General features: G+C 39.7%; 6 protein-coding genes and 1 long non-coding RNA gene across 10 annotated transcripts; 5 read left to right on the top strand and 2 right to left on the bottom strand.

The window, feature by feature from the left end:
* The first annotated feature begins 7,943 nt into the window (after positions 1-7,943).
* Positions 7,944-9,442, top strand: LOC124137060. The gene is made up of 2 exons (XR_006861474.2): positions 7,944-8,244; positions 9,229-9,442. It is a non-coding gene; the product is annotated as an uncharacterized LOC124137060 (long non-coding RNA).
* Positions 9,443-12,498: 3,056 nt separating this feature from the next.
* LOC124137057 lies at positions 12,499-13,740 on the bottom strand. Its single transcript, XM_046503182.2, has 2 exons — positions 13,453-13,740; positions 12,499-12,666 (listed from the first exon to the last, which is right to left on the bottom strand). The coding sequence occupies exons 1-2, from the start codon at positions 13,703-13,705 to the stop codon at positions 12,596-12,598; spliced, it is 324 nt and encodes a 107-aa protein (XP_046359138.1). The 5' UTR covers positions 13,706-13,740; the 3' UTR covers positions 12,499-12,595.
* A 3,845-nt stretch (positions 13,741-17,585) lies between these two features.
* Positions 17,586-42,785, top strand: LOC124136747. The gene is made up of 6 exons (XM_048396745.1): positions 17,586-17,753; positions 18,256-18,623; positions 20,214-20,256; positions 26,816-27,139; positions 31,066-31,194; positions 42,169-42,785. Exons 1-6 carry the CDS (start codon positions 17,751-17,753, stop codon positions 42,619-42,621), a joined length of 1,320 nt encoding a protein of 439 aa, XP_048252702.1. The 5' UTR covers positions 17,586-17,750; the 3' UTR covers positions 42,622-42,785.
* Positions 21,383-27,440, top strand: LOC124134936 (ninjurin-2-like). The gene is made up of 2 exons (XM_046500050.2): positions 21,383-21,785; positions 26,816-27,440. Exons 1-2 carry the CDS (start codon positions 21,744-21,746, stop codon positions 27,182-27,184), a joined length of 411 nt encoding a protein of 136 aa, XP_046356006.2. The 5' UTR covers positions 21,383-21,743; the 3' UTR covers positions 27,185-27,440.
* Positions 42,786-44,971: 2,186 nt separating the features above from the next.
* On the bottom strand, positions 44,972-188,006 carry LOC124134910 (synapsin-like). 4 transcript variants are annotated; one of them, XM_048396866.1, is made up of 15 exons: positions 187,894-188,006; positions 145,182-145,340; positions 143,831-144,236; positions 116,621-116,678; positions 107,772-107,863; positions 94,093-94,243; positions 93,044-93,148; positions 67,067-67,129; positions 63,388-63,530; positions 58,589-58,663; positions 57,291-57,393; positions 56,919-57,034; positions 54,637-54,771; positions 54,150-54,307; positions 44,972-53,380 (listed from the first exon to the last, which is right to left on the bottom strand). In XM_048396866.1, the coding sequence occupies exons 3-15, from the start codon at positions 144,064-144,066 to the stop codon at positions 53,361-53,363; spliced, it is 1,455 nt and encodes a 484-aa protein (XP_048252823.1). In that variant the 5' UTR covers positions 144,067-144,236; positions 145,182-145,340; positions 187,894-188,006; the 3' UTR covers positions 44,972-53,360. The 4 variants fall into 4 exon arrangements, with proteins under 4 accessions (XP_048252823.1, XP_048252822.1, XP_048252825.1 ...); XM_048396865.1 differs by lacking the exon at positions 63,388-63,530 and adding an exon at positions 62,711-62,853; XM_048396868.1 differs by having other exon boundaries at positions 93,059-93,148.
* On the top strand, positions 76,094-83,157 carry LOC124134931. Its single transcript, XM_046500035.2, has 5 exons — positions 76,094-76,251; positions 77,321-77,443; positions 78,204-78,295; positions 80,259-80,394; positions 81,364-83,157. Exons 2-5 carry the CDS (start codon positions 77,326-77,328, stop codon positions 81,483-81,485), a joined length of 468 nt encoding a protein of 155 aa, XP_046355991.2. The 5' UTR covers positions 76,094-76,251; positions 77,321-77,325; the 3' UTR covers positions 81,486-83,157.
* Positions 188,007-198,175: 10,169 nt separating the features above from the next.
* On the top strand, positions 198,176-200,074 carry LOC124134900 (ADP-ribosylation factor 1-like). Its single transcript, XM_046499998.2, has one exon. The coding sequence runs from the start codon at positions 198,262-198,264 to the stop codon at positions 198,805-198,807; it is 546 nt and encodes a 181-aa protein (XP_046355954.1). The 5' UTR covers positions 198,176-198,261; the 3' UTR covers positions 198,808-200,074.
* The last annotated feature ends 12,380 nt before the right edge of the window (positions 200,075-212,454 follow it).

The following is a 212,454-nucleotide window of genomic DNA, read 5'->3' as shown; positions in this document are numbered from 1 at the left end:
CAAGCAGATCCCCCTGATGCCAAGTAAACCCCTGATGCCAAGCTGACCCCCCTGGTGTCAAGCAGATCCCCTGATGCCAAGCAGATTTCCCGTTGCCAAGCAGATCCCCCTGGTGCCAAGCAGATCCTCCTGATGCCAAGCAGATCCATCTGTTGCCAAGCTGATCCCCCTGAAACCAAGCAGATCCCCTGATGCCAAGCAGATACCCATGATGCCAAGCAGATCCCTCTGATGCCAAGCAGATCCCCTGATGCCAAGCAGATTCCTCCGATGCCAAGCAGAAACCCCTGATGTTAAGCAGATCCCCCTGATGCCAAGCAGATCCCTCTGATGTCAAGAAGATCCCCTGATGCCAAGCAGATTCCCCGTTGCCAAGCAGATCCCCCTGGTGCCAAGCAGATCCCCCTGATTCCAAGCAGATCCATCTGTTGCCAAGCTGATCCCCCTGAAACCAAGCAGATCCCCTGATGCCAAGCAGATACCCATGATGCCAAGCAGATCCCTCTGATGCCAAGCAGATTCCTCCGATGCCAAGCAGAAACCCCTGATGCCAAGTAAACCCCTGATAACAAGCAGATCCCCCTGGTGCCAAGCAGATCCCCCTGATGCCAAGCAGATCCATCTGTTGCCAAGCTGATCCCCCTGAAACCAAGCAGATCCCCTGATGCCAAGCAGATACCCAAGATGCCAAGCAGATCCCCTGATGCCAAGCAGATCCCCCTGATGCCAAGTAAACCTCTGATGCCAAGCTGACCCCCCTGGTGCCAAGCAGATCCCTCTGATGTCAAGCAGATCCCCTGATGCCAAGCAGATTCCCCGTTGCCAAGCAGATCCCCCTGGTGCCAAGCAGATCCTCCTGATGCCAAGCAGATCCATCTGTTGCCAAGCTGATCCCCCTGAAACCAAGCAGATCCCCTGATGCCAAGCAGATCCCCTGATGCCAAGCAGATTCCTCCGATGCCAAGCAGAAACCCCTGATGTTAAGCAGATCCCCCTGATGCCAAGCAGATCCATCTGATGCCAAGCATATCCCCCTGATGCCAAGCAGATACCCCTGATGCCAAGCAGATCCCCCTGATTCCAAGCAGTTTCCCCTGGTGCCAAGCTGATCCCCCAGATGCCGAGCAGATTTCTCTGATGCCAAGCAGATCACACAGATGCCGAGCAGATCTCTCTGATGCCAATGATATGCGCACAAAGAAATACATAAATAAGTATGAAAATATGTTTTGAAACATTCCTAAATGTAAATTATTACACTCAATATGATTGTATTATTCGGCACAATAACAAGAGGGAGTGCGCTCTGTTCTATCTAAAGTACTGTCGGAAATGCTAAAAAATTGCTTTTTGCAAAAAAAATGTGGATAAAATTGTAGATGTGCATCTTCTAAAATAACAAAATGAGGCTGCATTTGTTTTGTCAACACTGCTCCAATGATGCATGTTACATTACACTTGAAGATCCACAGCCACGGTACACGGCATGGAGTCTGTACAAGGAAATGTATACAAGTTCTTAGAGACAGAGGGAAACCATTTACATGTATAAAGAGGTTATCACGCGAGTGTGTTTGTTTGTTTTCGTAAATATCCTGCATTACGAATAAACATTGTATTTAGCGAGCCTTGGCGAGCTAAATACATAGTGTTTATTCCTAATACAGGATATTTACCATCCCCAAACACACAAGCGTGATAACCTCTTTATCATGTAATGTCATTCTTTAATTCTGTGCTTTAAAATCGCTTTCCCTCTCTCACAAACATTACCGAATCATTGCGAGTTTTCCTGGAATGCGCGCATTAATATTTATTACGTCACAGGGTAAGTGATGTGTCAGTCGGACTGTGACAGTAGCCAATATAGTTCCAACTGAAATCTGTTTCTTATACAGTGGCGAAGCAACTTATACGCAAAACAACAGTTGTTTTTAATTGCCTTTCTCGGCAATCCATCGTTCTGTCCGCTAGAGTAACTGCCCTTTGTCAAAGGTTAGCTACTCTAAACCTAGTCTATGAGACGTCACGGCCACGGTCAGACGTTGTTGACAGTCGGTCTGTCCTTTCATAACGTTAAGAAGTGTAGTCAGATGTACACACAGCGACAAATCGAAACAAGGTAACAGTTCAAACATATTTCGGCCGAATCCGACCATTTTGATTTGTGGAGATGGTTTCAAGCCACAGAGGTCTACAAGCACAGATATGGCTACTGATCCCGCTTGGCTAGGTGAAAGTAGTCCTACTTGACCTTTGATATTTGCATCTCTATCCGCATATGACCCCAACGGATATCGTTTGTATCCGTTGGCTTTATCCTGCCGAGAAACCTACCCATTATATGATAAAAATTTAGATAGGGTGAATTACCGAACTGTTCAAGCTATGGGCTTTTCAGTTCAAACCAACAGGTCTACGGTATGATAAATCAAAAAAAGGTATAGGGGTGGTCTCAAAAACAAAACCGGTACGTGAAATGATATTAGCTTTGATACAGGGTGATAAGGCGTATAGTGTACAAGCTTTATGAGCAGGAAGATACCCTCGACTTGAAGTTGAACTCGGGAGGCAATTAAAGACTCAATTAAAGTTTGCCAGAGTGCATTAAATACTGCCCTCCCCGGGATGGGATTTCCATACACGGCGCGTGGCGTTGACCGAGCAGTTTTCATTGACAAATATTCCATCCTGTATATGAGGTCACATTATCTCCGGACTATTCGTAACTATCGCCGCCAGGGCTTCCAGATCATTTACCTTGATGAAACCTGGGTGAATAAGAATCATTCCACCGACTACATGTGGCTATCGCCAGAAGGACAAGAAGCACCCATGGTACCATCAGGTAAAGGTAATCGTGTCACTGTTTTAAACGCGCAACCCAGGGCTTATTGAAGGATGTGAGCAAGATGTCGAGGCGACAAAGAAAACTGGTGAAGGAAATGATAGGAGGTGACGTGTTCTTGGACTGGTTGGAGCATCAGCTATTGTCCATTTTAAACAACCTCAGTGTCATTGTCATGGATGACGCCAGTCACTATAACGTGGGGAACCGGACACTGCTATGCCGACCATGTTGGTTGGTTGGTTTGTTGTTTAACGCCACACTCAGCAATATTCCAACTATATGACGGCGGTCTGTAAATAATCGAGTCTGGACCAGACAATCCAGTTATTAATATGATGAGCATCGATCCACGCAATTGGGATCGATGACATGCATCAACCAAGTCAGCGAGCCTGACCACCCGATCCCGTTAGTCGCCTCTCACGACAAGCATAGTCACCTTTTACGGCAAGCATGAGTTGCTGACCTTGCAGGAATATATGACGTCTTGCAATGTCGACTTCAAACCATCTGAAACGAAAGTCCAACGCATGGAGAAAATTCGCCTGAATAGGAAACCAGTAAAGTACAAGACATTTGTGGTGACGGCACAACACGGTCACGTTATCTTATGTACGCCAGTCAGACATTGTGAGCTCAACCCCGTTGAGACTATCTTGGCTAACTGTAAAGGGTTCATGGCAAGACATAACACACCATTCACACTCACACATGTGAAAGGGAAGATCAACGCAGTATTTGCTGGATATCAGCTTTGTTGAACCAGTTATCACCTTTCCGTGTAACGAGGTCTGCCTGTCGAGAGGGTCGGGGACAGGCACACATGAAATCGCTATGCAGGAAACGTTGACCCAGTTTCCGTATAGCGAGGTATTAGCACTTTTGGACAGTACGAACGATTGACGTGAAACATGTGTACCACTAGTTTAGTGCCAACGTAATGCCCCTTTATCCTTGAAAAAAAATAACACATGTGTCAGGAAGTCACATTGATATGAACACATATTACTAGTTTTTATTTCATAATATGTTTGCTTTCTACTTTTATATTACGTAAATATTTAAACTGAATGTGCCATAGTCTCATTCCTGATTTTGTAGGTACCACGTGCAAATTACAATTTGTTTTAACTTCTGGGTTACAGTTGTACGCTTTTCGACAGTATACGTACTTGAATCAATGGGTAGGTAGGTAGGTAGAGCAAAATTCGTCATGATTGCACGTTTCCTTATATTGGAAGGCAGTAACGACAGTAGGAAGTACAAATGCAGCTTACGGCCACATATCTTGTGTAGACTTTCATGGTAGACATGGCTTAGTCTCGAGGTCGAATCTCAAATAATGGTGGGTGTGGGTCTAACACTGGATAACACCATCACTGTGTCCGGCTTCTGACCGAATAAATATGTTACCGTTTTCCCTCTATCCCTTAAGGGCATGTCTTAAAAAACAAATTTACTATTTTTGTGTAAACCTGGAATATTGCTGAGTGCGGTGTTAAACAACAAACAAACAAACAAACATTGTGTAAACCTATCCTCGATTGCATGGCGTATTGTTGGTACAATCAGTATCGACAACTGTCTTGAATTACAGAGCGATTGAGTTTGGGTTGATGAACTTTGGCTCGAACGTTGTGCCAGCAGTCACTGTGGCTTTTACGAGTTATCTTCCGTCAATGTCTCCTCCTAATGACCAATCAGATTCTAAACAAAATGAAGACGATCTTATCGATAATAAAGATCCATATTGTAATAAAACGGGTCTTACTTCGCGAGGTGCATCAAATCATGTGGTCACCTGAATTATAAAACATGAAAAGATTTGAAAAAATATCTGTTGACGCAAAGTTGACGGTACACGTGCATTGCAAATCCTGCAATCGACCGGTTTATGAACCGGATGTTGATTTCGTTACGCGATTTTGATTGGACAATGCATAGACTCGTTAGTCCAGTCACAATATACCTCCATAATTCCAGCTTAGTTCGGCAAGGATGGGAACTGGACTTTTCTTCTTAGTTAACTCCCTTGCCACGGGAAGATCAAAGTATGTGAGTATGGTTTTACGCCGCTTTTAGCAATATTCCAGCAATAACACGGCGGGGGACACCAGAAATGGGCTTCACACATTGTACCCATGTCGGGAATCAAACCCGGGTCTTCGGCTAGACGAGCGAATCTAGGTATATCAAGTCGTCTCGACTTAATGTGTGAAGAAAGCCAAGTCGCACCAATTAAAGGTTACCACCAAGGCAGTGATGTTCACAAAACAAAGCTGATGATCGGGACGTATAAACCTGAGACCAGCGGATTTATGCCTTTAAACCATTTGTATCCAACAAGAAGTTGAATAGTTTAGGATATGGAGATGTTGTTTCCCTGCAGAGAACATTTATCACTTCAAATGAGCAAATATGCTTTGAGAGGAACGTTTGTGGTGAGTCACAGCGTTATTATTTCTATCTATATTCGTAAATGTAGCATGACTAGCATGTGCCCTTATCTATGAGCGAAGAACACGAAGATGTGCCAGGTCAAGCGTTAAGGAGTTTGCGACTTAGATACGTGCCTGGCATATATCGTAAATCATCCTCAGGCAGAACAATATCCCGTATCCACCTTGGCATACAAAGGACCAGGTGGCCGCTGCTGGAATTTGGGCCAGACAATCCAGTGATTGGTATCATTTGCCAGGATTTACGGCATCGGTGTACGAGTGAGTGAGTGAGTATGGTTTTACGCCGCTTCTAGCAATAGTCTAGCAATATCACGGTGGGGGACACCAGAAATGGGCTTAACACATTGTACCCATGTGCAGAATCAAACCCGGACTTCGGCGTGACGAGCGAACGCTTTAACCACTAAGCTATCCCACCGCTTCAGGTGTACGATGACACGCGCAACCGGTCCATTAAGTCGCCCCCTTACGACTAGCATAGGTTGCAAGACACATATTCCAACCTGGTTTCCCCTCGTGACTCGAACCAGTCGAAGAAATGTTGGTGTCACCATTTGTGTTTATTTCAACATATTTTATTGCGAATGGATAATAATTCGATAATTGATAAAGCACAAATGTGACACTTTACTCTTAACTATACACTTTTGCGCTTAGAGGGAACCCAGTCGGTCAATGGTAACGAGTCGCTATTCGGCTTATCCCGGAATAACGCGAGGTGGTCTCGAATGTTTCTACATTGGCGTATGAACACGAGAACTGCTTCAAACAAGAACGATAACTCTTATTCTACCCGCGTCGTACAGTAAAATTATTGTATGCGGTACAGCAGCGCTCACATATTCCTGCTGTAATAAGTATTCTTTTCTACAAAAGTATATTTGGCAAGCCATTCAACTCATTCTTTCTCTCATTCATTCTTGGTTGGTTGTTGGTTGGTTTGTTGTTTTACGCCGCACTCAGCAATATTCCAGCTATATGACGGCGGTCTGTAAATAATCGAGTCTAGACCAGACCATCCAGTGATTAACATCATAAGCATCGATCCACGCAATTGTGATCGATGACATGCATCAACCAAGTCAGCGAGCCTGACCACCCGATCCAATTAGTCGCCTTTTTCGACAAGCATAGTCGCCTTTTACGGCAAGCGTGGGTTGCTGAAGACCTATTCTACCCCGGATCTTCACGGGTCCCTCTGAATGCAATGGTATGTTAGGTATACATGGCCAAGAAATATCGAGAGTCTGCACCAGACACTCTGGTAATTAATTTAATGAGAAGCGATCATTCTCGGACGGCAAGCACGTCTTGGTAGGACCAGTGAAGATCCGGGTTAGAATAGGTCTTCAGCAACCCACGCTTGCCGTATAAGGCGACTATGCTTGTCGTAAGAGGCGATTAACGGGATCGGGTGGTAAGGCTTGTTGACTTGGTTGATGCCTGTCATCGAGAAAAATCTCAAAACTGTGTAGTAACGTGATGCTGTTGACGTTATCCGTTGGTCATGACGCCCCGAATCCCCTGTCCATATTCATAAGAAATCTCTGCCAAACACAGACTTACGATTCCGACCATACCATGGGCATGTGTTTATGATACCTGTTCGCGAAAAGGTTAGTATATCCTGCTCAGCCGGTGACACCCGTCGCAATCACATGCAAAGGCAAGTCAATTGTTCACCTGCAAAAACATGAGGACATACAGTACAAGACTAGTCAAACTAGGGATTTGCATCATTTTTGTCACAAATTTGGAAATGTCCCCGCATGTCCACCATAAAACTGTTTGAAAGACTTAATGAGGCCTATTCATTGTGACCTTGATCAAACAACTTCTGAGCAAGAGTAGTATGACACTTTTTGAAATCTTGTGGAAACAGCATGCTCGACTGCACAGCTAACGTTGTGAGTGAGTGAGTATGGTTTTACGCCGCTTTTAGCAATATTCCAGCAATATAACGGCGGGGGACACCAGAAATGGGCTTCACACATTGTACCCATGTCGGGAATCGAACCCGGGTCTTCGGCGCGACGAGCGAACGCTTTAACCACTAGGCTACCCGACCGCCCCGCTAACGTTGTGAAATGTAGACACCAAGGGATGGAGCTACAGGACTAAGGTTTGTTTGGTTTGTTTGCGGTTTAACGCCGCACTCAGCAATATTCCAGTTAAATGACGGCGGTCTGGTCTGTAAATAATCGAGTCTTGACCAGACAATCCAGTGATTGATATCATGAGCATCGATCCACGCAATTGGGATCGATGACATGCATCAACCAAGTCAGCGAGCCTGACCACCCGATCCCACCCGATCCCGTCAGTCGCCTCTTACGACAAGCATGGCCAAGACCCCTTCTATTTCTATTTCTATTTCTACCCCTTCCTAACAAAAGAAGGACTAGTCGGGTTGGGTGGGTTTTTAATGTTAAAATCTAATCGACCTGAAACTATTTTTATTTACAAATTTAGCCACGGGGGTGCCTGAAGGGAGATTTATTCATATCATTTATCGATCTATTAAACATAACATTAAATCGTCACCAGAAATTTCTTATTTCCTTTTGCATAATTCGAACCTAATAATCCATGAGGTGAAAGATAACAAAATGTGGCAAAACGCAATATAAAGCTCAGCTGCTCGAACAAGGATTCACTGCCCTCCTTCAGTCAAGATGAAGTTTCTTTGGGTGGCTGTTGTAGTCTCCGCCATGTCTATGGTCGGGGCCATCTTTAATGAAACAGGTCCACTGGCAAACATCAATTGCACGAAACCGTTTGAAATCATCAGCAGGCAAATGGACAATCTTGCCTCATTCATCCGCTGTCGTTTCTACATTCCTCGTCAAGAGACATGTCCCCGACATCAGATCCTAAGTCTGCGTGCTAAGCGATGCGTGTACCCTTCGAGCCTTGTCAAACGGTGCGATCGTAAGTACCACTGTCGCAGTTTTATTCTTGAATGAGTGAGTGAGTATGGTCTTCTGCCGCTTCCAGATTATTCCAGCAATAGCACAGCAGTGTGACGAGCGTATGATTTAAACATGGCTTTATTCTCCCGCCCCTGTTATATTTTTCGTAAATCGTTTGGTGGGCCTGGTACCATTTTACTACAAACTCTGCAAACGTGAGTAAGGACATCGTTGTTGGTTTAGTAGTCTTGTCAAACTGTGTGGACGTACTTATCGTTGTTGGTGTCGTAGTCTTGTCAAACTGTGTGGACGTACTTATCGTTGTTGGTGTCGTAGTCTTGTCAAACTGTGTGGACGTACTTATCGTTGTTGGTGTCGTAGTCTTGTCAAACTGTGTGATGTTGTTTCAGCCAAGATATTCTTTGGTTAGCGACCCGTGAAGATCCGGGTTAGATTACGTCTTCAGAAACCCGTGCTTGCCCTAAAAGGCGACTATGCTTGTCGTAAGACGCGACTAATAGGATTGGGTTGTCAAGCTCGCTGAAATGGTTGATGCATGTCATCGTATCCCAACTGATCGATGCCCGTTATGTCAATCACTGTATTGTCTGGTCCAGACTCGATTATTTACAGACCGCCGCCTTACAGCTGGAATATTGCTGAGTGCGGCGTTAAAAAACAAACAAACAAACTTTGGGTAGCATGTGGGACACAAAATGCGCATGACAGGTACGAGTGGGAATTACAGACGAGAAAGGTCTGCTTTTGTTTATTCCTTAATGCTGTTCCAGCTATATGACGTCGACTTGTAAATAAGCGACTCTGGACCAGACAACCTCTTGTCATGTTCGCGAGTCCGTAATAGCGAGGAAGTTTATCGGGAATGGTCCTCTCAAGGACGGCAGTTAAAATCCTGAATGTGTGACTGAGCCCTTAGAGTGTTTTGATGCTTAAATACATATGAAAGAACTTATCTGTATTTGCAGTTTTATTTCTTTTACAGCTAATAACAAGTTCAATTCACCAATGCCTCACTCCGCCTTAGGACGTAAGGGCTGGTAAGGGCGGGTAATTTCCAACCTTAACAAGTCCCGTCGAAACAAAAGAAGAACCTTACCCCAATGATGTATCGTATTCACATCAAACCTTTGTGATGTCACAGCTGCTATCTTGTATTTTGTTGTTGTCTTGTGTTGTAATAAAATCATTAACCTGCATGTTACCCTTATAATTTCTTATGGCGAGTAGGAAGATGTATGTTACCAAACATATTTATATGCAACAGGACTCCGATTTGTTTGCTTGTTATTTAACGCCGCACTCAGCAATGTTCCATTGTATTGTCTGATCCACAGCCGATCCTGTAGCTGGAATACTGTGTAGTGGGGCGTTAAGCAACATTCAGTGTAGGAAGACTGCTGTGAAATAATGATACTCTTAAGACCAACATCTGAGGCCTGTTGACCCGTAAAGATCCGGGTTAGGTCTTCAGCAACCCATGCTTACCGTAAAAGGTGACTCTGCTTGTCGTAAAAGGCGACTAACGGGATAGGGTGGTCAGGCTCGCTGACTTGGTTGATGCATGTCATCGATCACAATTGCATGGATCGATGCTCATGATATTAATCACTGGATGGTCTGGTCCAGACTCGATTATTTACAGACAGCCGTCATATAGCTGGAATATTGCTGAGTGCGGCGTTAAAAAACAAACCAACCAACTGTCATGGATCTTTCCGAACGTCTCCTACTGACAGTTTGTACATTGAGGCCGATGAGAAAATATAGATATAAGGGCACACCGTCCATATATGAAATATAGGTTTGAACACAGCAATTATTGGAGACATTCAAACGCTCATGCACGTGCCATGCGATATGACGTAATTGATTGGGGCCTATGGACGTGCAATGTGTTACTGCACGTGCATCCTGTGCAGCTGTGCACAGCATGTGCAACTCAAAATTCGCTGTCACTTTGGAAAGCATGATCTGTGGTCATTCAAAAATTCAAAACTTTCCTGCAACGTCATGGCCCGGGATTGACATTTCAACAGGACAACGCTCGTCCTCACACGGCTAGGGTCGCAATGGATTTTCTTCACCATAACAATGTCATGTTACTGCCATGGCCTGCAATTTCTCCAGATCTCTCCCCAATAGAGCATGTGTGGGATGAAATGGAGCGCCGTCTGCGTCGTCTTCTACATCCTCCAGATAACGTCCGTGACTTGGCACAGGATTTGAGGAGGATATGGCAGGCCATTCCCCAGGCCTTCCATGCCCATTTGGTGGACTCCATGCGTCGCCGATGCACTGCTGTGATTCACGCACAGGGTGGTCATACCCGTTATTGACTATGTGACTTTGTCGTTTGACCCCCTACTCCATTTTGATCTTCTGACGTCATCGTAACAGATGTTGTTCAGGTCCCGTTGACATATTCTTATGGTCCGATCATCTCCGTGCACAGTTCCTTTATGTGGCTAGTATATATGAACTAGATTACCAGATGACTCATCAATTTTTACAGCTGAATCGAAGGCCATTTTAACTGCTCCAGAATATATTAATAAACAACAGAAACATAAGGAATTCATTATTTTTTTCAGACTCGCTATCCTGTCTTCAGGCAATAAAAATATTTCTTGTATACATCCAATGTTACTAAAAATTATTGAATAACATATTAATCTTGCTACTGGCCAATACGACATCGTCTTTCGTTTGTTGAGCCCCCATTACACAGGGCTGCGACCTTTGTGCCACCTTCGAGCTATCAAAAACTGGCCAGGACGCTCAATGGTCGCCTAAACCCAGAATCTCTTGTTTCTATGTAACTGCTCCAGCAGTTGTTCAGCAGTAAATGCTCGAGTTTTTCAGCGTCTGCAACCACAATGAAACACTGCAGGTACAAGCCCTCTATTTATAGGCAGGCTGAGGAGGCACTACAGGTAGCTCAAAGGAGGCAGAAAAGAGGCAGACTTCCTCCCGCTGTGGAGGAGATACCTCTTATTTTAATTTTAAACCGATTGCTTTAGATTGAGGTTTCAAATGTATAAATAAGAAGTATCTTCTCTGCAGTGGGACTACATCAAATTCCAAAGTCCAAAGATGTATATTTTAATTTCATCGCAACCTGTTATGCACTGTTATGACCCACCAAGTCATTTCTTGGAAATCAGCTGGACAGGTAATTTCTTTTAAATCGAATTTGCCAAATCGCATTGCAGGGATAACAGGTTAAAGAAATAGTTTTAAAAAATACTGAACGAATTATTTCCCCAACAAACTTTAGTGATAAACATGCTGCCAGTTATTTTAAATGTGTGATTCTCAGTAGTTAGCAGTAACACCCAGTAAATAATACAAATTCAAAATAAATACCTCTCCGCTTGGAACTGGGATGTGGTAGAACTTGACCTACATCATGCTTACTGACACCTCACAACTGTCAATTGCTGCAAATGTTTTTGTTTACAATATTTATGCCTCTGACAAGTTACACGGAGAAGGATCACAACTCTGATATATGATGTGGTTCAACATTAACGCATGTCATCGATCCCAATTGCGTGGATTGATGCTAATGATGCCAATCACTGGAGTGTCTGGTCCAGACTAGATTATTTACAGACCGCTGTCATATAGCTGGAATATTGCTGAGTGCGGTGTCAAACAACAGACAAACAAACAATGAAAATATTGACTGTTCGCCATCAAACATCTCCCTAACAATTTCATAAACATTAAGGGCCACGGGTGGCCCAGTCGTCTTAGGCGCCGCAGTTCGCTGTGCAGAGTTGCATCCCTTTGGGACGCCAGAAACCTATGAGTGTGGGTTCGAATCCCGGTTCGCCCCAATTATGTTTCTAGGTTTGTCAGCACCATACCCGTGCTCGTGGGTTTCACCAAAGTGGTAAACGTCTGTGATCATGACCTGCATCACTTCAGGATTTCCTCTCACATCAAGATGACATGCCGTGATATAACTTGAACACTATTAAAAGCGGCGTTAAAGCCAACTCACTCACTCATTCATAAACATTATCATTTGTATTGCAAAAGATTTGCCCTCATATAAATTAAGTTCGGTCACAAATATCACAATACCATCAGTGCAAGATGTTTGTCATTGGGAGTTTGCCGAAAGTATCATCGCTACAAATACATTGCGCATGATGCAATGTGCACTCGCCAGTGAAGTAAAAGGGCAACACACAACTCAATTATATTACGACATAACACAACAAACAAAATATTTTGTAGCAGCTGAAGATATCACAATTCTTTAATGAGTACAAAAGAACAACAGTTGGGAGAAGTTCTTCTCTTTAGACGGGCCATGTTAAGGTTGAAAATTACTTTCATTATCCGCCGCTATAACCTTTATTGCGTCCCAGGACCGAGTTAGGCATGGGTGGGTAGAACTTGTATTTGGCTGAAAAGGGAATAGAGCAGGAATATAGTACTACACTTGTAACTTCTTTTATCTTCTTTCATTCAACCAAACTAAGGTTATTCTAAGGGTAACGCTCTTTTTCGGGGCATTAGCATTTGCAGAAGCCTGAGGTCTTCCATTAACTGCCCGACGAATCGAGTCTGGACCAGACAATCCAGTGACTGACATCATGAACATCGATCCACGCAATTGGGATACAATGACATGCATCAAGTCAGCGAGCCTGACCATCCGATCCCGATAGTCGCCTCTTACGACAAGCATAGCTGCCTTTTGCGGCAAGCCTAGGCCTGGGTTGCTGAAGACCTATTCTACCCCGGATCTTTACGTGTCACAGTATGTTGATCAATCCATGTCTAAATCTTCCGGGGGTAATGGCGAGACAAAATACAAACACAACATCAACAACAAGAATCTATGATCGCTCAGTTCATAAAACAATTAAATACATTACAATCTTGAAGTAAGGGGCACCACTTTGTCAGTTTCGTTGATTTTGATGGTATTTTTTAACTTCACCAAACGTCTATCGCGAATAGCAATATTCCAAAATGATTTGACGATTTTATAGTGTGAGGAATTTATAACACTCACAACATCTGCAACAAAATCAGTAATACAAAAATACAACCAAAATAGAACCCATAATGCAGTATTTGTTTGTTTGTTAAATGCCGCACTCAGCAATATTCCAGCTATGTGACGGCGTAATATGTAAATAATCGAGTCTGGACCAGGCAATCCAGTGACTGACGCAGTACTTACGATCGCACAGCTTGACTAGACGTGATGGGTACACACATCGCTTAGCACGAAGACTCAGAATCTGTTCTTTGGGACATGTCTCTCGACGGGGGATGTAGAAGCGGCAGCGGATGTATGAGGCAAGATTGTTCATGTCCCTTGAGATGATCTCGAACGGCTTGGTGCAATTGAATTGTGACATATTACCTTCGTCGAAGATGGCCCCGACCATAAATATGGTGGAGACTAAAACTATCAAACCCAGAACTTTCATGGTGACTGAAGGAGACACTAAAGCTGCATGTAGGTTGCTGACGTATTTATTCTTTTAAGGGTTTTTTTTTCCTTATCTTGAAGGTATGCTTTATTAGCTTTCGTCGATTACGCTCTAAGGTAAAAGACACTTTTTTCATTTTCTCAATTCTCATAAAAATAGTCTTCTAAACGCTGATGTAATAGATGTACCATTGCTAATAATTCCGCGAATCACTGCAAACGTCGTTTTTTTGCCGTATGTGGGCATTGGACGAAAATCGACGTTTTTTTGACGCTTTCTAACCACCGGTTTTCCGTCCAAATAACGTCTTTATTTGACATCGGAATTTATCGTAGGCTGATCGCTTTAGATTGAGGTTTCAAATGTATAAATAAGAAGTATCTACTCTGCAGTGGGACAACTTCAAATGTCAAAACACAGGAGGCTTAATTCCATTCTACCATGACGGCAAGAGCGCTTTGAGAACGGTGCTGTCTTGCAACTATAACAGTGTCAAAATTACTATTATTTTTCTTAAAAAATTTATGATAGTTTTATAACTATCATGGTAGATCATAGGTTATTACGTTAACTGAGATTAAAACCCCTCTTAAGTTGATTTATGCTGTTTTCTTGGAACAGATTTGTGTTATAGACACGATTTAAGATTATATCAGGTTGTAAAGAAATTTTTATTAATCAGAAGCCTACGATTGCATAATTTGTTTCGGGTAAACAGTACATGACTGACATATGGGCTTAACGCATGCGAAGACATTCTGTATTAAATCGTGAACAAGAAAGTATTTGTTCATCTCATCAATTCTATTTCATTGGTTTCAGGTGAGGAATCAGTGCATACACTGTAGTGCGTTTTGCATTGTGAAGTGAATGAGAAAGTTTTCACACGTTTTTACGCAGATGAAAGTATTCATTTGTCCAATGTTGACAGATATGTTTGTGCAGTAGTCTCTTTGTAAATACATGTATAGTATAAGGGTTACAGCATTGTTATAGAATAATTATCTTTGCAAAGGAATAACAGTTGCATTCATATTAAGGGGAGATAATACTGTCCCGTCTCTTAACAATCAGCTGTCAGTTGAAAACGTTTCTTTCAGTTTGTGTTCAAACAAGCACAGGGTTCCGTATCTTGTGTATGATAGTGTTAATAGTATTTCAGAGGTCAAGTTAAATAATTTCAGGTCAAGTTTGATAAATTTGATATCAAGTGTGATCAAACATTTTGAGTATTTGTATGCATTTTATCATGTAAAGGGAGATAACTCATCAGTGATTATTGTTAGTTGTCAGACATGGACTTCAGTCAAGGATAGCCCTTTAATAGTACAGTTTTATGTAAATATAACAACTGTAGTCAATCTATGACTTCAGAGTATTATGTGTCAGAGAAAGTATCATTGATGAGTTTATTCATAATGTTATTAATGTGGACAATAGGTCTGTTAAATCTTACCCATTGTATGTAGGAAATATCTTACACTTAATAATGTTTAAGTCAGCATAGTTTTCAGACAGTTACCTGAAAGTTTATATTGGAAACAGTTAATGTTGTTAACAATTCTCTACAGTATTTCTAAGTTGAAATTGTTCATCTTGGTATATATTTCCAGAAAATTAGTTGTATATTCCAGTTGTGAATTATTATTTAGATGGTATTGCCAGTTCTGATAGGTACTAGTAACAATACTATGACGTATTAAGTACTGTATACACATAAGTTAACACGATTCAAGCATACCAGTAATTGATTCACTGTTTGTAAAAATTGTTGATGTAAGGCGTTTGATTCTGTAAAACATGCGCAGACATTCTGTATCATGAACGAGAAACTATTTGTTCATCTCGTATGTTATATTTCTTTGTTCCGGCTTCAGGGGTGACATCAAACCTGTTACAATAGAGAATAATAGAGAGTCCCAGATAACATATAAGTGTTAGTATTCCAGTCGTTTAAGTATCAATCTAACTTTTTACGCCCTTTTAGTGATGAAAGTCGTGGATGCTTAGTAAACATCATGTCCATCGTGTATAACGCTTACTGTATCAAGTGACTTGGTGGTCAACGTGTTCTATTATCTGCATGTATATTTTTGCCATGTTATCCGTCTCATTGTTTGTATTTTCAATGGAAACATTTTATGTTTCAATATAATGAGTAGCATAGCATCGGCAGCTAAATATATATATTTAAAAATAACCAGTCTGTGACCGTATATGTCTAAAATACAAATACACAAAAAGTAAAACTGTTTCTATAGCTAAATGCGCACCAACTGTGCAATGTCTTTTAAATATTTATCATATAATTGCATCCGCGCCGGTCGATTTTGGAAACTGGAAACTGAATGGAAACCAAAGATGAAAACACTTGGAATCCACTAACAAAAATACAGTAAACCACAGAAGTCCTGGGTTACCATGTTGCTGAGACCAGTGTGTTGAAAGAAGTGTATGGAATAAATAACAATCTGCTCACATAAAGCTTTCTAAACCTCTGGTCATTTAACATAACTTCTATGCGATTTCGGCCCTACAAACGTGTCATGTGATATACATGTTTCATATTGCATCGCAACTGATGCTGTTTTTAGTTGCCTATTCTCTAAGTCGACCCTTGGGTATTATCAGAAATATCACAATAACAACATCAGTGCAAGATGTTTGTCATTGGGAGATTTCAGAAAGTATCATCGTTACCAAAATACAGCGCATGAGGCAATGTGTACTCGCCCGTGAAATGAAAAGGGCAACACACAACTCAATTTTATTACAACATAACACAACAAACAAAATTGTTGCTGAAGATATCACAATTCTTTGATGAGAACAACAGTTGGGAGAAGTTCTTCTCTTTAGACTGGACATGTTACGGTTGTAAATTACTTAGCCCTCACCGCCGCCATAACCTTTATTGCTTCCTAGGACAGAGTTAAGCATGGGTGGGTGGAACTTGTATTTGGCTGAAAAGGGAATAGAGCAGGAGTATAGTACTACACTTGTAACTTCTTTTGTCTTCTCTCATTAAACCAAACTTTGCCCCAAATAGCATTTTTTCCAACATGAAATCTACGGGAGTCTTAGAATTGTTTTCGTATATGAGTGAAAAAGTATACCCGAAACAGATTATCAGACATCCCAGTTAAGTAAAATGCAGGTGTAATGTAAGGATAGGTGTAATAAGCATGAGCTGACTATGGTGACACTAACGAGAAGACAATCAAGATGTCTATTTGTGGTTGATGGTATGATTAAAGCACAGTGGAGTAAGCTGTGTAGGTAGATGCCATGGTCTCTGTTAATGGCTGGCTTCTTTCTTTGGATTTCAGTAGTTCCTTTATGTTTTTCTTTTTCCATTGACTAATGTTGGTATGGAGAATCTTGGTTTGTTGCCAGGGAATATGGTGTTCAGGATGTTTGAGGAGATGTTCCGGAAGGGCAGATTCCATGTCAGATTTTTCAACATATGTCTTGTGTTCTTTTATTCTGGTGGCTATGGAGCATGAAGTCTCTCGTATAAGCGGCCCTGAACCCAACACACTGGGTTTAACTCTCTTCTCACATGAAACTGACACGTGGTAATTAATATTAATTAAAATACTGTTCAAGCGGCTTTAAGCCCAACACACTCACTCAATATACTTTCATGTATGGGCGTTTCACATTTTCAGGTAGGGCGATACACGTTGCTATTCCATGAGAGGGATTTCGAACCCCTATCATCATACATGTAGTTAGTTAAACCGAATGTTTTGACGCGCCTGGGTGTAACTTTCTACATAGATGCTCTTTTTTTGGTTTTATTTGGGTCACAAAGCTTATCAGTCTTCAATGCGTTACACCCGTCAACCTATTTTTATAGCCTCGTAAATATCACTGTAGCTCTTATCGAAAGAAACGTTAGTGACGGATCTCGTTCCCTGCGTTTGGCAATCTAGGTTAACAAAGAGTGACTCCCCACGCCAAGTGAAAAGTCTACTATGTGACTGTCGATCGATATCAAACTACAACAGGACTCGTATAAACTGGACCCGACAGCAGAATGGTAGGTAAAAGTGGCTACGTTAAATTAACCAGTAGACATGTGTTTGTTTCAGTAACCGCTGCAGAGATTTGATTAAGTAGACCCCTAACGCATGAAGGATTAGAATGAGTTGAAACTGAATAAAACCGTCGGTTTAGTTTCGTCATACGCAACGTTTATGACAATAATACTGAAGTGTGTAAGGAGTATAATTTGTTTATCATTATTTGCCTTTTACGCCCATTGGATCTGTTTCGGCGTATAATCGATACTGGTTATTATCAGGCGTTGACGTTTACTATTAATATAACTTGTGCATATATATATGTTGGGACAACTTAAATATACCCCTCGTTTACAGCATTTCAGACAGACCTGGTTGCAAAAAAACAGGTTGTCATATAAATTTACATTTGCTCTTACCTATTTTGTCACTTGGTTTATTGATCACAGTAATAAGATGTTCAGGATTAAGTTAATGTTGAACATCATATTTCACAGCAAGAATGGTCATATATTTCAGACGGACGTTCCGCCAAACCTCGCCTCCAAGTCGTACTCAGCAAAAAAGACTGTGGCACAAGGTTTCCTTGACCTAGCCCTGTTGTTGGCCAACACATCTCAGTTGAGGTCAGTCCTTGAGGTCCCGTTTGAGCTGAGGACGTGGACGTTCTGGCCGCTGGTGGTGATGCTGGGGCTGTCCCTGTTGCTGCAGTTAGTGACGGGGGTCATCATGTTCGTCATGGGAACTATAGTGCCGGATGGTGAGGAGGAAGAGGGGCGGGCTAAAACTCTCAGCAATGTATCAATCGGTCTCATTGCTACCATAGCTTTCATCAATACCTTCATTACAGGGTTCGGGATCAGTTTTACAGAGGATATTTCTGACTAGCACGTCTTCTGTACTAAAGAGGAGGCATCTCATGTCATGACACAGTGCGTGAAGCGTGTTGATCTCTTCGTTCAGTGAAATAACGATTACAAAGTGTATATCAGATCAAATCCAAAAGATACTGATTTCTGAACTCGTCAATATTGTTATCTTTGTAACATGAAATATATTTACCAGCCACTGACACCTTGTCACATATGCATATCAACCATATATGATTATACATCATTTTCCCATGGAATCTGTTTCAGCGGATAATCGAGACTATTTATTGTCTGGCGTTGACGTTAATATTTTCAAACATATAGACATACAACCTTGCAGTCATATATTCGTGGGGGTCCGGGGGGCCAAGTCGTCTAAGGCGCCGCGATTCGCTGAGCAGAGAACATCCCTTGGGCACGCCAGAAACCTATGATTGTGGGTTCGAATCCCGGTTCGCCCCAATTATGTTTCTAGGTTTGTCAGCACCATACCCGTTCTCGTGGGTTTCACCGAAGTGGTAAACGTCTGGAACCTGCATCACTTCGGGCTTTCCTCCCACATTAAGCTGACACGCCGCGATATGACTGGAATAATGTTAAAAGCGGCGTTAAACCCAACTCACTCACTCACTATACATCATTCTCCATAAGTAATATGGTGTATGTGTTAGTATATGTTCGTATATCCATCTCACGATAGTAATTATCCATTGATAAAATCCTATAAATGGCCTTGTCCAATACACTTATGGTATATTTCATATTTTAACATTAATTCAACTTTCAGGCATGTGATGTTTGTCACCAGTCTGTGTGTTAAATCATTGTCATCGTTAAATGTTATGGATGATGAAATATGTACACATAAAAATTGTCTTTCAATTTATATCACAGTATTAAACAATTTATTGCGAACGTGTGTGATTATATCATTTCATAATAACTACATCATTTGTACTTGTTTGAATGTGTATATGTGTATTTAAAAGCGCTTAATAAACTATAAAATGTGAACTGGTGTCCGCTTCCTCGATCACTTCACCATGGAACATATTAGGAACCATGAAGATCCGGGGTAGAAAAGGTCTTCAGCAACCCATGCCTGCTATAAAAGGCGACTATGCTTGTCGTAAGAGGCGACTAACGGGATCGGGTGGTCAAGCTCGCTGACTTGGTTGATGCATGTCATCGATCCCAAATGCGTGGATCGATGCTCATGTCTTGGTTACTTGTGTCTTGTCCAGACTCCATTATATTTTTGCTGAGTGCGGTCTAAAGAAAAATGATACCTGTGTGCACATATTACAATGAATTACCTTCAGTGGTATATTTAATGACGGAAACGAATAAGGGAACAATACAACATATAGGAATATAAGCTCTACTGTCAGTACATTTCAAAAAGCGTGTATACAAATTCAGCACAAGGGAGAAACAAAGGTTGGGATGCTTTTTGTGTGCATTTTTTCTAAGGTGTATTTGGTGGACATGGCTGGGAAGCCATGATAGCATATCATTTTACTCTGTCTAAAACCAAATGTTCCCTTTATTTAATTTCCATCAGTATGTTTAAGATTTATCATTTTCACGAGAGCGTCTTTTCAGCATGGTTGCTCAACCTGCAATAAGGACAAATGAAACCGTACAGGTAAGTAACGTACATTGTCCAGTCGATTGTTGAAAGCGTGACGGCATTAGCCGAGCAGATTCAGATGATAAAGGCACTCAAGACGGGATCGACTGTGTGGAACCATCCACATCCTCTTTTGCCGATGCCAATAAGGCTCTTGAAACACTCAAGATTTTCCTGAACATACAAAAACTAACAGAGATGACTTTATTTGACAGCTGATCTCGACGATGCGGTTTCACGAATGCAGTCATCGAAACGAGGCCAGATCAAAATCAGCGTCTGCACATCTCTCTAAAAATCGTGAAATGCTAAATATGCACATACATTTGATAAACAATGTTCTAAAATGTTATGAAGTTTATGTTATTATATGAATGATTATGTTATGAATGATATCAATTGAATGCTTTGAGGTGATCACTTCTTATACAAGTCAATGCTGCAATGATGTCGAATGTTTTTTGTTTTATCCAAGATGGCGGACGTTTCCGAGCGAAAACGTATATAACGAACAACGTATACAACGAACTGATTTCTCAGGTCCTTGTAGTTCGTTATATCCATGTTCTACTGTACCATCAAAGACTTTCTATTCCATGATATCACGTGCTTGTTTGTCTTCAAGAGAGTGACAGGGGTTTTAGGGCAAATTCACAATCAGTACCAATAGCAATCTAACGTTTTGTAAGCTGAATGCTGTTAGTATGGTTACGGCGATAATGTATGTTACTGGTCGATTGTGAGACTTTAAAGTCCTTTACACGGAACATCCGTTTACCCATCGATCCTGTTACAAAAAACGCTGTCTATTCCATGATGGCTGCACGTTGGATTAACACATGACTGTTTTATGACTTTTTGTTTTGTTGTAACTTCCTTGGGATGACGTTGTAAATTTCACCTTCAGTGACAGCATAGCCTCGGTAGATGACGTGCAACCCCAAATGTCTATCACGTGACGGTCGTGTTTACCTCACCTTCAGTACAAGCATGACACATGACAATGTAAGACACAAAAATACACCACCACGCCGCCCAGATCGATGAAGAAGACAACACTTGGCCTGATAAGGGAGAAATTTATTACCACAATTTGTCCTGCAAGTCTATGGAATGTGTCAGTCCGAGCAGCCTTGTTATCAGTAATGTACTGACGGGTGTACAGTGGTTTCGTCCACCCTAGATTTACAGTTTTATCTCGCCCGCTGTCGACGGGTTCGAGTTGTAGTTTTACATGGCGTGTAATGTGTAAATTTAGCAGGCTTGTATTTAGCGACAGGCGGTAACAATCTGTGATGTCAGCTCGTAGGAACGGGAGTTTATCTGTGAAATGTCTGTCTTATTGATCTGAAATAGGGTTTCTCTCGTGTGATTCTACAACTTGGTTGAATGCCTGAAATATTGCGCCTCTGAGAATAATTCAAAGTCAAGAAGTCAGTTGGAGAGGTTCACTTTGGACGAAAACCTGTCCGGAATTTAGATGATAATCTTATGATTTCATAATGGCGACAGTGGGAACTCAGGACTCGCAGGGCACCCCGAAGGTATGTCAACACTACAGCAGGGAACTCGGGGACTCACACTCTGTAATATCTAAACAGGCTAAAATGGAATTCATTGTCAACATAAAAATTACCTGCAAAATAGGACATGAAATTTTTGTAATATTGATTGTGTGGAGGATGAAGTTCACTTTTTGATCTGTTGTAGTTTTTACTCAGATTTAAGGTACGACTTGTGGCTGGAAATAATTAGATCAGAACCATTGTTTATTACTCTATCTCCTGTTAACCAGGCCGTGTTCCTTTTACAAAGCAAGAAGTTTATTAAACCCTTAGCCGCCCTAGTAAGGCAAATGTACTTGCGCCGTAGGAGTAGCCTTAGCGGGTAATATTTGCCTTATATATCCATAATATTAGTATCATATTACAGATTGTACTGCGATTAGGTCTTTGTATGTATCGTCTTTATTTTTTATTAAAAAAATTCATTTTATTATGTACTGTATTGTGCTGTGTGTCTCATAGGCCTGTTGGCCGGATGTTGTATATTTTATCAAAGTTTTTAATTTTGTCCTATATTGTTGCACATCATTAATATATAATATGTGACACAATGATAAACTATTTTTCTTCTTCTGTAATATCTAAACAGGCTAAAATGGAATTCATTGTCAACATAAAAATTACCCTTGTTTCATTTTACCCAACGACAAAGTGATTTGACACTCCTGACACGAGAAAGAACGTGATTTGTAAAATAGTTCACAAGGTAGCAGTGGGTAATACTGGTATACTAAATCCAATGCAACAATTTCTTTGTTTATAGGTAGCCTTGTTATTTATGTCATTGTTTCCAGAATGTGCAGTGAACCTGACATTAATTTCCTGCTCTTATTAATTTTACGATTTGCATTACAGGGTATGAACCATGAACACACAATGCCATTTAGAAAGTGGTCCAATGTAACAAATGTTATATTTGGGATGACATTTTCTTTGTAAAGTACAGATTCTCGTACTTTTTTTTGATTGAGTCCCGTCCGGGATTCGAACCCACACTACCAGAGTGAGGCACCTAATCGCCAGCACACAAACATGCAGTGTGGGTTCGAATCCCAGACGGGACTCAATCCAAAAAAGTACAAGAATCTGTACTTTACAAAGAAAGTGTTATCCAAAATATAACATTTCTTATGTTAGGGTATGATCGCTGTATACATTCCCGCTTTTTGGGGCGGTCGGGTATCCTAGTGGTTAAAGCGTTCGCTCGTCACGCCGAAGACCCGGGTTCGAATCCCGACATGGGTACAATGTGTGAAGCCCATTTCTGGTGTCCCCCGCCGTGATATTGCTGGAATATTGCTAAAAGCGGCGTAAAACCATACTCACTCACTCACATTCCCGCTTTTAACCCAGACGTTTATAGTGATGTATATTTTAGTAGCGAAGTTAAAAAGTAGAAGTACCTAAAAAATAATATCTGAGATGCTGGACTTCCTGACAGATACCAACTATTTGATTTTTGGGGATAGGACACTTAGGCAAGACCTAGGCATCCTCATGGGCACCAACTGTGCTCCCCTTCCTGCTGATCTGCTTCTTTTGGCAAATGAATAGGAATGTCTTCTCGGGTTGGCAAAATAAAAAAAGGGAAGTTGGACTCAGGATTCAGGTACATCGCAAATCAGATATTGTTCAATGGTGGTCAAAAAGCCAGCCAATCCCCTCTTGCCATACATTTTTGTGGATATATTTTTGTCACTCTGAGCAACCCATGCATGCTGTAAAAGGCGACTAAGCTTGTCGTGAGAGGCGACCAACGGGATCGGGTGGTCAGGCTCACTGACTTGGTTGATGCATGTCATCGCATCCCAATTGCATGGATCGATGCTCATGATATCAGTCGCTGGATTGTCTGCTCCAGACTCGATTATTAGTTACAGACCACCGTCATAAAGGTGAAGTATTGCTGAGTGCGGCGTTAAACAACAAGAAGCAAACAAACACATGTCACCCTGTATCAGTATCCATAGATATAAATATGAAACAGATGTTGCGGTTTCACTGATCAGCTTATTTTTGGCTCAGGTGGTTAAGTCAGTGGAAGAGAATTGGCTATATGACCATTTTTTAATGATATCCGAAGCTTGAGTTAAACTTCTTGGCCAAATTCCCTTGTTTTGTGTGAGAAATTGAAATGGATGTAGTCGTAGCTGCATACCGGCTATAACGAACCCTGTTCCTATCCCTGCGGAGGACCGCCTCCGTGGTCTTGTGGTAGAGCGTCCGCCCGGAGAGCGGAAGGTCCGGGGTTCGATCCCCGGCCGCGTCATACCAAAAGACGTTAAAAGATGGTACTTGTTGTTACCCTGTCTGGCGCTCGGCATTAAGGGGCTAAAACAAGGACTGGTCGGCTCGGAGTCAGTATACTGTGTCTGAGTGGGGTATTCATGTTAAACTGCGGCATGGTATCTCAGTGAGCTAGCACTATAAATCGGCATCAGTCCGGACTAGTACAAGCAGCCACACAAACACACACACGTACATGCACGTCGCTATATAAGTGCAATTATCTTGGACGCGACGTTAAACCCAATTTCACCTCACCTATCCCTGCGCAGCGGTAACAAAGGTCCTTGTCTAAAGACTCCTGTCAGTTCCCCATACACGCAGTTGGCTAAGCCGATAGTCTTTGTCATAAACTGGGGGGCAAAAGAAAGTAAATACCGAGTTTGTTTTTTCTGTAATTGAAAGTTGAAAGGACTGTTGTTTCGTTTGGTTATGTCTATTTAAACATCCCCGCAGCAGTTTGTAAAAAGTAATCTGTGGCTGGGTAATTTTGTGTAAAAATAAATTGTTTCAATGAAGACTGGGACAAGAAATTAATTTGTAACCACATGACCGCTACCATGTAGAACATTTGTGCCGAAAAAAGAACATTTATTGACCTTTCAAGATAAGATGTCTCAGACACCCATCAGCAGTTTTTATTTTAATTTGTTTAGATCAAAATATATTCAATATAATGATACCAGAAACATTCTTTGAGTGCTGACTAAGCGCCAGTACAGTATGTTTTGAGTGGATATGCTATCGCTAACTGACGATATTTCCAATTGAAAATCAAACATATGAAACAATCAACACAGGTATAGTTTCTGTTTATGTTAGTTGTTATGAGTGAGTTTAGTTAAACGCAGGGCGTACACATCTAGCACTTTGTATTTGGTCATGGTGCTGATTGAGGATTGTAAGGAAAACCTAGGATCTGAACCCACGAACAGAGGATCCGGGCATGGCTAAGGGACGCAACTCTCGCACAATGTAATGTAGACCATTGTCCACTTTTTGTAATTGTGTTGTTGAAAGTGAGCGATTTAGTAGCGAACTAATGGTGTCTTACAAGTTGAATTAGATTAGTTCACAATTGACAAACTGTTGTCAGCGGCTTACGTCCATACGGTCGTATGTTCAAAGGACGTCAGGTTTTTAAGGCAGAACGTCATAGATTATATTTCCCCGCATGTGTTAAGCACTCAATAGTACCATACCGTGGTTGTTATGTAACAAAGGTGTACAACGCACATATTGACCCGTCTACAGTGATATATTTCCTGATTGTGTTGGTACATGACGTCATTTGTAGGCTGTAGATCACGATTACAGGCCCCTTCTGATAGATCTGTTGAACTAATAACATACATCTGTTTACTGTGGACTTGAGATGTAAGAATCGATTTTGTACTTATTTAACCTGGTGTTTGATAAAGTGAAACATATTTGAAAGCAAACATACCGAAGAGGCGAGGCTACTCCTATATACCAACCTATACCGTAACAACGTGAGTGTCCCAGTATTATAGGAACCTATGCGTCCCTTAACCCTGCGAAGACTCAACGTGATTTGTGAAGGGGCTCGGATATCAGATTCGCCGTGAATAATTAGTCCCTCGCCGTACTTTCATTAATCATTATTTATAGGTTGTGAACGTCTACTACATAGATCACTTTGGACTTGTCTTTCTCATTAAAGTGAAACGCCGTGAATACTGTTGATAGCAGCGATAAATCAAACTCACTCAAGGAGGTAAAAGTATTTTAGTAATAAACTCAATGAATCAAAACTGAATGATGATGTTAATCGCTTTAAAAAATGAACATTTCTTGAAAAGCCCATTTTGCAATTTTGTACATTTATGTAAGTTATATTCAACGCTATATATAAGTGCAATCATCTTGAACGCGACGTTAAAGCCTATCTCACCTATCCTCACCAGTGAGAAATCTAAACAGACCAAACTCAGGTTTGCTGACGCTGAATTTCTTAGAGATTGCTATTTTAAACACGATCTAATTACCACTTCCCGATACATATTTTCAAATACACTTTAATGTTTAGACAATGCTTAACTTAGACGCCGTTGCCAATTACAGTTTCGATTTTCAGATACATGTACTTGCTTCAATCTTTAGTTTCTGTTATAAAATCCCATTGCCATCGCATTTCAATATTATTCATCTTGATGATGTTACAACTTTCATCAAGTTCTCTTCACTATTTTCAAGTTGCAACCTAAAAGTTTAACCCAGCGTTTCATAGTATATTTTGCATAAACTTTTATATTCTTTTGCTTAATCAAACAGGGCTCGGTTCTTATTTGATTTCGAGTTGGTTTACATTCAAGCGAATGTCGGTCGATGATATATTCCAAATGATGTGCCATTTATTCACGTATGAGAAAATTTGCAAGCTGAACAATTCCAGCGAAAGGATACATAAATTATTAAGTGCAATCACTTCATTTATATTGAAAGAGGCCTCGACTACTTGTTTGCATCAGGAAAATCTAACCAAAACAATCTCAGGGTCTCATGTCGTGTAGATAAATATCCTTAATTTTAAGTAATATTCCTTACCGGCGGAAATACTTGTCTTTACTTTATAAACATTAGCGTACTTACATCTGTCTTCGTTAGTTAGTTCGTGATTCTATTTCAACTGTCGAGGACTATAAGGTTTGATTTTAATGAAATTGAAACTGATGTCTAACACAAACTCAATATGTCTTCAGAGCGGTGATGTCCCGCCCGGCTACACAACGCGAGCCTACGCTACAAGGAAGACGGTAGCAGAAGGGCTCCTTGACTTCGCCCTTCTCATGGCTAACGCAACCCAACTGAAGGCATTGCTGGATCTGCCTGAAGGCGACGCCCGTAACAGCTTCTTCTACACTACCTTGTCGTTGTTGGCGGTGTCCATCGCGCTGCAAATCATCACTGGAATCATCATCTTTGTCCTGGGAACCATGGAGGTAAAGACTGACGAGGAACAGAAGAAGGCCAACTCCTTGAACAATGCCTCGGTGGCTCTCATCATGTTCATAACCGTTGTCAATGTGTTTATTACGGCGTTTGGTATCAAATATACAACGCCAGCTTAAAACACATACACATGTAGCAAAATTGAAACATTCAGGTACAATGATTTTATGTTAATTTAAGTTGATGTGTTTCAGATAATGATCATGACGAATCAGCATATCGATAGTGTACGTATGAATGACACATCGGAAAGGGGGACGGAAAAATCTACGAAGATTGTTGATTTTCTGTTTGATAAGTGAGTGAGTGAGTGAGTGAGTGAGTTGGGTTTTACGCCGCTTTTAACAGTATTCCAGTTATATCACGGCGTGTCAGCTTAATGTGGGAGGAAAGCCCGAAGTGATGCAGGTCTCGGACGTTTACCACTTCGGTGAAACCCACGAGCACGGGTATGGTGCTGACAAACCTAGAAACATAATCGGGGCGAACCGGGATTCGAACCCACAATCATAGGTTTCTGGCGTGCCCAAGGGACGCAAATCTGCACAGCGAATCGCGGCGCCTTAGACGACTGGGCCACCCGTGCCCCCTGTTTGATAAGATTTCATGGAGATAAGTATAAGGACCTCATCATTATAAAATTAAATACAATTAAATCGTTCAGTTCAGTTCACAAAACACGTAGCAGTGTAATTAATCATTTTAAGTATTTGCAATAATTGTTTAATGCGATTATAAGTATATATACTTTGCAAGCCTTTATCTTTAAGTGATTTAAATGGTGTGGTCGTCACTTTGAAAAGCCAAATTTGTTTCGAATATAGGTAAAATGATATTCCCTTACTCCACCATACCCACATTTACTCACTTATCCTTGTGAATAGCATCCCTGGCCGGACATCACTGGGCCTCGTGATATATAGAGGTATGTTTGAGCTTTCTAGAGAAGTACATATCAGGTAATATGCAGTGATTGTTTTGGAAAAGTAGCATATCGTTTTTAGTTTCAACAACATCAGTAAATGCGCTAGTGTGTCAAGTGATTGTCTTGTCAAAGCTTGATCGTTTACAGGCCGCTGTCATATGGAAGACGTACTACTGTGCGGCGTTAGGGAACAAACAAACATTTTTTTGCAAATTGTGTTAGCGGCGGTTGCTACGGGTAGAGCAGGACGTACTTAATATCCTTTTCGGGAAAACTTTGTGTCACCATTTGTTTTCAGTGACCAGTCATCATTTTCACCGCACTTTTGCCTTTTACCTGCCATGGAATCTGTTTCAGCGGATAATCGAGACTATTTATTGTCTGGCGTTGACGTTATATATTTTCAAACATATAGACATACAACCTTGCTGTCGTATATTCGTGGGGGCCCGGGTGGCCAAGTCGTCTAAGGCGCCGCAATTCGCTGTGCAGAGTTGCGTCCCTTGGGCACGCCAGAAACCTATGATTGTGGGTTCGAATCGCGGTTCCCCCGATTATGTTTCTAGGTTTTTCAACACCATACCCGTGCTCGTGGGTTGCACCGAAGTGGTAAACGTCCGAGACCTGCATCACTTCGGGCTTTTCTCCCATATTAAGCTGACACGCCACGATATAACTGTGATACTGTTAAAAGCGGCGTTAAACCCAAATCACTCACATATTCGTTTTCTCTTCACGAGTAATCTGCAACTAAGAACAAAAGTGTACTGTCATTATATTCATACGTAAGTCCTATAGCGATTTAAGAATGTATAACTTTCCTCCCCCCGAGCAAACTGTCATAATCGTTTAGAAGAATAACGCTTCTTTGGACTCTGTGTATGTCCTTATGTCATATAAAAGATAATTATTTTGTAATAATATCTTGATACCTTCGTGAATATTTAGATGTAGATTAAGAGTAAGCCAGATCACGGTTGGCCCAGTCTTCTACGGCGACGCAATTGGCTGAGCTAAGTTGCGTCCTTTGGGCACGCCAGAAACCTATGATTGTGGGTTCGAATCCCGGTTCACCCCGATTATGTTTCTAGGTTTGTCAGCACCATACCCGTGCTCGTGTGTTTCACTAAAGTGGTAAGCGTCTTCGACCTGCATCACGGCGGGCTTTCCCACATTATGCTGATATAACTGGAATAATGTATTGTTATATATAGTGATTTGTTTTTATGGTTACATGCTAGTTTTAGATAATAATATGTGATATTCTAGTTATTTAACTGTCCTTTGTTGATTTTAAAGTTTAAATGTATTTCTTTTGTATAACATTTGATAATCACGATATGGCTGAAATACTGCCGATGTGACTTTAAATTTTAACTCACTCACTCACTATAACTTGAATACTGTTCAATCCCAACTCGCTCAATCATCTTCTCACTTGTGCCCATGCCTCCTTTAACACTTAACGCTGGAAACAGCGAAAAATCAAAATGTAAAATGTCGATTTTTATCTACGTAGTGTTCCGATTTTATAATATTCTTTCATATAACTTAATAAAAAAAATAATATTAATTTTTTTTAGCATTGTATATTCCTTGTGATTCATGCTGTTGACAGCATATGACGGATTTGAAATTGACCCCGTCCTTCCTCAAGTTATTAGTTTGAAATAGATCTTTTTCATACCTCCATGTCAGAAGGATGCGATCTGATTGGTTCACGTGATCGTGACAAAATAATATGTATCCCGCCTGGGTGGGAAACACATTTCTGTGCGGGAGAATAAATCCCGTACACCCCACCACGAAGACGACAGGCTGCACGTGGATTTCAGAGCGGGAGAATAAATTCCTTAAACCCCACTTCGAAGCAAAAACCCTCACGCTTTTTCTAAGTCCATGAGAGTCACGTGACATAGCACAAATTAACCTCATCTCATATAATTTCTATGAATTTTGAATTGATTTTAATTCTTTTACTCTGGGTACATGTGGTTCTACATCCATTATAGCATAGGAGATGAGAGGTTTATATATATAAGTGCAATAATCTTGAACGCATATTTCACCTATCCTCACGCATATTTCACCTATCCTCACCAGTGAGAAATCTAAACAGAACAAACTCAGTTTTGCTGACGCTGAATTTCTTAGAGGTTGTTATTTTAAACACGATCTAATTACCACTTCCCGATACATATTTTCAAATTCACTTTAATGTTTAGACAATGCTTAACTTAGACGCCGTTGCCAATTACAGTTTCGATTTTCAGATACTTGCTTCAATCTTTAGTTTCTGTTAAAAAATCCCATTGCCATCGCATTTCAATATTATTCATCTTGATGATTTTACAACTTTCATCAAGTTCTCTTCACTATCTTCAAGTTGCAACCTAAAAGTTTAACCCAGCGTTTCATAGTATATTTTGCATAAACTTTTATATACTTTTGTTAAATCAAACAGGGCTCGGTTCTTATTTGATTTCGAGTTTGTTTACATTTAAGCGAATGTCGATGATATATTCTCAAATGATGTGCTATTTATTCACATATGAGAAAATTTGCAAGCTGATCAATAATAGCGAAACGATACATAAAGTAATTAGGTGCAATCACACTCATTTATATTGAAAGAGGCCTCGACTACTTGTTTGCATCAGGAAAATCTAACCAAAACAATCTCAGGGTCTCATGTCGTGTAGATAAATATCCTTTATTTTTTTCCTAGATATAATGCAAGGTTGACAATGTACGCCTTAAGCCTTCCAAAGCCATCCTAACGTGTTGCGGTTTTGCCGAGTTTCTGTGTGTTTTGTGATCACATTTTAACATCTTTACATGTCGTCGCGTCGCGTGATACAATATGGTTTTCATGTTGAGTCTCTCTTTACTCATGTGTTTATCGGGATGTCTTCAATAGTCTAAACAAAGCCACTGTGTGCATGCACTTGTTGATTCAGTTTGAAGCGAAAGGTAAATATTTTACCTTCAGCAGTTGTGTCCCTTTGAATGACGAAAACAGCTGAGCTGCCTATTTCATTGATTTGAAGTTGTTTAGGTTGAAGAGGGTGACGTTTAATCACTAAACTATCATGTTTTGGGGGTTTATTCCTCGTGGTCGAGCCACCATTATCACTTAAACTTGCAATGGCTCCAGAGCGAAACGTAGAAATGGGTACCTCCAACAGACGAAAGTCGAATACGGTAAGCAAATTATTCTGTAACTGCTATGAAGACATCTATATTTTAATAACAATATGTATTTGTATACTAGTATATACATGGTATAAATTGTTATATTGTAATATAGTCTATCATCAAATAAAAAAAAAGGTACTAGATATATTTCAACTTTAATCGACATCAAGCTTACTTAATGTAACATACTTTAAGATAAAGGTTTAAGACAAAATCTCATAAACGTCAAAACTATTATTGTCTTGCCCGAGGCGTGTCACCTGTGAACACAGCAGAGGGACTCCCATTCGCTGTCACCACTTGACGTGTGTGTGTTGATGCTGAACGATTATGATATCTCTACTGCGGATTAGCTTTACTTGGTTTCGTACTCCAAGATTTATGCGATATCGATGTTAATTTCACGTCATGAGATATCTACCACATAGATAGGACACTAAATCGTTCGTATAATTTTCACAGCTATTTTGGCATTTACGCCATCGTTTTGTGGATGGTTCTGTACTGGTGGACGGTACAGATATGAGTGTTAACCAAGCGAATTGCCATATCAATTTGGCCCAGAGAGGCTTTCTCAAGGGGAGACTTTCTGAACGACTACTGCATTGAGTTTGTGTGCAGTGTGTTGAGAAGCGGAGAAACTCCACAGAGTCCTTTGCTTGGATGAAGTCGGCTGGCCTGAAAGGGGAAACAGAAAGCTTTCTGTTTGCTGCTCAGGACCAGTCACTTCCCGCTCGAAACCGCCAACGTGTAATTTTGCATCAAACTGTAGATATGAAGTGTAGATTAAGCAATGAATTTAATAAGACCGTCCAACACATTGTCAGTGGATGCCCAGCTTTTGGCACAAACACACTATCTTAAGCGACATGATGGAATGGCTCGATCATTTTATTACCGTCTTCGTAATGCTTGTGGTTTTAACACAGAGATTAATCGATGGTACGGCTCAGAATATGTAAAGGGCGTCATGGAAAACGATAAATACAAAATTCTTTGGAATAGGCCCGTATACAGCCTCAGACCTATCCAGGCCAACAAACCTGATCTTGTCCTTTTTGATAAATCCAATGAAATCATTTATATCATTGAATTTTCTATCCCTTTTTACCATAGATTTTCAGTGTTCCATTCATATAAAGTCCTCCGCTAGTTTGCCTTTTACGACCAATGGAATTTGTTCTGTTGGATAATCGAGACTGGTTATTCTCTGGCGTTGACGACGCCATCAATAATCCAGCTACTAGCTTATCACGGCGACCAGTGATATGTCTGTACCAGGCAAATATATGGATAATAGTATCAGCAAAGATCCACATCGCTGGCTACGGTGGTGCACCGTCTGCCAGGTTTATATTAAACCACCCCATTCGCAAACTAGTCGGTTCTTACCACAAGCATTGAGACTATATGTTGCTCTGAACATAAATGCGACATAACCCTTTCCATATTTATTGGAAAGCTCTGCCAAGCGGAGAATCAATTGTACGATTCAGACTATATCATGAGCATGTTTATGAATCACTGTCACATAGTGATGATACCAGGTGTTCGCGAAAAGGTGAGCATCCGTCACAAACACATGCAAAGGCAAGTCAAATGTTCATCTTAAAAAACACAGGAACATATAAGTCAAAATAGGGAACTGCATCGAACATAATTTTTGCCACTGATGCGTCAAATTTGGATATGTCCTCCACATGTCTACAATAAACTTTTTGAAAGCTTACTGAGGCCTTGAATGTTGTAATCTTGATCTAACAACTTCTCAGCAAGAGTCTTATGACGCTCTTTGACATCTTGATAGAAAGAGTATGCTCGACTGTACCCCAGAAGTTGTGAAATGTAAACACCAAAGGCTGGAGCTGCAGGAATATTGGTCGACATAAATAATGAACAGATGAGGCGGGCTCACTAGCCTTCTTTATTTGTAGTTCATACGGGTAAATCAGTGATAAGAAATCTGTAAATAAGAAATATCTGCCCAAAGCAAACTCCGCTGTACCATTCCGACTATATTCTTTCCCCACCGGTGGCATCCGTCACAAACACATGCAAAGGCAAGTCAAATGTTCATCTGAAAAAACACTGGAACATATAGTACAAGCCAACACAGGGAACTGCATCGGACATAATTCTTGTCAGTGATGCGTCATATCTAGAAATGTCCTCCACATGTCCACCATAAACTTTTTAGGTAAACTTTACTGGGCCTTGAATGTTGTAACCTTGATCAAACAGCTTAAGAGCAAGAGCCGTATGACTTCCTTTGAAATCTTCATAGAAAGAGCATGCTCGATTGTACCTCAAAAGTTGTGAAATGTAGACACAAGGGCTGGAGATGCAGGAATATTGCTCGAGGCAGTCTTGTGGAGAGCGACAAGATGAGGCGGTCTCACTCGTCTCCATCATTTCTAAAAGAGTCAGCTGTGCGACGTGAACCATGAGGGTTGCAGTATTCCAGGGAATTATGAGCATCGTGTATATTCCAGCACGTTCCTTGTGGCTTACTGGTCACAATGTCCTTCGTAACACCAGAGATGGGTTCGATTCCCGCCAGGTAGACCACCAGACTCTTGAACCCAGAGAAATAAAATGACAGTGATGAATATTTGGAAATATCAGTCTGTTAGGGGCCTTATTGTTGAGTACATGTGTGTTCCAACTGTGTATGTATCCTATGATGTAACGGGGTAGCCTTATGATTCGAGCATTAGCTTGTCGCGCCCGGGATTCAATTCCCCTCATGGATTTAATATGTGAAACCCCCATTTTGTCATGATATTTCTGGGATATAGCTCAAGCGACGTTTAACCAACTTCTGTCATCCATATTCCCAATATTTCATGTTTATTAGATAGAAACCCATTTTCAGGTAGTTTTAGGGGCGGTCGGGTAGCCCAGTGGTTAAAGCGTTCGCTCGTCACGCCGAAAACCCGGGTTCGATTCCCGACATGGGTACAATGTGTGAAGCCCATTTCTGGTGTCACCCGCCGTGATATTGCTGGAATATTGCTAAAAGCGGCGTAAAACCATACTCACTCACTCAGGTAGTTTTATGTTTTCAACAGAAATTCGGTTCATTTCCTCTCATGGATACAATATGTGAAACCCCCGCTTTGTGTCACGCGCCATATTTCTGGGATATTACTCAAAACGGCATAACACCAAACTCCCCCTTCTATATGCCCAGCTTTTCTTATGTTTATGAGACAGAAAGCTAATTTAAGGTAGTGTTATTTTCTTCAGCAGAAAGTTGCGGAAAGAGTTATTACGTCCAATCGTTTCGCGTTACAACACAAGTCACGTACCTCATGCTGGTCGTGAGAGCCAATTAAGATGGAGATCAGATGGTTCGGCTCCTCGACTGTTGATTAACAAACGGTACATAGTTATATATTCGGTATATCCTCAGAACTAATTATTTGTGTTTGTGGCGGTTACCACCGGGGGACAGGATACACTTACCATTTCGTGGTGCACCTGGTATCATCGGTATTTTGATAGTGATTCATAAACATAAACTCATTTATGTCGACGATTTAGAATTTTAAATGCCAATTGTAGAAACCATCATTACAACATGCGGCTCACATACATGAGTTGAAACATCAAATATCTCCTTCATCCTATGAACAAATGCCCTTTGCTTGTACTTTGACGAACACCGGGTATCATCTCTATTTGATACTGATTCAAAAACGACCGCCTCTGTGGTCTAGTGGTAGGGCGTGCGCTAGGGGTTCGATCCCCGACCGCGTCATACCAAAATATGTTAAAATATGGTACTTGTTGTTACCCTATCTGGCGCTCGGCATTAAGAGGCTCAAGCAAGGACTGGTCGGCTCGGTGTCAGTATACTGTGTCTGTGTTGGGTATTCATGTTAAACTGGGGCATGGTATCTCAATGAGCTAGCACTATAAATCGACATCAGTCCGGACTAGTACAAGCAGCCACATACACATGCATGCATGTAGCTATATAAGTGCAATAATCTTGGACTCGACGTTAAACCCCATTTCACTTCAGTTCACTGATTCGTAAACACGTGCTCAGAATATAGTCGGAATGGTACGGTGGAGTTTGCTTTTGGCAGATATTTCTTATTTACAGATTTCTTATCACTGATTTACCCGTATGAACTACAAATAAAGAAGGCTAGTGAGCCCGCCTCATCTGTTCATTATTTATGTCGACCAATATTCCTGCAGCTCCAGCCTTTGGTGTTTACATTTCACAACTTCTGGGGTACAGTCGAGCATACTCTTTCTATCAAGATGTCAAAGAGCGTCATAAGACTCTTGCTGAGAAGTTGTTTGATCAAGGTTACAACCTTCAAGGCCTCAGTAAAGCTTTCAAAAAAGTTTATGGTAGACATGTGGAGGACATTTCCAAATTTGACGCATCAGTGACAAAAATTATGTTCGATGCAGTTCCCTATTTTGACTTATATGTCCTGTGTTTTTTAAGATGAACATTTTATTTGCCTTTGCATGTGTTTGTGACGGGTGCCGCCGGTGGGACAGGATACGCTCACCTTTTGGCGAACACCTGGTATCATCACTATTTGATAGTGATTCATAAACGTATGCTCATGATATAGTCAGAATCGTACAATCGACTCTCCTTTTGGCAGAGATTTCTTATGAATATAGTTTTGTACCCTAACTGTCTGCTTTGCATGGCTATCCAACTGACAGATTATAGGAATTATTAACCCTAACATTATTAACATTAACATTATTATTTGAAACAAAATAAAAAACAATGATATGGACCAAAACGTACTACTCTGGTATTCACGAAAATTATATCAACATCGAAATCTTTGTGACTAATCCGCCAATTGCTTTGACATCAAACATTTCTACTTCATGTCCTAGGAGATAAAATAGATGTTTGACCGAGGCGCCAGAAAATCTAGATCGTTGTTTTACACCATCATCAAACGAATGTGTTTGTAAATATGACATCACCAACGGTTTTTTCTCTCTCAGTGTCCCATTGTAAATAAACATGGCCTTCTTTATAGAGAGTAACGTATTGATTCTGTTGATACGTCAGACTCTGCCTTCTTCAGCATGTGTCACTTGCTGCAGAGAATGTTGTTTTATTGGCTAACATCATCCCGGGGATCTTGTTGGAATCGTGAAAATTCAGCCACAAACAGTGTTGACGAAAATCGAAATCACGTCGAGAAAAAACGAAACATTTGTTCCAGCATTCTTGCTATACGGGATGTTGATAAGACTTGTCACATGTTTTGTGAAACTGAGGTAAAACTAAAAAAACAAGAAATGAGGAATTTATAAAAAAAGGAGATGTTGCAGCCTTTAGGATGTTTTCATAGTTCCCAACTCAAAAACAAAACTGGCGCTTTACGAGGACAGTTCATAAAAAAATGCAAAGGATTGCAAAGTAAACTGAGAAGATACTTTTGACGTCAACTCAGAATATATAGATATAAAGTTTGTGCACTCGTTGTTCGTCTAAGACAAGGTAAATCCACATGGACGCACAATCCACTCTCGCTCACTCGCACATGTATACACACATTAATTCACACACACAGAAAATGTACGTGCACATATGAATGTTTCTTCGAATTTCACTATATTGCAACGTGAGTTACCTTTGGGGCTCAAAATGCATTCATTCATCGCGAACACCTGGTATCATCACTATTTCATAGTGATTCATAAACACGTGCTCGTGATACAGTTGGAATCGAACAATGAACTCTGATTTTAGCAAAGATTTCTTATGATTATGGAAAGCGTTTTGTCCCTTTGATTTACCCTTTTGAATAAAAGCGACACAATCTTTAATTCCATAATCATAAGAAATCTCTGTTAAAATCAGTATATTGTACTAGTCCGACAATATCATGAGCATGTGTTAATGAATGGGACCAATTGCTTAAACTACGATAAAAGTACTGCTTGCCTTGAAGAACATTGAGTTCATCGCTGATGAAACTGGATGTACACCTGCACGTGGAGAAGGACGGTTTTATATTTTGGCACGGTGGCGTGTTTGTAACGTGTCCCCTGACTCTGGCCTTAAGGATTTTCAGTCAAGCCCTCTCCTAACGTTTGCACTGTCTAACACCAGGCTATTGTGAAATAGTTAGAGAGACTTTTGGCAGATTGCGAGCAATTCAGGTCTGGTTGTCTTCGTGTCTCCTCTCCACAGCCCGTAAATTACCGATACCTGTACGTGATGTTATAATGGCAACTGTGCAAACTGGCGTATGGGGAGATTGGTTTCAGTTAAAAGTATTAACCACTCCATTTAAACCAATACACTAATTATATACGCCGCTTATTTTATCGGGCCCGTAGGAACGGGGGTGGGGACCCTTCTTGTTAGTATTATTACTATAATCATATTAGCTATTCTTGGAACGATTGCACATGACCGATAGCCAAGGCCCCATTACTCAAAACAACATCAGCTATGGTTAACCTGAAGGATGTTTATAAAATGTACAAGCTATAAAAAATATGTAGCCGTACTTGTCGGACAAGTCCATTTTATGAACAGGGAGGTTAAGTTTTGTATTTCCTGAATATTCTCACAATTCTCCAGGAGATTATCTGTACTTTTTCTTTAAAAACCGATAGCCATACCTCGCCTATTTTTGGATGAGATCATCCGGCCATTGCGTTTATCTGCGTTGCCCAGCTACATCGGTGGAGAACAACTCACTACCCCCTGAAATATAACGTCGTTCAATTTTTGACGTAAACAAGTTGTATGTTCGAATCTCCAGAAGTGACGTCATGATAGAATAATGTTTTATCATGAAATAAACCATGCCTCGTTCTTCATTATTATTTGGGGGCGGTCGGGTAGCCTAGTGGGTTAAAGCGTTCGCTCGTCACGCCGAAGACCCGGGTTCGATTCCCGACATGGGTACAATGTGTGAAGCCCATTTCTGGTGTCCCCCGCCGTGATATTGCCGGAATATTGCTAAAAGCGGCGTAAAACAATACTCACTCACTCACTCACTCATTATTATTTGCGATTTATCGCGTAGTTATTATTGTACAGTAATAATAGGCCGTCTGTAAATCTCATAACTCAATATGCGATGTATGCTCAAATAGTTGCATTATTTTTACCCCGGTCAATGGGTCGGGGTGCACTCGCTTTTTGCATTCTCAGCTTCCTGGGGATCATACAACCTAAGCTCTATGTGAGCCGCTGGAAGGTTAACAGACACATTACCATCTCATCCTACGGGTATGCTACCCGTGAAGATCCGGGTACTTCAGCAACCCATGCTTGTCGTAAAACGCGACTATGCTTGTCGGAAGAGGCGACTAAAGGGTGGTCAAGCTCACTGACTTGGTTAATGCATGCACGCCACCCAATTGCGTGGATCGATGCTTATGATGTCAATCACTTGATTGTCTGGTCCAGACTCGATTATTTACAGACCGCCGTCGTATAGCTGGAATATTGCTGAGTGCGGCGTTAAACAACCAACCACACACAAAACAAACAACCTACAAATAAACAAACAAATACCCTACCGGGTATACATTCACTACTGGGTGAACAGAGGCATCATGCCCAAAGATACACCGCATGTGCTACATGTTCTTCAGTGTGGGGCAGGATTAACATTGATCTTGTGTGAGCGTGACCGATGGTATAAACACTGATCCTATGTGACGGATGTTTTAAGCATTGATCTGATGGTTAGTGACAGATGGTAAGGGCTTAGCACCCGGGGCCCATGGAATAAGCACTGGCTGGTGGCCTAAGCAGTAATCCACAGTGACCAATCGTTCTTAAATGTTTATCCTCCAGTTTTTTTGGACACCCTGAAATCCTTTGTGTCTGTTTACGGAAATTCAAAGATCTTCGAGTGTGCAAGCCTAGAAGCGGAAAGGGGTTTACCTGAGGGTCGACGGTTATGTCAATGGATTGTAATATTACCTAAAAAATAGAGTTGACTGTCGGATGAACCATATCCTCTGCCTTTGATCTTTCGCCAAAGTATTTGAGAACTCTGCCCACCTGTTGTCGACTAATAGACGTTTATGTATAAAAAGTAGTTTCCCGTGGTACCTGTTTTAAAGAAAGTATGGAAAGAAGCTGATTCCCTGTCACATTCTCAAACGATATTAATATTTGGAGTGTCCGGCATCCAGCCATATGATCCACGCTCTGTTTGAATGTTAAATGTTTAGACAGAGAAAAGAAATATTTAGAAAGAACAAACGTAACAAAATATAAATGGTGAGATGACATGAGGACTGTTTGTCCGGCTGTAGATGGTATTAGCATGATTGGGATATGTATGTCCTGTGCGGGATGAGACAAATGTTTAAGCAATATATTGACGTATTAACTAATACTAACACAATCAAGGGGGAAGTGGTGGTAGGTGGTTGTGAATCTTAATTTTAAAATAAAATATATTACAATTAAGATCGGGTTGTCAACTCATCGTTACTGGACTGATCGCGTGGCATAGTGCCCAGATAGCTTGGTTTCTGGACTGAGTTTGTGTCGTAGTGCCCATTGGCTTGGTGATTGGACTGATTGCGTGTCATAGTGCCCAGATAGCTTGGTTACTTGACTGATTGCGTGTCATAGTGCCCAGATAGCTTGGTTTCTGGAGTGATTGTGTGTCATACTTTCAGATAGCTTGGTTACTGGACTGATTACGTGTCATAGTGCCCAGATGGCTTGGTTACTTGACTGATTGCGTGTCATAGTGCCCAGATAGCTTGGTTACTGGACTGATTGCGTTTCATAGTGCCCAGATAGCTTGGTTTACTGGACTGATTGCGTGTCATAGTGCCCAGATAGCTTGGTTACTGGACTGATTGCATGGCATAGTGCCCAGATAGCTTGGTTACTGGACTGATTGCATGGCATAGTGCCCAGATAGCTTGGTTACTTGACTGATTGCGTGTCATAGTGCACATTGACTTGGTTACTTGACTGATTGCGTGTCATAGTGCCCAGATAGCCTGGTTACTTGACTGATTGCGTGTCATAGTGCCCAGATAGCTTGGTTTCTGGACTGATTGCGTGTCATAGTGCCCAGATAGCTTGGTTACTGGACTGATTGCGTGTCATAGTGCCCAGATAGCTTGGTTACTTGACTGATTGTGTGTCATAGTGCCCAGGTAGCTTGGTTACTGGACTGATTGCGTGTCATAGTGCCCAGATAGCTTGGTTACTGGACTGATTGCGTGTCATAGTGCCCAGATAGCTTGGTTACTTGACTGACTGCGTGTCATAGTGCCCAGATAGCCTGGTTACTTGACTGATTGCGTGTCATAGTGCCCAGATAGCTTGGTTTCTGGACTGATTGCGTGTCATAGTGCCCAGATAGCTTGGTTACTTGACTGATTGCGTGTCATAGTGCCCAGATAGCTTGGTTACTTGACTGATTGCGTGTCATAGTGCCCAGATAGCTTGGTTACTGGACTGATTGCGTGTCATAGTGCCCAGATAGCTTGGTTACTTGACTGATTACGTGTAATAGTGCCCAGATAGCTTGGTTACTTGACTGATTGCGTGTCATAGTGCCCAGATAGCTTGGTTATTGGACTGAATGCGTGTCATAGTGCCCAGATAGCTTGGTTACCGGACTGATTACGCGTCATAGTGCCCAGATAGCTTGGTTACTGGACTGATTGCGTGTCATAGTGCCCAGATAGCTTGGTTATTGGACTGAACGCGTGTCATAGTGCCCAGATATCTTGGTTTCTGGACTGATTGCGTGTCATAGTGCCCAGATAGCTTGGTTACCGGACTGATTGCGTGTCATAGTGCCCAGATAGCTTGGTTACTTGACTGATTGCGTGTCATAGTGCCCATTGACTTGGTTACTTGACTGATTGCGTGTCATAGTGCCCAGATAGCCTGGTTACTTGACTGATTGCGTGTCATAGTGCCCAGATAGCTTGGTTTCTGGACTGAGTGCGTGTCATAGTGCCCAGATAGCTTGGTTACTTGACTGACTGCGTGTCATAGTGCCCAGATAGCCTGGTTACTTGACTGATTGCGTGTCATAGTGCCCAGATAGCTTGGTTTCTGGACTGATTGCGTGTCATAGTGCCCAGATAGCTTGGTTACTGGACTGATTGCGTGTCATAGTGCCCAGATAGCTTGGTTACTTGACTGATTGCGTTTCATAGTGCCCAGATAGCTTGGTTACTGGACTGTTTGCGTGTTATAGTGCCCAGATAGCTTGGTTACTTGACTGATTGCGTGTCATAGTGCCCAGATAGCTTGGTTACTTGACTGATTGCGTGTCATAGTGCCCAGATAGCTTGGTTACTTGACTGATTGTGTGTCATACTTTCAGATAGCTTGGTTACTTGACTGATTGCGTGTCATAGTGCCCATTGACTTGGTTACTGGACTGATTGCGTGTCATAGTGCCCAGATAGCTTGGTTACTTGACTGATTACGTGTAATAGTGCCCAGATAGCTTGGTTACTTGACTGATTGCGTGTCATAGTGCCCAGATAGCTTGGTTATTGGACTGAATGCGTGTCATAGTGCCCAGATAGCTTGGTTACCGGACTGATTACGCGTCATAGTGCCCAGATAGCTTGGTTACTGGACTGATTGCGTGTCATAGTGCCCAGATAGCTTGGTTATTGGACTGAACGCGTGTCATAGTGCCCAGATATCTTGGTTGCTGAACTGATTGCGTGTCATAGTGCCCGTTTTGTACATTTATATCGATTCTCTCTCTCTCTCTCTCTCTCTCTTCTCTCTCTCTCTCTCTCTCTCTCTCTCTCTCTCTCTCTCTCTCTCTCTCTCTCTCTCTCTCGCAAATACGATTAATTTTAAACTTTTTCTTATTTCTTTCTTATGTCGGAAGCACATCTGGTGTTCCCCGCCGTGATATTGCTAGACTATTGCTAGACTATTGCTAAGGCGACGTAAGACCATACTTACTATTTCCTTCTAATATGTCTGTTCTTCTCCTCTTCCAGTCCGGGCAGGCTGTGTTCGCCTCCAGGACCTACACAACCCGAAAGACGGTCGCGCAAGGCATGCTGGACATCGCTCTTCTCCTCGCCAACGGTTCCCAGCTGAAGGCGTTGTTACAGACGCCGGATAGTCACCGCGACGTCCTGTACGTACCACAGTTGGTACTCATTGGGTTGTCGGTGACGTTGCAAATATGCGTCGGCGTCATCATCATCATCCTCGGCAATATGGAAGCGCGGACGGGCGAGGCACAGAAACGGGCAATAGTGATGAACAATATCAGCGTGGCAATGATTCTCTTTATCACGGTGATCAACGTCTTCATCTCAGCGTTCGGGATAAAGGTGTCGGGACACGAGTTAGTGTATACGGACGTGCCGTCAGCGACAACTCAAGAAATGGACCTCGAGAGCATCTTTGGACAAGTCACATCCGGGGCACAAATGATGGCCTGACGGACGTCTTGATTCCCAAACCAACATGTATTGACGCAAACGTTATAAGCACCAACAATGTTGCGGGATTGGAGTTTTCAAATGGCCATCTTTATCACATTCTTCAGAAGTCAAGGATCGACCATGTGGTAACCGTGTTAGCGCGTTTCTCGTCGCTGTGTCTATGACACAGCAACATACATGGAACTTTCGGCAACCAACACTTCAGAGCGTTTCGTTTGGACCTGTTTTTGTTGTTGGGCTAGCTCTCTATAGCACAAATATTGTACAGATCTGTGTGAACGCTTGGTTCTATACATTAACTACCTTCATGTCCGTATGTTATATTTGTGGATAGAGCCATGACACTTAGTGGAAAGCAAAAATTCCTACGATACGAGTTTTGTATCGTTAGGCCATGTAGCTATACTAACAACACGTATATATACATATGCTTTGAGCATGCACATGTGTGGCCTTTAGCCTATATAAGAAGCACTATTATTATTATTATGGTGATGATGATGATGTACAGATTAAAATACAAAAATGCAGCAAAGAGGGTTTGGGTGATCCTGGTACTGTCAGGCTGATTAGGCTCATCGTCATCTCAGGGCCCTTGCCCCCTCTACACGCAGCCCAGACAGCGAACGGAAATCCTCCCATGAAGCGCTGCCTAGTCAAATCAAACCCACCCAGATAAGTTTTAAGACAACTTGTTATACCATGTTCATAGGGACAACAGTTTAAACACACTTGGCATACTCGCAAGTACTGCTTGGGTGGGCTTAAGCATGCCACAATGCAAAATGATGGAGCATAACGTCCCTTTACTGATAGATGTAACTGAAACAATTTGAAATTATTTTGAATACATTATGATTGAATATTCATTATATACAGCAAGTCTCAATTGCAGCCTGTGTTTCTTCTTCATAGTATATGCTATCAGTGTTTCTCTTACAATTTTGCAGTTCAAAGCACAAATGAAACTAGTTATTGTTCCAGAATTCAATATTTTACTTAGATATAAGTTGGACGAAAGAATTTTATATTTTAAAAATAGGGATTTGGGATTACAGAGTCCACGGGGCGTATATTTGAATAATGAATCCAAGCGTATAATTCGTCTGAACACAACAGATGAAGTGATTAGCAGTCATCACTTTCTTGATAATCACAAGCGGAAAGACGTTTCCGAACAGATCCAGCGATTATTTCACTACCTGATACTGCCTTGTTTCATTCTCCGGGAATACACTACGTATTAGAACATAGTGTATGCGGATCTTCTATGCATGAGCACACAATGTACTGTATATATCAACCAAAATGGTGGGCGCCTATTTGTGCAATGGTGTTATATTTCAGAAACGTGTGATGGTGTTAATAGCAGCTTCGTTGAAATGCATTTTACGTGTACGCGCTTATGGTCATACAGGTATTGTGGTGAATTTACAATTAACAGATAAAGTTGAATATAACCGAACGCACGTGATGTGGAAGCAGCTGCTTTCCCTGGACAAGTCCTGTTGGGGCGACGTGTGTTAAACACAAATGTTATGTTCGACTCACAATATATTATCCCACCTTTAACCCATGCAGTGCTCCCAGATCAAGACGCAGCATCAGTACCTTTGAGATTCGCGATTGGCGATATACATACTTCCAGAATCTCACAGTTTTCAATCATGATAATTAACTGCCCCCCCCCCCCCCCCCCCCCCCCCCCAAGTAATTTTATGGTTTGTTTTTTAACAATTATGAAACTTCAATGACAATATTTTGGATAACAATCGGAAGTTGTTTCCCGAATTATTTTCTTTCAATTTATTTATTGTAAGTTCACGCTTCTTTTTTACAAACAAAACTGTGCATCTACCCCCACCCCTTCCAAGAAGCTGTTTCTGCGCCTGAATGCTTTAATGGCCATTCTGATAACAACAACAATTATCTTAAAAATCGGTAATTCTTGGTTGACGCGTTGTTAAATTACCAGGAGAGTACAATGAGTGAGGCCAATTGTTGACGTCTCCATCGAGACAAGGCTATACTGTTGCTATATTACAAATGGCGTAGAACCAAACTCACGCACTCCACCCCCTTACTTGTGTACCTTACTCCAGGCAGCAGTGATTGCCATCTGTCAAACAGTGCATGTAAATAAACTGCTTCTCTCTATATGATTACGTTCGTGTGTTCAATTAACAAGTTCATCCACGTGTAGATCAAACATAATATTGTCTTGTTGATGCAGACCGATATTAGGGGGGTGTAAAGTCTGACATTAACACGAGGTAACGGCTACGAAATTGAGATCATCGAAAGAAGACACAATTGACTGACTAATTGAAAACACAAAATGAAAGAATAAGAAGAAATGATTTATTTTCCGTATTCGGTGTCAACGTCTTAACCTCTTTCCATGGCAAATATTTTCAGCGATGGTAGTGAAGATACAGTATATTGGCGAACCTGCTCGCCTTGGAGGGCATGGAGAGAGCCCCAGCAACGTGATTGCCTAACATAGAACAAATATGCTCTCTTGGACACAACATATACAACTCTACTTGATCTCTAGTACCAAGCAAAATATGGAATAATTCCATTCAGAACTAATTAAATGTGTGTATCAAAATTGTAATACTGTCACTATGATTTAAAACTTTTAATCAAAATAAAACACTGATTTTGAAATCGCTAACTAGTTGAAAGTGGAATGTTAAATAAAGTCTTAATACTAATAGGTAGGTACGTACAAATCATAAACAAATACATTTTCAACATAAACAGGCATGGGAGCCCCATGTTAATCTCAGTGTGGTGTTGGTTCACCAATATTATGGCTGTGTTCACATTTGCTATTGATCTCCACGTTGGATCTTTACTGGGTAAATATTTGTCATTTCAAGTTCAACACACTTGGTAACAGAAACGGCTGCTTTGTGTAACAGTCTAGCATAAAACTCAAAAACACAACATCCTTGCGCCAGTGGCACTGTGAGCTCGTCGTAAACCTATTATATACAAATAATGGTGGGGGACTATAAGCCAACATTGATCACATGGAGAACAATAACAGTGATCATACACTGAGAGTGATGTCATGATGTCATGCACTTATGTCATGCCCTCGCACATCTCTCATGACCTTACACTGTAAGCCTTGCCTGTAAGCATTCCCATACTATTGAACACCCGGTGTCATCACCAACCTTCAGTGAGTGAGTGAATGGGGTTTTACGCCGCTTTTAGCAATATTCCAGCAATATTCCAGCAATATCACGGCGGGGGACACCAGAAATGGGCCTTTACACATTGTACTCATGTCGGGAATCGAACCCGGGTCTTTGGCGTGATGAGCAAAGGCTTGAACCACTGGGCTACCTGACCGCCCCTCAAACCTTCAGTGATCCATGCATATACTTTTCATCACTGTTTCAACCCAGCTGTAAAATGTTGCCGTTGGTCAAACTATTTTGTCAAAATATTAGCCCAAGAATGTAAATCTAACCTCTAATTTACTTTGGATACCTTATAATGTTATTGTAAATTCATTTTTGGTTTTGTATTGGGACTCATAATAAACTTTGAAAAACATTAAGATTAATACTATTAAGTAGTTGCAGCATACAAGGTCTCAGTAAAACTTTCAAAATGGTAGACAATTGGGGGACACTACCAAATTTGATGCATTAGTGACCAAAATGATATCCAATGCAATTCCCAATTTTGACTTGTACAAATGTTCTGTGTTTGTACAGGTCAACACTTGACTTGTCTTGCATGTATTTGTGACCAGAGTCACCAGTGAGGCAGGACATGCTTATGATATAGTAGTGTACCACATTGTTATTGAGCAGGGCAGTCCCAGTGTTAAGTAGTCCTCAGGTGTGACCTTCATCAAAGTTTCAAGGGCTAACATTCTCTCAGTAAAAGTATACAATGTTTGATCATAAAGCTGTGTGAGAGTCACTATGTGAACATCACTGAACACCAACATCTTAGGATGTTATCACATAGGAAACACCAAATATACATGGAATAAGTAGTTTGGCCTGGACAATGCCAATGTGATAAAAGGACTAGCTTTAATAAATGATGACAATATTCATCTCTTGTTAATCTGCATCTTCCCTATGTGTGCTTATTGTAATTGATGTAATCAAACTTGAGTTTATTATAACATGTGAATGTGTGTATAGACAGGACAGTTAATAGTGTAATCTCTTGTGGCTGACATGTGTGAATGCTTGTATAGACAGGACAGTTAATGGTGTAATCTCTTGTGGCTGACATGTGTGAATGCTTGTATAGACAGGACAGTTAATAGTGTAATCTCTTGTGGCTGACATGTGTGAATGCTTGTATAGACAGGACAGTTAATAGTGTAATCTCTTGTGGCTGACATGTGTGAATGCTTGTATAGACAGGACAGTTAATAGTGTGATCTCTTGTGGCTGACATGTGTGAATGCTTGTCTAGACAGGACAGTTAGTAGTGTGATCTCTTGTGGCTGACATGTGTGAATGCTTGTATAGACAGGACAGTTAGTAGTGTAATCTCTTGTGGCTGACATGTGTGAATGCTTGTATAGACAGGACAGTTAATAGTGTGATCTCTTGTGGCTGACATGTGTGAATGCTTGTATAGACAGGACAGTTAATAGTGTAATCTCTTGTGGCTGACATGTGTGAATGCTTGTATAGACAGGACAGTTAGTAGTGTGATCTCTTGTGGCTGACATGTGTGAATGCCTGTATAGACAGGACAGTTAGTAGTGTAATCTCTTGTGGCTGACATGTGTGAATGCTTGTATAGACAGGACAGTTAATAGTGTAATCTCTTGTGGCTGACGTGTGTGAATACTTGTATAGACAGGACAGTTAATAGTGTAATCTCTTGTGGCTGACATGTGTGAATGCTTGTATCGACAGGACAGTTAATAGTGTAATCTCTTGTGGCTGACATGTGTGAATGCCTGTATAGACAGGACAGTTAGTAGTGTAATCTCTTGTGGCTGACATGTGTGAATGCTTGTATAGACAGGACAGTTAATAGTGTGATCTCTTGTGGCTGACATGTGTGAATGCTTGTATAGACAGGACAGTTAATAGTGTAATCTCTTGTGGGTGATGTTGAGTTGAGAGGAGGTGATGTGGTTTTGTGTTGTTTGTTTGCTGTATAATGCCACACTCAGCAATATTCCAGCTGTATGACAACAGCCTGTAAATAAGTAACGAAACTTGACACCTTCAAACTCCTTATACCGTATAGCATTGAAACACATGGTAGCACATCACATTTCATCACAGGGAATGTTCTAAACCTACACACAGAATAGTTGTCTGTGTTTACCTGTCAAGTGGATGGAAACTGCATAAATCTAAACAATACTGTCAATATTTAAACAAAAGGAATTACATCTGAGATAAGAAGTTATATGAAACATATTTTATGTAAACAGCATACAAATTAAATAAAACAAGGGCATCATATATTTGATATCAATTACTTGCAGATCTTTTGACCTTTGAAGGGAATGTAAATGCTTTTTCCAGTTTCAGTACCGTGCTTGTACATGTTGTCCCAAGATGGATAAGTATTTGTTTCAGGAATGTCTCATCACAAATATGTATATTATATTCAATCTATTGTGTGACCTTATTTATTCAGATTGTTCTCTGATTGTAAAACAGTAAACATATACATAACAAAAGTATGATAATCCCAAAAAAAAAAATAATTATACAAACTGTAGATATGTATATATTTTACAATAACAAAGCAACAATGATAACAAGTTATGTACAAAAGGTTCACTCTATCAAGCTGTGGAAAACACTAGATACAATCCTCCAAACAACAGAGCATGACACACACATCTCCAATAAAGTTAATTTGAATTGTGATGTGCTGAATCGAACACCATGAATATCCTATTCATTTTTTCTTTCAGTTTGTATATACCGTATTCGACGTAATAAGCGCCTAGCTCTAATAAGCACCCATGGCAATATTTGCTAATATATTGGCTAGTGAACAATCCCAATTAGCACCCCTTCCGATTGATCAATGAACACTTATTTATTCGTGTATAATATGCACTCGTGTGTTATATGCACACTTAATTATGGGCAATTAAATTCTGGAAAATATATCTGTCGTGTATAATACGCATTGACTTTTCTTTTGTTTCTTTTCAGGCTGTCACCATAAATCACGAAATTTACGATCTTTCAACTCTGTATTGTTTTCTCACCAAAATTTTATTCTAATAAGAGCCCCCCATTTCTAATTTTGAGAGCGCCCTGGCCGCTTATTACTTCGAATACGGTATATTCAATGTGATTGTGACTGACCTTCCTCAATACTTCACAGATCTGTAGACACCAGCAACATGGTGAATGCATACCCCTGAAGACCTGAGGATGGATTGTGATGGGAAAAGAATATGTTGAAAGCATATAACTGCAAACACACACTCTGTATCATGTCACGCCTAAATATTATTACAGATAGTCAATCAGCACAGTGCAGTGTCTTTGATGAGACATATACTATATATGTAACAGAGAAGTCATGAGAATCTCTTGATTCCAGAAATAGAATCAACGAGACCCAAGGCTGAGTTGATTCTACTTCCTCATCAAAAGATTCAAGTGATTTTTTCCGAATTACACCATGTCATAGTTGATATATAATCCAAATAATTTGCATAATTAACTATAGTTGTGTCTGTTTTTTCCTCATTAAAATGAGTGTTCAGAATAGCCAGTGAATTCCTGGCTCAGAATCAACTGCAACAAAAAATGGTGTCATTATAGGGCTTAATCTGGATCAAACTTGGGATAATCCTGTCTGATTTAATCTAAAACTACATCTGGAAGCTACAATCGTAACTAATGCTGTGAATATATGGCACTACAGCATTGTAGGAACACCTTGCACTGCAGGAACACCCTGCGTTCCAGGAACACTTCAAGTGGAATGCTTTGCATACTCTAGGAGGAGACTAGGGAACATCGCACAAATGACGCCAAGGAACACTTTTAAAGCAAATTTTTGATGCATTAACACAATAAAAAAGCACTCAATCACTAATAAAGTACTTATGCATACATGGAGCTATAAAAAGCATTATTAACACATTCAGTTATTAAAATTACACCTGACACACAAACAGAACATTTATCATTATCGTCAATCGTTGACACCAACTTTCCTTATTTACACAAAGTTCAAATGAAAATTGGTCCCATGTTTGCATCCCTTGTCAACTGGACAGCTAGAAATCAAATATCTAGAGGCGCAAAAGTCGTAGGGTAATCACCTTATTCAGTTATCTAAACTTTAATAAGACATAAATAGTGATATAACACAACCAAGCCTTCAAATTCAGTTCATAAATAGATTTTCAAGTTATTTGCAAAAAAGTTGTAACTAAATGATACAGAAATATATTGAAGTTATTTCTCCAGGGCTTGTATGTTACTCTATATGTTGGTGTATCTTCATATACACATTTTGTTTGTTTCCAGCAGCAGAAATGTTTGATGCATTATGGATGGGGAAGTGGTACTGGGTATGGAGTTATCTGTGGCTACTGACCTTGAACTTTATGGAGATGTAGGATGAAAATGAAACTTGCAGTTAACACCTGTAACACTGTTTACACATGCTGATTATTATTTGTATTGTAATACATGGCTGTATTTCATTTTTGTTTTATGACCCAAAAAAAATCAGCAAATTTGGCTATAAGGTTTCTAATACTTTGTACATATGGTTCAGTGATGAAAGTCTGCATTAAGGTGTTTAATTTCAGTTTTACACTTAAAAAAAAAAAAAGTTATGAAAAAGGTGAAGAAACATTTTCAAATTTGAAAGCAAAAAGGCAAATTTTCATGCTAATGCTGGAACTAACTTCTTTTAAACCTTAGAATGTTGATTACTGATACGGAGATAAATAAGAAAATTTATTCTCAAGTGAACAATTTCTCTAACAGGACCTACACATGTAGCGAGAGTTTAGAATTTTTTGATTTCACTAAACATTTGGAAAAAAATATTTTATTGCAAAGGTTCCACTAAAAATAGGAAATGAATACAAATTACTGCTAATTTACACATGTATTATTAAAATGACAACACCTATGTAGTGTGTTAATAACACCAATGGTATTTAATCTCACATCAGCTTCTACTGTTACACCCTCTGCTGTCTACAACTACATAAGGAGATAAGAAATCATCATGTTATTTGATTATGAAAAGATGACATATGAAATAAAATGCACATGACCACACAAATATATACAAAATATCTGGAATCATAATATACAACTTTGAATGCAAATAATTGACGTATCTATGTTGCATATATCTATCCCTAGTCAACTTCTACATAAGATCTATGAGCAAAGATTGGCATCTGTTTATATACACTGCTGGGATCAGTACAGTATACTAATGTAAATAAAAAAGAACAATTTTATTTCATAAATGATATTTGTCATTTGGTAGGTTTGAACCCTTCAACACACTGTCCTTTACTAATTATCCTACTACAGCATGGTTGTTCAAGAGTTAGCTCCCCTGATCTACTGTTATCAACATGTTTTATAATATGGGCGATTTCTGATTGGTCAATGCTTAACATAGGATCAAATTTAATCAAATAATGGTATAAGTCTACACCATGCCTATCAGTCAAGAAACTAGAACTGTTAATTAATATGATTTTAGATGCATGATACTCTTAAAACATATTGACATTGTTCAATACGTCACAAAACTGACCAATATAAAAATCATAAATTGAATTTTAATCAGCAGTCAAAATATAAAATAATACCAGTATTAATAATATTTATATTCCTAAAATGATCAATTTTATTAGCTTTCAGCACAGTAACTGTTTCTATCATTTAAGGTTTGGCAGAAGACTCCTAATTGATAGGCATTTCTTAGAAGTTGACGCAATTTATAGATAACAACTTCTTTAATTTACTGCAATAGAGAAGACTCTTCACATTTTTTTGGACATAAAGCTACCTTAGCAATTTCCTTGTTTCAGTGATGTGCCTCATCTACAGAAGGTATTAGATAATTCATTTAGATGTGTTTGAAATCATATTTTCTCAAACCAGTATGTTTATCTCCTGCCACTCGGCGTATTTAATGTTGAAGAAAATCCATAGAACAAGACGTTACATTAATTTGATGAATCTTAAGAATAAATAAGATTTTACAAAGAAGAAATCACAATGACCCAAGAAATATGAACCTCCATTTCCTACTGCAAAACATGAGATATGTCCCAGGTAGGGTGTGGTTTTAGTATTAACTGGTTCTCACCAGCGTCATGTACAACACTGGCAGCATCTACACACATCTGGAGCTAGTGTACGCCTACACAATATGTCGACCTACTTCAGCACATCTTCATCTAAACTCTCACAGTTAAGACATAACAATTCTAGTTCAAATAAACCTCAGTTGAAGCACCTTGATCAAGAATGTATTCCTCTAACGGACACATCCACAAGTATAAATAAGCCATCCATACATGCTGGTGATCTTGGCTGAACTGACGTATTGTAAATATATTTGAGCTAACTTGAGCTTTGAGGAATCAACAAAATCCTATTTATAGGTTGAATGGTATCACATGATCATCTACCACAGTGTCTGATTAGCTACGTGCATACATTTCATAAGTACTTTCCCAACAAATTTCTGCCACAAATGCGGCACTATCTTGTTATTATCGCGGCACTTTCGATGCATTATCGCGATAATATCACGTCACTATCACAATGGAATCACCCCACTATTGCGTGACATTTACAACATTCCCCGATACCGGGAAAGAACATACAAGATGTAGCACAGCAGGAACCGTTGGTTTTATATTTACAGGCAAAAGGATAATTTCCTTCAAAGATGCGATTTAGAATTTGAATTCTGTAACAAATAAGCTGTAACAGGTTACAGTAGAGAAACAGCAAGATTGGGAGAAACCCAGTAAAAGTGGCAGAGTAGATTAATCCATATGGAATGTTGACATATATTGATCAATTCTACAAAGACTGAGACAGTCCCAAAGTAAAGATTACATCTTTCAACAATTTCAAAACAGTAGAGGTCCTACACTACACGATCAGCTCGTGGTTCACGGGTTCCCCAAAGTTCAGTTTTCAAATAAATATTTTCATCCCACGCCTTTGCATTCATCAACATAAGCGGAAACTGACCACAGTTTGTTTGCATCATCATGAAGTGATCACAAGGGTTCTAGATGAAAAAAATATTTGAAAAGATAAAACCTTTGAAGATATCCCTTGACTAAATGACTACATGATATCTGTAATATATGCTAGTCTAACACAACTGTTATACTGAAGACGGGATTCTGCAGGTTGGGATGCAGCGGTATTGCAGGACTGTGACGGTTCTGGAGCAGTGCTATTACAGAGCTGTTCCGGTGTACATCAGCACTTCAGCGCTTATGTTTCAGCACTGCTATAGGGAGGGTTGTTGTACGGCTGCCAGAGCCATTTCACAGCCTCGTTACAACCCTGTTACAGACCTATTTCAGCACTGTTGTAGTCCTGTTGCAGTTTAGGTGTAGCTCTGTTGCAGCACTGTTGCAGAACTGTTGCAGCATAAATGTGACACAGTTGATGTCTAGGGCCTTGCTTCATGTATGCCCGATGGACTTCTGACATACTTCCGTGTAATACTAGGTGTTTTTCTTACATGTCACCGAAGATTCCTGTCAAAATAGAAACACAGACTTATCAGCATATTTTCATCCCATGCCATTTGTTTTAGTCAGAAATTAAAAAACACCGTGAACGATGACTGCCCCTTGTGTTTAGTAGTTGCATATTTTTTGTATTTTTTAGGGTTGGGATAAAGTGTGCATATATGTGTTGGTTTAAGCCACGCTCAGCAATATTCCGGCTATATGATTGAGGCCTGTAAATTAAGTCCAGGCAATCCAGTGATTGATCCTGTGAGCAATGATCCACACCATTGGGGTATGATGACATGCCATCAACCAATTTTTAAGTTACTGAGTCGACCACCCAATTCACTAAGTCACCTCTTATACAGCAATGTTGAGGTGAGGGGTAGGAAGAGAAGAGATGGTTTAGAAAGAAAGCATGGGTGAGTCACCAAAAACTTTTGGGGGGTGATACAGGAAAATGAAATACATCTAAATCTGCATAAACACTTCAATGATAAGTTCCTTTGAGAGTGCTTCCTCTCTTCAGAGAAGGACACGACAGGATCTCATTCGTATTTGTAATGCTTCGACAATCAGACGTCTGTGTTAAACTATGGAGCTCTGATAGTCCCATCACAACACACACTGTTTGGATCAAGGTCCTGATTCTGTGGTCAAACTGCTGAATAAAATTTCTGATTTAAGTTTCCAATAAACAAGGGATAGTATCTGTTTCTTTCCTCAACAACTCATCCAAAGTACTGGAGTTACCTCCCCTTAGGTCATGAAGCTGAACCTGAACGGGGCCCACCTGCAAATGTCTTCCTCAAATTCCTCATAGTGTCCTCTTCATCCATGCTCTGGTTGCGTCCGACCTGGGGCAAGGGCATGGGGGAGGGGCCCGTCTGACCTTGACCTCCGATTGGCATCATTCCTGGTCCTCTAGCATTGGCAGGATTCCCCTGTGGGCTGAATGGACACAGATAACATGTGGGTAGATAGTTGGAGACCAGACCTTATAGTTTGATGCCAGTTTTCAGTGAAGGTCCGATGCTGTAAATAGCTAGGAGCTAGGCATTGTATTTATGTATGTAGGAACAGTGTTCATTGTTGATCTAGATCATAAATAGACAAGAAAATTGTTGTTTGACTAACATGATTCAAACTTACTGAAGCCTCTTTACCAAATGAAATAATTTTTGAAAATGTTCAAAATGTCAACAATATGGAAACTACTTAATTTGCATACACATATTGATGACAAAGATACTGTCAGTTTCCCTATGGTTACCACTCACTTGTTGCCTGGCATCTGGGACATCTGATTCTGTTGCATCTGCTGTTGTTGCTGTGACATCGGTTGGTTGGGACCCATGCGGTCCTGGCTGCCATTCATGGCATAGTGCATTAATCCTCCTGTACTTGACGTCTTGCTGGCAACACAGAATACACAGACATGATCATCCAAATAATATAGAATATGATTCAATGGATAAAGTGAAATTTATCACAACCAATTTTCTACCCTAGCTAAGATAACATTGGACTGTGATGCATGAAAGAACTTTCCAAACGAGATGGCTGAGGAACCCTTTTGGATAAAGCATTTGGTCAATTCCCCTCAGGGCCTTATATAACATGTTAAGCATAGGACTTGTGTCATCGGCCATGATATTGCACGAATATTACTTATAACTAGGGTGCAATTGCTCATTGTTCTCACAGTGCATTGTAACAATGGGAACAGCAAACCTCTTGTAATTCCTCCCTGCCGCCCCCCTGCACTGGCACCTCCCTCCTCCCTCTTCTCTAGCCCTCTCTTCCATCATTCCCTCCCTGCACCCTTGTCCTATATCTCCTCTTTGGCCTTCTTCTCGACTCCCTCCTCCTTGGCACCTCCCTCCCTGGCCCCCTTCTCCAATATCTCCTCCTTGGCCCATTCGTCGCCTCCCTCCTCCCTCCCTGGCCCCCTTGTCCCCTTTCTCCTCCTTGGCCCTCTCGTCGACTCCCTCCTCCCTGCCACCTCCCTCCCTGGCCCCCTTGTCCTCTATCTCCTCCTTGGCCCTCTTATCGCCTCCCTCCACCCTGGCTCCTCCCTCCCTGGGCCTCTTGTCCCCTATCTCCTCCTTGGCCCTCTTGTCGCCTCCCTCCTCCCTGGCACCTCCCTCCCTGGGCCTCTTGTCCTCTATCTCCTCCTTGGCCCTCTTATCGCCTCCCTCCTCCCTGGCTCCTCCCTCCCTGGGCCTCTTGTCCCCTATCTCCTCCTTGGCCCTCTTGTCGCCTCCCTCCTCCCTGGCACCTCCCTCCCTGGGCCTCTTGTCCTCTATCTCCTCCTTGGCCCTCTTGTCGCCTCCCTCCTCCCTGGCACCTCCCTCCCTGGGCCTCTTGTCCTCTATCTCCTCCTTGGCCCTCTTGTCGCCTCCCTCCTCCCTGGCACCTCCCTCCCTGGGCCTCTTGTCCTCTATCTCCTCCTTGGCCCTCTTGTCGCCTCCCTCCTCCCTGGCTCCTCCCTCCCTGGGCCTCTTGTCCGATATCTCCTCCTTGGCCCTCTTGTCGCCTCCCTCCTCCCTGGCACCTCCCTCCCTGGGCCTCTTGTCCCCTATCTCCTCCTTGGCCCTCTTGTCGCCTCCCTCCTCCCTGGCTCCTCCCTCCCTGGGCCTCTTGTCCCCTATCTCCTCCTTGGCCCTTTTGTCGCCTCCCTCCTCCCTGGCTCCTCCCTCCCTGAGCCTCTTGTCCGATATCTCCTCCTTGGCCCTCTTGTCGCCTCCCTCCTCCCTGGCTCCTCCCTCCCTGGGCCTCTTGTCCCCTATCTCTTCCTTGGCCCTCTTGTCGCCTCCCTCCTCCCTGGCACCTCCCTCCCTTGGCCTCTTGTCCGATATCTCCTCTTTGGCCCTCTTGTCGCCTCCCTCCTCTCCCTGGCACCTCCCTCCCTGGGCCTCTTGTCCCCTATCTCCTCCTTGGCCCTCTTGTTGCCTCCCTCCTCTCCCTGGCACCTCCCTCCCTGGTCCTCTTGTCCTCTATCTCCTCCTTGGCCCTCTTGTCGCCTCCCTCCTCCCTGGCTCCTCCCTCCCTGGGCCTCTTGTCCCCTATCTCCTCCTTGGCCCTCTTGTCGCCTCCCTCCTCCCTGGCACCTCCCTCCCTGGGCCTCTTGTCCGATATCTCCTCCTTGGCCCTCTTCTCGCCTCCCTCCTCCCTGGCTCCTCCCTCCCTGGGCCTCTTGTCCCCTATCTCTTCCTTGGCCCTCTTGTCGCCTCCCTCCTCCCTGGCACCTCCCTCCCTGGGCCTCTTGTCCGATATCTCCTCTTTGGCCCTCTTGTTGCCTCTCTCCTCTCCCTGGCACCTCCCTCCCTGGTCCTCTTGTCCGATATCTCCTCTTTGGCCCTCTTGTCGCCTCCCTCCTCTCCCTGGCACCTCCCTCCCTGGCCCCCTTGTCCAATATCTCCTCCTTGGCTCTCTCGTCACCTCCCTCCTCCCTCCTCCCTCCTTGGGCCCCTTGTCCTCTATCTCCTCCTTGGCCCTCTCGTCCCCTCCCTCCACCCTGGCTCTCTGATCCTTCCTCCCCTCCCCTTCAGGGACTTACCTCATTGTTGGAGTGGGTCGACAATAGATCTGCATCTTGCCGAGAACCAGCTCGGCTATGTGTCTGCGGTCCTCCTCCTGCGTCTCTCCCAGCAGCGTCATGGATGATCCATTCACCTGCAGCGGTACATATGATGAACACAATCCACACAGGATATGTAATCCACAAAGTATACCCAATTTAGTCTATCATACAAAGCATAGATTGTTTTGATTATCCTTAAATGCCCAAATGTCAATACTGAATAACGCCCTTTACAATGATGTAAAGGTTTCTTAATGGTATACTGAAGTCTTACCTGTAGAAGCCTAAGTACATTCACTCAACTCACCATGCTAATCTCATCACATTAACCAGACACATTCAACTCACCTCAATGATGTACTCTTTCCCATCCTTGCCTTGTATTGCTCCCACAGCCACCATGTCAAGCCCTCCAAACATTTCTGCACATTCGTCTGCCCATGTCTTGAATCTATGCAGAGAACATATACATTAATGTACTCAAGCCTTGAATCTTTGCACAGAACATATGCAATAGTGCACCCAAGCCTTGAATCTTTGCACAGAACATATACATTAATGCACCTAAGTCTTGAATCTTTGCACAGAACATATACATTAATGTACCCAAACCTTGAATCTATGCAGAGAACATATACATTAATGTACTCAAGCCTTGAATCTATGCAGAGAGCATTTACATTAATGCACCCAAGCCTTGAATATATGCAGAGAACAAAAACATTATTGCACCCAAGCCTTGAATCTTTGCAGAGAACATTTATATTAATGCACCCAAGCCTTGAATCTATGCAGAGAACAAAAACATTAATGTACCCATGCCTTGAATCTATGCAGAGAACTTATACATTAATGCACCCAAGCCTTGAATCTATGCAGAGAACATGATATGCATCAATGTACCCATGCCTTGAATCTATGCAGAGAACAAAAACATTAATGCACCCAAGCCTTGAATCTATGCAGAGAACATATACATTAATTCACCCAAGCCTTGAATCTATGCAGAGAACATATACATTAATGTACCCAAGCCTTGAATCTATGCAGAGAACATATACATTAATGTACCCATATATCCAGCCTTACATACTGCAAGAGTCTGCATCTACTTTGCTATAGACGAATGAAGATAATGGTGGAGGTTGCATAGGTTCTTCTAACTGTATTTGTTAAATGTACAGGTATAGCATCATAGGTGTAGCACTGCTACACATGTTCACATATCAAACAAACCCTTGGGAACGGTGAGGTGAGGTGAAATGGGGTTTAACGTCGCGTCCAAGATTATTGCACTTATATAGTGACGTGCATGTACGTGTGTGTGTTTGTGTGGCTGCTTGTACTAGTCCGAACTGATGCCGATTTATAGTGCTAACTCACTGAGATACCATGCCACAGTTGAACATGAATACCCCACTCAAACACAGTAAACTGACTCCAAGCCGACAAGTCCTTGTTTTAGCCCCTTAATGCGGAGCGCCAGACAGGATAACAACAAGTACCATCTTTTAACGTCTTTTGGTATGACGTGGTCGGGGATCGAACCCTGGACCTTCCGCTCTCCGGGGGGACGCTCTACCACTAGACCACGGAGGCGGCCCCCTTGGGAGCGTGTTTTGCCCTTCACATGACACAACCCTTACCTCTCATTCATGGCGATCTGTTCTAACATGGCTGATCCTGTGTTGGCCTTCCAGTTCCCTGATATTGACTTCCTCCTGCAGTCAGGAACAACTAGGTTAGTGGCAGCAGTGCTTAGCAGAACAAAACTGGGCACAGGGAAACCATCACTCACACTGTAGCTGGGCAACCTGTACTAAACACTGTGGACAGTGAGGCAGTGAGGTGGGCATTTTGCCATGTCAGCACTCTTGCAGCTAGAGGATACAAAATATTGGCTTCACCAGTTTTAATGATGCATTGGCTCAAGCCCATGCCTACTGCCTGACAAGTAGACACACTCTCTATTGTGCTATATCTCCCTCTAATTGTCATTGGAGTTATCTGCAGTGAAGTATACAATGGTTAAACATATGTAACACATACATAACAATGATGCTATATTGTTATGCTATATTGTTTAACTTCTATAGATCATTTCAACTTTAATTGACAGTTCTTGAAATAAGCAAACATGAAGAAATATGGTAGGTAATGAATCAATATTATTCAAAACACTATTGTAAAGGCATCTAACATTAAATGTCACAACAGATGACATTATATTATAAAATGTTAGAACATGTGTTATTACATACATTATTGTATAGGAAATATTGATAATGTCAAATCAATCAGGGTAGAATGAGTGAAGCGATGAACTGAGATTAAAAAAAATCATGCAAATACATTGACGTTTAAATGGATTCAAAGCATGTGCAGTGGTATATTAATACAGAGCAAGACTATATGATGGTGATGATAATGATGATGATGCATAAACATAGCAACTGTGAAACTAAAAGAAGTGACATCACACATAAACAAACAAACAAACAACAGCAGCAATATACTATTGCCTCTGCTCAAGAAAGAGCCCTTACAAACTCTATTCGTACACAGACATCTACCTTACAATTTGATATAGATAATGACCTCTGCCAAAGCCTTGTCATATCATTAATGACATCTGCAATTGTCAATTACCATCCACAGGAGATCTTGCTTGGATGAGATCACTAGGACATATAACAATAATGAAATTGCATCACAATGCTTTGCAGGCCATTGTGACATCATCAGTTTCCATGATGTCACAATCAAATGACATCACTAATCTCTCTGCCACTGAAGCTGGTTAGCTGTACTTTTTACACTCAAGTTGGAACATGGCATGGTAAAAGGGACGGAACACATTACAGTGAACTGTGGCTTAGTCAACTGGGCAAAGTTTAACAACAGCCATCCTGGATTATATCCTGTTTATATTATGTTTTGATTGTATTGTGATGTATACCCTGCACTATTTTCTTCATTTTGAGTCAGATGCAAATGCCACGGAGCAACAAATAGCATGGCCATATGATCTTCAGTAGTCAGCACCAAACATGGGTCGCTGGAGGCCTATTCTGCCTGAGTATCCTACAGAGAGGAAAACATAGGTTGATGGGGACCTATTCTGACCGAGTATCCCACTGAGAGGAAAACATAGGTTGATGGGGACCTATTCTGCCCAGGAATCCCACAGAAAGGCATTGAACATAAGGTGTTGGGGACCTATTGTGACCAAGTATCCAACAGAGAGGCATTGAATATAGGGTGTTGGGGACCTATTCTGACCAAATAGGTCCCACAGAGAGGAAAACATAGGGTGTTGGGGACCTAGCTATTCTGACCAAGAATCCCACAGAGAGGAAACATAGGGTGTTGGGGACCTAGCTATTCTGACCGAGAATCCCACAGAGAAGAAAACATTGGGTGTTGGGGACCTATTCTGCCTGATAATCCCACAGAGAGGAAAACATAGGGTGTTGGGGACCTATTCTGACCGAGAATCCCAGAGAGAGGAAAACATAGGGTGTTGGGGACCTAGCTATTCTGACCGAGAATCCCACAGAGAGGAAAACATAGGGTGTTGGGGACCTATTCTGACCGAGAATCCCACAGAGAGGAAAACATAGGTTGTTGGGGACCTATTCTAACAGAAAATCCCACAGAGAGAAAAAAATAGGGTGTTGGGGACCTATTCTGACAGAGAATCCCACAGAGAGGAAAACATAGGGTGTTGGGGACCTAATCTGACCGAGAATCCCACAGAGAGGAAAACATAGGGTGTTGGGGACCTAGCTATTCTGACCGAGAATCCCACAGAGAGGAAAACATAGGTTGTTGGGGACCTATTCTGCCTGATAATCCAACAGAGAGGAAAACATAGGGTGTTGGGGACCTAATCTGACCGAGATTCCCACAGAGAGGAAAACATAGGGTGTTGGGGACCTAGCTATTCTGACCGAGAATCCCACAGAGAAGAAAACATAGGGTGTTGGGGACCTATTCTGACCGAGAATCCCACAGAGAGGAAAACATAGGGTGTTGGGGACCTATTCTGACCGAGAATCCCACAGAGAGGAAAACATAGGGTGTTGGGGACCTATTCTGACTGAGAATCCCACAGAGAGGAAAACATAGGGTGTTGGGGACCTATTCTGACAGAGAATCCCACAGAGAGGAAAACATAGGGTGTTGGGGACCTAGCTATTCTGACTGAGAATCCCACAGAGAGGAAAACATAGGGTGTTGGGGACCTAATCTGACCGAGAATCCCGCAGAGAGGCATTGAACATTTGGTGTTGGGAACCTACACTGACTGAGAATCCCACATTCATTGAACATAGGGTGTTGGGGACCTATTCTGACCGAGAATCCCACAGAGAGGAAAACATTGGGTGTGGGGGACCTCTTTGGCCACAGGATCCCACACAAATGCAAATAGGATGCTAGGGACCTATTCTAAAGATATTCTGCCCCAAAATTCTTTAACAGGTAGAGTGAATAAAGTAAACAGCTATTACATATTTCAGGATTTCGCATAAAAAGTTCATGCACTTACACATGTGGCATGCATTTGATAAAATTTGAAACATATTTTTATTTAGTAACTTGAACACAGATCCAGGTAACATTAAAACATTACCACACCTATGATAAGAAAACAGAAGTTGTTCAAAGGTCATAAAACAGACACATACCAGAACACTTGTTACATTCCTACCTTAACAATAGCTATTACAAATACAAGCCATCAATCATTCAGATGGATAGTGAATGTTTTCAGTAGTAAATAACATTAGTACAGGAAGCTAAGTGTTTTACTGACAAACATCTTCGTCTAGTCTAGTGGCGCCACAATGACGATAATCTGTCCAACAACGCTACGTGAACTACTGCTACACCGTGCATTCAGGTACGACACCACTAACAGGCAGCTAGAATGGTGACCCGACCTTGACCCTTGTCATAAATATCATGCATCTTTCGCGTTCATACCAGGAAGGAAGGACCAGCAGCTTTTAGTCTGCATATAGTAATACAACCCCCGAAAAGGACACCTCATTACACATATGTAAACAAATAAAAAACTCTTTGTAAATGTAAAGTTCTTGAACTGAAATAACGTAACAATAACATGTTTATTCACACAGCAGTATTACCAGCTTGTTATTAAAGTATCAACGCTTACATGAACCCGATTTGAAAAACCTCGTTAAAATTATTTTTTCAAATACTTTGTGCTGATGAATAAATCATTTAAAGATAAAACTGATAAAATTGTCTATATATTCGAAATATAGACAAACATAAGAGAAATATTAAAAAAAGAAATTTAGTTTGATTACAAATCTCAATGAAATATGACAAAACACATATTTATTTGACATAACAGGGGTTATTCCCCTTTAGAACAGTGTTATTCCCCTTTACTGCATGGGAGATGATTGAGTTCGATTATATATTTTCAAAAAAAGTGACAGATTTACATTGTCATGTATCTCTATGCAACACACTGAAATCTACAAGCACATAGGTTACATTATCTGATTCCAAATTAATAAATGTAATTTTCCCCCTTGATTTTCGCCTTAGTGCTTTGAAATCAAAGAAACCATGCCGTACTTTCATGCAAAAATAACCAATAAACAAAATACACTTTCAGTTAAAGCCCATACATGGTGCATTAATATCAAAACAAGGTCATTTAGGGTCAAGGTTACATAAAGGTCATACCCTTTCACCATGGAACTAGGTCAAACAGTCATGTGACTTACATGAATGCCTTGTACTTATTGCCTATCTTCTGAATGTGAAGGTCGTATTTGCTGTCAATGTAGGGTTCGGTTGTGGAATAACAGGAGGTAACTGCTACCACCCCTGCTATGTCTTGAAAATCATAATGGCTGCCTAGTCTAACCTGAGCAGAGAGAAGGCATATGGTTGTAAAAGGCAAAAAAATGGAACAAAATCCCATGCACCCATGCAAAACTTGGGAAAAGCTCTTGGGATATGTGATGTCATTTTAAAAGTAACAGGCCGTTCTATACAAATGTCATGATATTCAATGCTGGTTTAACCAAAATAATAAATTTAATTAATTTCAGTTTAAAATTATTGACATCCCAAAGGTCCGGGAAGTTAATAAAATATCATGTCATTTTGATGATAAGGTGGAAGTCACATGGCCTTATCAGCCCATCACATATCCCCATTGACTGCACAACTTATGTCACAAAGGTGCACCAATCGGATCAAAAAGACAGATGGAAGTGCCAAGAATCCTATCATGCCTATTCCAAATAGTTTTACAAATTTACAAACCTCAATTGTCCAAATTTTGGAAACATTAATTTTTCATATTAGAGTTCAATGAATGGACACTTGATTCTTCCATCGATTACATCTGGTGGTGATAAAAAACAGCCATGGAAACACACACTTGAGGACTCACAAGTAGGCTTTGTAATTGTTTCCAATTTTCTGAACATGGATATCGTATTTGCCTTCAATAAACTGCTCAGTAGTGGCATATGATCTAGTGACCGCCACCACGCTTGCTATATCTTGAAATGAATGAGGAGAGTCTATCTTCACCTAGGCAATAACAGAGCAGTGATTGGTTAAAAAAAGGCTTGACAACTGTCAATAATGTCATTGATTACTTTCAAGTCTTCTTCATAACAACTTTAACTATACCCCCTTGTGTACCCAATAATGAACATTTATCACATTCATATACCATAAGTAATAGCCTTGATTTCTAAGTTTTTTCATTCTAATATTATTTTTAGTTTTGTGTGTGTTTTTTTGTTGTTGTTAATGTCGCACTCGGCATTATTCCAGATATATGTTGTTATTGCATTTTTCTGATAACTTTCAAAAGAATTTAACCTTAAATTGACCCTGACAATTTTTGTTCTTTTCACATTTTGCCTCCCAACTTTTGGCATATTCAACAACAAATTCTGAAAAATATAAAAAATAGTTTTGGTCCATCTTGAATTCAATTTTCAAGCTTGAAAAACCAAGAGAGTTCAAACTTTGGATCACATAGACAGCTGGCCTTTCATTCTTGTAGTTACTGAACACGAGTGGATACCTTGTGATTTGTGATTACGAAATATATATGAGTGAGTGAGTTGGGTTTAAAGCCGCTTTTAACATTATTCCAGTTATATCACGGCGTGTCAGCTTAATGTGGGAGGACGGCCTGAAGTGATGCAGGTCTCAGACGTTTACCACTTCGGTGAAACCCACGAGCACAGATATGGTGCTGACAAACCTAGAAACATAATCGGGGTGAACCGGGATTCGAACCCACAATCATAGGTTTCTGGCGTGTCCAGGTGACGCAACTCTGCACAGCGATTCGCGGCGCCCTAGACGACTGGGCCACCTGTGCCCCCTCGAAATATATATGATGCAAAGACACTTACAGTGTCACAAAGATGGTTTCAGAGGCATCATGACATGAAAATGTTGAATAAAGTCTGCTTCATTGATGCATTCTATTGTTTCATAGACATTTATTGGGTGACTACTTGATAACAGTGAGTGAGTATTTGGGTGAGTTGGGTTTTAACGCCCCTTTTAACAGTATTCCAGTTATATCGCGGCGTGTCAGCTTAATGTGGGAGGAAAGCCCGAAGCGATGCAGGTCTCAGACGTTTACCGGTTCGGTGAAACCCACGAGCACGGGTCTGGTGCTGACAAACCTAGTAACATAATCGGGGTGAATCGGGATTCGAACCCACAATCATAGGTTTCTGGCGTGCCCAAGGTACGCAACTCTGCACAGCAAATTGCGGCGCCTTAGACGACTGGGCCACCCGTGCCCCCCTTGATAATGGTATTGGGATCTATACAGAAATGTTGCTGTGACAGTATATCAAAGAAGTGGTTATCCATATATTGTGTCTACTTTGTGATACATTGTACACAAGGATGTACCTACCACAGCTCTCGTCTTTAGTCAAAATACCTTGTATACATGGTCAACCACAGAGCATCAGTTTAACTTTGTCACATCTTTATACAAGATAAGCTGAGAAAATTTGACAGCAAAATGACCTCAGAAACTGCTGCAACAGTGATTAACAGAACAGAAAGAAAATATTATTGATAATTGGGTCAGAAAGTATTGTTCCAGCATGCTTTTCATGCATTTCTCATATACATTGTGCACATCATTTTTTGCTGAAAAACATCCACTTGAAATAGAAATGAGAAAATTTGAGTTCAAATACAGGGTTGAATCATTGTGAGTGAGTGAGTGAGTGAGTTGGGTTTTTAAGCCACTTTTAAAAGTATTACAGTTATATCCTGGCATGTCAGCTTAATGTGTAAGGAAAGCTCGAAGTGATGCAGGTCTTAGACATTTACCACTTCAGTGAATTGAATCATTGTAAAAAAAAGTCATTTTTTTATAATTAAAGAGTGATTGATTCAGGTTATGATATAATACACGTTTTTAATAATTCATGACTTTGGCTTTTCAGCTATCATTGGTACAAATTTAAAGCAATTTCTGAAAAGACACCTAATTTATTTGATAGTTATTGATTATTGATATTGGGTTTATTGGATTCTATCACACATTCCTTGTTCAACTGCTCTTCAACTCAATACTAGGCATGTCAAATTTAGTTTTCCTAATCAATCTTCACACTCAATTTTGTTATAGTCTAAAATGTAGGAGGGCAAGACTCTAGCCTTGATTTCTTTATTATATATAAGTCTCAACTTATGATCGAGATACTGTTTATTTGTTTTGTTGGTTTGTTGTTTAACGCCGCACTCAGCAATATTCCAGCTATATGACGGCAGTCTGTAAATAATCGAGTCTGGACCAGACAATCCAGTGATTGATATCATGAGCATTGATCCACTCAATTGGGACACAATGACATGCATCAACCAGTCAGCAGCCTGACCACCCGATCCCGTTAGTCACCTCTTACGACAAGCATCGTTCCTTTTACGACAAGCATTGGTTGCTGAAGACCTATTCTACCCTGGATCTTTACGGGTTGATTGAGATACTGAGACATTCAACTCTCTCTCACTCATGACAATAAACACAAGTACACATTTTTATTTAGTTGTTTGCTAAATCTGTAACAGTTTGAATGATTGAGATACCGAGACATTCAAACTGTTACAGATTTAGTGAACAACTAAATAAAAATGTGTACTTGTGTTTATTGTCATGGGTGAGAGAGAGTTGGATTAATGCTGGTGAGTGAGTGGTGGGAATCGTGACCAGGTCTTTGGCGTGACGAGCGAATGCTTTAACCACTTGGCTACCCGAACGCCCCGGATTAATGCTGAGTTTAACAGTATTTCAGTCATATCACAGCATGTCAGCTTGATCTTGGAAGAAAGCCTGATGAAGGTCGTAAATGTTACAACTTTTGTGAAACCCATGTGTATGGTGCAGACAAACCTAGAAACATGATTGGTCATATGTATCAGGCATTTCTAAAGGGAAGCAACTTTGCACAGAGAATTGTGGCACCTAAAATGACTTGAAATGAAACTGAAAATGTGTCAATCAAATGACAACATTGAAATCTATTCATATGACAACATCTCCAAGCACTCAGAACATCCCTAGCAAAAGTTGAGTACTATAGATTATTGATCATAGATTGATCACATGAAAAAATTGAATATAAAAGGTAAATGAATTTGGTGAGTTACCCTGTTGAAACATTGATATCGCACTATGTACACCAGATAAAATATCTGATATCAAAGTTTACAGCATGCTGTCATATATTTATATTAGTGAGTGAGTGAGTATGCCTTTACGCCGCTTTCAGCAATATTCCAGCAATATTCCAGCAATATCACAGCGGGGGACACCAGAAATGGGCTTTACACATTACCCATGTCGGGAATCAAACCCAGGTCTTCGGCGTGACGAGCGAACGCTTTAACCACTAGGCTACCCGACCTCCCCATGTATTTATATTACTTCAGTGCCTTTATAGAATACCAACTTAACAGTTAACAGACAAAAACTACCAATTTGAATAATCGAACAGTGTTATTTTTCTGTCTTTAAAGTTTTAGAAAACGATTAAAAAATTAAGTTGCAAAGATAAGATCCTTCTGTTTTATCTCACCTTCCCCAGGCCGGAGTGGGCGTGGCCTATTTTCACAACCACCGGGAACTTTGGAGTTATAAGCTGAAACATAAGAAGAGGATAAAAACATCCCCAATAACAGGCTGGTTATCTGGAAGAAAGAAACATGGTTATTGGTGTGCTTAATCCACATACAAAAGTTGAATAACAAAAGGAGCTGACCATTTGATATGGGTGCTTGGAATTTATGGAAAAAAAGAAACTTTCCAAAAATGATTGAAAAAAATAATTAAGGTTAAAAAAAGCGAAATTGTCTGCCACCAAATTTATAGTGGGTTTATTTTTTTATATTTAAGTTCATAGTATAACATAACTAAAATAATATCTGGTTTTGCATCATCAGCTGAAAAGTATTAAGTCTCAATACAAAATCCAAACACTCACCGCCCTCCTGCCCCCCACCCCCACCCCCACCCTCCAACACACAGACACCCAACACACACACAAATATCAATTGGTCAGTCCCTAATGACATTTATTGAAGGTGGAAACAGTGAATATATGTAAATATAAGCATATACTGTAGGTCCCTTTATAGTATCACTGCTCAGTGGTAACTGTGGGGTGTGGTGAAGTGGGGTTCAACACTGCATTCAAGATTATTGCACTTACATTGCAACGAGCATACACTTGTGTGAGTGTAGTCTGGACTTATAGTGCCATTCCACTGAGATACCCTGCCGCAGTTTAACATGAACACCCCACTCAGACACAGTATACCGACTCCGAGCCAACCAATCCTTGTTTTAGCCCCTTAATGCCAAGCATCAGCCTGGGTAGAAACAAGGGAAAGCTCTATCCAGTGATAACTATGAAGATGTCATAATTTCTTAACTGTTATATAAAAAAGATAAAATGTTCAACTTATTCATACTATAGAATGACCATGATTTGGAAATTAATCAAATATATTCAATAGTGTATTCCATAAAACTTATTTGTGCACACTTGATGTGCTTTCTATTTTCTTTTTCGGAATACTGGAATACTTTTTCAAATCATTTTAGTAGACTGTGATTACAATGCACACTGGTGAGATGTTTCCCTCAACAAAACAGGAAAAATCTTAACTAGGACGTATTGAAGCAATCTTAGCAATGGCAACGTCGATGTTTGTTTGTTTGTTTGCTTGTTTTTTTAATTCAGCACATTGCAATACATTGTCAAGTGGACGGATTAAATAGTGATTGCTGCTATGCCTAAAAAGGTACATGTTTATTGTACATAACCTGTCACAATTGTTATTAATCATTGCCGTGAAATACATTTTAATTTGTCATCACAGACATAAGTTCTTAATTTCTTGCGTATGCAATCGCATTGCTTTGATCTGTAATATTGCTACTTATCTGTCTGAATGTTCATGTCTCGTTTACTCAAAGGTCCTGATATCTTGAAGTTACAGCACAGTCCTGCAAGATTCGAGATAAGGGGGATTGACTGTATATGACTGCAGTGGTGTATAGTCTTTCCGCTCTAAGAGCCTGACCGCCCAATCAGTTTAGTCAACTATTAAAACAAGCATGTGTTGCAGGGGACCTTGTTATTCAAGCCAGAATCCCCATGTGACAGTATCTTTGAACAATGATGTACTGATAGTATTGTGTGTGTAAGATCTAACAATGTCTTCATTATCCATACTTTTAAAATAGTTAACAGTGATAGGATGTGGCATTACACATTGTGTCTGTATGACATCAACAATGGCATCTGCATGACATCAGCAATGGTGTCTGCATGACATCAACAATGGTGTCTGCATGAAATCAACAATAGTGTCTGTATGGCATCAACAATTTTGTCTGTGTGACATCAACGATAGTGTGTATGACATCAGCAATGGTATCTGCATGACATCAACAATATTGTCTGTATGACATCAACAATTGTGTCTGTGTGACATCAGCAATAGTGTCTGTAAGACACCAACAATGGCATCTGCATGACATCAACAATAGTGTCTGCATGACATCAACAATGGTGTCTGTATGACATCAACAATGGTGTCTGCATGACATCAACAATGGTGTCTGTATGACATCAACAATGGTGTCTGCATGACATCAACAATGGTGTCTGTATGACATCAACAATGGTGTCTGCATGACATCAACAATAGTGTCTGTATGACATCAACAATGATGTCTGTATATTATCAACAATAATTGCTGTGTATGTCTTATAAATTACTCATTCGCACCAAGAATACTTACTTGGTCAATATTATTTTGAAAAAATATGGCCAATAAAAATCAAGAGTAGAAAGCAAATACAATAATATTCAAATAATATATTGAATCATTCAAGTCATATATATGTGTGGTGTATTACTGCAAGTCACAAAATGACAAGAATCCTGATGCTATTAATTGTATTGTACCTACTATTCTAAGTAATATAATATTACTGCACAGATAATTGATATTCTAAACACTGCGATGTTAAATAAGATATGCTAAGTTGTCGTCATTTCCTGCCACAGCAGTTATATGCGTATATCCTCTATGTATGTCCCTACATCCTACATGCATGTCCCTACATACTACATGTACTACATGTACTACATGTTCCCACACTGTAGTGGAGGAGTGAAGTCCCGTGGAATGCGTGTACGTGCCAGGCCTGGCTCTGGCAGTGGCTGCTGATAACGCTCCTACTAATACTGTCTGAAGATCCTTGCTTCTCGTCTTTGACGGGCATTTAGAACTTGGAAGAACATGAAACATGAAATTTTTATGGATAACATCTCTTTTATTGTTTGTAACGATGTTTCAGGGCTAAGATTTCCTATCTTTGTCTATATTTCTACTTTTATAGTGAACAGTGAGTTGGGTATAATGGTGTGTCAGTGTCATGGTGTCATGAAAAAAAATAACAGTGAAAGAGTGTGAATTATAAGGGTTCCTTGTGTGGGAGTGCAAGAGGATGAAAAATGACACAATTCTTTTTTTTTCAAATAACGTTTTTAGAAACTCGTCATATATTATAGGGTCACGGAAACATGTTACGTGTATTGGCATGAAAGAATGTTACATAGAAAGGGGAGGAGATCGGCAAAGTATGATACAGTCCCATGACCAGTCTCAACCCCCAACCCCCCATAATGAATGACCAGTCCCTTGGTTGGATTTAAAATTATCCACAAATACATATCAGCAAAGTATATATACTTTCAACAGTTTTGATACACATAATTCTCATCTCATCATATGTTTGGTATTCTACAAACTGATTCACACACAGTACAGACTTGAGCCCATTTTACTGCTACACTGATATTTGAGAAGAACACCCAAGACACTCCCTGCTTCCTCTCCCTCCGTCTGTCTCAAGGCTGTGTGTGTGGTAATGCCTTGGGTGGGTCCATCCCCCCACACTCCACTGCTCATATACTGTAAAACGTGAAATTAATGCATCTCCAAAAGAATGCGACCGCTGGCCCCTAGCCAAAAATGTGACTGAATATGAATGCGACACCACCTCCTCTCAAGCATCAGTGGATTTATATCTAAACAAAATGTCCTCTGTCAGGTTTACAGGAGAATCCTCACCTTAATCCAACCTTACATTAATCCAATCACACACCAAATAACAACGCTTATTAGCGCTGAGTAGAGTACTGTCTGTCTGGACTTGCAGGGGTGATCAGTGATGACATGAGTGAGTAGAAGGCTTGTCTTCAACCTAGCAGTGACAATTCACAGGATGTAATTAGTGTTTGAATGACATTGTTAATATAATTGTAACAAGTGCTGCTGAATAAACAGTGATATGGAATAAATAGTTGTTTGTTTTCAGCGTATGTCTAAGTTGGTATTTCTGCTATCCAAAATGTCTTATTGTTGATATAAATGCGATGTTCAATATTGTGGGCAAAAACCACTCACATTTTTCATATTTAATTCACGCTCGCGTTAATTTCAAGATTTACAGTACACAGATGTATGCCCCAACACATTGGTTTCTGTTGATGTGAAACATTTTAAGTAATATTCCTACTAGGTTTCCAGGAGAATTTGTTTTCTGTGAAACATGTTTCTCATTTTTAATCGCTGATGATGTTATTGACAGATTATTATCATTATTTGACAGACATGATAGCCTTCCCCAACTTCCAACAAAAGCATGTGTCTAATGTGTTTCTTTATAATTGTAAGCAGAAGACATAATTCATAATTAACATGTTTTTTTAATATTTATAACTAAATCAGTAAACACGCTATTGTGTCAGTGGTCACCTGGTCCATCTCTATTGTCTGGTCAAAACTTGATAATTTACAGTCCACTGTCGTATTGCAGGAGTTGTGTCAGGCAAGGAACAAACACTAACATTCTTATGCACATTGTGTGAGTGGTGGGTTCTAGTGGTAGAGCAGGACATGCTTACCATTGTACCAAACACCTGTATTTCATCACTGACTTTAAATGACCCTTTCATTTCATTTTCACCACTTTTTTGCCTTTTACGCCCCATGGAATTTTTTTTCTAAAGATTGATGATTAGGTTGACCTTTGACATTATGTTTCAAATAATTAAATGTGTTCTGTCATACAGCTTGCACTAGAATAGGCTATGGTAATTCTTTATCTTTGCATTAGTTGTATCCACTATAATTACATTAGGACAGCTTGCCTAGTCCTAGATCTGGAACCATTTGCCATTTGACACTGAGACACTGAATAAATCATTTAGTCAAATTTTAGAAATCACACAACAAACTGGTGTGTGAATGACTTGAATGATGATATCTCTGCAAACTGACCCCAGTCTAGTGCTTCTTTGAAAGACAAAAATATCTTCAATCGAGTTTTGAGTGCAAAGTTCAGCTATGCTGGAAGCACTCATAAAATATCAAACTCTCTGACTCTGAAAGCAGTATGATCAGAATGAGCATGAGCAGGTATTTGCATGGCTGCTGTATTAGTCTGTCAGATAGTAAACTGGCAACATACATTATCTGGACAAAAAGTTAGTGGTGCTAAAAGCAATGTTAGAAAAAGTGGAGCATTTAATACTTTTACCATCAGAGGGAATTTAGCATAACATGCACTGTCCAGGGTAATGTATCAGTATATAATAATAATGTGATCAAATAGCGGTCATGCAATGGATAGATCTTTAGTTGTGCTTAGATTACAAGTTAATCTGTAATATATATTACATAAACCCTTTTTAACTGTATGCTGAAATATCTATGGTACGAATATTCATAAAGGTTTAGAAATTTTTCTCCCAAGCCTTAGAATGTTTATAACTCCATCTCATCATCACAGACTTACAATGTTAAATACTACAACTCATCATCACAGACTTACAATGTTCATAATGCTATCTCATCATCACAGACTTGCGATGTTCATAACTCCATCTCATCATCACAGACTTACAATGTTAAATACTACAACTCATCATCACAGACTTACAATGTTAATAACTCTATCTCATCATCACAGACTTGCGATGTTTTTAACCCTATCTGATCACAGACTTACAATGTTCATAACTCTATCTCATCATCACAGACTTAAATGTTCATAACTCTATCTCATCATCACAGACTTACAATGTTAAATACTACAACTCATCATCACAGACTTACAATGTTAAATACTACAACTCATCATCACAGACTTACAATGTTCATAACTCCATCTCATCATCACAGACTTACAATGTTCATAACTCCATCTCATCATCACAGACTTGCGATGTTTTTAATCCCATCTGATCACAGACTTACAATGTTCATAACTCCATCTCATCATCACAGACTTGCGATGTTAAATACTACAACTCATCATCACAGACTTACAATGTTAATAACTCTATCTCATCATCACAGACTTGCGATGTTTTTAACCCCATCTGATCACAGACTTACAATGTTCATAACTCTATCTCATCATCACAGACTTAAATGTTCATAACTCTATCTCATCATCACAGACTTACAATGTTAAATACTACAACTCATCATCACAGACTTGCGATGTTAAATACTACAACTCATCATCACAGACTTACAATGTTCATAACTCTATCTCATCATCACAGACTTGCGATGTTTTTAATCCCATCTGATCACAGACTTACAATGTTCATAACTCTATCTCATCATCACAGACTTAAATGTTCATAACTCCATCTCATCATCACAGACTTACAATGTTCATAACTCCATCTCATCATCACAGACTTGCGATGTTCATAACTCCATCTCATCATCTCAGACTTACAATGTTCATAACTCCATCTCATCATCTCAGACTTACAATGTTCATAACTCCATCTCATCATCACAGACTTGCGATGTTAAATACTACAACTCATCATCACAGACTTACAATGTTCATAACTCTATCTCATCATCACAGACTTGCGATGTTTTTAATCCCATCTGATCACAGACTTACAATGTTCATAACTCCATCTCATCATCACAGACTTGCGATGTTAAATACTACAACTCATCATCACAGACTTACAATGTTAATAACTCTATCTCATCATCACAGACTTGCGATGTTTTTAACCCCATCTGATCACAGACTTACAATGTTCATAACTCTATCTCATCATCACAGACTTAAATGTTCATAACTCTATCTCATCATCACAGACTTACAATGTTAAATACTACAACTCATCATCACAGACTTGCGATGTTAAATACTACAACTCATCATCACAGACTTACAATGTTCATAACTCTATCTCATCATCACAGACTTGCGATGTTTTTAATCCCATCTGATCACAGACTTACAATGTTCATAACTCCATCTCATCATCACAGACTTGCGATGTTAAATACTACAACTCATCATCACAGACTTACAATGTTCATAACTCCATCTCATCATCACAGACTTACAATGTTAAATACTACAACTCATCATCACAGACTTACAATGTTCATAACTCTATCTCATCATCACAGACTTGCGATGTTTTTAACCCCATCTGATCACAGACTTACAATGTTCATAACTCTATCTCATCATCACAGACTTGCGATGTTTTTAATCCCATCTGATCACAGACTTACAATGTTCATAACTCCATCTCATCATTACAGACTTACAATGTTTTTAACCCCATCTCATCATCACAGACTTACAATGTTCTTAACCCCATCTCATCGTCACAGACTTATTATGTTTATAACTCTATCTCATCATCACAGACTTACAATGTTTTTAACCCCATCTCAGACTTACAATGTTTTTAACTCCATCTCATCATCACAGACTTACAATGTTTTAACCCCATCTCATCATCACAGACTTACGATGTTTTAACCCCATCTCATCATCACAGACTTACGATGTTTTAACCCCATCTCATCATCACAGACTTACGATGTTTTAACCCCATCTCATCATCACAGACTTACGATGTTTTAACCCCATCTCATCATCACAGACTTACGATGTTGATTACTCCTTCCTATCATCACAGACTTATGATGTTATAACCCCATCCTATCATGACAGACAAAACAGTGGCCAGGAAACTGCTCTTGTCAGTCTTGACGTGAAATACAGCAACACCACCAGGCACATCATGTCACTTGACCTGCTGCCATGTGATGTCCGTCCGCATTCACTCAGTGGCTCTACAATGTGGTACGAGATTTACAACAGATCTCATTCAAATCATATTAGTTGATGATGTAAACATATAAATTACTTAGGAAGTTTGCAAATTAAAAATAATAAAATAATAAAAATATTGTCATAGTTGATCACATGTAAAATTCCTTTTTAAAAAACCTGAAATTATAAACGAAAATATGTCAATAAACACCAAATATCCACCAAAAACTTTTTCTATAACAATTGCTTGCAAATGCAATAAAATAGGTAGGCTCTTTTGAAAACACTTTTTTTTTGTCTGGCCTTAAGGTAAACTGAAATCACACAAATAACAGATGATGCCAGGCGATTTTTTTCTTCTTTTTCTTGACTTTCTGACCCGATATGCCAATTTATATGGAAAAGATAGCCCAACCTAATGGCAAGAAGGAATGTCTGGAACAAACATAACCACTTGTGGGTAGGGAACACCTACAAAAAATTCAAACTCAAAATAATCTGGTAGTTCTAAAGAAGACATGGAAAATGTGTTATGGCTACAGATGACAGATATCTTGCCTTGAAATAAGCTGTGTACCTAGATTAAGCAAGATGAGCTAAAGGTGTGTTTTCACTGCTGATCAGAGTCCATTTTCATTAAAATCAAAATGTTACCTTGAAAATACCTTTTGAATAGAAGCTTACTTTATTTGAGAATTAAAACAGAATTATTGTGAACAGACGTCTGATGAACTGATATATTTTTTTATCACAGTGTATTATCTACTTTATTTATTAAAAGCATCATGTTTATTTGTAATTTCATATAGACTTATCCATAAAACATGAAGTAAAACCTGTCTGAAATCTTTTTTTTTTCAAGAGATGCTTCAGGGGCGGTCGGGTAGCCTAGTGGTTAAAGCGTTCGCTCGTCACGCCGAACACCCGGGTTCGATTCCCGACATGGGTACAATGTGTGAAGCCCATTTCTGGTGTCCCCCGCCGTGATATTGCTGGAATATTGCTAAAAGTGGCGTAAAACCAAAATCACTCACTCACTCACTCAAGAGAGGCTTCAGATCCTGTTGGATATCTCCAAGTGGAAACTGAAAAGAAATTGGCTATGAATCTTTTGAGGTGATGACTGCCCGAAAATTTGAGAATCCATGGAAGACATCAAATCTCTGTCCTGATTTAAATAACAGCTCAAAATAAAAGTTATAGATTCATATTACCTATATACCAAGTGCTATTAAACATATTTGTTTAATCAAAATTTCATCATCATCTTTATTATCATTTTTAGACATTTCATAAATGTAAGAGTTATTGCTAAAGTACATTGCCCCCTTCCTCTGAACCCTCCTTATATGCACTTGGACATTTCCGAGACTTCACAACCAATCACATCCCCCTCTCCCCCACTCAAATACCACATACGCAAATATGTGATGTACACAATGGAAAGGCAGGGAAGGTGGGCGGTGGTGTGACCCAGGAAGTGCTGCCATCTATGCCAGGTTTATAAATACGGAGACATGATTTCATGAGTTAGTAGTGGAACCAGGACACTCACTCAACAGAAGGTATGTAGGATAAGTCTCACCATGTCCATATACTTCCTTGAAATTACCGAGAACTACATGTTGATATAGAATCCTCAAACTACAACAAATATGACTTTTGATTAGTCAAAGTATGGCTTTTATGATATATGTATCCATTCTCTGTCAACTAAAGTTCGTTTCAAGGTGCCAATAGCGGTAATCTGACCATGGTTGCTGTTAATAACGGTGAGTTGTGTGATCTTCCGATCGCTTCACACCCGATTTTTCCGAAATTAATTAAAACAATATTAAAAGGAATTTTGAATTAAATTAATGAAATAAGTTATAAACAAAGTCCAGATGTACAATGAACACGTTTTATAACCAAACAGTGTAATTACAAGATTACATTGCGTACAGATTTTTTGACATGGTATTTCCGTTGTTACATGCTCACGGTAATATCTTTGCATCGGGGAAAAAAACCCATCAAAACTCATTATACTTCTACAGAGCTGTGAATTTTTGGGAAAAAAGTGTGCACTTTACCCAAGAAAATATGGGATAACAATGCCTTTACTGAAAGCAAATGTTGAACATTCAGTCTTGGGTTGTAAACTTTTTTTGTGTGATTTCTTTTTTAGATATCTAGTCTCGGTTAATGTATTTTCTAGCTGTGTGGCTTTTTCTTGCAATAAACATGTTTAGATGGCAATTGTCCCTTCCATACCTCCATACTTGCCTCCCTACAGTAATCATGTTGTTTGTATAGCAGGTTTCAGGTTTTAGTGTATCATGAACCAAGATAACGCTGGATTTTTAACTTTAATATTTCAAAATTGCCATCATATAAGATTCACCTTTGATTAAATTATTTTTTTTTATTAATTGATATTGGGTATCGCGACAGCTTTCAGGCTATCATGTGTACATTGAGGAAGTTATTTACAATGTGAGTGAGTGAGTGAGTGAGTGAGTGAGTGAGTGGGGGATGGGTGAGTGAGTGAGTGAGTGAGTGAGTGAGTGAGTGAGTGTTTTTCTATATTATTCTTAAATGAGTATGGGAATTTTGTGATAAGTTTGTGTATTTTATGTCCTCTATTTTCAGCAAAAATGGAGTTTTCACCAGCTGTATTGTTCGTGATGGCAATGCTGTCAGTTGTCATGGAAACAGAAGGATGCATGTGCGAATTCCTGTCTCTGAGGGAGTACTTCTGTCAAGCCGACTTTGGTAAGGAATAGGAACTATTCTGCATAGTGTGCTGCCCGGCATACCCCTGTATTATAGTATTATAGTATTATAGTATTATAGTATTATACTATACAGTATTATCCTTCTGTTGTCATTACCCACTCATGTATGCTATTGTTGTTACTGTTAATCCTCTACTGTTAATCCTCCACCTACTATACCGGTATATATTCTGAACTGCGTACCTCATTAAGTCATGCTTGACAACGGTATAAGGATCTATTCCAAAACGTCGCCTTTACAGTATGAAAGAAGTATTTTTCCATAAATTGTGTCTACCTTGTCATCCGTCAACTTCTAAGTAATGCCTATCAAACAAGACATTTTGTGTTCTTATTCAATTTGATTTAAAAAATACCATCTTAAACAAATTAAATACTCCATCAAACAGACCATCAAACAACCATTGCAATAATAAGTACCCTAATAATAAGCATTAGACATCAGGGCCAGGTCTTATTCCATATTGACAATGGTATATAGTGGGCAACATAGGTAGATTTACACCTAGTCTCTGAAATAAATATATCTTACAGAAAAAACAGTTGTTAAATTATCTTAATAAAATATTATACAAAAGGAACACAGAGGCTCTTCATTTTCCTGATACTGAGTAATCTAGACTTGCCAAACATTATAGACTTGCATGGGCTGTATTGGATAAATTTGTATCAGGGTCGGTATGGCAGACTACATAGTAGGATATAGTGAGATTTAAAGCCTGGCTATATTGTTTCAGCGGTGAAGGCGATTCCTTCCAACTGGACCACTGACAATGATCTAGAAGCTGCCAAGTCGACCTTCACCCTTAATATCCTTCACTCATACAAGGTGAGAACTCACTGCTTCTGCTTTCAGTAAAGATGATTGAGATTCATGAACAACTTCCTACGGCAATGGCAGCGACGTTATGGAGTAGGTTCTAACACTGTGATCAAGCCAGTGAAATGATACTGGTGTTAGAACCTACACAGGAACATTGCTCCTAATTGTAACGACTGCATGTCGCTGTGTATAAGGCGAGTTTTTCGTACCTAGAATTAGGGGGCTTTCAAGGGGGGCGTCTTATACTAGGGTTGAAGAGTGTTGATGTTTTTGCCCAACACAAATACTTTACTGTGAACATGTAACGCTGGAAATACCACGTCACCAAATCTGTATTGAAATATGCAGATGAATCATGTAATTACACTGTCTGGTTATAAAAAGTGTTCATTGTATAATTGGACTTATGTTTGTAATCTATTCAATTAATGTTATTCAAAATTTTATTCAATATTGTTTACATTCGTTTGAGTCGATTTATATACAGCGGTATACAGTAAGAAGTTGTACATCCATATATCTTATCCTTACTAAGAACTCCAAATGCATCGGGGCGGTCGGGTAGCCTAGTGGTTAAAGCGTTAGCTCATCACACCGAAGACAATGTCAATTCCCCACATGGGTACAATGTGTGAAGCCCATTTCTGGTGTCCCCCGCCATGATATTGCTGGAATATTGCTAAAAGCGGCGTAAAACCATACTCAATCACTCTAAATATCTCTCAAAGAAGTCCTTCTGATTTGGTAGTAACTGAGAAAGTTGTCATTGAAAGTTGTCTCCCTTTAGTTACTGTTTAAACATTTGCCTCAGTGAAGGCTGTGATACCTAGTATAACTGAATTGTCTGTTACCCCCATCACTCCCGATACAGCTGTGACAGCAGTCCAATCAATGACTGGAATGTTGAAAACAATCTGTTTGTCAATATTCTGTCACTGCTTGTTGCTTAGATTATTTTCATTTAAGTTTTAAGTACCCACAGGACTACCCGGACCCGTGGTTAGTCACGTGATATATTGTTTAATGACAAAACTTATCTAAAACTCTATGGTCACACTACAAGTCACTGTTCCCATTTCTTTCTGACCATGCACGCATTCCTTCTGATATGTACTGTATTCGACGTAATAAGCGCCCAGGGCGCTCTCAAAATAAGAAATTGGGTGCTCTTATGAGAATATTATTTTGGTTGGAAAAAAAACAGAGTTGAAAGATAAATTTCGTGGTTTATGCTGACGGTCTGAACTGTTTATATACAACAGATATATTTTTCCAGAATTTAATTGCCCATAATTAAGGGTGCATATAACACACGAGTGCGTATTATACACGAATGAATAAATCTTGTGTACATTGATCAATCGGAAGGGATGCTAATTGGGATTGTTCACTTGCCAATATATTAGCAAATATCGCCGCGGGCGCATATTAGAGTGGGCGCTTATTACGTCGAATATGGTATATGTTTGAAAAACAGATAAAACTTCATGCAGTAAACATCAGGGTATGCATGACCAGATCGTTTTATAAGTGTTTCTAAATACACTTTGCCAGAACTACGGTCAAACATTTCCCAATCTCAGAGTTTTTACCTACCTCTTGACTCAACAGCGATCTACAGCGGGTAGCTGGGTAGGGTCGGGTAATAGGGGGGTGGGTACCGGGGTAGTAAATTGCCCTACCTACCACCCATCTACCCAAACCTAGTCTATCCATCATACAGTACCCCCCATGATCATGAACGATGATCTTGTAATGGTAAAATGGTGGAATTTATTTATTCATTTACTCATTCGTTACTCATTCATTTGTTGAAAGTATTTACATGGCTCAGAACAGTCAAAATTAATTCACCCCAACTGATGATCCATAGTTCCATAAGTCTCTGATGTTATTCTCTTAATAAGGTGTGACTCTCATGTCTCATGTCTTATTTCTTGTATAAAGAACATCAATGTTTATGACATAGATGCCAAGTTTCCTGGGTAATGAGACTGAGATCACAGTGAGCTCCTGGGAGAGTGACGGACTCTGTGGTATAAACCCTGGTAGACAATCATATGGCCAACAACATCAACAGACACACAGGCCAATCTTCATCACAGGTAAAGTCCTCTTATTATTCGATACTAGTTGCCATGACTACAATGTGTTCCAATCTCATCATGCTCATAGCTTAGACCATGTTATGTTACTAGATAACAAAACATATTTTACGAAATAAGAAGTTAATCATCCAATGTTAAATCTTCATTCTGGTATGATAAATACTGTGGTCCTATTCGCTATACTTCTGAGTGAGTGAGTGAGTGAGTTGGGTTTAACGCCGCTTTTAACAGTATTACAGTTATATCGCGGCGTGTCAGCTTAATGTGGGAGGAAAGCCCGAAGTGATGCAGGTCTCAGACGTTTATCACTTCGGTGAAACCCATGAGCACGGGTATGGTGCTGACAAACCTAGAACCGGGATTCGAACCCACAATCATAGGTTACTGGCGTGCCCAAGGGACGCAACTCTGCACAGCGCCTTAGACGACTGGGCCACCCATGCCCCCCTATACTTCTGAAACAAGCTATGGTGATGAATGGGTCCAGGGTATTAATCATTATGAAATGAAGATATAACTCCCTGGATAATAGAGGATGGAGTATACTTCTTTCATTTGATGTAACCCCCCATTTTATGCAACATATTTCATGACCCCAACCCCCTATCCCCATGCCCATATCCCCATAATAGAGACCAGTTCCTAAATCCCTAAAAAAAATAAAATTATTTTTTTATTTGAAAAAAATAGCACTGAGTCATTGATATGTTTTACAAATTTGGGTGACCCCCTCATCAGCTGTTTCATCCTTTTTTCATGCCAGCAATATTTCATCTAATTATGACAGCAGATTGTAAACAACAGTCTGTAACAGTCAATCAAGTTGATATTGCAATCAAGCAATCATTGAGCTTTATCACCTGATATATTATGACCTCTTATGTTCCTTTGGACCAATTCCATCCTGGAATCCATAAGGGTGGCAATGAGTTTCTCTATGTTTATTTGAATATGTTCCTATTACAGGAGAAGTCAGGGAAGATGGTACATTATGGACTCAGCTGTGCAGTCACATCGCCCTGTCATGGAGATGGATACCAAAACCTCAAAGACGCACGATCCGAAAGTTTCCAAACCTGACATGCTGATCAGCCGATCGGAAACAAGAAATGTTTGCATAGCCAATCAAAATCAAGGTCAAGTACCACTGTTTCATCACAAACGATGTGTGTGAATGGCATCATAGCTTTGTAGCCAATGTTAAGACAGAAAAACCTGGACTGGTCAAAATGGTGAATGTGCTACTGACTTGCTCTGCAGTGATGACATGGTGCCAGCAAATCCACACTTGGTGACTTTGTGAAAATGTTGATGTGTTGGCTGTTTGGTTTGATTAGTGTACATATGAAGTGTTTTATATGATTAATGGACTGCTTATCATGTATGATGTGAATGAGTAATACACGAACAAAGGACATACTTGCTTACCATGACTCCTGTCATGTGTCATGTCACAAAAGTATATCATGACCGAGCATGCTGGCTCTGATTGGACAGAGCAACATATCGATGATTAGCCAATCATAAGTCAGAATTTGCCATGGACATGTAAGTGCAAGGTTCTTCAAGATAATAGCTGCTGACTACACACAAAAGGCCATATTTGTTTACATTTCTTGGTTATATGGCTCTATGGAAACAAATATTTGGAACAATGGAGAAAAAAAACTTCTTTTTGATATTTTAATTAAATTAGTTGATCACTTTATTTCTCTAATAAAAAATAGACAAATAAACACATTCTAATGTTATAATGATCAGTTGGTCTGTTACGACTAAAAGGTGGTTTTGTCATGCATGACATTTTAAGCATCATGTTCCCATCCAATGGAATGTTTTGAAAACACATCCAAGCGTCTTTTATAAACAAAACAGATCAAGATCTTCACATCACAAGGTTTGAGAAGGTTTTATCAAAACTAGGGCATTTAGAATTTTAACCTTATCAAAATTATAAAAAGTAGTCTTTAGCATCAATAATTAGACATGTTTATGTGCCCTGGGTGTTTAATATGTTGAATACAATATCATATTTTGTTTTGACACACTATGTTTGATAATAATCTGAAAAAAAAAGAATAAAGTGTGATTTAATGAGGAAACTATAATTAATGTAAATACAGTAAAAATGTGTGCTTGACATATTGTACAATACCGTATATGTCCGCAGATAAGCTGAATTTTGAGGACCAGAAAAAAGATTCTGTAGAATCGGCTTATGCACGGGATACACTTTCATGATAGTATTTTTCAGATCGTGATCTGTCAGAAACATCGCCTGAATGACGGTCCGATATATTACAACTTCCCGAAAATTTGGAAGTTGCCACAACTAGAACCATTATTGTTATAAATTATCAATAAAGTTATTATTATACACCAATGTTGTCATTATTAAAAAAATGTTATGCATGTTACTACTTCCGATAATAAGTTTTAAATTGAATGTTCAAAGTTTATCATTCTTCATAAACTCCACAATCTTTACATGTAACAATACATGTAATCCACAGCTATAATATATAATCCACAGATGAAATCGCCAATAGCTATTACGTACGTTTTGCAAAGTTCATAAATTGATAGTGAACAAGTATCTACCTTTATTGAAAGAGGCAAATAAACAACTGTAACAGCGAGTTATTCCGTTCACCATTTGCAAAAACATGTGATCAGCTGTTTCCTGTGACGTCAACTGTGGTTGCTTCCCGTTGTTTAAATGTGAATGCAATTTATTGCTGAATAAAGTTTAATTTTTTACAAAGGTTGTATTTACTTTCTCTTGATATATGAACTACATGATATAAAATGTATTGCTATACTCTATCCGAGGTACATTTGTATCCCAATACACTATTGTGGAGGTGAGAAAGGGTAAAAAGGGGTTTAAGGTTATTGAATTGTTTGTTTGCATGTCACTGAATCAAAATTATGTGGACCTGTGTGCTTGATGTCAATCTCTGGTGTGTCTAGTCCAGATTCATTTGTATAATGACAATTATATACAGTCAAGTTCCGTTAATCCGACATTGTTGGTTGCATATGATTATGTCGGATTAACGAGTATGAAATTAGGTAGTATAAACGTTCGTGATCGAAAATTGGACAACTACATGATAGATAATAAAACGAACACGTTGGAAAAGGAAAAATGAAATATTCATATTGTTGTGTTACATTGTCAGCGGAATATGTTTTCTAATCATGCAACCACTAAAGTTTAACCACTGCAGCCATTGAAATATGCAGCTACTCACCCACTAGTCTCGCAACAAAACACGGGGCTGTGTACTCGCGGACAGATGACCACGGAGTACGCTGATCACTGTGTCGGATTAACAAGACTGATTAATGAGTGATTTCAGCAAATCGTCGCAAATTAGGTGTGTCGGAGTCGGAGTGTGAGACTGTCGGATTAACGGGTCTAAATAGCACTGATTAAATCGTTTCCCATCATTTGTGTCGGATAAAGCCGATTGTCGGATTAACGAGTGTCAGATTCACGAGATTTGACTGTAGCTGCAATAGTGCTGAGTGCGGCATTAAACAACAAACATCTTTTGATATAATCATAAATTTCCTAACAACATGACATGGACACAACACTCAGATACTGCATCCTGACTCCGAACCAACCAGTCCTTGTTTTATCCCCTTAATGCCAAGCGCCATTCAGAGCAACAAGTACCATCATTTTCTGTTAATCTGTCCATATTTTACCTCTCTTAGAAAAAACATGTTGCCATTCTATTAAACAAAGTGCCCAAGTAACTCTAAATTTAATCAGCAACTAACATGTAACAGTAAGAATACCTTATCTTGGTGTGTTGTTTATTCTAGAAAAGTACAAGCTGAGAAAACAGTTAGTATAAAAGCGGTCAAGTCATTTGCCACTTAAATGTAACTCTAAATGAATATTATGTGTGTGGGACAATGGTCTTATTACTGAAACACACTCCTATCTAGAAATTTGATCTTTCAAGGACATTATTCATTCCATCTTGCGATTTAACAACACTTAGCAGCAATTTGTATTTTTGTCAACATAAAATGACAATGTAAATTAACAAGAGCATTCAGGTGTTTATTTATTTTAGTTCTTGTTAGTTGTTCCTTATTTGGATAAGTTTGCCATATGTAACACTGGAGAAATTATTTTGAAATACAGAAAAGTTTGTAACAAGTTTAATTGTGTATAACATCTTAAATGTTGGCTAATGGAGCTTGTGGTATTTCACCGAGTTGCCAGAGCTAACATTATGAACATAGGAAAAGGTGACAATCACCACATTTCTAAAACTGCTACTGTTATGTGAAAGTATGACCTTTAAATGTACATCATATGTATAATAAATAAGGATTATCATAAAAGTAAATATAAAAGATCATATGAAAACTGGCATAAAAATATCAAACATGTAATAAAAGTGAAAAAGGCAAATATTGCGTAGTTAGAATAGAAAAGCATAAAACGACAAGTGTCGTGACAATAAACAATCAGCCACATCAACATTCTACCATGACATTTTAGAATCCTGCATTCTGAATGTTTTGCCAGAGGTATCACTTTAATCTACATTAGACAATGATCTTGCTGATGAGGGCATTAACTGCGAAAGAAAATATATATTCAGAAGCACTTTTTAAAGTTTAAATAAAGATCTCACTTCTTTGATATTGTTAATTAACGTGTTGTAGATCATACATTATTTACATCACGTGTAACAATATATTTCAGACGGAAAACTTGAAGAACAAATACATAGAGAAAGTATTGTAAAATTCAGTATCATCAACACAGCTTGGCATTTGGTGCTACACTATTACATTGTGTCACAATGCTTCGTCTGCCCTTCTTTAGAACTTTATGACTTTATGATAGTGGTGTCTAGTTTAGAACAAAACATCACAAAGGTCGCTTTCTTTTCTCTTGGGATGTCAGTTTGAATAATGCTTACAAGACATCTGACTATGCGAATTTATTGTGTCTTTTTGAAGTTGTTCAAGTGTTATGGTGAAAGTTATATTTTGGGGATAAAATGCAAAACATGTATGCAGATTAAAACCGTTCTTCGATGATCCCTGAATTTGCCCTTTTATCCTTCTGAAAATAATAGGCTCAACCGATGCCATATCACTAATCATTTTTGCTATAGCTAAAGAGTTCGCATTTGTTTTGTCATTTTGTCATGGTAGAAGGGAGATAAATCTGGTGTGTTTTCAATGTAGAGGTTTCAAACATAGATTTGCTACAAGTAACTATTTCAAATTCAAAACCTCACGCTATTACGTTTGATTTTGAATGAAATTTACAGGTATTGAATCTACGATTGAAACCGCTAAATTGAAAACACACAACAATATTTATCTCCTAATCATAGCATAACGGGTTGTAAACAAGCAAGATAAAAACTATCAAATCACAATATCAACAAATATCTAACATTAAGTAACCATAAAGCTAGTTCACATTCATACCAAGCAACAAAATTGTTCTAATCCAAAGTGAAACTATTCATGACAGAGTTATCTCCCTTTTTCTGATGCTACTTGAAAGTAGGAATGATTGACACTTAAATATTGGATTTCAAATCATAAATACTAAAAATACGGAAAAATATAAACAAACCAATTCTGTTGTCAGTGTGTGTGAAAACATGCTATAAATGGATGATTTCATAACAGACAAATCACCAGGTGTGCCATAGTTTAGACTGTCACAAAACACATCAATTGTGAGGTACGAGTAGGAATGATTTGCCAAAACAATGGTTGTTTCACTGCTTCTCAACTCCAAACAGTTTCCGTAACATTCAAGTTTGTTAAATCTTTAATAACTCCGGTGATGATATATTACAATTAAAACACAATCCCAAGAGAGCTTTTCTGGTAACAATGTTGGACAAAAACATGGTGACTACAAATCATAAGAAATATGAAAACAATATGTCATGTAGTGTCATATCACTTAATAATGAATTCATGGTATCATGCAAGGTTAACATTTTAGAGAAATAATCTTGGTATCATGCAAGGTTATATTTGTCTATAAATCTTGATAGAGAAAAAAATATATGTATTAGGCAAGGATATATTCTGTCCATATTGAATGATAGAGGAATATTCTTAGTATCATGGAAGTATATATCTGTCCATAATGCATGATAGAGGAATCTTCTTATTATCATGCAAGGATATATCTGTCCATATTGCATGATGTAGAGGAATATTCTTATTATCATGCAAGGATATATCTGTCCATAATGCATGATGTAGAGGAATATTCTTAGTATCATGCAAGGATATATCTGTCCATAATGCATGATAGAGAAATATTCTTAGTATCATGCAAGCATATATCTGTCACTAATGTATGATAGAGGAATATTCTTAGTAACATGTAAGGATATATCAGTCCATAATGCATGATAGAGAAATAATCTTGGTGTCATGCAAGGATACATCTGTCCATAATGCATGATAGAGAAATATTCTTAGTATCATGCAAATATATATCTGTTCATAAATCCTGATAGAGAAATAATCTTTGTATCAAGCAAGGATATATTCTGTCCATAATGCATAACAGTGAGATAAGCATAGCATCATGCATGGATATATCGGGTCATAATGCATGATCGTCAAATAATCTTGTTGTCATGCATGGATGTACCAGCTTAAATATTACAGGTTAGAGAGATCATCTTGGCATCATGCTGAGATGTATCAACCAGCAGTGCATGATACAGAAATTATAAGTTTTGGTATCACACAAGCATATATAAGCCTTTATTTCATCATAGGAAAAAACATCTTGATATCATGCAAGGTTATCATAATAGAGTAATAATCTTAATAGACCATTGTATCATGCAAGCCTTATAACATTACATGACCAGGATATATAACCATGGTATTATGGAACCATGAGTGGATCTCAGCATATATTACATGATAGCAAACTATGTTTTGACCTCATGCAAGGTTATATCAACCTATAAAGATAAATAAATAACCTTGCTATCATGATGCCATGCAAGGAGATATCAGCCAATATGGAAATAACCTTGGTATATCACATATCATCATCCTACATGGCATGAAAAGATAAATGGTCTGGGACTCATGTGATATCATGCAAAAATACATTAGCTATTAATTCATTAGTATATCATGATATCATGCAAGGCTATGTCAGTCAACATGACATGATAAGGACATAATTGTGGTATATAATGATATCATGCTAGGATATGTCAGTCAGTATGACATGGCAGGGAAATAATCTTGTTATATCATGGTATCATGCAAGGGTATGACAGTCAATATGACATGGTAGGGAAATAAAATTGATTACATCATGGTATCATGCAAGGATAAGACAGTCAATATGACATCAAAGGGAAATGATATTGATTACATCATGGTATCATGCAAGGATATGACAGTCAATATGACATCAAAGGGAAATGATATTGATTACCGGTACATCATGGTATCATGCAAGGGTATGACAGTCAATATGACATCAAAGGGAAATGATATTGATTACCGGTACATCATGGTATCATGCAAGGGTATGACAGTCAATATGATATGATAGGGAAATAAAATTGATTCCATCATGGTATCATGCAAGGATATGTCAGATACTATGACATGATAGAGAAATACTTTTGTTATATCATGGTATCATGCAAGGATATTTCAGTCAATATAACACAATAGAGAAATAATCTTGATTACATTATGGTATCATGCAAGGATATGTCAGTCAATATGATATGATAGGGAAAAAATATTGATTCCATCATGGTATCATGCAAGGATATGTCAGATACTATGACATGATAGAGAAATACTTTTGTTATATCATGGTATCATGCAAGGATATTTCAGTCAATATAACACAATAGAGAAATAATCTTGATTACATTATGGTATCATGCAAGGATATGTCAGTCAATATGATATGATAGGGAAATAATATTGATTACATCATGGTATCATGCAAGACTATGTCAGTCAATATGACACAATAGGGAATACTATTGATTACATTAAGGTATCATGCAAGGATATGTCAGTCAATATGACACCATAGGGAAATACGTTTGCTATATCATGATATCATGCAAGGATATGTCAGTCAGTATGACATGATAGAGAAAAAATCTTGATTACCATATTTTCTTGAGTATATTGCACACTTTTTAAAAACAACAACACAGCTGTGTAGAAGAGGGTGCGCATTATACAAGCAATTATGAGTTTTGATGTTTTTTTCCCCAACGGAAAGACATTGCCGTGAACAAGTAACACCGGAAATACCATGTCAACAAATCCATACTGAAGTACTCAAATTAATCATGTAATTACACAGTCTGGCTATAAAAAGTGTTCTTTGTATATCTGGACTTATGTTTGTAACTTATTTAATATATTTTATTAAAAATTCTTTTTAATATTGTTATCAATTAATATTGTTATTAATTAATTTTAGCAAAATCATGTGTGAAGCTATCAGAAGATCGCACAACTCACCATTATGAACAGCAACCATGATCAGATTACCGCTATTGACACCTTGAAATGAACTTTAGTTGACAGAGAATGGATACATATATCTTAAATGCCATACTTTGACTCATTAAAAGTCATACTTGTTATAGTTTGATGATTCTATGTCAACAGGCAGTTCTCGCGATCATGTGCGTGGGAGCCTTGACGGTGACTGGTCAAACTGGTTCCATGTGACAAATAATAACAGGCAATAGCGATCAGCTGCTCACTTAGGGTTATAATTATTTTAAATATATTTAGTAAAAGCTGCAAGTAAAATAACAAGATATTGGAATATATCATTCCTGATAAAAAAAATAGTTTCAGATACAATTTTTGCCGATCCTTGCATTAAAATCCTGTAAAGTTATATCATTGGGTGTGTCTTGACCCAATCACCGGTAAATTCCAAGAAAACGTGTGTACAGCTGATTGTTGTTTCTGGCTTAGTTTATGAGAAAATACACAAGGCAATCTTAATTCCTGGATGTAAAACAATGCCTAGCAGAACAAAAAATACAATTTAAATGGTAAGTCAACATGTCTGGTGATTTTTTTATCTCTAATTTAAAATTTGTACTGACCAAGTTTCTCATCACCCGTTCGTTTACCGGAATTCGCTGAAGGGATACGTTGTAATTTTTTTCTGCACATAATATTCAATTATTTTTTTCCAAATACTGAATCTGTTTGAGGGGGTTGTGCATTATACTCGGGTGAGCACCATACTCAAGAAAATATGGTACATCATGGTATCATGCAAGGATATAACAGCCTAAAACAGGGAAACAATATACAATATCATCTTAATATGTAAATAAATAAACTTGGGAAAAAAGGCCATTGGTGCTCTGTAGCTCACCTAGAGTCTAGGACTGTCAATTTTATTAGATATTACCCAGACAGTGATAGCATAGTCCAAATGATTATTAAAGAACAACCACATACTGACAAGTTATTAATGAATACCGTATTCGACGTAATAAGCGCCCCGCTCTAATAAGCGCCCACGGCAACATTTGCGAATATATTGGCTAGTGAACAATCCCAATTAGCACCCCTTCCGATTGATCAATGTACACAAGACTTCATTATTCGCGTATAATACGCACTCGTGTGTTATATGCACCCTTAATTATGGGCAATTAAATTCTGGAAAAATATATCTGTCGTACATAAACACTTCAGGCTGTCAGCATAAACCACGAAATTTATCTTTCAACTCTGTTTTTTTCACCAAAATAATATTCTAATAAGAGCCACCTATTTCTAATTTCGAGAGCGCCCTGGGCGCTTATTACGTCGAATACTGTATATCAAAGTATTGGTACCAACATCAATACCTAGAGACCATCAATTACCCCGGTAAGTGTTGACCTTCACCTTATGTCAATTCATTGGAGTATTATTGAACCTTCACAGAGTGAGGGCCAAACTGTATGAACGATGGAGCTTGCGACAGCAGTGTATACATATTCCAGCTGTGTGACAGCAGAACAAACTAGGGCTGGGATGGGTAACTCGGGTACTCGGGTCGGGTGGGTACTGAGTAGGACCCGGGTACCCACAGGACTACCCGGACCCGTGGTTAGTCACGTGATATATTGTTTAATGACAAAAAGTATCTAAAACTATGTTTAAACTACAAGTCACTAATGTTCGCAGTTCTTCCTGACGACTACGCCCATTCCTTCTGACTTTTATATGTTTGAATAAAAATAAAACTTCAGTCAACTTCAGTGTATACACCAGATCGTTTCATACATGTATCTAAACACATTTTATCACAGCTATGGTCAAACTTTTCCCAATCGGACAGTTTGTACCTACCCCTTGAGACCTACAGCGAGTACCCGGGTAGGGTCGGGTAATAGGGGGGTGGGTACCCGGGTAGTAAATTTGGACTCGTCCCAGCCCTAGAACAAACAATAACTGAGTCTGGACCAGGCAATCCAGTGATTGATATTATGAGCAATGATCCATGTTGCCAGGGTTTGGTGATATTAAATCAACCAAGTCAAAGAGTCTGACCACCTAAAATATAGTACGTGAGAATCTACACAGATGCCCCATCAGACAGGCGGAAACATACAGAAAGAAATATGTCACTGACCTTTTTCCCCACTGCCACTGTACTTTGACAAGAGTTGCCATGATACATAAACTACAAATAATACATTGCCTGACTTTTTAAGCTAGCAAGCCTCTGATGTGCATTTGAATCAATTTAATGGAGATCACAAAGTGTTAAATACTGACATGACTGTCTTAGTTAGCCTCCTGGATATGGCATGGTTCATACAAAACTTGGGCCACCAAATTTAAGGCCTTTTTTAGGCCTTTTCAAGGCAATATGGACCTTTCAAGGTCACTTACCAGTGTTATTGTTTGAGTAGGGGTTAATCTCTTGTTAAACGATGTCATTATACATTATTTAAAGAAAACATAATTCTAACAATAATTAATAATTAACAATTGTTGACCAATCAAGGTCTTTGCAAAACAGTTTACATCATTTTAAGACCTTTTCAAGACAGATTCAAATCAAAGCCCTTATCAAAGTAGGCTGCCAATTCCATGGCCTTCTGAAGTCTGCGCCAACCTTGTATATTTGACTGAGCCACAGCATCAGGCTAGAGGGCATGTAGGCATCGCAAAGTTCACCACGGGCTGACAATGAAGAGACAGGCATTGGACAAGAGACCATGACATTAGCTCACACAAACCATTGGTTCTAGTGAGTAAAAAAGAGGAATCAAATTCAATCTTCTAAATAACATATTTTGTTTTAAACACCATTGAATATACAACAGTATTAATCTGAATGAGGGTCTGTTTGAGACTGCATAGAGTCGTATTTAATGAAACACGAACAGTTACGGAAGTAAGCTCTCTTGGGGTTGAGGATGTAATCTGAGTGAGAGCTGCAGCAGCCATCAGCCTCAGTCCACCACACCACTGCACATACATAGGCTGCAACTACAACACCAGTTTGTGCAGAAACATCAGCTCTGCTCATAGTTCAGCAGTTCAGGATATGCAGAAATAGCACAAACTTGATGATCAACTATCTCATGAAAGTGTGATATACAATGAATTTGATCATCAAAAATTAAATCATCATATATCTGTAGATAATCAGTTGGTACTATTACAGTCTGTAAGGAATACAGTAGTTCCAGTATCCAGTGCAAGAGTTGTTTTTTTAACTTTACAGATTTTTACGGGAAGATACCTTTCAGGAGTTGACAAAGAAAAAGAAGTAATTTTTTTTTTAAGTTTCCAGCACCACTACAGATCGGCAAAAAAAAAATATATATAAAAATAATATGATATAAAAATAATATAATATAATAAAAAAATATAAAACAAGTATAAAAAAAAAAATGGTCAAACGGGGGGGGGGGGGGGGGAGTAGCCTGCAATAAAGCTGTTGCTTTAAGCAATGCAAACCTGATCAATCAAGCCGGAATACTGTTGTGCATCTATGCATCATCCTATCAATTTCAGGGAAAAGAACAATTTTGACTCCCATGTTCAATATATGTTCAGTGGGTACTTCTTTAGAAGATATTTTTTGGTGCAATATGCTATCAGCAGGATAAAAAAAGAGAACAAATTCTGATTTATTTTTTTCCCAATTCAACAACATTTATGGTCAGCGCATCAGTAAAGCAAGTAAAAAAGGTGTGGCCTAATACAAAAAACATTAACACCATAGATTACAATGGGACAGGTTCTGCTGCTCATAAATATAGAAAAAATGTTTCTGTTACATATTTATAAGCCATGAAAAAAACTTCTGAGAAATATGTTCGTTTTGCAACATGGTGACAATATATTTGACAATAAATTGGTGCTTATTTAACTAATCTGTAATAATGCAACATTTCAACCAAGTCACAGCTTAACATTTTCAGGTAAAAACGACCACTGATTGTTACTCTTGCCTTACGAACTGTACCCTCCTGACAAAGTTGGTGTCCTAGCTGCTGTGCAGTATGTGTGGTGGTGGGAGACAGAGGGAGGTGGTTCTGCAGCCCCTGCTGTTTTAGAGAAGAGAAGGAGAAGATGTGAAACTCACCCAGAGGTTACTCACCATTTCCTTGTGGTTAGGGTAGTAAGCTTGCTCAATCAGTGGAAACATCTCCTTTCCCAGCCTTTTCTGTATCATTATCAAATGGGCAAACTGAAATGGAGATGGGGTGAGTTGTTTTACACTGCTCTGAATAGTATTTCCTCTATATCGTGGCATGTCAACTTTGTGAGGGTGGAAGAAAAGAGGCTGGTCATAGACATTTGGTGATTTCCAAGGCTTTACTGATCACTTCTCGTGACTGACATTTTCAGGAAATATCGTGATATACATAGCAATTCATCGGTAAGAACGACTCCTTATAAAACCGAAAGTAATGGTGAGGAATTATTAGTGTCAATAATCTTCATTTACACACATGATCAAACCATACCAACTTCTTTATCTTTTGATACTTAAATAGAAGTGCTTTGAAGAGAGATCATAGTGTCTGTGCTATCTTATTCTCAACTTAATGATGAATAATTTGTTTGAGACATTAAATTGCCACATGAAACACAGCAATCATTTTGATTCTGTTTCAACTCTGAGTCTGAACATTCTAGGAGATCCTGAATATCAGAACGACAGATAGTATTGCTTTTGATTCTCAAGTCGAGTCTGGACATTCAAGGAGATCCTGAATATCATAACGACAGATAGTATTGCTTTTGATTCTCAACTCAAGTCTGGACATTCAAAGGGATCCTGAAGATCATAACGACAGATGGCAATGCTTTGGATTCTGTTTCAACTGAAAAGTCTGGACATTCAAGGAGACCCTAGATGTTTTGTGATAGCACTCATCGAAGCATTTATAATTACTTAAACCAATGCTTTTCATGAAGACTTTTAACTGAGATCCCAGAGTTTGTAAATACTGGAGGACAGAAAGTGACCCTCTCTTCAAATAACCTGTCAAAAACTCAGACAAACTGATGTGGCATGTCCTGACATTCCAACCAAAACTATTACAAAAGATAACACGCCATCAGCAAGTTGACAAAGACAGGTCATCTTTGGAACTTAGAGGGGGCCCTCCCTCCTGCATTACGTACCACCCATGGCTTGTCCAAGAACTGGTACTGAGAGTGGAGGGCATTAACACTAGGCACTCCGCCATATTGGAAGCCTAGCAACAGGTTCCTCCAGTCCTCATGTGCATCTCGGACATGTTGTCTCACTAGCAGGAAGTCAGGTTTGAATGATCTGTAAATATAAAAACAGAACTATTTGACAAGCAGATACGGTAGCTTTTTTTCTCCCAAAGAACACATTGTCTCCGTGAGAGGATTTTTGACGTGTTTGTAACAAGAGTGAGTGAGTTGTGTTCAACCCAGTTTTGAACAGCATGTCAGTTATTTCACAGTGTATCAACTTAAAGTAAGAGGAAAGGCCAATATAACTCTGGACATAGATGCATAGGACTTTGGGGGCACACTGAAGGCCAGACGTTCATTTCTGTGATTTGGTTTCTTAGTATCATGTGATCACAAGGCAAGTCAAGGTGGTGAAATCTGTAGCCTGATCAAGTAAGGTGAGTGCAGCTGTTCATTTGTTTTGCAATGTTGTCTATTTGAGAGTATGACAAACATTCATTTAAGTATCAGCTCATTTGGTCAAGCAATTTCGGAGATGTTAGATATCTCCTTTCTGTAACATCAACAAAGTCATGGACAGGTCTCAATCCAATTACACTGCAGTGCAAAAGAAAGAATACACCTATTTTTTATGGTGGCTATATAAATGACACAAACAAGAAAACAAAATTGTTGGATGGTGATGTGTTTAATACGGGAAGCATAGTTATGTTTTGGACCTTAAAACTGCAGTTTTTCTGCGACTGTTTTCCGCCAAGTAATGTTTTAATAACGTAATTTGTAGTTGTAATTTTAAGTTAAATGAAACTTTCAAATGTATACTTTTTTCTAGGAAGTTTTTGCTGCTATACATCACATCACAGTTTGAGATACATGGACTTTGTGGTGCCTGAGAAGAAGATTCTTAAATATTTCCTAGAATGATTTTTTTTTTCATATAAAAGAATTGCCTATTTTTTATTTCAACACCATGAACAAATATGTACGGAAGCCTTTTAGGGCCATTTGTTATTTTATTTTTTTCTTGAAATTTCAAGATACTAATTTGATATTTCAAGATGTTATGTTGAAATTTAAAGATAATAAGTTGAAATTTCAATATACATACTAAGTTGAAATTTCTAGATGATAACTTGAAATTTCAAGAAGAAAAAAACCAAAACAAATGGCCCTAAAAGGCTTCTGTACAAATTTGAGTCCTGTTATGGTTCCAGAAAACCTCATATCCTTTCAGCCTCATCGGGCAGCTCCATGAGGAAATCAAAAGTTAACAAACAGACATATGGATAAATGATGGTCAGCACACCATTCCACACTTGGACTGTCAGTCCTGGTGAACTTAAAATAGTTACATATATTCAAAATCATTTATTCAATTTGGGATGTGATAAAAAGGCTGTCACCAGTCAAATTTGGAAACACTATGTGAAACCATGTGACAATGAATTGAACCAGTGAGTGGTAGGGAGGGCACTGTTTCCACATCTACAACTTGTACCATAAAATGACTGATAAGCAATGATAATAATGATAGTAGTCCGCTTGTAAAACTCATAACTTCATCTGCAATGTATACCTTAAAAGCTGTATTATTACCCCGTTAAAAATAGATCAGTGAGCACTCAATTTTTCATTTTCAACTCCCTGGGGAGCATACAACCCTAGCTGCCTGTGAGGCTCTAGAAGGTGAACAGTGATATTACCATCTAATCCTACTGGGTATCCATTCACTGCAGCGTGAACAGCAGCATAATTTGAGCAAAGTCACTTGCCCAAGGAGACACCACATTTGTTACATGTGCTTCAATAAGAATAGGTCTTCAGCAACCCATGCTTGCCATAAAAGGCGACTATGCTTGTCGTAAAAGGCGACTAATGGGATCGGGTGGTCAGGCTCGCTGACTTGGTTGATGCATGTCATCGATTCCAATTGCGTGGATCAATGCTCATGATATCAATCACTGGATTGTCTGGTCAAGACTCGATTATTTACAGACCGCCGTCATATAGCTGGAATATTGCTGAGTGCGGCATTAAACAACAAACCAACCAATCAACCAATAAGGGGCAGGACCAAAGCCCTATAAATTCTCAGGAGCAAAGTTGCCAAACAGAGTCACCTATCCAAGGATTCTCCCCAACCACTGTTGCTTAATTTCACCTGGTTTGTGACCTGTGCACTGTACACTGGACCACGTGTCACCACAATGAGGCCCTGTTTCCCCTCTGATCATATGAGTCTTACCGGTATGTGATTAACCAGGAAATTGCATCCCCTGTCCCCTGCAGATGTAGTGCGTACTGGCTCCAAGCTCTCCTAGGTTTTACATTATGAAAACTAGATCATTAGAAACCAGTAAGTGTAATTTTCTGACATTTTCAATACCAGCTTCTATGAAAATAATCATAATTTATCATACCTCCATGTCAGAATGATGAGATCTGATTGGTCTAAGTGATTTTGATAAAATACTGTCTATCCCACCTTGGAGGGGAATAAATTTCTCAAAGGGGAAATAAATCTTTTATACCCCGCCACGAGCAACACAGACTACATGTGGATTTCTGAGAGGCAGAATAAAACCCTTATGCCCCACTTCAAAGCAAAAAGCCGCACACTTTTTCCGAGTCATTGGAAGTCACGTGACATCACAAGCTAACATCAGCTCAATTGAAAAGCTGTTTTCCATCAATGTTGAATTTGTTTGAATTATTTTAGAATGTCATATTTAAACATTCAGTAAGATACATTCATTGTAGCAGGACTACTCAGGGTACATGGTGTTTCATGTATTCCTCATTAGGTTTTATATGCGGGACCCCTCGTGATCCTGCTACAACTTATAATACTTTGATAACATCCAAACTATTCATCAGATATGAAAACTAGATCATTAGAAACCAGTTAGGGTAATTTGCTGACAATTCCATTACCAGCTTCTATGAAAATAATTACATTAAATTTTAATAACATCCAAAATCAGATATCAATCTATGAGGTTGTCCTTTGCGGATGAAAGGGGCGGTCGGGTAGCCAAGTGGTTAAAGCGTTCGCTCATCACGCCGAAGACCCGGGTTCGATTCCCGACATTGGTAAAATGTGTGAAGCCCATTTCTTGTGCCCCCCGTCGTGATATTGCTGGAATATTGCTAAAAGCGGCATAAAAGCAAACTCACTCACTCACTCCTTTGCAGATAAGGACATTTTGAGTGAAGGTATATCTTAATCTTACCAAAGACACTACAACAGTGATCATTCATTTGAATAATTATGCATTGATATTATGGCTACCTTTAGCAATCACCTCATATCCAAGCATATAAGATTTTTATACCATCTTAGTGCATTTGACAGAATAAACATGCTTATTATTCCATCAAATACACTTTGATAATACCTTACCTTGCCTAGTCTAAAGCATGAATATCACTCAAAGTTAAACACTGAAACTCATTAACATTTTAACATCCTTGATTGTAGATTGTAGATGCAACTCACATCACCAAGATAATCACATCAAAGGAAATCTCCCCGACCACCTGGTGTCTTCACTATTGGATACTGATTCATGGACACATGCTTATGATAAAGTCAGAATCATACAATATAGATTTCGCTGGATTATTGAAAGTATTTTGCGGCTTCTATTGTCTAATCGAGTAAAAATACTAATGAAATGGCTCCAAATAGTAATGATTTTATGTCTCCTTCTATTATGAAGATAAGATTAAATCTGACCTATCTTCTAGATGTTACCAAATTATACACTACATTATTGTCCATTAAGCTGACCGAGGACGACATGACGGCCCTAATGGAGGGCGATCAAAGCATGTCAGCGACATCTACTAACTAAGTCAGACACCTGGGGGAGAGTGGGGAGGATGTATGCTGAGTGAGGAGGAGACTCTCGGGAAGCTAATTAATATGATGCGCTGGCTGCTGAATAATAGACAAATCCTCCAATGACCAACTTTGACGAGGGGCTGCAGGGGGTACCAGATTGCGGTAACTGAAAATTTTGTGCTTGAGTTCCATTCCGTTTCTTGGTGCCGTTTTACATTCTGACAAAATACATAATACATGGCACAGATGATCCCGCTGTCTAATGGTTTACCATTTGACATGCAGAGTTGCATCCCTTTGGTGTGCCAGAATCTTATGATATATCTCTGTAAGTGGTATTTTAGAAGATGTAGTATCAATGAAGATACTAGCATCTGTACCAAAACGAAACATCAGATTGAAAGATAAATAATTGTCACATTATTCCTGTGCTCATCAATTTTCCCCAAAGTGGTAAACGTCTTTACCTGTTTCACTTCAGGGCATTTAGCTTTAAGCAGAGTTGTAGTGAATATGGAAAGGGTTTCATCGCTTTTATTTCTTACCATGTTAAGCTGACGTGACATGATATAACCGAAATACTGCTCAACATATCATTATATCTAACTCACACAATTCATAGTGACGTTGATTACAGATTTAGGAGATTGGGGATTATGCACTCCAATACTCCATTCCGTTTAATTCTGGAGTGGTGGGGTAGCCTAGTGGTTAAAGCATCCACTTGTCATGCCGAAGGACAGGGTTCGATTCCCCACATGGGTACAATGTGTGAAGCCCATTTCTGGTGTCCCCCGCCATGATATTGCTGGTATATTGCTAAAAGCAGAGTAAAACCCAACTCATTCACTCGGTTAAGTTCTCGTGTGTCATTTACTTACTTTTGATAAGAACACAATACTTGAACACTTGAATTATCAATTGTGATATTGTTATGTGTTACACTCACAGGGAGATGTGATTGGTTATATAAAGCGGTAACACTGTTAAAGTATAAATGTTTCAAATCACAGGGTAATTACTGGTGAATAGGGCCTAGTTGGGGGGAGGGAACGTACTAAGGACAGTCAAGAAATAAATATGCATGTAACATGGAGACTGATTGTGATAAAACTTTTGATATATTTACAGTTTGATAAAGGTACTATTTTCCTGACAACAAACCACTTTGGCATTTATTATATACTACTCAAAAGAAGTTAAGGATCACCTGATTCTTTCATATTACTATAGTTAATCTCTCATGTCATGACAGATTAACTTTACCATTATGAAAGAATTGGGTGATCCTTAACTTCTTTTGAGTAGTATACATGCTTACCCTTTTTGGAAACATATGTGTCATCACTGATTTTCAGCGATCCTCTCATATAACTTTCACTACCATTTTGCTGTTTACTCCCAATAGAATCTGTTTCATTGGATAATCGAGATTGATTATTCTCTGGCGTTAAAGTTTCTATTGTATACACTGTGATTAATTCATTCTGATGATGCGTCATGCTGACAAAGTCCAGTTGCATAGAGTATTCAGCCAATGAAGACATTACTCATTGTGTGATCCAACAATTAACTATAACATCCCACCCCAGCACAGTGATGGCTTCGCACTACACCACTGCCACAAGCTAATTTGCAGATCACATAAGTAGACTTTTATCTTGTTTGTAAACAAACACGGTTATTCTGACATCAAAGCATATTGGCCTATTGCAAGCCTTTCTGTGAGACTTACAGATTGTTTTAGCATCATTATTTAGGGATGCTACTATAACTGCGACAGTGAGGTGTATGACAATATATCTTTATATATCAAAGTGACCATATCACTAGCTCTCTGTAGAGCTTCGATGACTGCATGTGGAGCCGTACAACCAATGTAAACAAAGGATAAATATGTAAATGAAGGTCTCGGGTCTGAGGGTCCTTGTTTTTGCATATTTACCCCGTCAAGAGTAATCATTCATTTTTTATACCAAAATTCACTTCAAAGTTTATGAAGTCTTTAAACCATCCTCTGTTTTGTTACAGTAACTTAGCTGTTCATACCAGACGCCATCTTGTTTTCTAGCAGACGAGTCAATATTCATCACGTGACAGGTCCATACTGATCATGTGACGTGTCATTATTCGAGGTCAGTGTCAGTCACATGATTTGGGGGTTGACATTGAAATGTATTCTTTCATCGCATGATACGGGTTAACGAATGGAATTGTAAGATTCTTAAACGAGGTATGACAAAATCTGTAAAATGGACTGTGTAGGATGTGACGCATCTTCATATCGTGCTGGCCTGTGGCAGAGGTACCAGTACCACATTGACTGCACAGAACTCTAGGAGGAGAGTTTCAAGACGTGGTCAACGTGGTCCAGATCCACCCCAATTAAGATCCTTGGATCATCAGCACATTACAGTACACGCAAATTTTCATACCACATTCAGCTGACACATTGACACACCATCACCCATGAATTCAGGCAATTAAATGAGGCCATCTAAAACTCATGGAAGCCCTACCCCGAATGAACTTTGGGTGAACCCGACTGTTGCTACGTAGACAAGGTGACTGCAAGACTGTAGCAGATGTTGCACAAGTAATACTTCCGTTCGTGCGATGTAATATGAGCACTCATTGATCAAAGAATTTGTTGGTTTCCCTCTTGTCAATACCAGGCTGTGGCTTGATTCATTGGTAAAAAATAGCGACAACACCACAAGGCAGCCAACTGTACTCATGATGGATGGACGATGAGTCTATACATGTGTAGGAAACCAGGTAATTTGGGGTCATTATATAGGGCAAGGGACATTGGGTGGCTTTTTTTTTAGATCTATAAGAATCATCCTATAAATTTCATATAAGTATGTCTGGAAGTTGTATGTATCTTGTAGTCAGTGGTCTCTCTGAAAACATGTTTCGGACGTATATAGTTCCCGTTGGTTGTTTGGTGGTGGGCGTTTTCCTACTTCAGTGCTTGAGTCACATGTTCATCATGTTTTATGTTCCGCCACGACATGCATCAAGCACCAAATAGTAGGAACATCCTGATTGGTCGCAAACAGTGGTACTGGCCAATGGCTGTATGACAAGACTGGGTCAAGGGTCAGCCTAGTGGTCTATAAGGTCCTAGTACTGCAGTATTCAGTGTCTTCTGAGCGGTTTCCCGATCCTCTAGTACGGGGATAATTTACGCAAACTCTTCATCAACAAGACGCCTCTATATTTAGTTGTAGAATTGGTTGTTATGCAGCTTGGTGGGGGAGTAATTGGCATGTAAGCAGAATAGCAAGTGTGAAGGTTTTTTTCTTTAATATAGTTTGTTCAGAGTTTCCTTGGGGAAGAGTGAGTGAGTTTAACGCCGCTCTTAACAGTATTCCAGTTATATTGCGGCGTGTCAGCTTAATGTGGGAGGAAAGCCCGAAGTGATGCAGGTCATGGATGTTGACCACTTTGGTGAAACCAACGGTCACGGATATGGTGCTGACAAACCTAGAAAAATAATCGGGGCGAACTGGGATTCAAACCCACAATCATAGGTTTCTGGCGTGCCCAAGGGATGCAACTCTGCACAGCGAATCGCGTCACCTTAGACGACTGAGCCACCCGTACCCCCCTTGGGGGAGAGGTAGGTTTAGCACTAAGTGGGCTGAGGGATATATATATATATATTCAGTTAATCATAGACAGTTAACAGGCTCTCTTCTGTGTGATTGTTGAATTTCTTAATTTCTTATTTTGTTATTTATTAAAATTCATTATATTATCCACAAGCCTTTTTGTCTTTATTCTTTCGCCTAATGCATGAGCCATACTACAGAGTCTCACTGGAGTGCCCCAGCATGATGATTAACAGTCAAACCCACACATTTACCATCTCAGTGAACACAATGCAAAGGGCCGTGAGTCAGCATGGGATTCGATCTTGACACATACTCTGCAGAGTGAGCGAGTAAGGTTTTATGCCGCTTTTAGCAATATTCCAGCAATATCATGGCGGGGGACACCAGAAATCGGCTTCACACATTGTACCCATATCGGGAATCAAACCCGGGTCTTCCGCGTGACGAGCCATGCACTCTGCTGTCTCTGGGCCATCTCAGGCTAGCTACCTATAATACAGTATTGACAATGAACTCACTGTATTATATTTCTACTTCTAGCATGTCTATACATGTGTATGTACATAATGTATTTTATCGTCAGTGTCTCATAAGCCTATTAAGGCTAGATGACAGGACACTTTGTATGTAAATGTTTTATTATTTTTGCCTGTCATATCTGTTGAATTAATTCGGTCTGTCTGTGGAGTGTTGTGACATTCCACACCAATGTAAAGATGCGGGGGTGGGTGGCATCCCTCTCCAGCCTCACAGTCACCACCAGACACTGATGGCTGGACACACGTGGGACTCACAACAGAATGCTTTATAAGCTTGTCATGTCTGGTTTGTGCTGATTGCAATAGGAAACCTATCTTCATTATTCTTCCTATCCTTCCTTCCCTAGACTAACATAAAGTCTCTGAAATGAACATATTTTACAGAGAAAACAATTGTTAAATTATAGCTATAAAATACAATAAAAAGGAGCCTAGAGACTTTCTTCATTTTAATCTAGACTTTCCAAACATTATAGACTTGGGCTATCTTGGATATATTTGTTTCAGGGTCAGGGTATTCCTTCCCTAAATTGTAACTTTACATGAAATGAAATAAACATCACATAATACTTGTTACATAAATGCGTTTTTCTTATACAGTTGTTTGTTTGTTGTTTAACGCAGCACCCAGCAATATTTCAGCTATATGATGGCGGTCTGAACATAATCCAGTCTGGACCAGACAATCCAGTGATTGATAACATGAGCATCAATCTACGCAATTGGGATACGATGACATGCATCAACAAAGTCAGCGAGCCTGACCAACTAATCCCAATATATCTCCTATATATTATAATAACAAACTCTCTACAGCGAACTAATGTATATAGCGACCTGATATCCAATCACTGACAAGCCTATCTACCACTAATTAGTGACGTGTATAGCGAACTGAGAAATCTCACTCAGTGTCAAGTGTCACTGACAATTGGCTGTTTGCAATCAGCGGCGAGTCAACACAATGGCGGCGAGTCAACACAATGGCGGCGAATCAACACAATGGCGGCGAGTCAACACAATGGCGGCGAATCAATACAATCACTGGTGACGATTCAACCTTGTTAAACTTGCATTATGTTACTCTTAACTGTCCATGTAAGTGGACTTATCTTGTCTGTAAAACAACTAAATTTCATTTAATAATGTTTACATTATTTTATCATTGAAATCATGTCTGGAAGTGATCGGTAGATCGCACAACTCACCGTTATTTACAGCAGATTACTGTTATTGACGCCTTGAAACAAACTTAAATTGCAAGAGAATGGATACATATGTCATAAATGCCATACTTTGACCAGTTAAAAGTCGCATTTGAGGCAGTTTGACTATTATATGTCAACAAGACATTTTCAAAATTGAAATACATGTAGCGCAGGAAGTCCCTACGGTGACTGGTCAAATTCCATACGTAAAAATATCCTGTGCTAAAGTGGTACGCTAATGGTTCTTATTATTTTAATATATAGTAAAAGCTGTAACTAAAATAACATGATATTGGAATATATTATTCTGAGAAAATATTAATTTCAGAAACAAGTTCTTCCGACCACTGCATCAAAATGTTTTGAAGTTGTATCATTGGGTACTTTTTAACTGAATCACCGGTAGATGCAGGATGTGTATGTATTGAGTTTTGTTTTAGCCAAGATGGCAGACGTTTTTGAGCGAAAAAACGCATATAATGAACAACGTATGTAACAAACTGATTTCTCTGGTCCCTTGTAGTTCCTTATATCCATGTCCTACTGTATACAGATTCATGTGTTTAGTTGTCATGAAAGGGGATTCTCATAACCAGTGGAATAAAGTATCATGTACATATCACTTTTTAGAATATTAATTTTGATTGGTCATCAGAGGTTTCAAATCCCAATAACACATTGTTTCTCATAACCAGTAGAATACAGTATCATGTACATATCACTTTTTAGAATATTAATTTGGATTAGTCATCAGAGGTTTCAAATCCCAATAACACATTGTTTCTCATAACCAGTAGAATACAGTATCATGTACATATTACTTTTTAGTCAGAGGTTTCAAATCCCAATAATACATTGTTTCTCATAACCAGTAGAATACAGTTTCATGTACATATCACTTTTTAGTCAGAGGTTTCAAATCACAATAACACATGGTTTCTCATAACCAGTAGAATACAGTATCATGTACATATCACTTTTTAGAATACCAATTTTGATTGGTCATCAGAGGTTTCAAATCACAATAACACATTGTTTCTCATAACCAGTAGAATACAGTATCATGTACATATCACTTTTTAGAACATCAATTTAGATTGGTCATCAGAGGTTTCAAATCACAATAACACATTGTTTAGTAAACTACAATACCCTTCCACCACTAGCGATGACCCTACCCATTTCCAAGAAACAATCCAAACATAGCTCTCTATCTCCTACACAGTAGGCTTATCTTCTTAAATAGCCTGCAGTACATTTATCTGGATATAAATATTTATATACTTCAGATGATCAAAGAAGGATCAATCATTGAACCGAATCCCTCAGTTGTACCATAAACACTGATACAATCTCTGGCATAACCAATCTATTTTACCGAAAAAGACTCAAGGCATCTTTTGCTTTTGTGAGACGACCAAAATTGCCTTGACCATATTATTCTAATGTCCTGGCTATCAACGCCCATGGTAACCAGCAAGATAGACCGAGACAAAAGTCCACTATTCTAAATGAAATTCAGATTGCTGCTACACCATTGCCCTTGAGAGATATTTCCCTTCCTAGCTTTTCAGGACCTATTTACGAATAATTCAAAGGACTGCCATCAATCTTTCTACCCCTTGAGATCACAGTCTGACACTTCAACTTCTATATGGTGTGTATCCTCTGGCAGTTAAATATCTCCTTTCCTGGTATTCCATACACAGAATATACATACTGAAACACGCTATCTTAAAAGTTCATGTTCTATCCTGTAGTTACACTTTGAAAATACTGAACCAGGTGATGACCTGGCCGTGGCCTTCAATTCATTGAGTGATAATCAACCTTTGAAAATTTAATCTCTTCTTTCATCTTTTATTGATTTTCCAAAGAGCTGGAACAACTAAATGAAACCTTTCTGTTTAAATAGTCTAACTCTTGTACATTAACCCTTGTTGGGGCAGGAACGACCACATGAAACCTTTCTGCTTGAATAGTCTAGCTCCTGTAGATTAACCCTTGTTGGGGCTGGAGTAAACAGATGAAACCTTCCTGCTTGAATAGTCTAGCTCCTGTAGATTAACCCTTGTTGGAGCTGGAGTAAACACATGAAACCATTCTGCTTGAATAGTCTAGCTCCTGTAGATTAACCCTTGTTGGGGCAATATATAAACACATGAAACCTTTCAGCTTGAAAAGCCAAATTCACACTTTAACAATGTTTTTGTGTGTTTATTTCCTTGCTGTTAAACGACGCACTCAGCAATATTCCCGCTATATGACGGCAGTCTGTAAATAATTGAGTCTGGACCAGACAGTCCAGTGATTGACATCATAAGCATAGATCCTCGCAATTGGGATACGATGACATGCATCAACCAAGTCAGCAAGCCTGACCACCCGATCACTTAAGACGCCTCTTACGACAAGCATAGCCGCCTCTCACATCAAGCATGGGTTGCTGAAGATTTATTCTAACCGGATCTTCACGGGTCCAATGATGTATGCCAACCAATATATAATATCACTGTTTTCTGTGGATGCAATGAAATTCTCTCCAAGTTCTGATCAGTGTCAACCATTTCCCAACTGATGTCATGAAAGTGTGTCATGACTGACATGATGCTTTTCTTACACTGACTGTATCCTCTGTGTAGCTGTGCTGCAACAGCTTTTTGATCCAGACAGGAAACAGATTATTTTAGCCAATTATTCTGATCAATCTATTTTTATCTGTTAACCATGGTGGATTGCCCTTTTGCAAAACTATTAATATTTTTCACAATGGACTGTGATAGTTTGGGTAATAAATGTAATATTTTGGTATTTTGTTTTCCAAATAAAGCAGAATTCATATACAAGGTAAGTTTTCATAATAATAGAAATATGTGTTTACAATTAAAAAAATTCCTCCTGTTTAGGAATCATAATATCTTGGTATTCATCCACTAAACGAGAAACACAATTTCTTGAAGACCACATGAGATATGTCTGGATGGATGGGGTTAACACATCTTCAGCCATTATCGATCATCTAAAATTCAATTTTCACATTTAAGAAACCATCACGTCAAAACAGTTCTCGTTAAATAAATAATCTTCATGATGAGGGCAACATGACCAGAAGTTTGCTACAAAATGAGTTCTACTGCCAAACCTAGAAACATAATTAGGACAAACCGGGATTCAAACTCACAGTCTAGATTTCTGGCTTGCCCAAGGATGCAGCTCAGCTAACATATAAAACGTGAAGATGTTTCAAACTATTATTTTGTATAAAAGACATATTACCTGACAATTTGATAAAAAAGTTTATAATCTTTTCAGTTCTCAGATTATTATATGCAACCTTTGTTGAATGACCTCATATTTTATTGTAACAGAATAATGACTACTAAGTCAAATGTCTGAGCCATATTTCTCTGATTTCAGTCAAATTCATGTAAACACAAACTCACAAACTACTTAATTTCTTAATGATAGTGGGGCGATTGGGTAGCCTAGTGGTTAAAGCGTTCACTCGTCACGCCGAAGACCCGGGTTCGATTCCCGACATGGATACAATGCATGAAGCCCATTTCTGGTGTCCCCTGCCGTGATATTGCTGGAATATTGCTCAAAGCGGTGTAAAACCATACTCACTCACTCGCTCTTAATGATGGTGATACTGGACAGTAATAATAATTACACAATCCGGATATAGAGTTGGATATATTTTTCAAAGTGGCTGCCTCATCAACACATATAATCAGATTCTCCTTACTGTAAGGCTACACTCCATGTTGGGAGCATCAAGTTCAACCTGGGTCGGGACGATTTAATACTGAATTAGTGTCCATGTGGAATTTGTGTAATCTTTAATCACACAATATTTCCTTGTCTGACCTTATAAAGTCAGCATGTCTATTATGCCGCTCACAGCAGTGTTCCAGCAATATCAAGACAGGGGATGCCTAAAATGGGCTCCACACATTGTACCCATGTGGAGAAATAATGGTACTCTGAGCTGTGTGTGGCCTTATTCAAATGTAAATGCAATATAATTTTAACATTCTAGCAACACGTCACAAAAAAGCCAAATGAAAAATAGAGAATTTGAAAAATATAAAAAAATAATTGAAGATAATTTAATATAATTTTTATTTTTATTTCAACCACAAAGGTTTGGAGAATAAATATTTGCAAACGATCTCATAAAATACGGTTTAAACAAAGTATTCTTTGTTTTTTTAGAAATCAAACACTGTTCAATAATAAATTTACACGCACCACCTTATCAAATAGAGTACTGAATCATGCAATGACATTTCTTCGACCTCATCTGTGCTTAAAACCAGTGTTCCAGTAAGTCCCTGGCAGACAGGTTAATGTGGCATGAGATCTGCCCATGGTCTTGTTTCACAGATCGGTACCCCCTGGTGCTGGCGTGGCCTACCTGACAACTTTAGTCCCATTTCTGTTCACTTGAATATCAACCATACATCCTGAGTCAGTGTAGGCAGCAAGGTTTATTTCAGCAAATTCAGCCTGCAAATGAAGAAAACATGCTTGAATGCAGCAATAATATTGTCAATGCAGCAAGTTCAGATATGAGAAACTGCACAATATAAATCATTAATGCCACAAACAGACCAATATTTGTGGGTTTTTTTGATGACCTTATCAATATGCAAATAAGTATATTGTCCTCCTTGAAGTTGATTTATTACTAATCACAAATCTTGCATGTCTAAATGAGAGAGCTGGGTCTGAGGCTGCATTTAACAGTATTCAAATTACATCACGGCGTGTCAGCTTAATGTAGGCGAAAAGCCCGAAGTGATGCAGGTCCCAGACATTTACATCTTTGGTAAAACACATGAGCACAGGTATGGTGCTAACAAACCTAGAAACACAAACCGCAAACCGGGATTCACACCAACATTCTTAGGTGCCTGGCATTCCCAAGGGACACAACTCTGCACAGTGAATTGCTGTACCTTAGACGACTAGGCCACCCAAGCCCCAAAAATTCTTGCAATACAATAACAAGTAAACAAACAAAACACAGCATTTATATATAAAAAAGACAACTCCTTTCACTTTTGACACACAAGAAAAGAAATAGCCATAGAAAGGAAGCCATCAAGCAATACCCAAAGGCTGGAAGACTTAGAGTAACATGTGACCTACATATGTCACAACTAAATTTCATTTCTGCACAATGCACAAGCTTGATGGCTGCCATTAACTCAGCTGTGATGTTTACCTTAATTATTCATGCTCAGGCTATCACTATTGGAAACTAAGGTTAAACTGAAAGAGGTTGTCTATTTAAGCAAGGAAAGCCTGTATTATTCATCCATCAGCTTATCATCTTCTCTTTACAAGACACATCATATTAATGATCTGAAAATCATTTTCATTAGAAAGTGATGTATTAATTCAAATACCTTATAACAACTTTAGAGATTATGGAAATTCAGAATTTTCACATGCAGTTTTAATAGGATTGGAGCAAGGATGGTTTCACAATATGATATGGAGCTAGACAGGAACAGTTCAGTGTGGTACACAATAAAATACAATTCATGTCTGTGTAAAAGAATGATGGCTAGATATCATATATTTTTCATCCAAAACTGGCTCCCACATGAGATATGCTTGGGTGAGATCAAGCTTTATCTCCGGGGTAGATATCGCTGCAATGAAACTGCATCACAATGCTTTGCAGACCATTGTGACATCATTGATTACCATGACATCACAATCAAATGATATCACTGATTACCATGACATCAGTAATGGCTCGGCTAGTAATGCTGTTAGCAGTACTCTTTACACTGAAGACACTGCTTATCACTGTTTACAAACTGAAAAAGTTGGAAGAATGATGTTGGATGATAAATAAAATCTAGGCAAGCCTCCAAGTTTTTCCACTTTTATTAACTCGTGTTGATATATTTGATATCAAAAGACACTCAGGTGAGATTCTCTATATATACTACGAGTGTAATGATTGATAAAAATTATTGATGCAACACACCTCTCCATGCTTGATGACAAAACACCAGTCAAGTATGAAACAGCAACAGTTAACACCAATGCTGTCCTTCACTATCGAAGTAAAGTACTCTTCAAACTACTTAGCGACCGCCTCTGTGGTCTAGTGGTAGAGCGTCCGCCCGGAGAGCATAAGGTCCGGGGTTCGATCCCAAAAGATGTTATACCAAAAGACGTTAAAAGATGGTACTTGTTGTTACCCTGTCTGGCACTCAGCATTAAGGGTCTAAAACAAGGACTGGTCGGCTCGGAGTCAGTATACTGTGTCTGAGTGGGGTATTCATGTTAAACTGCGGCATGGTATCTCAGTGGGCTAGCACTACAAATTGGCATCAGTCCAGACTAGTACAAGCAGCCACACACACAAACACACACACACACACATTATGCGCATGCACGTCGCTATATAAGTGCAATAATCTTGGACGTGACATTAAACCCAATTTCACCCCACCTCACCTCTTCAAATTAGCACAATTAGTAACTATTGCAGTGCCTATATGGTTCATGGTATCACAACAGTGTTCTGTTGATAGTAAAGATGTCATTGCTAGTCACCCATAGTTAAATCCATATTCTTAGGCATATATTTATCATTATATGATCTGAGGCTAAATGTGAATATTCAATATTCAGCACCAAGTATAACAATGGATTGAAATTTCCCTCACCATTACAAGTTCAGTCAATAAATAGTTGGGACAAAAACAAATATTGTCATTAACTGATTTGATATAGTTGGAACAGTACAATGGGCTCTGCTTTCAGCAATGATTTATGATTAGGGGTGAGTGTGTGAATTGGGTTTTACACCACTTTTAGCAATATTCCAGCAATGTCACGGCGAGGGACACCAGAAATGGGCTTCACACATTGTACCCATGTCGGGAACTGAACCCGGGTCCTCGCCGTGACGACCGAACGCTTTAACCACTAGGCTACCCGACCTCCCCTGACATGCATCAGTGTCAGTCTAAGTGACATAGTCTGTTCATCAGCTTCCAACTGTCATATTGTTTGTTTTCATGCGATTTAGCTTTGAGTGCCCATATGAATATTTACACAGTTTGCACTTAAGGCTCCGACATTCAGATAAATCCTTGGGAAATGTTTTTTAACGGATGAAGTCTAAGAAGAGAATCTTTCAGTAAGGCCAAAATACATTCATTATTAAATTTTCATAAAATTTTAAAAATAAATAAAAAAATAAAGAACAAAGCGTGGTTTATTTCACGATAACACATTGTTCTATCATGATGTCATTTCTGGCGATTTGAACATGCGTTCGCAACTTGATGACGTCGTCAATTGGACAACATTATTTTTGAGAGGGAAGTGTCTAGAGAGTTGTTTCCCATAGATGTAGCTGGGCAACATAGATAAATGCAATGGCCGAATGATTGCACTCAAAGTTGGAGGGAAATGACAATTGGCATAGGGAGAAAAGGTACAGATAATCGACGTGAAATTTGGATTGTATTCAGGGAGTAATCATTATTTAAATGGGTTAAATATTTTTAAAGCTTGTACGTTATATTTACATCCTTAAAGAGTCTGCACATAATGTTGATATCTCATAGAAGAAATATATGACTCTCTGCATGCCTCATAGTTTATTCTCCCTGCAGTATTTAATTGTACGATAAACAACTCCCATTCATTATTTACTCCTTAAATAAAATATTATATATACCGGTATTGCAATATTCCAGCAATATCACGGCGAGGGACACCAGAAATGGTCTTCACACCATGTAGGGAATTGAACCCGGGTCCTTGGCGTGACAAACGAACTCTTTAACCACTAGGCTACACGACCACCCCTGACACACTGTTACTTACTTCTTAAATAAAATATTTTGTCATAGGCATAGTACTGGGATGTGGCTGGAGTGTCTACCCCGTACTGCCAACACTACCTTGTCATGTAAGTCACTGCACAAGAAACTCCTTCTGCAACGTAGCAAGCATTGATGGCAAAGTCGTTTCATAACTGTATAGCAAGATTCTCGCCATATTTTTATATTTTAAAACACATGTTTTTCAGGGTGGAAGTGATAAAAATGTTTAAAAAAAATTATTATTCTTATATCAAAAATTCTCTTTTGCTCAGCATTTTGTGTTGGAGGATCTGTAAACCAAACAAAATGAAAAAATCTACCAGTGATGACATATATATTATATTACATGCTCTCAGGATTGAGAGAGAAGGTCTAGGTTAACCATGTTTTTCTCATCCTTGATGAGAATACATTGTGGCTGTTTGTACCTGACATTTTCCAGTTTTAGTCCACTGAGATACCATGCCACAGTTTAACAAGAATGACCCACTGAAACACACCATACTGTCTCTGACCTGACTGGTTCTTGAATTATCCCCTAAATGCCAAGCTGTGGGTAACAACAATTTTCAAATGCCATCTTTTAACGTCTCGAATCGAATCCCTGACCTTCCACTCTGAGGCAGAGTCAGACACTCTATCCACTACACAAGTCAGTGACGAGATTTGTTTGTTTGTTTGTTGTATAACGCGGTACTCAGCAATATTTCAGCTATATGAAGGCGGTCTGTAAATAATCGAGTCTGGACCAGACAATCCAGTGATTGACATCATGTGCAGCGATCTACGCAATTGGGATACGATGACATGCATCAAGCAAGTCAGCGAGCCTGACCACCCAATTGGTTAGTCGCCTCTTACGACAATCATAGTCGCCTGTTACGGCAAGCATAGTCGCCTGTTACGGCAAGCATAGTCGCCTCTTACGACAAGCATAGTCGCCTCTTACGACAAGCATAGTCGCCTCTTACGACAAGCATAGTCGCCTCTTACGACAAGCATATTAGCCTGTTACGGCAAGCATAGTCGCCTCTTACGACAAGCATATTAGCCTGTTACGGCAAGCATGGGTTGATGAAGATGTATTCTGGGTCTTAGAGTGATGAAAGATGGAGATGGTGATGTCACATCCTAAAGGAAGCTATGGTGCCTAACGGGTCCAAGGTACTTATCATAACAGAGTTGAGATAAAATATGTTGGCTAATTGAGAGTGTTTTCTTATTGAAAGTTTCATCGTCCATCAAAAGTAGGGCTTCCATGAGTCCAAATTTTTGGACTCGAGTACCCAAGGGGTGAAACTCGACTCGTACTCGAGTACCCGAAAATAGGACGTCCTTTAAGAATATTGGTTCATTAGATCAAAATTGCCATCTAAAAGTTTTAAAACATGGTATAAGAATAATTGAACTGCACTGCAATGTAAATAGAAAGCGTCCACGGAACTTGTTTATCTGTCAAAGTGTATGGACGTGTTAATGTTTGCTTGAAACTGCACTAATCTTAATCACGACCTTCAAAAACATTACGTCATATCTACAAATACTACAATACATATTGAACACAAACCAAGTTTTTTTCTGACGATCAGCGTTTCATTCGACACCTGCCGTATACACAGCTGCTGGGCTGCAAGACTAAGGCCGCTAAATATGGAAATGTAGTACTATAAGTTAATTAATTCATGAGTTGGTCACATTTTCAAACTGTACCAAACTGTCGACCTGTCGCTTGATTTGTAAGCACTGAAATAGCACATATATACCAGCTAATCAGTTGTTAATCTGTGTAAGGGAATACACTTGGCATTTGAGTCGGAGCAAAGAAGCAATAATCGCCTCTGATACATTCAATTTCTTAAAGTCGGGAAGGAAAAACAATAATTACGTCTATTTTATGTGACATTCTCAATTGTTCTAATGTACATTTGGGGCGGTCGGGTAGCCTAGTGGTTAAAGCGTTCGCTCGTCACGCCGAAGACCCGGGTTCGATTCCCGACATGGGTACAATGTGTGAAGCCCATTTCTGGTGTCCCCCGCCGTGATATTGCTGGAATATTGCTAAAATGGCGTAAAACTATACTCACCCACTCACTCACTCACTCACTCACTCTAATGTACATCTACTTCCTACAAAGAAAACATTATTCAAACAATATTTTTTTAAGCTTAATTCAATATATTGATGAACAATTGAACATTGAAACAGAGTGATCTCCCCTTATCGAGTACTCGAGTCCTTGATAACGGACTCGAGTTCCACTACATACAACCTGGCCCCGAGTACTCGAGTACTCGTTGAAGCCCTAATCAAAAGAAATATTTAACTAACACATGAATAACACATCTACTAGTTCAAACTCCTTATGAAATTAATATTAACTTCTTGTCTGTCCTCAGATTATAATCATTATCAAGTCTCATATTCATATTAATATGTCCCTGGTTACAATTATCGTCTTCTGGTAATTTAATCGACATTACGGTTTGTTCTTTTTGTCAGAGTGACCTGCCAGATAATCAATGATAACAGGAGAAAAGAAATTGATACTGACAGCTCATAGAAGCTGTACCATGAAGTGTTGGCAGATCACAACCATTACCGTCCGCACAATATGTCCAGGAAACATAGGTGTAAATAAATGTGACTAAACCCTTTCAAGAATCATAAGAAATCTCTACTAAAAGCAGCATTCATTGTGTGATTCCAATTACCATAATTTCTTGAATATAGTGCGCACTCCCCTTAGCGGATTCAGTATTTTGGAAACAAAAAAATATCGAATATTATGCGCAGAAATAAATAACAACGTACCCCTTCAGCGAATTCCGGTAAACGAACGGGTGATAAGAAACTTGGTCAGTACAAATTTAAATCACCATCAACTAGTGCTGCTATGTGGTGTTTGCAAGAAGTTGAGAGCATCCTACCCCACTTGTGGCACTCATCACAAACACATGCAAAACCATGTCAATTGTTCACAGTGTGAACTTCACACAGGAAAATATGGCTCAAGACAAAATAGGGGATTGCATCAGGCATCATTTTTGTCACTAATGCATCAATTTAGCTTCAAAATTTAAAAACAATAATAGCCATAGATTGTCTAAGGATAGCCATGGACTATATACTACAGGTATCTATGAATCATCCATGATAGCCAGTTACCATAAATAAGGATAGCCATGGACTATATACTACAGGTATCGATGAATCATCCATGACAGCCAGTTACCATAAATAAGGATAGCCATGGACTATATACTACAGGTATCTATGAATCATCCATGACAGCCAGTTACCATAAATAAGGATAGCCATGGACTATATACTACAGGTATCTATGAATCATCCATGATAGCCAGTTACCATAAATAAGGATAGCCATGGACTATATACTACAGGTATCTATGAATCATCCATGACAGCCAGTTACGATAAATAAGGATAGCCATGGACTATATACTACAGGTATCTATGAATCATCCATGACAGCCAGTTACGATAAATAAGGATAGCCATGGACTATATACTACAGGTATCTATGAATCATCCATGACAGCCAGTTACCATAAATAAGGATAGCCATGGACTATATACTACAGGTATTTATGAATCATCCATGACAGCCAGTTACCATAAATAAGGATAGCCATGGACTATATACTACAGGTATCTATGAATCATCCATGACAGCCAGTTACCATAAATAAGGATAGCTATGGACTATATACTACAGGTATCTATGAATCATCCATGACAGCCAGTTACCATAAATAAGGATAGCCATGGACTATATACTACAGGTATCTATGAATCATCCATGATAGCCAGTTACCATAAATAAGGATAGCCATGGACTATATACTACAGGTATCTATGAATCATCCATGACAGCCAGTTACAATAAATAAGGATAGCTATGGACTATATACTACAGGTATCTATGAATCATCCATGACAGCCAGTTATAGCCAGTTACAATAAATAAGGATAGCCATGGACTATATACTACAGGTATCTATGAATCATCCATGACAGCCAGTTACCATAAATAAGGATAGCCATGGACTATATACTACAGGTATCTATGAATCATCCATGACAGCCAGTTACCATAAATAAGGATAGCCATGGACTATATACTACAGGTATCTATGAATCATCCATGATAGCCAGTTACAATAAATAAGGATAGCCATGGACTATATACTACAGGTATCTATGAATCATCCATGATAGCCAGTTACCATAAATAAGGATAGCCATGGACTATATACTAAAGGTATCTATGAATCATCCATGATAGCCAGTGACAATAATAAGGATAGCCATAGACCATATAATACAGGTATCTATGAATCATCCATGATAGCCAGTTACCATAAATAAGGATAGCCATGGACTATATACTACAGGCATCTATGAATCATCCATGACAGCCAGTTACAATAAATAAGGATAGCCATGGACTATAAACTACAGGTATCTATGAATCATCCATGATAGCCAGTTACCATAAATAAGGATAGCCATGGACTATATACTACAGGCATCTATGAATCATCCATGACAGCCAGTTACAATAAATAAGGATAGCCATGGACTATAAACTACAGGTATCTATGAATCATCCATGATAGCCAGTTACCATAAATAAGGATAGCCATGGACTATATACTACAGGCATCTATGAATCATCCATGACAGCCAGTTACAATAAATAAGGATAGCCATGGACTATAAACTACAGGTATCTATGAATCATCCATGATAGCCAGTTACCATAAATAAGGATAGCCATGGACTATATACTACAGGCATCTATGAATCATCCATGACAGCCAGTTACAATAAATAAGGATAGCCATGGACTATAAACTACAGGTATCTATGAATCATCCATGATAGCCAGTTACCATAAATAAGGATAGCCATGGACTATATACTACAGGCATCTATGAATCATCCATGACAGCCAGTTACCATAAATAAGGATAGCCATGGGCTATAAACTACAGGTATCTATGAATCATCCATGATAGCCAGTTACCATAAATAAGGATAGCTATGGGCGAAAATAGTGATAGCCATGAATCAACTGTGATACCCAGTTAGATTAAGTGAGTAGACAACTATGAACATAATGCACAACCAATTTGTTTTCTTGTTTTATGACTTTTTTTTATCAGTTTGTAAAGATGCAGGGGGCAAAGGAAATGCTGTGAGGGTGGATTGGAGAATAGTTTCCAAAACATAACATCTAGAAATGATGCATGTTTTCAATCAAACAGCATTATTATTTATTTTATATTTTTCAAAAGGATAGGCTTAATTGAGGCAAAACAGGAAAATAAACTGGTTTGGTCTAAACTAAAAAAGCCAATAACATAACCCACTCACCTGTTCTACTCGTATATCCCAGTCTCCAAATATCTTTTTGCCTCGAAAGTATTTTGACCTGCAAAACAAAAGTCACTGAATAAAGTATCAGTTATAACGTGAATTCTTTGTAGTGAGATCCGTGAAGATCCGGGGTAGAATAGGTCTTCAGCAACCCATGCTTGCCGTAAAAGGCGACTATGCTTGTCATAAGAGGCGACTAACGGGATCGGGTGGTCAGGCTCGCTGACTTGGTTGATGCATGTCATCGTATCCCATTTGCATGGATTGATGCTCATGATGTCAATCATTGGATTGTCTGGTCCAGTTTCGATTATTTACAGACCACCGTCATATAGCTGAAATATTGCTGAGTGCAGTGTTCATCAACAAACAAACAAACAAACAAAATCTTTTCAGTGATAATGATACAAACACTTTAAAAGAATGTAATACATTAAATTATCATAAATCCAGATATGTCATTCCTTATGTGCAATCATCCAAAATAACAACAATCAGGATTAACCAATCATGGGTAAACAGAGTAATTAATTTCCTTCTGCAGATAAATCGACATTCCCAATATTATCCAGACTGGATTGCCAGACTCATCTTGCTTCACTGTAGACGAGACAAGTTAATGTCAAAAAATTTATTACGCTATTACTTCAAAGAGCTAAAGATTTTAATCACAGCAGACAGAAATATTAAGAATATCTAGTAGGTATCTGTTACAATGAGAAAAAGATTTGCATCACACCACATCAATTCAAGGTAATTATGATTTGAGGGCATATATCTATAAAGCCATATTTACAAAGTTTTACAATAACTGTACATCTTGCAACCTTAATGTTGCAGAAAATGGTGGTGAAGGAGAGTATATCAGGGTTGTATATATAGTGAGTGCGTGAGAGTGAGTTGGGTTTAACGCCGCTTTTAACAGTATTCCAGTTACATCACGGCATGTCACCTTCATGTGGGAGGATAGGCCGAAGTGATGCAGGTCTTAGATGTTTAGGCGTGAAACCCAAGAGCATGGGTATGGTGCTGATAAACCTAGAAACATAATCGGGGCCAACCAGGATTTGAACCCACAATCATAGATTTCTGGCACTCTGCACAGTGAATTGCGGCTCCTTAGATGGCTGGGCCCCCCGTGCCCCCCGAAGACAATATAGAGTGTCCGATGCTCAACACATTTTGAAAGAATGCATATGATAAACTCTTAGATGTACGTAGCAGGGTGAATTTTCACTGATATTTCTATTCTGATAATAAATGCAATCAAAGTTCAGACCATTCATTACTGACTTTCTACACTCAATCACTGTGTCAGTCTTGTTGACTAACTTCTTGTCTCTAATATGAACATATTTTACAGAAAAAAAACAGTTGTTAAATTGTCTTAATAAAACATGCAATTACTAGGTTATAGATTGGTGTCTCCAAAGTGTGCTAAGTACAGACAGGTTTATTTCATACTTGTGGCCATGACACCAATAGTACAATGACATTCTGTAGCAGGAAACTTTGTCATGGAGACCATTTGTATACTGGATCTAAATGGATGCACACTTGTGAGTTTTATAAATATTTAATATAGGTCCGGGGTTCGATCCTGGGGTGTCATACCAAAAGACGTTAAAAGATGGTACTTGTTGTTACGATGTCTAGCTCTCGGCATTAAGGGGCTAAAACAAGGACTGGTCGGCTTCGAGTCTGTATACTATGTCTGAGTGGGATATTCATGTCAAACTGCGGCATGGTACCTCAGTGTGCTATTACTATAAATCGGTATCAGTCCAGACTAGCCACACAACACACACACACGTGCATGCACATCGCTATATAAATGCAATAATCTTGGGCGTGACATTAAACCCCATTTCACCTCACCTCACCTCTTTCAAATATCTAATTGACTAAAACTGAGTCAAGAAGAATGTGGCTATTTCTGCTGTTCATTAACTTTACAAATCTCCATTGTGTTGGATACATATAATAATAGTGAGGTTGGTAATTGATTTTATAATCTTCATATTAATAACCATATAACCCATGGTATTCATCTTCTTGGTAATATTTTCAGTATGAACACATCAATGTTAAAATATTATCTATGGAATGTCTGTAGAACTATATACACTAAGGGTATCTATATCACATCTGAACTTTGTTAAACATCTGTGTAAACTTATCGATTGAATAAAGTCTTTGATAGGCATTTAGAAGTTGGGAGAACATGAATACATGACACTTTTTGATGGATAGCAACTTCGTAGGTAGGTAGGTAGGTAGGTAGGTAGGTAGGTAGGTAGGTAGGTAGGTGTTTATTATCTATTAATTATTATATCCATCTTAAACACGGAATAGGCATGATAGTTTGGAACATCTGAGATCAGCTAATGAGTCTTGGCAACACACATCTTTACATCATTGCTTAAACGTGCGTGTTAAGTACTACATATGTCAACAGTGAAGCAAGAGTGTACTTGTTGAAACTCTATCTTATGAAACATTCATGGCCTTGACAACCACATTGCAAAGCCAGTATTTCCACTTTCCTATTTTAGCTGCATTGCTCAAACCTCCTTTCAGATAAATAAGTAAAACAGGGCATGGTTCTACAAATGTCCAATAATTCTAACTGCTATTGGATTAAATCCACCGGGCTGGTGATGAATCGTCTCGACATGAAATGAAAGAATCAATAACAAACAAAAAACATCCCTTCTTCTTTCCTCAATCTATTTCCATGGAGACTTGACATAAATATGTCTCTCAGTGGAGATCGAGGTAGTTACGGTAACGACTCATTTGCATCTTGAAGATCAATAGGAACGTTTGACTTTAAACAGTCTTCCACACCACCTTCCCATTGACACTTCACACATGTTCCGTGCCAGGAAAGGTGATCAGGTTTGTAAACGTGTACTTTATCTCAGGTCATGGAGTAGTATAAAAAACGATTTTAATGTCAAAGTTGATATATCAGATTTGCATGTTTTTCAATGGCCTAAATGTTATTTGCTCATTCTATTGAAAAATATGCTATAATTAAACTCAATATTTTTACGACATCAAAACTGGTTTAATTTGATGCTTAACTCATCATTGAACAGAGATCTACAGATTGAGCAAACTTCATACAGTGTGGTATTATTCTCTATTCAAGGTAACAAGTGCAGGGATAGCAATGTGTAATGTTCTAAGTGCCACAGGGGACACTGATTTTCTAGTGTGCCACAGGGGACACTAATGTTCCAGTGTGCCACAGGGGACACTAATGTTCCAGTGTGCCACAGGGGACACTAATGTTCCAGTGTGCCACAGGGAACACTAATGTTCCAGTGTGCCACAGGGGACACTAATGTTCCAGTGTGCCACAGGGGACACTAATGTTCTAGTGTGCCACAGGGGACACTAATGTTCCAGTGTGCCACAGGGGACACTAATGTTCTAGTGTGCCACAGGGGACACTAATGTTCCAGTGTGCCACAGGGGACACTAATGTTCCAGTGTGCCACAGGGGACACTAATGTTCCAGTGTGCCACAGGGGACACTAATGTTCTAGTGTGCCACAGGGGACACTAATGTTCTAGTGTGCCACAGGGGACACTAATGTTCCAGTGTGCCACAGGGGACACTAATGTTCCAGTGTGCCACAGGGGACACTAATGTTCTAGTGTGCCACAGGGGACACTAATGTTCCAGTGTGCCACAGGGGACACTAATGTTCCAGTGTGCCACAGGGGACACTAATGTTCTAGTGTGCCACAAGGGACACTAGGAAGTTTAGATGTGCCCTATCACATTTTAGTGTGCCAATGAGAAGAATTCTTTTGATCCATCTTTGAACTCGGTAAATGTCACTCACCAAGGCTAGATATTCAGTAGTTGTAGTTAAAAAAAGTTTGCGACCTTTCTTCACATTGAGATTGATAATTCCCTTTTAAATTCCGGTATCCACAGGTCTTAACCATACTATCCGCACTCACAATTTCTAACCCAGGTATGTTTCATGTGCTGCAGTTACTCCCTTCAGGGAGAACTTTTTATGTATTCGCATTTCATCAACTATATGGTAAGCTGAGATACTTATGTATAATGCTAATAAATTTGTTTGGGGGCAAACTGCCATTTTGTGATGTTTAATGTCCAATATCTAATAACAGGGTAGGGAAATTAATAACATATATTTATTGATGTGTAATTTTATCCTTCATCAACAAGAACTCATATAAAAAGAAATGAAAAAAAGATGAGTCCACTTTGCTTGGTATGTAAGTTGAGGGCACCCCCACATTCAAATGGTTCAACCCGGCGTGATGGAATCACCCCTTAGTGGTGTTTTCCTGCCTTTCTCTTCCAACACTTGAGGGTGTCCGGGTGTCGGCAGAGTTGCATCCCTTGGGCACACCAGAAACCTACGATTGTCAGGGTTTGAATCCCTGTTCATCCTGATTATGATTCTAGGTTTGTCAGCACCATACCTGTGCTCATGGGGTTCACCCAGGTGTTAAACGACTTAGACCTGCATCACTTCAGGCTTTCCTCCCACATCTAGTTCACATGTTGTGATAATACTACCAACATAAAATAAGGGCACTGTATTTGAATGGAGCTATCATTGACTTGGACATTTACAATACCATAGCATTGCATCTGAAAGCAACATCTAATCACAATGAAATTTCACAACATGAGTGAAAAGCATGTGATTCATGTGCACACAGAAGCAAAAAAGTGTGCACCCACAGGGGAATTCACAACCACTAATGCAACTGAGCCGAGTACATGCTTGAAAATGACTCTTAGACAGTATCTCAGTGAACAAGACAGAATGGCAAATTGTGGGTACAATATCCCATGTTGCCTGAATGTACGGCAAATGAAAAGTGAAATTTTTTGACGGTGTGACAAGTACCGTCAAATGGGCGTGGAAGCAATGAGACCTAAAAAAAACAAAAACACCTGGACAACATTGTCTCATTACATTAATTGCATTTTGCAATAGATTCAAATCTGCTCCTGTTATCAATGGATAGTTCCATACAATAACAGGAAGGCAAATTTCAACGATTATAAAACGGCTCAATGCAGCCCGCCTGAAAGCAAGATTCTGTGAAGGGTGTGACCTCAGCTTACCCCAGGCGGCAAAGATTGGGGTGGGTCGGGCAACACCAGGACGGGCTGTGTTACCAATGACATTTCACCATGTTTACAGATGAATAAAGATTTTGCCTCTGATTCACAAAGGGCGAAAATGTTGATGCCGACGTAGAGGTGAGCAGTATGCCAGGACAACAATTCTTGACCATGATCGGGATGGGGGCGGTTGTGTCATGGTATGGTGTGCTATCACACTCACAGGCAAACTGGCCAACAATATGTTGATGAAATTTTGCATCCTGTTATTCCATTTGCTAGAACTATCGGCAGTAATTGTGAACAGCAACATGATAATGCCAGACCACATCGTGCCCAGGTCACCAATTATCTCTGACAAGAAGGCATACGGACAATGGTCTGGCCTGCTTAAAGCCCCCTGACAATACAGCATCTGTGAGATGTTCTCGGGGCAGAACAGCGGGAGAGTCGGTAGATTCTACAGCTTTGGGAAGCTCTTCAGGTGCCAGACCAAGGGCACCCAGACAAAAGTTTTTCAACAGTATGTCATCAAGGTGCATGTATCGCCCAACATGGTGATTTGTTTGTTTGTTGTTTAACTCAGCATTCAACAATATTCCAGCTATATGATGGTAGTCTGTAAATAATCGAGTCTGGACCAGACAATCCAGTGATTGACATCATGAGCATCGATCTACACAATTGGAAATACAATGACATGCATCAACCAAGTCAGCAAGCCTGACCCTCAATCCCGTTAGTCGCCTCTTACAGCATGCATTGGTTGCTGAAGCACCAGATATTGATCTGCACACCCAAAATTAATTTTACAGATGTTTATCAACATTACACCTCCATCAGTTGCCATATTTTTTGTCTGTTGTATATAACCGGAATACTGATGAAAGGGGGAATAAACCACTCACTTCAACATTTTTAACAATGGTCCTCAATGAGGGCCCTTAGTACTTTTGGTTTGGTTTGTTGTTTAACGCCGCACTCAGCAATATTCTAGCTATATGGCAGCGGTCTGTAAATAATCAAGTCTGGACCAGACAATCCAGTGATTATTATCATGAGCATCGATCCACACAATTGGGATCAATGACATGCATCAACCAAGTCAATGAGCCTGACCACCGGATCCTGTTAGTCGCCTCTTTCAACAAGCAAAGTCGCCTTTTACGGCAAGCATGGGTTGCTGAAGATCCATTTTACCCCGGATCTTCACAGGTCGCCCTCAGTACTGCTGTCCTTCTTACTCACATTGGCAATTTACAATGAGATGGATTAAAGTGTACCAACACAAACAAAAACAGGGTGAAGAGCTGTTGCACTTCTCAAGGAATATAGGTAGACTTTTTTAGACTTTTTTAACAGATACATTTAAAAAAATTTCCACCACATAGAAATATAATGAGTAGTCTTTCCAACATTTTTAATAGATAACACTTAAAAAACACATTCCACTACAAAAATCCTCAAACAAATAAGATGAGTCTGGTCTAAGTGCTGACATTTCACAGCACCTCTTGAATACTGCATGTAGCAAAGATTATCAGGGTTGTAAATGAAAAATAGTGATCTTTTTTGCACAGGGGAGGGAGAAAAAGAATTGAAAGTCAAACTAAGCACACTTAATCAATTTGTTTGATTCGTTAGACCTTTTCTGGTCCATGCTTAAAACTGGAACTAGGTTATCTGATGCCCTCGAAGATGACCATGATTAACCACATTCCTGAACTTCATCCCATGTGATCTCTGACCAGGATCTAAATGTCAGCCGGTAATAAACAGCTCTCGGTAGAGCGCCAAGACCAATCAAATGTGCAACTCTGCCATAACAAAATGCATGACCAACATTAACAGAGATGTAGAGATGCCATTCAAAGCGTCTAAAACTGACGATTTCTGAGAATCAATTTGCAAAGCAGCCAACATATTGATTGGTCAAGGTCATTCCTATTTGAACAAAGTCAAATATCTTCAAGTTAACTGAATTGAAATTTAGGAGATAATTTATAAGAAATAGAAATTTTAGTCAGTTTTGAATTTCTCGGCTGAGTCTCTAAGGAGATTTTTAGGCATTAGGCATAATAAGATGATGAAGATGGGGCATCTTCCTAAGCTGCAGCTGAAGGTGCTCCTGGGAGTGAGAAAGGATGTCGTCTTTCGGCTGGTGACTGCTCCTTAGGATAGCTCTTATTAACAGAAAGGTATCTCAGTCCTGTCTTTTCTACATATGATTTGTGAAGCTGAACCTGAGATGATGGTTTCACGTTAATGTCAAATAAGACATCATTATCATATTACAGTTGAAAGATGGATGCGTGAGTTAACACATCTTTGAGGAGCTTAATGTGGGGGGAAAGCCTAAATTGTTGCAGGTCACAGAATTGTTCCACTTTGGTGGATCCAATGAACATGGAGCAGACAGATGAAGGATCATAAACAGGGCAATCTTAGATTCAAAATTGCAAAAAAAGGATCTAATGGGACATAACTCCACAGGAATGTAGGCCACTGGGCCACTCATGACCCAATAATGAAATGAGAAAGGTAAAATTAGGAAACCTAGTACTTCAAGGGTTAGGAGACGATTGCTTAGATTTCCATCTTGGCACCATTGTGATGCTGGAAGAAAGTCCTATTGCTACAATAAATGCTGCAGAAAAGCCCGCTCACTCATTTGCAAGAAAAGTTCAGGCAACCAAAATAAATCACCAAGTCCTGACCTAATTCCTCACACGCCCATGTTCTGAATAAATGAATATTAAATCTTACAGTTGCATCAGAACTTTTTCAGTTATTCAAGGTCCCCATGATCTTCTGCAGAACAACTACAAACATCATGCATTCATGCAAAGAATGAAGAAGGGTGATGCATAATCCCAACATTTTCAGCACATTCCTCTGACTTCAGATCAGCATCCATAGCAACAGTCTTGTGATTACCTCCAAGGGAACAGTAAACAACGAATGAAGGTCACCCCAACGTTATACAACATTATACAACTAATGAAAGTTGTCCCAACATTATACAACTAATGAAGGTCACCCTAACATTACACAACTAATGAAGGTCACCCCAACATTATACAACTAATGAAGGTCACCCTAACATTATACAACAGTATACAACTAATGAAGGTCACCCTAACGTTATACAACAGTATACAACTAATGAAGGTCACCCTAACATTATACAACTAATGAAGGTCACCCTAACATTACACAACTAATGAAGGTCACCCCAACATTATACAACTAATGAAGGTCACCCTAACATTATACAACAGTATACAACTAATGAAGGTCACCCTTACGTTATACAACAGTATACAACTAATGAAGGTCACCCTAACATTACACAACTAATGAAGGTCACCCTAACATTATACAACTAATGAAGGTCACCCTAACATTACACAACTAATGAAGGTCACCCTAACATTATACAACATTATACAACTTATGAAGGTCACCCTAACATTATACAACATTATACAACTTATGAAGGTCATCCAAACATTACACAACTAATGAAGGTCACCCTAACATTATACAACATTATACAACTTATGAAGGTCATCCAAACATTACACAACTAATGAAGGTCACCCTAACATTATACAACATTATACAACTTATGAAGGTCATCCAAACATTACACAACTAATGAAGGTCACCCTAACATTATACAACATTATACAACTTATGAAGGTCACCCTAACATTATACAACATTATACAACTTATGAAGGTCATCCAAACATAACACAACTAATGAAGGTCACCCTAACATTATACAACAGTATACAACTAATGAAGGTCACCCTAACATTATACAACAGTATACAACTAATGAAGGTCACCCTAACATTACACAACTAATGAAGGTCACCCTAACATTATACAACAGTATACAACTAATGAAGGTCACCCTAACCTTATACAACAGTATACAACTAATGAAGGTCACCCTAACATTATACAACAGTATACAACTAATGAAGGTCATCCAAACATTATACAACAGTATACAACTAATGAAGGTCACCCTAACATTACACAACTAATGAAGGTCACCCTAACATTATACAACAGTATACAACTAATGAAGGTCACCCTAACATTACACAACTAATGAAGGTCACCCTAACATTATACAACTAATGAAGGTCACCCTAACATTATACAACAGTATACAACTAATGAAGGTCACCCTAACGTTATACAACAGTATACAACTAATGAAGATCACCCTAACATTATACAACTAATGAAGGTCGTCCCAACATTATACAACAGTATACAACTAATGAAGGTCACCCTAACAATATACAACTAATGAAGGTCGTCCCAACATTATACAACAGTATACAACTAATGAAGGTCATCCCAACATTATGCAACTAATGAAGGTCACCCTAACATTATACAACAGTATCCAACTAATGAAGGTCGTCCCAACATTATACAACAGTATACAACTAATGAAGGTCACCCTAACATTATACAACTAATGAAGGTCGTCCCAACATTATACAACAGTATACAACTAATGAAGGTCATCCCAACATTATGCAACTAATGAAGGTCACCCTAACATTATACAACAGTATCCAACTAATGAAGGTCATCCAAACATGATACAACTAATGAAGGTCGCCCTAACATTATACAACAGTATGCAACTAATGAAGGTCATCCCAACATTATGCAACTAATGAAGGTCACCCCAACATTATACAACATTATCCAACTAATGAAGGTGACATAAAGCCTGACATGTGATCCCTCCGCCCGGCATCCTATGCTGTTATCTACAAACGCATGGAGATGAAGGCGATTCCCCTGTCCCGTCATGCACATTAAGCTGAGACAGGAATATTCCGGTGTGTGTCTGAGAATGGGACTCGTGAAACAGGGCGCCACATTTCTAGTGATGTATGCTTCATTGTCTGGCTTTGTGTCAGCAGCACAGGCAGTAATCGCCCATATATGTTGTCCTTAAGGAAGATATATAGAGCTTTCATTTGTTCTAACTTCTGGCATTTGACCAGAAACGATTCTTTCTTTTTTAGTCATCCTCTGCAAGTCGAGTAGTTAGCTGTGGTACTGCCACTTAAACTACTCACTCTGGTTTACAACACAATGCATGGTTGGGTTCCTGCATACTTGCAGGATCTGATAGTGGTTCCAAAGTCATGTACCAAAACAAATGTTAACAAGAGTCATCAAGAGATGACATATACCCCAGGGCTGGTGCAATTTGGGAATGGAGTTTGGCTACTTATACCCAACTTTTAGTTCACTGCCATTGGATACCTATAGTTCTGTGAAGAAAAAAAATACTGCTGTTCAGCATGTTCAGTATTTTTAAAATCCCAAATCATCAAAAGGCACCAGTTCTCCACTGGACTGATCAGTGTAGCAAGTTTCATCTGGAAATATTCAACGGGTTTTGGTGTTCTGCTCTGGAAATGAGCACTGCCCTCATTTTCAGTAAAGTCCATCTGGTTGTCATCAACACATAAATTAATAAAGAAATAAATATCTCAAATCATCAAAAGGCACCAGTCCACCACTGGACTGATCTATACAGCAAGTTTCAACAACATATATTTTCAGAGTTCTGCTCCGGAAACAGAAAACAATTTGTTGTCATCATGAAATATCATGAAAACAAAACAAAATAAAAGGAATAAATATCCCAAATTATCAAAAGACGTCGATTCCCAACTGGACTAATCTACATAGAAAGTTTCAACAAGAACTATTTAATGGTTTTGGAGCTCTGATACATCAAATTTGGAAACATTCTCCGCATGTCTTTCACATCCTTTCACAATCCTAAGAAATACAACAGAATATCTGACAAAAAACTCCCCACAGTACTAGTGACAGGTGCTTTTTTGTAACATATCTATCAACCCTAGGTAAATAATTCGTTCATTTACTTGCACCAAGTTATTACATGTGTAGATCGATAGTGTCTGAATCTATGGCATGAAGCTCATGCAAGCAAATATGCATTGTTGCCAAGAAATGTGTGATAGCTGAGAAATGTGTGTCAGCCAAGAAATGTGTGTCAGCAAAGAAATGTGTGATAGCTGAGAATTGGGTGACAGCCAAGAAATGTGTGATAGCTGAGAAATGTGTGTCAGCCAAGAAATGTGTGTCAGCCAAGAAATGTGTGTCAGCCAAGAAATGTGTGTCAGCCAAGAAATGTGTGTCAGCCAAGAAATGTGTGTCAGCCAAGAAATGTGTGTGAGCCAAGAAATGTGTGTCAGCCAAGAAATGTGTGTGAGCCAAGAAATGTGTGTGTCAGCCAAGATATGTGTGTCAGCCAAGAAATGTGTGTGAGCCAAGAAATGTGTGTCAGCCAAGAAATGCGTGTCAGCCAAGAAATGTGTGTCAGCCAAGAAATGTGTGTCAGCCAAGAAATGTGTGATAGCTGAGAATTGGGTGACAGCCAAGAAATGTGTGATAGCTGAGAAATGTGTGTCAGCCAAGAAATGTGTGTCAGCCAAGAAATGTGTGATAGCTGAGAATTGGGTGACAGCCAAGAAATGTGTGATAGCTGAGAAATGTGTGTCAGCCAAGAAATGTGTGTCAGCCAAGAAATGTGTGTCAGCCAAGAAATGTGTGTGAGCCAAGAAATGTGTGTCAGCCAAGAAATGTGTGATAGCTGAGAAATGTGTGTCAGCCAAGAAATGTGTGATAGCCAAGAAATGTGTGTCAGCCAAGAAATGTGTGTCAGCCAAGAAATGTGTGATAGCCAAGAAATGTGTGTGAGCCAAGAAATGTGTGTCAGCCAAGAAATGCGTGTCAGCCAAGAAATGTGTGTCAGCCAAGAAATGTGTGTCAGCCAAGAAATGTGTGATAGCTGAGAATTGGGTGACAGCCAAGAAATGTGTGATAGCTGAGAAATGTGTGTCAGCCAAGAAATGTGTGTCAGCCAAGAAATGTGTGTCAGCCAAGAAATGTGTGATAGCTGAGAATTGGGTGACAGCCAAGAAATGTGTGATAGCTGAGAAATGTGTGTCAGCCAAGAAATGTGTGTCAGCCAAGAAATGTGTGTCAGCCAAGAAATGTGTGTGAGCCAAGAAATGTGTGTCAGCCAAGAAATGTGTGATAGCTGAGAAATGTGTGTCAGCCAAGAAATGTGTGATAGCCAAGAAATGTGTGTCAGCCAAGAAATGTGTGTCAGCCAAGAAATGTGTGATAGCCAAGAAATGTGTGTCAGCCAAGAAATGTGTGTCAGCCAAGAAATGTGTGTGAGCCAAGAAATGTGTGTCAGCCAAGAAATGTGTGTCAGCCAAGAAATGCGTGTCAGCCAAGAATGGGTGACCGCCAAGAAATGCGTGTCAGCCAAGAAATGTGTGTCAGCCAAGAATGGGTGACCGCCAAGAAATGTGTGTCAGCCAAGAAATGTGTGTGAGCGAAGAAATGTGTGTCAGCCAAGAAATGTGTGATAGCCAAGAAATGTGTGAGAGCCAAGAAATGTGTGTCAGCCAAGAAATGGGTGACCGCCAAGAAATGTGTGAGAGCCAAGAAATGTGTGTCAGCCAAGAAATGTGTGATAGCCAAGAAATGTGTGTGAGCCAAGAAATGTGTGTGAGCGAAGAAATGTGTGTGAGCCAAGAAATGTGTGTGAGCCAAGAAATGTGTGTGAGCCAAGAAATGGGTGATAGCTGAGAAATGTGTGTCAGCCAAGAAATGTGTGTGTGAGCCAAGAACTGTGGGTGAGCCAAGAAATGTGTAATGAGAAGATATACAATCCTCGTGACACAAAATAGGACCATTGCTAAATTTACTATATTTTCATGAAAAGTGCGTCCTGTTATTGCTGTGCCATGTGCAAATAAAAGTGGGAAAAAACACTTCCATGACCACAAGAACTCTCCACTAAAGCGGAGTCCATTGCACAATTCCGACAATGTCACAAGCATGTGTTTCTGAGTCACTATCGAATCAGGAAGTCGAAGTCATCGTGACATATCCGTGTCTACTTCAGTGCCCACTGTCTGAAGCAGTTGTAGCACATATCTTTATTACCACAGTTCTCATGTTTTCAATTTGGTTGGTTTGTTGTTTAACGCCGCACTCAGCAATATTCTAGCTATATGACGGCGGTCTGTAAATAATCGAGTCTGGACCAGACAATCCAGTGATTGACATCATGAACATCGATCCATGCAAATGGGATAGGATGACCTGCATCAACCAAGTCAACGAGCCTGACCACCCAATCCCGTTAGTCGCCTTTTACGACAAGCATAGTCGCCTTTTACGGCAAGCATTCATGTTTTGAAGTGATTGGACACCGGTACCCTGCGTCACATCCTTTATTACCCATAGGGTTAGAAAATAACAGAGTTCATAAAAATAATAAACAAACCGTCCGTCATCCATATGGCATTGTTGACGTAATTCGAACCTTATTGTGACATAACCCTGAAATGTTGACACTAAAAACAATGTCATAAAGATGTCCTTTCACAATTGTTGTTTTCTATGATTTTTTTAATGAAACAATTCAGAAATAATGGGTAATGAAGAAATGATTACTCGCTCAGGAAATACAAGAATTCTGACACTTGTTCCATAAAATTAGCATGATACATCTGCATCTAAAATCAATCTCGTTCTGATGTGACCCCTAATGGGATGTCCTCAGATCTTTGTTTAGCGGTAGCGAGAACTGAGGTCTGATTTTAATGAGACTGCAACTAAAATAATCTTTATTTATTGTACCCGCTTAGTAACATATGGAGAAAAAAGCTTCGTACAACACCTTCTTTCCTTACTTGATAAAATACGCAACATCATAAACATCCTACCAAACATTCTCACTTCATGTGAGTCACATTCAATGACTGTTACTGTTCACAGATTCCCTGAGCAGTCTGTTTGGAAAATATAAACATTAAAATAAAATGCCTCATGCACAATTGTTTTTTTCAAAATGGATGAAAATCTTAGTATTAATTTACTGTAGCCTAATGAATGAAATCATTTTGAAAAACACCTGTGATATTGTTTTTTCAGATAACACTGATTACCCATGTCTTCAAAATACTGTATTGTTTCCTGACTATAATTGACAAGGAAATTTTTGATATTTCTCATATATTTAAGTAACCATAGCAACAAAAGTATGAAATATAGGTCCAGTTTTTTTCAAAAGAAAAAAAATGTTTTAATACACATGAAACATTGTATTATTTCATAACAATATTTGACAAGGACATTGTTATATTCCTCATATATTTAAGTAACCATAGCAACAGAAATATGAAATAGTTTCAAATTTCCTAAAAAGATAAAATGTTCAAGCATGTACAGAAATGGTCGACCTAGTTTTTCACATATGAATATTTCTTAGCCGTAATTGCACCTTAATTCTACCCTACCCACATCTTGGTACGGCGCTTGTCAAATAACTGGCAGTTCCCAATCTCTCCTGTAGATGCGGACCCATGCAACGTGTCGTTAGTCACACCAGCACATATTTAAGAGCCCCTTTTATTGATCTGTGACTTCAAGTCTGACATTAATAGAAGAAAATGTCAGAATATGCCTTACTTTCATTCATCATACCTCCATAATTTTTCCTTTTTCTTGGCATTGTCTCAAATGATTTTTGTTGTTTTTTATCAAAAAGGCAACATAAAGTTGCAGTGACATTTGGAAAAGCGTGGTCCAGACGAGTAACTTGACTTCTGTCTTCCCTTACATGGAAGGATTGCAAATTACATCAATTACCCGGAAAATTCAGCATTTGGTATATTAGTCTTGGGAATTAGTCAAAAGTGTAAAAGACAATTATTGTTCTGTGATAATTGGCCAATAATTAAAACTAATCATTGACCACAGTGTTGGATATATTGTCTGCCAGTTCCAGACAGGCACAGCTTAATCATATTTTTTTTAATAATACTTTCACCATAATTTGTTTTCTTAATTTTCTTCACTTATAAGCAGAATCTCATAATAATTAGATCAGTTTTTTCCTATACCTGCCTCAGTCAGGTTCTCACAAACCTTCCACAAGAGGTCAAGTTAGGTGAACCCTGACTGAACTTTGACTGTCCAATGATAGTGAAAGATGCATGGGTTCTGGAGCCAATCAGATGACAGGTTTCTAAAACAACTCGGCTTCATTTCTCTACCACTCTAGTTGGAATTTTTTTCATCTAAACAGAAGAAAAGCCACACAGAACCAAATGTCCCCTCCTTAATAAACATTTTTGGTTAGTGTTTCAAACTGCTGAGTCCACTGCATGTGCACATTTTTGCAGTTTTTTTTAATAAAGTGGCATGTGAACAGATGTGCTGAAGATGGACCCCACTTTCTTTCTAAATATTTTAAAATACCTAAAATTAAAATATAAACAAATTCAAAATTTCAAATTTAAATTATTTAAAATTATTCCATTTTTTTTAATTTACACCAGTTGGGCAGGACATGGACACCCTTTCTGTGATCACCTGGTGTCATCACTGATTTTCAGTGATCCATTCATATAATTTAATCACTGATATTTTGCCTTTTACAATCACCAGCTCAGAATTGAGACCAGCAGATATATTAAAGTGCCTAAAGAAGACAGATTGTGTTTAAACTGCAAACGTCAACATATGGAGGATAAATATAATTTTTTTCTAATATGCAATGTATATAATAACCTGAGATATAAGTACATTCCTCAGAAATTCAGTGTAAATCCCTCCTAACATTTGTTAAACATGGTATTGTCTTCCAAAAATGTACCTTTTCTGAAATACTTAGCCACTTATGTCTACAAATCTCTGGGCCTTAGATCTTTGTTTATATGAATACTTGTCTTGTTACATGTATATATCTCTCCATCTTCCCGAGGCAAGAGAGTTAACTGACTTTAAAAGTCCAGTTTCCACCCTTGCCGAACTTGGCTGGAATTCCTGGGCTCGATCGTAGCACCACCAGTGGCTATTACGAGTTATGTCCTTTCTATGCCTCTCCTATTGACCAATCAGATTCAAACTCTCGTATCACTTGCATTTGCTTCAAACAAAACAGTGGCGCTCAGTCAAGACGATCTGATCGATAATCAAGATCTAAATTGTGATAAAACGAGTCTTACATTGCGAAGTGCATCAAATCACGTGAGCACCTTGATTAAAAACATGAAAAGATTTAGAAAATATCTGTTGACAAAGAGTAAGCGATTCACATGCTTTGCAAATCCTCCAATCGACCGAAATCTGCATGACACTTTACGAACCGGATGTCAATTTCGGTGCGCGATTTTGATTGGACTATGCAGGGACCCGTTAGTCCAGCCAAAATGTAACTCTATAATACCAGCCTAGTTCGGCAAGGGTGGAAACTGGACTTTTATAGTCAGTTAACTCACTTGCCTCAGGAAGATGATATCTCTCTCATTGTTGTATACACTTTGATGTAGAACAGGCCAATGGCCTACACTACTTACTGAATAAAGACTTACTTACTTACTAATTTAATACCTGCCATTTTGTCTTTTACAAGTCTGTGTCGGCTGAAAATCAAGATTGGTGTGAGTGAGTTGAGTTTGGTTTTACGCCACTTTTAGCAATATTTCAACAATGGCTGGGGACACCAGAAATGGGCTTCACACATTCAAGACTGGTGATTCACTCTTCTATTAAACCTTATACTATCACACAGCAGTTTAAACTGTAACCATGTCATACCACACGTCTTAACACCACAGACAATAAGATATGAGGTGTATAGGTAATGTTCTACATCTCAAGGATCAAGTTAATGTCAGTGAGGCAGTAAATCCACATTGAGATAACACTGCCAGTCATCTGCCCATGATGAGAGTATATCATACATCCCTACACAATCTTCATCCAGGCCACTTCCTCAATTAGGCTGCTGCACCTGACCTCAAAGGCTCTATGACTCCTCCGGCATGTTCAGGAGAAGGATTCTCTGAGTGAATTACAGATGCATCCCATCTAGGAATCTCATGCATCACTGGCCAAGCTGATGGATCAATATATATGTCCTTCCGGGGGGGCCCCATACACTGGAGGCATATACAGGGGGGCTGACACGCCAGTGAAGTCTCTCTGTGTGGAGATGGGAGTAAGACCATACTCCGACATCAGACATGTAATGTCATGGGCATATGTAGGGCAGATTGCCTTCTCTCAGCATTGGTTGCTTGTTTGTTTCTTGTTTAACGCCGTACTCAGCAATATTCCAGCTATATGACAGCAGTCTGTAAATAATCGAGTCTGGACCAGACAATCCAGTGATTGACATCATGAACATCGATCCACGCAATTGGGATATGATGACATGTATCCACCAAGTCAGTGAGCCTGACCACCCAATCCTGTTAGTCGCCTCTTATGACAAGCATAGTCGCCTTTTACGGCAAGCATGGGTTGCTGAAGACCTATCCTACCCCGGATCTTCACGGGTCTCTCTCAGTATTGAGATATGAAGACTCTTCACACCATTCCCTTGCACAGACTCTGCAGCAACTGGCAGCCTCTGTGAATTTCTTGATGGACGACCATCATTTCATCTTTGGGCAGGGAATGGAGGATCTTTTCTGACTTTTGTCGCTCTACCTGTTTATGTTGCCTGATGCTCAATGTACCGGTACATAATTTCATATATTATTTATTTTTTGCCTGGTCAAATTATCTGAACTACCCTAAAAAAAATTAAAAGTGCTGTGTTTGACTAAAAAGAAGTTTTAACCATCTATTTGTCTGTAATTTGGTGAAACTTTGTTTCAAATGCCTTTGTGGATATTGAATTCACACTGACAAAATGTATATTATAAAGAATAATTTTACAAGTCTAATTTTAATGATATACCTATTTTGATTGGTCATCAACTTGGTTAAAAAGTCTAAAAAGTCAACACTGGCTCAGATTCAAAATATATATCATAAAGAATAAAATTATAAGTCTAATTTTGATGATATATCTATTTTAATTGGTCTACAACTTGGTTAAAAAGTCAAATATTTGATTCACAGTTAACAGGAAATTTGAAGCATCCCAAGTGCTGGCCCTCAAGGAGCAAGTCAAGGAGTGATTATGTGAGATCAGCTAGTCAAAGTGAAGGTGGCTTGTTCCTGCAAGCCCCAGACCATTCCATGCCAAAAATAAACCCAACTTGTCTTTCAAGATCCAATCTGACAAACATCCTTTCAGACATTCTGTAAGATCCCTGTATTCCACTTGGCTCTCCATATTTACAATGAACAAGCACACCGCCATCATATCACCCACTCTCCAACGCCCCTCCAGACATCTTGTTACTACCCGCCATAGACAACTCCTTCACATATTATTTCCATTTACAAAACATCTGTGGCATTGATATTGATCCTTATGGCTTTGACACTAAAAATCTTTTGCTGTTGACCAGGTTCCTCAAGAGATACATGTTCCTTTGACAATAAACCAGGATCTTTGATTGCTAGGAGCTGTGAGTACCGTATCAGGCGATCTAACAATAATGGAGAAATAAAGGATCTGTACATAATTAGTTCATATGTTGAAAGATCACAGAGAGAAATCGCCAATGAAACCAACCACAACCAGACAATGGCATCAAATGGTTTCACTGGTCTGCCTCTATCAGCCAGACAAGAAGGTCGACCTCCTGGGATATGGTCAGGTCACCAATTACATTTGACTGAGCTTTAAGCATATGAGAAACGCTGACTGTCCTTTTCTGCTGATTCTGCACATTTGCAAAATGGTTGTTACCATCAGGAAACAATGTAACAAGACTTACTCCAACTACAAAATATTTCACACTTGATGTCAGGAATTCATTAGTAGGACAAATATCAATCCCACAATGCTAAGCTGATGTGTAAGCTATTTCCTCTCACTACTCAGTAATGGGGAGCGGGAATCCACAACAGGGTCCTAACTCGTACAATCAATACTATCTCCCTGGTGGACAATATAACACAATGCTTGTACCACAAATGCAATCCAAGTCCCTGTCGACCACGCTATCTTACTTAAATCTATCGCAGAAAGCTGCTACGCATCCTGTGGAGAAGGTCGAGGCTGGTCTCTCGACCCACAGTGTCTCGGTGTGTCCTATTCAGTAGGATTATGTCTCCGGTGTTTGATGTGAGTGAGTGAGGGATTTGGTTTTATGCTGTTTTCAGCAAGGGCCAGTGACCAGTGAATGCATCAATATTCACTATGGGTAATTGGTCTGGAGCCATAAATTACCCTGCAAGAGTGAGTGAGTGAGTTAAAATTTAACGTCGCATCGGCATTATTTCAGCCATATAGCAACAATACCAAGTTAATATATTTTCAATTGTGTCATTTATGCAAAGTTATATTTAAAAACAATTTATGAAACATATTTAAGCATAACAATATCATTTTATACAGTTTTAAAACATGGGCTATAGGCCACCAGTAACCAAAGCTAGGCCACCTCGCTGGGGGTTATGGGGACTTATAGTACCTCTGCTTCCTGCATGATAACCCAGCAGGATTTAGTCTTCACTTTAGCTACTGGTGGTTGTGTACAATACTGACCGATATTATAATATACTCAGCAATGAGTTGGCTTAAAAACACTGATTGATGATAGTTACATCGATTATGATGTCACACAGGGGGACAATAATTTACGATACTTTAACCTCCTGGACAGAGCTGTTAATAATGTCAGTTGATAATAGCATCACACCAAATTACCCTCCAAGAACAGAAATACTGTGATATGCTGTGAAAGAGAAAATATGTGGTGAATATAACTCTTGAATATATTCCATCCCTATTGTTACTCAGGAATTACCACCTTGTGAATATGGAAATGTCTGCTTTGAATCTGTATTCAAGTGGAAACAAATAAAACACTATGAGAAAAAAATTTCAACAAAACAATATGTTTATTTCCCTCCTGCATCTCATAAAACAAGAAATAAATCTCCTCCTGTGTGAGCCATAAATTACAGAAATAGAATACAATTTGGCTTAATCAATGTCTACTATACAGTACACGGTACATCAAGGCATGAATCCAAGCAGGGAACAAGGAAGCTTTGCGACAATTAGCGTCTGTGTGAGTCAACAACCACGATGTAACACCATGGCGTGGAGACCCATGTCGCAGCATATACAGATATTGTGGACACTCTGCCCTATTCGGTAACCTCATGCCAGGTATCACATTGATCCAACCACAAATACCCGATGCTATGCATACATGATGAGCCAATCGTCTGAAACCTGCACGACAGTATGAAAGAAAACTCTATTTGACTTGCAGCTGCTGTCAAGACCAGGAATCTTGAGGTGGAGTTCAAAGATGGAGAGTGAGTGAGTGAGTGAGTGAGTGAGTGAGTGAGTGAGTGAGTGAGTGAAACACCGCTTTTAACAGTATTCCAGTTATATCACGGCGTGTCACCTTAAAGGGACACTAAGCTCTGGCTTCTTCTCGGCTGTCTAACACTGCCCGCTAGGGGTCACAAGCTGCCGTGAGTCGATTTGCTCACTAAGGCAACTGAGCGTGACAAGAGACTGGGCTACCGTCCGTAAGGACAGCGTAAATAAACTTCAAGGCAATATCTGTTTTACGCATTTTTGAACACTGATTTGTTACCCATGATGTATGAAGATTTCGAAAAAGGGCGCTTGTTAATTGATTTCTTCAGCCTAAACAAACAGACAAAAAGAATGGTGGAAGCTCATCATATGTTCTTATTTGGAAATACCCCCGATTGTTATAGTTTAATAATAATAAAACGTATCCGTGAAGTGAAAGCATTTGTGAAAGTAACCCCTCAGATTACCAGACAAAGGTTCCCATTTGGCATTTCTTGTGTCGGGGGTAATTATTTAATCTGAATTCCGGTTTGATGTGAGGTGAAATGTATGTTACGTAATATGCACGTGGCAGCCCAGCAAGAGGAGTGATCAGTTGATTTACTTTTTCATAAACTGATCATTCCTTGCCATTAAAGGATAAACAGAAAATACGTTGATTGAATAATCAATGTTATTTTGTCAAAAGTAAGCTTTTACATGTGTATGTTTACTAAAGAGACTTGGCACCAATGTGAAACACCTCAATCAAACTAAGTGATCAGTTGAGAAACGAACACGGGTTATAATATCCGAAAAGCTATATAGATTTTAAAATATTTGATCGTTACAGAGACATGTGACCTCGAATAAGTTTTTTTGTACAGCTGCAGACGTGTGGGATATTGTTCCTTTGTGTGGATATTCACGGATACATTCCTCGAACAAAGTAGCTGCCTAAATTCATACATATAACTTTTGAAGGTTGTAATTATGATATTTTGCATTTTGTTTTTCATTCATTGAATAGATTCATTCTTGTTCCTCTACATTTTCATTGGGAGGTACTTCTATGCGAGTGAGACGTTGTTTTCACAAGCCTTTTCGTTTGTAGGCGTGTATATGTTACAGTCAATGTGAAAATTAATCCTATCATTTTCAGTCACTGGGTGATGAAAGTAAAGCATAACAATGTTTGGAATTTGTTATAATAATAGAAATGAAAGGATTTTTCAGTCAATTTGTAAAATAACTGGATATTTAGGCGTTTAATTGCCTAAGTGAAAATGTGACACATTTTGATTATAAAATATACACACGATAAAATAAGCAATGCTCAGGTGAAATATTTTCTTTGTGTTACAAGTATACGCTCTTACACTATTAATAAAAGCGACAAGGTTGCGAACTAGTCTAGATTTCTGCTGTATCATCTGGGTACTCATGGGGACAAAACAATAACAAAGGCAACAACCAGTCCCGGTGAATTGCTTTAGATCAGTGCCCCTTTAATGTAGGAGGAAAGCCCGAAGTGATGAGGGTCTCAGATGTTCACCACTTTGATGAAGCCCATGAGCGTGGGTATTGTGCTGACAAACCTAGAAACATAATTGGGGTGAACTGAGATTCGAACCCACAATCATAGGTTTCTTGCGTGCCCAAGGGACGCAACTCTGCACAGCGAATCGCAGCGCCTTAGACGACTAGGCCACCATGCCCCCCTGGATAATGAGAGTTGAGTCATTTGATGGCCCTTTGCGTCTTAAGAAGAAGCAGGTATAAAGGTATAAATTCAGAAATGGTTATTCCTGTTCATGATCCAAATTGTATTCCTGTTCATGATTCAAACTGTATTCCTGTTCATGATTCAAATTGTATTTCCTGTTCATGATTCAAATTGTATTCCTGTTCATGATTCAAATTGTATTCCTGTTCATGATTCAAATTGTATTTCCTGTTCTGCTAGGTATTGTTTTATATGTAGAGATTAAGATTACTGTGTGTATTGTCTCGTAATTAAGCAGCCATCAGCTGAACACTCGTTTTTTCAGATTCTACTGATTATTTGGTTAAAAATTACCCAATAGTAATAACTTTAATAAGTTTAATACAATGACCGAAAGAATTGTATTTGAAACTATTATTTCATCAGGAACAATTTATTCCTATATTATGTTATTTAAGTTGCAGCTTTACTATATATATATTTGAAATAAATAAATAACCATAACTGAACACTTTGCTACAGCTGATCACTTTTGACAGATATTATTTCACCGTTGATGCTCCCGGCTCATGATATGTTGAAAAATGATAGTTAGACTACAACACATATGACTTTCAACAAGTCAATTTAATGGCATTTACGATATATTTATCCATTCTCTATCCACTAAAGTTTGTTTCATCAATAGCATCAATAGCGGTAATCTGACTGTGGTTGCTGTAAAAAACAGTAAGCTGTGCGATCTACCGATCACTTCACACACGATTTCGCCAAAATGAATGTATACAATACTGAATGAAATTTTGAATAAAATTACTAAAATAGATTACAAATATGTCCAGATATACAATGAACACTTGAACAGACAGTGTAATTACATGATTAATTTGCATACTTCAGTATGGATTTGTTGAGTGGTATTTCCGGTGTTACGTGCTCACAGTAATGTCTTTGTGGTGGGGGAAAAACATCAAAACTCTCCGACCTTGTGTATAAGACAACCCCCCTTGCAAGCCCCCTAATTCTAGGTATTAAAAACCCGCCTTATCCACAGCGATATACGGTATTGAGTATCGTATTGGACGTAATAAGCGCCCAGGGCGCTCTCAAAATTAGAAATAGGGTGCTCTTATTAGAATATTATTTTGGTGAAAAAAAGAGAGTTGAAAGATAAATTTCGTGGTTTATGCTGACAGCCTGAAATGTTTATATGCAACAGATACATTTTTCCAGAATTTAATTTCTCATAATTAAGGGTGTATATAACACACGAGTGCGTATTATACGTGAATAAATAAGTCTTTTGTACATTGATCAATCGGAAGGGGTGCTAATTGAGATTGTTCACTAGCCAATATATTAGCAAATATCGCCGTGGGCGCTTATTAGAGCGGGGCGCTTATTACGTCGAATACGGTATTGGTAAAGTCGTGCATGTGGGTTGGTAGAACATGATGCCATCACTGAGCTACAGTGTTCTGTTTCCTGTCATCCGTGCATGTTTTGTTTCATGTTCTGGTGGTGAATGTGTTAGACATGTGCCATTAATTGATAATCTTGTTAACCTGAATGAGTAACTGAGAAGGCAGTATTTATATGTGGATCTGGGGTGGAGGTGCATGGGGTTGCACCCTCCTCCATACCAAACATCCATACAGCTGTATCTGTATCTGGAGTTTGTTTGCAATTAACCAAGTCACCGAGTCTAACCACCCAATCCATTTAGTCGCCACTTAAGATCAGCACAGGTTGCTGGGGACCTATTCTTACTCAAAATCACTTAGACCAAGATCGATCTTTTTATCACCCCAGCAACTGGATCAGTGTGCATTCTCAGCTCCCTGGGGAATACACAATCCAAGAAGCCGGTGAGGTGCTCAAAGATTAACACTCACATTACCATCTCATTCTACCAGGTACCTATTCACTGCTGGGTGAGCAGAGGCATACTCTAGTGAGTCAGTCAGTTTGGTTTTACGCCGCTTTTAACAGTAATCCAGTTATATGTGGGAGTAAAGCCCAAAGTGATGCAGGTCTCAGACGTTTACCACTTCGGTGAAACCCACGAGCAGGGGTATGGTGCTGACAAACCTAGAAATATAATCGGGGCCAACCGGCATTCGAACCCACAATAATAGGTTTCTGGTGTGCCAAAGGGACGGAACTCTGAACAGCGAATCGCGGCGCCTAAGACGACTGGACCACGCGAGCCCCCGAGGCATATTCTAATGTGACACACATGTGCTTCAGTGTGGGGCAGGACCGAATACCTAGAAACTCTAAGGAGTCAAGCTGCTGACCTGCACCGGATTTGCCCTCTGTGCGCTGTGCACAAGTGAGTGAGTGAGTATGGTTTTACTCCGCTTTTAGCAATATTCCAGCAATATCACGGCGGGGGACACCAGAAATGGGCTTCACACATTGTACCCATGTCGGGAATCGAACCCGGGTCTTCGGCCTGACGAGCGAACGCTTTAACCACTAGGCTACCCGACCGCCCCACGCTGTGCACAAGACCATGTGCACCAACCCGGCTCCACACTAACCAAGGAGTTTAGTATTTTGACTGTTATTATGTCACATTATTGGAATAAAATGAACAAAAAAATATTTGTAAGTAAAAGGCAATCTACTGTGTTAAAATCAAACGTATAAACCTGAAGCTACTGCCCATGTCAATTGACCAATGGATGGTAAGATGATAAGGAAAGCAGTATCTCTTCTGGCTAGTTGACAACAGGAGAAACGTTGATTAAAATGGCTTACAGGCTCTAGAGATGTGACACCACTTTGAGACCCACCCAGCGGTCTAATTATACGTTTGAGACCCAAATTAATTAGTTTAGGAGCCCACCAATAAACATACAAAAATAAAGAATGGGTAGAATGACGTACAGAATGATGACCGACAATGCATGGCAATTTTACCTCAACCATCAACGACCAGTCGAGCCAATACAAATCCTAATGGTTTAGAGAATATTATGACAAGGATCAAACAGGACGTCTGTCTTGTAACGTTAAAAATACAGCTCTCTTATTGTTTCATCAATATCCAATTAAATAGAGCCAGCCTACAGAGTGTCACTGCATCCTCGGCTAATTGAGTGATGTTGATGAACATTGAGGTTGGTGACTGGACACATTAGAACCGGCAGGGTCTCTCTCCCAGCCAGGGCGCCTCTAAATGCATTAAAGCTCCTTGGGTGTCACTGACGCTAGCATGTCAGAGCTTGATGGGAAGCTGATCTGTATTAAAGACACATGGTCTGTTTAACATGTAGTCCTTAAAGGTCTTAGTTCTTCCTGATAGCAAATCGTGAAACTTTTTGTCAAGTTTTACACAAGCTGTGTTATAACGGTTTACTGATGCTCTTAACCAGGATCTCGGGGATAGGAAGAAGAAACTTTGCATGTTGAATCCACGGAGAAATAAACCTGTGTCTTCACCATGATGAATTCACACCCTGACTACCCATGAAGATCCGGGTTAGAATCGGTCAAATTCTTGTCACAAGAGGCGATGAACAGGATCAGGTGGTCAGGCTCAGTGATTTGGTTGATGCATGTCACTTTTCCTGTTTGCTTGACTCAAAGGGTGTATTTCTTATACAGTAATAGTAAAATTATTATATTTACAGTACAAAAAGAATAAAGTACAAACAAAACTACTTGAATAGTTACATTTTTAGAATATTAATAATGTTTCTTACTACAATGTCTTGGTCAGCATCATGTATACAGAAACAAGATGCCAGAACAAAGATTTGATATCACTAACAGGTTTCACATTTCATCTTACTCCTCCATCAACAGTGCTAATTGAACATCTTGTTGGATGTACCTGTTATATATATTTAAATGATGAAAATAATTATCAAAGTCCTATTGATTCTCTATTTTGACTTGAATGTTTTACTCATTTATGCACAAATATAATATTGACTGCTTGTTAACTTCAAACCAAATTAAACATATTCAAACTTACTACCCTTAGACTAAGATTTCCTGTCATTATCTTGTATAATGTCTCCATCACTGGTCACTTAATCCATTTTCCTCAAAAGAAACTTTTGAATGAATAGGTCTTAAATGAAAATTCTACCAAATAAGTGAAGCATAATTTGTTCTCAGACTCACATGCCAATGTTAAAAGAATATTGGTCTAACCTACAGCCTTTCTTTTAATAAGTTAATTTACAACAAAAATTGGCCTAAAATTCAAATTTGGTGGTAAATTCATAAAAATAATTTTCCAGATTAGTACTGCTGCTAATGAACGAAAAACATGCAAGTTTTAGCATGACAAGATAACGAAAGGTAATTGATTGTTTGTTTTTTTGTTAGAATAATTTTTTTTATACAAACTACATGACCAAGTTTTTTTTCATTTTACCTACCGTATTCAACGTAATAAGCGCCCACGGCGATATTTTCCAATATATTGGCTAGTGAACAATCTCAATTTGCTCCCTTCCGATTGATCAATGTACACAAGACTTATTTATTCGTGTATAATACGCACTCGTGTGTTATATGCACCCTTAATTACGGCAATTAAATTCTGGAAAAATATATCTGTCGTGTATAATACGCACAGACTTTTCTTTTGTATCACTTCAGGCTGTCAGCATAAAACAATAAAATTTACGATCTTTTGACTCTTTCACCAAAATTATATTCTAATAAGAGCCCCCTATCTCTAATTTTGAGAGCACCCTGGGCGCTTATTACGTCGACTACGGTAATTGTAAAAGTCAGTCCACCCACTCCAAAAGTTGTCAAAAGTCTTGTTATTTTGTCACTTTGGTTGGCTGCATAAGGTCTAATGTAAGTACAGGAAAAATACAATAAAGTGTTTTAACACTGTGTTGAACAACTTAACAGTTCTATGACAGCACGTCAGCTTAATGTTGTGGTCAAGTCGATAATGCTGCAGGTCATTACCATCTGCCAATGAACCAATAATAATCAGATCCTAGCACATCTAAGGTACACAACTCTGCCTTCTACTCACCAATCTGTATGACAGTCATCAATGACAAGCAGGGTCTTGCACCTATCACGGTTGTATGTGGGTTTATTTGCCGAGAAAAAACCCCTTCCAATACCAGGCGCTGATGTTGTCTTTGAGGGCGAGCTTGGGGCACTTGGCGAGGGGCCTTTCCGTGGTGCCACGGGAGGGATGAAGTCTTCATCCCGTAGTTCTCCTTGTAGATCTCCCGAGCTGAACCTCCTTTTCAGGAAGTTCATGCCCGTGGAGAAATTATCTTTAAACGTGTTGAACGAAATTTTGGCGGTTGGAGAAAAAACAACACAGAACTGTAATTCTGTCACGAACTTGGTGACAGAAGCGACCTTAGAGTGTAGGTGAGGGTGGTTTCCTCTTGTTAATCCAGCCTCATGTGTTGGAGGGTGTGGTTCTGAAATAAACACGAAGTATATATAAAATGAAGGGTAAATGTTTTGTATCCTGTTCATAAGTTGCGAGCATAAAAGTCTGACTAAAGGTTTCTCTGATCTTCTCATACCAGGTTCAAGTTCTGTGTATAGTATCAAGGGTATGGTAATTCTCAAATTGGTTTGTATGTAAGTTTGAAGGAGGTGGGGAATGGGTATCAAGTGGATTCCAGATTGTGAAAAAAGTGTAAGCGTCTGAACCAAACAAATCACAAATGGTATGTGTTAGTTTGTTTGTTTGTTTGTTTGTTTAACACTGCACTCAGCAATGTGAAGGCGGTCTGTAAATAATGGAGTCTGGATCAGACAATCAAGTGATTGACATCAAGAGAATCGATCTATGCAACTGGGATACAATTACATGAATGAACCAAATCTTTGAGACTGACCACCCGATCCCGTTAATCGCCTCTTAAGACAAGTATGGGTTTTTGAAGACCACTTCTTACAGGGTCAGTGGTAAGAATCAGGGACAGTGCTTGGGCATCCCTGCAGACAGTCACCAAACAAATTGAGCACTATACTTTCTTTGCAAACTCTTAGATTGAAATATTGATCATAAACTGAAAGTACACACTTGAAAACTGCATTTGATAAAAAAAATTACGAACATCATCAAAACATTACTATAAAAAGAATTGTCAAAACACTGCAAGGTCCAAACGCAATTATGATACCTGTATGAAATACATCACGATTGAAAAAACATTTCTTTTTTGTTTCATACTTAGCCACCATCCATCAAACATGGGTGAGTATTTTATTTTGCCTGGCAGGTTAGATTGAATGACGAGACATACCTGAACGAGCAGGTAAGATTGAATGACGAGACATACCTGAACGAGCAGGTAAGATTGAATGATGAGACATACCTGAACGAGCAGGTAAGATTGAATGACGAGACATACCTGAACGAGTGTTACTGAGGTATCTCCCACTCAGGTCTCCTCACGGACAGTCTGACAGTAGTGCTGCCGCTTCACTTGGCTCACGGAATGTTCAGATGATGACTGTCCTATTCCGCATCTAAGGAGGATATGCAGGCTCACTCACACATCTCACTCAATCTGTGAAAGCAAATCATGATAAACGGTCACATATACAAGACAATGCTGAACAGTCTCCATCTCAATCTCGAATTACACCACCTCTTATATAACAGATGTACCTTGTCACATCCACGTACAATTCAATCTCCTCTGTTTCCGGATATCGACACAGACAAAATCTTGTCAATGATACCTCGTTACCTCAAGTCCTGGGGGACCATGACTATATGTCTTGTTATCTATTGTCTGGAAGGTAATTTAAGGTACCGACGTTTACTACAATATCTAAAAACTATTGGACCTACTCCAGTCAAAGTTGGTATGAGATTATTAAACAGTCATACATAACTTGATATTACATTTAAAGACAATCGGTGCATGAATAAAAAATCGGTCTATTTAGCTATCACTATATTTCATCAACAACCAGACCTGTTTGTCACGGGTGGAACGAGCATTTATTAAAACAGCCATCTACATAATGCTACCCCTGCGTCACAGGGGCATATGACACAGTTGAACCAATCAACTCAACTCGAAAGGGTGCACGGGAATCACACGCACGAATACGGTGTTCGGCGTCTCAACGTGCGTGATTCCCGTGCACCCTTTCGAGTTTTTCAGATATTGTATTAAACGTCGGTACGTTAAATTACCTTCCAGACTATATAGTAAGAGGCTGAGCAGACTGCTGATGTGAGGCCGTAGCAATGTTAAGGATTCTGCTGGGGCCATTTAGCACATTGTCTCAAACAATTAATGATATCATAAAGTCAAATGATATATTGTGGAGTCAAACAATGTTTTGATATCGTGGAGTCAAACGAAATATTGATATAGTTTAGTCAAACAATATATTGATATAGTGGAGTCAATCAATATCCATTTTCCCGAGGCAAAGGAGTCAACTGACTATAAAAGTCCAGTTTCCACCCTTGCTGAACTTGGCTTGAATTATGGAGTTAAATGTTGTCTGGACTTATGAGTCTATGCATAGTCCAATCAAAATAGCGTAATGAAATTGACATCTGGTTCATAATCACCATGACAACAGCCATGCAGATTTGGGTTGTTTGCAGGATTTGCAGAGTATGTGTACCATCAACTTGGAATCAACAAATATTTTCCAAATCTTTTCATGCTTTTAATCAAGGTGTTCAAGTGTTTTGACGCCCTTCATGAAGTAAGATCCATTTTATTGCAATCAAGATCTTGATTATCAATCATATCATCTTGACTGGAGTTCCGCCATTTTGTTTGAAGCAAATGCAAGTGATATGAGTGGTGGAATCTGATTGGTCAATAGGAGGGACATGGTGGTGCTACAATCAAGCCATGAAATTCCAGCCTAGTTTTGCAAGGGTGGAAACTGGACTTTTACAATCCGTTAATTGTTTCCTCGGGAAGATGATCAATATCTGGCATGACAATACAGTAGAACACAGATATTACAAATATAGATAGAGTGAATAAACGGATACAACAAGCTGTTACAAGTTCACCGATGTATCTCCTCTATATTATCATATAAAATTTAAGTACATAACAAACTCTCTACAGCGAACAACCATACATAGCCAAGTGATATCTGATCCCCGGCACGCCCAAATACCACTTATTAGTGATGCCTATAGCAAATTGAGAAATCTCACTCAGTGTCAAGTGTCACTGACAATTGGCTACACACAATCAGCGGCGAATAAACACAATCGAGGCGAATCAACACAATCAGCAAGTATTTGATATTTTGTCTGATCTCGACAATGCAGTTTCATGAATGCATTTAGCAAAATCACTGACTAAAGTAGCTGCACATCTCCCTATACCTATATTGTGCTTTTTATTATCCAAGATGGTGAAAACGTATATAACGAACAACGTATATATCAAACTGATTTCTCCAGTCCCTTGTAGTTTGTTATATCCGTGTCCTACTGTATATAGAGATTATTATATAAAGCATCCCACTGATTATATGAAAAGAGTGCCAGAATTCTTGTATTTCCCAAGTGAGAGTGAGGGTAATACATAAATTCTTACACAAGTTTCATAAAATCAGTTTGACTCACATGCAAAAGGAATAATTTCTTTATCATTTCTTAATCCTTTTGAGCTCCCATTTTTAAAAAAAGCACTCTTAGAAAACAATAATTGTCGAATGACATCAACAACCTTCAGATGTGATGTCATTTCTAGTATGACGTCATTCCAACATTACGTCACTATAAGATTAGAATGATGTCAACAATGCCATCCCGGCCATCTGGGTGACGTAAACAATCCACCGGTGCATGTGAATTAATATTTGCACTAGTGCACATACGATTTTCATGAATTTGGTTATAACTAAACCTATGGGTAATAAACTCCAATATGTCAAGACAACAATGCACCACTTTATGAATGTGAACAAGGAACACTCACTATTTTTGCACAAATGTCATGCTCAGAGTAATTACGTGATTTACTAATATTATCCAGAATCTATCCTTCACACTTAATCATGCCCTTATTCTTATACTATGAACAAAGACTCCTCATTGATCAATACCAATCAATTTTTAAGCAAAAGCACCCTGTAAACCTAATTTTCCAGCTAATATCAGGTTTATATTATTGATGAACGATGATGTTACATCTTTCATTAGTTGCCATAATCAGCATAATTACCCTAATTACCTTTTCCGTGAATATGAGCACGTGGCATACATCTCCATCTTATCGCAAGTGTCCTTGAACATCATAAAATTGAAAGCTTAATTAGAGAGTAAATATTGTATTGCAGGATTTGAGTTTGCTGTATAAAACATGCACCAGAGCAACCTATTTTTGCAAAATGCAACCTAATATTTATGTCCTCATACACCAAGTGCATGTCAAACATATTTTAATTTGTGTCCACCCAAAATCGATCTTTGTTCACACTCAATTCCTCTCAAGTTTTTTTGCAGCACTATGTCACTAATCCCTGTCATGTGTAATTTGTCATGCTTTCTTGGGCTTCACGTCATCAAACTGTGGGTACTTCAAGATTATGTGCACATGTTCCTGTTATGTTTCCCAGCAGTAATTTATGTGACTCTGGCAGCAGACCAGCCTATGTTTCAACATTGATAAATTTATGGGACATAAATTTACATGACCTTCACAAGCCAATATTATAATGGGCGTTCCAGACCAACCAACAAACTGAGTCTACACCAACGGTGTCACTGGATCCCCAAGTGTAATGGGTCAATGTCATATTACCGACCTTCACATGACCTTCACATGCCAATGACCATAATGGTCACTCCAGACCAACCAACAGACTAACTATACATCAGTGACTGACTATACGGTATATGTGGATCCCTAGGGGTATTGGAAGAACAAATGATAAAGATTGTCACAAACAGATCCCAGCAGGAGACCAACAGACAATACCCAGCAATACAAACTCAGTATGAATTGCTAGTAGCAATAGATCCCAAGGGAAGGTCATGTCAACGTGTGAAAGTGTGATTCGCATGCATTTGTCATACTGCCAATCAATGTGTATGTCAAGCACACAGTGACAGATCATATGTCACCATTCTTTTCCTCTATGTCCATTCACTAGCACCAGAATGACAATATTCATGTAATTTCCCACTGAATCCTTCTTCGTTGTCGAGAATTATATGACAGCCTCAACACAAGCAGAATGCCAGCATATATATATATATGTACAATGTCACAGATAGGGCTTCATTAATGATTCATGGACACATGCTTCTGATGCAGTCCGACTTATACAATGGACTTGAAGATTTCTTATGATTATTGAACGCGTTTCGTTGCCTTTATTTACAAATATCTCAATGAGCCAATGGTGCGGCCATAATGAGTTGATACGGATGTTCACTCCCAAACCTTTACTATCAATTTAAAACTCATTTTATGCAAGGTGCGTCTCAGGAAACAAATTCCGAACAAGCGTCATCAGGAGATGATATATCCCCCCTGCCTGGTGCAATTCGGAAATGGAGTTTGGCTACTAAAATCCCACTTTTGGTTCATTGCCATTGGATACCCACAGTTCAATGAAGAAAAAAATAATGCTGTTTAGCACTGTTCAATATCCCAAATCATAAAAAGGCATCAGTTCCACTAGACTGATCTGTGTAGCAAGTTACATCAAGAAATATTTAACGGTTTGGGGGTTCTGCTCCAGAAAAGAGCTCTGGTCTCATTTTCAGTAAAGTCCAAATTAACGTCAAGAAAACATTAAAAAAATAAATAATAATAATAACCACAAATCATCAAAAGGCACCAGTTCACTACTAGACTGATCTGTATAGCAAACAGAAACAGAATATAGATGGCGGAAGAACATGCTGATAGCTATATCCCCCCATTTTTCAAACCGGGGAGATAAATAAGACAATTTATACCCTGCTTTGCGTGAAGATTTCTGGCTTTAAACATATGGAAATCCAGCGGATAATGTCCACTAAAACAGGTTCATCAGAATAGAATCATCTCAAGGTGTTAAAGGTGAAATGGATTATAACATTGCATTCTCTCATATAGTGGAATGTATGCACGTGTGTATGTATGGCTGCTTGTACTTGTCCAGACTATTGCCGGTCTCGAAGTGCTAGCGGACCACCTAGCCCCACCTAATTGGAGTGTAAGTGTCACGTGTGTATGAGTGGCTGCTTGTACTTGTCCAGACTATTGCCGGTCTTATAGTGCTAGCGGACCACCTAGCCCCACCTAATTGGAGTGTAAGTGTCACGTGTGTATGTGTGGCTGCTTGTACTTGTCCAGACTATTGCCGGTCTTATAGTGCTAGCGGACCACCTGGCCCCACCCAATTGGAGCTTATTCATTATTCTGTTTAGTTCCGTATCCAAGAATAACATGGTGATGAGAAAGCGATAAACTGTTTTGTCTGTCACTCGGGGGATCATTAAAACTGCACAGGGTATTCTCTTTATTGAAACATAACCATTAATACGAACAGAGTGTTATGCTTTACGATCGTTAGAAGTGTTTGTCAACATTACTTAATTATGGACCACTTACTAGCTGGTTATTGGAGGGTTGCAGACGTAGGCCCACATTCAGAGGAAGTATAGATCTACTAAAACACCGGATATCTCTGAATTGAAAGCTATACAACAGGGAGTTATGTCAGCTGCCCCATACCAAAAGCACATAGAAGTGCTATGGCCAAGTTTAGATGTGGAGTGGCACCCCTACGAATTGAAACGGGACGATGTGAAAACATTCCTTTAGAGAAAATATTGTGTTTTAACTTATAAATACCATTGAAGATGAGAACCACGTTCTCTTAACATGTCCTCTTTAAACAGATCAGCGCAGGGATCTCATCAAGGCTAGCAGGGAAATGTGGCCAGATTGTGATATTTTAACAAACAGTAATATTTAACCGTATTTTAGCCCACCCTGATCTTATCTCTCACACTACTAGAACCTGCCATGACATTTATATCTGTATATATGTACTTTATAGCACATTTTGTATTTTACAATTAATGTCTCATAAATTGCTGAGCGATTGGTTGTTTTATTTGTAACTTAATGAGTATGCATACACTGTGGTATATGTCCATACAAAGCAAGTGAGACAGAAATAAACTTTCTTCTTCAATCTAAAGTAAACAAACATCTGAGAAAGGAAGGTTCATTCATTTCATTGTCCCAGTTATCGAATAGATTGTAAACATACAACAGAACGACAAACAATGTCAACGACAGAAATGTCCTAATGGTGGTCTAGTTTTGTAGTAGTAGGCATGAATAGTTTAACATGAATACCCCACTCAGACACAGTCTACTTCATTCTGTCCAGTCTTTTCATCCTGGTAATGTGAGTGCCAGGCAGGGTAACAACAAGTTTCATTTTTAAGGATGTTTGGTATGAAGTGGCCTGCGTTCTAAACACTGACCTTCAGCTCTCTGGTCAGATGCTCTATCCACTGGGGCGATGAGGCTGTCTAAAGGTAATGAAGCACACAGCCAAGAACCCATCTATATGTAAAATGTTGATTGCATGGATTTGTATTCATTGCACTTTTTGTAGTGAGGGGTGGTGGTAGCCTTGTTGGTAAAGTGGATGCTTGTCATGACAAAACCAGGGTTCAACTCCCAATATAGGTAATATGTGTTATGCCCATATCTTGTGCTAACTGTGATATAGGATGGAGTGAAACCTTGGATAGTGAAAACCCTGGACATCTGACATTTTACTCAGTAACAATCAATGAAATGACAAAATGTTGGTACCGTGGCATGAGAGACGAACTATAGTAATATGAAATAATTGGGTGTTTTTCAAGTTCTTTGGAGTAGTATACATCAAGCAGCATAGCTATCGTCATCAACTAAACTTCATCATCATCATCATCATCATCATCATCATCATCATCATCATCCTAAAACAAGTGAGATTCCTAAACGATATAGCACCCCCCTCCCGAATCCCCTTTCTAAAGCATACTATACCTAAATTAATTCAGAGATTTTACAGATGATCGGGCATACTAATAGTAAATGTAGGACAACACTGTGACTGTGATATTTTGGTGACACGTTTTCAAAATAATTGCACAATTATTGAAAAATGAAATGCAAAATCACAAAGAAGCACCCCTCCTAATAAAAGGCCTGTATCTGTGGATCACACCATGTCCTAAAATTCTCTTTGATTCAGAGTCAGGCGCTGTATAACATAGCTTAACTCGACTCCATAATGCCTTCCACGTTGCAGGGATTCCACTATCCTATCTGCCAGAGGCACGCTCAGAATAGAACGCCACCACTAGAATTTTTGGACTGTTGTATCAATCACTTTCTCCGTCAATTCAATAAAACTTCCCTCTGGCTAAGAATAATACCTTCACTTAATTAATCCCGAAATCCTTCAGTCTTCAACGAAGGCGGACATAAATCCTGAACATTTGAAGTCATGAATAGCTCACGAAGCCATCTGTCTTAGCTTGGAAGCGATTGTCTGGCCATTGGTCAAACGACTCCAACTACTGTCCAATGGCCTTTTGACAAATAGCAACACAGCATACCATTGATAAATGATGCTGTATTAATGATTCAAAGGTTCACAGCATGTTCAGTCTTCATAGTACACATATTCTAGCTCAGGAAGAGTCCAGTCACAGTTGGAGGGGAGAAAAATCAATAAATTCCCCACAAATCACAGGCTGGACTTGACAAGTAGGAACTCAGTGTGCCTTTTCTCCCCTCCAAGGCTGCAAACATGTAAAAAAGAACTTGGAGATCCAATACACCTCTGAACCTCTTTATGCTGAAGTTCTTGTACAGCTAAAAGGTTTTCAACATGATATACTACATTGTTTTGCACTCACAATAAAATGCGCAGTAAGGGATCATTGATTTTACATGGAGTCACTAGGCATAAACCACTAAACCTTATCAGAGAAAGTCTCTTATTATAGGAGTAGTGAGTGAGTGAGTTGGGTTTAACACTGCTCTGAACAGTATTCCAGTTATATCACGGCGTGTCAGCTTAATGTGGGAGGAAAGCCCGAAGTGATGCAGGTCTCAGACGTTTACCACTTCAGTGAAATCCACGAGCATGGTATGGTGCTGACAAAACTAGAAACATAATTGGGGCGAACCGGGATTCGAACTCACAATCATAGGTTTCTGGCATGCCCAAGGGACACAACTCTGCACAGCGAATCACGGCACCTTAGACGAGTGGGCCACCTGTGTCCCCCACAGGGGATAGTACTTGTTGTTACCCAGCTTGATGCATTAAGGAGCCAAATGAGAAAGGTTGGGTCGGAGTCAGTATCTATGTTAAACATGAAAGAGATGAAGTACATGAAAAGCCATGACATTTTGTAAGCTATGGCTTCCAATCCAGTAACCTTCACAAGTGACCAACTCTGTGGTCTAGTGGATACAGTGTCTGCCCGGACAACAGAAGGTTGGTGGTTTAATCCCTTGGCCCATCATACCAAAAGAATGAGTGAGTTGGGTTTTCACGCCAACTTGAACAGTATTCTAGTTACATCATGGCATACCAGCTTGATGTGGAAGGAAAGCCAGAAGTGATGCACGTTTTTGACATTTACCACTTAGGTGAAACTTATGAGTATGGTGCTGATAAACCCTGGAAACAATGATGGATTCAAACACACAGTCATAGGTTCCTGGCATTCCTAAGGGACGCAACTCTGCACAGTGAATTGCGGCACCTTAGACGACTGGGTCACCTGTGTCCCCCACAGGGGATAGTACTTGTTGTTACCCAGCTTGATGCATTAAGGAGCCAAATGAGAAAGGTTGGGTCGGAGTCAGTATCTATGTTAAACATCGGAATGGTATCTCTGTGTGATAGGATCATAATACATGTATCACGATCAAGAGCCAAAACAGTCTACTAGGTGTAAGGCAAAATAGCTGTGAAAGTTATATCAATGGATCAATGTGACACCAGGTGTTAGCAAACTATACATGTTCCTATATGAGCACAATAATCTTGTAGATAAAAGCAACAAAACCCTTTCCCTATTCATAAGAAATCTCTGCTAAAAGCTGAGTTGACCGCTTGTTCCGATTTTATCATGAGCATGTGTTTATGAAACATCCTAAGAAAGTGACTATTGTGCGTTTGCGAAAATATGAGCGTATCCTGCCACACTGATTGCACCCATCACAAACACAGGCAAAGGCAAGGCAATTGTTCTGAAAAAACATGGAAACATATGGTGCAAGTAAAAAACAGATAATTACAATGGACATAACTTTCATCACTGATGTGTCAAATTTGGAAATGTCCTCCACTTGTCTACCATAAAACATTTTGAAAGCTCTGAGGCCTTGAATGTTGTAATTTTCTTTGCCACCGCCTGACTTACACAAGTGCACATATGGGGCAAGTCTCATATCTTTTTTTCAATGTTTGTCAACCATACAGACCCTAGCTATATTTCAAGTCATATCGCAGACACACAAGATCTGTGAGTGAGTGAGTGAGTGAGTGAGTGAGTGAGTGAGTGAGTGAGTGAGTGAGTGAGTGAGTGAGTGAGTGGGTGGGTGGGTGAGTGAGTGAGTGAGTGAGTGAGTGAGTGAGTGAGTGAGTGAGTGAGTGAGTGAGTGGGTGGGTGGGTGGGTGGGTGGGTGGGTGGGTTGATGGGTGGCGTGAGTGAGTGAGCGAGTGAGTATGGTTTGAAGCTCCTTTCAGCAATACACACTGTCATTACTCAAGCGATAACAAGAATAGTTTAACACTATTTTATCCTTTTGTGGAAATAAACCGGAATTGGGTGGTCAGGCTCGCTGACTTGGTTGATGCATGTCATCAATCCGAATGGCGTGGATCGATGCTCATGATGTCAATCACTGGATTGTCTGGTCCAGATTTACAGACCGCCGTGATAAAGCTGGAATATTGCTGAGTGGGGCAAACTCACTCACTCAAAATCCTACAGTATCATCAGCATCACATTAGCATATATGCATCATCACATTTCATTTTCCGATGAACTCTGGTAATGCTAAAAAAGATGAAGAAGTAGGAGCTCTTCATATTCTTCTCTCACTCCTCGTCAACACATAAAAATCAATTAGCAAGCATCTGTTGGATTCCAATCCCAGAGAGAAGATGTAGATAAGCAAGTCCCTTGACATGGTGAGGCTGCTGGTGTACATTAAACATGATCAACTGTGTGAACACTTGCCATGCATTTCATCAACACTGGCATGATGGAGGTGATGTGCCTCAAATAGACTGTGCATTCCCTTTTCACGGATGTATCAATGTCTTGCTGAGATAAATGTGTTGCAAAATGGACCTTACACATGTTCTTGAAACAGTCTTTGAAAGCACTAAGATGATAGTAGAACAGAAGTATATGAATCTCGCTGAAATTTAACATTTTTTATTTGGTATTACACTTTCTTAGTAAAATACAAATTTTAGTACTTTTGTCGTGGAGTCCCATACTGGATTCGAACCCACACTCCCAGAGTGAGGCACCTGACCACCAGCACACAAAGTCAGTGACCTAACCCACTCAGCAACCAAGGCTTTCACAATATGACAACTGGTAGTCTAGATCATGTACTTTGTGTACCCCTCTTACATGTGCGCAGTTCACACAACCAAAGCTATGAACTGACCATGCTTTCTAGAAAGTGGTCGAATGTAACATTTTATGTTTGGGAGTACACTTTCTCAGAAATTATATGAGGATCACTTACTGTATTTTCTTGAGTATAGTGCGCACTTTTTTTCCAAAAAACACAGCTGTGTTGAAGGGGGTGCGCATTATACACGAATTATGAGTTTGGATGTTTTTTCCCCCCATGGAAAGACATTACCGTTTATCACATTATCGGTATATCACATTAATGTAGGACATCCTCAGTAATTTTCTGTGTGGGTGTTTCATGGTTAATTCTTGAAACTTCATCAGATGATTTCTAAGTCATATTTGTCAGTGGTAGAAAGATGGTTGAATTGATGGGTAGACTGTCTGGTTTCTCCTTTGATTAATTTGTCTTTCTCGGTTGACGGTTTATCATCATATGTTTGTCTTTCGATGTGTTGATGGTTGACCATCAAGTTTGTGTCAGGTGATGGTTGATCATTGTGTTTGTCTTTGGACGTGCTGATGGTTGACCATCAAGTTTGTGTCAGGTGATGGTTGATCATTGTGTTTGTCTTTGGATGTGCTGATGGTTGACCATCAAGTTTGTGTCAGGTGATGGTTGATCATTGTGTTTGTCTTTGGATGTGCTGATGGTTGACCATCAAGTTTGTGTCAGGTGATGGTTGATCATTGTGTTTGTCTTTGGATGTGCTGATGGTTGACCATCAAGTTTGTGTCAGGTGATGGTTGATCATTGTGTTTGTCTTTGGATGTGCTGATGGTTGACCATCAAGTTTGTGTCAGGTGATGGTTGATCATTGTGTTTGTCTTTGGATGTGCTGATGGTTGACCATCAAGTTTGTGTCAGGTGATGGTTGATCATTGTGTTTGTCTTTGGATGTGCTGATGGTTGACCATCAAGTTTGTGTCAGATAATGGTTGATCATTGTGTTGTCTTTGGATGTGCTGATGGTTGACCATCAAGTTTGTGTCAGATAATGGTTGATCATTGTGTTTGTCTTTGGATGTGCTGATGGTTGACAATCAAGTTTGTGTCAGATGATGGTTGATGGTTGTGTTGTCTTTGGATGTGTTGATGTTTGATTATCATATTTGTATTGAATCTGCTGATAGTCAAGTGTCATTATTGTCCTGGTATTTTGAGAGAGCACATGTGTCTTTGAACTCTTGACACACCTTTATTTCATTTGTATGTAATTCTATATCACTAATGCAATGCCTAATACTTAGAGATTCCCTAAACTGTAATTTCCTGGCCAACATAGGATCATAAGTCATGTTCTCCCATCTGAGTGCAGTGTAACATCAGGACACAGCTTGGCTTCGACTCAGTTGTTTCAAATGATGGAAAGAATGAAAATATTAACACATTTCCTCCTATGGAAATCTTCCCTAAATCCATGACACTGCACATATGACTATTAATGTTTGGAAAACAGCAGGGAAGGATCTTAACAAAGAACTGTATCAGTTGAAAACGACATGAGTGGTTCAATCTTTTAGTCCCTTTGGTTTCAAATGTTCCAAGAAAATTACTTTTAAAGCCTATGGCTTTCTTGAAATTACAATTGGGAGCAAAAAGCTAATTCCCCCATGTCAAGGGACTTCTGCTACTTGATCAGTGGGTAAAACAATAATTTGAAAAAAGAAAATCTCCTTTGAGTTGACTTTCATTCAGCAAAACTTTTTTGTTATCATGAACTTCAGACGAGCCAGAATTTCTAACTCTACAACCGGTATTTCTGGTAGGGTGTATGCTTCAGATATGTTGTTATTAGCCAACTGTTGCAAAGAATACATTGTTCCCTTAACACAGCCCTGATTGTTATGTCATTAATTATTTTAGCTTAACTTTGGAATATACACAGATTGTTTTGCAAGAATGTACTGTTCCAGCATTTTGTAGCTATTTACTTCAGGAAGATGTCACTCTCCAAATCAAAGCATATTTCACAGCCTTAACAGCTTTTGTGATGTCCTCAATTATCAATATAAATATCAAAAACAAATAGCCAAAGACGTATGGATCTATATTCTCAAAATGCTATATACATATATGTATATGCTTTTCAAATACCACATCTATACCCAAAGATATCTCTTTGACATAAATCTGAAAATGTTCCCAGACTCACTGGCCCAGTTAGATGTAGTTCAGATTGTTTAATGATTGAACAGTCAGATGGATAAATATACCAAGGGAAATACAATGTGTAAACAATGTGACTCAAATGTACTAATGTAAGTCAAGTTTCATTTTTTGTTAGTCTGCAGTAAATATGAATGTCTAACAAGAAAATACTTTAAACACCAATGCTATGAAAGCCCAAATGTGCATAAATGTACTGTACTGCTTTCTTCATACAATATCTGTACTGTCAAAAATATTTCTGTGTACACATATCATTAATTATTATTAGGAAATGTAACCTAAAGCTGTATAATACCACTGTAGCAGGACGTGGAGTCATCCGACAGATGACATCCTTACCTTGTCAGCTTGCTGACAGGGTTAACCTCTTTTGGTAATGTGGACAAGGCATCCGACCTCTGATCAGTGGTTTGAATCCCATCACAGGACTCGGAAGTTTTATGGCCGCTACATTGGCGCCTAACGTGGGGCTGAGCACGTTCATATTAAATTTGAGCAAAATAAGTCTCAGTACCCTACTATGCGGCCCGGGACGTGCCTTCTGTTGACAGGGAAGTATGTAGCAGGACGTAGAGTCGTCCCACAGATGACATCCTTACCTGGTCAGTCTGCTGATGGGGTTAACCTCTTTGGTCATGTGGACAAGGAGTCCGACCTCATATCGGAAGATCGGTGGTACGAATCCCATCACGGGACTCGGAAATATTATGGCCACTACATTACTACTACAAAAACAATGATGTGATGCTAACAGTCACAATTATTAGAATTGGTCAGGGATTTATCTAGGATTCTTCACTAGGGACCGCTGAGCAGTAAAATTGGGAAAAAAATCATTATTTCATTCAAAGTTCAAAGTTTTTATTTTCTTAAATTCAGAGGTAGTTTGAGATTGCATTCAATGCAATAATATAAAAAAAACAATGCTTAACACCCTAAATCAACACATCTTCTTCAGATGCAAAAATTACCACTTCTCAAAATGTATAAGTAAGGGGGTGACAGTTAATGAATCATATAACTACTATTCATAAACAGCTTATGGTGACCTTTACCTCTGACATAATGCAATGTGATTTGATGTCATAGGAGCTGTTACCATGTATACAGAGAATTCCATGCCTCAGAAATAATGATATAAACATATTAAGAAAAACTTTGACCTTTTACTAATCTGTTCCAAAACCGTTTCAAAGCAGGGCCACATTCAAGATAAGGCATTTACTAAGTTGAAAGATAAATGCATCAATAATTTGGGAGAAAGGGTAAAAGTAAGAGAGCTTTTTCTATTTTGTTACCTTAATATTTGAACTCATTGCATGTGCCAAATTGTTCCCATTTGGAAGAGGTCCATGGAAAAAAAGTCTCTGATGTCAATGATTTTGGCATAGAAGACATAAGAAAAATTACTGGCATTATTCAAATTCTGGCAAAAACTCAAAACTGTCACAAGGTTCTAATAAAACCTTGATGAAAGAAAAACATACAGGAATTTGACCTTTCACCTTTAAGAATAATAATAAATTCCACGGATCAGAATCCCCAATGGAGTGAACTATTTGAAGACATGTAATCAGTTTTCTAATTGGTCTAAAATAAGTCAATATTTCCAAACACTCTCATTAAGGGAAGAACTTTATGTACAAGATAGGGCATGAATAAATCAGTTGAATTTTGACATTTCAGACTTGCAAATTTGAAAAACGAGTTGAAAAGGTTATATTCAAGCGAGATTTGAGTATCACCTCCATCTCCGAGGACAATTTAATAGCATAATAGGAGTATGATAGCTTTCATGTGTCTCGGTGGCTTATGATGCTATATGAGATGATCATTGATTAATCTTAAACATGCATCAGGATCTAAGGATTTATTCTCACCTCATCAAGGTTATATTGCCATCAGATTCTCCTGGTTTTAAACAAAAAATGTGATTGTATGACAACTTTAGAAATACAGGAAAAACATACATCCTCAAAAATAATACATTATAGTATATGTTCGGTAACCTTAAAATTACAAATATTGTAACTTATGAAATTGGACAGGATGACCAATAAGACAAAATTTCAGTCTATTATCCTTATTATACATTCTCTTTGAACCAGAATCTGAAGAAACAACATATATTCACTAAACCAAAAATAGATCCTACAGCTGCCTTTATGAAAATCACATTATGTTAGCATCATGAATTCTAGCAAACATCTAGTCTTCAATTAATTAATTACTTTCAAGTACTCTTGAAAATTTAAGGCCGACATTTCAAGGTCATTCGGTAAGGTCATCACGGAACATGCTGCCATTCCTCCACATCTTCACGTGGGTCAGAGATTACTTGGGAAGGATTTGGGTTAGAGATTATTTGGCAGGAAACTGAGCAAAGCGGTATATTGATCTGGAAATGGCCTGAGTAAGACTGTTATCACCCTCTTCCAGTGTTTGTTCACAGATCAATTCAATCAACTTGTTCACTTCTAGACCATACTGGAAATTGTCTCTCCAAGCTCATAAACACCTTGTGGTCTTCCACTGATTGTCATGGTGCTGATGCTTCCTCTTCTTACAGGGCATATATATTATCGTGTAAATACACTTCAACAAATAATACCGATGGCTAAGGGACTGGGCTCACATGGCTAGCGACTGGTCATATATCAGAGGTGGTTTGAGGATAGGGACTTTTGTTGGAGACAATGTGAGGTTATATTATAGTGTAAATATACTTGAACAAATAATACCGATGCCCACATGGGAAAAAATCCCTACTTAAATATTCTTTATTGTTACAGCAAAACAAGGCCATTTTTATCATGTAAAACTTAAGTTCATTAGCACTGATAACTTGCATTGATGTTAACATCTCACAGATAGCAAATATCCTCTTAGAAAAATGAAATTCTCTCTGGGTTGTAGTTTTGTCAAAGATATATCGACAAATATTTGTCAACAACTTATAACTTATAACTTATAACCCAGATAACTTTTTTTGTTTATTATTGATATAAATGCATGTGCAGAAATATCATGCGAGGAGATACCAAAAATGGGCTTCACATTGGACCCATGTGGGGAATCGAACCTCTGCCTAGAGGCCTGACAAATAAACACTACAACCACTAGGCTACCCTACCCCCTGAATGGATGAGTTGAATATCTTATTGTAAAACTACAGTGGGGAATCTCAAAATAGATACTCTTTCCAAAGTTCACCACATTTTTTCATAAAACGGCAGTGTCCATTGTCCCTTGTCTGTTAAAAGGTCAGATATTCTTACATGAATTAATAAGTACTGACCTATTTGGAGACCATTAAAAAGACACAGTATATATTGTCTTTAAAACTTAATGACACATAAAACAGATGCTTCCTGACTAGCACTAATCATGTTAACAGAACACGTATCTTGTAAACCTTTGGTCTATTTTAGCCAGTATAAACACAAATGTATAGCAAAGTGAAATATTAATAGCAAGAGGTGAGGTGAAATGAGGTTTAACGTCGCGTCCAAGATTATTGCACTTATATAGCCACATGCATGTACGTGTGTGTGTTTGTGTGGCTGCTTGTACTAGTCCGGACTGATGTTGATTTATAGTGCTAGCTCACTGAGATACCATGCCACCCTTTAACATGAATACCCCACTCAGACACAGTATACTGAGTCCAAGCCGACCAGTCCTTGTTTTAGCCCCTTAATGCCGAGCGCCAGACAGGATAACAACAAGTACCATCTTTTGGTATGACGCAGCGGGGATCGAACCCCAGACCTTCTGCTCTCCGGGCGGATGCTCTACCACTAGACCACGGAGGCGGTCTAATAGCAAGAGACTGGATTACATAGAAACATGTTGTTGGTACAGAACCTTAGTAAGCTGGTTGTTTGTTGGTATTTTTTATGCTGAAGTCAACAATACTCCAGCTACATCATGGCCTGTAAATATTTGTGGCCAGACAATCCAGTGATTGAAACAGTGAGCCATGTCCACACCAGCATGGTATGATACCATTCAGTGATAACAAGCACAGGTTACATGGAACCAATTGGGGCAAAATGTCACAATGACCGACCTGACACCAGTTCCATTTATTTACAACAAGAATAGGTCACATTAAACCATTTCTAGCCAGAATTCCCATGAGTATTCAAATTAAGAAGCCGAACTACTTTGGCGTAACGCTCTTCTGAAAGGTCATGTCAGAATGATGCAATGATCACTGCATTTGACATAACAAACTGCATAACATATTCATAACAACTGCAATTAACTTGGTCCCATTAGTCTTCAAATTAACTTGCTTGTTCCTACAAATGAAATGGTGTTGAATATATGCAGCAGAAAGTCTCAATAGGAGTTAAATTATCATTCAACCAGCTTCACAGGAGATACCGATACCATGAAAGTGCATCAAATTACTTTGCAGACCGGTTAATCGGTTGCCATGACATCACAATCAAATGACATCACTAATTTGTCTGCCACCCTAATGCTCAGGTTAGCCATACTTTTTACACTCAATGGTTATTTTCTGTTTACAAACAGAAAAAGTTGGAATTATGATTTTGGATAATGATAAATAGAATCTCACCCGCTTATCTTTCGATATCAAATATACATGAGGGGGCACGGGTGGCCCAGTCGTCTAAGGCGCCGCGATTCGCTGTGCAGAGTTGCGTCCCTTGGGCACGCCAGAAACCTATGATTGTGGGTTCGAATCCCGGTTCGCCCCGATTATGTTTCTAGGTTTGTCAGCACCATACCCGTGCTCGTGGGTTTCACCAAAGTGGTAAACGTCTGAGACCTGCATCACTTCGGGCTTTCCTCCCACATTAAGCTGACACGCCGTGATATGACTGGAATACTGTTAAAAGCGGCGTTAAACCCAACTCACTCACTCACTCAAATATACATGAGTCAATATAATTTTAAAACTACCCAAGCCTTGGAGTAATAAAATGTTATTAACATATTTGATATCAAAAGGCACTCAAGGAAGATCCTCTATTTATTATTCCTAAGAATATTCTGTTTGAAACAGTCACTAAAGTTTAATGTTTTATTTCCAGCTATATACAACATATCTTTTATTTATTAGTTTAAGGAGAGACGTAATTCATCACAAATGTTTTCATATCAGAAATATGAATCTCATCCTGTTAACACTACACAGACTAAATAACACATTCCTGTAAACTAAGACTGTAGAATCCTCTGTGTGGGCAGCATTCAAGTCCATAGACCATCCATATTGTTTTTTCACAAATTGTATATTGTTGATGCAGTGCTAAAACGAAAGCCAACTAAGTGTTTTACAATAAGAATATAAATAAATTGGTTTGGGGTAAGCAGCGGTCTACAAAGGCAATGCCATAAACATCACTAACCACAAAGTTCAACTTTCCAAGAACAATCATAGCCTCATCAAAATACACCAGTTTCATTCTGTTTAACCCATGTGTGCTTATCTTTGCAAGAACATCCATAAAGCTCCAATTTCACAACCATATAACCTATGTTTAGCTCAACTTTCCAAGAACATCCATAGCCATAAAGCTACAATTTCATACCATATAACCTATGTTTAGCTCAACTTTCCAAGAACATCCATAGCCATAAAGCTACAATTTCATACCATATAACCTATGTTTAGCTCAACTTTTCAAGAACATCCATAGCCATAAAGTTCCAATTTCACAACCATATAACCTATGTTTAGCTCAACTTTCCAAGAACATCCATAGCCATAAAGCTTCAATCTCATAGCATATAACCTTTGTTTAGCTCAACTTTCCAAGAACATCCATAGCCATAAAGCTTCAATTTCATACCATATAACCTATGTTTAACTCAACTTTCCAAGAACATCCATAGCCATAAAGGTCCAATTTCACAACCATATAACCTATGTTCAGCCCAACTTTCCAAGAACATCCATAGCCATAAAGCTTCAATCTCATACCATATAACCTATGTTTAGCTCAACTTTCCAAGAACATCCATAGCCATAAAGCTTCAATCTCATACCATATAACCTATGTTTAGCTCAACTTTCCAAGAACATCCATAGCCATAAAGCTTCAATTTCATACCATATAACCTATGTTTAGCCCAACTTTCCAAGAACATCCATAGCCATAAAGCTTCAATTTCATACCATATAACCTATGTTTAGCTCAACTTTCCAAGAACATCCATAGCCATAAAGCTTCAATTTCATACCATATAACCTATGTTTAGCTCAACTTCCCTAGAACATCCATAGCCATAAAGATTCAATTTCATACCATATAACCTATATTTAGCTCAACTTTCCAAGAACATCCATAGCCATAAAGCTTCAATTTCATACCATATAACCTATGTTTAGCTCAACTTTCCAAGAACATCCATAGCCATAAAGCTCCAATTTCATACAATATAACCTATGTTTAGCTCAACTTTCCAAGAACATCCATAGCCATAAAGGTCCAATTTCACAACCATATAACCTATGTTTAGCTCAACTTTCCAAGAACATCCATAGCCATAAAGCTTCAATTTCATACCATATAACCTTTGTTTAGCTCAACTTTCCAAGAACATCCATAGCCATAAAGCTTCAATCTCATACCATATAACCTATGTTTAGCTCAACTTTCCAAGAACATCCATAGCCATAAAGCTTCAATTTCATACAATATAACCTATGTTTAGCTCAACTTTCCAAGAACATCCATAGCCATAAAGCTACAATCTCATACCATATAACCTATGTTTAGCTCAACTTTCCAAGAACATCCATAGCCATAAAGGTCCAATTTCATACCATATAACCTATGTTCAGCCCAACTTTCCAAGAACATCCATAGCCATAAAGCTTCAATCTCATACCATATAACCTATGTTTAGCTCAACTTTCCAAGAACATCCATAGCCATAAAGCTTCAATCTCATACCATATAACCTATGTTTAGCTCAACTTTCCAAGAACATCCATAGCCATAAAGCTTCAATTTCATACCATATAACCTATGTTTAGCTCAACTTTCCAAGAACATCCATAGCCATAAAGGTCCAATTTCACAACCATATAACCTATGTTTAGCTCAACTTCCCTAGAACATCCATAGCCATAAAGATTCAATTTCATACCATATAACCTATATTTAGCTCAACTTTCCAAGAACATCCATAGCCATAAAGCTTCAATTTCATACCATATAACCTATGTTTAGCTCAACTTTCCAAGAACATCCATAGCCATAAAGCTCCAATTTCATACAATATAACCTATGTTTAGCTCAACTTTCCAAGAATATCCATAGCAACATCATCAACCTCCAGCATTCTTCCAATTTGTCCTTCTCTTAATGGACATCAATTCATAATTCAATATATTTCAAATTATCATTAAGATGTTGATTCAGAGATGAAAAATGGCATAGGCTTCCAACGCAGCACAGTACATATAATATCTGAAAAAGAAAGCCACCATGACAATGTTCAGGTTTTGGATCTTAGACAAACAACAACGTTGGCAGTTAGCATGTTAACTATCCATAAAACAGAGAAATGAATTAGTATTATCAACAGAGAGTTTGGCTGCTTTATTCAATCGGGGAAAGCGTCGATCAATAGAGTTGTTAGGTAACAATCAATTCTAATTGTATTCCCTTGCTATGGCCAAGTAAACAAACCTGTGGATGAAAAACCCAGGGCAAAATCCATTACCGATAGCCAGTGTTAATAAGATGTTGTTTGACAAGCAGTATGTCTCAGATTGGGAGAGCATGATGGCAATTCATTACAACATTTGGAGTGTGATTTATTTCTGTCAACAAACATTTTCAGAAACGTCAACATTGACTGATACAGCTTTGTTTCTAACGAGCAAATTGATAAAGTGTTGCAAAATACTGTCAGATGACTTAATACTACATTACTTGCTCTCATGCGTGATGTGGCACAGTTTACAGACTGCTAAGGCGGAAAATATTATGGCTGTGCTAAAAGCGTTTATAACGGAGCAAAAATGTATCCTTTATCTCAAGGTCTGTAAACTTGATTCAGTCTCACACAAAAATACTTTTGTATTGCATTAGAAATCTTTTGAATAAAATATGGAATTCAGAAATCCAAATTTGATGCATTGTTGACAAACATGATGCCAGGTGCAATTGCCCAGTTTGACTTGTAGCATATGTTCTCATGTTTTTCAGATGAACAATTGACTTCCCTTTGCATGTGTTTGTGATGGGTGCCACTGGTAGGGCAGGATATGCTCACCTTTTTGTGAACACCTTGTATTATTACTATTTGAAAGTGATTCATAAACACATGCTTATGATTTATTCAGAATCATACAATGGACTCTGCATGATTGAAGAAACAGCTTTGTCACTTTAATGTACAAATGTACAACAACACCTCACAAACAAAGGTCATATCATGATCAATGATAACACTTCAAGATTTGTTTGTTAAGTTCTCTCAACTTCACTTTGATAATACGGCATAGACACAAGAACAACTTAATGGCATCCTAACTCTTCATCTTGGGATCTTGGAAAGTGGATGTCCAATAAACTTCATCATTCTTTCATTGTGCCACACTCCTATGTTCTCCACACAGCTCCACTCCAATCATTCTCCACCCCACCCCACAGACTTCAGCCTTACCCCCTCTGCTCCAACCCCGCCCATACCCCATCACGCCGGACTCCACTCCTACCTGCCCTACTCCACCCCGGCACACCCCGCTCTATTCCTCTCCCCCTAACTCCACCCCAGCCTGCCCCTTTCCACTCTACTCTACCTAACTCCACCCCACCCCATTCCTCCATACTCCACCCTGCCCAACCCAATCCTGTCCAAATCCAATCCTACCCACCCTACCCTACAGCACCCTGCCCCTCCCCACCACAGCCTTACCCTCTCCTCTCACCTAACTCCACTGCACCCCACCCCATCCCTCTCAACTCCTTTCCACCTAACTCCACTGCACCCCACCCCAGCCTACCCCTCTCCTCTCACCTAACTCCACTACACCCCACCCCAGCCTACCCCTCTCCTCTCACCTAACTCCACTGCACCCCACCCCAGCCTACCCCTCTCCTCTCAACTAACTCCACTGCACCCCACCCCAGCCTACCCCTCTCCTCTCAACTAACTCCACTGCACCCCATCCCAACCCTCTCAACTCCTCTCACCTAACTCCACTGCACCCCATCCCAACCCTCTCAACTCTTTTCCACCTAACTCCACTGCACCCCACCCCATCCCTCTCAACTCTTTTCCACCTAACTCCACTGCACCCCACCCCATCCCTCTCAACTCTTTTCCACCTAACTCAACTGCACCCCACCCCATCCCTCTCAACTCTTTTCCACCTAACTCCACTGCACCCCACCCCAACTCTCTCAACTCTTTTCCACCTAACTCCACTGCACCCCACCCCATCCCTCTCAACTCTTTTCCACCTAACTCCACTGCACCCACCACAGCCTACCCCTCTCCTCTCACCTAACTCCACTGCACCCACCCCAGCCTACCCCTCTCCTCTCACCTAACTCCACTGCACCCCACCACAGCCTACCCCTCTCCTCTCAACTAACTCCACTGCACCCCACCCCAACCCTCTCAACTCTTTTCCACCTAACTCCACTGCACCCCACCCCATCCCTCTCAACTCTTTTCCACCTAACTCCACTGCACCCCACCCCATCCCTCTCAACTCTTTTCCACCTAACTCCACTGCACCCCACCCCAGCCTACCCCTCTCCTCTCAACTAACTCCACTGCACCCCACCCCAACCCTCTCAACTCTTTTCCACCTAACTCCACTGCACCCCACCCCATCCCTCTCAACTCTTTTCCACCTAACTCCACTGCACCCCACCCCATCCCTCTCAACTCTTTTCCACCTAACTCCACTGCACCCCACCCCAACTCTCTCAACTCTTTTCCACCTAACTCCACTGCACCCCACCCCATCCCTCTCAACTCTTTTCCACCTAACTCCACTGCACCCCACCCCAACCTTCTCAACTCTTTTCCACCTAACTCCACTGCACCCACCACAGCCTACCCCTCTCCTCTCACCTAACTCCACTACACCCCACCCCAGCCTACCCCTCTCCTCTCACCTAACTCCACTGCACCCACCCCAGCCTACCCCTCTCCTCTCACCTAACTCCACTACACCCCACCCCAGCCTACCCCTCTCCTCTCACCTAACTCCACTACACCCCACCCCAGCCTACCCCTCTCCTCTCACCTAACTCCACTGCACCCACCCCAGCCTACCCCTCTCCTCTCACCTAACTCCACTACACCCCACCCCAGCCTACCCCTCTCCTCTCACCTAACTCCACTACACCCCACCCCAGCCTACCCCTCTCCTCTCAACTAACTCCACTACACCCCACCCCAGCCTACCTCTCTCCTCTCAACTAACTCCACTACACCCCACCCCAGCCTACCCCTCTCCTCTCACCTAACTCCACTGCACCCCACCCCAGCCTACCCCTCTCCTCTCACCTAACTCCACTGCACCCCACCCCAACCCTCTCAACTCCTCTCACCTAACTCCACTGCACCCCACCCCAGCCTACCCCTCTCCTCTCACCTAACTCCACCGCACCCCACCCCAGCCTACCCCTCTCCTCTCACCTAACTCCACTGCACCCCACCCCAGCCTACCCCTCTCCTCTCAACTAACTCCACTCCACCCCATCCCAACCCTCTCAACTCCTTTCCACCTAACTCCACTAGTCCCGCCCCACCCCTCTCCACTCAAATGCACCTCTCTCTACCTGACTCCACCCTAGCCCACTCAAACACCGAGAAGGACCTTCTGTAGGCTATAACTTGGCTGCTTGTGTCAGACAGACTACCAGTCTGTGGATCGATGCTTGCACCATCAAACACCAGGTGCCTCAGCGCTGATTACATTGCATGCCTACATAACATAACTGCAATATTGATGAATGAGGTATAAACCCACATTTATTTCTCATTCAGGTATCTCGCAAATCTAGGTTTAGATTTCAATCACAAGAAATCGGTTTCATGAAACGAACAAAACTGTGTTTGATAAAATTAGAAAGAAAATGTTAAGGTATCTCTTTCCCTAATGGATGTGCAGGACGTGATAATGCAGCCATTCATACAGAGACTGGTTCCTGGTAGTCTTTGCATTGCGTCATGTTCATAATGTATTGAAACAGATGCTTTATGCGATCTCTGCTGACGAATCTATCTTTGCTGACAACCATACTGGCATTTTTCTCTATTTTCACACAGGGAAGGATAATAAATTACATGCAATGGAATTTGTTTTCACACATACAACAGAGGAGAGACACATCTAGAGGAGTCAAACCTTGACATAACACATCTAGAGGAGACACACAATTAGAGGAGACACACTTGGAGGAGACACACCATGAGGAGACCAACAACTAGAGGAGACACACTTGGAGGAGACACACCTAGGGAAAACACACAACTAGAGGAGACACACTTGGAGGAGACACATCTAGGGGAGAGACACAACTAGAGGAGACACACACCTAAAGGAGACACACAACTTGAGGAGGCACATTCAGGGGAGAGACACAACTAGAGGAGACACACAACTAGAGGAGACACATCCAGGGGAGACACATCCAGGGGAGAGACACACAACTAGAGGAGACACACAACTAGAGGAGACACACTTGGAGGAGACACATCTAGGGGAGAGACACAACTAGAGGAGACACACACCTAAAGGAGACACACAACTTGAGGAGGCACATCCAGGAGAGAGACACAACTAGAGGAGACACACATTGCTATGAGCAAACATGTCCAATGCCTTGGGGGATCAAAGCTGTGACTGACATTTCATTAAAAATATAATTAGAAATGCTAGTTTTGAAAACTCAATCTCGCAGTAATTCTGCAATATTTTGATTACGTGCCAATCAAAATGTGAAAAGAAGAAATCTTCTGGACTATGAGAGATGGGCTTTGGAAAATGAGTTTGTGAGCTCTGTATGTATTTAATGGTAAAATGCCCATTGAAAGCTGTGTTCAGTTTCAGCTATTCCTTGTCCAGCAAAGGAGTGACCTGCTTTTCCAATCAAATCAGCAACACCTCACAGATCAGCTATATTTCACAAATCAGCAACACCTCACAAGTCAGCAATATCTCACAGATCAGAATTATCTCACGAATCAGCAATATCTCACAGATGAGCAATATCTCACACATCAGCAATATCTCACAAACCAGCAATATCTCACACATCAGCAATATTTCACAGATAAGCAATATCCCACAGATAAGCAATATCTCACAGATCAGCAATATCTCACACATCAGCAATATCTCACAAACCAGCAATATCTCAAACATCAGCCATATCTCACAGATAAGCAATATCAAAGAGATAAGCAATATCTCACAGATCAGCAACATCTCACACATCAGCAACATCTCACACATCAGCAACAACTCATATCAGCAATATCTCACAAATTTAATCTGCAATATCACAGGTCTTCAACACCTTACAGAGCAGCAATATTTCACAGACATAAGCCTGGAAATGAAGGTGGTGGAATATTGGTGAAAATGAGAGCAATAGTTCTGCTCACCTCACAGCAGATTTTGTTGTTGATACAGAGGGACAAATTCTTGTCATGTGTTAATTTTTTTGCTGACAGCCATATTGGAGTTTCCCTTTTGTCCCCAGACCTAATTTCTTCGTAACCTAGCAGTAAATTAAATTCCATGTTTATATATTTACCAAGATCAAAATTAAATCCAATAAATTGGAAATGTGATCTTGCCTCTTCTAAATGTGTCCCAGAATTGCGGCAGAACCTGGATTCTTCCCACAAACCTTATCAGGATGCTCACAGGGTTACCGCATTTGCCCCAATAAGTGGACCGAACATTTACATGACAGTCCATATTTTCTTGTGTATGTTACATATTCATTTCACACAAAACAGCAGCGCAGAAGAGGTATATAATTGCCATAATTGCCTATTATTGAAAGTGTTAAATTTGCTTAATTTCCAATCAGATTTAACTTATTCTTTGTTTTTAATAAGCACCCCCCTTTGGCAATTTTCTAAGCACACACAGTGGTAGCTTATTGCTCTGGCAACTTATTACAATGAATATGGTAACCTCTTTGGTCATGTGGATAAGGCTTCCGACCTCGAATCTGAAGGTCTGTGGTTCGAATCCCATCGCTGAATTTTATGGCGGCTACAGTATCTTGTGAAAAAAAACAGCAAGAGAGGACCTCAGGTTACTACTGTATGACCTTGTCTATGGGCACTATGTACCGATAGTTTTCACACCTGGCAAATAAAACCATATTTTGCCTTCTTCGTTTATTTTGATTGTCCTAATTTCTTGCATTTTACTCCAATTGCTAGTATCCTCCACAGACGCTTCCAATCTGAGCCAATCCTTCATTATTCAGAGTATACAATCAATGTACAACTGTGTAACTCTCTCCACGTAGAAAATCCTGCCCAAGCAAACGATATTGATCTCGAATACTGTTGGCCTCTAAATTGCAAGACAGACACGTTATTTTGACAAGGTACCGATGGCTGCGAGTAAGCCATGTCACAACTAACTCTGGTCTTCAGTCCTACCTATTTAATCACAATCATGGCATGCATCAGAATATGCTGAGTTGGCACATTTCTGACTATTCAGTGATAAGTTCCTGTTCAAATTGTATATCAACTAATCAATACGGAAGCTTCTTTTAGATGCTTGATTATAGTTCCCTTGAGATGGGGTGACATGTTTGTAATACAGGCAAGAAAAGTCAGGCATGTAAAGCCATGTTATATATTCATGTCTAAACATCCCAGGACAAACTGGCAGACAGAAGATCCTGAATATTGCATTTATGCAAAACAATGAGCTCCAGGATCAAAAGTTGGATGCAGTACAAACTTAAGTTGAAATACAACTTTATACTGCACAGGAAAATAGAAATATTGATTTGTATATAAACGTATTGAGGAATGTTTAGTAGTAAACTGTTTAACACAACAACTAGCAATATTCAACAGAATCTGATGGCAAGGCTCAGAGTAAGGAGGACTTACAGTATCAGCCACAGTTGGGTAAATTGTTCTAACTTACAACATTCAAGGCCTTAGTAAAGCTTTTAACATGTTTTATGGTAGACATGTGGGGAACATTTTTCAAATTTGACACATTAGTGACAAAACTTATGTCTGATTTTATTTCATATTTTGATTTGCACCATATGTTCACTTGAACAATTGACTTGCCTTTGCATGTGTTTGTGATGGTGCCACCAGTGTGGCAAGATAAGTTCACCTTTTTGTGAACACCTGGTATCTCTGCTATTTCATAGTGATTCATAAACTCATTATGACGTAGTCGGAATTGCACAATAGATTTCTTTAAGCTGAGATTCTTATGATCATGAAAAAGATTTGTTCGACTGTTTTTCTTCTTGTTTTTCATCATGAGCTTGGTGTCAAACAAAGATATCAAATCACTGTTCAGACTGTTTCAAATATTACAGCTTCTTTGTAGAATGATGGCACTTTCCTTCCGCTGGTTATCTTGACAGACATGTTGTTTTCCTACTAGAACAGCTATTATGAGCCAGCATCTGCCTCTATTATCTCAGTGTCACAGACAGTATCCTGTAAAACCAGGTGGTCATATTTAGCTAATCACTCTTAATACAGGAAATGACTTTTTAGACCAGTCATTACTGATGAAAAAGTGATAGGATTCTCAACATGTCCGTTTGTAGTTTGATCTGACCTGTCTCCAAATGTGCAAGAGTAACATAAATGATGATCAAGTATTTTGAAGAAGGCAGAACAAGGAAAACAGGAGCTATCAATTTTCTTCTGATACCTTTCTCGTCTTCTTGTCTTGTCATGGACTCTTTAAGTGAATCGGGGCGGTCGGGTAGCCTAGTGGTGTTCTTGCCATCTTCTTAAGGCAAGAGAGTTAACTGACTGAAAAAGTCCAGTTTCCTACCTTGCTGAACTAGACTGGTTTCTGGAGTTACATTTTGTCTAGACTAACGAGTCTATGCATAGTCCAATCAAAATCGTGAAATGAACTAGACATCCGGTTCGGTAACATGGAATTCAACATGCAGATTTCAGTCGACTGCAGGATTTGCAAAGCATGTGTACCATCAACTGGGCATCAACAGATATTTTCCAAATCTATGGCCTGTTTTTTTACAATATAGATCTTGATTATCGCTCAGATCGTCTTGTCTAGATGCCGCCATTTTGTTTGAAGCAAATGCAAGTGATGATAGAGATGGAATCTGATTGGTCAATAGAAGGGACATAGAAGGGATATAGAAAGGATATAACTTGTAATGGTCACTGGTGGCACTACGATCAAGCCTCTAAATTCCAGCGTAGAACGAGAAGGGTGAAAGCTGGACTTTTGTTGTGAGGTAATACCTTGCCTCGGGAAGAAGTGTTCTTGCTAATGTAGGCATTGCATGAAAACTGAGATGTTCTACCATAAGTTCTAATTTCTGAACTAATTCGCTTGTTCAGTGTCGGATTGGTATGTGAAGGATCACATATTACTGAGACATTAGTATGCAAATTAAGATTACTGCACTTATATAGCGATAGCCACATGCACAGGTGTATGTGTGGCTGGTTTTATCGTGTTAACCCACTGATATACCATACCCCAGTTTAACATGGATATTCCACTTAGACACAGTATACTGACTCCAAGCTGACCAGTCCTTGTTTTATCCCCATAACGAAGAGTGCCAGGCAGGGAAACAAGTACCATCCTTTATGGCTTGGCTGGGAATTGAACCACCAACCTTCTGTTCTCTAGGTGGACTCTCTATGCACTAGACTAAAGAGGCAGTCTGTACTCCAAGAAGGTGTTTGAAGGATTTTCCTTCAAATCGAGACAGGTATTCTGGCTCCTCGTGCTGTACAAACACAGACTAGGCACTTAGCCACACCACAGAAGACGGGAACAAGGCTAGAAGATGGCCATCTGCCGATCCACGATGTAGAGTTCATCCTCACCCAACAGATTACATCAAGTGTCCCTCTTTGTGCAAATCAATAATCTGGTTTCAATATCACCAACAATGATTACAATCTGATCAATTTTTCATTTCACATAGACAAATCCTTATCCGTGATGGAATTCTCCATTATCTTCTGGCCACACAGCTGAGCTGCCTGCGATGCCGACATATTACAGTGTGACATCAAAATACAACTGAAATATTGATAAACACAATTACAGCGCCATTCACATGAAGCTCTATAGAAATGTCTCCAGACCATTATTGCATACCAAATATTATTGGTAGTAGTCTGATGGCTGTGCATTGCTAATAATGATGTGCATTCGCAGGTCATCATGTGTAATGTGCATTGTTTATGCATTTGATGCTGTAACACAACACAAATGTGTTCCCTGTAGATTTGTATCCTGTCTTTGATCAAGTGAACAGGGAGACTGTTTGGCACGCACCTTCTACATCACAGTCTCCAGCACATTGCAATCAAAGGGAAAATCCTCAGGAATATCTTACCACAAGCTCCAACCAATCATTGTATTAAATTGTGTTTAGTAGTAGACTAAGGCGCTGCTGTAGTGACTATGTAGACTACGGTACCGCCAGAAGCTGTGCAGACTAAAGCATGCAATTGTGGATTATGGAAGTTTTTTGGACCTGTGTTTTTTCTCAAAACATTCCCGATGATTTTGATAAAAAAAATTCATCTCACAGCCAAAAACAATTCAGGTTTTATTTATTACCCAAAGTTTTGAAAAAATCTGTAAACTAAAAAAAGGGCCTAGCAATGTTTTGAATGAAAGCTGCACTTAAATGAGATTGGTGTGCACTGTTACCTTAATGTCCCTAAAGGCACAATAGTTATGGAGCCCCCAAGGATCAGAATTTGGATTTGAACCCATGAACAGCAGGACCTGGGCCCCATTCCACAAAGCCATCTTAGCGCTAAGGTGATCGTAACTCCCACACTTTAACACAGTCATAGCGCTAATATCTCTTTGTGGAACTGTGGACACAACTCTGATGAGCTAGTTGCAGTGCCTTTAACAACTGAATCAACAAAGCTTGCATTGAAACATATATCTATATTTAACATCTCTATGGGAGCCACGGGTGAGTGAGTGAGTATGGTTTTACGCCGCTTTTAGCAATATTTCAGCAATATCACGGCGGGGGACACCAGAAATGGGCTTCACACATTGTACCCAAGTCGGGAATCGAACCCGGGTCTTCGGAGCCACAGGTGGGGCAGGATACGCTCACTTTTTCATGAACACCTGGTATCATCACTATTATATAGTGATTCATGAACACATGCTCATAATATAATATAGTCGGAATCGCACATTGGACTCTGCTTTTAGTAAAGATTTCTTTTTGGAATGTTTTTTGTGCTTTCATTTATATACCGGTATGTATTCCTGTGTGCTCAGTGTTTTGTCAGGAACAGTGAATGTGGCATTGAGAAAGGGCGAGGGTTATCACCATAAATTCTGGTCAGTCAGTTATAATCAGAGTGAGTAAGTTGGGTTTAACGCTGCTTTTAACAGTATTACAGTTATATCACGGCATGTCAGTTTAATGTGGGAGGAAAGCCCGGAGTGATGCAGGTCTCAGACGTTTACCACTTCGGTGAAACCCACGAGCACAGGTATGGTGATGACAAACCTAGAAACATAATTGGGGCAAACCGGGATTCGAACCCACAATCATAGGTTACTGGCATGCCCAAGGGAGGCAACTCTGCAAAGCGAATTATGGCGCCTCAGACGACTGGGCCACCTGTGCCCCCTCATAATCAGAACCATGTCAATTTCTTTTGGCCTAGATATGAGGCTACCGATACTCAAACTTTTGCAAAGTAAAGAAAAAGACAAATGCCTAGTGAAAAAAGAATTATCTTAGCATCCATATATTCATGGAATTAATGTTTTAACCTTTTTCAAGGACATTAACCTTGTAGAATTTCTTCTGCCTTTTGTCACATTGAAAACCATTTTGATGAAACTGATCAGTTGTGATGGTGAAGCAGTGGACACCATATCTGTTTCAGCATGCAATTAATGATCAGCTGGTATAGTTCTAAATATAACGACACTGCCATAATGACGCTATTGACTGGCCCTTTCAACACAAGTGGATTAAGCATTGCATTATCCGAAATAGATTAGCTCCTTGTTATTGATTGAACCTGGGAGCATTGATGCAGTGAAATATCTCCCACTTGGCAGTGATATTGTCTACTACAAACTGTTAATAGAGGCACGGTCTGTGGATATGCTGAAGTAATGAGCATCTAGAATAGCTGCATGGCAAGTCAGCACACGTTCCACTGTTGGATGACATTTCCAGATTTGTTGGACCAGTGACCAAAATTATGTCTGATGTTCCCATGTTTCTTCAGGTGAACAATTGAGTTGCCTTTGCATGTGTTTGTGATGGGTGCCACTGTACAACAGGATATGCTTACTTTTTTGCAAAGACCTTATGCCATCACTATTTTATAGTTATTCATAAAAGAATGCTCATGACAGTCAGAATCGTACATTGGACTCATGATTTCTTGATTATGGAAATATTTTTGTCACTTTTATTTCAATTTCAAAGGCATGGTTGTTGTTTTATTACTTTCACTTAAAATGAACTCTTTTTCCATAAACCGAACTACTCTCCTAAAGCAAGAACTACGATTTTTCAGTTTTTCAATGGCAATGCTTTTCATTACTTTCCAATAAAATGGACTACATTTGGTACTTGTCTATTCATTTCATTTGTAAATTGAATACCACTATTTCAAATACAGGACATTTCTCCATGGCTGAATAACCATATTTTATGCTCAGTGGGGATATGTATTTGTAGAAAGTCCAGATGAGGAAAGCATATGCATATGGAGATGTGGACTATTGGGCCCGCCAGGCAGCTATCAGATATGGAGATGTGGACAGTTGGGCCTGCCAGGCAGCTATCAGATATGGAGATGTGGACAGTTGGGCCCGCCAGGCAGCTATCAGATATGGAGATGTGGACAGTTGGGCCCGCCAGGCAGCTATCAGATATGGACTATTGGGCCTGCCAGGCAGCTATCAGATATGGAGATGTGGACTATTGGGCCTGCCAGGCAGCTATCAGATATGGAGATGTGGACTATTGGGCCTGCCAGGCAGCTATCAGATATGGACTATTGGGCCTGCCAGGCAGCTATCAGATATGGAGATGTGGACTATTGGGCCTGCCAGGCAGCTATCAGATATTGAGATGTGGACTATTTGGCCCGCCAGGCAGCTATCAGATATGGACTATTGGGCCTGCCAGGCAGCTATCAGATATTGAGATGTGGACTATTTGGCCCGCCAGGCAGCTATCAGATATGGACTATTGGGCCTGCCAGGCAGCTATCAGATATGGAGATGTGGACTATTGGGCCTGCCAGGCAGCTATCAGATATAGAGATGTGGACTATTGGGCCTGCCAGGCAGCTATCAGATATGGAGATGTGGACTATTGGGCCTGCCAGGCAGCTATCAGATATTGAGATGTGGACTATTGGGCCCGCCAGGCAGCTATCAGATATGGAGATGTGGACTATTGGGCCTGCCAGGCAGCTATCAGATATTGAGATGTGGACTATTGGGCCTGCCAGGCAGCTATCAGATATAGAGATGTGGACTATTGGGCCTGCCAGGCAGCTATCAGATATTGAGATGTGGACTATTGGGCCCGCCAGGCAGCTATCAGATATGGAGATGTGGACTATTGGGCCTGCCAGGCAGCTATCAGATATTGAGATGTGGACTATTGGGCCTGCCAGGCAGCTATCAGATATGGAGATGTGGACTATTGGGCCCGCCAGGCAGCTATCAGATATGGAGATGTGGACTATTGGGCCTGCCAGGCAGCTATCAGATATTGAGATGTGGACTATTTGGCCCGCCAGGCAGCTATCAGATATGGACTATTGGGCCTGCCAGGCAGCTATCAGATATGGAGATGTGGACTATTTGGCCTGCCAGGCAGCTATCAGATATGGAGATGTGGACTATTGGGCCTGCCTGGCAGCTATCTAATATGGAGATGTGGACTATTGGGCCTGCCAGGCAGCTATCAGATATGGAGATGTGGACTATTGGGCCTGCCAGGCAGCTATCAGATATGGAGATGTGGACTATTGGGCCTGCCAGGCAGCTATCAGATATGGAGATGTGGACTATTGGGCCTGCCAGGCAGCTATCAGATATGGAGATGTGGACTATTGGGCCTGCCAGGCAGCTATCAGATATGGAGATGTGGACTATTGGGCCTGCCAGGCAGCTATCAGATATGGAGATGTGGACTATTGGGCCTGCCAGGCAGCTATCAGATATGGAGATGTGGACTATTGGGCCCGCCAGGCAGCTATCAGATATGGAGATGTGGACTATTTGGCCTGCCAGGCAGCTATCAGATATAGAGATGTGGACTATTGGGCCCGCCAGGCAGCTATCAGATATGGAGATGTGGACTATTGGGCCTGCCAGGCAGCTATCAGATATAGAGATGTGGACTATTTGGCCTGCCAGGCAGCTATCAGATATGGAGATGTGGACTATTGGGCCCGCCAGGCAGCTATCAGATATGGAGATGTGGACTATTGGGCCTGCCAGGCAGCTATCAGATATGGAGATGTGGACTATTGGGCCCGCCAGGCAGCTATCAGATATGGACTATTGGGCCTGCCAGGCAGCTATCAGATATGGAGATGTGGACTATTGGGCCTGCCAGGCAGCTATCAGATATGGAGATGTGGACTATTGGGCCTGCCAGGCAGCTATCAGATATGGAGATGTGGACTATTGGGCCTGCCAGGCAGCTATCAGATATGGAGATGTGGACTATTGGGCCTGCCAGGCAGCTATCAGATATGGAGATGTGGACTATTGGGCCCGCCAGGCAGCTATCAGATATGGAGATGTGGACTATTGGGCCTGCCAGGCAGCTATCAGATATGGAGATGTGGACTATTGGGCCTGCCAGGCAGCTATCAGATATGGAGATGTGGACTATTGGGCCCGCCAGGCAGCTATCAGATATGGACTATTGGGCCTGCCAGGCAGCTATCAGATATGGAGATGTGGACTATTGGGCCTGCCAGGCAGCTATCAGATATGGAGATGTGGACTATTGGGCCTGCCAGGCAGCTATCAGATATGGAGATGTGGACTATTGGGCCTGCCAGGCAGCTATCAGATGCTTGATTGTTGTGAGATAAGCCCGTGGGACTTTTCAGCACCTGGAAGTACCGGTATATACGGAGTCTCCCTGTGCATTCACTGGAAGGCATTGCATTAATCATTGACAGGAACTTGCATCAACTCTGAGGCTGATGGAGAAAAGTATATTCATTACTCGACCTTGAAGAGATCACCTGTTTAAAAAACATACAGCTGTATTACACATTATGTCATACCAAAGTGCATGCTTATATACTATGGAACAAGTTTTTCTAACTAATATTGAAAACTCCCAACATCCTTGGCTTATTCATCGACATTGCGTGTAGAGATGATAGATCACTGAGAGGAGCTTATGCACACTCGATGACCCCAGTAACCCTGCGGCTAGGAAGACGTCAGATGGCTTTTTTTAGCTGGTGGATCTTGCAAAATATTCCACAAATCACGTCATAGGGTATTGTGACTTTGTGGTGCACATGGCGATAAGTCTATGTTATAGTATGGAATAAGGGTTATGATAGATTTGTGGAACTATCCCAAAATTCTAAAAGTAAGGTATTGTAATATAATGTGTCTCAACTTTTGACATATTTGAAGTATTATTATGTTAAAATTTAATTGGGTTATGCTGTGGATTGCATAGATCTGTCTGCCTATTCACACATGACAGTGAAATTTCTAAAAATGTTATAAACAGTAAGTAATAAATAAAATACTAAACTCGCTACCGTACAATACCAATTTTATAAAATTCATGAACAGTTCTGGTATCTGAATCGTTTTCACTCATCAGATACCAGAACTATCTACTTGTTTTGTAAAATTTGTATTACACAGGCGCTTGTTTAGTATTCTATATACTGTATTTATCATCCTAGGCAATGTCTCTACAATGAAATTGCATCACTTTTCTTTAGAAACCGTTGTGACGTCGTCATCGGTTACCATTACACACTCAAATGACATCACTAACCTCTATGCTAATGATGCTGATGAGCTGTACTTTTGACACTCAAGACACTGGTTATTAAGTTTGTTTGTTTGTTGTTAAACGCCGCAATCAGCAATATACCAGCTACATGATGGCAGTCAGTAAACAATTGAGTCTGGACCAGACAATCCAGTGATTGACTTCACAAGCATCAATCCACACAATTAGGATACGATGACATTCATCAGTGAGCCTGACCATCCGATCCCGTTAATCGCCTTTTACGGCGAGCATGGGTTGTGGTATTAGGTACTGTTTACAAACCGAAAATGTTGGAAGAATGATTTGGGATGAGAAATTGATTATATGTTAACAAACCAGTTGCTGTTGGATCTGGTGAATGTACGAGAGGTACGGAAGTTATACATTATACATAGTGGTATAGGGGAGTGATTTGAGTTCTACGCATCTTTTAAAAATATTCCACGCATATCATGGCAGGGGGCACCATTGTACCCGAGTGAAGAATTGAACCACAAGGCCCTCCTATCTATTTGACTAAAAAGCGTTGAATGAGATTACAATGAAGGCGTATTAATAGCATAGCTTCCGTACTGGAACTGAATGGATTTACTATGTGAACGAAGAGACATACCATCGGATCTGACAGCGGTCAGTGGCGGAATACGTGCACAGCCGCTATGAGAAATTCGGTCAAAGGCAGCAGAATAACTTACTGTTTTCTTTGGCATCCATGATACTTAACTAAAATAATTCAAAAATATTCTGAAAAGATCAAAATAAAAGCATTAAAATAAGCGATTCAAGAAACACAAAACACCAGTTATTCCAGCATTTTTATGAATTATTTAAGGATTGACTGTTTTTGGGGGGGTTCATTGAGGTATGAATCGAAAAACTGATGTGCAAACTGTATGAATCCGCAAAGCGGATTCTTACAAAAGTTTGCACATCTGTTTTTCGATTCATACCTCAATGAACCGAAAAAAATGCGCAGTAAGTGCTTATAATTAAATTTGACAACGAAAATATGTTTTATCTACATTAGTTTAACCCAGAATGCAGGAATTTCAATGAACACAACGAAAATTTAATTATTGTAATTTGAATTCTGTGAATGAAATTTAATACACACATATGAATTTATATTTAACTATAAAAGCATTTCAAACTTTGCTCATTTTCAATGTTTTAGCAAAATACAACTACAGTCCGACCAACCAGGGACCTTGTCTAATGAATCATCATGACATGTATATCTATTTTGCTGACATTCAAATAATATAATCTCAAAATATTTAGGTCAGAAGTTATTTGTAGGCATTTTTCATAAGTAGCTGTGGACAGAACTTTAAAGTTAGCTGTTCATAAGCCAGGAGGATAACCAACATAAACTACTCACAAGAAATTAAAGAACACCCAACTTTTTCATGTGACTATAGTTAAACTGTCATGGCTGTTGGGCGTTGCCACGCACAGCCTTCCAACTGTCATCTTCCCGAGGCAAGAGAGTTAACTGACTTTAAAAGTCCAGTTTCCAACCTTGCCGAACTAGGCTGGTATTATGGAGTTAAATTTTGGCTGGACTAACGAGTCTATGCATAGTCCAATCAAAATTGCGCTCCGAAATCGAAATCCGGTTCGTAAACTGTCATGCAGATTTCGGTCGATTGGAGGATTTGCAAAGCATGTGCACCGCTAACTCGTTGTCATCAGATATTTTCTAAATCTTTTCATGTTTTTAATCAAGGTGCTCACGTGATTTGATGCACTCCGTGATGTAAGACTCGTTTTGTCACAATATAGATCTTGATTATTGATCAGATCGTCTTGACGGGGCGCCACCGTTTTGTTTGAAGAAAATGCAAGTGATACGAGAGGTGGAATCTGATTGGCCCATAGGAGAGGCATAGAACTCGTAATAGCCACTGATGGCACTACGATCGAGCCCAGGAATTCCAGCCTATTTCGGCAAGGATGGAAGCTGGACTTTTAAAGTCAGTTAACTCTCTTGCCTCGGGAAGATGTCCAACTGTGGGTGTTGTTTAACATAAATACACAATGCCATTTAGAAAGTGGGACTTTGTGTGATCGCGATTAGGTACCTCACTCTGGCAGTGTGGTTTCGAATCCTGGATGGAAATCAACCCCAAAACGTACTAGAATCTGTACTTTACTAAGAAAGTGTTATCCCAAATATAACATTTGTTACATTCTTTAACATGTGTTGAGTAGTATAGGGCATATATCAAGAATGAAAACTGCAGTGGTACACAAATCCAGATAATCAATTAGTTACACAAACCCTATTTCACACAGCCCCAGTGGCCAGTTTGATTGTTTCAAAATAAAATTCTTTGTTATGAACATCCTCCAACCATTTGACATAAATATATCAATTTTTGTTGCAAATAATAAGACAAGTGTTCTTTTATCAGCCAGGGACAGGCGAATATAAGCGACACAACTTCATATTCATAAAAAATCTTACGAGCATGTTCTTATAAATCGCTTTCAAATAGTGATGATACCAGTTCTCACATGTTATACAAATATGGAATTGTTCAGTGGTCTGAAAGAAGAGTTTCAAAGTTCAGTGTTGGATGGATGGATGGATGGGTGGATGGATGGATGGATGGATGGATGGATGGGTGGCATGATGGATGGATGGATGGATGGATGGATGGGTGGCATGATGGATGGGTGGCATGATGGATGGATGGATGGATGGATGGGTGGCAATGGATGGGTGGATGGATGGGTGGCATGATGGATGGATGGATGGATGGATGGGTGGCATGATGGATGGGTGGCATGATGGATGGATGGATGGATGGATGGGTGGCAATGGATGGATGGGTGGCAATGGATGGGTGGATGGATGGATGGATGGATGGATGGATGGGTATAGACCCAACCCACACATGTTTATTTGTTTGTTTGTTGGTTCATATCCCTACCATCTCCTTAACCATACCCAGAATGAACACAGTAGGTCAAAGATTAAACACACTAGAGATTTAACCAAAAATAAATGGGAAAGCAAATCCCACAGAAAACATTCATCCTCTTCTTTGAACTTTATTATTTGATAAGAGAATGTATTCCTACAGATCTTAAATGTTAATAGCTTCCCAGGGGCCAGAAAAGCAAAGAAATAAGAGGCTGCAATCTTAAAATTGTTTCATCTGGTAATTTCTGCAAAGTGATATCTGTCTGGCATATAAAAAGCTTAAAAAGCAAAATACATTAACAAATGTCATGAAACTTGGAAACAGAGATCACATACATTCTTTTTTATTTGTGTAGACTTTCAAAACAGAGAAATGAATCCCATTGTGAATAATATGCTTTGGGACATTATTGAATCTTAGACTTGCTATTGATTTACAAAATATGTTGAGGTGAGGTTAAATGGGGTTGAAAATCTCATTCCCGATTACTGCTGATTAATGTCTACAACTGTCTAGATATTTGGCCACACGGAAATACATATGTTCAATAAATAACAGCAACATAACTCTTTACATAAGAGTGAGTGAGTGAGTTAAAGTTTAACGTAACATCGGCAATATTTCAGCCATATCGTGATCTTTACATAAGAAATCTAGAACACAGGAATACAAATATAAATGAAAGTGACAGACAGCATTCCCATAAGAAATCTCTACTAAAAGTCCATTGTACTTTTCCGACAATATAATGACCATGTGTTTATGAATCACTATCAAATACTGATGATACCGGGGGGGGGAGCATATCCTGCCTACCTATGGCAGACATCTTACTCTTATGATCAAAGGGAATTTCACACTTTGATCCTTTGCACCATCACAAAGTTTCAGCTTGATCAATTTGGTACCTCTGATGAGGTTCAAAATGAGCGAGGTTGAGGTGAGGTGTGATTGGGTTTAATGTCATGTCCAAGATTACTGACTTATTTAGCAACGTGCATGCACTTGTCTGTGTGTGGCTGCTTGAACTAGTCCGGAATAATGCCGATTTATAGCCCACTGAGATACCGCAGTTTAACATGAATACCCCACTCAGACACACTATACTGACTCCTAGCCAACCAGTCCTTGTTTTAGCCCCTTAATGCCGAGTACCAGACAGGGTAACAACAAGTACCATCTTTTAACGTCTTTTGGTATGATGCTGACGGACGTTCTCCGGGCAGACGCTCTAACACTAGACCACGGAGGCGGTCCAAAATGAGTGAGTGAGTGAGTGAGTTGGACTTAACGCCGCTTTTAACGGTATTCCAGTTATATTACGGCGTGTCAGCTTAATGTGGGAGGACAGCCCGAAGTGATGCAGGTCTTAGACGTTTACCACTGCAGTGAAACCCACAAGCACGGGTAGGGTGCTGACAAACCTAGAAACATAATCGGGGCGAACCGGGATTTGAACCCACAACAAACTGCGCCTTAAACGCCTACCCGTGGCCCCCAGTCCAAGATGAGCAAGGATGACATCCAACACGTAACTTCTGATAAGTTGAGATTATCATCCATAAGCACATGTGTATAAAAATGGTTCAAGTAGGACTGACCTTTTCTTCTTGTTTGATAAAGATTTGGAAAGACATTTCCAATTTTGGGAATGTTTTGCCATATGCAGTGCTTATGAAGCAGGTCTTCCGGTCCCACACTTTCACTTATGGTATGCCAATGTTTTTCTTGTCGGGATAGCATATAAGTTTGCAGTTGGCAGAAAAAAGAGAAAAGTACTTATCATGTTTTATTTTATGTAAAAAGTATGGCCTGACTATCAAACACAGGACGGCAGGGTTATAACAGGGTCAAAATCAAACAGATACATATTTGATATAGCTGCCATGGTACATTTTTATTTTCACAGACCATTCCATGGTGACAATGTATATGGTGTGACACAACAAAAGCTAATAACAGGGAGTTATTAATTAGAACAACCTAACAATATCACATATTAGAGAAACATTCAAAGTGAGTGAGTTGGGTTTTGCGTCGCTTTTAGCAATATTCCAGCAAGGGACACCAGAAATAGACTTAACACATTGTACCCATTTTGGGAATCGTACCCTTAGCGTGAAGAGTGAACACCTTGACCAAAAGGCTACTCCATCACCCCAAGAAACATTTAGAGAAATCCAAAGGTGACAATTGTGGATATTTATACACCTGCTGTTTCAGAGCATCATGGCATCTGCACCCAAATGGGTTTACAATCCTGAAAAAAATTGTGTTCTGTGTGTCTTTTGTCTTTTGTTAATTTCCAAATCAAGATGGTTACCGTATTCGACGTAATAAGCGCCCAGGGCGCTCTCAAAATTAGAAATAGGGGGCTCTTATTAGAATATTATTTTGGTGAAAAAACAGAGTTTAAAGATAGATTTCATGGTTTATGCTGACAGCCTGAATATTCATGTACGACAGATATATTTTTCAGAATTTAATTGCCCATAATTCAGATTGCATATAACACACGAGTGCGTATCATACACGAATAAATAAGTCTTGTGTACATTGATCAATCGGAAGGGGTGCTAATTGGGATTGTTCACTAGCCAATATATTAGCAAATATCGCCATGGGCGCTTATTAGAGCGGGGCGCTTATTATGTCGAATACGGTAATAGGCCTAAATCAGGGGTTAATAGTTCACTCAGCAATCACCTGGCACAACTACCAAAATAGGGGTTGTCACATCTTCCTGCAGAAAGGTATCCTATTTGAATAAATGGTTTGATGTTAATGAGATTTGTTCTTGAATGGGCCATCAAACCTTCTCACTGAATTAAAGAACAGTTGAATCCCATTGACCCTAGTGACCCCTGATTAGAGAACGGGAGAGCTACAAATTGATTGGACCAATGTGTCAAGTGAAGCATTGCCTGCATCCATAACAGGGCAAGGGCCCCAGGGGCCACAATTGAAGGAGAAAATATCTGAAGGGTCATTGACCCAGTTCTGTTGCATTTTGTCACAGTTCTGATCTCAAGGTGTATATTATTGCAAGATGGTTCCATCTCCTTGAGGCAAGGGAGTTAACTGACTGTAAAAGTCCAGTTTTCACCCTTGCCGAACTAGGCTGGAATTTCTGGGCTCGATTGTAGTGCCACCATTGGCTATAACGAGTTATGTCCCTTCGATATCCCACCTATAGACCAATCAGATTCCACCTCTTATATCACTTGCATTTGTTTCAAACAAAATGGCCGGCGCCCAGTCAAGACGATTTGATCGATAATAACAATCGTTTTTGTAATATAAAGGGTCTTATTTCACGAAGTGCATCCAAGTGATTCAAAATATGAAAAGATTTGGAAAATATCTGTTGACGCCGCGTTGGAGGTACACATGCTTTCCAAATCCTGCAATCGACTGAAATCCGCACTGCACTTTATGAAACCGGGTGTTGATTTCATTAAGCGAAATCTAGCCAAAATGTAACTCCATAATTGCAGCCTAGTTCGTCAAGGGTGAAAACTGGACTTTTACAGTCTGTTAACTCCCTTGAATTGGGAAGATGGATGGTTCTGATGTCAAGGTGTATACCAATATAGGATAGTTCTGACCTCATTATGTATACTATTGAGGGATAGTTCTGACCTCATTGTGTATACTATTGAAGGATAGTTCTGACCTCGTGGCGTATACTATTGAAGGATATCTCTGACCTCATAGCGAATACCACTGAAGGATATCTTTGACCTCATGGCATATACTAGTGTAGGATCGTTCTGATTTCTTATGGTACACATTATTATGGAATGGTTGTTGTCTCATGGTACATAATATTTCAGAATGGTTCTTGTCTCGAGGTACATAATATTGTATAATGTTCTGATCTAATTGTATATAATATTTCAGAATGGTTCTTGTCTCGAGGTACATAATATTGTATAATGTTCTGATCTCATTGTACATAATATTTCAGAATGGTTCTTGTCTCGAGGTAGATAATATTGTATAATGTTCTGATCTCACTGTGCATAATATTGTATAATGTTCGGATCTCATTTTACATAATATTGTATAATGTTCTGATCTTATTGTATATAATATTACAGAATGGTTCTGGTCTCAAGGTACATAATATTGTATAATGTTCTGATCTCATTGTACATAATATTGTATAATGTTCTGATCTCATTGTACATAATATTGTATAATGTTCTGATCTTATTGTACATAATATTGTATAATGTTCTGATCTTATTGTATATAATATTACAGAATGGTTCTGGTCTCAAGGTACATAATATTGTATAATGTTCTGATCTCATTGTACATAATATTTCAGAATGGTTCTGTTCTCATGGCATATATTATTGTATTATGTCCTGATCTGATGACACATATCCTGCACTTTGGCTGATTCCCTCTGGTTTAGTGGTGAGTAACCAAGAGTGAATACACTGTACTGAGATGAGTAACGACACATCCCATGTACTGACAGTCTAGAGTTGACGTGAATAGGCTACAACACATACATCTGATAACTGACAGGCATCCAAATGACCTAACAGGGTATCCTCTGGAATCTCGAGGTTATTGATCTTGGGGGAGCTGAGAGTAAGCAGCATGGTTCAAAACTGAGCGAATGTCGTTGGTGGAGGATACCGGACCATGGCAGGAATTCACTAGTGCAGTCCCCAATCAATAACTTATCTGTTGCTATGGTAACCAGTTCCCCCCACTCGTACTCCTAAAATTCAATACAACCCCATGCCGATTGATGAAAACGGTCTGCAAAGCCTTCCACACATTGCGCCGCAGTGGACGATGGAGGTCTTTCACGGCGCTGATGACACTCCCGTCGGGTGGTTTGCACGAGGGGCATTGCATGGAAGAACGCTGTAGAATGCTAACGGACAATACGGGATATCCCTCCGCTCTGGGGTCATTTTCATAATAATCGAGTTCAACATAAGAACAACAGTTGGAAGGATCTTCCTGTATAGTCACACAACCAAGATAATGCGTAAATTAAAACAAAACTCGACGTTTGACGAGTGGAACGTGAGGAAAATGTGAGCTTACCTCAAATCGGTCCGTTTCCCCGATGTCAGCTGCCTTGGCACAGCTCAAACGATAGAGATTGATTTTTCCTGACGCAAGCTCCTCTCCGATCCAGCCCTGTCTTGGATTGGAGCCTTCTCCCTGCCCATTGCTCATGCAGAACTGTTGCCATCCATGGACAGATCCATTGTCGCCAGAGGGGTGGCAGATCGATTCCGAAACAATTAGACCAAAGCCCTTCATAATTCAAGATCGTTGTTGCATGCAATTGCGTTAGAGATGTAGACTGAAGAATTGCCGTCAGCGGTGTTTTGGAAAGATCCGTCACTTGGGAATATGCAATGTTAAGTGTCTGTTTGAACATTACGGGCTAGTTCGATATTCCATTAGTATCCACCACGATCCAAGACCATGGTTATCACGATTACAGATTCCTGTTCGTGGATGCCTACATTTAAGAAAACATCCCTAAAACGACCAGAAGACGGAGTTCTTTTTGACTGAACACATGGACGCGAGATCAGGTGTTAGAAATCGGCATACCTGAGCATGTATTTTATGTAACCTTTGTAAAAAATAGTTTTTTTATCCCACAAAGCCTTCAGAAAATAAATTGGATGTTAGTGTGAATACGCGCCAGTATGACCTTGAAAGAAATCCAAATTAAAATATTTGTTTCTACAAAATAATATACATTATCTGTTGGGACAAAAATTTAGCTTCCGTTGAAGGTCATGTCAGTGACAGATCTCATGTGAGCAGGCCGATCTCATGTGGACAGTTGTTCCGTAGTCCCGTTAGTCGCCCCTTGGGACAAGCATAATCGCCTTTTAGGGCAAGCATGGATTGCTGAAGGTTCATAAGTCGGATGCAACCGCCAGTTGTCCTCGAGGCAGTATAATTATGGTGTACACATGTTATCTCTATTCTCAAATGACAATGATGTCATTAAATGACATCATTATACGCACCATCGTATGACGTACGCACTACCGCATTATGTAAGCACCGTCTTATAACGCACGCATCATCTTACGACTTACATGTTGTCGTATGACAAACGGACTCTTATGGCGTGCACACTATCTTAGGATAGTATATACTCAACAACAAAAGTTCCTGTGACACCAATATTTTAGTGTATTTTTCAAACAAGTAAAGTTTGGTTTTCAATATTGTAGTACATGTATGGAATAAAGTCACAAAAACGCAACTGCTACAGAAAAGCATGCATTCCATGCAAAGGTTGACTTTTAAGCAAGCCCAATTCATTTCACTACCAATGAATGGGAATAAAAACGTGTGCGTTAACGGGATTCCATATGCATTGTTTAGCATCGTGCTGACAACAACCACTGAGAAAAACAACAAAATTACGCAATTATTCAACATTACGAAATGCCACGCCTGTCCAAAAATGAGCGTCTGCGAGCCATTGGTATGCTTGAAGCAGGATCGAGTCAACGTGATGTTGCAAGACAAATTAACGTACACAGAAACACTATTTGTTGTTAATGACAACGTTGGCAACAGACGAATGCAGTCAGAGACCATCCTCGTAGTGGCAGGCCACGCGTAACCAATATTCGACAAGACAACTGGATTCGAACACCACACCTACGAAATCGATTCCAGCCAGCAACAGTGACTGCAAGAAGCATCCCTGGCCTTCAACGAATATCTTCACAAACCGTACGTCGTCGCCTTAGATGTGCAGGGATTGCCGCCAGAAAACCCGCCAGACGTCCCATTTTGACAGGAAACCACCGTCAAGCACGTTTACAGTGGCGTCTACGCTGGACGGCCATGCAGTGGGGACAAGTTCTATTCACTGACGAGTCTCGTTTTCACCTCAGCCACAGCGATGGACGGATTCGAGTGTACCGACGTCGAGGTGAACGTTACGTCAATCATTGTGTCATGGAAGAAGATCGGTTCGGGGCGGCAGCGTTATGGTATAGGGTGGGATTACAACAAGACAGAGGACCCCTTTGATAGTGGTAGAGGGAAATCTCAATGGACAGCGCTACCGCGACGAGATCATCGGCCCTGTTGTTCTACCGTTTTTGCGTCGTCATGGCCCAGACATTACCTTTCAACATGACAACACCCGGCCTCATATTGCTCGACTTGTTCAGGATTCTCTTCAACAAAACAATGTCATCCCCTGGCCGGCTCGCTCCCCTGATCTCTCACCAATCGAGCACACGTGGGATGAGATGGATCGGCGCCTTCGAAGTCAACCAGGTGTTACACAGACACTCCAGGAACTTCGAAACATGCTCCAGCAGATATGGACAGATATCCCACAGGACGCCTGGTCCATTCCATGTCCAGAGGTGGACACACACGCTATGGATGTGTAAATTGACATTTTGACATGTTCATGTTTTTTATTTAATCACGCATTTTCTGAAGTCAGTATGGCAAATTAAACCATTTGAAAACTTACAGGAGTCTTTTATCTGTTGCGAACCGAAATTGTTTCAGATTTGGTAAAAAACATAACTTTGCATTAAATCTTATTCAGTGTCACAGGAACTTTTGTTGTTCAGTATATATGTCAAGTCTAGATTACTGCAGTTTATGAAAATGAAGAAATTCTCTGGGCCCCTTGTTATTATACTTTATGAAAATAATTTTACAACTGTTGTTTCTGTAAAATATTTTCATTGCAGAGACTATATGTTGGTATAAGCTAAGGTGAAATTATGTTTAAAGTGGCTATGAAGATTATTTCACTCGTATAGCCACGTGTATGCATTTGTGTGTGACTTGTTGTACTAGTCCAGACTTCTGCAGGTTTGAACAAACCCACTGATATACCATGACACATCCTAATATGGGTATCCCCACCCCACCCAGGCAGGGAATCGAACCACAGACCTTCTGATTTCAGGGAAGACGCTCTATCCACTTGACCACGGGGGCAGTTCACAACGGTGTCCAAAGGGATGGTGTTTTTATCGTACACCGACGCTAGACCGTTGTTCGTTCTATCAACCACTGTGTAGTCAGTTCAATAATATACTATTTACAGAAAGTCGTAAAACGGTTGTCATACTGCTGACTGCGGCGTTAAATAACATTCACTCACTGAATATCGAGATATGTTTATGTGCCCAAGACTGTCTATGACTCAATGACTTCAGGAAATAGACTCGCCTGATGTAATACATGTATCCATAAAATAGACTTCACACTGACATGCTGAATATTTGATTATATTAAATTTAACGGCTAAATATTACGGCCAAAATATCCAAAACTAAATAGATTGTTGTTTAAAGTACCACTCATCAATATTCAAGCTGTATATAAGCATGTTTGGACAAAACAAACCAGTGATTGATATCATGAGCAACGATCCACACAACGGGGAATGATGACACGCAATCAACCGAGTCTGACCACCTGGATCCGTTATGTCACCTCTTCCTACAATAAGGGCTTCTGTGGACCAATTCCAACCCGGAATACCCACGAGACCCCCACCCCCCAGCCGTCGTTCACTGTAGATAATATACCCGTGAAGATCCGGGGTAGAATAGGTCTTCAGCAACCCATGCTTGCCGTAAAAGGCGACTATGCTTGTCGTAAGAGGCGACTAACGGGATCGGGTGGTCAGGCTCGCTGACTTGGTTTTTTGCATGTCATCGTATCCTAAAAGCGTGGATCGATGCTTATGATATCAATCAGTGGATTTTCTTGTCCAGACTCGATTATTTCCACAGCTGGGATACTGATGGGTGCAGCATTAAACAACAAACAAACAAACTGTAGATAATATGTTCAGATGTATAAGTACAGTTAGATATGGTATACGGTACGCATCTGCTCGGTAGGCGAAAAATCTCTCTTATGCTATGAACGACCAAAGCCCTCTCTCTCTCTCTCTCTCGCTCTCTCTCTCTTCTCTCTCTCTCTCTCTCTCTCTCTCTCTCTCTCTCTCTCTCTCTCTCTCTCTCGTGCTGTAATCGATCATTGTTCAGTACTAAGCAAAAATTCCAGATAAGTCAACGGCAAACTTTGAAACGAGTTATACCAGTTTCATCCAGAACGAATTCCGACTATTGTTCCGCGTGGGTCGGTGGAATACTGCCTGCTAAGAACGTGGCCAATCAATACGAGATAGGCTCTCTTAAACCGCCGACAATCGATATCGAAATCAGTCTAAAGTTGACTGAACAAGAATCAGCACAAGTCATTTCGCGTATGCGTAGGATTTTATGAACGCATCGTTAACTAATCATTCTCAGTGTGTTTTAAAAGGACGTTTCCATATAAAAATTTTTTTGTTGCTGTTGGTGTTTAACGCCGTTCTCAGTAATAGTCAAGCTATATGACGGCGGTCTGTAAATAATCGAGTCTCGACCAGACAATCCAGCGATTGCCATCATGAGCATCGACCCACACAATTGGGATATGATGACATGCATCAACCAAGTCAGCGAGCACCAAGAAAATCAATGAGTCTGACCAACCGATCCCGATAGTCGCTTCTTGTGACAAGCATTTGTTGCTGAATATCTTCATGGGCCTTCCTAACAAGAGAACGAGATGGGTTTAGGGCCGCTTTGAACAGTATTTCGGTTAAATAACAGCGTGTCAGCTTGATGTGGGAGGCAAGTCCAAAGTGATGTAGGTCTTAGACGTTTGCAGCTTTGGTGACATCCATGAGCACAGGTTGGTGCTGACAAATCTAGAAATACTATCAGGACGATCCGGGATTCGAACCCATGATCATAGTTTTCTGGCAAGCTCGAGGGACCCAACACTGCACAGCCATAGGCGATTAGGCCACCTGTGCTCTCTGCTTCAAAATGACACCGATGAGTTGCTGTCTAATAAAAATAGAAGGTTCTGGTAACGACTGTACCCTCTATGGATCCCAGGACAGGTTATCTTTATACATATTGACCGTTAGTGATTGCACACCGAAGTGGACATCATGATGCGGTGATCTGGCTGGTTGTGTCCCTTTCGACATGTTTTATCTCTTCCAGATCATCAGTTATCCAGGACCGCCTCCGTGGCCTAGTGGCTAGAGGGTCTGCCAGACAGCGACAGGTCGGTGGCTCGATCCCCTTGCCCCGTCAAACCAATAGACGTTAGAAATGGTACTTGTTGTTAACCTGCCTTGTGTTCAGCATTTTTCGGATCAAACAAGGACTTGTCGGTTCGTAGTCAGTATACTTTGTCTGAGTGGGGTATCCATGTTAAAATGCGATATGGCATCTCAGTGGGTTAGCACTATATAAAACCGGCATTAGTCCGGACTAGTACAAACATCCACACACACAAGTACATGCACGTTGCTATAAAAGTGCATTTATCTTGATGCGGCGTTAAACCCTAACCTCTCCAGATTATCCAGGGTACTATATCCATACGGTCGTGATAAATACCCGGAAACTATTCGATGGCGAACAGGATAGGGATAGCATGATGTTAGAAATAGTCGTCCAGTCAAATTGCTAACACGATCCACAGACATGTTGAGCAAAGTTAGAGATTGGAGTGGTTAATGTCGACATCTTCCCGAGGCAAAGGAGTTTATCTGACGGGATCGGGTGGTCAGGCTCGCTGACTTGGTTGATGCAAGGTGTCAATCACTGGATTGTCTGGTACAGACTCGATTATCTACAAACTGTCGTCATATAGCTGTAATATTGCTGAATGCGGCGTTAAGAAACAAACAAGAAAACGTATACACCTGAAGATATATGACGGCGGTCTGGAAATAATCGATTCTGGACCAGACAATCATGAGCATCGATCCACGCAATGAAGTGTTTCCTTTGAATTCCAGCAGTGGCTATACAGCCAACAGATTTATTTGTGTGTTGGTTAAAGACGTAAAATTTCACCATGTGTCGCCAGCCTGTAAATAATCGAGCCTGGACCACACAATCCAGTGAGTGATATTATGAGCAACGATTCACACAGTCGTGGCGCGAGGGCACGCAGTCACCGAGCCAGATCTCCCGATCCATTAGGTCGCGTCTTAAGCCGCTGGGGACCAAATAAACCCTGAATGAAAACAGAAATGCTTGAAAAGTGATTTTTAAATAAAATAAATATAGATACAGTAATGTACGGTTATAACGAACTCAAAGGGACTACTAATTTTAGTTCGTTATAACCGTAGTTCGTTATAAGCATATATACAGCATAATACAGCTAATTATCGGGACCAAAAAAGTAGTTCGTTATATCCGTCAGTTCGTTATAAGCGTGTTCGTTATAACCGTAGTTTACTGTATATATAAATATATATATAAATTGTTTACTGGGCATACTGGGTGTTCTAAAAACATATGAGCCAAAAAAAAAAACTCTATAAAAAAATAGCGTTGATGTATTTAAATATGATGCTTGTAGATATTAAAACTTTTTCTCGTCGATGTATGGCTGAAATAATGCCGATGCGACGTTTTCACTCACTCACTCTAACTCAAAGTGCCGTGGATCCCAAAAAAGTGTTTGCTCCCATTCAGAGAAAAGGGTGAACATTCGGAAACGCTGACTAATTCTGTCTCAAACAGAAATCTCTGTGTAGGATGTCAGTCAAATTATACGTATCAACTGATAGAAAAGTAGACGAAGTGTCGAGCTCATGAATGTGTACATATTCTTCTGTCACCAAGTTAAGCAAATTTACAAGTAATGTGTTTTCTACATAAAATAGCGGTGCCATATGAATTTGATCCCTATGAAAGTATCCCCTGTGCATATCGGTGTCTACTCAGCATAAAGCATCCCTTTATGCTGAGTAGACACCGCGGGATTTTATTTGTCTCCTGGGTCAAAAATATTCCCCTTCAATGCAGTAAAACGTCCCTTCGCCATAATGGTGACGATCTCCAAATTTGTTTTTCATGTCTAATTTTGACTTGGGCATTTAAAACGTTTATGTTTTCATGAACACTGTAATAAAAAATAAAGACACCATGCATGTTATGTATAATCACGAACTCGTCAATATATTTCACAATTCATCATGAAAAACAAAACAAAATATGAGCGTAACACACTGGTTGTGTTCAAAAACGTCCCTGTCACAAGGAAACGATCCTGACATTACCAACTGATAACCGACATTGACAAAATGCTCCTGGTTTAAATTCATAATTGCGATATTCACATTCAATTGGGATAATAATATTTCGCAAATGGTTCATTGTGTTCCCACGAGCATATAAACGTGTTTGGTCCCATTGCAAGTGTTATGTTCCAACTGTATCCGAAACCGTTATGTAGGTGTGGTCCGAATAAGCCGATCAACATGATCACGTTTCACTGTACACGAAACTGAGCAATCGTGATGATCAGCAACAGAAGGCGTGGACAGCGTGTAAGGGTAAGGGAAATAACTCTGTTCAAGCTTGTTGCATTCTGTTTCCCTTACGACTGTTTTCAGAACATAGAAGAACGTTAAATGGCACTTAGTGAGGCGAACTATGTGGCGATAAGGCTGCATAAAATATCGTAACTAACCTAGATGTATTTTGTGTAGCAGTGACCAACCCAGTTTGTGAAAGCAATTATCGGTGAAGACTTAGAAAAGGAACAGATGTGTTACTTTAATTTAACACAAGGCTTTTCACAAAGAAATGTGGCGTCGGTAAAATAGTCCGAAGGGTGATTCTTACATGTACGGGGGAAGCCATCATAGGTATTGTAGAGCTAGTAAACATAGAACAAACTAGATGATATTATGATTCATACTAATTAATACTGATCATAATTACCCGTTCTCCATACACATGCGTAGAGGGCACTACCTGAATATTTCCCAGTGCCACGTGCCTCACTTGAAAGCGACGAACCCGCAAGTACAACAAATGGGAATTCCCAATAGTGTGGAAAAAGTGAATGAGTGTTGTTTTGTGCTTCATTCTGCAATATTCCAACTATATGTACCGTATTCGACGTAAAAAGCGCCCCGCTTTAATAAGCACCCACGGCTATATTTGCTAATATATTGGCTAATGAACAATCCTAATTAGCACCCTTCCGATTGATGTATACAATGTATACACAAGACTTATTTATTCGTGTATAATACGCACTCGTGTGTTATGTGCACCCTTAATTACGGGCAATTAAATTCTGGAAAAAATATATCTGTCGTGTATAATACCCACAAACTTTTCTTTTGTATCATTTCAGGCTGTCAGCATAAACCACGAAATTTACGATCTTCCAACTCTTTCACCAAAATTATTTTCTAATAAGAGCCCCCTATTTCTAATTTTGAGAGAGCCCTGGGCTCTTATTACCTCGAATACGGTATATCATAGCGATATAATCAAGTCTGGCAAAATTATCCCCGCGTACGTTAACATACATTCGACAAGTTTACACACAGAGATCCAGGTTTTATAGTCCCCATTAAGGCACACATTTGGTGGAAGGTACCTTCTCTACCCTGGAATCACCCCGTGTCGATACCAGCAGACAGTACACCGTCATACCCAAGCGCTGATTGAAAAGGACGGGTATTGTTTGTGAACACAAGTTACCATAGTTCTTGATGGAAACAAATAATCAGCAAAACAATTTTGCTCATGGTCTCGTCAAGATATCACTAACTGTTTGTCGTTGAAGGCCGCACGCAGCAATATTCCAGCTGTATGACGGCGGGCTGTATTCAATAGAGTCCAGACCAGACAATCCAGTGATTGACATCATGAGCATTGATCTATGCTGAGTCCAGACCAGACAATCCAGTGATTGACATTATGAGCATTGATCTATGCTTATCTATGACCAGACAATCCAGTGATTGACATCATGAGCATTGATCTATGCTTATCTATGACCAGACAATCCAGTGATTGACATCATGAGCATTCATCTATGCTTATCTATGACATGCATCAACCAAGTCAGCAAGCCTGACCATCCAATCAGTTGAGTCGCATCTAACGACAAGCATGGGTTGCTGAAGACAAATCCTAACCCGGGCACAAATCACCGACTACGTTGTTGCATTGCTATACACGTTTCGTATCGGCTGTCACCAATGCAACCTCCTTGTTGTAATGCTTATTCAGTAGAGTATGTATAAATGTTCATCGTTTAACAAATGTGATTCACGCATGAGAAAGGTGATTTACAATAGACAAGAACTTTCTTGACTATAGTGCTATATATGGTTCTGAGCTCAATCGGGGCGGTCGGGTAGCCTAGTGGTTAAAGCGTTCGCTTGTCACGCCGAAGACCCGGGTTCGAATTTCCCACATTGGTACAAGTGTGAATACCATTTCTGGTGTCCCCAGCCGTGATATTGCTTGAATATTGCTAAAAGCGGCGTAAAACCATACTCACTCACTCGAACCTCAGTGAGTAGTGATATCGCTGCGGGAGCCTGCACGTTGCCCGTTCTCAATAGATATATTCATTGGAAGTTGTGCAAGAGGAATTCTTCCACAAATTTTGAAATTACTCGATTCTGACTGGTCAATCGGAAGTTATGAAATCAGAATAAACGCCCTCTGATTGAACAGACGATTTGACGGGTGCATCACCCCAGAAGTTAATATTTACAGATAAGTACTAATTCTTTTTCAGTCATTGTCGTACCCATTTCGGTTCAGTTCCAAATTCCATCTAGCGCGGTCATATCTACATGTAGTCCAGCTCGACACTGACAACACAGAGTGTGTATCTCCGAATTGTTTTCTGTCGTTCGTTTCACATAACTTTCCATGGACAGCCTAATGTTGTTGATAAGAATTAATATGAAAGGGGGGGATTTCATGAGGTTGAAGAGCAAGGGAAAGGTGCTAATTGTGGATCCGAACCACCGACTATAAGATTCTGGAACGCCTAAGGGACGCAACTCTGCACATTGAACCTCACGTTGCCCTCTTAACTGGTATAACTACGTGCAGTAACCGCCGATAAATAAATAAAGAAAGAAAGATTATTTGGTGCGTGTGTTTCTGTATCATGTATTAAATAAAAATTGGGAACGCTGTCAATAGTTTTTAAGCAAGTAGACATTCGTATCAAGTTTATAAGATTGGTTGATCGCATCGACAACATTGTCCATTAAGTAGTGAACAAATTTAACTGCGTAATCCAATCGCAAAATCCAATAGTTCACGCACTTAAGAATAATATATATGCCTCTTCACTCTAAATTATCTTCTCCTGTTGTTGGTGTTATGAGTATTCGATTTTATATTACTTTGTTGCACCAGAAAAAGTTTATTGACAGACTAGACTCTATTTGTATTTTACTTCATTATATGAAGTAGCGCACGGCATATAACAATAGTTGCATGTTGAATAGTATCAGTGACGTCATTGGATAGCCTTCCCAATTCGCCATTTTGTGCAGATATATTTACATCCAGCATATTCCACGTTTCCAAAATGGGAAATACTTTCCTTAAATTGTTCACTGGCTTGTTTGGAAAGAGAGAGATGCGAATATTGATGGTCGGTCTTGATGCAGCTGGAAAGACAACAATTCTTTATAAACTGAAACTCGGTGAGATCGTCACTACAATTCCAACCATTGGCTTCAACGTGGAAACAGTTGAATACAAGAATATCAGCTTCACAGTGTGGGATGTTGGCGGTCAGGACAAGATCAGACCCCTTTGGAGGCATTATTTCCAGAATACACAAGGTTTGATATTCGTTGTTGACAGCAACGATCGGGAGAGAATCGGCGAAGCGAAGGAGGAGTTGACCCGAATGGTAAATGAAGATGAATTAAGGGAAGCTATCATTTTGGTGTTTGCAAACAAACAAGATTTGCCTAATGCAATGTCCGTGAATGACATCAGAGACAAGCTAGCCTTACCCTCCTTGAAAGGCAGAGAATGGTACACTCAGTCAGCATGTGCTACAAGTGGAGATGGATTATATGAGGGACTTGATTGGCTTTCAAATAAGTTGAAAAATAAGAAATAAGAAAAAGCTTCAACGTTGTTTCATTTTACATGTGTATATGGTGTTGTCAGGTGCGAAGATATGGGGACCACACACTTTCTTTAACTTTTCATCAAGAACGATCTATATGGCCTAGTCTTTTACATGTGTGGAAGCCCTATGGGAAGCCAATGTGAATGTTGAGAATCTCAAATCAATGAGATCAGCTTTTTCTGGTGTCAAGATCAACACTTCAAGACGACAAGAGAACTGAAAACAATATCATTATTTATTGCATGGACATTTAGAATCTAAACATGCTAAAAGTAAACAGCTTTTCTGAAAGCAGATCGGATGTCCATCTCACACCTCCAACCTCGCTTTACCTGTTGTAGTGTGTGATCATATTTGTAATGGGCGATCTTTGCAAAATTGGTCACGTGTGTGTTCTTAGATGATTAGGTGTCAATGTTTGATTCATTTCACCAAGTAATCTGCAAATCAAATTACATATTCTATTGGTGAATTTCTATTACAAGCCTGTAGTAGGAAGTATGCCCTGTCAAAATGTTATCTCGCCCTGTGATATTCATCTTGCCTAAATTCAGGGAATGCTTGCCAACGCAATCAAAATCATCAGTCCTGTACAGCTGTTTGGAAAAAGAAGATGCTTGATAGTGGTATGATGGCATTTATGCTACCTGTCAGTTTCATCATAATACCTGAGTTCAGATTATGATACAATCTATTCAACTGATTCTGCCTATCATTCCACTTACTTTGCCAACTAGAGAAACATGTTTGACTAAATAGGCACAATGTATGGAACTTGTGTAAGTGTGTGTACTCTGCAAAATAGTAGTTAATATAATCAAGACCCTGAAAAATCAAGAAGTCATTGTCTACCGTTTGTGTGACTGGCAACAAGTCCCAGGACATGCTCATGCTTCCAAAGATCGCCCATTTCCATGGTGTATGCAGTGAATCTCATTAAGCCTGTGTCTCACAATATGTATATATGTATCAGACTCGAAACAACAGAGAAATAAGGACAACTCTTTGCAGATGTATATATTTCTTTTATTCATTTGTAGCATAAGAGAATTACAGGTAGTCACATTGATGTCATTGATGATACCCCCCAAAAAAATCACTATTTTAGAAATCAGATTTTTATGAATGTTTATGAAACTAGTCCAAGCATCATGAAAGCCAACTGATGTTTCAATTAGAAAATCCAAACGTATTGTGTATATTTGAACTTGAAGGACTGAAATCATGGAATAAATGGTACGTAGTATTACAATCAGTACTGTGTTGTCTTTTTGTGACAATGTTACTTTTTTGTTAGAAAAATAACCTTTTCAGGGATTTATCTAGACCTGCCCAGAGGCCCGTATGCAGCCGCAACTCAGCAGCAATTGTCAAATGAGAATTAAAAAGGTCATTTTCATGTAAGTATTGTCATAACTAATGTTCAGGTGACTCGTATTCCAATGATTACAGAACCAAAAATGAGGAAGAGGCTTAATTTTACATGATTTTATTGAATGCAGTGTTAAAATACCTCTTAAATTAAGAAAGATAATGACTTAAAAAGAAAACTCGGTTATGGACAAAATACCTGGTTATATCCCAATTTGCCTGTCGGGGTCACTTAGTTTGGAATCCTAGATAAATCCCTGCCTTTTTCTTATGTCATCAGTGTTCCAGTCATTGACATTGTGGCTCTGCAATTAACTGTGCAGATCAGAATCTGATTATTGTGGGTTTGAATCTCAGATTCACCTAGGGGGCACAGGTGGCCCAGACGTCTAAAGCGCCGCGATTCGGTGTGCAGAGTTGCGGTCCCATGGACACGCCAGAAACCTATGATTGTGGGTTCGAATCCCGGTTAGCCCCAATTATGTTTCTACGTTTGTCAGCACCATACCCGTGCTCGTGGGTTTCACCGAAGTTGTAAAAGTCTGAGACCTGCATCACTTCGGGCTTTCCTCCCACATTAAGCTGACACGCCATGATATAACTGGAATAAGCAACATTAAAACCCAACTCAATCACTCACTCACTCAGATTCACCTATATCATGATTCTTGGATTCAGCCCTTTAGGTTGTTTTTTTTTGTTATGGAGCCAAGCAGCTCCTGACATGAATATTTTAGGAGCCAACAAATATCTAAACAGATATTGTCACCAGCTACGTTGACCTTTATGCAGCCAAGTGGCAAAAAATAGATAAATTTAGGTTGCTCATCATTGATTTAAGTCACATTTGGCCACCAAAATGGTCACTATTTAGAGGACTGGATTTTGTCAGCACTATATTCATGATCGAGGGTTCGAATTCCAGTTCACCTCAATTGTGGCTGTAGGCCTGTCAACACCATAACAAAAGTGGTAAACATCCGAGACCTGCATCACTTCAGGCTTTCCATTTGTATTACGCTGAAACGCCATGATAAAACTTGAATAATGTTCAAAGTGGGGTTAAACCCAACTCACTCCTTGCACATGAACACGATCAAGCTGATGAGGTGCTATGACCATGATGACTTAAATACTGTTCAAAGCAACATTAAACACTACTCACTCCTTTCTCTTGTACATAATTTTTCATAAAGGTATGACCAGTAAAGATCCAGGGTAGAATAGGTCTGCAGCAACCCATGCTTGCCATAAAAGGCAACTGCTCGTCGTAAGAGGTGACTAACGGCGTGCTGACTGGGTTGATGCATTTCATCGTTTCCCAAATGCGTGGATCAATGCTCATGATGTCAATCACTGGATTGTCTGGTTCAGACTCGATTATTTACAGACCGCCGTCATATAGCTGGAATATTGCCGAGTGCTGCGTTAAGCAACAACCAAACTGTTCAAAGCAACATACACCACTCCTTTCTCTTGTAGATACATTTTCATAAAGGTATGAAATTCCTTTTGATGGCTCACCTGACAAAGTCCGATGAGCTAAAACATGACTGGTCTGGCGGTCCACCTGACGTTAACATTTTGGAATATCTCTGATACTAGAAGGCCTATGAACATGATGAAGCTGAAGTTTTGCAGGAATGACTCCAGCTATGGCATCTTTTGTGTGCTCACATGTTTCCTATCAACCACATTGAAACATTTAGGACACCCCTTTTACACTGCTATTTTCTTTAAAAAGGTCTTTGCTGTACACACGAAAGTCAAGAAGGTAATATTTGGGCTCAGTATGGGGCAGCGATAAAGATTACTTTCAGATTGGTCTAAAAGTTGGTTGGGGATTCTTACAGTTGTGAGATTCTTATTGCGGTATGGTATGTGTAGCTACTAGTGGTCAACATGTCATTTGTTTTATTTTTTATGTTATTAGAGCTCCAGATAACATTTTGAGCAATCAATTTTTTACTCGTAAGGTTTCTATTTTAATTGGGTCATTACATTTTTCATTGGATAACCAAAATTTTTTCACTCATCTATTCATCACTCTGTTATGTTTTTCCCAAAATGAGTACCGGGTAAGCATTTTGAGATTTCAAAAAAAAAATGAAATCATGTTTTAGGTGTATATAACAGTTCTAAACACAGGCTTGACTCGGAAAGTAAATTAGCTCGTAATTGTTTTTCGGAAATAAGCTTTGTTGTATGCATGCTGAAAAAGCTTCATTGGGTGTTTACGCGAGCTGTTTTCAAACAATTGAGTTTTTCATTTAATGCATGCGTTTCTGTGTGCAAGTTAATTGAAAGTACATGTATTTGGGTTTTGAATAGTTTTGGGGGCTATTTTACGCAGCTTATCTCTAGCTCTGTGTTATAAAGTTAGTTATATAGACTACTCTATTTATTTGGTTCTTAAAACTTCTCTGAAGATAGTTTTGTATCCTACTTTTATGCAGAAAGTATTTGGATATCAGTTCTTCAGCAACTTTGGTTCATGTTTGTTGTTTATATTTAATTCAGTTTAATCAGTTGACACCTGCAGCCATATTTATTGAATTTGTCTACAAACATTGTGTAGTAATGGCAAAAAGTAGGTTTTGTATATGTTTGCCATGGAAACCGAACTTGACTTGGAACCCCCAACATTTTGAGTGACAGAAGGAGAGGCTGTTGGCGGGATGGTCCAGGCAACGTTTCACCATCCTATGCCCTGTTATGGAGGAGGAAAAGGTGATACATGTTCAAGCAGGCCTAAACTGTTGAGATGGACAAGGCCAAGAAACACTTACACTGGCCTTCTGTATTGCCAGGCATGGCAATGTCACGATGGCCTGATTCCACCCAATCAGAAATCCAGTTTCTTTAAGTAGAATGGGTTGTAGGTATCAATGTAGTCCTGCACCATGACCGTGGAATATATTTATTTTATGAAAAAATAATAATCTAGAAATGCATACAAAAGCAAGTCTAGCCAGCTCAAGCTAGCTCTATTCCACAAAATCAGCATAGGAATTTTTTTTATTTTTAGTGTCAAGAAGGATATTGTGTAATATAAGATTTCAGAGACTAAATGTTAGTCTAGTATCAATGTGGTGAGGCCTCATTCAGGGTACCGATCTATTTTGATAATATAAGACACTGAACACTGTTTCATTTGTCACATTTGAAAGGATTAAAATGATTCCAAAGGGCAGAACTGGCAGTTTCATTGTATTTATGTGAATATATAGTCAGTTGCAGAACCAAATATTCTGTAAAGTGTAAGGTGAATAGGGTAACCATGGTAACTGACTAACCGTAACTATTTGATATGCGACGAACCATTGATGCATGTATATTGGAAATGAATATAAACTGAAAATGCAAATTGTTGACCTGCCTTTGTGGTTTCCAGGAGCCAACTGCATAATATATATATTGGTACACAGCTAACTGTCAGTGTGACACCTGTTTTGACACCTCGATCAATATTCCAGCTACATCAGAGAAGCCGGAAAATAATTGTCTGAGCCAGATAAACCATTCATCCTGATGCTATTTGTGTATATATACTGACCCTATCTGTGTGTGCATACTATCTGTGTGTGTATACTGACCCTATCTGTGTGTGCATACTATCTGTGTGTGTATACTGACCCTATCTGTGTGTGCATACTATCTGTGTGTGTATACTGACCCTATCTGTGTGTGCATACTATCTGTGTGTGTATACTGACCCTATCTGTGTGTGCATACTATCTATGTGTGTATACTGACCCTATCTGTGTGTGCATACTATCTGTGTGTGTATACTGACCCTTTCTGTGTGTGCATACTATCTGTGTGTGTATACTGACCCTATCTGTGTGTGCATACTATCTGTGTGTGTATACTGACCCTATCTGTGTGTGCATACTATCTGTGTGTGTATACTGACCCTATCTGTGTGTGTATACTGACCCTATCTGTGTGTGCATACTATCTGTGTGTGTATACTGACCCTATCTGTGTGCGCATATTATCTGTGTGTGTATACTGACCCTATCTGTGTGTGCATACTATCTGTGTGTGTATACTGACCCTATCTGTGTGTGCATACTATCTGTGTGTTTATACTGACCCTATCTGTGTGTGCATACTATGTGTGTATACTGACCCTATCTGTGTGTGCATACTATCTGTGTGTGTATACTGACCCTATCTGTGTGTGCATACTATCTGTGTGTGTATACTGACCCTATCTGTGTGTGCATACTATCTATGTGTGTATACTGACCCTATCTGTGTGTGCATACTATCTGTGTGTGTATACTGACCCTATCTGTGTGTGCATACTATCGATGTGTGTATACTGACCCTATCTGTGTGTGCATACTATTTATGTGTGTATACTGACCCTATCTGGGTGTGCATACTATCTGTGTGCATGCTGACCCTATCTGTGTGTGCATGCTGACTATCTACCGGTATGTGTGTATGCTGACTATCTGTGTATGCTGACCATATCTGTGTGTGCATACTGACTATCTGTGTGTGTTGACCCTATCTGTGTGTGTTGACCCTATATGTGTGTGCATACTGACTATCTGTGTGTGTGTGCTGACCCTGTCCATGTGTGCATACTGATTATCTGTGTGTGTGTGCTGACCCTATTTGTGTGTGCAATGAGTTGAGAGACTCCAAACAGAAATGATCTAGTAGTCACTGGGAAAAAAGATATCCTCAGCTTTCCTTACTCTTTACATGTCTAATTATCAGTGAATATACAGCTTTGACTACAGCAACACACCAGCAGTCTGTCTATCAGTGGATGACTGAATATACAACATGCCACAACTCAATTATGTACAATTAGGTATTCTAGAATATGCCAACTGTCATGATGATGGAATTCTATTCAAACATTCTGATTGATTAACAACAAAAAGATGTGTGACAGTGTTTTAATTGTTTTCTGTTATTCCCGGGCATGAATACATGTACAATTATGTCTGTGTAAAACTATCAGTAATAAAAGTGTACATAAATTTTGGGAGCCATGCGTTACCGCGCGTAGTAACCGAAGTAGCGCTTTATCGAAGAGCGCAATAGCGAGCGATCACTGTAGTTGTGTTGACATGTGACAGAGAGGCTGCTTGAGGAGACTGCCATCTTTGTCATTATTATCAGCATGTAGCTGCATTATCAATAGCTTGATGAACTCGCAATTTAATTTTCCCCATGGGGTGTCCGGGTTAGAATAGGTTCCAGCAACCTATGCTGGTTGTAAGAGGTAGCTAACTAGATCAGGTGACTTGGTTCATCATGTCCTGACCCGTGAAGATCCGGGGTAGAATAGGTCTTCAGCAACCCAAGCTTGCCATAAAATGCGACTAACGGGATCGGATGGTCAGGCTCGCTGACTTGGTTGATGCAGGTCATCGATCCCAATTATGTGGATTGATGCTCATGATATCAATCACTGGGTTGTCTGGTCCAGACTCGATTATTTTACAGACCGCCTTCATATAGCTGGAATATTGCTGAGTGTGGCGTAAAACAACAAACCAAAAATCATCATGTCCTCGTACCGGACACGGTAGATTTCTGCTGACAATATCAATCACTGGATTGTCTGGTCAAGATTTTATTATTTCAGGCCTCTGTCATATGGCTGGAATACTGATGAGTGTGGCATTAAACAAACAACCAAACAAATCACTAGCCAGACAAACTAATGTAGCTACAAACATGTATACATCATGCAAAATATTAATGCAGTTTTCAAGCACATGGTCAACCATTAAACAGGATTTCTGGGTCTTTTTGCTGTTCATATGGTTGTCTGAGAAGGTACTTCAATATACCCGTGGTACATATATCTATACAATAAACCTATCCTTCAGAAAGTGTTTTTACAAAAAAATCAGATTCATAAATATGTACATTTGCTGTAAAAGTATATACATTTTCCAGAAAATTGTTAATGTCTCAGACCTGCCTGACTTCATCGCTACATTAAACCCAACTCACCCACTCACTTCAGAAAACCGTTTGTACATTCTTTTAATTTTCTGAAAAAATGTTTCCATGGCTCAACTGCATGTTGATTTATAATTAATAGTAGACATTAGGGAAATGTGGCTAAGTAGTTGATAATTAACAATTAAAAATGGTAAATACAACACAATATTTCGGGTAAAGAAATTTGATGATGTTTTTGAGACAAAATAACATGTGACAGCTGAAGTGACTTCTGTATTAGTCTGTTTGGTGTATGTACATAAATAATAATGGGCTGGATTCCAAAAGGCCATTATTTCTGTATATTTTAATCAAATTGACTACTGGTACAACAATTTAATGGCTCTTTACCTATCAATTTTATCCAGTGTGGATTCCACAGCCGACCACCTCCTTAGGGCCTTTTTGCTGGTGACCATTTTGTTTGTTTAAAGTGTTGTTAGGCAGCACTCAGCAATATTCCAGCTGTATGATGGCGACTAGGTATGGGTTGGTGTTTGTTTGTTGTTAATTGTTGAACGCCACACTCAGCAGTATTCCAGCTGTATGATGGTGACTAGGTATGGGGTGGTGTTTGTTTGTTGTTAATTGTTGAACGCCACACTCAGCAGTATTCCAGCTGTATGATGGCGACTAGGTATGGGTTGGTGTTTGTTTGTTGTTAATTGTTGAACGCCACACTCAGCAGTATTCCAGCTGTATGATGGCGACTAGGTATGGGTTAGTGTTTGTTTGTTGTTAATTGTTGAACGCCACACTCAGCAGTATTCCAGCTGTATGATGGCGACTAGGTATGGGTTGGTGTTTGTTGTTAATTGTTGAACGCCACACTCAGCAGTATTCCAGCTGTATGATGGCGACTAGGTATGGGTTGGTGTTTGTTTGTTGTTTATTGTTGAACGCCACACTCAGCAATATTCCAGCTGTATGATGGCGACTAGGTATGGGTTGGTGTTTGTTTGTTGTTAATTGTTGAACGCCACACTCAGCAATATTCCAGCTGTATGACCGTAATCTAACAGTAATTGATAACTCTAATTACACAGAGGCAATGTCTCAGGTTTTGTGAGTGACCCTGATTACATTGTCTAGACGGGAACCAGCACACTCCAGAGGAGCTTTTAGTAACCCCTAACCTCATCATGTCTCAAGAAGTGCGCTGTACGTTCACAGTAACCATAGAGGCAAAAAGGTGAGTGAGTGAGTTGGGTTTGACGTCGCTTGTAACAGTATTCCAGTTATATCACCGCGTGTCAGCTTAATGTGGGAGGAAAGCCCGAAGTGGTGCATGTCTCAGACGTTTACCACTTCGGTGACATGGGGTTTAACATCGCTTTCCAGCTTATTACACATATGTATCGATGTGTAAGCACGTGTGTTCAAGTGTGTGTGGCTGCTTGTACTAGTTCGGACTATAATACTAGCCCAGAGTGACACCGTACCACAGTTTATCATGGATACCCCACTCAGACACAGTATGCTGACTCCGAGCCGACCAGTCCTTCTTTTTGGCACCTTAATGCCGAGCGCCAGGCAAGGTAACAACTAATCAGCGCCATCTTTAAACGTCTTTTGGTGTGACGCGGCCAGGGATCGAACCACTGACCTCTCCGGACAGACGCTATATCCACTATATGAGCTATATGTGCTCACAAAAGATTCAAGTTGTGTAGCAACGTAATTAGTCAAGCACCTCACAGCGATAGCACGGGCGCCGAGCTCTCTATACAACCGAGAGTGTAACGAAGGTGTCACGCGCTGGGAAGGAGCTTGGAAATTAGGGGTGCATGGGAGACAACTCTTGCTTTACTATAATACGACCATGCATGTTTTCTGTAGGGTTTGGACTTGTTACAGCTGATAAACGTTCACAAACGAGAATGCTTGCTTACTTATAATGGTGAATGGGGGAAATATGTGTTCTTTTATCTGAACCTTCGCCTGTGAAAAGAGTTTCTTTTCGGCAGCAGTATTGATGAGATAACGTCCACGAAGCACAGTGTGGAGAGGCGGACGTAAAATATTTCATCTATCTGGCGTAATCAGAGGACAGGCACTTCAGAGGTCTTTCCCACAGCGACTTTTCATTCTCCTTTGTAGGGAGATGGAGTGAGCTAGCGGGATTCCAGTTATATCACGGCCTGTCAGCTTGATGTGAAGTGATGAAGGTTTAAAATTTACCACTTTTGAGGAAACCAAACACAAATCTTAATTAGGGCGAACCGGGACTCGAACCCACGATCGTAGGTTTCAGGCACGACTATGGGACATGACTCTGCATAACTACTTGCGGCGCCTAAGACGACTGGGTCAAGTCCCACCCTATCCAAACAAGAGTTAACTATAACTAGGCTGGACTTCCCCGCCGTGCTAATCTGTCGTACACAAGGGTCTTCTTGTTAGAGAGTGAGTGAGTGAGTTTGGTTTAACGCCGCTTTTAACAGTATTCCAGTTATCTCACGGCATGTAAGCTTCATGTGGGAGGAAAGCCCGAAGTGATACAGGTCTCAGACGTTTATCACTTCGGTGAAACCCACGAGCTCGGGTATGCTGCTGATAAACCTATAAACATAATCGGGGCGAACCGGGATTCAATCATTGGTTTCTGGCGTGCCCAAGGGACGCAGCACTGCACATCGAATTGCGGCGCCTTAGATGCCAACTGTGCCCCTACCTATAGATTTAACCGTTCTTAATTGAATTTGGCACTTACGTGGTGGTGTTGCCGTAAACCCGTTTCACTTATAGCCTGTTTGCTGCGAAGGCAACAATTCGTCTTAAATGGCAAGAGTTATTTATTTGTCCATACCAACTCGTCACCATAATTTCAGACATGGCATGAAGTTTAGAAAAAAGTTGTTTAACAAACTCTCATGTAATTATTGGTTTTTAATGCCTGCTGTTACAAGGGAGTCTAATGCCGATTTTAAAGTGCTAGCCCACTGGGATACCACGCCCCAGTTTAACATGAATATACCCCACTCACACACAGTATACTGACTTTGAGCCGAACCCCCGTGAAACCACGCATTTCCGTAAAACCACGCACTTCGTATCAATACCATCGTCAAACAACGCACTGCGTGATAATATCGCGAAATCTCGAACTCTACGTAATAACATCATCCTGACACTACACTATTCCTTGAAACAGTCACGTACGACACTGTCACACGTCCGTCGGCATATTAGGAACAAAGCAACACACCTTTCAATTCCGATCTGAGGTAGACATACAGGCAGCCAGTCAGATCCTACACCCCAGACCTCAACACAGTGTTGTCATTTCAATACGATGTGCGATTTCATGCAAAAACGATCAATGCAACCCAGTCTGTGGTACACGGACTTTAAGCACCTGCTCAAAGTATCGTATTTTTAAATGGTTATGGTTTTCTCAAGGTATATGTTATTAGCGTTTCGTTAACAAACTGGAACTGTCACGTGACTTCCTAATTGATAAGAAGTAGTCGCTAATTAACCTGTCATGTAAGCTCCTCACTAGTCTCAATCACAGACTACAGTGCATACCGGCATATTTCATGAAACATTCAAGGACCGCTACCGTGGTCTATTGGTAGAGCGTCCGCCCGGAGAGCGGAAGGTCCGGAGTTCGATCCCCGGCCGCGTCATACCAAAAGACGTTAAAAGATGGTACTTGTTGTTACCCTGTCTGGCGCTCGGCATTAAGGGGCTAAAACAAGGACTGGTCGGCTCAGAGTCAGTATACTGTGTCTGAGTGGGGTATCCATGTTAAACTGCGACATGATATCTCAGTGTGCTAGCACTATAAATCGGCATCAGTCCGGACTAGTACAAGCAGCCACACACACACATACATACACGTGCATGCACGTCGCTATGTAAGCGCAATAATCTTGGACGCGACGTTAAACCCAATTTCACCTCACCTCACCATAAAACATTCACCGTCATTACACTCTCATACACCTACTCAACTTTAGCAGTCTGTACTCATCCCCTTTTCAACTCTAAGCTGAAATCAAACTTAAAGGTCCGTTAATCCTTGTGGGCTGCCTTGTAGAATAATTTTTATTAAACTTATACATAACTTTATTTCGGGGACTATATGTTAGCCTAGCTAATTAAACAATTCCTAGGTTAACCTACATTTCCTAGTATACCACACTCCAGCTTCCCCCCAACTGGGTGTAATCACTGTACAGTTTGTTAACATTGTATTTTGTTCATAGGTATGCATGTATATTCTTCTCATTGTGTCAACAGAGCCGTGCCGCATGTTGATAGACAAGCGCCGTGTTTACCTAGGCCAGTGATGTACCTGCGTTTTCTCTCTCTGACATTGGGGGGATGTAACGCCGAGGCAAGTTTCACTAGGCTTTAGATATGGCTAGTGGACAGTCTTGCCCTGGGAAGATGGGTGTTAGTAGTGTTTCGAGTCGATTCCCAAATTGAAACAATATGTTAACCCAGAAATCTGTATGTAAAGGGAAAGTAGCGTGAAACAAACAAACAAAAAACAAACGGTATGCAATCAACAAATGTATTACACAAATTCACGAAGAATGCAAATAATTGAAATCAATACAAATTACTGCACAGCAATTACAATGACACTACACAATAGAGTGGTGGTACAATATTCAATGGCAATACATAATAGAGTGGTGGTACAATATTCAATGGCAATACATAATAGAGTGGTGGTACAATATTCAATGGCAATACATAATAGAGTGGTGGTACAATATTCAATGGCAATACATAATAGAGTGGTGGTACAATATTCAATGGCAATACATAATAGAGTGGTGGTACAATATTCAATGGCAATACATAATAGAGTGGTGGTACAATATTCAATGGCAATACATAATAGAGTGGTGGTACAATATTCAATGGCAATACATAATAGAGTGGTGGTACAATATTCAATGGCAATACATAATAGAGTGGTGGTACAATATTCAATGGCAATACATAATAGAGTGGTGGTACAATATTCAATGGCAATACATAATAGAGTGGTGGTACAATATTCAATGGCAATACATAATAACGTGGTGGTACAATATTCAATGGCAATACATAATAGAGTGGTGGTACAATATTCAATGGCAATACATAATAGAGTGGTGGTACAATATTCAATGGCAGTACACAATAGAGTGGTGGTACAATATTCAATGGCAATACACAATAGAGTGGTGGTACAATATTCAATGGCAATACACAATAGAGTGGTGGTACAATATTCAATGACACTACACAATAGAGTGGTGGTACAATATTCAATGACACTACACAATAGAGTGGTGGTACAATATTCAATGGCACTACACAATAGAGTGGTGGTACAATATTCAATGGCAATACACAATAGAGTGGTGGTACAATATTCAATGGCAATACACAATAGAGTGGTGGTACAATATTCAATGGCACTACACAATAGAGTGGTGGTACAATATTCAATGGCAATACACAATAGAGTGGTGGTACAATATTCAATGGCAATACACAATAGAGTGGTGGTACAATATTCAATGGCAATACACAATAGAGTGGTGGTACAATATTCAATGGCAATACACAATAGAGTGGTGGTACAATATTCAATGGCAATACACAATAGAGTGGTGGTACAATATTCAATGGCAATACACAATAGAGTGGTGGTACAATATTCAATGGCAATACACAATAGAGTGGTGGTACAATATTCAATGACACTACACAATAGAGTGGTGGTACAATATTCAATGACACTACACAATAGAGTGGTGGTACAATATTCAATGGCACTACACAATAGAGTGGTGGTACAATATTCAATGGCAATACACAATAGAGTGGTGGTACAATATTCAATGGCAATACACAATAGAGTGGTGGTACAATATTCAATGGCAATACACAATAGAGTGGTGGTACAATATTCAATGGCAATACACAATAGAGTGGTGGTACAATATTCAATGGCAATACACAATAGAGTGGTGGTACAATATTCAATGGCAATACACAATAGAGTGGTGGTACAATATTCAATGACAATACACAATAGAGTGGTGGTACAATATTCAATGGCAATACACAATAGAGTGGTGGTACAATATTCAATGGCAATACACAATAGAGTGGTGGTACAATATTCAATGGCAATACATAATATGATGGCAGTGGTCAGTATCAAATAAAAACATACAATGGTGATAGGAAACGTCAAGCTTCCGAGACGAGCCTTGGCACAGTTTTAGGGGTGATGAGTGATCCACACACGAAAGATGGTCTTGATGA

Source organism: Haliotis rufescens, unplaced genomic scaffold, assembly GCF_023055435.1.
Source record: "Haliotis rufescens isolate VD_foot unplaced genomic scaffold, xgHalRufe1.0.p SCAF_16, whole genome shotgun sequence".
Lineage (NCBI taxonomy): Eukaryota > Metazoa > Mollusca > Gastropoda > Lepetellida > Haliotidae > Haliotis > Haliotis rufescens.
Note: the sequence above shows the minus strand (reverse complement) of the source record. Positions and strands in the feature narration are given on the sequence as shown.

Excerpts from the sequence above, each read along its gene's own strand:
- LOC124137057 (XM_046503182.2), bottom strand. The coding sequence starts at position 13,705 with ATGAAAGTTCTGGGTTTGATAGTTTTAGTCTCCACCATATTTATGGTC. Across the intron at positions 12,667-13,452 it reads TCTAGTCAAGCTGTGCGATC|CCAAATACAAGTTCTACCCA; the intron begins GTAAGTACTGCG and ends TTCCCTTTTCAG.
- LOC124136747 (XM_048396745.1), top strand. Across the intron at positions 18,624-20,213 it reads ACAGAGGATATTTCTGACTA|CATGGTTGCTCAACCTGCAA; the intron begins GCACGTCTTCTG and ends GCGTCTTTTCAG. Across the intron at positions 27,140-31,065 it reads TGTTCATAACCGTTGTCAAT|TTAATCACTAAACTATCATG; the intron begins GTGTTTATTACG and ends AGAGGGTGACGT.
- LOC124134936 (XM_046500050.2), top strand. The coding sequence starts at position 21,744 with ATGGCGACAGTGGGAACTCAGGACTCGCAGGGCACCCCGAAG. Across the intron at positions 21,786-26,815 it reads ACTCGCAGGGCACCCCGAAG|AGCGGTGATGTCCCGCCCGG; the intron begins GTATGTCAACAC and ends ATATGTCTTCAG.
- LOC124134931 (XM_046500035.2), top strand. The coding sequence starts at position 77,326 with ATGGAGTTTTCACCAGCTGTATTGTTCGTGATGGCAATGCTGTCAGTT. Across the intron at positions 77,444-78,203 it reads CTTCTGTCAAGCCGACTTTG|CGGTGAAGGCGATTCCTTCC; the intron begins GTAAGGAATAGG and ends ATATTGTTTCAG. Across the intron at positions 80,395-81,363 it reads CAGGCCAATCTTCATCACAG|GAGAAGTCAGGGAAGATGGT; the intron begins GTAAAGTCCTCT and ends TTCCTATTACAG.
- LOC124134910 (XM_048396866.1), bottom strand. The coding sequence starts at position 144,066 with ATGAACTTCCTGAAAAGGAGGTTCAGCTCGGGAGATCTACAAGGAGAA. Across the intron at positions 63,531-67,066 it reads CCCACTCCGGCCTGGGGAAG|GTGAAGATAGACTCTCCTCA; the intron begins GTGAGATAAAAC and ends GTTATTGCCTAG. Across the intron at positions 57,035-57,290 it reads GGAAAGAGTACATCATTGAG|GTGAATGGATCATCCATGAC; the intron begins GTGAGTTGAATG and ends GTACCGCTGCAG.
- LOC124134900 (XM_046499998.2), top strand. The coding sequence starts at position 198,262 with ATGGGAAATACTTTCCTTAAATTGTTCACTGGCTTGTTTGGAAAGAGA.